This window comes from Meles meles, chromosome 7 (genome assembly GCF_922984935.1).
Source record: "Meles meles chromosome 7, mMelMel3.1 paternal haplotype, whole genome shotgun sequence".
Classification (NCBI taxonomy): Eukaryota; Metazoa; Chordata; class Mammalia; order Carnivora; family Mustelidae; genus Meles; species Meles meles.
This window is the reverse complement of record NC_060072.1, coordinates 31470461-31758818: the sequence shown is the minus strand read 5'-3', so window position 1 is coordinate 31758818 and position 288358 is coordinate 31470461. Positions and strand designations below refer to the sequence as shown.

Genomic DNA, 288358 nt, shown 5'->3' with positions numbered 1-288358 from the left:
TTAAAGTAGTGAGACTATCTGAGGCTGTCCAGGGAGATTAATTAATTATTCACTTTGGCTAGGCCACATTGCCCTGATATTTAGTCATACAGTATTCTAAATGTTTCTGTAAGGATATTTTTAGTTGGGATTTACACTTAAATTGGATTTTAAGTAAAACAGATTGCTCTCCATAATATGGTTGGACCTCATCCTAAATCGCATAAAAGGCTGACCTTCTCAAGTGAAAAGGAATTCTCCATCAGACTGCCTTCAGACTCCACTGAATCTCCAGCTTGCTAGCCTCCTCCATCAGATTTGAGACTTGCCAAGCCTCAACAATTGTGTAAGTCAATTCTTTAAAATAAATCTATATATAAAAATATATGCATTTATACAAAATATATTAAAATTATATATATACACACACACTCTATTTATTCTGTTTCTTTGGAGAATCCCAATATGGATTTTGGTACTAAGAGAGGCTCTATAGGAACAGAATCTTAAAGATGGGTTTTCCAAATTGGCTCTGGGATTTCTGGAATTTTCTCTCTAATCTGATTAGACTTAGAGACTCTGATGACTCTGTTTTTAGTAGTAAAGAGAGCACTGATCATTCATGGTGTGATACAGCACTAGAAATGCACAAAATATCACCATTGTATACTCACAAACACTTGAGAGGCAAGGATCTTGAATTCCTAGCTCACACATCACATAAATGATCTGAAAGCTGCCCTAAATAAAGACCCTTATCTCTCCTAGGCACAGGGCTAAGATTTCTGAAAAACACATAGTATCATCCTGTGAGCCACTGAATTGCAACACAAATTGAAACCTCAAGCTCCCAGGTTATTTACTGTTAAAGTGAGGACATTGACTAGGGAGAAGCATCGTCCTGAAAGTTGGAATGGAGAGATGTGAGAAGACCCTCATGAAGCTGGGAACATTTGAGCCTCTACGTTCTCATGAGTCTTTGCCAGTAGACTAAGCCTCGCTACTCCCAGTACCACCCTCATCAGATTAACTGAGGCAGTTGCCATGCAAGACAATGCTGATTTCCCTCAGGATTGACCCCTACCACTGCTTTTGGTACTAACCCAGCAGGCAACTAAAGGGGTAGTATGAAGTGTACTTCCACGAGGAAGTACATTGCTCTCCAAAAGAGGTACTTGAGTTTGCTAATTTATACAAACAAAAACCCTGGGACTGTGTGTGGGAGTGAGTATAAAGATGTGAAATAATAGTGAAAGAAGCATAAAGTTAGATCACAGTGAATTTGTTAAGGATCCACTAAGCAGAGGTTCTACTTTTAATGTCACAGTTTAGGGAATTATAAAGGGCTCCAACAGTTTGGTTGGTTGGTTGGAGGGATGGCTTAAATATGGACTAAAACATGGCCCAGAGTGAGCGAGCTAGAAATACCAAACTTGCCTTGGTTTCCTGTCAAGGAAGTAATTCAAAAGCTTAGGGAGATGGAAATGTTAGAGTGGATTTGTTATTTAAGACCTACCTATCCTGGGAAGGTCCAGGAGACATCTTTACAGCCTCCACCCACCCTGCCAATTTATACACTGAAGTGCTTACCCCCATTACCTCAGAAGTTGACCTTATATGGAAAGTGGATCCTTATAGCAGTAATCAAGTTAACATGAAGTCATTAGGGTGGTTACTAATCTGACTGATGTCTTTGTAACAGAAGAAGTTTGAACACACACACACACACACACACACACACACACACACACACACGGAAGGTGATGTGAAGAAACACAAGAAGTCAAATCTACAAAGCCAAAGAGATAGGTCAAGAACAGAGTCTCCCTCACAGTCCTCAGAAGGAACCAGTGCTGCCAACATCTTGATTTCAGACTTATAGCCCCAGAACTATGAGACAATAAATTTCTGTTGTTTGAGCCACCCAGTTTGTGGTATTTTATGACAGCCCTACCAAACTAGTATATTAAGCATTGAATACATGCTGCTTTTGTTAACATTTTTATTACTGCTGCATTTTGAAAAGAGTAGGATCATAGTACACCCGTCAAATTCATTGAAAGCTTTTGGAAGTGACAGAAAAGGCAGTTGCTTTTTCCATAGCTCCAAAAGCTGGCCTCATAAACTTAGGCTTAAATGCCTTACTTTTATGTTCAGGAGTCAGCAGGCATAAATTCTGGATGGCTCACCACATTTTTGGTTGTCCACTTATCTTTGTCATCCTCTATCCTTTCTTATTTGGGGGCTTATTATCTTCTTCTTTCTGGGTTACTAGTTTACCAAATTTAAGCCATGCCTTTTCCCTACTTCACAAATATGAAAACCGAGTTGGTTAATGCTACCAGCCACTTGGTCCGCTTAGACAAAGTTTATCATAATAAAAATGTTCATTTGATCAGGGATGATACATATACACATTCAGAAGAATGACATTCAAATCTTTCAGATTTTTCTCATTCCTCATTGAGTCTTCAGCAGCTTGCATGTAATAAAGATACACACTGAGAATCTGTACTTTGAGAAAGATATCTTGAATTGCCTTCTTAGAACCATACCTTCTTCACCACTAGATGAACTTTTGGAAGGACAGAGGTCTGTTAGGTGGAATTACGGATGTTTCCTATCAGCCTCCCTCTAGAGAGCTTTTCAACTCAGCTCTTTTCTTCCATCCTGCTCAGATCTATCTCACGAAGACATTTTGCTGGCACAGTTTCCATTTCTTACCACTGTTTGTGAAAACAAAAGGACTGTATCCCCATGTTCTTCAAAGTGGGTAGACAGAGCACCATTAGAAGCTAGAAACCAGGACTTACTATTCCACAAGCTGGAATCAAATATATAAAATGTTTTAAAAATAAAATATTTCTAAACTTACACTCTGATGAACCCCTCCAATAATACCAAACAAGAGGTGACTAATAACCACAAGATGCATGTAAACATAGACAAGGTGTCCCAAAGTCTTAGTGAAATTCTGAACTTTAATAAACTCAGAAGTATAAATGCTACAGACTTACAAAAACAGCATTTGAAGGGTTAATCACATATATTGCCGTCATACTGGTCTTTGAGTTTGAAGAATAAATTCTCAATTTTAAGTTCTTGTTTCAGTCACTCTGCAGATGAATTTTTTAGAACTCATTAAAAATGTATTATTCTAAACAAGTGCAAAAAGACATGGAAATAAGTTTTCAAATGATGTCTCTCAGTTATAAGCATTAATACTTCTAGAGTTACTTAAAGCCTTAAAATCTAGTACTTTTGAGACATCACATTATTAACTCACTTTTTTCCTTTTACAAATCCTTTTCTTTAATATGAACATATAATTTTTCTGTTCTTGGTAAGAAAATGTTTATTTTTCCGTTTTGAATCTCACACATCTCAGCAGATAGGTTTTGTAGTTGCCAATTAAAAGACATTGTTCAGCACTCCTTTGGATAATAAACCAATCTTTTTTTTTTTTCCTTTTTACAACACATTGAAGTGCATTTCTGTTGGAATTCCTCTAACATTCTCATCACCAAACTATAACCCTGAGATTTCATTGAATTTGTTTACTTTATGTTATTATCACCAAGGACCCAGCTTAAAAATCTAGGTTAAGAAAGAAAATGTGAGGTTTCTTCTGTAAAGAATATTGCAAAACAGAGATCAAAGACACAATTTCACTTCTCAATCTGTGCAATCTAACTCAGTTTACAATTAGAGAATGATTTTAATTGTCAAACTTTTAAATTTTATTAAATGTTTATGGCAATGCATCGAATGAATTCCAGACCTATATAAATACACAGGCAGCTGTTTGTAATTTGCATTTTTATCAGTTTTGAAAGAGCACAATGTACTTCCTGCATCTTATTTTCAGAATTTGCATTTTATCATCTTTGGCTACCCAGTATATAGTATGGAGTACTTGAATATCTCATTCTTTGAATTTTCATTTTTGATTGTAAATCAGATGATATCTGGCACTTTTCTCTTTTCTCATTTTTCTCTTCTCTCAACCTCCAGATTTACTTGCTCCCATTTCTTCTTGGCTCTAATAATAAAACACACAAAATACTTCAATTATTTTCTTTTTTTGGCATTCTTTAAGATACCGATGTTCTGAATTTCTTTGGCTAATTGCTTACCGTACATCTAAAGGCAAAACAAAGCCCAAACACATTGTTTTAATTCATATATTTTCAAAATGCTATCCAAACTAATTCCATTTCTTTCCAAAGTTTATTGTGTTTTGAGTTTGGAATGGAGGGATGAAAAGGGATGGAAATGATACTCCATATAAGGCTGTACCTTAGTGTATTCAGAATGAACAGAATGAATGTTGCATCCTACAGACAGGCACCTCCAGTCACACCAGCTATATCCTTATCGGAAAGGACACATGGCCCCAAGGGAAGGCTGAGATCTCTAATCACCTTCAACTCCTTTCATTGGTCCCCACACATTTTCCTCTCCTGCTGCATTATCCTCATAGCATCGGACATTTTCCCAAAAGGCTCCTCTCGCCCATTTACACTTCTATGGCCTTCGCTCTGAGATATTCCTAAGTGGAATAGACTAGTGGCAGCTTGTGCTTTCTGCCTCCTCTCTCCAGCAGTCCATCTGTCCACTGGGAAATGATGAAATCGCTCCTCCCCGCCCTAGCAGGAAGTGTAGGGGGAGGAAACACAAGCTAAACTTTCTCTAGCCTGATGATGACAAGAACAATTGGAAAGGATAGGAGTTTAGGGGTTACAAATTTCCCAGTCAAAAGCTCAAAGTAAATAAGAAAATGACTTTTATAATTCTTTTCAATTTCTTGAACCTAAGTCCCTATTCTGCCTGATGTAGAAAACTTATCTGGTCCTTTGCACATAAACTTAGTCCAATTCAGTGATTTCTTAGTTATTTCACATTTATATTTCAACCACATTCAGATTTGAAATTCTTTCTTGGGATTTCTTTCCCTCTCTCTCCCATCTCCCTCTGCTTATGTAGATTCCTGGGTTGGAACAGAGGAGAATGGTTGTTGCTTTGTGATGGCTAGGAAGAGAATATTATCTCAACAGTCATGGGTTGGGTCTTTACATGGCTTGGGTCTGGTGCTGGTGAATGGTGGCCCAGATAATATAGCCTAAGGTTTCTCAAACTTTAATGTGCATCTTGATCATCTGGAGAAATTGTTAATATGCAGATTTTAATTCAGTAGGTGTGCTATGGAGATTTCACATTTCTAACAAACTCCCAGGTGATGTCCTTGCTGGTTCCCATCAGACAATACTTCAAGTCACAAGTGACAAGTGGATGAAGCTCCCCAGCAGAGCAGTCTTTTGAGATTCTGATTGAGTTCTCCCCCCTCACAGGACCCAACCACAAAGCCCATCTTTCTGGTGCTTTGCTTTCAGCCCCCGCCAAGAGACTTTGGGTAGACTGGCCGGCCCTCTCCCAGGAACTGATTCTCACTTGAAACTCACAAGGATATGTGATGCCTTCCCAAGCAAACCTGAGGCTTGGGAATCCCAAGAGGCTGTCTCCAGCCCTCTCTCATGTTAGACATGACTTGCTCCCCCCACTCCCACAAACACATGGCATTGATAAATTCTCTCCAAAGCTTCTTTCCCCTGTCTGCCTCTGGGACATGCAATGCAGATCCTCTTATGCTCAGAGTATCAGAAACTTCAAAGGGAAATCCATCCCTGGCTTTCTACCCCTGGGCCCTGGCACAACTGGGGGTGATAGAAGAGCAGAAGGGGACTTTTCTGGAATAAGTGACCCCACACTGTAGCTGGTCACTTGCTGCAGCTGGTCACTTGCTGCCTCTCCATGCCCTCTTCTCGCTCTATACATTGGACCAAAAAAGTGCTTTTAAAAGCTCACATCCCCTGTCACATTCCCTTTCCTGGGCCATACATGGATGGTACATGTTTCATGCCCTGAAGTGACCCCTTCTTCCCCCAAATCCTTCTGTAATTCATGTTCGACTCCCTGGGATGAGAAAGGAGAAGCCTGCTGGGATACAAAAGCAGTCACTGGGAGAGGAACAGGGATGAGGAGTGAAACCTTAAATACTCCAAATAATGTCACACTCACAAGGAAAGCATGGGAGAAAAAGATGCAGCTCAGGAATTTGTGGTTTTATCCAGGATTTCTACCAATTTTCATTTCCCCCCAAATTAAGTGCAATCACATATGAAAACCCACAGAAAGCTAAGAGAAAATATAGTCAATGAAATAGCATGGCAGCAGCATTCTCTTAGAGTACCATATGATTTGGAAAGAAATGGGAAAAAGAAAAGAAAAGCAACTGACTTCACAGTCAAAGTAAAGAGTTTTGAGAAATACTAAAGATCTCAGCTGTTTTTGTTTTTGGAAAGTGGGCAGTTTCTAATCTGGATGTTTTTGGGTTCATTCTGGGAAGCTCTTGTATAAAAGTTTATGGATTTCAGATGATTCTGAAAGTTCTAGGCTAAAGATATAAGTAGGAACTCTTTACTTAGAACTCTTTTTGAAAGGTTCCTTTTTGTGGAATAACTGAAACCATTTTATCCTGTGTCGTTTTCCAAACCTACTGTGCCAACCCTAGGATAAACTTGGAGAAGACATTATGATTTTTAGCAAAAGAACCACCTGATGTCAGATCTGCTTCAGACCTCTACCCTGGGGAGGTTCCCAGGATTCCCATATTCTCCCAGAGAACAGAGCCCAACAAGGGGGGACACCATAGTCGCTCAGAACCTCCTGGCCTGGAAACTTCATCTTAGGTGGCCTGTTGGTCTGCACCAGCCAGTATTTGTCCATGGTGAATATAGTAGGGCTTTAATATTTTGTGTCCAAATATGGTTTTATGCTTTGTAGTTCAATAAAGAATGAATTTTAACATATAAATGCTGCAACTGCTAAGCTTTTATCTAAGGAGAGAAGTATATCAAAAAGATTTCTGATAACATAAAAATAGGCAAAGGAGATCACAATAAAACAAAGTAAAATTAAATTGCTAGCAGACAAGATATCTACTAAACTCCAAGTAATTGTGTTCGTAAATATCATGAAAATTTCCTAAATTTTTCTAAAATATGTTTCCTGACCTTACAACTTAAAAGCTTGTCATTCATTTTTAGAATGCTACATTAAAATTACTAGTAAATAATTACCTGTATATATCTTTTCAGTTTTTGAATATGTTTTTGAAAAAGGAATTCTTTTTCGCCAGGCTGAACCATTATATGATGTTGACATATATTTATCTGAGAAAAAGGAAGACAGGAATTAAATATTTTATAACCTCAAAATCATATTCCAAGAGTATCTCAAAGTTATAAATATCTCAGAGGTGAAGCTGTTCTCTAAATAACTTAATTTAGCATTTCAAAACTAAAGCATCAGGGATCCAAGTAAGTTTATTAAGACCATTTTAAGATGGGGCACCTGGGTGGCTCAGTTGGTTAAGCCTCTGCCTTGAGCTCAGGTTATGATCTCAGGGTCCTGGATGAGCTCCATGTCAAGCTTCCTGCAGTGGTGAGTCTGCTTGCCTCCCTCTATATACCCCCAACCCCCGCTTGTGCGCTCTCTCTCTCTCAAATAAATAAAATCTTAAAAAAAAAAAGACCATTTATGTTATTAATGAACATGGATGGTTATATACCTCTTAATTGACTGTCCAATTCTTCAAATAAGGCTCTCTCCCATGAGGCTAAGCTATACGGGACAGTATGATATCTAGATGTGACCAAAATATTTCATTGTCTTGCTTTACCATATAATTCTGCTAATGCTTATAGAAGAAAGAAGAGAAAGAAAAAAAGATCTGGAAGGTTCCACCAATTCCTTTTCCCTTCCATGAAGTGACTCCCATGATGGCAGGGAATATTCTACCATAGTGAATGTGCTGTCCGGGGAAACCAAAGCCTTGATATACTGACTTGGTTCTTTAATACCTACTTTCCTCTGACAACTGTATATTTGAACTATTATCTAACAATGTTGAACTTGTGTTTTTAAGTATTGCTATGCAGCTAGATTCTCAAAGCATGGTTCATAATAATACTAAGAATTTATTTGTTTTTTTTCCTGTGTTAACATTTGCACTAATGGTGCAAAAGCAATAGTGAGCATAATTCAAATCCAGACATCTTAACACAAATCCAGACAGCCATTCACTGCCAGTAAAATAATAATAGTAATAAATAAGAATATTTCACCCAAGAATATCCTTATTTTTGTATATAAACCCATATACCATTTTATTCTAAAACTAATAGAAGAAATACAATTTAAATAAAGCTAACTTCTATTTAAAATATAAAAGAAAGGACCTAAGAGAGACGTTGAATTTTTACTTATGTTTCAGAAAGTACAGAGCATTCAGAACTCTGCAAACTGGACTGTGAACACAGGAAAATAGAAGCATGAAATTAGAGGGAATTAAGTTGCTCATGTTAAGTTGAGAGAATTGAAACCCAACTCCAAAAGAGCAAAATTCATCTGAAACAGGAAGAAAAGATGTAGTTCCCTCCTCCCTGGTGCCCTTGTACTTAATGACATATACTATGACTTTGCCTATTACATGATGAAATGATTTAGAAGCAATCTGTGCATGGTGGGAGAGATGAGAGGTTGTCAAAAATATTGCAGCTAACCCCCAAACTAACCCTTCCAAAAAGTAATCATGAAGGCTTAAGGATAAGCCAGGGCACTAGCCTGAAAATGATGGTTGAACAACACAGTTAGTGGAACAAGAAAATGTCAACCATTTGAAAACAATCCTTAAGAGTGAAATAAAACTATCCAGGGGGAACAAAGTGCAGTGCTGTGAGACAAAACTCTAGGGAGGTTCAATGTCTAGTTTTCTGCACCCAATACGTTTTCTAACATATCCTTTAAACCATGTGCACTCCTGCTTATGGAAGAAATCCTCTCACCAGTTTTCTAAGATGTCCTGGTGTGGTAATGGCCTGGAAACAGAAGAGGGGGGTGGGTAGCGATGAAGATTAATTGGACCATCACGTAATTCCATGGGGATGCAACCCACGGACATGAGTAAACGACATAAAGAGCTTTACCTGGACAGAGGTTGAATTTGGGTTCCTTGTTAACATCGACTTTATTGTAGGACCCGCTTGTGGGCCTGCCGCGGGGGGGTGCACTCAGTGAGACAGTCCTGATAGCATCTCTCTGAACGTGGATATAGGATGTGTTCTCAGCATTTCTGTTTTTATTATTGCGATGGTAACTCATTTTGTTTTTGGGATTTGGGGCCTGTACTGCTGTAAAGGAGAGGGGGAAGGGAGTGAGGGCTAAAACAAACTGGTATCATACCCATAAATAACATACTGAAGGTTAAATGTTTGACAGCTCTATGGAAGGCAATGTGTGCTAAACGAACTAAATTGATAGGAGTTGGGTTGACATCTAAAACAGCATGTTGCACAACAGTAGTTTGTTTTTCAGGTAGGAAATACTAATTTATATATAATTTCTTAATTTCGTTTAAAATTATACTTTAGAAATATCAGATATATAGATACTTTACCTCTGCGCATTCCTGGGCCAGGAAAATTCTTTGGTTCATCATAAATCCATTTTCTTTTTTTCACACCTTTGAAGTGAGGCTTCCTCACTGGCTGAACATCATTCACTTGAAAAAAATACAAATTTTTACAGTTTTTTTAAGAGATGCTTTCATCTGAAAATTACTGTAGGTGATAATTACATATCTGTGCATTCACATGTCAAGCCAGAGAAAGAAATAAATAAATGCACTCCTCTAATACTTTACTTTCTAGAACAAAGGGTGACTTATTTCTTAAAGCAGTGCCCCCCCCCAAAAAAAATGTACTGGAAATTGACTGATGAGAAAGCTTTCAATATGTAGCATTCCTCAGGGAAAAAATGCTCTTTCCCAAAGGAATGTGTAGATTGTTTAAAAGACTATAAAATTACATTCCAAATATAATTATTTATCTCATTGTGTTATTTTTTAAGTAGTTTTAGAATTGTTATTTTGAACATAGATCTACTTCTTAAGAAATTGGATTAATGTAAAATACTTTTAGTGAATATTACTTTATTCTTTTAAGTTTTAAGAATTTGAGTGTGTTGTTAGTTTTGGAGAAATAAGACGAAGTAGTCAGAATTTGTAAGTGCTAAGATCACTACATTATTCACTTTTTTACTGGCATGTTTTTACATTGAAAAGTTTATATACAAACTCAGTTTTCTAGGAGTTTATAAAGGACATTTCTGCAGAGAATCTTAAAACAATCTAGTAGACAGGGGCACTCATGACTTCTCTGTGTGGAGATCCTGAACATGAATAAGTAACTAATGCACAGAGAAAACGAACAAGTTCACTATGTAGATTACATTAGCTGTCTCTAGTGGACTAATCAATCTGTCTTTGCCCTAGCTCTCAAGATCAGCTTCAGCGTTAAATTTGAATTCTGATTCACCACCTCCTCTCCAAATATTGTGCTCCACCTTTACTCTCGAGCTCCCACTTCTAGGATTTGGAAACCATATTTTTAACAAATGTCACCAAACCGAGGTTCTTAGGAGTAAACCATCATGGTTTCCTTCAGGACCTGGTTGGGATCCAAGAACATTACCGGGACTCAGGAAATGAAATAAAGGAAAGAAGGAAGGAAGGAAACAGAAAGGAAGATTCATGAGTCTTAATTGTATCAAGAGAAGTAGCTTAGAATACTGAATGGCATGGAGAAGCCAAATCATGAAAAATAATCCAAAACATAATAAAAATCTGTCAGTGTATCCCACGTTGCATTAAATTAAAAATGCTATGCTAAATACTAATGAATCTTCCGAGAAGGTAGTATATCATTAATTTTAATACCTAAATTAAACTAGTGGGAGTGTGTATAATTTACTAGGACCTACATCACAATTCGTTGTCAGAGTTAGTAGAAGAATAATTCTTTTTAATTCTTAATCCTGAATAATTTTCAAACCATCATTTTTTCTTTCTTTTTAAAAATTCTATTTCAAATAAGCAAAACAAATCCATGATAATACAAAGATATCTAAGGCCAAAAAGTGATAGAGCTAATGTCTCACTTGAAGAGGGGTCCTCTCTGCACTTCATACTGATATTCTCAGTAGCATTTAATACATGCGTTGTAGGTACTAGTCGGGTAGTTAGGGAACGCTTTGGATGAGGACTGTCCATGTTATCTTTTAAAGCAAATTAAGAAAATAAAATGTCAATATTAGTAAAAGAGGCTTTCAGTTGGCATTTCACTTTTCAAACATTATATGATGGGCGTACCTTTTTAAAAAACTATATACATATGTATATTAATTTTTACAATTCATCACTAAAATTCCCTAATCCCTACCATGAGTCCCCAAAATTTGTCACTAACAAAATATTAAAAATCCAACCTACAGACATTATCTTCAACATATAAATTATGTATTTGTGGCAATATTTTAATACCTTCATATAAAAGAATCAGAAGTTTATTAATTTTAAATCAAATGTGCTTATTTAAATTAAGGTTCCAGAAATAATTCAAATGTAACAACTTTCATGTGTTCTATGCTTTGGAGCAGGACTGCCCAGCAGAGCTTTATACAATGATGGAAATTATCTCAGTTTGTACTGTACAAAATGATAGCCGCTAGTCTCATGTGGATATTGAACACTTGAAACATGGCTAATGCAACTGCAGAGCTGATTTTTTTTAGTTTTACTTCATCTTAGTTTAAATTTAAACAGCCAAATGTGAATTGTAGCAACTGTTATTAGTGTAGTAAAAATTTTGGTTTTTTTTTTGGTTTTTGTTTTTTTTGATAGATTGAGCAAAGTGTTTCCATCTCTGAGAGAGAGGAAAAGAGACTTACATGTCATTTCCCATTGATCATAAGTGCCTTAACCTATTCTTGAGAACATTTATTTAACGGTGGGGAAAATGGTAGATGAAATTAGTTAATATTTGGATGGAGAATACGTAAAGCCCTCTAATTACAGGACAGCTATACCGTTAGTCTGAGAGACTGCCTAGCAGAGAGGTACCAGCCGGGGGATTCTAAGCATGATGTAAGGAGAATCAAACTATAAAGGATGGATTTTGTTATCATATCTCTTGATTATTCACAGACTAGTAATAATTATAAAATGGGGAGGTCATAGATATCATGAGATTAATACTCTTCACAGTCTTCACAAACAAATCTCCCTAAGAAAATTCAATCACACTGAGTATTTGGTTGGAAAAAGAAACTAAAAAGGACTTGGTTTTACTGTTTAACAGAACCAGTAACAGTAGAGATACCAAGACACCTAGAAATTATGGAGTTCAACAGGCCAGTATTTTAGATAAGGAAACTGAAGCTAAAAGAGATGGTCTCAGGGTCAAACAATAAGGGACAGACCAGGACTGAAACCTTAGAGTTTTTGACTCCTGTTCACTGTATTAAATGCATATTTTTATTTATTACCTCGCCTCTTCTATTGGTTTCTACAAGTGTCAAGTTTTGTATTTAACATATCTATCCAAATTATGAATGGATTAAAATTATAGGAAGATCCATTACCTTTATTATTTGAACATTTTGACATGGTGATTTCCTTCTCTTCTGTTAAAACTTCATTTTCATCTACTCCAAGAAATATGATCCTTTGTGGAACATAACAGTCACCTCCTATGACAATACCTTATGGTCAGTGGCCATGGTGGCAGCAAGTTCTACAGAACTATCTTCCAACACTAGATTATCCTTTTCTTTCTTTTTTTTTAAAGATTTTATTTATTTATTTGACAGATCACAAGTAGGCAGAGAGGCAGGCAGAGAGAGAGGAGGAAGCAGGCTCCCTGCTGAGCAGAGAGCCCGACGTGGGGCTCGATCCCAGGGTGCTGGGATCATGACCTGAGCTGAAGGCAGAGGCTTTAACCCACTGAGCCACCCAGGCGCCCCAAGATTATCCTTTTCTATAGTACACCTTTTTCCCAGTTTTATTTAAATACTTCTCAGTGGTAATCACACACATTTCCACACATACCACATATGCTTAGATTAGAGGATGTATGCTTATACATAGAGATAACTCCAAAGAAATTCACATAGTCAACACAATTTTCCTTTAACATATATAAATCTTCTACCCTTTACCATCCTTTAGAGTTACTCAGAGTTAGTATAGTTTATCTTCAATATAACATCTTCAGATATATGAGAGCAATTTTTATGCTCCTTAAAGGTCTTCTGTTTTCCAAGATAAATATCCATAATTGCTTTAAATACTACTTGTATACTTAATTTCCAGATTCTTCACCATACAAATTACCCTAACATAAAATATTTGTTTCAAGTAACCTTCTTTTAAAATGACACACTCATGTGGCTACCATTACAGAAATCAGAAGAACTAGTATAATAATAGTTGATTTATAGAGCATTTTTCTATATGTCAGACACTACTGAGTACTTTAAATGACTTGCCACATTTAATTATCTTCCTATACTACTCCTAATAATTCAGTGTGAGTTTACCTGAGTTTTTGGTACCTGACACCCAGTACTGAATCATTCTTAAACCTTGTGGCCAACAAAAAACACTTACTTTTCTCTTCACAATCTGTATCCTGTCAAGTCTTTCCCAACTTGAAGAAAACCTACCATTAATGTCTTGAACTTAAATGCCAGATTTTATGTGTAGCACAGTTTGAGTTTTCCTTGTTAAATCTGGCTCTTTCATCCAGCATATTAACGTCCAGTCATCTGTAAATTCTATAAAAATGTCTCCATTCATCCAGTCATTTGATTGTTTAAACATAAAATCATTTATTCTACAAATATTCACAGAGTGCACATCACATGTCAGACATTCTCCTATAGGGATTCATCTACAGCAACTGATTACCTACAATTCCAGGCCTCAAGTTCCTTACCCAAAATCAACAATAAAAATGTCCAAAAGATTTTGAAAAAATGAAATTAGTTATGAGAGGAAATTCAGACTCATTTATTATATGGCGATACATTCAAAATCAACCAGGAATAACTTAACTCACCTCCATTTTCAAAAGCAGCAATGTCAGTCCTTGGTTTCCTATCCAATGAGGCTTTTATCTCACCTTGCCTTTCAAATAGGCTAAATTTTGTTGGAACTGTAAGACCATCCCCTAAAAATTTTTTTAAAAATTAGCAAGGGAAAAAGAAAAAAAAAATCACCCCAGGAGCCATAGGCACTTATATAAGTCTAAAGTAGAATTCATAATGTTAGTATAAAGTCAAAAATTAATATAAGTATTATTTGCATAGTTATATGATGAACTGTAAACTTAACAAGAATTTTAAATAAATTTTGTAATTATCAAGAAAATAACAAGCAAGTTTACTTTCCTATGTGCATTATTTATTAAATGGCAATTTAAAAATTTAAATAATCTAACATTATTATGTATGTATAATTAACTTATTTCATGTGTTCCTCATATAATGAATTTTATATTTCTTTTGATTATATCTACTTATCATGATCAAATTGAGTGAAAAGTATGAGTCTACCAGTGACAAATGATAATTATACTGTCAGAATTAAATAATTCTTAGTGTTTTTCTTATGTATCTCTAGATAATTTTCTTCTAATGCAAACTATTAAAAGCAGAATAAGAAAGAGATGATAATCTAATGTACCATATGATACTATATTGGATTCTAAATCGGGAAAAAAGTTCATTTCACCGTAAAGGACGTTGATGGTACTGCTGGTGAAATTTATTTCAAAAAATTATGTAAATAATATGGTATCAGTGGTAATTTCCTGATTTTGATATTTATACCAATGTAAGAGCTATGTAAGGGCATCATATCTGCAACTTACTCTTGCACAAAGTGTTTGGAAAAAAACACAGTGTGTATATTTAGAGAAAGAAAGAGTGAAAAATTGTATGTGTAAAATACTAACATTTGGGGAAATCTGGCGAAGGCTATCATGAATTAACTGAAATTATTTAAAAACAAAAGACTTTTAAAACCATAATATAAAGTGAAAGTATGTGTAATTATCTTTCTAATCTACCCTTTTTATATTCCTTGCTAATTTGTTTTGTTTTCTTTTTTCCTTCTCTAGTTAATGTGGGCAGTGTGCCCTTCTCTAGCTAGGGTGCCCACCTCTCAGCTGTCTTGCCAGTCATTCTAACATCTAATGGTCTGTTGCTGCCACCTACCGCCGTATGTTTAAATAGTTTGCCGCATGCGTACTTTAATGGCAGGCACTTTACTCTTGATCCTCTATTCTACCTTCATCTTGATGTTGGGAGATTCCCCCAACTTTTTTTTTTTTAAATTTTTAGGGAAAGAAAGGGATTCAAATCTCCTACTGCAGCAGAACTTTTCAGCTCATCCTAGTGGCAAGACAACTGTACAAACTCGTGACATCCATGGATTTTCACTGAGTTTCTGGTTTTATACCCAGAGAATAATGTATTTATCTTGCCTTCAAGGGCAGATTGTTTACCAACATTAAAATAAGATTTACCAAAACATAAGACCCATGAAACGCCCAGCCTTGGAATCATCCACCTGCGTTGCTTCTGAAATTGCCTGGTACACAAAAGGTACTCATTTAATGAACAAATGTATCCTTGTTCTGCCACTAACATCACTCTGTGATCTCCCTTTGTTCTTCTAGGGCTAGGTTGTCCTTTCTATTCACAGAGAAAAATATGCACCTATTTCACCGCGAGATTTATTTGCAAAGAAAAATAAATGGTGAAGCATGTTATTTACAGAATGACTTGCGTGGTCAAAGCAGGGGCAGGGGGGAAGTGCCACCGCGTGCCCATGAAGCTTATTCGTTCTTTAGCTCCATGGGGAAAGCGTAATTACATTAACTGCAGCTTTTCTTATTAAATATAGGTCATCTGATGAAAGCACTTCCTCCTCATTCTCAATTCTGATGTATTATTTATCATTTAACTCTAGTATACATCTTACTAAATAATTCACAGCCTATCACACCAAGTATCTCTTACAAAGCACCTTGAAATGCTGTCTTTTCATTCCTTACCTTCTTGCAATTCACTGCCGTTTTCCAAAGGCTTTTCTATTTCTTTGTCTGCTGTAGAGGCTATGCTTTTTGATGATGAAATATCTGGAGGAGTATGGAATCTGTAGTATTCACCTAATCTCCCATTAGAAAAGTAAGGGGTTAGTGTGTTTGTCACATCAAGCATTTGAAAATCCACAAATGTTTGATTTCTTACCAGATTTGTAACACATCTCCTTTATTGCTCTTTTTTCTTCAATCTCTTCAGGAGTCTTTGTCCATAAACTAGAAGCATCTATAGGATATATATTTTTTTAAATAAATTGTCCAAAGCCAAATAATATGAAAATACATAAATCAGAATGAAAAACCCCAGACATTGTTCTCATGGATTTTTAAAAAATTTTTAAATCAATACTTTACATACTGGTAAATGTCTCGAGTTACTGTATTTCATGTATTAGAAAAATCAGTGTAAGTAACTGTACAAATTTAAATGAAATCTATCTCCCAGCCATCATACAACAAAACCCCTCCAATCCAAATGATCATAAGCATGTACAGACATAGAACAAATTAGAACATATGACCTGAATATACTTAATAATATTCAATTTTCTTACCAAAAATCTGCCTAACATATTATATTATGCACCTCTCACAGTTAAAAAAAATATGTAAAAAGAAAAAAGTAGGGCATTTGAGTGTGCATTGTAAATCTGAGAAAAGCCTTACTAACCATTTTGTTCATCTCCTTCCTCCTCTTCTTCCTCAAAGTTAGTTTTTAAAACTAAAGGATGGTGAATGGGTCGTGATATATTCTCCTGAGGTTTCAGGGGTTCCTGACTCTGGGTCGGGGGTGGAATTCCTTCCTGAGTCTCTTTCTGTGGTGTGATACCTACAGAGGAAATGCAAAATTTCAGTCTTTTTAAGATACATTTTATGTGCATGTTCAATGATCAACAGTGTCCTCCTAATTTACCGTACATTTTATTAAATGGTGTCTCATCTTGTTTCTGGAAAGGTTATTAATCTAATAAATATCAAGATTTTGCCAGTAAGGTGCAGAAAATATAATAATTCATAGATTTTAGATAGGAATTATAACCATGACTTGGCATATCACAATTTTGGTGTAAATGCGAAGTGACTATTACTGTATTCTTACATTGATTGTATCTATGGAATAAGAATAAATTAATCACTTTACAACAAATTAACAAAGACAAATTCGAATAAGGCATAGCTTATAATGGGAAAGTATATATGCCCAAAAGAGGAAAACATCCAATGGTTCTAGTTTTGTCGGGCTGCATGATTACTTGGAAGGAAGAAAGAGTGATACTTTCAGATTTCTCTGTTGGCTGCACACTGGTTAAACTGTCCAAAGCTCTAAGTCATATTTAAATATCCTGGGTGGCTCAGTTGGTTGGGCAACTGCCTTTGGCTCGGGTCGTGATCCCGGAGTCCCGGGATCGAGTCCCACATCGGGCTTCCTGCTCCACGGGAAGTCTGCTTCTCCCTCTAACCTTCTCCCCTCTTGTGCTCTCTCACCTCTCAAATAAATAAATAAAATCTTTAAAAAAAAAATAAAAATAAATAAATAAATATCCTGTAACTTTCAAACTAGCAAGCAATTAATAGAAAAATTTAGTGAACACATGAATCTTCTATTATCACTAATTCGATCCCCTTTGTTTTCTAAATGAGTAGTTACCAGATTTGGCTAATTATCAGAATCAACTAAAGAAATTATTCAAGACAGGGGAACCTGGGTGGGTCAGTAAGTTAAGCATCTGCCACTGGACCAGGTTGTGATCCCAGAGTCCTGAGATCAAGCCCTACATCGGGCTCCCTGGTGAGCGGGGAGCTTGCATCTCCCTCTTTCTCTGCCCTTATCCTCTCCTCATGCTCTCACTGTTTCTCAGATAAATAAATAAAATCTTTAAAAAAAAAAAAGAAATTTAAAGCATCTTTGGGGTTTCTGCTTTCTGAACTTCAGATTTAGCAGGTCTGGATTAAAGCCTGAAAATCTAATTGCATTTTTTAAAAGTCTCAGGTAATTATGAAATCAGCCCCATTTGGAAACCACTACCACAAATGAATGATCATCTAACTAGGGTCCTGGGTTATAGGAAATCTTTAGGTGTGCCATTCCAATAATTTGAAACCAGTGAATCCTATTCCAGATCCTTAATTTCCACATTTATTTTTCCCCTTAAGTTGGTTAGCCTAAGAACAGGCTTGAGTTCACAATAGCCTTCTCTCCACTTTGTACAACAAAGGCCCTTCATTCATGCGAGAATATACTAGAATACACTGCCCAAAAGACTCCTTTATTGATGAGCCAAACGACCTCAAATCTGTAGGGCTTTCTCCGTTACCTTAATTTATACACATTTCTACCAGGAGAAAATCATGATGTGGTAGGCAGAATAATGCCCCCCTAAGGATGTCCATGTCCTAAATCCCCAGAACCTATGTATATATTAGGTTATATGGGAAAGAGGAATTAATGCTGCAGGTGGAATTAGGACATAATCAGCTGACCTTAAAATTAGCAGATTGATTGTTCTCAATTATCCGGGTGGGCCTGAGGTAATCAAAAAAGTCTTTACAAATGGAAGAGAGATGCAGAGGAATATTGCCAGGAAAGTGGTGTGACCATGGAAGCTCTGTCAAGTGATGCAGTGTCAGAAGGACTTGACTTTCATTGCTGATCTTGAAGGTGGAGGAGAACGGTATGAACCATGAAATACAGAAAGCCTCTAGCAACTGGAAAAGGCAAGGGAACAGATTCTCTCCCAGAGTCTTCAGAAGAAATGCTGCCTTGGAGACAACTTAATTTTAACCCAGAGAGGTCTGCTTGAAATTTCTAAACTACAACTATGAGATAACAAATGAGTTGTTGAAGCCACTTGGTCGCTGGTAATTTGTTACAGCAGTAACAGAAAATGAATACACAAGGTATTAGAAAAAGCGCTATTGGGGTCCACGTTGGAACATTCTAAATTCAAATGCATAGAAGAGTATGTAGTGCTGAAGAAATTTGGTTGAAAATTTTTGCTTCTTCTCTCCTGAACTATTGTTAAAGAATATATAAATCTCAAGGTGAAAGTCTCTTGCCATCAATGGAAGGAGAGCGCTACTAAAAACTCAAAAGGAAAAACATGCCTTTAAATAAAGCTTTTTAAGGGCGCCTGGGTGGCTCAGTGGGTTAAGCCTCTGCCTTTGGCTCAGGTCATGATCTCAGGGTCCTGGGATCGAGCCGCACATCCGGCTCTCTGCTGAGCACGGAGCCTGCTTCCTTCTCTCTCTACCTGCCTCTCTGCCTACTTGTGATCTCTGTCTGCCAAATAAATAAATAAAATCATTTTTAAAAATAAATAAATGAATAAATAAATAAAGCTTTTTAGCTATTCTCAATGTATATTCTCAAGACCTGTCATTAGTTGCAAAAATAAGCTGAACATTCAAGAGTAAATTTTAGAGTCACATTTTTAGAAGTTTCCTTGAGGTATAATTCATACGCCATGTATTTACCACATGAATATAATACAATTCAGTAGTTTTTAGTATTTTCACAGAGTTCTGCAACCATTGGCGTAATCAATTTTAGGATATTTGATCACTCCGAAGAAGAACCCCATTCCCATTAGCAGTCTTCCAAATTCCCCTAGTCTTACACAACCATTAATATACTTTGTCTCTATGGATTTACTATAAATGGAATCATACAGTATGTGTGTGGTCTTTTGTACATGTCATCCTCAACTTACCATAGGGTTTTCAAGGTTTATCCATGCTGTCACCTGTTACAGTACTTTATTCCTTTTTTTATCCAAATAATAATCCATTGTCCAGATATACCACAATATTTTATCCACTCATCGAGGATGGATACAAGTATCTACTCTCTATTTCATTAATTTCTGCTTTAATAGATACAAGTTTCTACTCTCTATTTCATTAATTTCTGCTTTAATATTTATTATTTTCTGCCTTCTGTTTGTTTTAGGTTTACTTTGGTCTTTTTCCAGTGTCTTAAAGTATAAAGTTAGGTTAATTTGAGACCATATTTTCAAAAAATAGGTATTATAATTATAAAATTTCTTCTTGATACGGTTTTACTTAAATCCCATGAGTTTTTATGCTGTTCCTTCTTTTTCATTCATCTCAAAGCATTGGCTAATCTTATAATTTCTTGGTTGGTTATACATGTGTTGTTTAATTTCTACATATTTGTGGATTTCCCATTATTTTTTTCTCTTAGTGATTTCTATTTCCATTATGTTTGGAGAACATGCTTGTATGATTTCTAAAATTCCAAATTTATTAAAGCTTATTTTATGGCCTAATATATAGTTTATCCTGGATACTGTTCCATTTGCACTTGAGAAATAAGTGTATTCTGTTATTGTTGCAAGGAATATTCTATAGATGTCTGGTTGTGTTATTTTATAGTTGCTCAAGTCTTCTGTTCCCTTGTAGTTTATAATTTTTTGCATAGGATATCTTTTTAATTCTTTGCTTTCAACTTATTTGTGTATTTAAATCTAAAGTGTATCTTCTATAGATAACATATAGTTGAATCCATATTTTTGATCTGGTAATGTCTGCCTTTTTGTTGTATTTTAATAAAATCACATTCAATGTTATTATTGATATAGTTGGATTTTTAATCTGTCATTTTACTTCCTGTATTCTTTTTTGTTCCTCTATATTTTTAGTATAACATTTTAATTATTTTTATGATTTTTCCATATTTTTCTTCTTTTTTTTTACTTTAATTAATTTATTTTTTCAGCATAACAGTATTCATTGTTTTGCACAACACCCAGTGCTCCATGCAATACGTGCCCTCCCTATTACTCACCATCTGGTTCCCCCAACCTCCCACCCCCGCCCTTCAAAACCCTCCGGTTGTCTTTCATAGTCCATAGTCTCTTATGGTTCGCCTCCCCTTCCAATTTCCCTCAACTTCCTTCTCCTCTCCATCTCTCAATGTCCTCCATGCCATTTGTTATGCTCCACAAATAAGTGAAACCATATGATACTTGACTCTCTCTGCTTGACTTATTTCACTCAGCATAATCACTTCCAGTCCCATCCATGTTGCTACAAAAGTTGGGTATTCATCCTTTTTTTTTTTTTTTTTTATAAACATGTAATGTATTTTTATCCCCAGGGGTACAGGTCTGTGAATCACCAGGTTTACACACTTCACAGCACTCACGATAGCACATACCCTCCCCAATGTCCATAACCCCCTCCTCCTTTCCCAACCTCACCTCCCCCCAGCAACCCCCAGCTTGTTTTGTGAGATTAAGAGTCATTTATGGTTTGTCTCCCTCCCAATCCCATCTTGTTTCATTTATTCTTCTGCATCTCCACATCCTCATATCAGGGAGATCATATGATAGTTGTCTTTCTCCGATTGACTTATTTCACTAAGCATGATACCCTCTAGTTCCATCCACTTCGTCGCAAATGGCAAGATTTCATTTCTTTTGATGGCTGCATAGTATTCCATTGTGTATATATACCACCTCTTCTTTATCCATTCATCTGTTGATGGACATCTAGGTTCTTTCCATAGTTTGGCTATTGTAGACATTGCTGCTATAAACATTCGGGTACACGTGCCCCTTCGGATCACTATGTTTGTATCTTTAGGGTAAATACCCAGTAGTGCAATTGCTGGGTCATGGGGTAGTTCTATTTTCAACATTTTGAGGAACCTCCATGCTGTTTTCCAGAGTGGTTGCACCAGCTTGCATTCCCACCAACAGTTTAGGAGGGTTCCCCTTTCTCTGCATCCTCACCAGCATCTGTCATTTCCTGACTTGTTAATTTTAGCCATTCTGACTGGTGTGACGTGATATCTCATTGTGGTTTTGATTTGCCGAGTGATGTGGAGCACGTTTTCATGTGTCTGTTGGCCATCTGGATGTCTTCTTTGCAGAAATGTCTGTTCATGTCTTCTGCCCATTTCTTGATTGGACTGTTTGTTCTTTGGGTGTTGAGTTTGCTAAGTTCCTTATAGATTTTGGACACTAGCCCTTTATCTGATATGTCGTTTGCATATATCTTCTCCCATTCTGTCAGTTGTCTTTGATTTTTTCAAAAACTGTTTCCTTTGCTGTGCAAAAGCTTTTGATCTTGATGAAATCCCAATAGTTAATTTTTGCCCTTCCTTCCCTTGCTTTTGGCGATGTTCCTAGGAAGACGTTGCTGTGGCTGAGGTCGAAGAGGTTGCTGCCTGTGTTCTCCTCAAGGATTTTGATGGATTCCTTTCTCACATTGAGGTCCTTCATTCATTTTGAGTCTATTTTCATGTGTGGTGTAAGGAAGTGGTCCAATTTCATTTTTCTGCATGTGGCTGTCCAATTTTCCCAGCACCATTTATTGAAGAGGCTGTCTTTCTTCCATTGGACATTCTTTCCTGCTTTGTCGAAGATTAGTTGACCATAGAGTTGAGGGTCTATTTCTGGGCACTCTATTCTGTTCCATTGATCTATGTGTCTGTTTTTGTGCCAGTACCATGCTGTCTTGTTGATGACAGCTTTGTAATAGAGCTTGAAGTCTAGAATTGTGATGCCACCCACTTTGGCTTTCTTTTTCAATATTCCTTTGGCTATTCGAGGTCTTTTCTGGTTCCATATAAATTTTAGGATTATTTGTTCCATTTTGAAAAAAATGGATGGTATTTTGATAGGGATTGCATTAAACATGTCGATTGCTTTAGGTAGCATAGACATTTTCACAATATTTGTTCTTCTGATCCATAAGCGTGGGACATTTTTCCATTTCTTTGAGTCTTCCTCAATTTCTTTCATGAGTACTTTATAGTTTTCTGAGTATAGATTCTTTGCCTCTTTGGTTAGTTTTATTCCTATGTATCTGATGGTTTTGGGTGCAATTGTAAATGGGATTGACTCCTTAATTTCTCTTTCTTCTGTCTTGTTGGTGTACACATATGCAACTGATGTCTGTGCATTGATTTTATATTCTGACACTTTACTGAATTCCTATAAAAGTTCTGGCAGATTTAGGGTAGAATCTTTTGGGCTTTCCACATAAAGTATCATATCATCTGCAAAGAGTGAGAATTTAACTACTTCTTTGCTGATTTGGATGCCTTTAATTTCTTTTAGTTGTCTGATTGCTGAGGCTAGAACTTCTAGTACTATGTTGAATAGCAGTGGTGATAATGCACATCCCTACCGTGTTCCTGACCTTAGCGGAAAAGGTTTCAGTTTTTCTCCATTGAGAATGATATTTGTGGTGGGTTTTTCATAGATGGCTTTGATAATATTGAGGTATGTGCCCTCTATCCCTACAGTTTGAAGAGTTTTGATCAGGAAGGGATGCTGTACTTTGTCAAATGCTTTTTCAGCATCTAATGAGAGTATCATAAGGTTCTTGTTCTTTCTTTTATTAACATGTTGTATCACATTGATTGATTTGCGGATGTTCAACCAACCTTGCAGCCCTGGAATAAATCCCACTTGGTCGTGGTGAATAATCCTTTTAGTGTACTGTTGAATCCTATTGGCTAGTATTTTGGTGAGAATTTTTGCATCTGTGTTCATCAAGGATATTGGTCTGTACTTCTCTTTTTTGATGGGATCCTTGTCTGGTTTTGGGATCAAGGTGATGCTGGCCTCATAAAATGAGTTTGGAAGTTTTCCTTCCATTTCTATTTTTTGGAACAGTTTCAGGAGAATAGGAATTCGTTCTTCTTTAAATGTTTGGTAGAATTCCCCTGGGAAGCCGTCTGGCCCTGGGCTTTTGTTTGTTTGGAGATTTTTGATGACTGTTTCAATCTCCTTACTGGTTATGGGCCTGTTCAGGTTTTCTATTTCTTCCTGGTTCAGTTGTGGTAGTTTATATGTCTCTAGGAATGCACCCATTTCTTCCAGATTGTCAAATTTGTTGGCATAGAGTTGCTCATAGTATGTTCTTATAATTGTCTGTATTTCTTTGGTGTTAGTTGTGATCTCTCCTCTTTCATTCATGATTTTATTTATTTGGGTCCTTTCTCTTCTTTTTGATAAGTCTGGCCAGGGGTTTATCAATCTTATTGATTCTTTCAAAGAACCAGCTCCTAGTTTCATTGAGTTGTTCTATTGTTTTTGTTTGTTTGTTTGTTTCTATTTCATTGATTTCTGCTCTGATCTTTATGATTTCTCTTCTCCTGCTGGGTTTAGGCTTTCTTTCTTGTTCTTTCTCCAGCTCCTTTAGGTGTAGGGTTAGGTTGTGTACTTGAGATCTTTCTTGTTTCTTGAGAAATGCTTGTACCACTATATATTTTCCTCTCAGGACTGCCTTTGCTGTGTCCCACAGATTTGAACCATTGTGTTTTCATTATCATTTGTTTCCATGAATTTTTTCAATTCTTCTTTAATTTCCTGGTTGACCCATTCATTCTTTAGAAGGATGCTGTTTAGTCTCCATGTATTTGGGTTCTTTCCAGCTTTTCTCTTATGATTGAATTCTAGCTTCAGAGCATTGTGGTCTGAAAATATGCAGGGAATGATCCCAATCTTTTGATACCGGTTGAGACCTGATTTGTGACCCAGGATGTGATCTATTCTGGAGAAGGTTCCATGTGCACTAGAGAAGAATGTGTATTCTGTTGCTTTGGGATGAAATGTTCTGAATATATCTGTGGTGTCCATCTGGTTCAGTGTGTCATTTAAGGTCTTTATTTCCTTGTTGATCTTTTGCTTGGATGATCTGTCCATTTCAGTGAGGGGAGTGTTAAAGTCCCCTACTATTATTGTATTATTATTGATGTGTTTCTTTGATTTCATTATTAATTGGTTTATATAGTTGGCTGCTCCCACGTTAGGGGCATAGATATTTAAAATTGTTAGATCTTCTTGTTGGACAGACCCTTTGAGTAGGATATACTGTCCTTCCTCATCTCTTAGTATAGTCTTTGGCTTAAAATCTAATTGATCTGATATAAGGATTGCCACCCCAGCTTTCTTCTGATGCCCATTAGCATGGTAAATTGTTTTCCACCCCCTCACTTTAAATCTGGAGGTGTCTTCGCATCTAAAATGAGTTTCTTGTAGGCAACATATTGATGGGTTTTGTTTTTTTATCCATTCTGATACTCTGTGTCTTTTGATTGGGGCATTTAGCCCATTAACATTCAGGGTAACTATTGAGAGATATGAATTTAGTGCCATTATTAGCCTGTAAGGTGACTGTTACTGTATATTGTCTCTGTACCTTTCTGATCTACTACTTTTAGGCTTTCTCTTTGCTTAGAGGACCCCTTTCAATCTTTCCTGTAGAGCTGGTTTGGTGTTTGCAAATTCTTTCAGTTTTTGTTTGTCCTCGAAGCTTTTTATCTCTCCTTCTATTTTCAATGATAGCCTAGCTGGATAGAGTATTCTTGGCTGCATGTTTTTCTCATTTTGTGCTCTGAATATATCATGCCAGCTCTTTCTGGCCTGCCAGGTCTCTGTGGATAAGTCTGCTGCCAATCTAATATTTTTACCATTGTATGTTACAGACTTCTTTTCCTGGGCTGCTTTCAGGATTTTCTCTTTGTCACTAAGACTTGTAAATTTTACTATTAGGTGACGGGGTGTGGACCTATTCTTGTTGACTTTGAGGGGGGTTCTCTATACCTCCTGGCTTGTGATGCTTGTTCACTTTGCCATATTAGGAAAATTCTCTCCAGTAATTCTCTCCAATAGACCTTCTGCTCCCCTCTCTCTCTCTTCTTCTTCTGGAATCCCAATTATTCTAATGTTGTTTCGTCTTATGGTGTCACTTATCTCTCGAATTCTCCCCTTGTGGTCCAGTAGCTGTTTGTCCCTCTTTTGCTCGGCTTCTTTATTCTCTGTCATTTGGTCTTCTATATCACTAATTCTTTCTTCTGCCTCATTTATCCTAGCAGTGAGAGCCTCCATTTTTGATTGCACCTCATTAATAGCTTTTTTGATTTCAACTTGGTTAGATTTTAGTTCTTTAATTTCTGCAGAAAGGGCTTTAATATCTCCAGAGAGGGTTTCTCTAATATCTTCCATGCCGGGGCGCCTGGGTGGCTCAGTGGATTAAGCCTCTACCTTCGGCTCAGGTCATGATCCCAGGGTCCTGGGATCGAGCCCCGCATCAGGCTCTCTGCTCCGCAGGGAGCCTGCTTCCTCCTCTCTCCCTGCCTGCCTCTCTGCCTACTTGTGATTTCTCTCTGTCAAATAAGTAAAATATTAAAAATATATATATATATCTTCCATGCCTTTTTCAAGCCCAGCTAGAACGTTCAGAATCGTCATTCTGAACTCTTGATCTGACATATTACCAAAGTCTGTGTTGATTAGGTCCCTAGCCTTTGGTACTACCTCTTGTTCTTTTGTTTGTGGTGATTTTTTCCGCCTTGTCATTTTGTCCAGATAAGAGGATATGAAGGATGAAATAAAATACTAAAAGGGTGGCAAAAACCCCAGAAAAATGTGCTTTCAGAAAGTGGTTGATTTTCTGTTTCTAGAATTGCTGTTCTTCTTCTCTTCGATCTCCCTTTGGATTTGTAGGTGTTTGCAATGTTTACATAAGCTATCGAGCTGATCTCCTGCTACCTGATGTAGTCTCAGCCTGCTACTTCTCCGCCATCTTGACTCCTGATCAATTTTTCCATATTTTTAAAGGTATCTTCTTGGGCGTTGCTCTAGGGCTTACCATATAGTTCCTAACTTTTCAAAATATACTTCAGATTTATACTATTTAATCCTGCCAGAGATAATAAGGTTATTCCTATATAGCTCTATTCCTTCTTCCACCCCTCCCAATTTGTGCTGCTGTTGTTCTATCTATATGTGTTACAAACCCAAAAGTACATTGCTATATTACTTTAATTTTGTATTTTTTAAAGGAGCCGAGAGGAGGAAGAGAAAATGTGTATCTATAGGGTTTGTTATATTAACCTTCTTATATATCATTCCTGCTTCTATTCATTTATTCCTATGGATTTGAGTCACCACCTGGTATCATGTCCTTACCATAATATAGTTTTGCTCTCAGATGTCTCCTTTATACTCTTATTGCCAAATGTATTACATTTCTAAATGTAGCAGACTCAAAAATATAATTATATACAAATGCAAGTGTATGTGTTTTTTTTTTTTCCTTTCAGTACTTTGAATATGTCCTCCTCCTGTCTTCTGGATTACAATGTATCTGAGAATTCAGCTATTAATCTTACTGAGGTTCCTTTATATGTGACTAATCATGTTTATTTTGTTCTTTTCCAAAATTTGCTTTTGTTTTTGGCATTTAACCCTTTAACTATGATGTGTCTGGATACAGATATCCTTGGACTTATCCTTCTTAGGATTTGTTGAGTTTCTTGAATATGTAGGTTAATATTTCTCATCAAATTTAGGGAATTTTCAACCATTATTTCTGTTCTCTTTCTTTTTCAGACTGTATAATCTCTATTCTATCTTTAAGTCTGCTGATTCTTTTGTCATCTCAAACCTGTTGAGCCTTCTAATATTTTTTCAGTTATTATACTGTTCCGTTCTTTTCATGGTTTGTATCTATTTATTAATATTCTCTATTTATTAAGACATTGTCATTATACCTACCTTAACACCAAGCATGGTTTTCTGTATGTCTTTGAACATATTATAACTGCTTAAATTATGTTTGCTAACTCTAACATCCAAGCCATCTCAAGGCATTTTGTTGCCTACATTTATTTCTTGTGTATGGGTTACATTTTCTTGCTTCTTTGTATGTCTCATAAATTCCTATTCATTTTTTTTAATTGGACAGTTTGGACAATGTATTGTGGCAACTCTGGATCTTGATTTCTTACCCCTAGCCCAAGGATTTTTGTTGTTTGAGTTTTTAAATATTTTATTGACTTGGTTGAACTATTTTAACAAAATCTGTTTTCTCCCACAGTGTACAGCACCTGATGTCACTCCTCAGAGGATGCAGGCTTGATAAATCCATGGATGACAATGCTTCCACCAGTACTCTCTTTGTCTCTTTCCCTGGTTTCTCTGTTAAGCTATCTACCTCTGTCGGTTTCATTCCCAGCTGTCAGACTCCATTACTTGCAGGTTGATTCCTCTGTTGTTTCCATCAGTGCACTGGGGCATAAACTGCTTCACCATTTAATTCAGTTAAGTTCTGATCCCTTTGCAGAGGTAGTCTCTGAGGCCAATCTTTCAAGTATGTTCCAATCTCAGAACAGCTCTCCTTAACTCTTCCCTTGGTTGTCTTTGGTCAATTCTTATCTGGTTTACCATTTAGCTTGTTGCTCTCATGGAGCTACCAGTCTCTTCATCATTGCTTACCCCCAAACTCTCCATTGTTTTCTAAAATGCTATGATAAACTTCCCCATACTCTGTTCTGTTCCAGATAAATTCAGATCTCTTTTGGAGAGCTTCAGAGTTCTCTGCCCCCACAGCTTATTTCTCTTGCTCAAGCAAAACCTCAGTGCCATTATTGGGAACAGGGACAGTCACTCACTTCTCTTGGAGTGATACCCCTGCTTTATAAGCAGGCACTGGGCAGGGTTGGTAACCTCTGATATTTATGGTTTGCCCCTTTCTGGCAGTTGGGCAATTGGGGGCTTGTTATTCTCTGCCTGCTACCTCTGTAACAGAACTTCTGCTCTATGAACAGTCCTGGATAGAAGGTCCAGAACTCTTAGCCTCTCTTGCCTCAAAATACAGTTCTTTCAACATGAAGCTGTAAGTGGGGAGTATAAGAAATGCGAGCTGCCTGCTCCTCCCAGGAAGATACCATAGTCCCCAGTAGGGAGCTGGAGGTAGAGTGCACCCTGTGTCCTTGGCTCAACCCACATAGAGTAGAACTTCTTCCACACTGTACTGGGGGTGGGAGAGGAGTGGGTGGTGACTCAAATACCACAGACGGGCTGTTCTTTTTTTTTTTTTTTTTAATAAGATTTTTGTGAGAGCACAAGTAGAGGGAGCAACAGGCAGAGGGAGAAGCAGGCTCCCCACTGAGCAGGGAGCTCGATGTAGGACTCAATCCCAGGACTCCAGGATCATGCCTGAAGCTGAAGGCAGGCACTTAACTGATTTAGCCACCCAGGCATCCCCAGATTCCTTGTTCTACCTGATATTTAATAGATTTTCCTTTCTTTCCCTCTTTCCTTCCTTTCTTTCTCTTTTTCTTTCTTAGTGTGTGAGAGAGAAAGAGACCACGCAGAAGTCCAGGGGGTGGGGCAGAAGGAGAGGGAGAGAGAAAATCTTAAGTACACTCCACACTATCTGCACTGTTTATGGAGCCTGATGTGGGACTCAGTTTCATGACCCTGAGATCATGACCTGAGATAAAATCGACAGTTGGATGCTTAACTGAATGAGCCACCCAAGTGCCCTTAATAGATTTTTTTAAATAAATTCTTGCTGTATGCCCTTAGGACAATTTCCAGACACTTTATTTTTTGTTTAATATATAATTGCATCAACTATTGTTATTTAACTGAGGAGTAGATCTGTGAAACTCCTTATGATACATTTTTGAACATTAACCTACAATCACAATTTTTTTAATTCAGGTGTAATTATTTACAGGACTGCCAAATTATTCATGATATCTTAGATAAAACCCGTGCATAAAAAATATTTTGAAATGATTTTCTTCCAATTGAGTGTTATTCCACCGGGTAGTTAAAACCCATTTTATCAAATAATGTTGTGAAATGTTCTTATTAAAATCAGGACTTACTTTATTCCAGCTTATAAAATATTAACTATCTCCTCACTCTCTTAGAAAAATTAGGATAATATGCTAGTTCTGGATATTACTTTTAACTATATGCCTTTCTGTTTCATAAACAGATGGGAATAATTTTGATCATTAGCTCATTAATAGATACCTTTCCAATAAAAGTATACTCTTATGTGCAGTAATTGTTTATCAGAGTGTGCAGCATAATTATGTTGTTTTAATAAATTATGTATTAATTGTAACTGTAATAATAACAATCCTAAAGAAATGTGTTTTAAAATGTGTTAATGACTATGAGATTTCATAGTGTGGAGACTTACTGTCATAGAAAATAAAACAAAAATTTAGATTTCAACTTATATGTACATTTTTATTATACTTAAATTTGACAGGTGGATCAATAAACTCAAGCATAAATGTACTAGTTTAGGATAAACATGTGAAAGAGTAGGGGTGCCTGGGTGGCTCAGTTGACAAAGCATCAGACTTTGGCTCAGCTCATGATCTTGGGTGATGGCATGCACCCCCATGTCAGGCTCCCCAGTCAGAGGGGAGTCTGCTTCTCCTTCTCCCTCTGCCCCTCCCACCACTCATGCACCTGTGTTCTCTCTCTCAAAGGAATGGGTGAAATCTTAAAAAAATTGTGAAGGAAGAAAATAAAAATAATATTTTTAAGAAAAGGAAAGTTTTCTTTTAATTTTTTAAAGAAATGTTTATTTATTACCCTTTGAAAACTGTCAAATATAACACTTGTACAGAAGTGTGCACAAATCATAAAATATGCAATGTAATAAACATCACAAAGCCAACACTTATGTCAAGAAGTAATGGTCCCTGTCTTCAGCACTTTATATCACTTTCCTTCTCCATTGCCCACAGTAAGTATCTTCATCCTGATTTCTAATAATCATTTTGTTGTTTTTCTTATAGTTTCACTACTAGGTGTGCATCTCTAAAAATAAAGCTTAATTTTGCTTATTTTTAAAATATTTATTTATTTATTTGACAGAGAGAGAGAGCGATCACAGGTAGGCAGAAAGGCAGGAAGAGAGGGGGGAAGCAGGCTCCCCGCTGAGCAGAGAGTCCAATGTGGGACTCGATCCCAGGACCCTGAGATCATGACCTGAGCCAAAGGCAGAGGCTTAACCCACTGAGCCACCCAGGTGCCCCTAATTTTGCTATTTTTGAACATTTTATAAATGGAATCAGGAGTATGTGTTTTTTTTTTCTGTCTTCCATCATGCAACATGTTAACTCTGAGATGCATCCTTGCTTGCATATTTCTTTTATTCATTTATATTCATTACTTTATAGTATCCATTGAATGAATGTGCCACAATTTATTTATATATCACACTATTACTGAACATTTAGGTTATTTCAAGCCTTTGGACATTACCAAAAAAAAGGTGCTGTGAACCTTCTTTACATGTATCCAGGTACACATGGGAATGAATTTCTCTAGGATATATGCTTAAAAAATGGAGTTGGTTGGCCTAAACTATGTCTAACTTTTTCTTGATGAGATCATGCTAGACTGTTTTCCAAGTGCCTGTTTCAGTTTAAACTAACTGCAATGCCCAAGAATTCCTAATGCCCTTTGTTTTACCAACAGTGGTAGATTTAAACTTTTTGCCAAGATAATGGGTGTGCTTGGTATCTCAAAGTGATTTCCTTTTGCATTTCCATGGTTATTAATAAATTTATCACATTTTCATTTGTTGGTCGGCATTTGGATTTCCTATTTTTCAAAATCTTGTTTATGCTTTCTGTACATGTTCTAGCACAGTGGTTCTCAACCAGAGATGATTTTACTCCTTCCCCTACGGAACATTTGGCAGTGGCTGGGTGTATTTTTGGTTGTCACATTTAGGAAGATGCTATTGCCGTCTCAAGGGTAAGAGCCAAAAATGCTGCTAAACCTCCTATAATGCATAGGATAGTCTCCACCGATGCTCCTAACACCACCTCACCGCCACCACCGCAAAGAACTATCCAGCCTGAATGCCGATAATGCCTATACAGAGAAACCTGTTTCATTAGTTTCTCCAGATTCTCTGTCTTTTGATTTTTCTTCAAATATTGAATTCAAGTCTTTGTTGCAGTCATGTAACAACATATGTTGCAGTCATGTAACGACATATGCGGCAGATATTTTCTCCCCTTCTATGGCTTATCTTTTCATTCTTCAGTGGTTTTTTGGTGAATACAAATTTTTATTTTAATGTATTCAAATTTATACATCATTTCTTTAATAGCTAATACTTTTTTGTATTCTTATTACCTTCTGAAACCTTTAAAGATTGGCCTTTTATATTTTGGCTTATAATTTACCTAGAATTGATTTTTGTCTATGGTGTCAGAGGAATTCATTCTCTCCTCATTAACTGAAAAGATCATCCTTTACCCATTGACCGGAACTGTTATAAATCAGGTGTCCATCTCTGCAGGGATCTCCAGCTTCTCACTCTATTCCGTTTGTTAATTTGGCTAGCCCTTGGTGAATAGGACACTTCTAATCTCTATCACTCTGTAGGCCCTGATATCTGGTTGAACAAGTGCTATCATTTTCTTGTTCTTCAAGCAGACTTGACTGTTCTTGGCTCTTCGAATTTCTACATAAATTTTAAGACCCATATGAATTTTGATTGAGATTATTTTAAAATTTTAAAAAATATATGATGAGTATCAAATCATATGGCAATGAAATTTTAATTGCTAAGTGTCAGTATTGATAAAATGTTGGAACTTTTGCAACTAGTTAAGTTTATGATGAGTTTAATCAAAAGTGTTTTAAGGAATAGTTCATCAAAAATAAAGACCAAAGTTCATTATACCTTTCCATTGAGGGTATTAAAAGATACCTCAGAAGGAGAAAGTTACAATATAGGAAAAACAGCATATTTAGTGATCAGAAACTACCCAGTTAAAATATGGAACAAATAATTCAGGTGAATTACTTGGTAATCAAGTAATGCAATAAAACCCTTCATTTAGACAGTTAAATTTACCCTCTCTATAATGGTTAAAACAATGGTGTGCTAAGAGTTTTGATACTTATTATTATACCTTTGCTGTTTTACTATAACTTTCCCATGGGATTTGCATTTCAAGGAAGTACTGTAATGTATTTTCTATGAATTTACAGAAATAGATCATTTTGGTCACCTTGATTTTTCTTCCCAAAGCATAGTTCCATGCCATTAAGACCAATTTTGGTGTGATCAGATATATTTCATCTAACACTTTGGAAAAAGTTTTTTTTTTTAATATTATGTAGTAACATCAGTGTCTTTGCTCATAGTCAATTCTTCCCTCATTTTAGGCAAAGAACATTAGTTTTCCTTTGGGAAAATTTCCCACATCTTCAATCCATTTAATTTGAGTGATGATGACATCCTAGACCTCAGGATTAGATATTCCCTTGGCCTGAACCATTACTAGGAATGAACATGCTTCCCACGTCATTAGATGAGGTTCATTGTTAAGGCTTTAACTTGAAAAAGATTTCTTTCTTTAGAGGTTAGTTTAAGATGATGATGATAATGATGATGGTGAGACTACTGAGTGCTTATTCTTTGCCAGGTATTCTGGCAGATATCTAAACTATTAGATATTAATTCATCAAATATCCAAAACAACCTCATGACATAGGTATTATTACTGTCTCTATTATACAGATGAAAAGACTGGGCCACAGAGGTATTACATTGCCCAAGGTTATTGGGAAGTATGTGGCAAATTGAGATTTTAACCCAGTCTGACTCAGGGTTCTCCATCCTTGCTTATTCTGCCTCCAGGATCCAGAAGTGAGCTTCTGGGGCAACCCCCACGTATGAATGGCAAGAAGTGCAGAGCCAAGAGTTGGCAAAGGAAGCCCTGGATCCAGCGGGGGTTGAGGTCAGCACTGGGCTTATCTCTTCAGTTACATGAGCTAATAATTTCCAGTTTTCCCTTAAATCCGATTGAGGTGGGTCTGTCTTCTTTAAATCAGAGGTGTGCTGGAGTGGGCTCAGATCAACAAATGAGAACCAATTGCTATTTTGCAAGCCTGTTGATGTTACATTGGTAACTTAAAATCGTTCATGGTAGGAGTGTTTGTTCTCTGGAAGTTAGCAAATGCTGCTTTTTGTTTTGTTTTTGTTTTTGATTTTGGTGAAGTGGGGACAGGGAGGGGAATGAGTTTCTTAACAATTAATAGGACATCATTACTTTTCAACCAAGAGAGTCTTGTTTATTCCATATGATATACTGCCATGTCATGCCTGGATATTTCTAAAATAAACAACTATTGTCTGTGCTTAGTCAATTTTCCCCAAAAAAAAAATCCAGTTCTTTTCACTTAGGTGACATGCATGTCATCACCATAATGCACTACTCCCTGCTATAAATCCCTTCCTAACTAAAACACAAATGCACAGGCAAAACATGGAGGTTATAAGAATCTTCTGATTGAATAATTTAGTTATTTTTAACCAAATAAGTTGTTTTTATTCATGTTCTTTGGGAATTGGGTACTATCCTTCCCTTTGCTTGAAAGAGTAAAAATGGTGATTATTTTTGTATAATTCACAGAGCAGAGGCTCCTCACCGATTCTTTTTCTTCACTTTTCACTAATTCTTTGGGAACACCCTCATGCAATAGTTTGATTAGGACATTAAGAAAACCTGCATAGATTTTTACAATATATTGTAGTGTTCTTGCCAAAAATGTTTAATCTAAATCTGATTAACAGAAAACAAATGAACATTTAAAGGGTATTCTGCAAAGCAACTAGACCAAACTCTTTAAAATGTCAACAATATGAAAGAAAAAAAAAAGAAATGTAGATATTAAAGAGATATGACAACTAAACAATAAATGATACTTAATTGGATCCTGGATTGGAAAAAACAAAACAAATAGTTATAAGGCTATGCTCTTCAACACATAGTTCTGGGAACACATTGTCGTGACAGCTTGTTAGAAATGCAGAAACTTAAGCTCCAGCCTGGACATACTGAATCAAATTGCAATTTCACTGGATCTCTGCATAATTTCTGTGAATATTAAATTTTGAGAAGCACTACTATAATAAACGTTTTTGGAAAAGTACAAACTGTGGATTGACTATCAGGCATTAGTATCGTATCACTGTTAGATTTCCTCCTATATATGATAGTTGTATATTGAGTATTTATGCAGGAGATGAATTTGGAAGATATATACAGAAGTATTTAGGGACAAAATGTCTAATAGTTGCAACTAACACTTGAATGGTTCCAAAAAGGGGGGATAAGTATGTATTGGTATAGTAATGCATGTATGTAATACAATACTTACATATATGTAACAACAATAGAGGGAAAAGAGAAAGTAATTTGACAAAATGTTTATTTGTGCATCTGGTTAAGAGCACGTGGATGGGTGTTCATTGAACTATTCTTGCAACTTTAAAAAATTTTTGAAATAAAATGTTGCAGTAAAAAAAGTATACTGAAGGCTGGCTTAACACTGATTGGTTTAATTGGTGGTCTGGATGGTGACTGGGAACTTTTTTTGGTTGTTTTTATTGTTAATTTTTGGTTGTTATTGTTTTTTAAGCTCCCACAGTAATTCTAATTGGAAGTCAGAGCTGAGGACCTCCAGATAAGGTGAACACCAGATGGGGTACCTCAGCTTCTGGGCTTCAGATGACTAAAAAGAAGAGGTTCCACTGTGTGGCCACAAATAAGTAGAGAAAAAAAGAGAAAGAGGAAACCTCATTTATGGAAATACACATAACTCAGAAATGCTAGAAGTCCACTGTTTACTTCAAATTAAAGGAGAAAAAAATGAGTTTTCTATTAAATGCAAAGGATCTTAATAGCTTTAAAAAGAAGGCTGCAGGGTAGGGTAATAGAATTAGCCTCTCAAAAGGAAGAAGCCAGATGAGGAGGTCTTATGGTTGAGTCCATTAAAATGGCCAAAAGAAATGACATATTCTTGAAATGCCATAGAGAGTCTTAGAGTCAGACAGAATTGTGTTTGAATTCAAGTACAGTGCCTCAGGTACTTAGCTTCTCTAGGCCTCAGTTTCCCCATCAGTAATGGGGATGCTAATAGTATCTATTTGGCAGGTTTTTGTGGTGAGGCATGCAAAGTGCCCAACACAGTGCTGCCACAAGGAAATATAAGAAATTATTTGAAAGTACTGAATATGAGATTTTTCTTGTTTCTTGTAACCTTACTTAATTTTTTATTAAATCATAAAATTTTAGTTTATACAGTCCTAAAGTCTGTGGAGGTCTCAGACCCAAATGAAACTAACAAATGTTAGGTGTAGAGAACTGACATTTCAGTACTTGCCTCTATTTTGTTGTACTGTTAGAAGCGCTTTGGACCAAAGATGAAAACAGATACAGTGTCTAGTCAGGATAAACATCACAACACAAATTGTTGCATGCATCACCACTGTGTGGCTTATGGCATTTTCTCTACTCACCCCCGTCTCCCCCAAAAAGGAAAGAATTGAACTGAGCAGGTTTTTCCTCCCTCTTAGAACCATTAATAATTATTCCCCCCACCCGACAAAAAAATTAGTCTATTTTACCAACTCAAATATTCAAGACGAAGTGTTTATCAAACTATTTAGGAACCATCTAGTAAGTAGTGGTTTGCCAAGACTTAGAATAAAAAGATCATATACACATATCTAAAGTGAGCTGATCTAAAGTTCACTCCAACTGGCCAGATAGTCAGCTATCCAAGGTATCTTAAGACACTGACTTAGAAAAAAAATAAGAATCAAATTATTCTGTTCAGTTTTTCTTTATAGAATAACATGGCAATTAGGCAAGAAGGTGAGAATTTGCTTCATTGTTTGAGCAACTGTGTTTTGAGTAAATTGTCATTAACAAAACTTCAGACGTTTCACCACAAACGAGTTTGAATACACTAACCTCTCACGTATTCCAGAAAGAATACATACCTACCATGCTTGCAAAGAAAATATGAAATGTATTCAGAGATGTCCACCAAATATCAACTGAATTATGTTTTCTTAGTGTTATCTTTTGGTTTTGTAGTTACTTACTTTTAAACTTGAGCATGGTAACCTGAGGGATTAAGCTTCTTTTTAAAATGACTGGGTTAGCAATATTTAAATGAAGTCTCTTTCAAAAGAGTCCAAAACCTCTTTTAATTTGCAAGCAGATTAAAGTTTAAATTGCAGGAAGACTGACTGGCAGTTTTATATTCTCAGACAAAAAAAATGTAGAACTCTTGATAATTGCACTTAGTGCTTAAAGATGACACACAATGGCAAATCGACTATTGAAAAATTGCTTTTGGCAAGCACCTCATTCTGGGAGAGCACAGCTGGTGACTTAGATAGCATTGCCATGCCTCCAATTCACGATGGGTCTCAATTCCTTGAGCAGAAGCCCTAGAAATTCTTATAGGTTGTATATTTAAATGTCTCAATTTTATTTTATTTTAACCTAAGGGACAAAATTATCCATGAATTCCATAGTGCTATATGTGAATTGATACTTATATTTTGCTATCAAAAAACTGTCACAACCCCACTTGAATTTATCAATTCCATGCACTTACTGAAACATAAAAAGGTTGATTTTAATAAAGGTACAACCTTATAATATAATCTTCATTTAAGGTGAGAAGATTTATAGGTCCTAGTTTGGGTTAATGTGAATCTTAGTAGATAGGTACTCCTGGAAATACTGTAGGAAAGATCAGGTCTACAAAAGATGAAATTATACTTTCTGAGGTGTTGAAATAATTTTCGAAATTAACAGATGATATGGTAGTTCAATACATAATTCGAACAAGCTCGTTAATTCCCTGCTGTCTGGAAGCTGAATCCTTTTTCCTAGAGCACAGAAATGTGTCCAGACAAAAGGAAAAAAGTTAACCTGTTTTTAACACAATTCCATACTACTCAGGACTTCCCAGGGTGGAATTGGCCACTAGTGAAAGATAATATTATGTTACTACTTTAGCTGTTTGGGATTCATCAGTGAACAAAATAAAGGTTGGATATGAGATATGAGATTACCAAGGGAGTAGATAGAGAAGAAAAGAGAACCAAAGACTAACTCCTAGAACATTCCACATGTAAGAAGTTGAGTAAAAAACAAGGAAGAGTGAAAATAGAGCACCAGTCAAAAAAAAAAAAAAAAAAAAGCATGGTGTCCTAGAACTTAGATCCAGGGGGTGAGGGGTTGTGAAAAGATGGTACAATTAATGAATTGGAGATCCCAGTGGATTTGAAGCTTTGTTTATGTCAGGATTCTGGAAAGATTGAAATAGAAAAATAGGTTATAAGGTGAAATGCATGTAATTGAGATCATGGGGTGGAGGGTGGTAAGTAGCACTTTGATATGACTAAAAAGGAGTGACTGAAATGGCGAAGATAAGATCAGTGGAGGAACTGCGGTGATGGGCATATCATATATTTGCATACTGAAATCGCCATGAATTGACACAGGAGTACTGTTACAGCACAATGAGCCAGGAGTTCAGACTTTTGAAAAACCAGGAGGGACCCAGATGGAAGTAACAGAGGCAAAAAAAACAAAAACCGAAAACCAAAAAACAAACAAACAAAAAAATCCAGCAACACTGAGGGGTAATGATGATATAATATTTTGGCATTAGATACAGGCTAGATGGTTTTTGTTTTGTTTTGTTTTTTAAATATTTTATTTATTTGACAGAGAGAAATCACAACTAGGCAGAGACGCAGGCAGAGAGAGAGGAGGAAGCAGGCTCCCTGCAGAGCAGAGACCCAGGACCCCGGGACCATGACCTGAGCCAAAGGCAGAGGCTTTAACCCACTGAGCCACCCAGGCGGCCCTACAGGCTAGATGGTTTTAGGGAGAAGAGAAAGAACATGAAAATGGCAATGAGGACCAAGAGAACCTTCAACTCCCCTCCAGGTCAAATGCTACTTGGGAACTGGAAGAAAAAACACCCACCATTTGGAGAGTGTTGCCGGAGAGGTAGGATCCATAGAAGGAAATTATGCTTACATTAGCTGTGGATATGAAGGGAAAGTTCATTGAGGAATTTGAAAAAGAACTCTGCTGATAATGGAAGGTAGGAGAAGGGTGAGATGAAAGGGACCAAATAAGGATAGGAGTGAGTCATTTGAGAGATGGGGTTTCTGGTATTCACTGATGTGAAATCATAGTAAATACACATATAGGGACTCTGCCTCCACTTCCTGGCCCAGAGCTCTTAAAAGCCTTGTAATTTCCTAAATAACAAGAGTACCAGGGCAACTTTTGTTCTAATATTTGTTTTTAACAAAGGGCAAAATGAAATCAGTCCTGGTGAATTCCGATCAGGTAAGTGGACATGGTGAGGGTGTGTGGGAGGGTGGGATGATGGGTGTATGGGGCTCCCTCTTGTGCCCTATAGATAGAGGACAGGAGATGTGAGAAAGCAGGATATTAGCAACCTGTAAAACCCACTTATCCCTTTTACAATGGAAGTACAATGCCTATGGTTTGGTTCCAGTGCTTGGATCTAGTCTTGACCCTATGAGAGAGAGGAAAGCTTATTCTAAGAGTCAGGCTCAGCCTTGATACCTGTTGAAGAAATTAAGACTTCCAGAAAAGCCCGAAGTAATGTTTGGGTGCCAGATTCTATGTCTAAAAATTAGAATAATAAAATACATCCCTACAGAGCTTAGCCAAGGGTGCTCTAACAATGAGGAGCCAAGCAATTGTCAGTTAGATATTCTACCCTTCTTTTGCACAGAGGTGCAGGCTGTTTTCCTCTAGTCCTGAAAGAAGTAGTTCCAAAGATAGCTAATTTTATCATAGACCATTAAGAAGCAAACTATTGATGGAATAGAAGGAATTTAATACAACATTCCTGGTAAAATAAAATTACACTGTGTAAACCAATGAAGCCAAGTTAGTCGGTTAGTAGGTGCGATCACTTTCCCTGCAGTGGGTCCCCAGTAGCTTCAGTAGTCATCTGTCCATCCCCATCCATCTATGTCTTCATCCAGTTTTACTGAACATTTGTTACTGCGGAGAGGATTGCTAAAGAAACTAGTTATAAGCTCCATCCTCATGATGTTTACAGTCTAGTGAGGAAGAGAATCACTGATTAAGGTATTGTATATATGATGAACACCATGAGTGTCCGAAAGAACATAATAAGGGGACCTAATGTTTACCATTTGCCAAAGGATCACCTGAAACCAATTTTTCAGATCCCAAAGGACTGATATCTTGTAAGCTTGTTTCTGGAAGGATTCCATCTTGAAAAATATGAGGGCCATAGCAGAAAAGTGGTAGAGCTGTAGCACCAGCGAAACCTGACAAATTCTTAAGCAGGCTTCTTGCCACTGACTGATTGAGGGAATGGTGTCTTTTGTAGCCCCTTCCCAAAATCTAGGCTGAGGGTCACCAAAAAATAGAGTCTCAGTACCATCTAGGAAGACTGAATTGTGCCAGAGCTTTTGTGGCAATGGGATTGCATTTTCTCTGCAGCTGAAGCTTAGAAAGAACCACATATATAGCTGTTCTTCTAGAAGGTGAAGTGTGCAGATCAGAGCATACCCTTGCTCTCCCTACCTGTAAGACAGGTTTCTGCACATCCCCAGGGAGCAACAGCGAGGTGTGACCTCTAAGCTTGGCTCCAGCTGTATGACGCTTTGCTGAGATACAGTTTCCCTCTGCCTAGTGAGGTCAGTAGCCATTTCACGTTCAGATGAGTAAAGTCCACTTTAGATACCCACGGAGAAAATGTAACTTTCTTTCTTCACTTCATCTTGTGGCTACTTGATGGCTCATTCTAAGCTTTAACTTATATTTCTTAGTAAAATCATCCCAAACCATCCATTGGGCTATTAAACCACACTCGTTTTGCCTTACGTTATTTAGTGTATCGTTCTATGCTGATATTCCAAAACCACATTATAATATGGCATGTCCATGTTATTTAAAAAATATACTCACTGCTACTTGGTGGCAAAAATAATCCATTGATATTGCGAGGTTTGCTATGATAAAAGATACAACTGATCTTCACACAACCAAGAGGCTGAGTTTCCCAGAAGCATGAAATGCTGCAGTTTTGCTAGACAAGGGAGGTGGGGGAAATGTAATGATCAGATACCACATTCAAAATAAACACAATGTGCTACAACACAATACAATGTGACAAAACTATTCCAATTACTGACTTAAGATCATGTGTGTTTCCTGAGATTCAGTATTTCTAAACTCTGCTATGTAAAAGATACAATAGATACTTCTAAAATATACTCTACCATTTTTTATAAGCATTTAAGTTGAGCAGCATGCAATGCCTAAAATTAAGTAGTGAAAGAAAGAATCATTTTTTTTTCTCCATTGTGTTGTAAGAGTACATAGTTCAGTCTTATTGAAGGGAGATGCTTTTAAGAAATATGATGATGGTGAGTAATTCTACCTGCATTTCCATGTGTCTAAATCTGCAAAGTGGATCTAAACATTTTCCCTCTCTCCATAATGAGCACACCGTGTCACTGCCAAGGGCCTCTTCACAGTGTCGGAATCGGCACTGGGAACCCTGCAAGGAAAAAGTAAACAGTATAGAAAACTCAATGTACTAGTGTTAGTGTTCAACAACAGTAAGTTGCTAATTAGGGAAAATATGACATCAAATTAGAATAAAAAAATACTTTACAAAATAAGGTCATGAGTCTAAATTTTTGCAAATTTGTTTAATTTTAGTCAGAGATTGAGAATATAATATAGCAGAACATGCAACAAGTCACTGATAAAACGCTGTTTTTTGCTATCAGTTAATCCATATGATTCAGAATAAATATATGACACCACTGATATTCTTGATCACAATCCAGTGACAGAACAATTTCATTTCTTTTTCTGGTAAAAGCCAGTTTTTTGTTTTGTTTAAAAAAATCACAAGCCATATTCAAATGGTGGAGATGATCTCTAGTAGTCAATCTTTATTAGATAATGTCTTCTTAGTCTATTGGAGATACTGTTAAGTGTGTTTTTACAGGGAAAGTGAATGGAGTTTAAACTTTATATTATTGTGGAATTTTAAGTAATTAGTACATTATGCTACATTAAATGTATATCCTTTATACCCTTGGTTTATAAGATAAACAATTGTGCCAATATATATATATATACCAACAAAAGCAGATGTTGATTACTTTCATGGGCTGCTATTACATTTTTTTTTTAATTCTATGTCTTTTACACATAGGCTCACACTTGGAAAAGCTGCAGGCTGCTGTCTTTCTGACAGAGAGATTCATGACATACAATAAAAATATTCCAGGAAGTTCTGTCTTTTGATATATGTTCCATGTTTTTTTCTGATTTTTTCTCACCCTCTTACTCCTGTCTTCACAGTTTCCCCCTTTTAAAAGTGGATCTGTGGATCTCATAATGCAAGATACTGGACAAGGGGGATGCCTGGGTGGCTCAATGGGTTAAGCTTCTTCCTTCGGTCATGATCTCAGGTTCCTGGGATTGAGCTCTCTGCTCAGCGGGGAGCCTGCTTCCCACCCCACCCCCCCGCCCTTTGCCTGTCTCTCTGCCTACTTGTGATCTCTCTCTCTCTGTCAAATAAATAAATAAAATCTAAAAAAAAAAAAGATACTGGACAAGGCTAGATAAACCCATATTTGAATTCCAGGTTCCATTATTTGTCCATAGTTAACAAAAGTTAACAAAAGTTAATACATTCCTTACCCTGTCTGTGCTTCAGTGTCCTCATTTGTAAAAACGGAATAAATGCCTCCCTCACAGATTGTAAAAATTATATGAAGAAGGTATTGTGGTTGCTATTATTATTGTTATGTATTCATTTATTTATTGAGAATTTACCACCCATCGATCATGGTGCTGGGTATTGCGGATACAGCAGTGAAACAGACAACACTCTCTGCATACATAGAATATAAATTCCATTATTATTTATCATCTCCAGGTTTAATGGTAATAGGACAGGCAAATAAGTGAGCACTGTGTAAGAAACATAAATTATTGAACACTACATCTGAAACTAATGATGTACTGTAAGGTGGCTGACTGAATTTTAAAAAAAAAAGTGAATCAAATTCAAATGGTCAAATAGATTGACTCCATTCAGGCTTCCTAGCAGAGATAAAATACTTTAAATCAGACACAGTGTGTCTTTCATTTAAGCATGAACATGAAGCTCCAAATTTCTACACATATTTGGTTTCGTTGAGATCCATTAATCCTAATCTCTTTAATATCTTTTTCCCATTTAGACTTATAAACTTGAATTCATATTTGGCTAATTTGTTTATAACATTTCTTTTCCTTTTTCCATATTATCAAACATTGGCTGTTAGACTGTTAACGGGAAAATTCAGTGACTGGGTTAATGAATTTCAAATAGGGAATCAATTCAATTTATTAAAGTAAGTTTGCTAGCTGACTTAACTTTTGAATTAACATGATTGGAATCACATTAACTGTAACGGTATGATATATCATATAATGTTTCAGTATGTTTGAAACTATAACATAATTTTAATTTCCTCAAAGTCAGTATGTCAAAAATACATGATAAGCTTTTACTTCAGATTTTAAATATGTAAAGTATTTTTCAGGAAAAGAGCAAATTTTGACTCAGCAATACAAATTATTGCCATATCCTCCTTCATTCTACTAAAAAGCTTAAGTATGTGAAGTACTGTAAATTGTACAATATTTACCTTTATGCATGTGGAATTAAAAAAGAAATAGCAGTCATTCCCAACTTCTGCCATTTTCAACTCTCTTGCTGCTAATCCAATGTTTTTTAATATAAGAATTGCAGGAATGCAAATATAAGAACTATCAGTGTGTAAGGGAGAAAAAGAATTTCTTTTCCACAGTCTTTCAGGCTATCAGTAGTATTCCTTTAAAACTGACCTCCTGTCGACAGTATATTACACAATAGATAATTCTTAAAGAAATTTAAATTAGAAGATACCTTCTCTAGCTTTGCAGAAATGTTGAAAGTGGTTGCTAGTAAGCACACAAACTCAAACTTCCAGAATTTTCCCGATTGTTACCTAATCTATTGTTTGCTCATCATAAATGACCTCACACGTAACTGTAACTGTAACCTTAGTGAATTCTGTGTAGTATTTCTCTTCCTCAATTCTAGTATATTAACCAAATAGGCTAGTAAAAATAAAATATTTTATCTTTTAATGTTCTGATTGACTTTGGGACATAAGCTAGTTAATAATTTCATAATTAAAAAATATTAAGTATTTCACAAGTAAATAGCTGTTTTCTAACTCTCATTTCTATATATGGTTTGGAACCAAACTAAAATTTTCTAATAGGTAATATACTATCTATACTCTAAGATAATAAATAAAATTATTTAAATATGTACTCACTGCTATCCATTGAATTGGGAAAAAAATCTTTCAGATTGTGTTATTTAATAGGTACCTGAAAATAATTGGACTATTTATTCATCTTGTAGCTATATTCCATTCATTTTTCATCCATCATAAAAGGAGGAATAGCTTCTTCCTATAGCAGAAAGGTCCAGAGTATCTATAAATTTTGAGAATTTGTTGAAGACCAAGTGAAGTACTCTGATTCCCAGAATGAGACATTTCAATCAGCAGTTACTGAGGTCTTTCTTCATCTTAATATCTTTACTGAAAGAACTAAAACCTGGCAGAAATTAATAAAATTACTCATAAGAGGTGATTTAGAAGTTGCCATAGAGATGACAGATTATAGTAGATCAAAATGTATTTTTAAAATGCAATGTACTTTGAATTGGAAATTAACTAGATAAAGGCATATGGATGCTCACTTTAGTTAAGTAAAACAGGCTAATTGGTAAGAACTTTCTGAATACTTTAAGGTAAAAATCTAGGAAATAAAATAAGGAACTAAAATTTAGAAGAGTTGTTTGCCTGTAACTGTAAATAAGAGAAAAAAATAAAAAGAAATAGGCAGTATTAAAAGTAAGTCAAGTAGAGAAAATTTGGCTAAACCCTTGAAAATACTGGCAAAGATATATATCTATATATATACATATAGATATATATAAATAAAAAAACCTTAATATCTTGCCTTCTGTTTTGCCCTAACTTCTAACTCTAGAACAATAAAGTACTCATTTTAAGCACATAGGTTATGTAGAAAAACACCTCTAAGAAATATCTTTAAGTGGTCTTTGCCTCCAGATAAACTCCCTCTCTGCCTATGAGCTTTTGGCTACAGGGATTATTTCCAAATACTGTTACCAAACACCATTATTGCATGATTACATGTAACATCATGATTAAAGCCATTGTGGGAATCCTTGTTTTACATAGGGGAAAGGCTGAAAAAAATGTTTTTACCTTTTGGGTTATGTTGGGAATAATTACATTCCATTAGAGACAGCAAGAAAAGGTCAAACCAAAATGCGGATTTTTTTTTTTTTTTTTTTTTTTTTTTGGTCTTTGCAAAGTGCAGTTTTGTACATTTTGGTAGTGTTTAGAATGCCTGGAGCCTTAATTTCTTCTTTCTCTCTTTTTAAAAACAAAACTCTATTTTCCTTTATTTTTCTCTTTCCTCCCCTCCTTTTCTTATTCACTTCTTTCCTGTTGTGAAATTCATTCTAGTCTTTCAGGAAAAGCTATGAACATTTCATGAGGATTTTTATTCCCTGTAATGAAGAGCAATAGGAAATTTGCCTCCACAGCTGGGAGGAGGCCTGAGAATTCTGTAAGTATTTTTGGGTTAGCCGATGTAGACTCTCAGAGTCATCTTTGATGCATGCTAGAATACTAGCACATCGGTCAGAGAAGAAAGTATTTCTTCCACTTTGTAATCCGATTATACAACTTTAAGTACAGGGGCTGGTAGTAACTCATTGCTGGCTCTTTAGGTTTATGAAAATCAGGCAAAGCTGCTGACTGCTACCCATTAGAATAGGAGCCCTGTTTGCAACTGTGAGTTGGACCTCCTGACTTGGACTCCTTTGTCTCAGCCAACTGATGAAATCAAAGCACTGGAAATAGAGTGCTTCCTGAGGAATGGTTAGCCTCGCTATTACTATTCAAACAGCAAGTAGAATGTTTTAGAAGATGATCTCTTCTCAGAAATGACAGAATGTTGGACCTAGAAGATTCTGTGGCAGTTTGGGAAATGGCAGTTGATAGTTATGAGGGTTATTGTTGTTCCCTTGAGACCCATGAAACAAGCTGCTTGCTGGGATTCCTCTGGAGGAACAGAAAATCACTGGTGCTTGATTATAAGATACTAAGTGTCTGGTCCTCATTGCTCACAACCCGTATCAGCATCAGGTATTCTTAAAAAAAAAAAAAAAAAGTGGTTTGGTTTGGTTTAGTTTTCGCCTTTTTGTGTTTTCCTAGAAGATAGCAGAACAGAAAAATAAATGAAGTGGCAAAATCTTTCTCCTCTCTGAATCCGGCAATCAAAAAACAGTGCATTTTTTTAAGGGATATTTATTCTTTGGAAACCCTCTTATGGGTAAGTCAGGAAAACGCTGGACTTTGTGGTACTTCTAGGTAACACAGTTTTAGAAATGAGACCTGGGCTTTGTCTAAGCATCTGGCAATTGTCAGATCTCCCCTGCTGAAGACTACTAGCTTCAATAAGATAGAAAGTCACTATTACTAAATATTTAATATTTTATTCTATCATTGACCATCTCATTACTTACCCTCTAATATTCTTTTAAGCAATAAGTCAAAACTGTTGATTGACTAGCTCTGTAGTTGACTGACTCCCAACTACTCAAGCCATTTGGACTCTGTTGGAGCTCATATTTACGATAAATGAGATTCCTATGAAAAAAAATTAAGATTGAAATCCGGTTTTGGATTAGTCTAAGGCTAAATTTTGCACTCAGGAAAGGACATTAGAACCAATGTCGACTATGTTATGCGGCACAATGAGGTGCAGTCCCAACGGTATTACTATTGTGTGTGTGGGAGGGGGTGTCCCAGGTGTTTTAATTGTAGCGTTTTCTAGCACTCTTCCTGGGAAATAGTTTCCATCAGGCTTGGAGAGGTCTCGAATATTTCTAAACTTCTACAGGAATTTGCTAACGAGAATAGGCAATTCCTTTTCAACAGAGTGGTGTTAAAGTCGCCACCTGAAATAATTCATTACTTATAACTTGCTATTCTTTAATTTTCATAAATATCATCGGTTACTACGGATGGTTAAACACACACAACCCAGAAACGATCTCTTGTTTCACGGTCATCTCACGCCGGACTAACGCTCGCGGGAGTGTAAACGCGTTACCTCGGCGCCCACACTACAACTCCCAGAAGGCGCCGCGGCAGGAGGGCGCTTCTGCGCATGCGTCCCCGCCCCACGCTTAGTGTGGGGGCAGTGTGCGCGCTGCCGCCTTTCTGAAGCCGGTAGTGTTCGTGGTTTGAGCAGTGTGCGTGACTGTTGGGGACGCTTTCCTAGCCGGGAGCTGTTTGGAAGCGTGCTCTGTGTTCGCACTGCCTGTTGGGCCCACCATGAGGCGCCTAGGTTCGGTGCAGCGGAAAATGCCCTGTGTGTTTGTGACGGAGGTGAAAGAGGAGCCCTCCACCAAAAGGGAGCATCAGGTACCGAGGAGTGCGGGTTCCGGGGTGCAGCCACGCAGGACTTCGGGGGTTGTTAGAGCCGCCCTGCAGGCCGGGAGCTTTTTGCAGGTTTCACTGGGGTAGGTCTGGGGTAGGCGGCTCTTGCTCCCTGAGCTCCAGGTTCTTGTACCTTAGTTGCAAGGGAGGGAATCCTTGAGAGAATTTTTCTGATAAGGCGATTCAAACTCGCCGTCGCATGGAAATTGAAAACCCGCATCTTAAGTAATAACCCTTTTTCCTACCACGTTTTTTGGGGGAAGACCCCTTAAGTATTCACATAGTCACCGCAATCCAAACTTTATGCTTTTCAAGAGAGTGCGACAAAGTGGAGATTTTAGAAAAACTTAAACAGTTCCCAACAGGGAACCGGTGGTGTTGACCACTGCCCTAATTAGGTCGTTAGAGATCACACCTCCTGTGTCGTTGCCAGTAGTTACCTACTTGATTCTGACTTTGGTGTGCCCACCTCTGGTGTTTCTTTCAGCACTGGGTTTTAGTCATAGAGGGACTTTGGTAAGTACTAGTGAATGATTAGTAACCTGTATCAGGGTAATTCTTTCATGCGTAGCAAAGTCCTTGATAGCAGAATCCCGGGTATTCCGTGCTTCCAGCCCATCATACAAAATTCTTCGTGTACATATGGTATTGGCCCCCACCCTCCTTAAGACATTTGCGTTGGAGGCCTCCTTGTTTTCTAGACTAAAAGACCTTTAAAGTGGAGACTCCCCTGTTATATCTAATCCCAGTTTCTAGGACCTGACGTGCAAGTAGGTTCTGGTTAAATATTTGTTGAATTAAAGAATGAACTGTGGAGTACTTTCATGCCAAATTTCCATTTACCTTGAGCCTTTTTACTTTATTTTCTTCTTTAAAAAATCATATTTATTTATTTTAGAGAGCACACGCAGGGGTAGGGACAGAGGGAGAGAATCTTCAAGCAGACTCCTCACTGAGCTGGAGCCGGTCTTTGGGCTCAATCCCAGCACCGGAGAGATCATGACCTGAGCTGAAACCTGGAGTGGGTCAATGGACTGAGCCACCCAGGCGCCCCTCACCTTGACACTTTTTACTTTATAACATAACATTTCTAGTGCCACGGTAGTTATAGTTCTCAGTATTTATGTGCTGCTTACTGCACTGCCTGATTGTTCTTTCCTGCTTCCCAGAATGATCCATCATCATGTTCTTTCCTGGTCTAAACCCTACAGTTACTACTAAGTATCTATAGCAGTAGTTGCCACGTTGGTTTGTTTGTTTTTTGTTTTGTTTTGTTTTAGCTGTAAGAAACCTAATAAGAAATACTGATACCCCAAACAGTGGATCACTTTAGTTGTGACTCTCAACTTTGTATGTTGGTGGGAGTTGATAGTTTGTAAAAGTACCCTCCACCAGGAAAAATAAGCCCCTGCTCAGGTCCCTCTGCAATTAAGATTTGCTTACACTATTATTTATACCACAGTATTCAAATCCTTAACTGTAAGTCAAGGCTTCCCATTAACCAGGCCCAGTCTACTCTTGAAGTGCCTGTTGGACCCACCATGGGGGGCCTGGGCTCAGTGCAGCAGAAAATGCCATGTGTGTTTGTGACAGAGTTGCCTAGTGAACATACTAGGCATGGTCCTATCTGTATTTTTGCTTAGGCTTTCCAACTGTGCTTGAATTACTTCCACAATTTTTAATTTTTTTCACATCCGACTTTCTCTGTGAAACTTTGATCATCTTAGTTATTCCAAAGATCGCCTCTGTCCAGAAATTGGAGGACCACTCAGTTGATATTCACTATTATTTTGTACACACATGCCTTGTTTTTCCAGTCGTAGTCTTTAATGAGGAGAACTTTGTGTACCCCCTGGTATTATAATGTCTTTTAAACATGTTGATAGCAAAGCGTGGTAGAATGGTAGAAAGTTAATTCTTATAGAAGGAGTATTTGGAGCTCATCAAGAGCTCTATCGGGTGGGGGGGGAGGGGGTCTCTTGGGTGGCTCAGTTGCTTAAGTGTCTGCCTTCCATTCAGATCATGATCCCAGAGTCCTGGGATCAAGCTCTCTATCTGACTCCCTGCTATGTGGGGTGTCTGTTTCTCTTAATGCCCTCACCCCACTCTCACGCGTGCGCATGCTCTCTCTCTCAAATAAACACAAAAACAAAAAACCCTCCATGGGCAGAGTAGTCTCCCTAGGATTTCTGGTAAATTTGAATCCACACCAGTACTAATAATTAGGCCAAGCCTTTGTTGCTATACCACCACAGGTTAAACTGATATCCTCTGATACTAATTGCAGAAGTTAGTGATGAATCCCCGTCATTATTTTATCTTGAAAGTACTGAATCGGGTGCCAGGGTGGCTCAGTGGGTTAAAGCTTCTGCCTTCGGCTTGGGTCATGATCCCAGGGTCCTGCGATCGAGCCCCACATTGGGGGTCTCTGCTCAGTGAGGAGCCTGTTTCCCCCTCTCTCTCTGCCTGCCTCTCTGCCGACTTGTGATCTCTGTCAAATAAATAAATAAAATCTTTAAAAAAAAAAAAAAGTACTGAATCAGTAACAGAATGGTGCTAATTTCCTAAGTCTCCCTGACTCAGAAACAGTACTTCCATGTATTAGTTTTAAAACCTGTACACACCAGTATTGTGCAGTGTTTTTCACATTATTTGGGATGAGTGTTACTTCAGATAATTCACACTATAAAACGGTGGCATACGTCTTCCTCAGAAATAAAAATAAATTACAGATAAAAAGTTGGTAGGAATTGTAGAAACTCTTCTCCATTCTTGATGGTCTTGGCTTCTCTTCCTGACAGCAGAAGAACCATAAATCATGAGTTTACTACGTGAAAGCTCAGAGACTCCCCATTTGTTTTTCTCCTTAACATTTATTCTACTTAACATTGTATGTATGTATTATTTTGCTCCTGTTGTCTCGCTCATTAAAGTGAAAGTTCCACCAAAGACAGGTACTTTTTTGTTAATCTCTATATTTCCTAGTGTGAAGGATGAGAATTAACTCATAGAAGGCATTTAGCAAGTGATTATTTTAGCAAGTAAATGATTGAACACACTGTGCTACAGACAGTGCTGCATAGGACATGATTCCTATTGTCAGCTCATGGTGGATAAAGAAACATAATAAAAATAAAATGAGGGAGAACATTGCTGTGATAGCATAAAAGGGAGGGGGGTAACTCGTGAGAACTTGATGGAAGAAATATTTTTTAATTGTGAAGGGTAATTGTGAAGGAAATTGTACTTTAAAAATAGTGAAATTAAGAACATTCCAGGTGAGAGTATGGGTGAAGGCATAGAGGCTGTCTATCTGAAACCAATTTTCTTTCTCTCTTTTTTAAGCCATTTAAAGTTTTGGCAACTGAAACTCTAAGTCACAAGGCATTAGATGCAGATATATACAGTGCAATTCCAACAGAAAAAGTGGATGGAACATGTTGTTATATTACTACTTACAAAGGTAAAACAAAACTGTACTACAAATATTATTTGATCACTTTACAAACTATATATATCTGAAGTAGGACATTTATCCTCAAAAGCCCTTGGCAGTCTAAATATAAGAGCAAAATGATAAAGTCCCAGTTGTTATACTTATTTATTATTACATCAGTGTATCTCTCTCGTGGGGGAGGAAAGGAAGATAATTAACATTTACTTAAAACTCATTAAAGGCAGGTGATCGGATAAATGTTTTATACATGTTATCTCTAATTTGCACAGTAAGCCTCTCTATTGCACAGATAGAGCCTCAGAGAACTTAATTTGTTCAAGACCAGCCAATTTATGAATGACTAACCTGGTAATAGAACCTATGTTTGATCCTAAAACTTGCTCTGATTTCACTGATTCCGGTGCTTACTCCATAGTTTTTATTACTATTGGCAGCATCTCTAATTTATTTCAATTTAATGCACTTTAAGAGTCAGAAACTAAAATAGAAGTTGTCAGTTACGGAAAACAAAATGCATCAAAAAGAGAAATAATCTTTATGATTTCCTTTTACCTCTTAATTCCAGCAAGAGAAACAGAACAGTTAAATGCAAATTAGACATATTCCTGGTACCACAAAATCTCTTCTGAAATTCATTTTTTCCAGTATGAATTGTGATTAACATATACTTAACGTGATTTACCACCTTAACCATTTTTAAGTGTACAGTTCATTGTTGTGCTCCAATCACCACCGTCTGTCTCCTATCCCCACTCTTCATCTTGCAAGATTGGAACTCAGTACCCATTAAATAATTCACCATTCCCCCTCCTGCAGCCCTTGACAACCATATTCTACTTTGTCTCGGTGGTTTCGGCTATTCTAGATACCTCATATATGTGGAGTCAAACAGTGTTTGTCTTTTTATGGCAAGCTTATTTCATTTAGCATAGTGTCCTTAGTGTTCATGTTGTAGTACCTACACGGTTCCCTTCCTTTTTATGAGTAACAGTTCATTGTGTATATAGACCTCATTTTGTTTGTTGTACACACCACATAATTTTATGTCCATATCACATAGTTTTTTGTCCATACCATTCATCCATCAGTGTACACTTGGACTACTATTACCTTTTGGCTGTTGTAAACAATGCTGCTATAAGCATGATGAATAAATATCTTCTTGAGGCCCTGCTTTCAGTTCTTTTGGGTCTATATCCAGAAGATACATATTGTTGGATCATATAGTAATGCTACTTTTAATTTTTTGAGGAACTGCCGTACTGTTTCTCCACAGCAGCTGCACGATTTACATTCCCACCAATAGTGCACAAGGGTTCCAGTTTTTCCACACCCTCACCAACACTTGTAATTCTGTTTGATAGTAGCCATTTTAATGGGTATAAGTGAAATGAATTTTTGTACTTACTAGTAAAAAGAACAAAAGGTCCATTCAACCAGAAATAATGGAATTTAATTTTAATCTGGTTCTTCATAATATTTATTGGGATAGTTAATAAGTAATACAGAATGTCTGAACCAAACTATAATCAGTAATTTAAAAATCTAATATATTTGAAGAAACTAAAACATTTTTCAGGCTTTCATGTTTATATTAAGCAGCTTAAGTGTGCATTATTATATGATCATGTATAATGGTGGCAGATAAACATGACTGGATTGCTGAAGAAAACTTATAGGGTCCAGAATGGCAGTGCTTGCGAATTCACAGTTTATTACAGGTAAAGGATACACAGGGTTATCAAGGGCATTAAATGTAAGGATGTACATTGCAGCAAAGGGTCTGGGAGTCCAGGTGAAAGCGCCTGTTGTTACCCACCTTACCCCTCTCCACTCCTCCCAGCCCCCAAGGTTCTGGCAGGATATACTTTGTCAAATCAAGAACCACTGATGTATGCAGGGAACACCTTGGAAACAGAATAAAAAATGCAGTGTCAACTGGGGATTTTTATATTCTGCGGGTCATGGAGATCTCTTCCTGCTAAGTAACCAGTCCCAACAGCAGAGCCCGCCGGCAAGCTCACTGAGACCAGGTATAAGACTCATTAGTCTCAGTGTCATCAATAAAGAATGTGGGCACACTGCCCTGAAACCTCGCAGATCCACGATTACAGATCATCACTAATAATCACTTGACTGGGGATCAGAGCCATGCAAAATAGCTCAGCCTAATTCCACATTTTTGGGAACTAACCCTTACGGCACACTGTCATGTTTCCGGAAAAGTGTGACTACAATTACCTGGGTACGTTTCCATTTAATATAAAGGTTTCAGTTTCTCACAAATGCTCGTTGCTGATAAAATCTGGCTGTGGAATGTCCTTATGAAAGGGTCACATACTTACTTTTTAATCTCATCCTCAGCATTCTTGAACCAAAGACTTGGGTCTTCCTACAGAACCAGGTACGGCTGGGCAGGATGCATCTGTTGGAATGTGTCTTACAGGGTTGGTGCTTCTGGGGAAGATGACCCTGTTATTTATTGAAGAAACTTTATACTGAAATGTCTTTCAAGATAAGTTTTATTGTTTGCTTCTTAAACTTTTCTTTTCCCTATTATTATTTTTTTAGGTCAGCCATACCTTTGGGCTCGGCTAGATAGAAAACCTAACAAATTAGCTGAGAAAAGATTTAAAAATTTTCTACATTCAAAACAAAACTCAAAAGGTTAGTGGGCCTTTTTCTTTCTTTTTTTTTTTTTTTCTTTTTAGCTTTCTATGATTTAAATAACCTGCAATTTTTGGCTTATTTCTTGCTATGGTGGTATTTTTATACATTATATCCTTCTTAAAATTTAAGTACTTAGGGGAAAGAAGAAAATTATAATGGAGTATCTTTGTATGTAAAAGAATATTCTTAAAAAAATTTTGAATCATTTTCCTAACATTCTTACAACTCATTAGAATATGTTGATTTTATTAAAACATACAAATTACTACATATATACTGTAATGAGCAACACATTTTGGTTTTGTTGCCTAAGAGACAAATAATGTAATTTTATAAATCAGGCACAAAAATATCAAAGGATTATCAGTATGTTTAATTAAACATTAAAATGCCTCTAAATTTTATATAAGCAGATATATACATCAATCACTGTATCCACTCATTCATATATGTATTTATATGTTTATGTTTATAGTGCATTAAAAATTCATCATAAATCTACACATATTAGAACACTGGCTACTTTAGACTTTAATCCACTGTTTACAGAGTGGTGGATTCAGAATTGAAAAATTGTTTTTAAAGATTTTATTTATTTATTGGACAGAGAAAGTGTAAGCACAAGCAGGGGGGCAGCAGCAGGCAGAGGGAGAGAGAGAAGCAGGCTCCCCACCAAGCAGAGCACCCGATGCGGGGTTCAATCCTAGTACCCTGTGATCATGACCTGAGCCAAAGGCAGACGCTTAACTGAAGGAACCACCTAGGCTCCCCCAAAATTGAAAATTTAAAGTACTAGTGCCCTAACCCTGAGAAATGCAGTTACATCATGGTGATAATGGAGAATGATTATATAAGACCTGATACTATGGGGTTTATTAGCTCTTCCCACTTGAATTTGTTCATCTTTTCTATTTTTTAAAGTATCACCACATTTAAAATTACTTAACTCTTTTAGAATTTTTTTGGAATGTTGAGGAGGACTTCAAACCTGTTCCAGAGTGCTGGATACCAGCGAAAGAGATAGAACAATTAAACGGGAATCCGATGCCTGATGAAAATGGACACATTCCTGGTATCATGAAAACTTTTCTAAAATGCATAAATAGTTTTTCTGGGAATGGGGAGATTTTTGCAAAAGTGTGCTGAGTAGAAAGATACCCCAGAATAAGGTTCAGTTCAGCAGGTGTATCTAGAGTACCTATAATATGCAGAGTAGTCTTACAAAGTCTTAGTAATAATACAAAATGAAGATTAGAATCTTATCCCCTAATGATCTTTTAGACACTAGGGGAAATCCATCAATATTGGTATGATTTAAGAAATAACTAAAAGGAAAGTATACAAAGGGTATAGTCAGAGAAAAGAGGAAGAATTCTTGTCAGCCTATGGTAATTAGAGGAAGCTTCTAAGCAGAGAGGACATCTGTACCGAAGCATAAGAACCAGGAAGTTAGCTGGCAAGGAAGAGGGAAGGTCAGCTTAGGCAAACTCGCCTGAAGAGGAGCAAAATGGAGTTGTGGGAATTTTATGTGACATTTCTCCGTGGCTGGAATGTTTAGGGTGTATGACATTGGAGGACATTATAAAACTTGATGCTGGAGAGGGGCTCAGATCTTAAAGGAGTTTATATTCCATTTAGAGGAAATTAAATTCCATTTAAATTCATCCTGAAGATGATTATTAGGCAGGGGTACAGCAGAATTAAATTTAAAATTTTGAAACAAGATTATGATAAAAGTGTGGTGGGTTTCCCTGGAGACTAATGGACCAGAAAAGAGGTTATTACAGTTACCTGAGTGAGTACTGAAGGTCAAAGATGTGACCAAAGATGGTCACAATGGCATATGTGTCCTAGTTTTTGTTTGTTGGTAAAGAATTGTTCACATGAGGGAGCCTATCTGGTAACATAAGTTAGGAGAGGAATAGCAATAACCTTCAGTACATGTGGAATTAATACATTGTTCAGCAAATATTGCAACAGTACAATAAATTGTAGAACACTTACTGCATAGGCCTATTGTCCCTGAAACTGGAGAGATGGTAGAGAGAAACCTTTAAAGAAAAAAGAAAAAGAAAAGAAAAAAAAGTTTTAGTGCTGTGTTTTAGAATGGCATTCGGTTCTTACTGAAAATTTTCTAGAAAGGAATGCTGAATATTCTATAGTGAACTGTCAAGCAGGTTGATTCCTCAATAGAGTAAAAAGTAAAAATAACCTTATGATTAAAAGAATGATTAGGATTAAAAAAGTAAAACTACTAATGCTTCCACTGATTAAAAAAAAAGTTATCTGTGTGTGGTTAACATCCAGAAAACATGGAAAATTTATAACAAAATTAAAAATTGCTTCAAGTCTCAATCCAAAGAAAAGCAGTGTCCTGACAGTTTTTCCTTTACGTGTAGGTTGGGTACCAGTGGAGAAAAACAACAAGCAATATTGCTGGCATTCCTCTGTAGTTAATTATGAATTCGAAGTTGCCCTGGTACTGAAGCATCATCCTGATGATCCTGGGCTTCTGGAAATTAGTGCAGTGCCACTCTCAGATCTCCTGGAACAAACACTAGAGCTTATAGGAACAAATATTAATGGAAACCCGTATGGTGAGTGAAGGCTTTTTCCTGCTGTTATAGTAACTGTCATTTATAAAGAGAACTTCCTAGGCTCAACTTAAAACACATACACTAAAGAAATGACTAATTTGAGTTAAATAGCTTCCTAGAATTATAGCCATTGCTATTTATGTCCATGGAGAAATTTATGCATGACTCAAACCATTTTATTAATCCAAAAAGTTGATTTTAGCCTCTCATTTTTTCGCATAATAACATAAAACTATGTATGAAAGGGTATTACTCAAGTGTAGCTTTTTGTTGCTTATTAAAATTTAGGTGAAATGAGTTGAATGAAAATCCTGTGTTGTTTTTTTTTTTTTCCATTTTATTTATTTTTTCAGCGTAACAGTATTCATTCTTTTTGCACAACACCCAGTGCTCCATGCAAAACGTGCCCTCCCCATTACCCACCACCTGTTCCCCCAACCTCCCACCCCTGACCCTTCAAAACCCTCAGGTTGCCCCAACCTCCCACCCCTGACCCTTCAAAACCCTCAGGTTGTTTTTCAGAGTCCATAGTCTCTTATGGTTCGCCTCCCCTCCCCAATGTCCATAGCCCGCTCCCCCTCTCCCAATCCCACCTCCCCCCAGCAACCCCCAGTTTGTTTTGTGAGATTAAGAGTCATTTATGGTTTATCTGAAAATCCTGTGTTTTTAATGGCTAGGTATTTAGCCTAGCATTAACAGCTAAGAGTAAATTAAGTAAAGAATTGACCATGAATCGAGTATCAAAATCTGTACTACAGTGAACTGAGTGCAAGTCCAGAGGGCACCGTGGAAAACACTGTTGATAGGAAGATGGAGCAGACCCAAGGACATTAAAGCTGCAATAGCAAAGTCCTATATAGGGATCAGAAGCAGACTGATTGGTAGTTGGAAAGAAGATAGTAATTATACAAGTTATCAGAGGTACAGAGTGGCTGTTTGGCAAACACTGAATGATAGTTGAACTTGGCTAGTGGTATAGATCAGGGGTTGGCAGACTTTTGCTGTACAAGTCCAGTAGTAAATATTTAAGTTTTGTAGGCTGTAAACAGTACTTAAAAGAATGGGTATAGCTGTGTTTCAGTGAAACTACAAAAACAGGCATCTGATTTGATTTAGCCCACGGGTTATAGTTTGCTGGCCCTTGGTACGCATTATATGAAGGTGAAATTTATATTTAATGGGATAAGGTGGCAGTTTTGAATGACATCACCACTTAGGAAACCAGCTAAGCTTTTTGGTAAGTTATTTGCTAAATGTTTTCAAAGGCTTTTTTTTTGGGTGGGGGGGGAGTAAATTTTCTCAGTTTTGGAACCTTTGTCTGGCTAATGTAAATTTTTAACATTTAGGGTTAGGAAGCAAGAAGCATCCATTACATCTTCTTATACCACATGGGGCATTTCAAATCAGAAATCTACCTTCCTTGAAGCACAATGACCTATTATCCTGGTTTGAAGGTTGCAGAGAGGGTAAAATTGAAGGAATAGTGTGGCATTGCAACGATGGCTGTTTAATCAAGGTAATGACAGAAAATAGCTTGTGGTATGATAGTGTCTTCCTAAAAGGAGGTAGAGGTGGCACCAGAATATTCTCTAGAGATTGCAGAAATTCTGATGTGTCGTGAAGAAATTTAATTTCCTCATCTTACAGGCCACCATTCTTTATATAATAGTGTTTCCCAATGTATATTCATTCTCTGGGGCATTGATTTTCCAAATGTGCTGCTGAGATAATCTGTACCAGCTTATTTTAACCCATCATTCCCCAAACTTACTTGACTATAGAATCTGAGTTAAAAGTGCCAAGGTAACAGTTAATATTTACCAAATGAATTTTTAGACTTTGTGCCCTTTCTGTCTCTTAGACTATTTGATTTCTCACAGGTTTCTGAAATTAGTGATGTTCAGAACTGGACCTTAAGTCATATCAACCCCCTGACTCCCAACAGTTCAAAAATGGAGATGCCATTTTTAATCCCTCTCTCCATTACTTCATAGATAAAATTATTTAAAGATTCTGATCTGTTGAATCTATACTTCTTCCCAACCAGCTGGCAGTTAATTTTCATTTTAATTGTAGCCAAGATTCATGCTTGACCTGTTTACCACCCTCCTACATGTTCTCTTTCAGTCTTATCCTTATTCTGTCCATTCCTCATAGTAAGTTAAAATGTTACTTTGTTGCATAAAAGTGCTTAGTGACATTAAGAATATTCATGATCTGACCCTTGCTTCACTTTCCAGAATGGCTATATACCCTTATCTGCCAAATACACCCACACTGTATATGTTCTAACCATATTTATATGATTGTAATCAGAGCAAAAAGCACCATTCTGTCAACGTGATATTTAGAATGCCTCCCAGTCATATTTTTTAATTGGCTAGCTTCTGTACTCAGCAACAGACTCTATTCATTAAATTTTTATGGAGCCCCTGAATATGTTCCTGGCATGTTTCCAGGTGCTGGAAATACAGAGTCAACAAAACAATGTCTCTGCCTTCATGAAGCTCACATTCTAATGGGGAAGATAGACAATAACAAGTAAATATGTAATATGTCAGGAGGAGAACAGCTATGAAAAACAAGAAAAAGGGTAAGATAAAGTGGAGCCTTAAATAATGCTTGGCAGATGGTAGGCATTCAAAATACATATTTATAAATGAATGAAGGTCAAAAAGTCTAAAGCTAATACCGTTTTTCTCTCTTCAGGTTCACCGCCATCATCTTGGTTTATCCTGGCCAATTCCAGAGACTTACATGAATTCAAAACCAGTTATTATCAACATGAACCTGAACAAGTATGACCATGGCTTTGATACCAAGTGTTTGTTTAGTCTTTTTTCAAAAATAGATAATCAGAAATTTGGTAGACTGAGAGATATAATACTTGATATAAACTAGAAATGCAGTTAAGAACCAGCTTTATTGTTATCTTTGAATCTTGAAAATTCTGCCGTATATGGAAGGTAAAAAAAATGTCAGCGTTCCATGTCTTACAGAGCAGTATATCTTCTAGCATTTGAAGAAATGAATTTCTCAGTTGCAAAGGTCTATTCAAAATTTTATTTAAAACCAGCAAATGAATATAAGCCACTACTGCATTAAAAATGTAGTAATAAGCTCCTTACCTTAAATGCAGCAATTAAACCAACAATCCTGGATCATCAGTTTTAAATAGTTCAAGATGAATTTATTCTGACACTTAACAAAATTTATGGCTGTAACCTCATACCTGTACAAATATATAAAACTAGAGTCTTAACACACATATAAATAAGTATATTTATAAACCCCAACTTTAAATGTTAAAGTTATTAAAGTTCACCCCTATACTCTTTAAAAAACTTAAACATTATGTATACAGAAATTCATCGTAGCTTATTTGATCTAGTTATACCTTATGCTAAAAGTCACCAAAAATATACTTTAAAATTTCATATAACTTTATTTACTAAAACTTCAATTTAATAAAGGTACAGGGTATGAAGAAGAAAATCATGTAGGTCAGAGACCTGCGTGATTTCCAGATGGAGTTTTGACTTATAAAGTAAATAGTTAAATAAAATTACAGGTATGGGTAGTTTAATAAATGGGAAGATCAGCAGGACTTTCCTCTTCATCTTCAAACTGTTCAGAATCAGCAATAGGACTAGTTAACTCAACTCCACATTGTTCAGAAAGTTTTTTTAACTTCTCTTCTAAGAGAATATTCTTCTTCACTTCTTCTTTATAATTATACTTCAGATCTTCAATTTCTTCAAAAAATGAAGGATCAAAGTTTTCCAGTTCTTTTTTCAGCTTTTTTATTTCCTCCTAATAGAAACATAATATCTTTGAAAGTATGTAGGAATATAATATATTCTTCAGATTTGAAATAAAGAGACGTAATTATAAACATAAAATCCAAAGTAATCTGAATAATCTAATATACTTATATACTATAGGCAGAAGTATGTTTTTAGAATTTTGCAAATAAGGTTTCTTGTACAGCATAAATAACTAACTTGTTCGCTAACAAATTAAATTATCCCGTAAGTTATGTCCTACTTTTTGGCTAAAATTTATCAGTTCTTAAATGAGGATGGCATTTAATCTTTCTCCAAAAGTATATCAGATACTCTCATTGAGGCAATCAAAAAGACTTGGCCAATCACAACATAGGTTATTTTGGTTAAGATTCTTTGGTTTAGGGTTCATTTATGTTTTCTTTTCAAACACTTATTTTTTTAAAAAATGAGTAATAGTCAATTTCTTATATTTAGAATTAGGGAAACTCTAGGACTTCTACCTGGCTAAGAGGCATCTGGTGAAGAGACAATTTGGACTTTAGAATAGCAAGTGATCACTAGTTAATTCTTGGGCTTATGCTCTTTTATTCTGTTTATAGATTCCTTAAGAGATAAAGCATGGCAGATATCTTTCTTTAATAAAGGGAGCTATTCCTGAAAAGAATTTCAAAAGGAAATAAAAAAGATACTTTTCCCAGTATGACCCAAAACTTATATTAAAATGAACCATATTTGTGAGAATCAAAAAATAAACTTCTCTTTAATCCTATTTGTTTTGTTTCAGTATTTTTGTAGCTCTCGTTTAATATTTTTAATACAGATGAATATAATGAATTCTACAGTATCGAGGTCAAATGTATACCCAGGAATTTTTAGGATACATACTTAAAACTCAAGGGTGGTGTTCATAAAAGTTGTCTTTAGCAGTCTTTAACACAAAACATATTATAATTAGATAAAATTACCTTCAAATGCTGCTTTTCTAAATCTGAAGTTTTGAGCTGTGTCTCTAAATCCTTTACCTTTTCCTTTAGTTGATCAGGATCTGCCAAAAAAGTTACAAAAATCAGATTCTGCTTTCCCCCACTCTGACAAAGGGCTTATTTTAGAGAGTAAGTAGAAAACTAAGAAACTAGAGCCTAGAAAATATGCATTTTATGGCTGAAACACTTTCCAGACTGAATACTGTAATCCTACCTCTATCCAGTATTGTAATTCCACAGCAGACCAAGAGGAAAGGCATGTGCTGGTTATCAGAAGTGTAGAATCGGGTTAATTTTTTACATGGAAGAAATTATTTTCAGAGAAAAATAAAGGGACAACAAAAGAATAAGTAGACTGTTAGGTAAGTGGCTACAACTATAACTGGCTAAATGTTCCTAGTCCCCAACAGTACTGGCTGTTCATGTAGGTCAGTACACCTTTACTGTGTAATTACTACGTGAAATACATGCCAGACAGGGTGGATAAAACAAAGACGAATAAATCCCAATACTATGGTCAGGCAACCCTGAGTTACTCAGAGCACAAGGGCTTTAATTTACTGGACCCTTAACTAACGCCCTTTGGAGTTAACATCTCTCCAATTTTATGAGAATGGATAAATGGGACTTTTTATTTAATTGCCATCTTTGCTAGAAACATTTTCTTTAAATTAAGCAACATATAATGTGTCCTGTCATATTTTGTAGTCACTGAAAGGTAAAACTTACAAGTAATGCTAAAGTTTGAGAAAATAATGGGCAGCAAGACACATTTTGATGAGTTAGACAGGATGGTTTCTATTCTATTAAGGTTCCCTTGATATGGTTCCCTAATTAGAAGTTGGCGACAAGAAATATTTTCCTCATCCTTTTCCTTTAGGAATAGTCACCAGAACCTATCTTCCTTTGGAAAGCAGAGCAAAATCATATTTTTCAAAACTTCGCTCACCTTTGTAGAAAGTGCTAATGATTTTTTTATAAATTTGGTTCTTAACCACTATAATGCTATATTGAGTTGACTGTCTTAGTCGAAGGGATGCTACATGTTACACAAATCAGTAAAAGTGATTATTATGTATTGCACTTTCTGAAAGTTAGCTTAATGGTATTTGATTGCATGATCAAAATGGCAAATTCTGTTTCAAAAGATTACACCAATTTATACCTGAACTACCATTGACATGTACATATACATATACTCGTATCTCCACACACAGTGTAATTTCATACAGCTTTTTCAATATTCTGCCATAGTCTTGTTGCTACTTTATTTAAATAGTGCTTTAGAATTGCCAAGACAGTCTGGTTTGATTTTGAACCTTAACAGTCTTTGATAGGTATCCTTAGTCTCCTTTAAATAGATGAGGAATACAGGGTTCTGAAATTTCCTCTCAGAAAACAGATTTAGAAAGAAAGTACTTGCTGAACATCAACAGCATCAACAGGTCTTTGGGAATGTACTAGTCTGGTACCCTGAGCTGGCTGCTGTAAGAGATACTGTTGAGAGATTTACATGACTGTTTTAGTCACCAAGAGGTAGGTAAGGCAGTTTCCGTGGTCAAAAGCAGGGACTAGGGGCGCCTGGGTGGCTCAGTGGGTTGGGCCGCTGCCTTCGGCTCAGGTCATGATCTCAGGTCCTGGGATCGAGTCCCGCATCGGGTTCTCTGCTCAGCGGGGAGCCTGCTTCCCTCTCTCTCTCTCTCTCTCTCTCTCTCTCTGACTGCTTCTCTGTCTGCTTGTGATCTCTCTCTGTCAAATAAATAAAATAAAAAATCTTTAAAAAAAAAAAAAAAGCAGGGACTAAGGAGGGGCTTTGGAGTTCCACAGATTGAGGTTTCATCCTACCTCTCTCACTTTGTAGCTGTTGTGACCTTGTTACTTAACCTCTTTAAGGTGAAGATCATAGGTAAAATGGAGACAATAGTACCCACCAGTGTTTTAATGGTTAATTACAAAATGCTGGGGGGGGGTGGTGGGGGGATACTATAAAATGCTTGTAAAGCACTTAGCATAGTGTCTGATACAACTCATACATGATAGCTTTAATACAAAGTGGCAACGAGAATACATCCTAGGATACTGAGAAAGGTATATGAAATAAAGATTGTTCAAGTATAAGTTGATATAGTCCTCTGGAATAGAATTTGTTATTTCCATCACACTATCAGATATAAATAACAAATGATTCTTGCTAACAGTGATGTTCTCAAAAGTCAACACGAGGGGCGCCTGGGTGGCTCAGTGGTTTAAGCCACTGCCTTCGGCTCAGGTCATGATCTCAGGGTCCTGGGATCGAGTCCCGCGTCTGGCTCTCTGCTCCGAGGGGAGCCTGGCTTCCCTCTCACTCTCTCTGCCTGCCTCTCTGCCTACTTGTGATCTCTCTCTGTCAAATAAATAAAATCTTAAAAAAAAAAAAAGTCAACACGAACAATGGATTTGTGAATACTGAACTATTCATTGGGAAAACATGTACATATACATGTACTCATATCTCCACACACAGTGTAATTTTAAATCCTGGAAACAATTCATCCTGGTAGATTCTATCCTTTGATGAAAGAGAAAACAAAGTTCAGTAGTGTCAAGTGACTCTCCCGAGGCCCCGCTCATAAGTGTCAGAGTTGGGATTTAAACCCAGTCCAACTGGCCCCAGAACCAGAGCTTCTCGCCCTGTGCTGCACTGCCCTGTCTTGTTTCCGTCCTCTGGTCATCTGTATGAGAGAGCTGAAATAATCCAAAGCCTCACTTTGTTGGATCTCATCTGGAAAAAGGTGAATCAGAACTTAAATTTTTCACTGCTGTTGTATCTGCAAAGGCACCAGGAGTACTTACTGGTTTTGGGGTTATAAGTAAATTTTAGTGAGTGGTTGAATTCACAAATACAGGCTGAAAATAATGAGGATCAGCTGTTAATTGTGTGTATATACATAATTCATATATATGTATACATATGCATACATATGCACATAGCAATGCAGTGATTAATTCTGAATGAAAGCATAGAGAGGATTAGACTGTTTTACTTTGTAAAAGGGAAAAAGAAAGTAGGTGAGTTTACTATATGTAGTTTTTAAGTTAATAATAAGAGGATGGGGTACCCGGATGGCTCAGTCGGTTAAGCATCTGACTTTAGCTCAGGTCATGATCCCAGATTCCTGGGAACACACCTGCAACAGGCTCCCCACTCAGCAGGGAGACGCTCTCTCTCTCTCTCTGCCCCTCCTCCTGCTCGTGCTCTCTGTCTCTCAAATAAATAAATAAAATCTGAAAAGATAATGTTCGGAGGGCTTAAAAGGGCCTATACTTAGAAACTAGAAGCCACAGACCTAGTTTTCTTTGCTTAGCCCTGTATCCTGATTAAATGTAACACCCATATGGAACATAAAAAGAAAAACACTTGAGTACCTGCTATTATAAACAACTCTGTTTTATGAAGGAAAGAGCTCTGGAAACATGCTATCAAGGATCTGAGTTTATAGAACACAATCATCAGACATCTGAATAAATAAAAAAGGCAAACCCTAATTCAAAAATGGGTTAGTTAACGCTAGAAGAATAAAATACTTCACCAGACACAGTGCTTTCAGCTCCACTTTGGTCTTTGTCAACTTCTAACTGATGAATTAATTCTGCTTTTTCTTTTTCCAGCTGACTATTAGCTAATCTAGAACACAATGATTATGTGTTAAAACAACAAAAAAACAGACATTGCTTCAATATATGGTTATTTCTTACGAACTTTGTAAATTGCTTAGAACTTACTGATAATTTATAAAGGTAAACGTTTATTCATTTACTCTCACTGTTGCAATGCTACCATTCTCAAACAGATCAGAAAATGAAAATTCTTCATGCTTCTTAAAAGTCTGACCAGAAAGTTTAAATTAGAAGCTTGAGACTTTTATTAGGATCTGGTTTACCCTTTTTTCAATATCTGTTATGTAAAAGAGTAATTGGGATTAAAAGGATGAAGTAAGACTGATAAGCTTGTTAGGCCACAAGATTAAAAAATCCTAATCTCTAGATGTAGCAAACTTGGCTATATTAATTTTTTTTTTTTAAATATAGCCTTATAAATAGACAATGTACCTTAGAATTTGAAGCTCCCGCTGAAGGCTTTGCTCTGTCTCAGCACCTTCAGGAACATGTTTGAGAATCTCAATCTTTGGGCACAATGAAAAGTTAGAAGATAAAGTCTGACATGGAAATATGTTTTATAAAGATGCATATTTTTAGTAAAGCATATTAAAAGCTGGGTTTTCAAAAGCATGTAAAATATGAGTACATGTCTGTCATGTTCTATTCACTATTCATTCCATAATTACTGAGTGCTGCATGCAGGCATTGTCCTAGGCACAGGGAATATAGTGATGGCAAAATCCCTCCCAGCATGTTCCTATGGTCCTTATATATTTAGAGGGAGGGGTGCAGGTGGGGGAAGACAAAGACAAATAGTAAGCTTGTGATGTAGTAACAGTGCCAGATGGAAGAAAGGGCTATCAAGAAAAATAACTCAGGGTAAGAGGATGGAGAATCATGGAAGGTGGTGGTATGGGGTTAAGGAAGGTCTGAGGAGTCTTTGTTTAAGCAGAGACATAGTGAGGCAATGAGCTATGAGAATATTTGGGTGGAGAGTATTCTAGACAAGGGAAATAAGTCCAAGATCTTAAAGCTTGAATGAGTTTGGCCTATTCAAAGGACTGAAAGAACATTCATGTGATTAGAATACTGTGAATGAGGGGAAAGTAAGGATGAGGCTAGAAAGGAAACCAAATGCCAGAATGTAGGTCCTTAAAGGCTATGAAAAGTACCTTAGAATTTTATTCTGGGGTAATGAGGAACCATTGGAACACTGACGCTGCTGTGATTTTTTTTTTTTTTTTTTTTTTTAATGCTTAGAAGGGTGACTCAGCAGCTATGTGGAGAATACATTCAGGGATAGGGAGAAGGTAAAACAAGGCAAGAGTGGAAGCAGGGAGACCAGTTAGGAAATCACTGCAACAGTTGAGGTGTGAGAGAATAGCTTAGACTAGACTGACAGTGTGGGAGGTGCTGAAACATCATCATATTTGGGATATATTTTGGAAATAGAATAGATCTGATGTGATTTAATAAAGACAATAGGGTAAGAAAGATAAAAGAACTGATAATCTAAAGGTTTGGGCTTAAACAAATGGTTGAATGGTGGTACCATTCACTTTGATGGGCCTTTTAGGGGAGGAATTATCAAGTGTTCACTTTTTATCTACATAAGACAATGCCAAAGAGTGGCGTGAAATTACTTGCCTGTTGCTCAAGGTCTTCCGTGTATTTCTTAGCTTTCTGTTCCCTCTCTGTCGCTTGTCTCACAAGCTGTTTAAGATCAGTAAGGCTTTGGGTTTTTTTGGCAATATCAGTCTCCAGTTCTTTCAACTTGGTTTCGTACATTCTAAAAGTGAAGGGAAAAAAATAGTGTCGACATGGAAAGTAATTTCTCTCATTGATTTAAAAGCCAATTCAAATTATTGCACTAAAAATAAGACTATCTTACACTGTTTCTTCTAGTCAAATCTAGTCAATGTCTACATATTTATGTAGCATTAGGTGGCAAGGGGTAAGTATCCCTAATTAACAGGCCAATTAAAATAGAAGATTTAGGTGTTACCAAGGTTATAAAGAAGGATGGAGCCTGAATTTGCCACTGTCAAAAAGTTTAAATTTAGTATCTTTTTCAGTAACAAAACAAAACAAAATAAAACAGTGTGATTCATCCATGAGAATATCAAAATTCTGTATTATTGGGTACTCTTATGTATTTAAAGATCACAAATTAAAGTATTTCATATATACATCATGTATACACACACAGAAGCATAACAAAAACACTACTGGGAGAAGAAAAAAATGTGGGGGCGCCTGGGTGGCTCAGTGGGTTAAAGCCTCTGCCTTCGGCTCAGGTCATGATCCCAGGGTCCTGGGATCGAGCCCCAGATTGGGCTCTCTGCTCAGTGGGGAGCCTGCTAACCCCCTCTCTCTGCCTGCCCTCTGCCTACTTGTGATTTCGCTTTCTCTCTGTCAAATAAATAAATAAATAAATAAAATCTTTTAAAAAAACTGTGTGAAAGCATGGGTGAAAAAAATCACGTATGACATAAAAATCTGAAGAGATTTGTAACCTTTAAAGAAATGACCAATAGTTCAAAAAAAACCCCAAAAACCCAGACTCCAAAAGAAACTTTTAAAACACGAAGTCAAAATTTTATAAGCAAATCATTCCACCTTAAAGGGAGACAATGCTTATAATATTCAAACTTCCCAGAGAAAAGAAAAAGAATGCTTTGGCAACAAAACTAGGTAAGGACAGTACCAGGAAGGGAAATTAGTATTTCAGTACATTCAGTTTTTGATAAATCTTGGAAGCTATGATTAGAAAGCATTGTTCTTAATCTGACACACTGTCCACCAAAGAGGTGACATATCAGAAGCTTACTCCTTCAATTCTCTGCTCAAAATGCCCCACCCAATCAGAGGGGCCTTCTCCAATCACCCCATATAAAATAGCTCCAGCATCCCCAGCCTGTCTTAACAGTCTGTATCCGGCCTGATAAAAACAGATGTCATTAGTTTGTTCCGTAAATAACAGAGCAACTGTAAAGATTTCAGCATGAGGAAGACCTAATGTGTCATGGGTCCCAAAGAGATTTCTAAACCACTTTAATGAGATGGGTATAGCCAGTGGCAGATCTTAGCAAGTTTTTTGTTTTGTTTTGTTTTTGGATTTAGGGAGCCTTGAGGCCAAGGAAGAAGAATAGGGATGATCATCTCCACAGATGAACAAACAAAACAAAACAAAAAACACTTGAGCTCACAGACAAGATGTAATTTACTTAAGGTCACAGTGAGACTTAAGTGTTTCTAAAGTCATGGAAACCAGCTGGCTCCATGGGAATGAGGCTAAGTAGGCCATTTAGAGATACACCTAACATGAAACAGAGAATCTGGCATGTAGCACAAACTGAGTAAATTATCTGCAGAGTAAATCTGAAGTAAATCAAAATCCTCTCTGAACCTACATGTGATTATAGAAGGAAATAAAAGACCAATCAAGCAGTCCACTGAGAGTTGCTGGTTGAGAGCCTCTGCTGGGGTCCAAGCAGACAAGAGAGACCCCTTTTCCCTGGTATTATCACATATCATTTCATTTAAGCCTCACAGTAGCTGTCCTGCAGAGTTAAGAGAGAGCTAGAGAAGGGAGCAGTGGACTCAGTACTCTCAGGATGGTGTTAGGAAAGGGACCAAGGACCTTTTTCTAGGACAGCCTGGCCACCTAGGCCACCTTCTAATCTGCCTGCATAGCCTTCCTCCTCAAACACGTACAGGGCAGGAGACCCACGTGGGACTTGCTACAGCCTGATGGTGCTAAGGCTTGCGTCCTAGTGGTGGTAGTGATGGTCACTACTGACCCACCCCTCAACGAGCCCATTCTAAAAAACAGGTAGACATCGAAGGGGAGACTGGAGATGCACAGACATAAAGAACTCTGTGAATATGCTAAGATAAAGAGGAGTTTGCCTTTAGAAATGGGGCCAGCAGATGTAAAGAACCCAGCTTCATACAGGATGACTTTAATGGGAAGACACAGATAGGATCTTAATAGTTTCTGGCTTCTATATTCCTTGAAGCAGCTGTTTAAGACTGGAAATGAGAATGGCACCAAAGCCTTTAAATGACTCACTGGAGTCATTATGAGCCCCGCGTGACAATAGTGGCGATAAACAGAGGAATGTTTACTAGTGAGTTTCTAACACTACTTTGACAGCTACAAAGTTTACCTGACAGGTAGGAATTGCACCTGTAGGAAAGGTTCACAGGACAGGAGAAAGTCTAGCGCCAGAAAGCAGAGGCCAGTGACACACTGAAGCTACCACTACATTCATCCGTCAGGGCTGTCTGAAGAATAAGCTGTGTACAAGAGAAGTCTAAAATCGGTGCCTGGGTGGCTCAGTCAGTTGGGCAACTGACTCTTGATTTTTGGCTTGGGTCATGATCTCGGGGTCAAGATCAAGGCCGGCATCAAGGCAAGGCTGACGCCACTCAGCGGAGAGTCTGCTTGGCATTCTCTCTTCCTCTGCCCCTCTTCCTGCTCATGTGTACTCTCTCTCTCTAAAACAAATACTCTTAAAAAAATATATAAACACCTGAAATTGCTGTAGAGCCCAGATCTAGTATGCCACAGGTTGTGACAAGACAGGCAAACTGTTCCTGGCTTATACTTGAGGTAGAAAATGAATGTAGGGGCGCCTGGGTGGCTCAGTGGGTTAAAGCCTCTGCTTTTGGCTCAGGTCATGATCCCAGTGTCCTGGGATCGAGCCCCGCATCAGGCTCTCTGCTCAGCAGGGAGCCTGCTTCCTCCTCTCTCTCTTTGCCTGCTGATCTGCCTACTGTGATCTCTGTCAAATAAATAAATAAAATCTTAAAAAAAGAAAAAGAAAAAGAAAATGAATGTAATACAGAAGCTGAATCACAGCTGGATAAAGCAGCACCCAGGAGAAGCTGGGCCCCATTGCGCCCGGCTCGTCGATGCCAGCTGCTTCCTGATGTCCGCCAGCTGTGACACCCTGAGCCAGCCCCAGCTCTGCTTTGTCCTCTGCACTGCCACCCAAACTAAATACATGAAGGAAAAAAACACTTTTCCTGTCCTAGCATCAGCAAAAAGTAGCATATTAAAGTAAACAACCAAACAGTTCATCAAGGAAAGAACTAAGTTAATCAGAGTAGTGTCATATTCTTTTAAGACAATGACAACATTAGAACCGATTAAACTTTGTGCAAGTTTTAAACTATTTGTTCTTACCTTGTGACAACAATTGATTTCCAGCTCTTGCTGTCAGCACCTTCAAGCTGTGGGCCTCTACTCTCCGCCAACTGTAATCTCTTACCAGTCTCTTCTAGTTGAACTGTCATCTTCTCATTTAATATCTCTAAATTATTCTTCGCTATCCGCAATTTTTCTGCAGCTTCAGTCTCCTACCATTAAAGACTAATTTAATTAGTACAGGATAACAATACTGTTCTCATAGATGCAATATATTCAAAATTACCACTACAAATTAGAAACAAAAGTAACCTGGCACTGTACAGGCTGATTAAAATTCCAACAAAAATCTAATGTTTTCTTTAAAATAGCAATATGATCCTAATGATTAGAACAACAGATCATGTAAGCAAGGTTAGAAGAATACATTGCAAGTATTTGACTCTAGTGGTTACTTTACATTTGTCATCTTTGTCATATTTACAAATAATGGGATAGTTTATGTCTTAATACACTTTGAAGATGTTTTGCTTTGACCAATACTTGAGAGATCTAGCTATGAGCATCAACTATGTGTAAGTATATGAACTATTTCCTCTATTAAACATCCATTCAAAGCACACTATACTCTGGACTCACGGTAGATTCTGATACTATTGTAACTAGTTTAAAAATCTCAATTTCAGTTTATTCACTGGATCATCCATATAAGCAACAACACCTACTTGTGGGGCAAGGAATGTATTTTGCAACTTAAATAGAAAGGAATTTTACTGTTTAACAAAACAATTTCACATATTCCTTACTTTACATCAATCATTGTTCTGAGCCATGTGCACAAATACTCGCAGCAGCTCTGTGAAACAGATATATTTTTACTCCCAAATTGATGAGGAAATTGAGGGATAGAGAGGGTTCAGTAGCTTGCTCTTATTTCCACAGCCATTAAGTAACAGAGCTAGGATCTGAATCCCAGATATGTGACTTCTACACTATACTGCCTCTTATTTTTTATTTTTAATGTACCTCATGGCGAAAGGATGGCGGCCATAAAAATAGAATTCCTACATCTCTTAACATCTACTCTAAATAGACACTCTCCAACTTCTTCATTCAGTTTTTCAAAGACATATTAGTTAATTAACATAAAAAGTAATTATTAATCAGTAATGAAAGCCATACTTTCTTAAGTTCTTTACGGAGCCTTTCATTTTCAGCAACAATCTTCTCTGTGCCTTTGGTCTTGGATTCATAGTGCATGCTTAACTGACGTCCAAGATGAACTTTAAGCTTTTCTAATTCAGCCTTGTAAAAAAAAAAAAGCCTTATCGAAACCAGGAAAACTCATAAAACTTAATTCAAAGCAGTTTTAGAGGCCATTGTTCATAGAATGAAAGCCTTCCCTTTCATACTAGTCATCTAGAGCAGAGGTTCCCAACATTGCCTACACAGTAGAATGAGCTGATGACTTAAAAATCACAATATCTGGGGTGCCTTGGTGGCTCAGTGGGTTAAGCCTCTGCCTTCAGCTCAGGTCATGATCTCAAGGTCCTGGGATCAAGCCCTGCATTGGGCTTTCTGCTCAGCGGGGAGCCTGCTTCCCTTCCTCTCTCTCTGCCTGCCTCTCTGCCTACTTGTGATCTCTCTCTCTCTGTCTCTCTCTGTCAAATAAATAAATAAATCTTAAAAAAAAATCACAATATCTATGGTAGGACCCACCCAAAAGATCAATGTCAGGACTGGGGGCTTATGTCTGTATATTTGAAAACAGACACTGGTAAGTATTAATGCTGCCAGAGTGAGAACTGTTGGTCTTGAAATAATAAAAAGTGGAGCTACTCTAATTATTCTCAACCTTGTCTCCAACAAGTTCTTCCACATGTATACAACTGCATCCATTAAAGCCATTTTATAGTAGGAGTATATTTAAAATCTTCCTTAAAAAATAAAAACAGTAAAAACATTCCATGCAAATGATCACATTTAAAAATTACCTTCAACTTTTCATTTTCCAGTTCAATATTAGCCATTTTTTCACTGGTCAGTATTCCTGATGCTTTCTTCAACTGTTCATTTTCCCTTTGGACTTTTTCAACTACTTTTTTCATTAAACCAATGGTTTTTTCTAGTTCTGGGATTGTCTTTCCACTTCTACCAGACTACAAAAGAATATATTAACTTTTTACCTAATCAAATATCTTAGAGTATATAATATAAAACACCAACAACATAACAGGCACAGTATCACACTCAGTGTTGATTCCTAACATTTGAAGCCAAAACCTGTATTCAATTCATCACTACAGTAACCTATGCAATAGGAATTACAATTCTTACTTAAAATACAAGCAAATCAAGACACAGAATTTGACACTCCTATTCATGCAGCTAGTAAGTAACAGCTCAAATACTCCAGCCATGATGTCTGTTCCAAATGAATAAACGTAAGAACCTAAATATTCTATTTAGCTAATGTTCTTTCCTATATAGCAGATTTTCTTTATATGAAAAAACCCACAAAAGTTGTGTCATTGAAGAGTTCATGAGCTACCAAATTTGAATTGCAGCATAATAGAAGTGATTTTCTCTAATACCCATTGATTAGAAATTCAGTTTCTGTCCAATATAAATACAAGAGACATCTGAAATGAAAAAACCTACTGTAGTTATCAATAGAGATGAGTCACCAATTAATAATTTTAACTGCCTAATGCTTTAAAATAAGGTTTTCAACAGTTGAGCAAAAGAATCTGCTTACTTTTTTTTTCTGCATTTTAGTCAGTATTCATACTATGCAATGAATAACCCTACAGTACATAATATATACTTTCATAATTAACTTGGAAAAGGTCAAATTAACATTTTTAATTATGAAATTAATGTTGCTGTCAGTGAGAGGTTTGTTATGAATACTTTTCTAATAATAAGTCAGTGTTTTCACCAAATCTGTCATATATTTCATATTATTACTTGAGTAAGTTTTTATTATCAATGGCTTCCATTGTGCCACTTGCTAACGAAATCATAGGGGCTTAAATCTTTGGTCGGGGCCTCAGAAGCAGCATTTATTCACTGTAAAAAGTGAGTACAAAATAACATGGGAAGAAAAATACAAGGATTAAAAAAAAAAAACTTGGGAAACATATGTATATGTATAAGTAAGAGTGTTATACTAAGAAGCTCCAAAGAAAAAATAAAAAATAGTTACAAAATGTTAGAATTGGACTAAGAGCAGCTAGTAGTTACCTTCATGAACAGAAGGATTCCTAGAACTTAAATGTTTTCAAGGGGTGAAGGGATATACAATGAAGAAAGATGATGTGGTATCCCAATTGAAATAAAATGCATGTAAGGTATAACAGATGATAAAATACACTGACTTGAAACACAAAGAAAAGCTTTGATGTTTTACATTGTAGATACAGCAGAATAAAAACCAAGACTACAGGGCCTAGTAGTAAAAGCATATCACTACTCTTAGGACATATACAAACTTGTTTTTTTATTACCAACTTTGCACTTCTGAAACCCAAACAAATATACGGTATGTTCTCACACACTCACCCCTCTAACACGACCAAGTTTCCGCTCAACTTCTGCTTTTTCTTTCTTAAGAAATTCACACATTTCCTTCAAATCCTTTACTTGACTCTGAAAAATTAAAGCAAACGTTTAACAGTTTAACACAGCTATAGTCTCTGAAAAGAGACTATAAAGGCAAATATTTCACATGAGCTATCAATCTCTTCAACTATATAGCTAAACTGAACAAGATGGTCTCCATAGCAATAAGGATTTTGAATTAAGACATATGTTAAATTAAAATTTAATACAAGGATATTTTACATACGAATTTCAGGAAATATTTTCCATATTACTGCCTTAATGTAGAGTTTAGAATTCTGCTTTTAACCATCCCATAAATTACATTTGTAGATCCTTAGACAGATGATAGAGAGAAACAGTATTGGTTCTAACAATGTAAAACTCAGAATGTTCTAGAAGCAGGACATAATTATATTATTACCAGTGAAATTAACAGATTGTCACTATTCTAGGTTAGAAAATAGAACTGAAAGAATTAGCCAGCCAGAAGAACAAATATTCCCATAAATAGGATTAGATTTGGAAAACCAAAGATAAACTTCTTATAAACACCAAAATAAAATTCCTAAAAGAGATAATTATCCTAATTGTTTTAAATGTAAAGACTTAATTTTTAAAAAATATCCTAATATTTTAAAGATTGATGATTGTTACTGAAATACAGCATCCACCCTCTTGCCTCAGGGCTTTGAACTTGCTATTTCTGTTGTCTAAAAACTCTTTTTCCGGTACCTATATGACCCACTTCCCTCATCTGTCCCCTAACTCTCTGCTAAAATATCATTTTATTAAGAAAGCCTTCCCCTATATCCTGTTTAAATAGCTATTCCATACTCCCAGATACACATACACACACACACACACATCTTTCATACCAATTGTGCTTTTTCTCCTTACTACTTAACATCAGCTGACACTCTATATGTTGACTTTTTACTTATTATCTACTTCCCCACTAGAATGTAAGTTCTACAACTGCAAGAAATTTTTTGATTACTGTTTCCTAGCACTTAGAAAAGTGCCTCACAATGAAGTAGGCTTTCAACAAATAATTGTTGCGTGAACAAATGTAGAAAGTGTAACACTACCATAATATTTTATGAATGTGAGTTTCTGACATCTTCATAAACTAATATGAAGACGGAACAAAAAGGCTTTCAGGCATTAGGTTTCCTCACTAGAGTAAAGAACATTAAATTTACCTTTAATCTTGGCAAATCTTTATTTGCTTGTTCAAGCTGAAATTTTAGTTCAATATTTTCAGATGACAACTTCAAATTTTCCTTCTGAAGCTCTTGTTCTTTTTGACAATGATCATTTGACTCTACCTCGGAAGTCTTCAGGAAAGTAAAGTTAGAAATATTTTTAAGTTTTAATAATAAAGTGGCATGAGACATAACAGGATAAGAAAATACTAGCTAAAAGGGAACATTTTTTTGAGGAAAAATATTGAAAGTTGGAGAGCTCTAGAAAAAAACTGCCCCAAATTAATAAGTTAGAACATAAAAATGGCAGGAGAAAACGTAATGCATTTTAATTAATACAGAAAGCAAAGTCAAGTATGTCTTAACATCCGCACACATAATGTCTCCATGCATACTCTCATAATGACTAAACTAATTTGTGCTAGTTTTCCCAGTCCAAAAGTATGGTTATTATTTGTTATGGATTATATTATGTCCTAAACCCTCCCCCACCCTCAAATTCGTATGTTGAAGTCCCAGCCCCAGTGCCTCAGAATGTGACCTTATTTGGATACAGGACCTTTTCAGAAGTACTCAAGTTATAGTCATTGGGGTGGGCCCTGACCTAGTAGGGGTGGTATCCTTATAAAGAAGGGAAATGTGGATACATAGGTATGCATAGAGACAATGTGAAGAGACAGGGAGAAAATGGCCATTTACAAGCCAAGGAGAAGGGCCTGGCATAGATTCTTCCTTCACAGGTTAAAGAAGTCATCAACCCTGCCAAGACCTTTTTTTTGGACTTCTGGCTTCCAGAACTGTGAGAATAAAATTTCTGTCAGGCCACGTAATTTGTGGTGCTTTGTTAAAATAGCCCTAGCAAACATACACAAACCTATAAAAAGAAATGCCATAATTTCTTCCTCCTTCTTAGGAAAGCTCTTTTTCATTCCTTGAGCAAAAGCAATTACTCCCTCCTCTGAAACCCCATTACACTATGTTTGCATTTCTCTTGGCACGAATTCACCTTGGGTTATTATTTATGTTCATTTTTACTTCTCGTTCTAAGCAACAAGTCATTCGAAAGGGAAATAAGTGCTTGATTACTTTTTTCTATACAGTGGGTAGAATACCACCTACCTCATAATGATTATTACGAGCATCATATGAAATAATTTTGTGCGAGCACTCAGCTTTAGTGTGTCCTCCCCCCATCCCTTTCTCTCTCTGCTGGTTTGATGGACTATCAAGTCAGTAACTCCACAGACATTATAGTTTAAAAAATACAGTATTATAAAAATACATCGATTATACATGGCTCTATACCATCTTTTTAATTAGCAGTAGGTTAAATACTTCACGTTCCGATACACTTACCCTTAAGTAATAAAAAGAAAAGTAAAAGAAATTGAAGACACTAAAAAACAGGATATAGAAGAGTAAAGAAATTCTAGGCTGTTGGGTTCTGACCTGAGTGCACAGAACACCGCACATATCCCCGTGTCTATTTGTTCAAAGTAACGTGCATGTATATGCACATATATGAGCACATATATGCAACAAGAAAAAGAAGACAGATGTGTTTGCTGGTGCCTGTACCATAGGAACATGTCTGTGCTTATTCTCTGTCAAATCACCCCAGTATACATTCTGATTCTGCTGCTGTTAGGTTAACACCAGGCAAACCATGCCACCTGCAAGGTCCTCGGTTCTTCCATCTTACAAATGAAGGCATAAGATTTTTTATTTTTAAGGCGTCTTCAGACACAGAAATCTGTAATGCCCTGTCCCTGAGCTCTTCTGTCCCCCTCACTTTGTCTCTTCTGTCTGTGGTAGTTGTTTAACAACTGATAAACACCTATCGGCACCACTGATAGACAGACATAAACTATACTAAGTATCACTCACAGAAGAGAGTACTTCTACCTTATCATCTCACATCAGGGTTTTTGGTTTTTCTGTTTGTTTTATTTTGTTTTGTTTTTAACATGGTTCTCTCTTCACTGAAACATGGTGGCAATTATTTAAGTACATATGGATCATTCTTCCCATTTCTCAAAAAACAAAATTGAAAGTATTAGTTGCAATTGTCCAAATGTCTGGAAAATAAATCCTAATGAAACTCTATTCTGTAAAAATAATATAAATAAAACTCTTACATATTGAATGTTATGAGATTTCCAGTTCTTGTACAGAAGAGGAATCCTGCTAAAAGGGATACACTGCTGGGGGCACCTGGGTGGCACTGTCGGCAAAGTGTCAGACCCTTGGTTTCAGCTCAGGTCATGATCTCAGGGTTGTTGAGACTGAGATCTGCTTTGCTCTGTGCTCAGCGCGGAGTCTAAGATTCACTTTCCCTCTGCCTCTGCCCCTCCCCACCGCATGCTTTCTCTCTCTAAAATAAATAAATCTTAAAACAAAAACAAAAGCAAAAACGGTTGGGGGATACACTGTTAGAAACCAAATTCTTAGTGGATGGGAGTTAAAGAAACACACAATGTATGTCTCAAACTTTTAATTATTTATTATCAAGTAAAAGAAAGTTATATGAACCTGGATAAAGAAATGAAACAAGAATTAAGTCACTTTCATCCATTTTCTCCTCACATTTAAATGTCTGTTTTTATTGGTGTTTTTAGGACTTGGGTGACTGGAATATATAGGTGGAAAGGACAAAGAAAAAAAAAAGAAAAATGCTATTTGATTTCAACCGGGGGCAAACATGTCTTAGCTTGTACTGCACTGTGAATGGAACAAAAAGTAGTGTGTCATAAGAGATCGTAAACTACAGAGTCAGACCTGTGTTTAGATCCTGGTTCTGGATCACTAGAGATGTTACTCATGCTCCAAGCTTCCCATGTAAAACAGAAATAATACTCTGCAAAGCGCTACAAAAATTAAACCTAGGCACAACACTGCAACACAGGCAAACTCCCTTCTTTCATTATAAAAAAGTATATGTCATAAACTATGTGGCAAAAAGATGACCAAAGAATGTCATACAGTATCGTAACATACTTTTACTGATCGTATTCACGGTAGTAAAAGTCTGTGATGAGACTTCAGAACAACCTGAATTAGAAATTTCTAAGGCAACATGAACACCTCTATAGGGCCAGATTTTTGTCACCCCATAATGTAATCTAATTCTTTTTAAATGAGTACTAGTGGTAAAACAGTGAGTACTAAAATGAATTGGGAAATACATAACCATTAATTTTTGAAGGAACGAGTCAAATATTAGAGCTTAAGACACATTTCTTAATATATATATTACATATAATATATATATCATTAACAATATAGTTAATATTCTTTACGAATCCTATACAATGTATTTCCATTTGTCCCACATGTGTATACCACTTGCTACAGGAAGCCTCTGCTAACACACACACACAGGACCAGCATGGACTCAAACCTGGGACACTTCGTTTCTTGGCCGGACTGGTCTGTCGGAGTCAGAGTTTGCCTGTGCACCCTCCTCAGCACACTGATTCAGTGCGGCCGCAACTGTGGCATGATCAGGGTCCTCTCTGGCGGATTCCTCTGGATCCCAGTGGTTGTTGTGACCCACAGCTTCAGCTACTTGTCCCTCTCCTTCGTCATTCTTGCCTAGCTCATTCTCTTCCTCGTTTTTATGTTTCTGTTTATTATTTTCACAACTGTCTTGATTAATTTTCTCCATTTCGGGATCTGGTTCATTTTCAAAATTGGACTTAACATCTGCCAACTTACCATTAGTTGACTTAAATGGACTTGACTTATGTTTTGGTCTTGTCTCAGATTTATTTAACTCCGTAGGCTCTACAATACCTTCTGCTGTGTGTTTTTCTTCATTACTGTGATCCTGTAGAATATCTTTAGGTACCTGATCATGTAAGTCGTCACTGGCATCTATTCCCTTCCCATTTTTAATTCTGAAAACTGTTACGGGTTTTTTTTTGTTCCTGTGTAAAGTGTTCTTTTTGTAAAAAGTATATTGCCTGTATTTATTAAAACTGGTAGCAAGGGTAGAAAGCGTAGTTGTGTCACAAAACAGATTCTGCTTGAAGCAGAAGAGAAGAAACGTGAAAAGAAGAAAGAACAAAAACATACATACCAATTGTTTTAAAGTAAGACACAAGAAACAATTCTGTATTAGTGACTTTTTATAAAGAAAACTAGAAATATACAACATGTCTGAATGGAAACAATGCTAAATAGACATATTTTTCAATTTACCCAATTGTATGTTCTTGCCGCAGCAAAACTCAAAATGATAACTTCATTTAAAACCACATTTGTAATAAAGTTTCATACAAAGCCTAAGAATCTTAAGTTTACTTCTGTAAGAAGGATTAAAGAAGTTCACATACATCACTACCTGGTAAAAATAAAAGTTGGATTTACTGCATTAATATTATAAAAGGAATCTAATATTCTGGCTCAGGTAAAGGTAGAAGTTGATATCACTTTTAAACTTTAAAAATAGAAAAACAAAAAGGTGTATACTTACTGAAGTTCTAGAATATGCCTCCTTTGAAAACTGTTTTTCTAAAACATGAAGTTTTTCTTGAAGGTATCTATTTTGTAAACGTAAATCTTCAATGACAGAATCTCTAGGTAGAGCTTGGCGTGTCCTATGAGAAACAACAACAGACTCTTTACTATTCAAACTTCAACTCTCCACAGCCTTACTCTACCAACATATAGAAAAGAAAGAAAATATATATTTATTAATACAGTATTTACTTGGAATTCCACAAAACTTGTAAGCTTTGCAAAAATCAGGACATGACTCTACAGTATAAAGTGATCCTCTACAAAGGATTCACTGCAGGGCTCTTTTGAATTATGAGTTAACAAGTATATTTTGATTTATGGAAACACATTTTATCTTTAAAGACCATGCATCTGCTTATATGGAACTGTGTAAGCCAAATCAAAATAGCCACTATTTTTAAAACATTATATAATAATTTCACAACATCTGTGTGCTTCTTGAAAAGCTCAAGGATTCACAAAAGGTTCTTAGTGGTGCCAGATAATCTGTTACTCCAGGTCTCATGAGCGTGGCCTCTAAGGCCCTCCATAATCTGGCCCACCACACCTATTCAACCTAATTGTCCAGGAGTCTACCTTTACTAAGGCAAAAAAGTCTAGCTTTACCCACACATGAAAGCTTTACTCCTTCCACTGTGTCTCTACTAGGGTTCTGCTCTCTTGGAATGTCCCTCCTCCCTTTAATATCTAGATCTGATTCATTCAACTTAGAAATTCAAGTTGAGCTGAGAAAGTAAGTTCCATCTCTTCTATCAGATCTTCTCCAATTACTTCAGCCACACAGATTCACATTATTAGGAAAACAAAACAAAACCTCTAAAAGTATTAGATTCCAAAACTAAAATATTTTGATCCTTGTGAAAACTGCAAAGGAGAAAAAAGGGTTTAATGTTGTTTTGAACATATGCTTAGAAGGGAAGGCTGAGATCAAACAGTATCTGTACAAGAGGTGTCAAAGGAAAGAATTCTTCAATCGCTTTTTTCTTCTCCATCATGAAAAATTCTGAGGGATTTAAAAAACAATGACTTAGGAAAAAAAGAAAGGAAATGTAGATGCTCAGGAGTGTTCCCTTAAAGGAGTTCGCATTACATTAACACTGACTCAATCGCAGGCATTAATAAAGGAGCACTGCTGGTAATTTTTGAAAATTAACAGAAAGGAAAAAAAGTATGATAAATTTAGGAACAGCAACTATCCTCATAAACAAATATGACAAGCAGGTACCAGACCTTAAAAATGATCATTAAGATGATTCTGGACATCTTGTAAGTACTCAGTAGAGGAAGTAACAGATTATGTAAAACTAATTGAAGTTCATCTAAGAATGAATGAAACAGATTATTAGTTTCAGTTGTTGTTAGAAAATGATTTTACTTGGTTTTGCATGACTATGATTATATCAGCATGGGAAGAGAGGACAAAACAAAAAATGTCAAAGACTCTGCTAAAGAAATGACATGGCGGGGAGAGGGAGAGCTGGTTCTAGGTACAGGGGAGTAAACATATCCAATCTTGCCTCTCTCAAATGCAGGGAACAGCTATTTGAGAACTCTGAAAAGTTAGTATTTTACAGATTGGGACAGCATACCAGAATCTGAAGTATCAGCAAATAGGCAGTGATTTAACCTTTCCTTTTCCTCTGGTGTTTCTTGGCCTGAATACAACACTGTTTGAAACCTGAAGATGAGTGTTAGTACTGAGGGAGAAAGCCCTAGATTTCCCTCAAAGTACGGAAAAGAGAAGCCCTAGGGAAATGGAAAGTATCAGGGAGATCAAAGAAAGGGAGGAACTAAAAAAAGGGATCTTATAAAGTCATTTATGAACTTCTGGGCTCACCACAGAGCGGTGTGTGCATGGATCTGATCTTAGGGTAGCAAAGACTCACCCCACAGAAAGCAGTTTGGAACGTGGGGCCTGAACCTATCCAGACTGGCTGCCTGCTAAAACAAAAATATCCATATTTTCCATAGAATTTAACCAAGAACCATAGTTTCACCACATAATATTCAGAAGATTCAAGAATACAATCCAAAATGAGGTGGCATACCAAGAACCAGAAATATCTTAACTCACATGGGAAAAGACAACAGAACCCAAGCCTAAAGTAATATACATTCATTACATCAGTTACTGTGGGTCAGTTTTCGTCCTTATAATAGGTACCACATTTTCATGAAACAGCCTACCTCATATATGAAATGTCATTTTCTAAGTCAAGATTTCTTTTTTTCAATTCTTCCAACTCCTTTTCTGACTCCAAAGCTCGTACTCCCATAACTTGATCAACAGTAATGCCGGTTGTTCTTAGTTTCCTCTGCAATGTAAGTTTCTCTTTGTCAGCTCTGTGGGATTTAATGTAGCATCATGAAAATATTTCACTGTTTTGCATTCAATTTATTAAACCACAGCTTACTCAATTACAAGACCAATATAAAAAAATTAGATCTTTCTGTATTTGCTATGAGCGAACTTATTTAAAACTTATAGTAAGCCCATTTATAAATTTTTAAAATACTTTTTTTTAAAGATTTTATTTATTAAAGAGAGAGAGAGAAAGAGAGAGTGCATACAAGCATGAGGGAGAGGCAGAGGGAGAGAGAGGCAGACTTCAAGCCAAGCAGAGAGCTGGCCGTGGCGCTCGATCTCAGAACCCTGGGAGCGTGACCTGAGCTGAATGCAGATGCTTAACAAAGTGAGCCACCTAGGTCACCCAAGTTGTTAAAATACTTATAAACACATTTTAAAGAAAATAAAAAGTGAACCATAAATAATAAATGATAATTAAAAGTAGGAAAAATTTCAAGTATGATATCAAATATGTACTATCAAATATGATAAAACAATATAACTTCCAAATCAAGATTTTGCACATAATTAATTAGACTTATCTTTAAACTCACTTGGCAAAAAGATCTTTCAAAGTAGTCAACTGCTTTGTTAGAATATAGACTTCTCCCTCTTTTTCCTTCAACTTGTTTCTAATTCCCTCTATTTTGGTTTGCCATTTTTTACCTTCTTCCCACCTAATTAATTCTTCTTTAGCACTCTGTGAATAACAATGGAGAAAATTACCAATATTGTTTTTAATTTCAAGATGTATCAATTATAATTTACTAGAACAATGGTAAACCAATATTTCTTAGAAATTATGTAAATACATTCATTTTGCTATGTAACTTCTAGACTCTTTAGACATGCTAAGCTATTAACAAAAATCCCCTTCAGTATAAGGGTTCTGTATTCTATTACTTGACAGATGATATTCTAGGGAACAGTCTGGACTAAGGCCAACAGACTTAGGAGTCTTTAAGATTATTTATTTATTTATTTGCTTATTTATTTTTCAGTGTTCCAAAATTATTGTTTATGCACCATACCCAGTGCTCTATGCAATACATGCCCTCCATAATACCCACCACCAGGCTCACCCGACCCCCAACCCTACTCCCCTTCAAAGCCCTCAGTTTGTTTCTCAGAGTCCACAGTCTCTCATGGTTTGTCTCCCCCTCCAATTTCCCCCAACTCACTTCTCCTCTCTATCTCCCAATATCCTCTATGTTATTACTTATGCCCCACAGGTAAATGAAACCATATAATTGACTCTCTGCTTGACTTATTTCCTCAGCAAAATCTCTTTCAGTCCCGTCCATGTTGATACAAAAGTTAGGTATTCATCTTTTCTGATGGAGTCAAAATACTCCATTGTACATATGGACCACATCTTCTTTATCCATTTGTCTGTTGAAGGGCATCTTGGTTCTTTCCACAGTTTGGCGACTATGGCCATTGCTGCTATGAACATTGAGGTACAGATGCCCCTTCTTTTCAATACATCTGTATCTTTGGATTAAATACCCAGTAGTGCAATTACAGAGTCAGAGGGTAGCTCTATTTTTAATTTCTTAAGGAATCTCCACACAGTTTTCCAAAGTGGCTGCACCAATGTGCATTCCCACCAACAGTGTAAGTGAGTCCCCCTTTATCCACATCCTCTCCAAGGATCCCCAAGCTAAGCAAAGACCCCACCAAAAAGGAGAATTTCAGACCAATATCCCTGATGAATATGGGTGCCAAGATCCTCCAACACTTGTTAACTGTCCTGTTAATTTTGGCTATTCTAACTGGTGGAAGGTGGTATCTCAATTGGTTTTGATTTGAATCTCCCTGATGGCTAATGATGATCAACATTTTTTCACGTGTCTGTTAGCCATTTGTATGTCTTCTTTAGACAAGTGTCTATTCATGCCTTCTGCCCATTTTTTGATGTGATTATCTGTTTTTTGAGTGTTGAGTTTGAGGAGTTCGTGATAGATCTTGGCTTTGTCTGTAGTGTCATTTGCAAATATCTTCTCCCATTATGAGGATTGCCTCTTTGTTTTGTTGACTGTTTCCATTGCTGTGCAGAAGATTTTCATCTTGATGAAGTCCCAAAAGTTCATTTTCGCTTTTGTTTCCTTTGCCTTTGGAGGCACACGCCTTGAAAGAAGTTGCTGTGGCCGATGTCAAAGAGGTTACTACCTATGTTTTCCTCTAGGATTTTAATAGATTCCTGCCTCATGTTGAGGTCTTTTATCCATTTTGAGTTTATCTTTGTGTATGGTGTAAGAGAATGGTTGAGTTTCATTCTTCTATACATCAGCACCATTTATTGAAGAGACTGTCTTTTTCTTTCACTGGATATTTTTTCCTGCTTTGTCGAAGATTATTTGACCACAGTTGAGGTTCCATATCTGGACTCTCTACTCTGTTCCACTGGTCTATGTGTCTGTTTTTGTGCCAGTACCATGCTGTCTTGGTGATCACAGCTTTGTAGTAAAACTTGAAATCAGGCCATGTGATGCCCCCAGTTGTGTTTTTCTTTTTCAACATTTCCTTAGCAATTCAGGGTCTCTTTTGGTTCCATATAAATTTTAGGATTGTTTGTTCCAGCTCTCTGAAAAATGCCGGTCAAATTTTGATCAGGATGGCCTGCTTAAGAATGGTTGGACCAAGCAGGAAATCAAAGAAGAACTTAAACAATTCATGGAAACCAATGAGAACGAAGATACTTCAGTCCAAAACCTATGGGATACGGCAAAGGCAGTCCTAAGGGGGAAATACATAGCCATCCAAGTCTCCCTTAAAAAACTGAAAAATCCAGAATACACCATCTCTCTATACACCTTAAAGAATTGGAGAATCAACAACAAATTAAGTCAACCCCACACACGAGAAGGGAAATAATCAAGATTAGAGCAGAGATCAATGAGATAGAAACTAGAGATACAGTAGAACACATCAACGAAACTAGAAGCTTGTTCTTTGAAAGAATCAATAAGATTGATTAAACCATTGGCCAAACTAATCCAAAAGAAAATAGAGAGGACCCAAATTAATAAAATTATGAATGAAAAGGGAGAGATCATGACTAACACCAAGGAAATAGAAACAATCACCAGAAATTATTATCAACAGTTATATGCCAATAAGTTAAGCAAACTAGATGAAATGGATGCATTCCTGGACACCTATAAACTTCCAAAACTGAATCAGGAAGAAATTGGCAACCTGAATAGACCAATACCTAGTAACAAGATTGAAGCAGTGATCAAAAACCTCCCAAAAAAACCAAGAGCCCAGGACCTGAGGGATTCCTTGGAGAATTCTACTAAACATTCAAAGAAGAAATAATCCCTATTCTCTTGAAGCTGTTTCAAAAAACAGAAACAGAAGGAAAACTTCCAGATTCTTTCTATGCATCCAGCATTACCCTGATCCCCAAGCTAAGCAAAGACCCCACCAAAAGGAGAATTTCAGACCAATATCCCTGATGAATATGGGTGCCAAGATCCTCAACAAGATCCTAGCTAATAGGATCCAACTGTACATTAAAAAGATTATCCACCATGACCAGGTGGGATTTATCCATGGGATGCAAGGGTGGTTCAACATTCACAAATCAATTGATGTGATAGAATAAATCAGTAAGAGAAGAGAGAAGAACCACATGGTCCTCTCAATAGATACAGAAAAAGCATTTGACAAAATACAGCATCCCTTCCTGATCAAAAATCTTCAAAGTATAGGGATAAAGGGAACATTCCTCAACTTCATAAAATCTATCTATCAAAAACCCACTTGCGAATATCATTCTCAATGGGGAAAGCTGACAGCCTTCACTTTGAGATCCGGAAAGTGACAAGGATGTCCACTCTTGCCACTGTTGTTCAACATAGCACTAGAAGTCCTAGCAATAGCAGTCAGACAACAAAAAGAAATAAAAGGTATTCAAATTGGCAAAGAAGAAATCTTTAAGATTCTAATAAAGATGATCATGACCAAAGTAAGCTTCTAACAAAGAATGTATATATACAGAGGATCAACCAAATTTTAACCAAAACGGCAATCTTCTAGCATCACAGCACCTTCAAATCTTCAATCCACATCACTTCTCTTATCGAATATATGTTTATATAGTGCTACTCATCTGCCAAATATTACTCTAGGTACTAGAAGTAGAAGCAATGAATAAACCAGAGAAAAAGCATTATAGTCTAATTTATGATGGTTGGGTGGATCAGAGAAAGGGAACAAAATACAGACAAAAAGAAAAAATATTTTGTATTACATTAGCTGGTGATAAGTGCTTAAAAAAAAAAAGAGCAGTGAAGAGAACTAGCTAGTGGCATTAACAATGCCATTGGGACATATAAACTTCCAATAGGATACATTTGTATTAGTCTGCATTTGTAGCTCTGAATTCCTATTAATGCTACACTAATTCATTATATTTTCTAATGTAGCATGTCAGAGCATTTTCATATTGAAATATGAGAAACATAGAAATATCTATTATTATATTATATAATATATATATTATATTATATATTAATTAATATAAATTATTTTTTGTTTCTCCTTTATATTTCATTTATAATGATTATTTTGAAATTATACATATAAGTAGATTCTATTAACTATAAATTTCATGTGGAATAGTACAGAGGAAGCCATGAAACACTGTATTTATTACAAAAGGCAATGCCAGGGCTGAAAGAATTAAAAGACATAGTTTAAAGTCAAATGCCCAACTAAGATAAGTTGCCCTATCAAAACTGTCTTCTTTGACACTGGCCAATTTTTTGCCTTATTTATTTAGTCCAGTTAACAAGTATTCTTTTAAACAATGCAAAAACTTCAGTGTTTTATCATTATTAATTTCCTTTTTTCCTGAAATATATACAAAGAATTTTGTGCCTTCCAGAAATGTAAGTATTTGTTTGGGCATAATGGTATATAAGTAAATAATTCTGCAGCACTGGCATGCATTGTAGGGATTGGGCAATTCTATCCTATCTGACATTACTCTCTGAATTAAGACTGAGCAAAACAAGGCTAAAATAACTTAAAAATGAACCACAACAACAATAAAATAACAAAGACAAATGTCACCAAGGATCTGTTCTAGATGGGGGGGAGAAGAGAGGATACAGAGAGAACTTCTCTTTTCATATTTTCTGTACCAATAGCCACTCAGGCATGGATTTCAGAATAATGTAATTGCATTTAAAATTTTTCTTTCGTTTAACAAATACCGAGCATCTAATACATGCCAAGTAGTGCTGTAGGTGGTGGGGATATAACAATAAACAGAACAGGCAAAATTCCTGCCATTAAAGCTTATAGTCCAAAAGATGATAAGTACATCTCTAGTATGTCAGATAATAATAAATGCTATGGAGAAAAGTATAGCAACAAAAGAAACAGGAATGCAAGGCATGGGAGTGAGTTTGGTATCTCATATAGATAGGCTATAAGAAACTGACAGAGAAAAGGGTGTAGAAATTCCAATATAAAAGCATTTTTTTCATATAAAAGCATTCATGAATTCGAAATACCCCATACTGCAGAATTTGAAATAATGCTCTTACTAGATTCCTGGATACAACTTTGATTAGGGTTGCTCTTTGTGTTCTCTTTTCATAATAAGTAATAATACTGTACAGTGCTATGGACTGGATGGCTTACAAAGGACTTGCACATATTGCTCCATTTGTTTTTTTGTTTTTTGTTTTTTAAGATTTTATTTGACAGACAGAGATCACAAGTAGGCAGAGAGGCAGGCAGAAAGAGAGGAGGAAGCAGGCTCCCTGCCAAATAGAGAGCCCCTTGCCGGACTTGATTCCAGGACTCCGAGACCATGACCTAAGCCGAAGGCAGAGGCTTAAACCACTGAGCCACCCAGGTGCCTACATATTGTTCCATTTGACTGTCAAAATAATCTTGGGAAACTGGCAATGCAAGATGTATCGTTTCAAATTTTCAGGAGAAATAAACTGAAACACAGATGAGGAATCCAGGCAAAGCCACAGGCTACCGAGATATTCTTTAGGAAATGGCATCCAAGGATTAGACCTATGCCCAAGTGGGGAGGCAGCAAAGAAAGCAATCTGGTAGAGTAAGGACATTTTTACCTTGTGATTTTTACCAGCAAAGCTTCTGACAGCAAGTACTGTGTATACAATGTATACAAACACAAACATTTTAATAAAAATTATAACATTGGTGAATTTTCATAGGTAAAATGAATTTTGGAATATATCATATTAAGATATTTTAATTCCATTACTAATTTCTATTCAGTGGCATTAAAGACAATTTTCTTTTTTATGTTCATGTTATTGAAAATATTTTATAGATATTGACATTTTCTGGGTAAATTTTACAATAAAAATTTCCCTAATCTTAGCTCCTTTGTTGTGATTTTCTACAGGGGCAAACATTACTACTAACACCAATATTTCCCAGGTCTCTCACGATATTTCCAATGTTACCAATATAAATCTTCAGCTTATTTGTAATAAGTTAGATGCATTTTAGCAACTGATAATTTTTGTTAGTAATTTTTATTACAAAATAGTTTACTAGTTAACCTGTTAGCTAATTTTAAGCAACTTTTCTCACATTTCAGAGACAATTTATGAGTAGTTTGGTTACTGATTACTACAAATATTGAAATTGAAAAAAATTTTATTCCACATTATTTTGTTTACCCTGAACTAACAGTCCAGTCTATCGAAGGATAAAAAGGGCACATTTGGGTCTAGGTAGCAGACTAAAAATGCCCAACTTTCTTTCCCAAAATCAAAATCACCAATTTATATAAAAAATTAGGTTGTGGAAAAGTTGGATAGGTAAAGTTTGAGGGGATTTTAGAGGTACTATAACGTCAGGAAGAGGACATGGAGACATTCTAGTAACATTCTAGTAACTTCTGAGTAAGAGTTACATTTTAGGAGTCTCCTATGAATTCCTTTTTAAAAAAAAAATATTTTATTTATTTATTTGATAACAGAGAGAGAGAGATCACAAGTAAGCAGAGAGGCAGGCAGAGGGGGTGGGGGAAGCAGGCTTCCTGCTGAGCAGAGAGCCCCATGTGGGGCTCAATCCCAGGACCCTGAGATTATGACCTGAGCTGAAGGCAGAGACTTAACCCACTGAGCCACCCAGGAACCCCTGGAGTCTCCTATAAATTCTTAAATGCAGAAACTTGTTTTAGACTTCTCTACATTATTTGATACATTTATATTATATATTAGGTCCACAAATTAAAATAGTTGATCCTCTGTTCATTAGCTATATAATCGAACTTAGTCTATCATTACTTTAAACATATTAATCAGTATGTTTCTTCACATACCTTTTCTTTCACAGGCTTTATTTCTGCCTCATCCACCTTTCTTTCCAGTTGGCTTTCTAGCTTTTTAATTTTCTTTTGGAGTTCTTCAATTAAACTTTGTTTATTATCTATTAGATGTTTCCCCTGAAATATAAGATGTATTTTTACATTTTCCAAGTAAAAAGCTATCAACAGAATACACAATAAATATTCCAATTACAGAAATTTTCTGAGGCTATAGCAATCTCTTCTAAATGCATTACTGATACAGATCACAGTAGCTACCTCTGCATTTTAAAGATAGGCTACTCTAAAATGACAGATATGACCATCACTGAAGGAATCAGCTATATAATCAAAGTGATCTGGAAAGCTAGTTTTAGCAAATATTATAAATGAAATTAAAAGGGTAGAAATAAACCACTACCTATATATTTTAAATCAGAGACATCATCACAATTAAATATAAAATCACCTGTAATCCACTGGTTAGTCTTTTAATTTGCCTTTTCAGCTCATCATTCTCTTGATCAATTGCATCTTTTTCTCTAAGTATTTTATTATAGGCTTTTTGTTTCTGTTGCAGTTCATTGGTTAAGTCATTCAAATTATCAGTTAGTGAGTTTTCTTTGTTTTTACTTGTTTTAAGAGCTTCTCTCAATTTTAAAAGATTTTCACTTAAATCCTCAATTTGTGTCTGCAAGAAAGGTTTAATTCATAAATCTTCATCAAGTATCAATAATAAAACAATATATCCATTACTTAATAAAAGGTTTCAATCTAAGTATTTATTAAATTATTAATAATACTTATGAAAAAGTTTTAATGCTTATTAAATTAAAATTGGTTAAAAATAAAGTTTCAACCTAAATTTTGAAAGTTCACAGGGGATAGAAAAACCTACGAACTACATCTATTTGTCTAACTTCATTTCAAATGAACCAAGTGTACTTTGAGAAAAACAAAATGTGACAAAACAATCTACAGCAATTCATCTTCAACAAACAACCCAGAAACAAAATTTTATCAAATAAGGAAATGTTTTATTATGGCTGAACTAACTTATTAAAGGAACAAGTACATACGAATGTACATGGTGATGTTTTAAATGCTATGAAGCCTAAAAGTAGTTTATAAAATCTCTAACTTGTAGTAGTTTTTAACCCATTTTGCAGATACAAGACATAAAAGGGTAACTCGCTGTATTTGACAGTATATTTAAAGCCACTATATAGGAGTTTCCAGCTGTTCCATATAGTAACTGTGATGGAAATACTGGTACTTGGTTGTTTTGCTGCATAAATGACTATAGGTCAAAAGTATTACTAATAACACTAACAAGAAATTAGTACTACTATAATGCAATTAGAAGAAACACATAAGGTGTCCAGGAGTAGTCAGAAAAGGATTTGAGAAAAAGGACTTTAAGACTGTTAAGAATTTAGAAATCATGTTTCAGACAAAAAGAAAGGTAATGAAGATACCAATAAAGGGTAATTCCTGTTTATATATTTATTTACTTAATGGATTTTTGGTACCAACTATGCTCATAAACTTGACAGGTACAGTGGAAGATTTAAAAAGGCTAAGCAGAGACACCTGGCTGGCTCAGTTGGAAGAGCATGTGACTCTTGATCGCAGAGTCGAGAGTTGGAGCACATGATGGGTGTAGAGATTATTAACTGAACAATAAATAGAAAAAAAAAAAAAAACTCTAAGTAAAATCCAGTCCCTACACAGTTCAATAGTGGTGAAGAAGAGAAACAAATAAATTTAGTAAATCAAAATTACAAACAAAACATATAAAAAGTGGAATTTTCATTTATGCAGAATGTACTATGTAAAACTGTGTAAAGAAATATAAAACTCACTATGAAAGATATATGTTTTGTAAAACAATTTTAAATTACCAAATCTAATGATTGCTCGGTAATGAAAACAGTAAAGTACATTGCCAAAAAATAAATAACTTCAAAAAAGGCTTCAGAGTCAGGCAGCTCTATGGATTACATGTCAAGGACTATATAATCTCCCTAAACTACTGCAGGGAGAAAAAAAGGAAAGCTAATTAACTCATACTATTAACGAGCAAAAATTAGAAAATTCTGAAAATGTTCACCTTTAGCTCTTTAGTATGTCGATCAATAATTTGTTGAACATTGAGATTTGCCTCTTTCCGAGAAGTTGCAGAAATAATACGTTCTTCTGCTGCTGCTGTCATTTCTGCCCGGAGTTCCAAAAGTGCTCGACTAAGTGCCTGAAAATTATAACATATATGGTTTTTAAAAAATTAATATTTTATACGCACAACACATAATACAAAAATTTAATATGCTTCATCAATTTTAAAAATTTTCCTAAAATACCATGTGTTTAAGCAAACATAACTCACAATCTGTCTAATTTTTCCAAATGAATGTCCTTTAGTAACTGCATTCAGTTCTTCCCAAATTGACAGTGAGAAACTTCAAAATCTTGACAATAATAATTTTGAGAACACAGCATTAAATCAAGACATTTATATTACAAAAACCAATGTTTTGTTTCACTATCCAAGTTTAGGTATTTATCTGAATTACTCACTTAGTACATACTTCTGTGTGAAATTAACCGAATTTACACAGACAAGGAAAATTATAGGATTAGAAAAGACTTAAAATTTGTCAATAAATTTCATAAGCTTGCATAGAAAAATAGCATCTTCTAAATCAACTGAGTATATCAAATCTGAGATCAATTTTAAAAACTAATACATCAGATAATCCACTGACCAAATGCTTCTCAATAAACTATCTCTGTGACCTCCTTCTTTAAACTTTCCTCTTCACTGTCATATCTCCCCTCCACTCCCCAGAATTGTTTGAAATTATTCAATTATTCAAACTGTTCAAAATAGCTTTAGTAGCATAAAATCCAGTTAGAAAAGGAGAGAAAATAATGGGATTAAGATTTCCCCTTATTTCCTATCGAAAACTCACAAATCAAACTGATAACATAAAAAAGTGACTATTTCTGTACTTAAAAACACCACCAAATGGCGATTAAAAAGAAATATCTTGAAAAATTCTGCTTAACAGCCTAAGACAAAGCTCATACTTCTTATTACAACAGAGAGATATATGCGATTATCTTTTACTAGTCTTGTCTAAAAGCAATCTATTAGTACATGTATTTCCTAAATATTGGTAATACTCTCTTGTTACTTACCTTTTGTTGCTTCTCTTTCAAAGCTAACTGGCTCTTGAGCCGTTCTACTAGATTTCTCATTGTAGTTGTTGGAGCTCTTGAATTTGCTTCTTTTTGAGCCTGAAGTTCAGATTTTAAACTCTGCGACTCCTTTTGCGAATGGGCCAGAAGACACCTTAAATCCTCTACTTCTGCCTTCACTTTTTTCACTTCATCCGCATGGTCTTCTTGGAGCCTAACATAAGCAAACATATGTATTTAAGGGAGTGGTTGCTGCGATTAACACTTAGATACAAATTTTATAAAGAACAAATGTTTGGTCCTAAGTATACTTACAACTAAGTCTTGACTCAAATCAAACCAAGAACAATTCTTTGTTTCATTTAACTAACACTTAAACTTAACATAAAAATAGACTTTTCCTTTTAGTTTGTCTACTCTTGTTGGCAACGACTGCATGAAGTAATTTTGTGGTCTAGACAATGAACAAAATTGCACTTTATATACTGTGTCCTACAAGATGTACCAAAACCTGAAGTTAACTCAAATAATCAAATTGTGAAAATAGGAGGTTTTACTGAAGAAAATACACAGATCTACAATTTCCTAAGACACATTAAAATACACGTGTCAATATACACACTGAGAATAAAAGAATAATTTTAGTTAATATGACATGGTAAGGTAGAAAACAATGACTCAAGTATTTCACATGGCAAAAATTTATATATACAAGGTCATTTCAAAGGAAGATTACTTTCTGCATCCAGGAATTATATTCAAAAGTACAAGCAATTTCATATACCAAAACATGACAGAAACTTACTACACCAAAAATAACATTTCATGTATAAAATTTAATATAATGGGGAAAATTATAGTGAAAAGATCCAAAATAGGTGCCTGGGTGGCTCAGTCAGCCACTGACTCTCGATTTCTGCTCAGGTCATGATCTCAGGGTCATGAGATCAAGCCCCATATCAGGCTCTGTGCTGGCGTGGAGCCTGCTTAAGTTCCTCTCTCCCCCTCTACCATACCCCCAAACCCTGCCCTGGCTCCGGTGCAGGCGCATGCTCTCTCTCTCTCACTCTATCTCAGAAAAAAATAATAATAAAATAAAAGAACCAAATACTATTGCTGATTCTCTTTTCTTTTCTTTCTTTTTTTTTTTTAAATTTATTCATTTGACAGACAGAGATCACAAGTAGGCAGAGAGGCAGGCAGAGAAAGAGGAAGGGAAGCAGGCTTCCCGCTGAGCAGAGAGCCCGTAGTGGGGCTCGATCCCAGGACCCTGAGATCATGACCTGAGCCAAAGGCAGAGGCTTTAACCCACAGAGCCATCCAGGCACCCCACTGATTCTCTTCTTTTACGGAATAATTTCTTAAAAGAGGCAACTTCTTAATAAAGCAAAAGTAGTGTCAATTTTATCAGAGACATACTGGATAAGTAGGTTAAGAATAAAAAGTTCTACTTCGAACTTCAGAGCTGGAATGGAATTACAAAGTTAAGTAGATCAACTTTCCCATTTTTTTCAGTAAGAAACTGAGGTCTAGAGAGACAGCTCTGTTTCTTTTTTTTTAATTTTTAAAAATTTTTAAATTATTTGTTTTATTGTGTTACGTTAGTCACCATACAGCACATTATTAGTTTTTGATGCAGAGTTCCATTATTCATTGTTTGCATATAAAACCCAGTGCTCCATGCAATCCGTGCCCTCTTTAAAACCCATCACTAGGCTGTTAGGTAGAAGCCAGACAAGAGCTGTGGAAGGAATGCCCTCAGGCAGAGTCCCCAGTCCCCGAAGGGGAATGACTGAGATGTGAGCTGGGACAAGGATGGTAATAAAAACAAACAAAACAAAAAAGACTCTACATTGTAAGCCTGGGAGCTCAAATCCTGATTTTGTGGCTTCCAAGGCCTTAGGCCTGACGGATCACGAGCCACAGGTGCAGAACCTGTGCTCTCTTCTCCTACCTCTGTCCCAGGGTAATCCCTAGACTCACTATAATGTATTTGTATTGTGGGCCCAGCTTCCCCTCCTACACCCCCTTGAGAAGGGCTGCCAAGATGGTTCTGGTAAAAACCTCGTAGGGTCAAAAACTCCCCCTCCCAACTTGTGGGGGATTTTCCCAAATGACTGGAAGCAGCCTCCATTAGAGACCGCCCCACTTACGTCACAGCAACTCCAAGCCCAGAGAAACCCAATAACATCCAATTTCAAAACAACCTAGGGGAACTTGCCCGCTCTCCCACTTTCACTTTAATAACTGCGTTGTGCTTGCTACTTTCCTTCTGATGGTCTTTATTCAACCACTGATCCCCATGCAAATCTTCTCCTGGGGAATCCCAGGATGGAGACCTCCACTCAAACAATGCAGATACTCTCTCATTCCTAATAGTTCTACAGTGATTACAAAATACATAAATTATAAACCTATTTTAGGTTTAAAATCTATATTCTGATAAATCAGTTGAGGAATATTTAGAATATCTAATACAGAGAATGAATCTATTGTCACCATAATTAATTAACAAAATAATTTTTTCATTCAAGAAATATTTACTGAACCTCTAATATATGCCAGAAACTGTTATAGGTGTGTAAACAAAAGTTTTTATATTTATATATTACTTTACAGTTTTCAAATTACTCTCACACACAGTATCATTTGGCCTCCATAAAGGAGCCAGGGTAAGTACTGTCATTTCCATTTTATAGATGATGAAATGGATGCTTTAGTTAAAGAGGTTAAAAATCAGATTCTAGAATAAAAATCTTGAGTTGGCTTTTGGGCCAGACTGACTAGATTCGAAACATGGCTTTTCCATCTCCAACTAAGGTATGTTACTGAGCATTCCTGTGGTCTACTTCCTATATGAAAAATGGGAAGAATAACCTATGTCATAGTCCTGAGGATAAAAATGAAATCATATACATAAAGTTTTTAGAATAGCTCACGACACAGCAAATGCCTGCATTTCTCCTGACTGTATCATTATTACCATTTGCCTATTTTTATAATATGTTCCTAAAACTTACCGTAACTTGATATTTTCAAATTCTTTGATTTTTAATTCAGTGATTTCTTTTTGTCTCTCTAAATCTTGAGATACTTTTTTTAGTTTGATCAAAAGTGAGGAGAGAGAATCATCTTGTTCTGCTACTGTCTGTTCCATCTCAGCCAGACGAATAAAATGTTTGTTGGTTGGAACCGGAGTAGGGGATTGTTTTATTAAATCCTAAGAAAAATGAATAAAGTAGCCATGAGCATGTACAACTCAATACCATACTTATTCCATAATTTTAATTTGCTTCCTCAGATGATCAACATATAATAATATCTAACCTAAAATTTAATGATATTTAAGAGCCAATGAAGACTTAAAGAAGACAGGAAATAGAGATCGTATTCTTTGTATTCCCAGCATGGAGCAAAGCACCTCCATAAAGTGAAGGATCAATAAATGTTGATTGGGTTCATGAGTTAAGACTCAGGAATGCCAAGATTTGCATGTTAGGAGATGAAAGATGGGCCTTTTCACACATACAGAAGACAAAGACCAAAGGAAGCAAGTATGAACTGAATTCAGAACATGAAAAGCAGTTAGATATTGGTAAACTTACAATGAACACAACTTGAAAAGAAAGACTGACGTCACCTTACGCAAGGTTTTGAGTACACGGCTAAGGAATATAAACATGATTTTGTAGGCAGCAATGAGCTACTAAAGATGTGGATATAGAGAGAAAAATGATCAGACCTGTGTTTTTAGAATTATTCCAACAAGAAAGGCAGAATGGCTTCTCTTCCAAAAACAAAAGCAAAAACATGAGAGCGAAATTTTCAATTATATGGTCTCAAAAATCAATAAAGAGTGGAACAAAGAATCTTACCCAAGCTGTTTGTTTGAATTTACTGAGTGAACTATCAGACTGTAGTTCTAATTTATGATGAAGAATATGAAGGTCTTCCTCATGTTTCTTAACAATTTCTCTTTGCTCCTGTTTATATCAAATCAAAACTGCATTTTAAATTATGACTTAAATAAATACACATTCTAAAGATCTTACATATTTTATTACCTTTTCTCTTCCCAAATCCTTATGAGATAAGGAACAGTATCGGCATACATACATACACACACACACCAGTATGCATTCCCCTAGTACATGTTCAAGTTGATAAATCTAGCCTTAAGTCACAATTTATTCTTAATATAAGAATAATATGTATCCATCACCTTTTAACTTGTTTCTAGGAAGTTTTTTAAATATTAGATTTTCCCATCAATGTTCTAACGAACTGGATTGCCACTGATTACTGGTGTGATGGATTTCATTCTAACTTACTGACTCAATTTTTACCTATAAACTCAACTGATTTTTTCAAAATCAGAATGGTTGCACCAAGACAGCCATTCCTGGTTTAGTTAGTCCATGAGAATAAGACAGACATATACAAACTGCCAGTTTTACTGACAGATCTGTAATCCAATCATGTGAAAGGAAAAATTCTGAAATAGAATCATCTGAAAGCAAGAAATGAACTACCACTTCAGAGCAGAATAGTATTTGTCATTTGACTAAAAAACATGGTAATAAGTAAAATAGCACAGCATAATATAATAACATACCTCTCTGGCTTTTTCCAGGAGATGTTGATACTTCTTTAACACTTCTTCCTTTTGATTCAACCTTGCTTGCATATTTGCAATGGTCTGCTGAGCAATTTTCAGTGTGTGATGTGACTTTGGCTCTATCTCTCTTCTACCTAGTTCAGCTATCAGCTTTTCACGTTCTGCAGTGGCAGGCAATCGAAGTCTCAGCTCATTGATTACTTGATCTCTTGACAAAATATTTTGCTCTGCTAACCGTAGAGCAGATTCTTTTTCTTTTAGTTTCTGCAATGATCAAATCATAATAAAACTATTAAGGTATATTTTTTCTTTTAAAAAATGCTTCCGTCTGAATTTTGGTCAGAGTAATTATAACCAAAAAAAGAGTTTCACTGGGGCACCTGGGTGGCTCAGTGGGTTAAGCCTCTGCCTTCGGTTCAGGTCATGATCCCAGTATTCTGGGATGGAGCCCCGTGTCAGGCTCTCTGCTCAGCAGGGAGCCTGCTTCCCTTCCTCTCTCTCTGCCTGCCTCACTGCCTGCCTCTCTGCCTAATTGTGATCTCTATCTGTCAAATAAATAAATAAAATCTTTAAAAAAAAAAGTTTCACTTTATTTTTCACATCATACTTACACTGATGATACTATATTGATATTAATAAGGTTATATTTCCTATTTCCATGTGACAGCAGTTATTTGTGCCTGCATTTATTTAGAAGATTATCACATGTGTTATAAACTTCACTGCTATGATGAAAATAAAATTTAATTAAAGTATTTTATTTGGCTCTTAGAGCTTTAGAACTAGAAATGTGTGGTGGTACTAGATTTAGAAAGGAAATGTAATAAATCATTCCTTTTATTTTGGCCCTGAATATAAAAATTGGAAAAAAAAATAATAATAAAAATTGGAACTTCAGTGGGCTAAGTCAATAAATCACCATTATAAAATATGTAGCTTATTAAAATAAAACAGGAAAAATTATTCCTCTTCAATAGGATTAAGGCAGATATTTTAAATCAAGTAACTCAGTGGCAGTTCACATAAATGTCAAATTTTACAATTATTGAAAAAAATCTTAGGTTTCTTCAATGGATTAAAAATGGACAATTTCACTTACAAAATTTTTAAAAATGCATTTATAATTACTTTGTTGATATGTAAACCATCTTCAGATGAAAATCATAGATGAAAGTCTTAGATGAAAATCATTTTCAGTTTATATCATTTTCTGTAAGTATAATGTAAGTATAATGCTTACTACTACTGATCAGTGTGCCCAAAAGTGACAAGCAGTGATTAAATAGGCAGTAAATTTAAAGTAGCCATATTTGCTATTCTTTACTGGCTATTTAAAACATTATACTAGAGTATAGAAGGAGATGGGAATTAGCAGCAGATTCATAATTCTATGCTTTGCTTCTGTTAGCAAGCATTGAGAAAATTCCACAAGCATATCCAATAATATACAAATAAAAATTCAAATTCTTCTAATTACCTCTTCTAGTGATTTACAAGTTGCCCGTGTTTCTAGGATTATTCGAACATTCTCCTTAATTTTTCTTAGAGCAATCTCAAGTTGATTTGGAAGGGGCAAACTAGGGTCTGGCATTGATCCTGTAGCTTCTTCAAACTATTAAGAAATAGCATTTAAAAAAAAAAAAGCAGTTACATCATTAAGAACAATACTGTTACAACTGTATGACAAGGACATGGTTAAACCCCACTTATATTTGAAATATAAGATGATAATATCAATTAAAATTCTATCTAACCTTAGAAAACATTTCATTGGTTAACACTGTAGGTCAGGCTACAGAGTAGCAAACAGAATTAATCATTCATACCTTTTGTGCTGCTTTTAGTATTTCATTTTGTTGATGGTCAAAAATGTCCAGCTGACGTTCCAGCTCAACTTCTCTTTGGTCCCAAGCCATCTGCCTTTCTTCATGAAACTGTACCAGACACACACAGAGACACTCACCAAGCATATAACAGAAGCGTTTATATACATTTTATTTAATCCTCACAACAACCCTTTGGGGTCACTATTTCTCATTTTATAGAAAAAGAAAGTATAGTCAGAGAGATTTAAGTACATAAGTTGCCTAAGGTCACAGAGATAGAAGATGAGAAGTCAGGATTTCAATCTCTCCAAGCACCCATCCATCCATAACATTTAATGACATGTACTATGTGCTAAGCACTATTTGAGGTTATGTGAACATAATAGTGAACAAAATCAAGTCCCTTTCTCCATTTCAGCATGAAACTTAGATACTAGTGAGGGAGAGAGTCAATAAATAAATGTGTTAGAGGATGGTAAGTGCTGGAGAAAAATAAATAAATGTGTTAGAGGATGGTAATAGGATTTACAGTTGTATACTGGGTGGCTAGTGAAGGCCTCACTGATAAGGTAAGACATTTGAGCAAAGATTTGGAAGCAATGAAAGCATAAACAATACAAGTATCTGAGCTAAGAACACTCTAGGCGGAAGGAACAACATAATTTCTCAGGCAAGCAAGCATGAGCTTGGTGAATTTGTCTGTCTGTAAAGTATATGTGCTTTATTCTACACCAAGCTGCCTTCTACACTCCATCAGTGAGAGCCAGTTGAAACTCCTGTGAAAAATCAAATAACTAATATTAAAACAATAATTAACTTACCAACTAAATTTATGTATTGTTCCTTTTAAGTTTAAAACTACCATTATGGGGCGCCTGGGTGGCTCAGTCAGTTAAGTGTCTGCCTTTAGCTCAGGTCATGATCCCAAGGTCCTGGGATAGAGCCCCGAGTCAGGCTCCCTGTTTGGCGGGGAGCCTCCTTCTCCCTCCCCACCCCAAACCCCATGCTCACGCTCTCTCTCGCTTTCTTTCAAATAAATAAATAAAATCTTGAAAAAATAAAAATTAAAAAAAATAAAACTACCATTACAATGTAAGTAAATATATATCAGTTTTTTGAATGCCTTAGAAAATAAACAGTATTTTATAAGAATAAAAATGGGAGCTACATTCAATTAAAAAATAATGCAATTGCTCAAGCAATATTCTTATATTTAATATCTTAGCAATGGAAGAGCAAAATATATATAAAATGAAACCTTGTTTTGCTGCACAATTTCCTCCTCCAGACTGCTGATGGTATTTTCATATTCAGAAATTATATTATTCAAATATTTTATTTCTTCTTTATCCTTGACTAATTCTCGATTTAGTTTAAGCTCTTGAAGACGAAGTTCTTCTATTTTCATGTGCCAATTGATTACCTAAACATTTACAAATAATAGGTAACACTACCTATTTAAATATTTCTCCATTGATCCTAATAATTTTAACTGAAATTAATATATATTCTATAATAAGATAAAAATTATCCTTTGTTGAGGCACAGGTAAAATTCATTTAGAATTTTCATACTCTTCTAAAAAATATGTGTGATCTTAATATAACATTCTTCAAATGTTTCTACATGTTTACAAATAACTAAAATTACTATTTAGTTAATACATATAAACTTTTCTTGAGTGTTTAAAGTTCTTCGATGGTATACAATCTAAGCCTTTCAACCAAAACCATTATTTGGAAGAGTTTATTTTATTCTTACAAATAGACATTTAAAAAGCCAAAACTTTTAACTTACAAAATCAACATTAATAACTTATAATTGGAATTTTTGCCATTTAGTAAGCATTTTTCAGATAGCTACACATTAAGAACTTAAAATTACTACGTATCTCTTCTGGAAACACTGAACTGAAAGTCCATGTTTTACCTTTTGGGCTCCCCTGGCATCCTTTAGAGTGCTTATTAACTCTTCCAGGCCCTTTAACTTTAACTCCATTTCCATTGTTTTGTTCTCCATATTTCTCTGCTCTTGTTGAGAATTTTTCATCTCTTGCATTATCTTCAGTTTGTCATTTTGTAACTGAATCATTGTTTTAGAGAATTTTTCCTGTTGTGCCAAGGGTAAAGCTCCACTAAACTGTCGTCGTAGAGACTGAATTGTTTGGCGCAGATGTTTTGCCCGGTTTCTCCCTTCCAAACGGGCGTAATAGAGAGCCTGTTCTTTTTCATCAAGTTTCTGCTCTAGGCGCAAATTACAGGCCTCTGTCTTCTGCAGTTTGGATGTCACTGACTCCAACTTACCAAGAGCAGTAGCCTCACTAATTTGAAGGGCGACGATGTGTTGATGCAACTTGGCAATCAGTGCCTTTTCATCAGATTGTGCCTAACATAAAAAAGTATATATTTATAGAGTCAGTTTCAAGTTTTTCTAATGACACTTATCATGGGTTTAAAAACACAGTCTACTAAATAAAATTTTAAGAAGTGTGTTACATGAGATCCTATAAAAATCTAGCCTAGCTTTAATTAAATTTTAACTATCAAAGCTTGTTAAAAAAAAACCACAGAATCAAGCATTATTTTAAATCCAAATCTGGCTTCTAACTTTAAATAACAGTTGGCACTTTACTGATTTTTTCAATTCCCATATGTAAATAACAATATTGGTATAACACTAATGTGGAAAATTTTTTTTATCCTAAAAACTTTATAATGGGAGAATATGTGTGTGCAAAGCTACATATTAATGCAAGAGAAAATATTGTTATCAAAGACTTACCTATTTGTCCTCGGGTCTAAACTTTGATTAGCAACCAGCACAATATATTTGTAGGCATTTAAATGCTTTTCTGTATCATGAATGATATTTTAAATTAAAGAGTTTTTCTAATCAGGTTACAATTAACAAGCATAGGAGCTTCTATCTGATATATTCTGATTAAAACTGTAAAATCAGCCAATATCTAATGCAAATTCAGAAAAAGAAAAAGTCTGTTTAGAAGAGCCAATACTGTACCTACCTGATAGTCTAACAGTTGCATTCTGACAGACTCTACTTCCTTTTCCCTGGACTGTTGCTGTGCATTCAGAATTTCAACTTGTCTTTTGGCAATATCAGAAATCTCTCTCAGTCTAGGAAGTGAAAAGATACTTTAGGAACAATTAGATACATTTCCTAAGTAAATACCAGTATTTTACATTTCGAGACTCTTGGAAAAGCCACTAATTTCCAGCATCTTAATATCAAAACTAAAGCAAAATTTCCTCAATTATATCATAAAATACAATTCCAGGAAAGGTTAACACATGCTCTGTTAAAATATAACTCCATTCTCAACATCCCTCCCCCCTGAAAATTCATAATACATAGTATTGTATGAAATGTCCTGAGAAGTTCTAAAGTAAATTATCTCAAACTATACATATACATACATATACAGCACTTATTATCCTAGTTTGGCAGAGTTAGAGTAAGGTATTGAGTAGGTTTATTTGACATAATGGTACAGTTAAGAATACAGAATAAAAAAAAAAAAAGAATGGGGGCGCCTGAGTGGCTCAGTGGGTTAAGCCTCTGCCTTCACTTCAGGTCATGATTTCAGGGTCCTGGGATCGAGCCCCACATCGGGCTCTCTGCTCAGCAGGGAGCCTGCTTCCCTTCCTCTGTCTCTGCCTGCCTCTCTGCCTACTTGTGATCTCTGTCTGTCAAATAAATAAATAAATAATCTTAAAAAAAAAAAGAATACAGAATTCAAAATTCCTGGGTTCCCTAGATAGATTAATATATGTTTTAATTAACAAACTATCAGAAATGTGAAAAAGAGGGGCGTGCTTGGGTGGCTCATTTGGTTACATGCCTGCCTTCGGCTCAGGTCTTGTCGTCTTGCCCCCCCCATCCCCACCCCCGGCTAGCACGGACTGTCTGCTTCTCTCTCTGTCCCTCCCTACTGTTTGTGCTATTTCTTTTTCAAATAAAATCTTAAAAAAAAAAAAAAAGAAATGTGAAAAAGAGAGATTATATGGTTACTACAATTTAAAAAATGGGGGAAATGCGATAGTAAATTATAAATTTCCTGTAAGACTACTATTATAAGAGCACAGAGGTAAAGTAAAATGCATTTTACTCTGGGCAAGAATAATTTTAGTTCACTGTGAAAGATAAGTCAGGTTTCCTCACATTGATTAGAAAATCTTACTGCCGGTTACATAAGTTTTAAAAATTAAAATATAATAAAATGAATAATTATAAGTTAGTTTATTTCAAAAGGAGAGGTTGATGAAGTAAGAGGAAGAATACAAAATGGAATTTTTCATAGTGAAAGGGGCTGAGAATAACAGCTATTCCCAAAGGGCTATCAAGGCTCCAAAAAATAACTTTATCATGGGCAAGCCATAAAACCCTTTTTATAAATTATTATTTGTACCTGTCAGATCAACTTATGACTCCTATTACCTTTCTACTGAATTGACAAAAATTACCCAGGAGAACAAGTACACAGCATCTACTTGGCACACAGTATTTATTCCTTACATATATTCTGTGTTCCAAGTGAATAAATGATTTCCACATGTAAAATAAAAATCACAATATTACTTCAGGATTATTAAGCATAATTACATGAGTTAATGTATGTTTAATACCTAGCACAATCCATACTACTCAATAAATACAAACTAAAGCAAAATCTGAATTTTTTCATATCTTTATAGCAATCTTATAGAAAAGTAGACTAAAATCTATTCTATTTCTTTTTTTTTTTTAAAGATTTTATTTATTTATTTGACAGACAGAGATCACAAGTAGGCAGAGAGGCAGGCAGAGAGAGAGAGAGGAGGAAGCAAGTTCCCTGCTGAGCAGAGAGCCCGATGTGGGGCTCGGTCCCAGGACCCTGGGATCATGACCTGAACTCAAGGCAGAGGCTTTAACCCACTGAGCCATCCAGGCGCCCCTAAATCTATTCTATTTCTTATAACTAAAAAATATTTTTTTGCAGGGGTGCCTGGGAAGCTCATTGGTTAAATCTTTGACTCTTAATTTCAGCTCAGATCATGATCTTAGGGTCATAAGATTGAGTCCCACATTGGGCTCCATGCTTAGTGTGGGGTCCCCTTGAGATTTCTGTCCCTCTCTATCTGCCCCCCCCTCCGCTCATACTCTCTCTAAAGAAATACTGTATTTATATTTTATTAAATAAAATAAATATTAAATAAAAGTTAAATAAAATATTAGATAATTTAAAATTAAAAATTAAATAAAATTAAATATTTTATTAAATAAAATTTAAAAATATATTTTACTGCTAAAAAATGCCAACCATCATCTGAGCTCTCAACGAGCCATAATATTTTTGTTGGTGGAGGGTTTTCCCTTAATGTTGATGGCTGCTGATTGATCTAGGTAGTGGTTGTTTAAAGTTGCTGTGGCTGTGGCAATTTCTTAATATATTAATTTTGCTTTTGTTTATATTTATGTTATTGTATTTTATTCCACTATAGTTAACATACAGTGTTATCCTAGTTTCAGGTGTACAAACAGTGATTCAACACTTCATACATCACCCAGTGCTCATCATAAGCTCTCTTTAATCCTCATCACTTATTTAACCCACCCCACTCCCCCCAACTCCCCTCTGGTAACCATCAGTTGCTCTTTATAGTTAAGAGTCTGTTTCTGGGTTTGTCTTTCTCTTTTTTTTCCTTCTTTTGCTCATTTGTTTTGTTTCTTAAGTTCCACACATGACTGCAATCATATGGTATTTGTCTTCCCGTGACTGACATCTCACTAAGCATTATACTCTCTAAGCTCTGTCCTTGTTGCAAATGGCAAGATGTCAATCTTTTATGGCTGAATATTTCAATGATTGGAATATTGAAATATTATTTCACATACCACTTCTTTCTCCATTCATTTATCAATGAATAATAAATGGGCTGCTTCCATAATTTGGCTGTTGTAAATAACACTGTTATAAACATGGAGGTGCATGTATCCCTCTGAATTAGTGTTTTTGTATTTCTGGAGTAAATACCTAGTAGTGCTATTACTAAATCATAGGGTAGTTCTACTTTTAACTTTTTTAAGAACCTCCATACTGCTTTCTACCAGTTTGCATTCCCACCAACAATGCAAGAGGGTGCCTTTTTTTCCACATCCTCACCAATACTTGTTTTTTGTGGTTTTGACTTTAGCATTCTAAGAGGTGTTAAGTGATATCTCACTGTAGTTTTGACTTGCATTTCCTGGATGATGAGTGATGCTGAGCATCTTTTCATGTGTCTACTGGCCATCTGGATGCCTTCTTTAGAGAAATGCCTATTAATTTCTTCTGCCCATTTTTAATTAGATTGTTTTTTGTTTTTTTTAAAGATTTTATTTATTTATTTGACAGACAGATGACAAGAAGGCAGAGAGGCAGGCAGAGTGAGAGGGGGGAAGCAGGCTCGCTGTCGAGCAGAGCGCCCGATGCGGGGCTCGATCCTGGGACTCCGGGATCATGACCTGAGCCGAAGACAGAGGCTTTAACCCACTGAGCCACCCAGGCACCCTAGATTATTTGTTTTTTGGGTGTTAAGTTGTATAATTTCTTTATATATTTTGGATAACCCTTTATCAGATATAAGAAACTTAAGTTTAAATAAATTAAATGGCCATCACATTTTCCTCCTAAAAAATATAACTATCTGGAAGAACAAGGTAGCATAGGGTCTGATTTCCAAATTCAGTTCTTCCTGCAATACTATTCCTGGACTGTGAAAAATATGAATCTTGGGACATTATTTCCTCTTCAATACTATTATTTATGACTGTTAAAAATTAATCTTGTTAATATTATGTAATCTTGTTCTTACAAAAAAAGAAAATAACAACAATCAGTACCAATTCCAAGAAGAATATTATCCCAAACCACTGTAATTAGGTTTCTTAAAGACAAATTAGAGTAGACACATCTAATAACTGAAAAGTTTACATGAACTTACTTTGACACTTCAACTTTTAGTTCCATTTCACTCTTCTCTAATTCTAGAATCCGTTGCCTATCAGCATCACTTACTGTCTTGCTCACACTATCAGCTAATTCATCTCTTAACATCTGTTCCACCTTCTGTGCTTCCAAATTGATTTTGGTAAGCTAAGAAAAAGTAACAAAAAAATGTTCAGAATTATTAGTTTTGGGTGAGGTTTTCCCTTTCAATTTAGCTTTTACCATCCATACTGCTGTTCTCTTTACTTGGCATTAGTCAAGTCAGACTGAATTCAGTGTGATGAAATACTAAGAATAGATTAAAGAGGGTAAAGAGAAAGAGTGAGGAACAGATTATAGCAACTCCGGTTATATACCAACCCACCAAAAGTCATTTATATTAGACAACACAAAGTCTAATATCTGAATTCCTGATTTTCTTAAATTTGTTTGAAATGTGGTATACACATTATACTTTACTTCAATTATATTATCTATTAATAAATATGAGTTAAAAAAATCTTAATATTATTTAGTGACTCAGTTAAAATAAAAAAAATGACAGGTTTACAATACATGCTATTTCTCAAAGTAAACATTATAAGAGTCCTTTTTCAGCATTAATTGTTGAATATTTGCAAACTGTATTTATTGCCAGCCAATTTAATATTTCTGACCATATCAAAAAGTCTAAAACTTACTATTAAAATGTAAAGTCCTGAGAATAGAGATTACTATTTATTCTGTTTCCTGCCCTAACACTAGCCCCCATACAGTATCTAGCATGTGATAGGCACTCAATAAATACTTGTTAAATGAACTGATGGTAGTGGAAGGCAACAACATTATTAAGCAAATAATACCTTTTTGCATTAACTCTAATGTAATGGCTGCTGAGAAATAAGAACTCATTTACAGAAATACCTGCTTTCTTTTTAAACATTTCAGATTTAAAAATACATCTTTTATTTATACATTACATGAAACACAAGCACTATGTTGTTACTTTAGAAGTACAAACTAATCTCTCACAAAATACAATGTCTAACAGACATAGACATATGTCTAACATTGACTAATTCTTACTCTTATTACATGATAAAAATTGCATCAAACCTCAGCAAATTTGGTTTCCAATTCAAAATTACGTTCTTCCATTTGCTTTAATGAAGTCCTGACATGTTCATACATTTTTTGAGAGTGTTCAGCCCGCTGCCTTTCATTTAATTCCTTCATCTCCAGCATAGTGATTTTTTTAGAAATAGAAAGAATTTCACTGTTGGTTATTGATTTCTTTGCCTTATCCATGTTCAATTCATTTCCTATATGCAACAATACTAAGTCAATCTCAAGCTATTATCAAAATCATATCCCAAATATTTTAGCCATTATAGACAAGGATGCAGTAATAACATGGTTCTGTGGAAAACACAAGAGCCTTATGAATTATGACAGACCTGAATTCCAGCCTTAGCTCTATTCATGTTTGGATACTCTCTATCCCATTTCATCTCTCTGGAACTTACATTCTTCATCAGTCAAGGGATCATAAAAATTATTCCTCATAGAAATTTAGGAATTTCTATAAGAAATCCAACACTTATTAAAGAGGGATAAGGTAATTTGAAATAATCTGAAGTAATTTGAAAATTATAAAGCACAATGTTAGTAAGATAAAAAATTACTTACATGCCATGAACTAGGATAACCATTTGAAAAACTAATATGGAAAATCCTAGCAGAATCCACAAAGATTTTAAGATCTTGTGAGACAGTAATATCTATGTTAGATATACGTGAATATGTTCACTGCAGTACCATAAGCAATGGCAAAAATAAGAAAACCTAGTGATTTAATCACTGAAACAGTAAGATACTGCATGAATATATGTATGTATAAGATGATGAGTAAAACAAATATTTTGACATCTACTAAGTGAATATACTATACAATGTTAAATATAGTTAAAATATATATTTTTTCCATTAGTCAAACTTACACTTTATTTAAGTTTTTATTTAAATTCCAGTTAGTTAACACACAGTGTAGTATCAGTTTCAGGGGTATAATATAGTGATTCAACACTTCCACACAATACCCAGTGCTCACGTAAACATGTATAAAGTGATCTAAAAAATAATAGTCAAACTGGGGCTATAAAAATTCTTTGCAAATTTCTTTTGACGTTTTATGGTGACCTTTTAATTTAAATCTATCAAATAATGCATTCCCAACAGTACTTTACACACAGTGGAAAATTCCACACACTACCACTAAGATATAGGTACTTAAAAATTATCACCAATCTTGATTTGTTAAATGGTTCAAAATAGCTAATGCTTAGACATAATTTTTTAACATGTATGATTTCACTAGGAACAAATCTAATTAAATAACTAAAAACCAAATTTTGGTAAAGATTAGCATAAGATATTACTTATCAACTGCCTGCTCAATTAAACTGTTAAAGCATAGTTCATTTTTATCAAAATACTTTCTTTTCACCTCATATAGAAAAGGAACTATAAATGAAAAATATTCACAGGCTCCTGGGTGGCTCAGTGGGTTAAGCCTCTGCCTTCAGCTCAGGTCATGATCCCAGAGTCCCGGGACTGAGTCCCGAATCGGGTTCTTGGCTCAACAGGTAGCCTGCTTCCCCCTCTCTCTCTGCCTGCCTCTCTGCCTACTTGTGATTTCTCTCTGTGGGTCAAATAAACAAATAAAATCTTAAAAAAAAAAAAAAGAAAAATATTCACTATTAGGTCTTCATCACTTTATATTATCAGAGTCCTAATACTTACCTAGTTTAGTTTCTTGCTCCAAGGCTTGTTCGATAGTGTAAAGCTTTTCCTTGGTAATCTCCAGTTCTTTATTTATAGACTCCATTTGTTCTTTTAGGGACGCATTTTCACACTGAATAAAACAGAAACATCACTGAGAAACTACATTGTAATTCAGACTAATACCACAACAGTGACATTGCTTTACGTAATATCTCCTTAAACTCACAATCTAGTTTTCTTTTAAACAAAATTAGGAGCTCCCCTACATGTAATATATACATTCGAACACACACACACACACACACACACACACACACACACACACACACACACATATAGAAAATATTATTTTAAAATAATCATCAAAATCTCTCGTGTATCCGATCTGTGGCTTCTGAGCATTAGATTCTGCTGTATGCATTTTGCCCAGCTGGAATACTTAGAATTTCACAACCTTCACAATGAAGGCAGCTCACATCCCTGTCTCACACAAATAGTTACTGAGCATCCCTAACATGCTAGTCCATGTTAGTTCTGCAAGTCCATGGTAAAAAGAAACAAAATTTTGGCCTTCACGGGCCTCACCATTTGTTGTCTGTGGGTATGTGTGTGTGGCAGGAGCTGGGGAGGGTGTGGAAGGCAGCAGTGAACAGGTAAGCAAACAAAACAATTATTAAAAATGTAAAGATCTGAGAAACAAACTGAGGGTTTCAGAGGAGAAGGGTGAGGGGGGTGGTTGAGTCTGGTGGTGGGTATTACGGAGGGCACGCGTTGCATGGAGCACTGGGTATGCTGCATAAACAATGAATTTTGGAATACTAAAAAAAAATTAAATTAAATTTTAAAAAAATGCAAAGATCTAGGGGCGCCTGGGTGGCTCGGTCAGTTGGGCGGCTGCCTTGGGCTCAGGTCATGATCCCAGGGTCCTGGGATAGAGCCCCTCATTGGGCTCCCTGCTTGGTGAAAAGCCTGCCTCTCACACTCCCCCTGCTTGTGTTCCCTCTCTCACTGTGTCTCTCTCTGTCAAATGAGTAAATAAAATCTTTGAAAAAAGAAAAAAGTAAAGATCTAGAAAGATACAGAGTATGAACCCAGAGAAAAACAAAAGAAGTTAAATCAAGATAAAGCAGTTGAAGAAGGTATTAACTCCTGAAGAGGTGGTATTTAAGCAGAAAGCTAAGGTATTAGAGGAGCCAGTCTCGAAAAGAAACCAGCCAGGGAAAGAGCTGATGCACAAACAAATCCAGATGCTCTGATGCAGGACTGAGTCTGGGGTGTCAGCAAAAGTCAGCAAAAGTGAAGAGTGCTATGAGGTAAAAGGGGAGAGAGAACAGGACCAGGCATGGTATGTCAAGTTAAGGAACTGGAATTTAACTTAATATATAATAGGAACCCATTTAAAGATTTTAAGGAGGAAGTTTTAAACAATCATTCTGAAGGCAATGTAAAGAGTAAATAAAGCTAGTACCCAGGGAAATCAGAAATTAGGAAGATACCGCAAAGTTCTAATGAATAGGGTCCCAGCAGTGAAGATGGAGAAAAAAGGAAAGATATGAAAGAATTTTATTCGGGATATAAAAATGACAGGGGAGAGAAATGACTAGAAAGCAACTCTAAGGTATCTTCCCTGAGTAGGTAATAATAGTACCTATTGAAACAGAAAAGGCTGGGAAAAAGACAGACATCAGGAGATTATTTGGGATATGTTAAATTTAAGATCCCCTTGAAACAGGGGTTGTAAAGTAGGTAATTCCATTACAGCACTGAGAAGTCAGGCTGGACACATAAATGTAGGAGTTGGCATACAAATTTAATATGCTCATTTATTGTTATAACAAACAAAATGCTTACTGTATGTCAGATATTCTAAGCCCTGCACTTTAAAGATAAACAAATGCTATCCTAGAACTTGTGTTTTTTTTTGGGGGGGGTGCGTAGTTGGTAAGGAAGCCAATATATATTATAATGTCAGGTAATATGTGCTATGAAGAATGACAAAACAGAATAATGAGGTTTTCTTTAAAGGAGATATTATAATAAGAAGAAAGGCAAGATAAGGGAATAAAACATGACTTTCTGGTAACAGGCATAATTACAACCTGGTCTAGGTCCTATAAATATATAGGAAAACAAAAGAGGGATTAGTGTTTTATAACATCTTTCTACCCTTTTTCTTACTTCCTGACTTTTTTTATTTTTTCAGTGTTCTTAGATTCATTGTTTATGCATCACACCCAGTGCTCCAGGCAATACATGCCCTCCTTAATACCCACCACCAGGCTCAACTACCCACCTACATCCTTCCCCTCTAAAACCCTCAGTTTGTAAGAGTCAATAGTCTCTCATGCTTCGTCTCCCCCTCCGATTTCCCCAAATTCACTTTTCCTTTCCTTCTCCTAATGTCCTCCATGTTATTATTCCTTATGCTCCACAAGTAAGTGAAACCACATGATAAATGACTCTCTCTGCTTGACTTATTTCACTCACCATAATCTCGTCCAGTCCCGTCCATGTTGATACAAAAGTTGGGTATTCATCTTTTCTGATGGAGGCATAATATCCATTGTACATATGGACCATGTCTTCATTGTCCGTTCGTCTGTTGAAGAGCATCCTGGCTCTTCCCACAGTTTGGTGATTGTGGCCATTGCTCCTTTGAACATTGGGGTATGGATGGCCCTTCTTTTCACTACATCTGTATCTTTGGAATAAATACCCAGTAGTGCAATTACAGGGTCGAGGGTAGCTATTTTTAATTTCTTAAGGAATCTCCATACTATTTTCCAAAGTGGCTCCACCAAATTGCATCCTCACCAATAATGTAAGAGGGTTCCCTTTTCTCCACATCCTCTCCAAAACTTGCTGTTTACTGTTTTTTGATTTTGGCCATTCTCATTGGTGGAAGGTGGTATCTCAATTGATTTTGATTTGACTCTCCCTGATGGCTAATGATGATGAACATTTTTTCATGTGCCTGTTAGCCATTTGTATGTCTTCTTTAGAGAACTGTCTGTTCATGTTTTCTGCCTATTTTTTGACATGATAATCTGTTTTTTGAGTGTTGAGTTTCAGGAGTTCTTGATAGACCTTGGTATCAGCCCTTTGTCTGTACTGTCATTTGTGAATATCTTCTCCCATTCTGTGGGTTGCCTCTTTGTTTTGTTGACTGTTTCATTTGCTGTACAGAAGCTTTTGATCTTGATAAAGTCCCAAAAGTTCATTTTTCTTCTGTTTCCTTTGTCTTTGGAGGCACATGTCTTGAAAGAAGTTGCTGTGACTGATGTCAAAGAGGTTACTGCCTCTGTTCTCCTCTAGGATTTAGATTCCTGCCTTATGTTGAGGTCTTTTATCCATTGCCAGTTTATCTTTGTGTATGGTGTAAAAGAACGGTCAAGTTTCATTCTCTACATATAGCTGTCCAATTTTCCCAGCACCATGTATTGAAGAGACTTTCTTTTTGCCACTGGATATTTTTTCCTGCTTTGTCGAAGATAATTTTTTTTTAAATTTTATTTATTTATTTGACAGACAGAAATCACAAGCAGGCAGAGAGGCAGGCAGAGAGAGAGGAGGATGCAGGCTCCCTGCTGAGCAGATAGCCTAATGCGGGGCTCGATCCCAGGACCCTGAGATCATGAACCGAGCCAAAGGCAGAGGCTTTAACCGCCTGAGGCACTCAGGGGCCCCTGTCGAAGATAATTTGACCACAGAGTTGCAGTCCATATCTGGACTCTCTACTCTGTTCCACTACTCTAAGTGTCTGTTTTCGTGCCAGTACCATGCTGTCTTGGTGATCACAGCTTGTAGTAAAGCTTGAAATCAGACAACGTGATGTTCCCAGTTTTGTTTTTCTTTTTCAACATTTCCTTAGCAATTTGGAGTCTTTTCTGGTTCCATACAAATTTTAGGACTGTTTGTTCTAGCATTTTGAAAAATGCCTGTGGAATTTTGATCGGATGGCACTGAAAGCATAGATTGCTCTAGGCAGTATAGACATTTTAACAATGTTTATTCTTCTGATCCATGAGCATGGAATGCTTCTCAATCTTTCTGTGTATTCTTCAGTTTTTTCATGAGTGTCATATAGTTCCTCGAGTACAGATCCTTTACCTCTTCGGATAGGTTTATTCCCAGGTATCTTACAGTTCTTTGTGCTATAGTAAATAGAATCGATTCTCTAATTTCCCTTTCTACAGTTTCATTGTTAGTGTATGAGAAAGCAAGTGATTTCTGTGCATTGATTTTGTATCCTGCCACATTACTGAATTGCTGTATGAATTCTAGTAGTTTGGGGTGGAGTTTTTTGGGTTTTCCATATTAAGTATCATGTCATCTGCAAAGAGAGAGACTTTGACATCTTCTTTGCCAATGTGAATACTTTTTATTTCTTTTTGTTGTCTGACTGCTGTTGCTAGGACTTCTAGTATTACTGTGAACAACAGTGGCAAGAGTAGACATCCTTGTCATGTTCCTGATCTGAAAGAGAAGGCTCTCAGCTTTTCCCCATTGAGAATGATATTTGCAGTGGGTTTTTCATAGATGGATTTTATGAAGGTGAGGCATGTTCCCTCTATCCCTGTACTTTGAAGAGTTTTAATCAGGAAAGGATGCTTTATTTTGTCAAATGCTTTTTCTGCATCAATTGAGAGGACCATGTGGTCCTTCTCTCTTCTCTTACTGATTTATTCTATTACATCGATTGATTTGCGAATGTTAAACCACCCTTGCATTCCATGGATAAATCCCACCTGGTCATGGTGGATAATCTTTTTAATGTACTGTTGGATCCTATTAGCTAGGATCTTGTTGAGGATCTTGGCACCCATATTCATCAGGGATACTGGTCTGAAAGTCTCCTTTCTGATGGGGTCTTTGCCTGGTTTGGGGATAAGGGTGTAATGTTGGCTTCACAGAAGGAGTCTGGAAGTTTCCCTTCTGTTTCTTTCTTTCTTTTTTTTTTTTCTTTCTTTTTTTTAAACAGCTTCAGGAGAATAAGGATTATTTCTTTTTCAAATGTTTGGTAAAATTCCCCAGGGAGTCCATCAGGTCCTGGGTTCTTGTTTTTTGGGGGAAGTTTTTGATCACTGCTTCAATCTCGTTACTAGGTATTGGTCTATTCAGGTTGTCAATTTCTTCCTGTTTCAGTTTTGGAAGTTTATGGGTTTCCAGGAATGCATCCATTTCATCTAATTTGCTTAACTTATTAGCATGTAACTGTTGATAATAATTTCTGGTGATTGTTTCTATTTCCTTGGTGTTAGTTATGATCTCTCTGCTTTCATTCATAAGTTTATTAATTTGGGTCCTCTCTGTTTTCTTTTGGATTAGTTTGGCCAATGGTTTATCAATCTTATTGATTCTTTCAAAGAACCAGCTTCTAGTTTCATTGATGTGTTCTACTGTATCTCTAGTTTCTATCTCATTGATCTCTGCTCTAATCTTGATTATTTCCCTTCTTGTGCTGCGGTTGGCTTAATTTGTTGTTGATTTTCCAGTTCTTCAAGGTGTAAAGAGAGCTGGTATATTTGGGATTTTTCAATTTTTTTTGAACGAGGCTTGTATTGAAATGTATTTCCCCCTTAGGACCGCCTTTGACATATCCCATAGGTTTTGGACCGATGTGTCTTCATTCTCATTGGTTTCCATGAATTGTTTAAGTTCTTTTTGATTTCCTGGTTGATCAAAACATTTTTCAGCAGGATGGTCTTTAGCTTCCAAGTGTTTGAATTCCTTCTAAACTTTTTCTTGTGGTTGAGTTCCAGTTTCAAAGCACTGTGGTTTGAGAATAAGCAGGGAATAATCTCAATCTTTTGGTATCAGTTGAGACCTGATTTGTGACCCGGTATGTAGTCTATTCTGGAGAAAGTCCCATGTGCGCTCGAGAAGAATGAGTATTCTGTTGTTTTTGGGTGGAATGTTCTGTATATATCTATGAGGTCCATCTGGTCCAATGTGTTATTCAAAGCTCTTATTTCTTTACTGATTTTTCTGCTCGGATGATCTGTCTATTACTGAGAATACATTAATCACAATTAATGTATTCATATCAATATAACTCTTTTTAAAAAAATTTTTATTTATTTATTTGACAGAGATCACAAGTAGGCAGAGAGGCAGGCAGAGAGAGAGAGAAAGGAGGAAGCAGGCTCCCCGCTGAGCAGAGAGCCCAATGCAGAGCTTGATCCCAAGACCCTGGGATCATGAACTGAGCTGAAGGCAGAGGCTTAACCTCTGAGTTAACTGAGCCACTCAGGCGCCCCATCAATATAACTCTTTATTTTGATTAACAGTTGGCTTATGTAGTTGGCTACTCCCATATTGGGGGCATAAATATTTACAATTGTCAGATCTTCTTGGTGGATAGACCTTTTAAGAATGATGTAGTGTCCTTCTGTATCTCTGACTAGTCATTGGCTTAAAATCTAATTTATCTGATATGAGAATCACTACCCCAGCTTTCTTTTGAGGCCCGTTGGCATGAAAGATGGATCTCCATCCTTCACTTTCAGTCTGGATGTATCTTTAGGTTCAAAATGTGTTTCTTGTAGACAGCACATGTCACTTTTCATTTGTCAGTGGATAAAACACTTGTCGTTTTATCCAGTCTGCAACCCTGTGCTGTTTTATGAGAGCATTTAGGGCATTCATATTGAGAGTGATTATTCAAAGATAAGATTTTATTGACATCATGTTGCCTGTGAAGTCCTTGTTTCTATAGATTGTCTCTGTGAATTTCTATTCTATGTCACTATTCAGTTCTTTCTTCTTTTATAGAACCCCCCTTAGTATTTCTTGTAGTGCCGGCTTGGTGGTCACATACTCTTTTAAACCTTGCCAGTTCTGGAAGCTCTTTATCTCTCCATCCATTTTGAATGTCAGCCTTGCTGGATAAAGTATTCTTGGCTGCATGTTCTTTTCATTTAGTGCCCTGATTATGTCTTGCCAGCCCTTTCTAGCTTGCCAGGTTTCCCTGTGGACAGGTCTGGCATTCTGATGGACTTTCCTCTGTACATAAGGAATCTCTTCCCCCTAGGTGCCCTTAGGACCTCTTGTCTAAAATTATGATTTATGAATTTCCACAATTAAGTGTCTGGAGGTCTTTCTAGATTCACTGATCTTGCGGGGTGTCCTTTCTGCCTCTAGGACATGAACACTTGTTTCATTCCCTAGATTGGGGAAATTTTCATCCAGAATTTGTTCAACTATATCTTCTAGTCTTCTCTCTTTCTCTGCCCCCTCGGAGATCCCAGTAATTCTGATATTGGAAGGTTTCATGGCATCATTTATTTCCTTAATTCTGTTTTCATGGCTTCTAAGCTGTTTGTTCCAGGCCTCCTCCTGATCCTTCTTTTCTATCAGTTTGTCTTCTAGATAAATAATTCTATCTTCTGCCTTGGTTACCCTAGCTGTTAGAGTATTTAGATTAGGTTGGATATCATTGATAGCATTTTTAACTTCTGCCAGATTGGCTCTCACTTCCACCCTTAGAGATTCTATGTTGCCACTAATGGTTTTCTCCAACCTAGCCATTGCCTGGGTAATTTTTACCCTGAATTCCCTTTCATAAGTCTCTATGGACATACTGTTTATGTCCATATCCAATAATTCTGTGGCAGAGGGCACGGTCTCTGAATTTTTCCTCTGTTGGGTGTTCCTCCTAGTCATTTTGGTGAGATGTGGTTGAGGGGATATATAGCTGAATATATCAACCACAATCCAGGCAAGCTGTATCTAGAATTCCTGTTCTCCTCTCCCTGTGCCCATGGCCAGAACATTTCTCCCATTTCCTGACTTTCTTGGAGAACTTCGGTCTTATTCCAGATCCTATTCTCATTCCCCTTCCTTGGCAGCAAAGGGAAGCTTTTACCACCCTCCTCTCCAATCTTCAATCATTCTCTCCCTATTTGCTCTAAATTTTCTTTCCCTCTCCCCTCAAACTTCACTGGTCTCCTTTATTTAAAAGAAAAAAAAGTTGATAAAATAAATCTTCCTCTCGATTCTACCTCAGCCCGTATCTACTTCTCTTTTCTTCTGTCATCAAATTTCTAGTTTTTCTATTGCCTTATCAGCCATTCATTTTTTGCATTTCCTTATCACCCACTCTATATTCTGAAATTTGATTTTCATCACCTTTACTCTCAAGAACTTCACTCTTGATAGGCATCAGTGATTTCCTAATCACCACATCTGATGGCCTTTGCACCATGGCTCTACACCATTAATCACTCTCTCAAGGTCAACATTTATTAGGTTTAACTGTGTGCCAAACAGGAGGCACTAAACACACAAAAATGAAATAAGTAGAGTTCCTGACATCAAGAAGCTTATATTCCAGTTGGGGATGCAGACGATCAACACTCACAATATGATGTGATATAAAGAGCAAAACTATGTATAAGACAGAGAACTAATAGAAACAGAGGGACTTTGTTCAATAAAGAAAGATGCTTCTGAAAAAAAAGATAATGTGTGAACAAAGTTTTAAGCATGAACAGAAATTCACTGAGCACATAAGCTGAGAGAGTGGGGAGAGCTCCTAGACAAGGTAACAGCAGGTATGAAAGAACATATATAGGGAAAAACACTGTGTTCCAGAAAACTAGTAGTTCAGTGTCAAAAACATAACTTGTAAAAGTACTTAGAGCATCACAGGAGATGACATGAGGTATGTGGGGCCTAATCATGAAAGAAATATGACTTTTACTCTTTAAGTGATTAGCAGCTATTGATAGGTTTGAAGCAGGGCATCACATGGTCAGGTTCATGTTTAGAATAATCACTACAGTGGTAGTAAGGAGGCGGTAATATGGGAGATAGGGATAGGAGTAATGGCTACACACAATACACATAATGAAGAATAAAATGAAGACATTGCCAATAGGGATAAATATATATTCATAATTATAATCAAGATGTTGGAAGGAGAGGAAAGGATGTAATTCAAATGCAATTTTTTTTTTTAATTTTAAAGGAAGACAAAAACTATTCTTTGCAAAAATAAATAAAAGTTAAAAATTACTTATTGCTATGTTAACCTACCTAACACATTGCTATACTGGATTTTCAAATGCTTCAGAGGAAGAGGGCAAAGGACATGAAAGATGGGGAAAAAGTAAAATAAATTATTACCACACCTAAATATTCAAATTTTCTATAAAAATTAATATAATCATCTCTCATTAGCAAAAATAATAAAAAGTAAACTGATCATGATTACTTATAGTTAGTATTAATAAATAACTCAGATACTTTTGTAGGAGTCATTCAAAACTGTTAATGACATTTGGGTGTTCTATTGATTGTGTCTCTCTACACAAGTACAATCTAAAAAGCCTCAAAATTACACCTCACTCCTGTCCTAGGAGAGGATCACAAAAGAGAGTAAGTCAAAAGACATAAGCTCTTATTATTATTTTTTTTAGTATATGTGCTGCCGAAGCGAGTACATAAGCTCTTATTCTTGAAGGAGAAGATGAAAAAATCAGGAGCTGGTTTTGCCTACTGTTAAAGGTATGGAAGTCAAGTGGCTAGAAGAGAACTAAAAAGGATTCTGGGTCAGATTCACATATTATTTGAAAGAAACTTATGATACCTTATCCTATTTTTCTTATCTGTACAATAAGAAAGGATGGGAACTTCCAGAGCTCATCCATGGTCCAGGAAGAGCCATTCTTGGCTACATCATCCCAAGGAACATAATAAGCCAAGGACTATGAGAAAATAATTTGCACTGGGATCAGGGGAAGAAGAAGGGGTGGGTACTTAATGATTCTTCCTCTTTTGGTTATAATTTTCCTATTTGGTTCATGCTTATCTTTTTCTTTTTTAAGTGCCTGGGGAAAAGACGCTTGAGTCAAGAAAATTATGCAAGTGGACTAAGGAAGGATGACAGGATGAAGTCATCTGGAAGTCATTCTGCATGTACTGGTACCACCACCCAAGAAAAACAGCTAATAGTACAAGGTTCAAGGACCACATAAACTTACCTCTAAATGTTCCAATTTATTTGTTCTTTGGACCAGCATATTATCTTTTTGCAAGATATCCCTGTACTTTGCGGTCAACTCATTGTATTGTTTATTGGCCAATTCTAGTTCAGACAAAGGAACACTATTATCTATAACTTTTTGGAGAGCTGCAATCTTGAAAATGGCCATCTCCTGTGTAAATACGGATACAATGAGTTAAGTGGGTGTATTTTTTTCTGGTGAAGCATAAGACAATACAGCTAAAAGCAACACACATTTTAGAATCATTTTTTAAAAAAAAAATTTCTCATGTATTAAAAATTTAAAATTATAATTATTTCCTATAAGAAATAATATTATTTTGAGATTTTAAATAATAAAAATAAAGGGAATTCTTTCATAACTATCACAATAAAACAAAATCCAATTAATTTCAGAAAAGCACCATACAAAGGAGCAAGAAAATATATCACTCAGAATACAGCCCCGGATGGCTTTTCTAAATTTTGTAAGATTAAAAAAAATTTGCTTTTAGTTAGCTGAATGGCAAAATTAGCAGCACCACATTATGAAAGCTATTTCTCCTTATTACAGTTACACAAAGTAGCTTTGTAATAAGAGAAAACCCTTCGTTCACATGAAGCAAACAATACTTGATGAGAAAAAAATTTTTCTTTATCATAGCTATCTCTAATAAATAATATGAAAGACTTTCAGTTACTTGTTTCATGTTTTACTCAGCTATACAACTATAAAACGTCACAACACCAAGACACTGTATTAATACTAAAAAGAAGTAATCAGAACTTCTATTTCTCTCTAAAGTAAGTTGATGAAGTGGTGTAAGGAATAACCAAATTTATAAAGTGAGGAAGATAAAGAATTTACTGTTAAAATTTCTTCTGAAGTACAGTAATGAGCAAAAAATATTCGTTAATTGTGCTTCATATCTCATTTTGACAGCTTTTCTTTTCCATCTACGTAAGTACACATTATTCTACCATACCCTTGGAGTTTGGTTTCACAATTTCTTTGGATGGGGAGGAGTTTCCCATTTCCAATTCCCTAAAAATACCCAATTTTTGGCTTTCCAGTTGTCATGCACCAGGCCCCAAACACAGGTTGAACAATCAGGTTAAAGAGAAGAGCATTCTAGTTCTTTTTTCCCATCTCCCCCATGCACTAGCTATATGTGCAATACTCCAAGAAAAACACAAATATAAAAAGAAGAACATTTCTTAAGATTCAAAGTTTTCTTATTACATATCCAAATAAAAACAGCTTTCATTATTCAGTAAGTTCCTTTCTGCATCAGGGGTCAGCTTTAAGATCACATTGACAATGTTTGTTAGCATGACAATTTCACCTATTACTATTTTTAAAAGTGAATAGTAAGGAACTCAACTTCATTTTAATTCTACTTTCAATTCTTTTGTGTTTACATGATCCTATGTAAATTTGGACATGTAAACTCAAAATGTACATGCTTAAAACAGGCTATCTAAGACAAGTTGTAACGCAGGTTTGAAAGAGTATACAGACAATGCAATCATTAAAAGGATAATCAGTGACATAGAGCAGGGAGGGCAGAATGGAGTCAAAGGTATAGAGACAGAAGTAAGATTTCTCTGACTATATGTCTGAAACATGCAAATGTTTTATATATTCAAATCAAATTTAAAAAAGGAAACAAAAGTAACCTCCGAGTTTGAAGACAAATGTAAAACAAATGAGCTTCACTTATATAGCAAATTTATAGCATAACCACACGAAGAAAATTATTTCAAGTTACTGTAGAATAGATTACCTTGACTATACATCCTATTGAAAGATATTCTAAAGAAAATAAGAACTATAAAGAAATTTTAAACTAAATTTGGTAGCACTGCTGCTGCTGCTGTTAATACCAATGCAAGATTATCTTCAAATTAATGTGTGAATATTATAGGATAGAGCAATTATTTTAATGTTAATAACAGACTTCCATGTAAGAAAAAGGAAATACAAGTACTAAATCAAAGTTAGTAACAACTCCATACCATTTCCTAACCCTATTATATTCAATCTAAATTGGAGATAACAATATGAACTCATGGTTTAAATATACACATGTTTTCCCAATTTGTCCACTGAAGGGGACCAGTAGCAATGAAACTTCAAGAACAGTAACATCTAGTGACTAGGTTTGGTATCTAAATGCCTTTCCCACTAAAAAGAACCAGGGTTCTTTAGCGTAATGGTTTATTTCAAATCTGGATAAAGGCATATAAGGTAAATCCTGAACATCTTGTGCTGGAAAACAAAACATTTGAAGCTTGGCTCAAAGACTACTGGATTCTTGTCAAAAGGAAATGAGAGCTGGCTTTACAAAGAATTCCCACTGGCCACAATTAAGACTAACAAACAACAACTAAGTGTGCGAGTCTGTAATGATACTGAAGGAACAGAAAGCTGGGGAGGTCTGGCAAAGGTAGAAGCAGAGTACACCAACTCTGATTTCTGAAGACCAGTCATTCAAAAGAAAGAAAGAAGCTTTTATCTTTCTAGGAGGACTATACTTTAAAATAACTGAATAGGCTGGACTAATGAGGAAAAGCTCTTTATTTTACAAAAGACTATTGGATAATACATGTAGAAAACAATATAACTAGAAAATAATTTTTGCAACTCCTAATGAAATAGCTGAGTCAGATAACAACAATCATCAGTGGATCCTAAAGCCTGGCAAACAACTGGTTATTTGCTTGGTACCAAAATATCACCAGTTAACTAAGTCACTTATTAATAAGAGATATATGGCTGTTTGCCCCTTAAGATAATAATCATGTATGAAACATGGGACTACCAAACATTCCATCTCTTGAAGTGATGCGACATAGGGTATTAAAGTGCAATGGATTATGGATGGAGTATTTTTTTTTTTTTTAATTTTTAAAATTTTTTTGTAAATATTTATTTTTTTCAGCGTAACAGTATTCATTGTTTTTGCACCACACCCAGTGCTCCATGCAATACATGCCCTCCCTATTACCCACCACCTAGTTCTCCCAACCTCCTACCCCCGCCCCTTCAAATCCCTCAGGCTGTCTTTCAGAGTCCATAGTCTCTTTTGGTTCGCCTCCCCTTCCAATTTCCCTCAACTTCCTTCTCCTCTCCATCTCCCAATGTCCTCCATGTCATTTGTTATGCTCCATTAATAAGTGAAACCATATGATACTTGACTCTCTCTGCTTGACTTATTTCACTCAGCATAATCACTTCCAGTCCCATAAATTTTTTTATTAACATATAATGTATTATTAGCCCCAGGGGTACAAGTCTGTGAATCCCCAGGTTTATACTTCATAGCACTCCCCACAGCACATACCTTCCCCAATGTCCATAACACAACTATCTTCTCCCTACCACCCTCCCCCTGTCGCAACCCTCAGTTTGTTTTGTGAGATTAAGAGTCTCTTATGGTTTGTCTCCCTCCCGATCTCATCTGTTTCATTCATTCCTTTCCTATCCCCTAAACCCCCCACGTTGCCTCTCAACTTTGGATGGAGTATTCTTATCAAAAATGTTTAGTCTGACATATCCAAGGCTTCAAAGCTTTTAGTAAATACAATGAATAGAAGAATAAGCAAAATTTAAAAAAAAAAAAAGGGTAAATCTTCAACATTTTCACAGAGGAAAAAAAAAACCCAGGAGATTCTATGACTATTAAAGACTTATGACATATAGCATATAAATATAATGCAGGGTCCTTGACTGGATCCTGGAACCACTGAGGAAATGTGAAGGGCCTGGACATTAGATAATGTAAGGCAATTATTGTCCCTTTTGTTAGAAGTGATAAAGTTAGTGTTATGTAAACAAAAAAAGGCTTTGTTTTTTAGAAATGCACACTAAAATACTAAGGGAAGAAATGTCTGCAATTTATTCCTACAAGGAACAGATGAAGCAATAACGCAGAATGTTAACAAATGTTAAGTATTAATCCAGGTGATGGCTGTTCATTATATTATCCTCTCTTCCTCATACTTCAAAGTTTTTATAGAGCCAAAAAAAAAAAAAAAATCAGATGTACCTTAAATCGTTGCAAACGTCCAATTTTTTCACCAACTTCAGCTTCCATTGTTATCAATTCATTCTTCTGTTTCCCATTTTCTCTCCTAAGTTGTCGCTCTATTTCTACTAAAGTAGTATACTGTCTTATGAGTGACTTTTCATTCACTTGCAGGACTGTGATTTTTCTACTATTTTCTGAAAGTGTTTTTTTCATTTCATCTGAATCCATCTGAAGAGCACTGAGCAAATTCTGCACAAAGACACATTTGTATGACTTGTTGAATGTAGCTATTTAGTTGGTATAATATTGTAAAATGATTTTAAAAGAGTTTTACTTACATTATATTCTTTTACTTTTATAGCATCTTGTTGGATTTGATCCTCTAGTTTTTTCTTTTCCTCTTTCACTGTTTCAGATTCTATTTTCCAGGCCTCCTTTTCACTTCCAAAAAAATAAAAATGGCAATATAATAAAACCTAATAAAATATTTAACTATAGGAAAACAAGAGGCATCATAGCTCCTGGTATCTGGTAACAGAGTATCTCAAAATTCCATTTCACAAGGATTTCACCTGGAAGTTCTATTTTTATTAAATAAATGCAGTGTAAAGAAATTATTTTATCTATCAAGTTACTTTGATTATTCCATGAGTCACAACTCTACAACTGTTACAATATAACAAATGAAGTTGAATCTTACAACATTTTATTAAAAACAGAAAACAAATGGGAAAATAATCAACACTCCAAACTAATTCTGGAAATCAGTTCTCAATATTCTGACCCTACTCTTAAAACCTGAGAGTTAACTGGTTGCAAAATACTTAGAATATAAACAACAGTAGTAATCATTTGAATTAAATGAAGGTGTGTAAGACACTGTTGCTTACCTGAGAGACATTCTACAGTCACCTGCAATCTGGCTGGCATAAACAAATTACAGTGGCACCACTCTCTTTACCATCGAATGGTTGAGACTTGAACGTATGACTTGGACAGCTCATTAGCCCAGTTCTGGCTAATGTGATCTGAGTCAAAGTCTGCTATGTTAGAAGGTTCTGGAAAAAAATTTTTTAACTAAAAATAGAAAGTTGTGTGGAAAAAAAATATGCCTCTTCCACAGTGGGCATGGTTTCCTCTTCCTTGAACTCCTGCATCTATTTTATAAACTGTAATAGAAGATAATGATAACCCTTAAACGTGGCCTACCCTATAATTAGCTTTGGGTTTCTTGTTAGATCACATAATAATTACCCTTCATATTTAAATCACCGTTGACCTGGTATTCTAATGGCTTCTAAGAAAATTATTTGGTTGATACAGATGAAATAGCAGAGATAAGGAGAAACACATTAGTTACGAATGAAAATATACCAATAATGATGACAGTAATGATGAAGAATGATGCTAGCAACTGACATTTACAAAATGTTCATGTGCCAGGACATTTGCAAAATATTCATATCTGAGCATTTTCATGTAACAATTCAATTATATTTTGTAATAACCCTATGAAAAAGGCATTACTATCTCAGAAATTTATAGATAAGGAAACTAAGACATAAAATAGAAGGGAAGAGGCATGAGGGAAGGATAAAACAAAGTATTTTCTTACATTTCTTTCATTATTAGTAAGAATATGCTGCAATTACATTACAAAAGTTTTGCTGACACATATACCTTAGATATTCTTTATATAATAAGCTTTGCTGATGACGAATTACTGCAAATTTTCTGTTATAGTCTTCAAGAGAATCTTCTAAGGTCTTTAATTTATTTTCTTTACATTCTAGTTCCTAAAAATTGGTTTAGAAATAAGAATGCAAAAAGAATCAGAATATATTTTAAATTGGAAAGTATAAATTCATACTCTGACAAGATTATAGAAAAATATATAAAAGAGAATATAGTTATCAACTTCATTAGCAGCACAGGTAATTTCTATGATATATGGAACATCTTAGTTTAAGGCATAGGAAAGGAAGCAATATGTATAAAGAGAAGTACTATAAAACTGGTAAAATTATTTGTATCATATTTGATAGTTTCAGTAACCACATAAATGATCAGATCCAGTGGTTATAAACTTCCTCTAGTCACTCAGCCTCACATACACTTTTGAGAACATACCCGTTCATGCCTCCATTCAAACAACCCTTTCCAATTACTTCATTTTATAGACAAAGAAACGGACTTAGAAAGATTAACTCAACATTAAAAAGCTCATAAAACTACACTTGGTAACCACTGCTGAGCACATTTGGCAATCCTGGTGCTGGTGCCTTACACACATGCAAATCTAACACTTAAAAAGTTAGTCTTGCATGGCTCCAAAGGCCTTGGCTACATCTATCACTCTTAGGGGATTGGGAGTCCAAGTACATGTTTTGCTATGAACAGGTTTTCAGATTCCCAATTGGTGCTCTCTAATCTAACAAAATGCCTGTCTTTTTTTTATATATATAAAGATGAAAAAAAGTAATGTTTTTCAAATATAATATACAAATACAAAAACATTTTTCAAATACAAAAACAAGTATTATTTAGTAATCATCACTCAGGTATATTCACAAAGGGATCATCTAAGAGATGGAAACAGTTGCTTATAACCAAAAACATATTTTCATTCATTCCAAACACATTTTTCTAATTATATTTCAAATGAACGTGATGTTACGGTCATCCACACTTCAAATGAAATAATGAAAAGTATCTCTCATTAGGCCATTCGTAATGACCACAATATAGGCAGAAAAACTGACAAACCCAGAGCAAGCACTACCCTTTCTAATTTACTAATGAATTAACCAACACAAGTTGAAAGGGAAGAAATACATTAAAGACAACTGGATTTAAAAACATTCTCTTGTAGTTAAAATAAAAAAGGAACAATTTAATCATTTCACTAAAAATTGTATCAGACTTTATTCACTTGAATTGCTTTTCCAACCAGCAGTAAATAAAAGGGTTCCTCTATTTATACATTACCACCTTAGCTGCATGTCTTCTACCTGTTAATCATGTATTTCATGCCACGTATGTGCACAAAATATGTCAGCATGCTTCTTATACAGATGAATGGAACAAACTGCTTTCATTCATAATATTCCATTTAATATCAAAATCCAATAAAAATATATCTCAATGATAATATTCTAAGGAACACTCAAAGGAATATATGAAGAAACATACTATCAATAGCTTTTGTTATTGAGATGCAAAATTTTTACTACCTGTAAGATATGTATTAAATATTCATTTTGAGAATTAATAATATTGGCACTAGATGGTGCTATCCCATCAGGTAAGTCCACTCCTTTAAAAACAACATTTGATCCTTCTGATTGCCGTAAAAGAATGATCTCTTTTTCAAGATGATCTACCTGGAAACAAACAGTTCATAAATGAGAGTCACATCTCTCACAACCAAAGCCAAATTTAAGAGCCGGTAACTTTTTCTTCCTACTGAGTATTTTCAAAAAGTAAATGTATGAATGCCCTACCAGGCATCAATTAAACCATACTTTATATTTTATTTAGAAATATCTACACATAGACTTAGAATTTTTGTATTCTTTTATATTATAAAAGGTACTTATTTCCCACTTATTTAAGAAAAATCCAAAAAGGAGTTTTCTTAATGTTGAATTAATTCAAGAAGTATTTTCTCAGTCTTTTAAAAAAAATTAAAAGTTTCATATTAAGACTATGTTCATAATGCTTAGCATTTTCTATTATTTATTCATATTCTCACCTTTAAATTTGCTTTTGCCAACTGCTGAGAATAACTGATCGCCTCCTTCCGAGATTCCCTCAGCTCCTGCCTTAATTCTTCATTCCTTCCAGTAAGTTGGTCAACTTGGGCTTTCAAATGCAGATTGGCATCAAAGATTCCTTCTGCATTCTTTGATTCTATAGCCTAATATATTTAGATTATATTGAAAAAGTGTGAAGCAAAGTACTAAAATCATAATACGGAAAAAAACTACCTTCTAAATAAAATTCACATTTAGGCATTTTACTCTTCACTGACAGGCATAATTAAAAATATGCCAAAACCATTTCTTATTTGTGAACCTAAATTTATAAAACTCTAGATTAACTTACATCAGTATTCCAAGCATAGTAATTACCTCGCTATAACATTTAACAAACATTTAGCTAATTTTAGTGGACTAGAAAAACAACTGGAAGGCAGTAAGAGAATTAGGGTTCAAATCCTAACCAATCTCTTACTAGCTCATCAAGCGACTTAAATTCTTTAAACCTTAGTTTCCTTATCTCTAAAGAAGAGGAAATAATGTCACATTAGAAAGTTTTTGCCTCTGCCTTCGGCTCAGGTCATGATCCCAGGGTCCTGGGATGGAGCCCCACATCGGGCTCTCTGCTCCTCGGGGAGCCTGCTTCCTCCTCTCTCTCTGCCTGCCTCTCTGCCTAGTTGTGATTTCTCTCTGTCAAATAAATAAAATATTAAAAAAAAAAGAAAGAAAGTTTTTATACAGTCAAAATGAGATAATTTATATGCAGATACTTTGAAACTATGCAGCATCCATATTTAAAGCATGATCAAAGGACTGAAATAGTTACTACATTTAATTAAGTGAATTCTTCATTGTTTCCTCTCCACATAGTTGAAGCATATATGACAAAAAGGCAAAGTATGGTAACAAAGTATTATTCAAAAGGGCTGGATAAGCAAAAATAGTATGTCAAATATTAAAATAATATAAAAAATGCTTCATTCATCCTAATTCACCAACAATGGCATACATAAATATACATATACCCCAGTACACATTGACATAGTACATACATATAAATATATTTGCATTTTAAAGAAATTATATATAACAAAACTGCTAACTGCAAAGTAAAGAAAGCTTCAGAAAAGAAGGCAAAGACAAAGAAGGTTAGTGATCCAGTCAACTTGAGGCAGAAGTTTTATGAAAGTAAGCTTTTACCCTCAAGAGACCGAGGCAGGGATCATATGGAATAATAAATTATACTAATTCAAAGGGGATACCAGGAAGACAGAAGAAGGAGGTACTGTGACAGACATCAAGGTAGCCTTGTCAGCTGTCTTGCTGAGAAAAAGCACCATGTTGTCTATGTGGCCTTTTCTTAAAATGAGATTAAAGGGTGATTAGAGGTAATGAAAAATAACCTGTGGCAACAGAAAGTGAAAGGAAGTATTAATCAAGAAATATCTCATCTAAAGTGTCACTGATTCTGAAGATTTCTTACAGCAGGAATTGTTATGTCATTTGTGAGTTACAGAGAGGGCATATCAATCAGAAAAGAATGACAACCCAGGATAGAAGCAGATGAAATCTCTGCAAACAGTGGTCCTGGCAAGACTAGAAACTGTCAACTGAAACAGAAGAAGTTAGAATTTCCTGCTCTACCTGTTCTGTTTGTATTTGGTCACTAAGTGGAGTTTCCCTTGGAAAAGAGTTTGAGTTAGACACACTATTAATAGTGGGTAGCATCATAGATGAAAGATGTCACAGAAAAAGCATAAAGAATCATTTTAGACATTCAAAATATCAGAGGCAAACAAAGTCACCAACAGGAGAAGGAACATAAACACGAGTAACATATAAAGAGAATTAAATGGTTCTCATAAATTTTGTCAAAATGATCTTCTTGCCTCAGAAGTTTTGAACATACCAGTATCACCCTTCCTCTCTGCTACAATACAGTGCTGCTAAGAACAAGTGTTCGACTACTGACTAATTCACCATAAGAAAAGCAATTCAACAAATAACATTTTCTTGGGAAGCACAAATTTGGGAAGCAATAATATATGCTAAGTATGTTCAGATTATATAAACAATATGTTTAAATATTAATAACTTAAAATGTATATTTTATTCAAGTTTATGTAACACTCAATACTATAGAATGCTCAAATCTCTATATAGTAGATAAAGACTGTTATTGATGGCTAATATTTTTCCTGTAGCAATGCTTAAGCATTCCTTAAGCAATGCTTAAGAAATTTACAATATTCCGGGGCGCCTGAGTGGCTCAGTGGGTTAAAGCCTCTGCCTTCGGCTCAGGTCATGATCCCAGGGTCCTGGGATTGAGCCCCGCATCGGGCTCTCTGCTCCGCGGGGAGCCTGCTTCCTCCTCCCTCTCTGCCTGCCTCTCTGCCTAGTTGTGATTTCTTTCTGTCAAATAAATAAAATATATATATAAAAAAAAAGAAATTTACAATATTCCTACTACATCCTATTACACGTCTAGGTTTGTGGCATAAGGTCCTACCAGATTACCTTCACACTTAACAAGGTTCTAGAAAATCAACAAAAGCAGGTAGATTTTGGAGAGGACTTAAAACTTAGAAGACAGAACCACTGACGAGTGCATTTTGCATGTGGGGGGAGGGTGGTGCTACGGGGAAGGGAAAGGCTACAGTTGCAGTGACCTGTCATCTTTCTGGCCAAGAAAACCAGAGACAGAGCCCAAAGTCTGGAAAGTAAGATAGGAATTCCAAAAGAAAATAACCAGCAAAAAGGAACTCCAAATTCTGTTTTAAAATTCTGCCAGGCTGACCTTTTAAATGGGAGAATTGAGACGTTAGAGGAAAGTATCAGTGATCTTAAAAAAGATAAACAGCAATTACACAATCAGGAGGAGAAAATATAAAAAAAATTAGGGGGAAAATGAAAAAAGCCTCAAAAGCCTGTGGACAATATCAAAAGATCTAACATGTGTCACTGGAGTCCCAGAGACAATGGGACAAAAAAAAAAACTAAAGAACTAAAAAGAGGAAACTTTCCTGTTGTAGTGAATAGCACAAGTAAACAGATTCAAGAAACTCAGCAAACCCCAAACAACATACACACATACAAATATATGCATGCACACACATACCTACACACACACCAACGCACACTATAGTGAAACCAGTGAAAACCAAGTAACAGAAGAAGTTCTGAAAGCCTGAGAAATCAACATGTAACAAACAGGGGAACAGTGACTCAAATGACTATAAATGTCTCACCAGAAACAATGAAGGCCAGAGAACAGTTGAACAACATCTTTAAAGCAGGAAACAACAAAATAAAACCTATGTGAAAAAACTTACATTAACGAGTCTTTCAAGACTAGGGATGATTAGAGATGTTTCTCCTCCTTTAACATCAGGATCTTTTTGCATTTCCTTAATAGCTTGCAATATTTCTTTCATACCTTCTTCCAGCTGCTTATTTTCTTCAGCTAATTCTTTTACTAAAATGACACATTTTTCTCATTCAATGAGTACCTTCTTCACAACTTACACTACTCTATACAAATAACAAATATATCATATATAGAAAAAAATACCCATTTGGGAAATGCCAAAGTAAATAAATGTATAAAAAAATTCACCTATAAATCCAATGTGTGAATAGCTGAATTAAATGATATACCTATTTAAATCATGTGCATATATATGTTTCACTATTGAAAGAAATCATAAACATACTTTGTCTTCACTTCATTAAACATCTTTTAAATTCATTTTTTTATTTCAAGTTTATTAAACAAAAAAGAAAAACTGACTCCTTTATCACCATAAAAAATTCCCAATATAGCTTTGACAATGAATATAGCAAGGCAAACCAAATATATGAATGAGAGACACTGAAGCTTATGTATTATGGAGGTAATTGAAGTTAAAATGGACTAGAAAACAAGAATGTGTTAAAGTCCTTTTAGATCCATAATTCTCAGTATAGGATAAATAAGTACAGAAAAATAAGAAATAATAACTACTTACATTTATTCTGAAATTTGGTTATAATTGTTCTACCTCTTTCTAAATCTCTTTCCTTTTCAATTAGTTCTCTTGAAAGAAATTCATTCTGTACAGAACATAAAGAATAAAATTGATTTTTTTAAACAAAATATCACTATAGTTTTCAAGTTAAAAAATTTTGACTAGTTGAGGTATAACACACCAGAGACAAGCTATTACAGTCGTAATAACAATAAAACCCAAAAGGTAAAACAGCTGTGGTCTTGCTCCCACTCGCACAGCAAAAGGCAAAGAAATGTAATGAAAATTTTTGTCTTTAGTACCACAATCATCTCTTTTAATATCTGCCTTTATACTACCTGTTCTGCCTGGATTCTATGATGTTCAAGCTCTATTTCTGCACTTCTATTTTGTGCTTCCTTGACCAATAAATCCTGTGCTATGACTTCATTCTAAAGGAATAATTAATAAATTAGGCAAGTCAATGATTTCATGTCAAACTCACTGCATTTTTAAATTTTTAAAAAATGTGTATAAATTTGTGTTATGTGCAAGCATAAAAAAATTCTTATTACAATTATTACTTAGAGAACTTTGTTAGGAAGTCATTTAAAAAAAAGAGTTAATAAAAAATGTGATCTCAGTAATGGAATCTGGAGGAAAGCTCACCTGAGATCTAAGAAATACTAGTTCTCTCCGTAGCTGTTCTATAAGATTTTCAACTGGATCTACCTGAGATGATTTTGATTCTGTAGTAATAGGCACATGGTCCGGAAGATTAACATCAAGTTTACTTTTCAAAATCTCTGTCTGCAAAGGGACTTCATTCTTTCTTAGATCTTCTTTCAAACTGGTATCAGCATATTTTATCTGGTTATGAACCTGTTCATCTTCTGATGTTGTTACTTGTGATTCATCCATGTCAGCTCTATTATCATGAATTTGTTCACAAAATATTGCAGATTTCTGCCTAAGTGATAACTTCTGGATTAAGTCTGAAGCTGTTGATAAGGCCTGTAAAGATGAACTGCTTTTCTGTGTGAAACTAGTCTTCTCAGGTGCCTGACAGCTTCTTGACACTTTCTTCATAGAGTAATCAGAAAGAGAGTATAAGTAGTCATCTATTTCTTCATGGCTCTCCTTATTAAAGCTATTGACTAATGATTCTAGATTTCTTAAAGACTGTAGACATGGTGCTTTAAAAATCTCCTTTATTGTAATAGTTTCTAGAGGTGAATTATCTTTTACTTGCATAGATGAAGAATGTTTAGTTAGAGAGACAAAAGGATCCACTTCACTTTCTACACTATGTTGAAATTCAGATAACATTCTTGATAATGATCCTATGGTGACATTCTCCTCTGGTTCATTCTGATATAACTGTGGAAAACCAAATGATGGTCTCCTATGCGGCAGCTCTATTTTATCTGAAATCCTAATCTGTATTTAGAGTAAATAAAGTCTCATTAATCAACCTTTGGATCAACAGGTTACTTAAACATTAAAAAAACATTATTTAACAACTATAAAAAGAAGCAATGTCCAAAATGAGGTAACTAGGGAAGAAATGAAAGCACTAATAGTACTATTTTTCTTCTATTCTCTCTTCCATAACAATACCATTTACCTTTGATTGAGCTTCACTCATATTTTTGAGGCTTGCAAAATCGAATTTCCTTTCTCCAATTCTATTTTCTTGAGAAAAGTTTTCAGTTAGGTTCAGGTCCTCAACAGTTAATCCTACATATAAAAGAATTAACAAATTAGAAATATAAAATAACTCTCTTATTATTCTAATTCTTAGAAAGTAAAAATCAAGGTTTTTTTTTTTTAACGATTTTATTCATATATTTGTCAGAGAGAAAGCAAGTGAGCACACAAGCAGGGGGAGCAGCAAGCAGAGGGGAGAAGCAGGCTCCCTGCTGAGCAAGGAGCCCAATGCAGGACTCAATCCCACGACCCTGGGATCATGATCCGAGCTGAAGGCAGACACCCAACTGACTGAGCCACCCAAGCATCCCAGTAAAATCAAGTTTTAACTCAAACAAAAGGTAGAGTATTTCCAAAATCCTTGATCCACATGTAGCCTATACAACTTCACATGTAGCCTATACAACCTCCTGATTTTGCTCACTTTTAATATTATGAGAAACTAATACAACTTTTATCTTCTCTTTAATTCTTTACACATTCTATATTAAAGTATTAGTAAGTACTGACGTAGTTTAGAGACATATAAAATAGACAAGAATCATGAATGAGTAAACTGGTTAATACATTAATAAATTAGAAAGTTTTGCCATCCTAGGAATTTTTTGATATATTATAGAGATTGTGATGATAAAAAAAAAATCAAAATAAATCAAAAACAGAACAAAGCAACAAACAAAAAGCCCTTCACTACTCAAATACTTGTGGACTTGGTTTGTGAAGTTAAAAAAATTCCTTCTCTATGGTCTTCTTAGAAAAAGGCACTACAATTGCTATTACAAAACTTAACCAACTCTTCCCTTGATATCAAATAAGGTAAACAAAAATGTTAATTTTTATTCAATAAAACATTACTTTCACTTAATAAAGAATAATGTACAAAGTTTCAATGGACTGCTTTTAAGGAAGATATTAACAGCAACATATACCAATATAGAAATTACTAAATATCATCATTATTGACCATGGCATATTGGGATTGTGTGGGAATTAAAAGACTAGACTGAAAAGTTTTCAAAAGTCGATGATTCTGAAGTTTTGCTCAATTATTTCACTGTGTTTTTTCTGTTTTTGCCTGTTTCAGATTTAGGACAGAAATCAATGATAATTAAATACTCTTCATCAGGCCATTATTTCATTTATTAAACTTGCAGCAGAACCATTATAATATATATAAGATACAAAAAATTTCAGCTCCAGACAATTCATTTTCCAATGATTCTTTTAAAGATTTGGAAAAACTGCATATACCTGAAGCTGCAGCTCTTTTTCCTCTTTCTTGAGCCATCTGGCGAATTTTTTTTTTCAGATCCAGTCGTTCTTCCTCTAGACTTTCAATCTATAAAGTACAAATTATTAGTATTTCTTTTGGTTCAACCAAAAAATAACTAATTGACTATCACACTTGCCTCTTTCAAAAGAATCTGGTTTTCAGCTCTGTACTGCTGCTGTTTTAAGCTTTTGCTATTTCTAAATTCAGTTAAATCAATCATTGTCTTTGGTTCAAGGCCTAAAATAAAAAGCAATATAATTAAAAACTTATCAACATTCAAATGAGCTATAAAAATTCATAAAGCAATTGGTTATCATCAACCAAATGGTTACAATTTACTCAGCCAGCATCACTCAAGAATGAGGTACTTTTTGTGCAAGAATTTCCAGATATTTGAACTATAACCTTATAAGTCAACATAATTTTATCACAATTATTAATAGAAATCCTGACAAAATATATCAGGATCTGTTGTCTTCTCCATGTTAGACTGTCACGAAAGTACTAGAATGTATTAATTCAAAACAGAAGTTATGGAATAAAAGACTTGTGCTCAATTCCCACTTTCAATTATTAACAACGTTGTAGGAATAATACTGCATTTCTTTTTCTTTCTTTCTTTGGCTTGTTGTCAAGGTGTTAAAAAATAAACCCATATAAGGCACTTAGTCCAATGCCTGGGACATAGTCGTCATTATTAATATCAGTATCAACTATATGACCACATGAGTCTGAAGCCCCCACTGTTCCTGTCTCTTAACTTACTATTACTAAGTAGACATGAAGATTGTCTTAAGCGAGTATAAGACAAGATCTGGAAGCTTTAAAATACAAAAGGGACACCTGGGTGGCTGAGTCAGTTAAGCACCTGCCTACAGTTCAAGTCATGATCTCAAGGTCCTGGGATAGAGCCCACGTTGGACTCATGGCTCCGCAAGGAGACTGCTTCTCCCTCTGTCCTTCTCACTGCTGGTGTGCGTGCTCTCTTTCTCTTTCTCTCAAATAAAATCTTTTAAAATAAAATATAGGAAATCTGGTGTTTGTGGGAGCTATCTAATTGGCTTAGTCAGCTTCAGCAACTTCCAGTTTGAAGTCAGCTGTGATCTGGTAGGTAAAGTTGATAAGAAGGCTAACTTGGGATACTGGCATGATTCTGCATCCTACTTAGATATGTTTTCATAAATAAATCATCTTCATAAAAATTTTATTTTTCCTTCCTATAGAACACAGTTTTCACAAATGATCACTTAACTCTAAGAAAGCATTAATTGGTATTTACCAAGTATAATGAAATCAATATTCAGATTTTTATTTTCACTTCAAAGTAGCAATTTAGATTGGACTGTGTAACTGTCCCTCAGAACTACATACTGCTTAAAATATAACCTATGAGAAATTATACTAGTTACCAAGCATGCTTAGATAAAGCCTTAAGAAAAACGTGTACTGGCAATAGGCCTCTGGGTGACAGGACCATACGTCCTTGAAGCCCAGCAGCTGGGGATGCCTGGCTTGCTCAGGGCCAAGGCCGCCTGCTTCATTTTTCCGTTATCTCCCCTTTCCTGAAGCATCAGCAGTTAGTCAGACAATTCTTTCGTTTGGGCTTAGCTCACTATAGGTCATGTACTATGTAACCAGACATATTTTGCCTTTCTTCTTACATATTTACAAGACTCATGGTCAATGTGTAATCTACTCCAGCTTTGTTGGTTGTTACCCACTTTCTAATAAATATGAGACTGAGGAGTTGTTCGGGGAGACAGTCGTTTTCTACTGTCGTCCCCTGATACCATTCTCTTGCAGCTGACTTGTTTGTGCCTCATTCTTCTTCCATGTGCTGTCAGGAGGCAGCAGGACTGTCATAATTTAATATACAAATGAACTACTTATTGAAATCAATAAACTCTCAAGCTATATTTACTAATTACTTCTTAGAATCAATAGTAACCTTAAAATACTCAACCAAAGTTAAATTTAAGCAGCATAAATCATAAAAGGACTTAACCAGTACTTCCAAATGTCCTTATGAATTCATCTAAATGAGAGTATTTTGCAAACCAAATGGGTCATACAGACCCTAACTTTGTTGAGAAAAAGGAAGGGGGGGAAGTTAACTTCTAATATGTAGTATTAGTTTAGTAGACTTTCAGTTTTTAAACAAGGAATTGTTTTTAAGCAGTTTTTAAACAAGCAATTACTTGAAAAGATGCCAGATTGAATAAAGCAGTGCTCCAGGCCAGCCCAGTCACCATCCCAAACCCATTAAATCCCTAGTCCCACTTCAATCAGAGGAGCTCCACTTTTGTTTTAAATATGTTTACAGAAGGGTTTATTTGGGGGGAAAAAAGTGCACTCAACTATTTAAAAATAACAATACATAAACAAAAAGAAAAATAAAAAATGACTTGACAATTAGGATTGATCAAACTATGGATCTTAAAAGATGACTTACCCACACGCTCCCTAAGAGCCTCATTTTCATCAAGGAAATCATTGATCTTCAACTCAAGTTTATTGATTTCCTTTGTCAATACTTCAATCTCTCGATCTCTTATTTTAATTTGGTTTTTACAATTCTTTATTTCAATCACAGCATCTTCTAAACCATATATTCCCTGAAAAATATCCAATCTAAGTATAATGCAGTTTATTTGAATAAATTATCAAATTTATTTTCTTATTAAGTATGAGGAGAAGTACAAATATATGTAAGATTTATGTCATGAAACTGTGCTTTTTATTGTGCTTTTAAAAAACAAATCCAGTAATATGATGGAAAATGGAACAGCTGGAACTTCCCAGTATAGCATCCAAATGACAAAGTGACTCAGAGAATGATATATAAAACATTTAACAAGGGGTGCCTGGGTGGCTCAGTGAGTTAAGAATCTGACTCTTGGTTTCGGCTCAGGTCTGATCTGAAGGTTGTGAGATCAAGACCAAAGCGAGTTCCACACTGGGCATGGAGTCTCCTTCAGATTCTCTCTCTCCCTTTTCCCCACCACCACCCTGCTCTCTCTCTCTCATTCTTAAAATAAATAAACAGATAAACAGATAAATAAATATAAAATTAGTGAATGTTGACTGTGTATAAGACCATGCTAGGTAATTCTGGGGTTATGAAGATAAAGCAAATGTTCATGCCATCTCCAGGGAGCTTCTGACCCGCCCTCCAAATAAACAAACTAAAAACACTTAACAAAATATAGGAAAGGAATAATAAGAGTGAATCCGTAATAGCATTAGAATATATGAGTCATTAGTTGCCTTAGTGGTAATGAGATTTAAAAATACAAAAAGTACAAAGTAAGTACTGTGTGTTGGCACAATAGGCAGCAAAACTGTCCCTGAAATAACTTCTGGCAAATAGACCAGTGGTGTCACATCTATAATGCTGGCACAATGACACCACTTACAAAGAAACCAAACTTGTTGTCTCAACAAAGCTGATGATCTGAGCAAAATGTTTTGATCAAATGGCCAGAAAACAATTCTCCAGCTGAAAAGTAAATGCTGCTCTGAAGTTTGAATAGGGTAGTACAAACCAACCAAGATAACCTTTATCATAAAACACTTGTGGACCGTTTTTGAAGGTAAACGGTAATGGCACAGAACAGTCTAACTGTGAGTGGCAAGAATAATCTAAGCTCCTTGACTGACAAGATAAAAATACACACCGATTCATAATCTTTTAATCGCTTTAGCGTCTCAACTAGTTCTTTATCCTTTTCTCTAGCATCAGCCTCAGCCAGTTCAGCTGTTCTCTCAGCCTCTTTAGTTTTCTCTTCCAACATCTGAACCTTAGACTGAATTTTCATATAATGAGTCTGCTGGGAAAGAGTTGAAGCACCTACAGAATAAAACAAAAACAAAAACAAAAACCACATGAATTGATTACTTATTCCTTTAAATCTCTGATTCCAATATGAGAAGCAGGAAAAGTGGTATGTCTCTTTATTATTATTTTTTTATATTTGAAAAATAAAATTTGTTTTCATCTTATTGACAGGACAAGCTTAAAAAGTTCAATAAAATCTTACCTGAATGGCTACAGATTATATAAGATTGCAAAACACAATGCTTTATAAAGAATGATCATTGTGGCAAAAACAACTAGCTATCTGTTCCCACCGTTCAAACTTTGTTCACTGTAACAGAAGAATGCAATTTTGGTTGGACACATGGCCACATGAAATAAAGACTAAATTTCCAGTCACCGCAGCAGCTAGGTGTGGTCATGTGACCAATGGGATACAAGCAGACAAGCCATGTCATTTCAGGAAATGTTTTTCAAGGAGAGGAGTGAATCTCTTCTCTTTCCTCCTTCCTGCTAGATGGAGTACAGATAGTAAGTCTGGAACTCAAACACGGAGAACATGAGCTGGATACCACATGTTGAGATAGGCAGGGCAACAAGATACAGGATGCCTGATATCCCATATTTGGGCAGGTTATCACACCAACCCCAAACTAGTCACCTCAACTTTATTTATATCATGGAAAAATACATTTCTATCCTGTCTAAACCGCTGCTATATTTGATTTTTTCTGTTGCTTGCAGCTAAACTTAGTCTTAATAGCTAAAAAATTTCTACTTATATTTTCTTACCAAACTGTTGCTAGACCAAAATATAGCATTCCCATTATCAACACAAATCATTCTTATCCACCAAAAGTGTTCAGTGATTTATAGAGCACGTACTTATGTATAGGCATTGGGCTAGTGTGGGAAAGCATGCACATTTATAAGAAATGGGCTCTGTTTTCTGGAGTGAAAAGCCTAGATGGAGAATGTGAGAGGCTGAGGTGTTCCCAGGGTCCCCTACTCTCATTTCCTTCCACGTGGCCCACCACAGTATATTTACCTGCCTATCCTTCAGTGTGAGCATTTGTCTCTTTCTGCCTCCTCCATCTTGCTGTTTGGGTTGTAGATGTGAGGGTAAAGCTCCACTTTGGATGAGACAGATGAGGGCAACACCCTGGATTGCCTAATTCTACACCATCACACAAGTGAGAAAAATAAACTTTTTTTTTTTTAATTTTAAGAAATTGAGAAAAATAAGCTTCTCTCTTGATTTTGCCACCATTTTTCAGATCTCTAGTTCTGATAGCTAAATCTAATCCTAACCAATGGAAAGAAAACACCATTAGCTGTCACATTTACAAGTTAATTTCAAGTATAGAGTATTTTCTAGTAGCCATACCTTCTGTGGACTTTAGGGATCTATGACTAGGGACTGACTGAAATGTCATTAGACCAGACCTCTTTCTTATCTGATAGAAGAGATCAACGGCCACTTTTTCTCCTGATGGCTGGAATATGCAAAACCCACGATATCAGTCACCCTTTTAAACAGTTTAAACCATGTCAAAGTATAATTCTAATAAATACGTAATACACACTTAACAGAAATAAGTATAACAAGTGGGCCTCGTTAGCTCAGCAATCATATTACATTTTTCTAGTCTGTTCACTCTTTTCAGATGACGATTTTATAACTTTCTCTTTTCTTCTTCTCTCTCCTCACTCTTCTAACACATCTTCCCCTATCCTTTCAGTTAAGAACTTTACTTTCTTGTTTCCTGAGCAAAGAGAAGCAATCAGTGCAGAAGCTCCACCTGCTCTCGCCATCAGGTCATCTCCAGTCACCTGCATCTGTATCTACGCACTCCACCTCCCTTCCTGTCACTATGGATGAATTCTTTGTGTTCCTAAGGCCCACTACCCCACTGGAACACTAGATGCCATCCCAAGGCCTTCTCAAAGATATTGCTCCAGCAGAGAAATACTTTTTCTCATGCCCCTTTCCCTTCAAGTCACTACCCCATTTTTCTCCTTCCCTTCATACAGACCTCCTCAAAGGAGTCTCTAGATTGTTCTATGTGATCACTATCCATTTTCTCTTAAACCAAAAGTGACCAATGCTAAATCCACCAGTTAATTTTCAATGCTCATCTTGATTCATCAGCAGCACTGAATACAGCTCTGAACATGATTGCTTATTCTCTTCCTTGATGACATTCCTTATGTGGTTTTTCAGGACTCCACACATTCCTGATTTTCCTCCCATCTAGCCTCCTTTGGTTGCTCCTTTTCATCCCCTCAGCCTCTAAAGTAAAAGCATCCCTGGGCTCAATCTTTGCATTTTTCTTCTTAACATTTGTTCCTCTGATGATCTCAGCCAGTGTCAGGACTTCAGCTACCATTTTTAGGCATATAGTTCCCATATGCCAAATTTATATCTTGAGATATAAATCTTGAGATATATAAATAAATATATATACAAATATATAAATCTTGAGACTGGACTGTTACCCTAAACCTCAGACTTCTATATATACAAGTGCCTGTTTAATACTTCCATTCAGATGTGTAATGAGCATCTCAAACTTAACATGTCCTGTTTAACTAAGTACCTGATCATTTCTAAACTTGCTGGAAACAGTCTTCCCCAGTGTTCAGAACTAAAGTTCTGATAACTCTCTCACACCCTACATCTGATCTGCTAGCAAACTGCGTTTCCATCACCTTCAAAATATATCCTGAATGGACTGCAACAACCCTACTGCTACCCACACACTCTAAGCTACCAGCACCTCTTCAGATTACTCCAACAGTCTCATAATAGGTTTGCCTGCTTCCGTCCTTGCTACTCCCGTGATCTATTGCAGACACAGTCTACGTCTAATTATTTCACTCCAGTCTTCAGAAACTTTCTTGGGTGCTTCTTCTCACTTAAAATAAAAGCCAAAGTCCTTACAGTGAACTGTTAAGTCGCTATATGACATGGCCCCTGGTAACCTCTCTGATCTATCTCATCACCTACTACTGCCCCATCTGCCCACTGTTCCAGCCACAAAGGCTTCTTTTTGTTCAACATACTTGGTATATTCCTACTTCAGTGCCTTTATACTTATTCCCACTGTTAGGGGCATCTGCTTGGCTTACTACCTCACTTCCTAAGAGTGTTCAAGTATCTCCTCAATGAGGCTTTTGCTTCACTAAATTACAACCACATCTCCAACCACCACAACCATTATTTCACTTACACACACACACACACACACATTAGCTATTTTCTTTTGTGAGAGTTATGTTAAATATGTCATGAACTTGTCATGAATAGTTAACCTTAATGTGTCCTGCTACAACTACAGTATGTAGTGCTGTGGAAATATAAGACTTCTGATGTTTTAGGGGCTTATGTTCAGATGTATTAGGCAAGGTAGTATGTCCCAGGGTAGGAAGAAAAAGATGAGACATTAAATTGGGTACGGTTCATTCAAATGCTGACAAGTCAAACGACTTCTGAAAACTATCTACAATGCTGCCACATTGATCAAAATTTTATTCTATTCTTTGTTAATTATTAAAAAAGAGGATAAATAACTATACTCAATTATATCATTTTTCATTTCTTTCATATAATATGGTAATAAAGGTTAATGTAATTTTCATTGCAGAAAAATTACAGAAAGTATTTCCATCACTAATAAATTTAAACACTAATAATTTATGCAGTTATAATATACAGTTAATATACATAAAGTCATTTTTTAAATTATAAAATTCAAAAAGAAAAATCAAAATATATCTATTGACATAATTTAATAAAAATAAAATACTTAAAAATTGAATGCTACATAAAATAACCTTGTATGCTTATTTTCTTATTAACATAAAATGTATTATTTGTTTCAGGGGTACAGGTCTATGATTCATCAGTCTTACACAATTCAAAGCACTCACCATAGCACATACCCTCCCCAAACCCCATCACCCAGCCACCCCATCCCTCCCATCCTCCTCCCCTCCAGCAACCCTCAGTTTGTTTCCTGAGACCAAGAGTCTCTTAAGGTTTGTCTCCCTCTCTGGTTTCATCTTGTTTCATTTTTCCCCTCCCTTCCCCTATGGTCCTCTGTCTTGTTTAACTTTGTATGCTCATTAAACATTGAATTACCTTTGTTTCGTTGAAGCTCATTTTTCAAATCTTCAATAATGAAAGTATTTTTTTCCATTTCTTTTGTATATTGTTCTACTTGCTCAGTGAGCATCTTAATTTGACTATCTCGTTCTTGTATGCCCTATAAAATATTTTTGAACATTACATATTATTTCTTCATGGATATTAACATACATTTTAAAAGTAAGGAAAGGGGCGCCTGGATGGCTCAGTGGGTTAAAGCCTCTGCCTTCGGCTCAGGTCATGATCCCAGAGTCCTAGGATCGAGCCCCGCATAGGGCTCTCTGCTCAGCAGGGAGCCTGCTTCCTCCTCTCTCTCTGCCTGCCTCTCTGCCTATTTGTGATCTCTGTCTGTCAAATAAATAAAAATAAAATCTTAAAAAAAAAAAGTAAGGAAAAAATAGATCTTATGTTTATATATATATAATATACATATGTTATATATATAATAAATATTTTTTGGGTCAAAACTATGTCCTTTACTACTTTGTATACTTCAACTGAACAACATTAGACACACTGATGTCACTCTAATACTTACAGATAGATATAAGAGCTAACTAACACCCTGGCAAAGGGAATTCCAGAACTCTAATATTTATGGCTTCTTCTGGCTCCTTTCATGTTACCCTTCCTCACAACCCACCCATTTCTATCTTCTGCCCTGTGGTACTTCTTTCATAATACTGTCTCTTGCAATTGTTCTTATCCTCTGAATACTTCCCAAATTTCCGCGTTTCTTCCAGACTATGACTACAGAGCACAGATAATGGAAGTATAACTTCTACATGAGAATATTTGTACTAAAAATAAAATTTAATGTAATACAGTCAAATTATAACGACACTTTTAGCTTTTTTCACATTACACGGGACATTTCAGCACCAGCATATAATATAATAAATATTAACAACAGGGTATGAAGATATACTTAAGTTTCTAAAAGTTTTTAAGTTTCTTATTAAATAATTCCCAATCAAAACAATGTGTCTATTATCTAAATCAGCATAGAAAAATACACAAAATAATTCTACTCCTGACTCTAAACTTAATTCTAATTGTTTCTTGTGACTGGACTTCAAAAGACTATTTATATACCCCATAGTGTAAGCCACTAGGTTAGACACATTGTCTACTTTAATAAACCAAATTTTGAAAGGTTTTACCTGTTGCAGAGCCATAACATTACTTTTATCAGCATCAAGTTGGGCATTTTTCAATTTCTCCCTCAGGTTATGTAACATTTGTTGATATTCAATAATTTCATCATCTTTAGAAGACAAAATTAACTAGATATAAACAATATAGGATCTGTTACATAAGAGGAAAATTAATAAATCATTTTTCACTTATATCAAATACTCTAATATATACCATTAGCAAGAAAATACAGGAAATAAAATTCACATTGAAGTGAGTAAGTAGCAGCAACTATTTGCATAATCATTGTTCTTTTTGGGTGTACCATCTTAAGTTCAAAGAAGAAATGATTTAAAAATATACAGTATAATTTTTGCTGTTTTAGAAATTCAATCTTTAAATAATCTCAAGCTTTCAAAACCCATTCCTAAATAAGAATTATAAATACCTTCGTGAAACTACCAGGAAGTTTTGTACAATTAATTTTCATGGAGAAAACCTTAAAATGTCACTGAATGAAGGTGTCTTGTGTTCTTTGCTAGAAGAACTTATAATTATAAATTTACCAGAGCCAATAAAGTAAGATTTATAAGAACTATTTCTAAAATTCATATTAAAAAACATGTTCATAAGTGTCTAAAAACTGAAAAATGAATGGTTGTATTGGTCTGAAGGAAGGAGAGTTAGAAAAACTAAAATTGAACCAGGAACTATATATACGCAATACATGGTAGCTATGAGTTATGTGAATATATTTTACTTAGAATTATTTATTTTAGATGACAAATAAGTTTTAGACTTATATTACAAATAGGCTAAAGGACTACACAGGAGAGAGTTCTTTCCTAACTAGGACATCTAATGCACTTTAAAACTGCCTAATAAAAACGTCAATAACTACCATAAGGCCTTTAAAGAAAATAAGACATTGAAATCAAAAATACAAATGAAAAACCCATTAGATCAACTGAAAAAAGCACCTTCCATTCTTCTACTTTTGCATTGACAGCAGCCATGACTGGATCATCTTCTTCATTTTTTGCTTTCAGAAGATCTGTAAGCTCCTGCACCTAAAAGGCAACAATTATTTCAAGAATCATTGCAAAATAGTGCAATACATGCATATATACACATACATTACACATATGCGGCATACATACTCATACACATATGTATGTATATAGTACCAATGCATATTCATTATTGGAGCAATTCTGTATTTAGAGGTGATATTTAGTGGTTTCTGTATCATTACAGATGTAAACTGTCATTACTAGAGAATTATATTTTTGAGTATTATTCTATTTTTTACACTAGTTTAATACCATGAAAAACGAGCAATGTATTGGTTTTCTGATATTTATAGTGTATTTATTTTATAGTAAAAAATCTTAACTTCAGGTCTACAGGACTTCTAGGCATTTTTAGTAGGAAAATCCCCATATTTATTAGTTTTCCAGGACTAGTATCTACATTAATTCAGGTATCAACTACAAGTTATGCGTAAGGGAAACTCATGTGGACAAACATATCAGCATGGCAACATGTTACAGTAAAAGGTATATTACAGCATAAGACAAAAATTCATATCCTAGAAAGTTAAAGTACTTTTTAGTTTCACATAAATAGTAATGATACGATACGAAGTCTGCGTGAATGAGTTAATCTAACAGCAATTCTTACTTGAAGCCGGTAATGATCATTTTCTTTTTTTAATTGGTCCATTATGTTATCTGTTTGATGGACGATAGCTTTCATCCTATTATACTCATCAGTCATCTTTTCCATCTCCTGTACAGACTCTTCTAGATTTTTTCTCATTTCTTGATTCTGAACTTCAATTTTTTCATTAGCTTCTGTTAAAGTCTAACGAAGTTAAAGATACTATGGTTAACCTAAGAAACTGTAATTTAAACTAAATTAAAATTAAATAGTCATAAGTGCCTGCTGGAGAATAGGGAATTCTTTAGAGATCTATAGTAGCGATTGCTCTTGGCCAATGAAATCAAATTAACTATCAACCAAATTGTTATCTAAAAAGCTTAGTTCTTCTTAATGCCCAAGACAGACATATGAAATGAATGAATTTGCAAGATATATTAACTTTAAAGATGCAATTTATTTCATGTTTCCAAATGCATAGTTGCAGATTTCTACTACAGAAGTTAACTGTAGGGCCAGATACTAGGTTTACATTACAATAAAATTGAAGTTTTGTAAGAATCATTGCCTTGAACCAACTTCTATTTTACCTGAATTTCATCCAGATACTGGACAAGTTCATAGTTTTTTTTAGACAATTGTGATCGGTAGTCACTGTCTTCTCCTCTTCTTGATAAAAGTGTTTCTTTTTGTGAATCTATTTGTTTCTGATAGTCAATAATATCCTGACGAAGTTGCTCATTCTGAGGGCAGACCAAATACAATATTCAATTATCAAGAAACTACCCAGAGAAACAAAATTTCATCATCTAACTAGTTGATCTCAAAACATATCTTTAAATTCCCAAGGTCTCTCCACCCCTAAAGTCTCACCTTTTTCTTTAGACGTTTGTTCTCCAGAAAAGAACAGGGAAAAGATAATTAGAAATGAGAAAGGTAATCCATAATTAAAATTAAGAATTAGAAATTGAAATAAAAAAGAGAAATTTTAGATGGAGATATTATTTTGGATAATCAATGAAAGCAAGAATATTAATTATCAATCAAAACAAAGACTATTTTGGTTATGTTAAAAAGATAAGAACTCCTATAAGGATAAACAATGTACAAACATTATTTGGCTCAGAAGAACCAAATAATAAAGAACTTAAAAGATTTCATGAGAAACAAAACGTTTAAAAGAATACTGGGTAAAATAAGAGAAGACAGAAATCCAGTTATTCAGCCAATTAGCAAAATAACAAAGAATGGCTTATGAATCAAAGCAAAATTTACCCACATAAAGTAAAAGATGAATGTAGTACTTAATGGCTTCAACTTTCAGTTTATTTTCTATTTCCCTGAGACAAATTCATATCACAAAATTAGGCAGCTTAAAAGCACCAGTTACTTAGAAGATTCCGGTTCTAGTTAGAATATAAATTTATGAAAATTTTTAACAGGTAACTTTGTTGAAATACCACAACTACTAAAATTTTTTACCAACCTCTCTTCTTAATTTGCTGTTTTCATTTTCTGCTTCCTCATTTCGAAGAGCCAACTAAAACAGAAAAAAAAAAAATAAGGTTCAGCAGTAATTCAATATAAAACTAGGTTTTCAGCTGATCAATTTAAATTCTAAATTCTCTCCAATGAAGTAGAGAATGATTAGCTACTAAGGATTTAGTTGATCATGTTGATCAAACATGAATAACAAACCAAAATTTGTGAAATCTAAGGATTACAAAAAACAAAACAGGTTGAGTCTAAAAATTAAAAGAAAAAAAAAACCAAAAACAAAAACCAAAACTCTAACCAAAGGATACGTAAACAAAACAACAAACAAAACCTAATGAGTAATTTTCTGTCAAAGATCTTTAACATTTTGCAGTTCTTCTTTATCAGAGCTAGAATACTCTTTGCTCTAGTGAGCATTTAAATTACTTAGAAATATAAGGCAGCACAACATAATGGTTAAAAAGAAGCAATCTGAAATCAAACTGGCCCACGTTTATATTCTTTGTCCACCAGTTTCTGGTTTCTGGTGGAGTATGAAAAAGTGATTTACCATCTCTTAAATCCAATTTTCCCATCTCATACGTTGATGTAAAAATTAAGTATGATGTATATGAAGTCCTTAGCACAACGTTCAGTGCATGAAGTAACAAAAAATTATGAAGCGTTTTCTTCTCCTCATATAAATGATTTGATTTCTTTGTGACTCTTTTGTTTCTCAAAACAGGCAAATACTATACCTATCATCACATTTTTTTCATCCGTTGTCCAAACCCCATCCTTCTTACGGCCTTTCACTTTTCTCCCTTATTCAAGGAGAAAGTAAAATTCTCAGTGGCTTGCAATTAAAATACAGTTAAATGTCTATAATAAATAAGCAAATGCAGTATGTGATCCTTGATGGAACCTTGGATATTGGGCGGAGGGACTATGAAAGGCAGTATTAGACCAATAGGAAAAAAAAAAAATACAATTACAGACTAGATATGAGATAAGGGTATTGAATAAATATTAAATTTCCTGCATATGGTAGTTATATAGAAATTATGTTAGGGAACACTCCTCTTTTTCAGAAAGACATGCTTAAATATTTTAGTGTACAGTATCATGATATCTGCAGTTAACTCTCAAGTGGCTCAGCAAAGAGAAGAGAAATATGTGTGTACAAAGATACTGCTGGAGAGAGAAAGTAAATGTGGCAAAGTTTTGACAACTGGTGCATCTATATGAAGAGCATATGAATATTTATTCCTTTTTTAATAAATATTTTTATAATATTTATAATTAATATTATAATTATTTGTGATATTGTGATATTGTGATAAAAAAATTTGTGAAGGTTTGATAGTTTTCAAAATAAGAAGTTTAGAGAAAGTTTATTAATAAAATGCAAAATGCTATACAAATCTCAAGAGTTTATCTATTACTACTATCATCATCAACATGGTCACCTGAGAATTAAGAAATAGTCCCACTGTCTTCTGAATTGGAAAATTTTAACAAGACAAGAGATGTCAAGAACTTAACACTGAAGCATTTAGCACTATTGATGTTCTCTCCCCTTAGTTTTTCAAACATCACATTCTTGATTTTTGTATTTTCTTGTGCTATCCCTTGAAGTACTTCTTCCTATTTCTTTAGACTTTTCTCAGAGTTCTCACTTACAGTCATTTCTACGCCTTCATAGCTATGTTCTTTTTTTTTTTTAAAGATTTTATTTATTTATTTGACAGAGAGAGATCACAAGTAGACAGAGAGGCAGGCAGAGAGAGAGAGAGAGAGAAGCAGGCTCCCCGCCGAGCAGAGAGCCCGACGCGGGACTCGATCCCAGGACCCTGAGATCACGACCCGAGCAGAAGGCAGCGGCCCAACACACTGAGCCACCCAGGCGCCCCATAGCTATGTTCTTAATTCACAAATCTTCATCATCCACCCAGCGTCTTACATGAATTCCAAATCCAGTTATCCTTTTTCCATACGCCTACTGTGACCTCAAACTCAACATGTACAAAAGCGAAAACTGAAGTAATAATTACACACCTTCTAACTCCTCTTGTGTCTCTACTTAGTGAATGCACTATCTCCTTATCCAGTGGCCCAATGCAGAAAACTCTCCATTCCTCCCTCTCCTCTGACAACCAGTCATTCACTACATCCAATTACACCTACATCTCTAAAGTGTTTATATCTCTTAATCCCTTGAGTCATGCCTTTAATTAGCCCATCATCAGCTCCTGCCTGCATTAGCACAAACGTCTCCTTACTCTTCTTAGTCCCCTTCAATCCATTCTCTGTAAAGCTGAATAAACTTCATAAGTATAGATCTGATCATGATATTCTTTTTTTTTTTTTTAAGATTTTATTTATTTGACAGAGAGAAATCACAAGAGAGGCAGGCAGAGAGAGAGGAAGGGAAGCAGGCTCTCCGCTGAGCAGAGAGCCCGATGCGGGACTCGATCCCGGGATCCTGAGATCATGACCTGAGCCGAAGGCAGCGGCTTAACCCACTGAGCCACCCAGGCGCCCTGATCATGATATTCTTTATTCAAAATTTTCATTGGCTCCTTTTAGGAAAAACACCTAATGCCTCAGGAACCAACCTGTGCTTACTTCTCCAGAGGATCACAAATGTTTAAACAAGAAGGGCAGGATAGTACAGTGGTTTAGAGCATAAACTCACTGAAAAAATTTGATTCAAATCCTGGTTTTTTATCACTTATTGTTTCTGTAACCATGGACAATTACTCTCCCTTCTGTGTCTCAGTTTCCTCATCTGCAGCATAGGGTAATGTTACCTATCTCATATAGTAAGTATGAAATGAGGAATAATGAATTAGTCCATATAAAATATCTGGCACATAGTAAGTATTCTACACTATCTATTTTTACCTATATTTCAGCCAAATGAGTAACCGTAGTTCCCTGAACTCACCATGCCATCTCTTTCCTCCAGATCTTAGCAAACGCTTTGTCTTCAGCCCAGAATGCCTTATCTTTAACCCATGAATGTATACTCCATCCCTTTGCCAGACTAACTCCTATTATAGGTCTTTGTTTATAAATTACTTCCTGAACCTCAAGACTGATTTAGGTATCCCTCCCCAGAATATCCTCTGTATTACATTTATCATTGACAATGAATATAAAAAAGCAGGGTATCATTGACCTCTGTATTCCTAGAACCTAACAGTTTCTGGCAAGCTATAAATTCTCAGTAAAGTGAATGACTGGTTAAGGGCAAAGAAGAAATTGCCAACAACTCATATTCCATCTCAAAGAATCTAGCAACTGGAAGAGTACATAGGCCATATATTCAAGTTTTCTGCATTTGTACCTACGAAGAAAGATAGCAGTCTAAGAAGAATGGACAAGGTAGTTCTGATTAGCTAAGGTTATATGGTATGAATGAGAAAAAGTTGATTAATGTATGGGCTACACAGAAGAACAGTTCAGAAAACCAACAGTTCAGAAAACCCCTAACAAACAATTCTATTACTGTATATCACAGTGATTATTAAGAAATCCATAAGTCTGCTATGTTTTATTGGGTCAACTAAACAAACAATCTCTAAGAACTTATTTCTAACCTTTAGGTGGCATCAATCCATACTTTTTCACCACAAAAATTATATGGATAAATCACTTTTACAAGATTATATTAAATTATATTTTAAAAAAGATATATCAAGAAAAGGCATGTTTTTCCTTAAAAATCAATTTATAACAACAACAATTTATAGCAACAACACCTTATAATCATTGACGTCTACTTAAAATTTACCACCTCCTACTTCTAAGAGAACAGTGGACAAAATAAAATTATTAGGATGTAACAAGACATTGACCTAGAGGGCACAAAGGTAGAAAAAGCTTCTGGGAATCAGGGATGGGACAGTTACAACACTTAGGCAGCAGATTTGTATAAGTTTACTGACAGGTGAGGCAAAATAAGAAACATATTGTTTCTGACAGGAATTAACAAAACCATCTGCGAAAAATTTTTTCCTCAAACTAAATTAAAGTGACTACTGCATGAATTATTTTATACATAACAAGGAATAACATAAAAAGTACTAACTATATTTGTATAAAAGACGAAATGTCATACTTTAAAATATACATTGACTTATAAAATGCTGGCATTAACACAACTTCTTAAGAAACTATATATTTTTTAATATTTTATTTATTTGACAGAGAGAAATCACAACTAGGCAGAGAGACAGGCAGAGAGAGAGGAGGAAGCAGGCTCCCCACGGAGCAGAGAGCCCGATGCGGGGCTCGAACCCAGGACTCTGGGATCATGACCTGAGCCAAAGGCAGAGGCTTTAACCCACTGAGCCACCCAGGCGCCCCAAGAAACTATATTTTTTTACATGTAAGTATTTATTGCACAAAGCAAGGTACATCTGAAAACAAGAAATTTGATTTAAAGATGTGATGACAACATGAATAGTGATATAAAGTCTTAGCGGTAAGTATACATCAATTCTCACATAAAACATATAAATTGATGGTTATCACTATAAAAAGTATAATCAGGTGTTTTTAGGTAACTCAATCAGTTAAAATTCATTGAGGAAAGTGTGCCTTACTTGTTCATTAACCTTCTTCTCTTTCTCTAATTCCTTTTCCATGTCCTCCAATTCTCTATCTTTTTGTTCCAACTGTTTCTCAAGTTGGCGAATTTCATCACGTAAAAACCGAGTGTCACGTCCACCTGCAGACTGCTGGGCCATCTGAAAGTAATAAACCAAAAGTACAAATCAATCCCATTATAATTAGAGAATCAACAAAAAATTGACTTTATATTTGTATTACAATCAGCACCAGATATTTAAAATCATGTTAGCCTAAGAACCTGTTTTTAAAATTGTTTACTTAAGCTTTAGTCTGCAGACTGACATGCCCTTAAGCTTTTTCTGAGCCACCCACATCTAGGAATTGAATGTCAATCGCTCAGCCTCAATTATAACCACTAAGCCACAGACACCAGACTAAACTGCACAAGCAGAGAACATAGGCAATGAACTACCAAGCCTTGTCTTCAGTGTCAGAACTCTGAAACCAGGCTACAAACCAGCAGGGTTCTGGTTCTGGTGCTTTTTTTTGTTTGTTTGTTTTTTTATTTAACATTTTACTTATTTGAGAGAGAGCGTGAGTGAGAGAGAGAAGGAGAGAGAACCTGAAACAGACGCTGCACTGAGCACAGAGCCCAACACAGGGCTTGATCCCACAGCCACGAGATTATGACCTGAGCCAAACCAAGAGTCGGACATTCAACTGACTGAGCCACCCAGGGAACCTGACTTCTGGTGCTCTTTACCTGCCCTTTTCCTCATACTATATTTAAATCAGTGCTGCCCAACAGGGCTTTTTAGGATAATGGAAATGTTCCTGCACGCCTGAATACTGTAGCCACTATCTACAAGTGGTTTTGAGCACTTGAAATGTGGCTACTGCAACTAGAGAACTGAATTTTTAATTTTTTTGTAATGAATTTAAGTGTAAATAACCACAAGTGATTAGTGCTACTGTACTGGATGGCTCAGGCTGAGATTACCTTGAAAATCTTATGCCAGATTGGGGTATCTGGCGGGTTCAATAGGTACAAGCATTCAACTCTTGATCTCAGGGTCATGAGTTTGAGTCTCATGTTGAGGGTAAACATTAATGAAAAAAAAATCTTGTGGCAGATTAAATCCATTTCACTTCATATTCCTGTTATTTGGGGTCATGGTCCAAAATAAGTCCCTTATTATCTACCTGTCTCATATTCATGTCTTTACCATACAGTTGTTACTTCTACATATTAAGTAGATTTTTCTTACTCTTTTCCTCCTTCAGAAAACTTTCCTTTGTGCTCTTAAAAATCTTTCAAGATAAATTAATATTTTACACTCTTAGCTCTTTTACTGAATCATGGTCTCCATCTCCTCTCCTTAGCTGCACTTTGGTTTCCTTAGTATACTAAATCCTTTGGAACTCTTTTAATTGGGAGATACTCATTCTTTCACATCCCAAGAACTCATGGGCAAAAGAAGGTGTTGATTTACCTCAACCTGTAACTTCCAGGCTATCATTCCTCTACCATCTTGTGAAAACTCCAGCTGCTATGAATTCCACATGACATCCAGCTATCCAATCCCCACCTACTCATGGTAGCAGCAAACTACTAACTTCCCAATTGCTCCCTCTCAACTGAGAATTCTTGGCACATGGCTCATAGTGTTCCACCAAAAGCCCCTAAGCAGTTTCTGCATTCATAGAACTTTCATTCTAGTCTCTCTCTTTTTACATGCTTCTTGAATTCACTATAACCTCCCACTCTCAATGCCCACGTCAGAACCTTGTCCCAGCAGAAACATTTTCTCATGATTCCTTAGTATACCTGCCCTCTGACCTCATAGTACCCTCTGATCCCTTGACTTCTCTCTAACCTCTCCTATCATTCGAATCTTGATTTACCCATTCAGCTGAGATTTCATAATAATCACTTATCACTTCAACCACTTTACCAATATCTCCCACTGCCCTGTCCTTCTATTCTACAGTAGCTGCCTGGATAAACACTAACAGAATCAATCCAACTTCATAATTCATTTAGTAAGTATATATTGAGAATGGTTGATATTTTTCTAGAAGCTAGATATACAGTACAGAATAAAAATAACTCATCCTAGTTCATAGAGTTAGTAAGTCAAAGAATCAGGATTTATTCAAATTATCTGAGTCTAGATCCCTTAATCTCCAGCTCATTCCCCACTATATTTCAAGCTTAAGCTTTGTTAAACTTCCTTCAACTTTGACTACACATCTTCCACTCTTATTTTTGGCAAATGAGCCTTCCCTCTAACCTTTCAACTTCCAGGTTCCACATAAAAGCTTCTGTACACATCCATATTTCTTACCACGAAGGAAGAAGTTCTTTTCTCCTCTTAAAGGCTAATTCATTTCTATCACATTCCTTCCCACATTCTCAGGAGTGTCAATGTATTCAGTTCCTTAACAATATATTCATATTTTGGCTCTTAGCTTTCTCAAGAGCTACTTCTTCTACCATATCCTTCCATCACTATTCCTCAAATTCCCATGTGCCTCCACTGCAGCTCAGTTACTAGTTAGTAATCTTCAGGATACCTCTCTAGACTCTAAGCTTCAGGTTACTGAATATTCTTTTGTTTTTTTAGATTTACTTCTTTTTAATATTTAGATTTATTATTTTTTATATTTATTTACTTGACAGAGAGACAAAGAACACCAGCAGGGGAAGCAGCATGCAAAGGGGGAGGAAGAAGTAGGCTCCCGGCTGAGCAGTGAGCCTGATGTGGGGCTCGGTCCCTGAGCCAAAGGCAGCTGTTTAACCTACTGAGCCACCTAGGTACCCCTCCTGAATGTTTTTATTTTGTTCACAATTGGATACTCAATCCTAAGAATTTATATAACATGTAAAATATATGTTGAACAAACAACTAATTAGGAACACAGTATCATTCTTGTGATTTTTCCAAGCAATAATAAAAAATTTTGAAAACAGTAATTCAACATAATAAAATTAACAAGTGCACCCTAGTAATACAAAAGGACATACCTCCAGTTCATTTTCCAGTTTCATTACTTTAGTTTTTAATTGATTTTCTATTAAAAAAAAAGTTTCAGTTAGATTTATCTCAAAACAAATTTTTAAATAAACTTCAAAGTAATAATATTGTTATTTTTAAAGATTCAATCATGATTACAATAAGTTAATGTAAGAAAAAATAACTTTCATACCTCATACATGAAACAAGAGTTCTAGAAATGTCTTTCAAAATAAAGTGAGTATATAAATATTATAGAGTATACTAAACAGAATCCCCTATTTAACATCAAGATGAACTTTTCTAGGGCATTTACCAAATTTTGCTTGTTCTTCTCCAGCTTTTTCAACTTCCTCCAAAGCTAGCTCTACTTCTTGAGCTTTCATCTAAATATAAAAAGAAAGGTTATTTCAATATGCCTTTACATAAGTACTGAAAATGAGTTGGTTTTTTTTTGTTTTTGTTTTTGTTTTTTTTTTTTTTCATTTGCTTTCCCAGTATTTAGTGCATTCAGTCCCTGGGATATGGAGACTTTCAGTAAATATTTGTTGAATAAATAGATGATGTTCTTACTAGAACTAATTCTAGTTCTAGTAAGAAGTAGTTCTTACTAATCAAAGATATTTGATTCCTCTTTTTTTATTTTTTAAAGCTTTTTTTTTTTTTTAAAGATTTTATTTATTTATTTGACACAGAGAGATCACAATAGGCAGAGAGGCAGGCAGAGAGGCAGGCAGAGAGAGTGAGAGGGAAGCAGGCTCCCCGCCAAGCGGAGAGCCCCATGCGGGACTCGATCCCAGGACCCCGAGATCATGACCTGAGCCGAAGGCAGCGGCTTAAACCACTGAGCCACCCAGGCGCCCCTGATTCCTCTTTTTCCTTCTAGTCTTATATCCAGTAGTGTAACTTTTCCCTTTTGTAATGTTTTCTATTTTTTTCTATTAAATTGTCATTATTTTAGTCCATAATCTTATATCTAAACTTCTTCACAATGTTGTCTAAATAGCTTCAATTTCTTTCAGTTTGTTTTATTAACATATCTACTTTAGCCTTGTTAAGCCACAGTTTAGCCTAGTTTAGCCATACTTTTGTATTTATCAATTGTGGCTCAAAAACCTCTACCATTAGAGGTATTGCTGATAGCATAAAATACACCTGTAATACCCTTGACAGCCCACTGCAAGCTACATCCAACATTTGTTTCCTCTATAACCTACTAACAATTTTCTGCACCTGTCTCCTCAACTGTAATGAATAAGCATATTTTCTACTCCAAGTTTTATTTAAGGTGATTTCCAGCTTTAGAAGCTTTTTAAAATTTACCACTGATTTTCATTTACCTAAAATTACTCATCAGTCTTTGCCTCTTATGAAGTCTTCTCTCACTTAAACCTTTCCCCCTCCCAATAAATCCCTATACGACTTTTTACATTTTTCATTCTGACTTCAGGATTATGTTAACATAATTACAAAAGACCTCGCTATGTTATTTTTAAAAATACCCATTCTGTTTCTCTTAAACATTCTTTTAGGAACTTCAGGGCAGAAACCAGCAATGTCTTGCACACTAAAATTTTCAATCCACACTTGAAGAGATCTCATTTTTGAGTGATTTTGATGTTACAAAGTATTTTCGTAAGGATTAACCTATTTAAGAACAGTTCCTTAAACGTCCTTTAATAGTCAAAACCATTATTAAAACCTACTGTATACAAACCTTCATTAGTGATTGAGTAATTCTGAAAAGGTGTATCACATTTTCTTGACTTTCAGTTTTTAGCTCACTTATTTCCACCTAAGTAAAAAGAAAAGCAACTATGTTTTATAATCCTGGGGCAAAATATGAAAACTCTTTCATATGTAACATGCATTGACTTCAGGAACAACTTAGATTAATCACAGTTGTGTGTATATATGTATGTGCGTATGGTTTATCAATGAAGCACCTTGGATAAGGAAATCAATAAATTATCTGCCAATTCTTCTTGACGAGGCAGGTCATCTGGGTCAACTTTTATTATTTCTTTCCAGTTTATATTAGGTGGCATCTTGAAATCTTTCACTGTGCTTTACCTTCTGTAACAAAACAGGTGGGTATTAGCATTTTCAAGGTAAACAGCATTACTATTTTTATAGATTACATCATTTTAACTCTCTATGGTGTTAGCAAAGAGTTATGGCTTTGTATAACAGATAAGTGGGCAAAATAGCCTTGATCAAAATTATAGCAGCTGGCACAAAACAACAAATACTGAACCGGCTGAATAAACTATGACGGATTCTCCCATACAACTCATCTAGGTCAGAACTAAGATTCTGAGCCCCCTTCTCCACGCCCCCTTACCACCGAGGCGCGCGAACATCTGAAGGTGCCAAACGCGGGGGTACTTGGAAGGCTGAAAATGAACTCTGATTCGGTGAAGCAGGAACTGGGAGTAAAAAAGAAAAGGTGGGGGGGCGGCGGGGGACGATTGAAATGAGAGCAGGTAGGCCGGGGAAAACGGGGCGGAAGACAGGAGAAGGCAGACGGATTGTGGACCAAAGACAAGGTTAGGGAAAATAGGCTGTTACATTTGGGCCCTGAGGCTTAGAGAACCTGCTTGGGAAGAAACTGGCTGCTTCTGCTCACCAAGATCCACCCACCTAACCGAGCCTGGCAACCAGCAGAGGCCCCTGATCTGCCGCACGGACCAAAGTCAGCCCCGCTGCCACACCTGACCGCTCCCCACCGCTGTTCTGCCGGGACTCTGGATCCCGCCAACAGCTCCTGTGCAGGCAAGAGCCGCGCGGCTGCTAGGCGACACCATTCCCCACCCAGCCAAGGACTGCACAAGGCCCCGGATGCGAGGGAAGCCTACATTTCACGACCTTGGGTGATGCTTTGCGTTTAGATCTCCTGCAGGGTCCCTCGGACTCTCTGTTAAAGACGGAGAGAAAGCGAGGGATAAGGACTCCAAATCCCAGAGTGCAGTTCTGTCTGGAGTCTTTTGCATGCTGGGAATTGAAGTCTCTGAAAAGTGGAGGTAGGCCGTTCCCGGCGTGCAATGCGGGAGGCTGCGAAGCTACCGAGGTGGTGGGGGGACGACCCAGAGGCGGGAGGCGCAGTGACTGAGGCGCGTGTGCGCTGGTGACCTGAATGAGGTAGACCATGACTGTGCCTTTGGTGGCGTCACCACCTGGGCCGCTTTTCCTGGGATTTCTCTAAGCCATCTGTTGGTGGAACCGCTCCCAGGTGAGGTCGGGCTGTGGGTCAGCGACGGGGGAGGAGTTGAAGGGAGCGGTCCCGGCTTAATGAAGCTCGTGCTATTGGCGCGGGAGGACTCGGGCCAGTTCTGAAGAGGTGAGAAGACCCCCCTTTTCTTGGGCGTTTGCACACGTTCCACGGGTGCTGTCCTTAAGAAGAAAAAGAAAGTTTTAGTTCTGTGCTCTCAGAATCTACTCCGTACAGTGGAGTGGGGCCGCACGGCCAAGATCATGGTTTCGGGTTGAGTGAAGAATTGAGAAGAGGACATATTCTCTTCTGCCCGCCTTACCTGTAGCACCATAGCCTTCGCGGATTGGAGGACTTGAAGATTGAAGAACTGGTATACAGTGGAGGTTCTAGAAAGGCGTGTTTAGAATTTGCCCAACCTAATGCTGGGCTGGAGAAACAAGGGGCCTCAGTACTCACCAGCCTAGATGCTGTCACTTCCTTGGTTACTGAGGATGCCCTCATATGAAAGCGTTTCTCAGGTGTTTACAGTTCTTTCGGTCAAGTTTTGTTCATCCCGCTGTGCTTAAACATTCACGAATTTGATACACTACTAGATAACTTTGTTAAGACGCTGTCGACTCGAAATCTAAATGACATTTTCAACTGCTAAACCAGTGCCTCCTATTTTTTTTTTTTTTGAGGACTTTTTCTTACCTATAATTGATAGAAGTTTTCCTTCTGAAAATATGGTTTCTTTTCAAACCAAGTATTTGGGTAAAGCAAAAAATAAAAGGTATCTATTTAGTGAGCTACATTTTAAAGACATTCATCAGATTTGTAGATTCAATGATAATTTTGTTGTATCCTTTACTGAGATTATATGCCACATACTGTTCATTATTTTTTTAACCATGCTGACATTACATGCCCAGGTATTTTCTTCCTCCTATAGGTTGTCTTTTCATTTTGATGATGGTTTCCTTTGTTGTGCAGAGGCTTTTTAGTTTATTTTTGTTTATTTTTGCTTTTTGCCTTTGCTTTTGGTTCCAAATCCAGAAAGTCATTGTCAGCGAGCATGTGGCTCTTCAGTTTTTCTAGCACTATTTATTAGACTCTCCTTTCTTTATTGTAAATTCTTGGTATTTGGTTTGTTTTGTTCCATTAACCTGTGTGTTTTATGCAAATGCCATTCTCTTTTGATTACTATAACTTTGTCACTCTATCACTTAACAGTCCAGTGAAGTGGATGCCTATATCATCCTTATTTTCCAACCAAGTTGTAAAACTGAGGCTTGGAGAGGTCAAGTACTGTGCTAAAACTTAAATGGTGTGATTGAAAATGGATTTTTCAGGCTGGAGGACATTCTGTTTAATGCCATACTGTCTCTTCAGGCATGCTAAGAACCACTATCTGTGAAGTGCTTGTTCTTTAGCCTTGCTGTCTACAGTAAATGTCATATTCTAATGATGAAGCTTTGTTTACTTAGGAATTTGAATTATGTATTTTTCATGTTCAGTTTTTAATTCATAATTTAGCAAGGGAAGGAAGAAATGAGATCTAATTTCTCTTATCACATGAGTCATATGCTAAAAACTTCATGTTTATTTTCGTCTTAAGAATCTGTTTTTACTGCAGCACCTTGTTTTTCTTGGTTTTCATTTGTTATAACTATCCTATATATTCATTTACTAGTTTTGTTTTGTCTTTATTGGTCTTTACTGCCCTTACTTCCCCTCACCCCGTTGTTCATATTTATATTCCCAGCAACTCAAGGTACCTGGTATAATGATGAATTTTATTTTCATTTTTCAGAAGTGGAAATAGATTCAGAGAAGCTAAGTTATTTCCTAATAATAAATCTCAGTTACAGTCCTGACTTAAATTTCAGTCTTTTACTTATTCTAACAGTATTTTTGAGCTTGTACACTGTGCTAGTGTTGGTTCATAACCTCCTTTGGGAGCTTTCCAGATAAAATCTGAAACTGGCTACCGAATGTGGTGAGCAGAGAGACCAAAGAAATGGGAAGGCCACTGCAGCTTGGTAGGTGGCAGTTTCACTAAGCAAAGTGGTCTTGCCTATGAGGCTTGTCTTTGGCAGCCAGAGGGATAATGGATCCCTGCACCCACCACACAGATCTTAAAAGTTTATGTAGAAAGAGGCCTTAACTGGGTTTAGTCAAGGGTATCATGCAAGTGTTCTCAACACCATATCATTATCTCAAGTCTTTGTGGTTGCAGCAGCCTTGGGGAGCAGGAAAAGCAAACAGAACCACATTCCAAAGGGAGGGGATAAGGAGACTCAGATCACCTGGGTCCAGTTTATAGATCAACTGGCAGTCTTTTCAGTGACCTGCCCCAACAGCTATATGTGGGGGATATAACAGGACACAAGGTTGCAGTGGTCTAGGTCCTAGTGCATTGTATTAAGTTTGTACCTAACTGTGAATCAAGAAATTTAATCCAAGTTCTAGTTCAAACACTCACTATGTAATTTTGAGGAAAGTTGCTAAAACTCACTGTTACTTTTCATCAGATTTTTTGCATCCTTCCATTTTCACCAAGAGAAGAGATTTATGTGATAATTTTATAAGTGGGCTTATTAAAGGAACACTTGCCTGGACCTGCCTTCTTTCTTCTTCCTGGTTTTATGAGCAGCTTTATCTGACCAAAATCATCTCACAAGAAAGGCTTCCCTTTTATAATTACTACCTTTATTCCCTATATCAGGCTACTTATTTTATTTAAATGATATTTCCATTCCCTTTTTAGCTGCCTTATAGAGAAAATGAATGGTAACTTATTTTTCCAGCATCTGTAATAAAATATGGCCATGAGAAATTTAGTATCCACTGTGTGTAATAAATGTTTTGTTTGTTCTCCTGGAGAGGATTCAGTGTGCAACAAGCAGATACTTGTCTTTTGACACGAAACTGGAAAGATTAGGAGGAACAAGTGTGAATGCAGACTTCACAAACTTTATGTGCTTTAAAAAAGTCATGAAATACAGATTATTCTTACTGAAGAAGATAACATCATGAAATTATTTTATGGAGAGAACTTTACTTTCCAGGGTAAATAGTCCCAGATTCATACAAAACTTTCCTATAGGTTTATTTTTTCCACAATTATACTGTTGGATTTTTAGGAAAAGGGGTTCATGGTACAGTTTTGCCGAAGAAAGTATATTAAGTTCGGTATCTCTGTGTTGTAGCTCTTAAGTGGTCTTCCATTGCATTTATGTTGTTTGCGCATATGTAGTGACATGCCATTGTTGTAAGTAAACACAAATCAGTCGCATTCACTCAGACTATGAGCCTGTGTTGAATATGTTTATGTGGCTAGAAGAAGTACTGGAATTTGCCTTAGTCTGTTCATATTGCTTTAACAGAATACAATGTACTAGGTGGTTTATAAAAACAGGAATTTATTTCTCACAGTTCTGGAGACTAGGAAGTACCAAGATCAAGGCATGAGCACTTTCAGTGTCTGATGAGGGCCCACTTCCTGGTTCATGGGTAGTGTCTTTACTGTTTCCTCACATGGCAGCGTTCATATTGCTCTAACAGAATACCCTATATTAGGTGGTTTATAAAAGCAGGAATTCATTTTTCACAGTTTTGGAGACTAGAAAGTACTAAGATCAAGGCATGAGCATTTCAGTATCTCATGGGGGCCCACTTCCTGGTTCATGGATAGCGTTTTTACTATTTCCTCACATGGCAGAAGGGACAAAAGATCTCTCTCAGGCCTCTTTGGTAAGGGCACTAATCTCATTTGTGAAGACCCATCCTCATGTCCTAATCACCTTTCAAAAGCCCACCTTCAAATACCACATTGAACATTAGGATTTAACATGAATTTTAGGGGTACACAAACATCTGCTCTGTACCATTCCCACAGCTAATACTGATGTGGTACATTGTTATAGTAGTGGCCCCCAGTGAATCATGCCTCCCTCCATATATTCCTTTATGTAAACCTTTCTATTTCCCTTAACTTCTACTCTTGTAAGTAGTTGTTTTGGGCAGAACCTAAAATGACTCCACAGCTAAGCTCATGATATCCATGAGAATTACTAGCTCTCATTCCCTTTCTGTCATAATATGCTCCCTTGGAGAACCTCTCCTTCAGTGACTATGGTTTAACCTTGCTTGATGGGGGGGGGGGGGGGGAATACACACACACACACACACACACACACACACACACACACACATATGTATATATTTATGTGCTTTAAGTAAAGATGTGAGAAGAGTTTGTGCACTGGGACTTGCCCCCTTCTCTCCTGAGATCACCATTTAAGGAAATTTAGGTTAACCTACTAGAGGATATGACCATACATAGCAGAAACTAGCATTCTAACCTAAGACCTCTACACTTTAGCAATTTTTATTTAAATTCTAATTATTTAACATACAGTGCAGTGTTGGTTTCAGGAGTAGAATTCAGTGATTCATCATTTACATACAATACCCAGTGTTCATCATATCAAGAGCCTTCTTTAATACCCACGACCCATCTAGTCTATGCCCCACCACCTCTCTCTATCACCCCTCAGTTCTAAGAATCTCTTACAGTTTGTCCCTCTCTCTTTTTTTCCCCCTTCTCATATGTTCATTTGTTCTGTTTCTTAAGTTCTGTATATTAGTGAGATCATGCAGTATTTGTCTTTGACTGACTTATTTTACTTCATATAATACACTTTACCTCCGTACACATGGTTGCGAATGGCAAGATTTCATTCTTTTTGATGACTGAGTAATGTTCCATTGTGTATATATACACATACCACGTCTTCTTTATCCATTCATCAATTGATGGACACTTGGGTTCTTTCCATAGTTCAGCTCTTGTTGACAATGGTGCTGTGAACATCAGGATGCATGCACACCATCAAATCTGTATTTTTGTACCCTTTGGGTAAATATATAATAGTGCAATTGCTGGATCATAGGGTAGTTCTATTTTTAACTTTTTGAGGAACCCCCATACAGTTTACCAGAGTGGCTGCACCGGTTTGCATTACCACAGTGTAAGAAAGATCCCCTTTCTCCATATCCTTGCCAACATCTCTTGTTTTTTGTATTGTTAATTTTAGCCATTCTGAGAAGTGTGAGGTTGTGTGTCATCCTGGTTTTGATTTGTGCTGCCCTGATGAGTGATGTTGAGCATCTTTTCATGTGTCTGTTGGCCATCTGGATGTCATCTTTGAAAAATGTCTATTCATGTCTTCTGCCCATTTCTTAATTGCATTACTTGTTTTTTGGGTGTTGATTTTGATAAGTTCTTTATGGATTTTGGATACTAACCCTTTATTGGTTATGTCATTTGCGAATATCTTGTGCCATTCCATAGGCTTTTAGTTTTGTTGATTGTTTCTTTGGCTGTGCAGAAGCTTTTACCTTGATGAAGTCCAGTGGTTTATTTTTGCTTTTGTTCCCCTTGCCTCCAAAGATGTGTGTAGTATGTTGCTACAGCCGAGGTCAAAGAGGTTGCTGCTTGTGTTCTCCTCTAGGATTTTGATGGCTTCCTGTCTCACATTTAGGTCTTTCATCCATTTTTGAATTTATTTTTGTATTTGGTTAAGAAAGTGGTCCAGTTTCATTCTTCTATATGTTGCTGTCCCATCTTCCCAACACCATTTGTTGAAGAGACAATCTTTTTTCCATTGGATATTCTTTCCTGCTTCATTGAAGATTAGTTGACCATAGAGTGATAAGCCCATTTTAGGTTTCTCTTATCTGTTCCATTGATCTATGTGTCTTTTTTTTGTGCCAATACCATACTGTCTTGATGATTATAGCTTTGTAATATAGACTGAAGTTTGGAATGGTGGTGCCTCCAGCTTTGCTTTTCTTTTTCAAGGTTGTTTTGGCTATTTGGGGTCTTTTGTGGTTCCATACAAATTTTCAGATTGTTCTAACTCAGTGAAAAAGCTGGTGGTTTTTTTGATAGGGTTTTCATTAAATGTACAGATTGCTTTTGGTAGTATAGATATTTTAACAGTGTTTTTCCAATCCGTGATCATGGAATGCTTTTCCATTTCTTTGTGTCCTCTTCAATTTCTTTCATCAGTGTCCTATAGTTTTTTAGAGTACAGATCTTTTACCTCTCTGATTACGTTTATTCCTAGCTATCTTATGGTTTTGGTGCAATTGTAAATGTGATAGATTCCTTCATTTCTTTTTCTGCTGCTTTAGTATTGGTGTATAGAAATACAACAGATTTCTGTATGTTGACTTTATATCTTGCAACTGTGTGTATTTGTTCTTGAAATCTTTTGGTGTAGTCTTTGAGTTTTCTACATGAAGTATCATGTTGTCTGTGATAGTGAGAGTTTGACTTCTTCCTTGCCAATTTGGATGCCTTTTATTTCTTTTTGTTGTCTGATTGCTGAGGCTAGAACTTCCAGTACTATGTTAAATAACAGTGGTAAGAGTGGACATCCCTGTCTTGTTTCTAACCTAAGAGTAAAAGCTCTCAGTTTTTCCCCACTGGGGATGATGTTAGCTGTGGGTCTTTCGTATACGGCCTTTATGATGTTGAGGTATGTTTCCTTTAACTGTACTTTGTTGTTGAAAATTTTATCAAGAATGGTTGTGTTTTTGTCAGATGCTTTTTCTGCATCTAATGACAGGATCATATAGTTTTTATCCCCCCCTTTTTTTAATCCTTTCTTTTATTAATGTGGTGTATCACCTCAGTTGATTTGTGAATATTGAACCATTCCTGCAGCTCAGGAATAAATCCCATACAATTGTGAGTAATTCTTTTAACATACGATTGAGTTCAGTTTGCTGGTATCTTTTTGAGAATTTTTGCACCCATGTTTATCAGAGATATTGGCCTGTAATTCTCCTTCTTAATGGAGACCCCCTAGATTTCCTAGATTTAGATTTCCTGCTTTAATCAAGCAGGATAACTATAAGCAATAGGGACCCAGGCACAACCAGCAACAGTAATATATATGTATAGTTATATATATGTATGTGCATATATGTATACATACATATACTTGTGTATATGTATCAAATAAAGATACTTATATCAAGGATTGGACTTAAAAAATTATGGGGCTGGTAAATTCAGAATTTGTAGATGTAGAGTTTGTAGATGTAGAGTAGGCTGGAGTGGAAACTCTCCAGCAGGATCTGATGCTGCAGTCTTGAGGTAGAAATTCTTTTTAGGGAAACTTCAGTTTTGCTCTGAAGGTAATTCAACTGATTAGATGAGGTCCATCCACATTATGGAATATAATCTTTACTTAAAATCATTGGATTGTAAACGTTAGCCACATCTACAAAATACTTTCATACCAACACCTTGATTAGTATTTGATACTACTCTCGCCAAGTTGACACATAAAGCTAACCATAACAGTACTCATCCTGAATAGTAAGCATTTTATAATGCCATTTACTTGATGAATAGCATTTCACTGGCAAACCCATGTGATGCTTCTTAAACCCCTCACCCATACCAAGTTTGTAGAATTTTAAAGATAACCCAAGGGAGTTTAATGATGAAATAAAGGGAGTGAGCTAGTTCCAGTGCATGCTTGTGAGCTCAGTTGTGGAGTCATCTGAGGTTCTGCCCCCAAAGCCTCCTGTGGGAGTAGAGGATGGAAGTAGGGGTCATGATTGTAAATAGATCTCAGTGAATAAAAGCTGGATATCACGTTTCCAAGGAGCGACTAAGGGATAAAAGGAACTTGAGGTGAGGATTCCCAGTAGTAAGGGGTTTTGTCCCATACATGTCAAGTAAGCATTTTTGTTTTCCTTTCTTTCATCATTTTGCTCTAATGCTGTAGTGTTCAAAAACTATGTTTAACCAGAGTGTAAGGTACGCTCATATCTAAAGAAGGAAGAGTAGAACCCCATTCCATGACAAGAGGCTTCTTATTTTCAGTGATCCAGAGCTTGGAGTAGAGGACAATCCCCAGAGTTAAATCAAGTTGAGAGTTTTGATTATTATGTTGGAATTGAGTGTTTCAGTTACTGAATGAACTGCATTGCAACTTAATGTGACTGTATAACTCTTCATTAACTATTTAGAAATCCTGGGAACTGTCCAAGTTTCTTAAAGTTACATTTTATAATCTTATGTTTTTTTAAACCTTTAAATTCAACCTTAAAAAAAAACTTTTTTTTTTTTTAAAGATTTTATTTATTTATTTGACAGAGAGAGATCACAAGTAGGCAGAGCGGCAGGCAGAGAGAGAGAAGGAAGCAGGCTCCCCGCCGAGCAGAGAGCCCGATGCGGGGCTCGATCCCAGGACCCTGGGATCATGACCTGAGCCGAAGGCAGTAGCTTTAATCCACTGAGCCACCCAGGCGCCCCCCCCCCCCCAAAAAAAACCTTATTTTATAAACTTACCCTTTTTCTCTATAACAACTCAAATTGAAAGGACTAAGTGCCTTAGCTACATTTCAAAGTTGGTCAGGGCACCTGGGTGGCACAGTCAGTTAGACATCCAAGTCTTGGTTTCCACTCAGGTTGTGATCTCAAGGTTATGAGATCAAGCCTGATGTGGAGTCTGCTTGGGATTCTGTCTCTCTCCCCCCTCTACCCCTCTGCCTCCCCACCCACCACATGTGCGCACATGCTCTTTCTCTAAAATAAATATGTCTTTTAAAAAAAAACAAAACTTGTTTAAATTCCCTTAATTTAAAATTGTATTTATGGGGGCGCCTGAGTGGCTCAGTCGGTTAAGCATCTTAAGCATCTGCCTTCAGTCACGGTTATGATTCTGGAGTCCCAGGGATTGAGTCCCATTTGGGCTCTGCTCAGAGGGGAGTCTGCTTCTCGCTCTCCCCCGGTCCCCTTCCCTGCCCCCTGCTCATGCTCTCTCTCTCTCTCTTTAATAAGTGGATAAAATCTTTAAAAATTATATTTACAATTTGAATGTATTCATTTGTATTAAGGACTTCAGATACCTGACTTAAAAAGCAAAACTTTCTCAATACTTAAAACAATTTGTATAAACTAGTAAATTAAGCTTAAAACTATAGCAACTCCCAAGTCCTTACAAAATTCCAATAATATTTGTAAACTTGGCTAAATTATTATACTTTTCACCTAAAAAGTCTAAATCCATAAATTGCATGGTTTGTAATTTAATATAATACGTATTATATATTATTGTATCATATAAAATTGTACTTTATTGGATTTGAAGCTAATATGCCAAGAGTCTACGGTGTATGTCAGAGTCTCTTAAACATGATTAGTACTGTGATAATCATATGCATATTGTTCCCCAATATAACTTTGAAGTAGTAGAGGTTTAATTTACTCTTTTTCTTCTACTAATTTTAATTTTTCCTGTGATGAAAACACTTAAGCAAACAGTTTCACAAACAGCAGTTTGGGGTAAGAATCCCAAATGTCCCAGATCAGGGTCCTGAGATTATATATGGAAGAGAGATTTGTGACCCATACACAGGACTTGATTTTCACCCACCTAGTGGTGGATGTCCTGAATTGTTTTGTTTTTCTAAATTACAATCACGCACACAATGGGAGAGTGAAATGGTTCTTACACTTTAGGTGCTCTGTTTATATCTTCCTGGGAGTATTGCTCAAGAACCTTCTGACCTGTTCTAGTGTGGACTGGCTAGTGGACCTGCTTGCATGGTTCTCATTCTGGGTATTTCTTTTGTTGCTGTCTTGCATTGGATCCTCTGTTTCCTGATTTCCCTCCCTTTCTTTTTCTTGGTATACTCCCTCATTTATTGGAATATGTCTTCTGTTAGTTTCCTGAGAAGAGGAGACACCAGAGATAAGGTTTTTGAGACCTTGAATATCTTAAGATATTTTTTGTTCTAGAAAGTTGTGTTTATTAATATCAAATTTTAGGTTAGAAATTATTATCCCTCAGAAATTTGAAGCATTACTCCTTTTTTTCTGGATATCTCCCCCACCCCCACCCCATCCACCAGCTTCCAGTGTTAGTGGGGGGAAAAAAAGAGAGATTTGTTTGAATTCCTAATCTTTGCTATGAAACCTGCTTTCTTCCTTTTTGGAAACTTTTAGAGGCCTCTTTTTTGTTTGTTTCCAGGGTTGTAAAATTTTACAAGATTCTGAGCCTAGATGGTAGAAGATAACTGGAGGGTCTCAAAATACAGACTTTTAGTTAACCTTCATTTTCAGTTTGCTACCTTTGTTTTCACTTGTATCCCCCATATCAGACACCCTGGGTTTCGTCTATTTCAGAGAGGAAGTCTCTAGTCTTCTGCCCTGCTACAGGAGAAGAGGTTGCTTGCCTCTACCCAATGACAGAGGAGTCTAAATTTTAACAAATACATCTGTTCCTTTTTCTTGAGATTCTTGTCACCAGTTTTGAGATTGATGCTGGCAGGGATGCAAAAAAACTTTTTAGCTTTACCCCTTAAGCTTAAGATGCACTTTCCTGAGCTCTTTTGAATCACCACTAAACTTTTGTTTTTGGAGCTTCCAAAATCCAATGGTCTTTATCCTTGTGAATTTATTTATTTTTACTTTTATTTTTATTTATTTATTTATTTATTTATTTTTGCTTTTTGTTTTTTGCTTTTTAGTACCTTGATTGTCATTTTAGTCTGTGATTGAGAAGAAGTGAGGCAAATGCCTGTTCAGTATCTCCAATCTTGAAACAACTGCCACTAATTTTTTCTGGGATAAGGTGCAAGTTCATACTCTTTAGAGATGATAAATCAGTTCTGGATTCAGATAAACTCTTAGATCATTTTTCTTTTACTTGAAAACTATTTCTTCAAAAGGTACAGCTTATTTCCCTTTGTAATTTCTAGGATTGGACTTTACATTTCTTTAAGTATTATATTCTAAGGTTTCCCTATCTGTCTAAACGTACTTAATACTTTTGTGTGTCTGTATCCTTATATAAATCTTTCACCTGATTTTAAGTCTCTCTGCCCTCCCTACTGTATTCTTCTCTCATCTAGCAAGAACTCCTATAGATATATATAGATATATCTATATATAGATATATCTATATATATATCAGGTCTTTGATCTTCTGGCTCTTTAATTAGTTTCTTCTTGCTGCTGTAATAGATTACCACAAATAAAGTGACAACACAAATTTATTATTTTATAATTATGTAGGTACAAAATAGGTTTCCCTAGACTAAAATTTAGAGTCAGTAGGCTGTGGTCACTTTAGAGGCTCTAATGAAGAATGTGTTTCTTTGGTTTTTCCAGCTTTTGGAGGCCACCATCATTCCCTGCCTTGTGGTCCCAGCCTGCCATCACATCATTCCCATCTCTGCTTTCCTGACTCTCCTTCCTCCCTCTTTAACTTCTAAGGTCTCTCTTTTTTTTTTTTTTTTAAAGATTTTATTTATTTATTTGACAGAGAGAAATCACAACTACGCAGAGAGGCAGGCAGAGAGAGAGAGAGGGAAGCAGGCTCCCCGCTGAGCAGAGAGCCCGGTGCGGGACTCGATCCCAGGACCCCGAGATCATGACCCGAGCCGAAGGCAGGGACTTAACCCACTGAGCCACCCAGGCGCCCAACTTCTAAGGTCTCTTGTCATTGAATTGGCCCGCCCAGATAATGAAGATATAAACCCATCATCTCAAAACCCTCAATTTAATCACACATTGTAATGTCTCTTTTGCCATGTAAAGTAACATTATCACAGATTCAGGGGATTTGGTTATGAATGGTTTTGGTGGGCCATAATTCATCCACAGATAATACAGAAAATGATACTAATGACACTACTCAAGCTGGAAGAGTATATCATTGGCTTGTTTTTTTCAAGAGTACCCTCCAACCTTATTTTTATTATAAGATTCATTCTTCAGTATTATCCAGTTAACACAGCTTCTTTTACTCTAAACCATTCTCTTATTAAATTCTTTCTAAAGCAGTGACTTAATTATGAACTGTCATGTATGAAACCTGTTCTCTAGATTAAAATCATTTGTTGTAATGAGAAATACACTGATTTAGATCTGGGTTTTAAGCTCATTGCTAAGCAGATAACATAAATCAATCAAATAAATCAGTGTGAAAAAATAGGGAGACTATAGTTAAATGGCTAGTATACAGTTAGCTTAGGCTTAGAATGCCTTTAAACACATTTAAGATATTTTTAAAAGGCTCTAACCAAATTAAACAAGGCTGCAGGCTAACAGTTTGGATGCCTAATTTAGTTAATAGTTGATCTTCAGGTATATAAGGTACTAAAATATAAGCTTCATCTACATTTCAGAAAATCCATGTTCAGTATCTTTTTTTTTTTCCCCTAACAAAAATTTATTTACTGCTTCTGGAGTATACCATACTTGGTTTTTTGTTTTGTTTTGTTTTGTTTTGCTTTTTAAAGATTTTATTTATTTATTTGACAGACAGAGATCACAAGTAGACAGAGAAGCAGGCAGAGAGAGAGGAGGGAGCAGGCTCCCCGCTGAGCAGAGAGATCCCAATGTGGGGCTCGATCCCAGGACCCTGGGATCATGACCTGAGCCGAAGGCAGAGGCTTTAACCCAAAGAGCCACCCAGGCACCCCCCATACTAGGTTTTTAAAGTGTGTGTGTGTGTGTGTGTGTGTGTGTGTGTGTGTTTCCCCGAATAACCTAACCTGTGACAATTGATAAGGAGTCACTGTCTTGTTAGCTAGAGAGGTAAGTCCAAAGATTAAATGGTGTGATAAAGATTCTAATAGAAATATGAAATACATGAAGGAGCAATTCTGTTTTAAGTTAGGAATTTGGAGGGGTGGTTAGCTAATGCTTTTCAAAGATCTATGAAATTTGAGCTGAGCTTTGAAGAATTCTCTGGGAGAATTAACATTCACTATTTTACTTACCTTTTGATGAAAATTTTATTTAGGTAAAGAAACAATGATGCTTATTTCATTTTATCTTCATGATTTTTCTCCCCAGATTTTGTCCACAAGTGCTTGTAGAAAAGATGGCTGATATTAACCTCAAAGAAATAACCTTAATAGTAGGTGTGGTTACTGCCTGCTATTGGAACAGCCTCTTTTGTGGTTTTGTTTTTGATGATGTTTCAGCAATACTGGATAATAAAGACCTGCATCCATCTACACCTTTAAAAACTTTATTTCAGAATGACTTCTGGGGAACTCCTATGTCTGAGGTAAGTAGTTATTTATTGCTTATATGCATCTTAGATTTTAAAATATTCTAATAGTTTATTACTCCTGATTTCTTTTATCAACATTGTCATCATAGCACTTACGAATTTGTTTCTCTAAAATGTATATGTTAGATAGGAAGTAGAAGATGTGATTATCTTCTTCTTTTTTTTTTTTTTTTTGGAGATTTTATTTTTTTATTTATTTGACAGAGAGATCACAAGTAGGCACAGTGGCAGGCAGAGAGAGAAGGGGAAGCTGGCTCCCGGTTGAGCAGAGAGCCTGATGTGGGGCTCAATCCCAGGACCCTGGGATCATGACCTGAGCCAAAGTCCGAGGCTTTAACCCACTGAGCCACCCAGGCGCCCCCATGTGATTGTCTTCTTTAAAGCAGTACATAATTCTTTCCTTGATTGTGTACCTTGGTTTAATCTTTTTAAAAACAACATATGTGTGTGAAAACCAAATGTGTTAGGATAGCAATAAGTGTAAACAAATCTATTTCTTGCTAATTTTTTTTTCATGAATCAGGCAAAAGAGATGACCACTTATTATATACTTTTTAACCATCTAAAAATATGTGACTTCAGTATAAATAGATTAGACTTTAAAGGTAAAGGTATTGAGAGTTTTTTTTCTGCAGAAAATTTTAAATTTGTGTCATATTTGTTACCTAATAGTTATTTTAATTTTATATTGAGAATCCAAAAGTTTAGTTCCTTTTTTATGAAGATGTATTTATTTTGTCAGTGTATTTATCTTGAAGGTCACTATTAAACTTTTGGGAATTAAGCTCTTGTCATTTTGGGATCCCATAGATTGGATCCTACTGTTATAATCCTTAATAGTTGTATGAAATTGGTGAGACTATAGCTTTTAGATGGCAAGATGTATGAAAAATATGATCTATAAAAGAATAATACCTCAAGGATAAATAAATGAATTAATCTATATTGCCTGGTGCATAGTTGAACTGTAACATACAACGGTCTTTCATAGTTTGTCAGTTGTCATTCATGGTCCCTTTCCACATTCTTTAAATATGGAAGCTTCTCAAGAATGGGAATGAAGTCTGTCATTCCTCTAGTCACAAGCACCTAAGTATTTTTTCTTGTTAAATAAGCAGACTTTATTTTCTTATAACCTTCCTCTTACCCAATTCTAGCCTTTAAAAGAAATGAATATTTGATAATGAGAAAAAAATGTGATTCTGTAAGATACATTATGTTCTAGGCAGTTTCTTTCCTTCTACCCCTGCATTTTTTCCCTAGTGAGCCTTAGAAAAATGTGTCCATTTCCCAACTTAAGCTAGTATCTGTAGTGATTTTAATCATGACATTGAGATTTTAACTGAAAGATTAGCTGCCTAGATTAAGGGTCTGATGAAAGTTATCATACCATGGTGTCAGTGGCTATGTTTTGTGACATCCTCAGCTTTACAGATTGAAAATTTGATTTTGTTCAGAGGACCTATAAGTGGACAGATTAAGAAAAATACTCATAATAAACATAGACAAAATGAACGAACAAATTTGAACAACAGTATATGGTGGAGATTGTTGCTTACTCCTTTTTTCTGATGGGCATATTCTCTTTCTCTAGGGAAATGTGCCATTACTCTCTCTTTTTTTTTTTTTTTAAGATTTTATTTATTTATTTGACAGAGAGAGGGAACACAAGCAGGGAGAGTGGGAGAAGGAGATTCAGACCTCCAGCTGAGCAAGGAGCCCAGTGCAAGGCTCCCAGGGATCGTGACCGGACCCAAAGGCAGATACTTAACAACTGAGCCATCCAGGCGTGCCCCAAGGAGGAATTATTCTGAGTAGTATTTAGGTATTATAGGTTTTCTTGACCAGCCTGGAAGGCAGCTATGCTCACCACTATACCACCAACGCCCGCTCTTGACCAGCCTGGAATTAGCACATTCAGAGATCTAATGGTTGATATCATCAAGTAATGAAAGCCTGGAAGCCTATCTGTGAGTGCCCAAACCTTCATGAGGATTTTTGTACCAGTGTAGATCTTAAAGACACATTTTGGGCTTTGGACATACTGGTGAGCTTTATGAATACTGGCATAGTAGGGGTCTTTGGAGTCCTCTGGGCCCCTTAGTGTTTAGATTATCTCTTTAGTAAACCCATTCTTTGGATAAGTAATACTCTGTTTTTGAATGGTTCATTGGATTATAAGTCTAGCTACATATTAGAATCTGCTTGGGGCACTTAAAAAGTATTACTAAGGCTCTGCTCAAATCTGTTACAGTTATCTCAGAATGGGATGTGGACATCAGTATTTTTGTCTTGTTATTTTTGTGTGTGTTTGCTTTTTTATTTTTCTTGTGGGATTTGAGGGGTAGGGAGGAGTAGAGGATTAGGTTTTTTCTGTTTATCCAAATAATTCTCTGGCGCAGCCAGAGTTGAGAACCACTGAGCTGTAATGAGCCATCTCTTCCGGCATTTGGCTTATGAAATATCTTTGTTAAGGTAAGTTTTGCAAATATCCCATTTCACTTTGTTTTACCATCACTAGATGGAGATTCACATTAATAGGAGACTATTAGGCTATTCATTATATTCACGCTTATGTTTCTATTGCCAACTAATACTATGAGTAATTAAGTTTTTTCTTTAATATACCTGAATTTAATAATGATCTATATTGTTTTGTTTGTAATAGAACTAGCTATTTTACTATATTTTCACAGAGTAGTCTACTTTTTTGTACTACACTGATGACTATTTATCACAAAGGAGGCTTAGATTACTAATGCATTGTGTGAATAATTAATTATGTTAATAATTTAATTTTTAATTGGCCATTAGCTGTGACTGTACATCTAATAGATCTAAAAAAACATTTGTATATATTGCAATTAAAAATAACCTGTTCCCTGCACTTTAGGACTTCATCCTTTTAACTGGCAGGTGTGTCCCACTGTAACTACAGTAACCTTTCAGGCACTCAAAAGGTTTCTAGGCCTTTTTTTTACTTTTATGTACACATCATGGCAGCTCAGTATAATGCCTTAAAAATAATTTTGTATAGCTTAGCTAAGTCAAATGATGTACAAAAATTAAACAGCAAAGAGCATTCTAGGTAACATCACTCATGGTATTTGTAGTCCATACAGAGATATTAAAATGTTCCTGTCTTCAAATTGAGAAATGTTTATTCCTCGTGGTTCCTAATGTTCCCTAGTAGGGATAAACAGGCTTAAGTCAACACCTGTAATACCAGAGTTATAGCAAAATGGTAAGAGGTATGACAGCAAAGAAGGTGAGTGTGAATGCCCTTACCTAAAATTAAAAAAAAAAAATAACTAGGATATTTTATGTGTTTTTGTCCTGTGTATTTTATTCTTAAATCTGGTTTGATTTTTGTCTTACGGTAAAAATATTTCTGGTTAAATGAAACTTCTAACCAGTAAATTCAGCAGCTTCACCTAAAATTTGATTTATTGCCAGGAATACTACCATAACAAAGGTATCTATTCGGTTATTCTAAGAAAGTTTTTGTTCTTGTGTTATTCTGGGTGTAGTATTTGGGGGTTTTTTGGTTTAATATATTCAGGTTTACATATTATGAAGGTATTTTTCATAAAACAATTAGATAGTGCTTTTCTGAGTCTTCACTATTAAAACTGACATGGTAAACATTTTGTTCTTTTATTTTCTTTTGAGAATCTGGGCAGCAGTTACATAAATGCTTGTATTAGTAATAGATTGGAAAGTAGGCTTTGGAGAGAATCCTGTGTTCTAATTTGATCAATGCCACTATTGTCTTGCTTTATTTTTGTTTAAATGTTTTGTATTGAAGAGGAATTAATAGTCATATGTTCTTCCTCTATTGTTAATGGGATGGGATATTTGCAAAAGGAGGAAATTTCCTTTGTTTCGGGACTAAGGAAATAGGTAAACACATTATAAAACTATCTTTTAGGTTTGTGTTATCCTTGGGACATTTCTTTATTTTATTGCTATATCTCAGCCAAATGTAGATTCTTTTAATAATAAATGCAAGGATTAGTTTATGTGCCCTGAAGGACCATGGTACTTTTATGATGATTGTTTTTTTTTCCTTTTAGGAAAGAAGCCACAAGTCTTACCGCCCCTTAACAGTATTGACATTTCGCTTAAATTATCTGTTTAGTGAACTGAAACCAATGTCATATCATCTCTTGAATATGATTTTTCATGCTGTGGTTAGTGTGATATTTCTTAAAGTCTGCAAACTTTTTCTGAACAACAGGAGTAGTATGATTGCTTCTTTACTTTTTGCAGTGCACCCAATACACACAGAAGCAGTAAGTAAAACTGTAAATCAGTGTTCTTCTTCTTTTTCTTTTTTTAACAATGGTACTTGTTATGTTTTTAAGTGACGATAATGGTGTGTTTTTAAGGAAAAAAATTAACTATGGCCTTAATTAAAATATTTGAATATTTTTAAATTAGTATGTCTTCCTAGTGTAGAGTCTAACTTTCTACTGTATAAAATTTTTAAATTAATTTATTTTTAAGATTTTATTTATTTATTAGAAAAAGAGCACACAAGCAGGGGAACCCACAGGCAAAGGGAGAGGGAGAAGCAGGTTCCCACTGAGCAGGGAGCCCAATGTGGGGCTCAATCCCAGGACTCTGGGATCATGACTTGAGCTGAAGGCAGACACTTAACTGACTGAGCCACCCAGATGCCCCTGAAATTTTTAAATTTAAAACAAATTTTGAAACATAAACATTTGTTATTTAAGGACATAAGATATAATTGCTCACAGTGAATAATGTGAAGTATAAATGAACACAGTCCTTTGCTAATTGGTTTTTTTTATGAATATAGATTTAAAATATTTGTCAACTTTGCAGTGTGTTTCAAAGGACAGAAAATAATAAGACAAATTTAAGTAAAAGAATGAAAATATATGTAAACATATAGCAGAATATATGTAAACATAACTGATGAAAATAATCAGTACTTTCATGTTGTCTGATGCCACATGTTTTAAAATTGTGAACTGTCTTTGCGTTGCCAATATGTCTGTCAGCCCCTACCTACCAAGATGTATTACAACTTTTTCTTGATAACCTTGAAACTCCAAAATTGCCTCTCATCAGAGGAAAAAGGACTGTTCAATTGCTTTGTTATAGGCTTTCAGTTGTAAGCAAAAGTATGTTTAACCTCTGTTGTACTTGAATGGGTCTGTGTGTATTGGAAGGGGTTTGTGTATCTCTCTCACTGTCTTGAAGCTTTTTGTGTCTAGTTGAACCAACATTTTTCCATCTACTTACAAAAATGATAGGTGGTTTTAAATTCTACAGTGAGTTCAGAATAAAGGAAAGGGTTTGAGGGTTTTATATTTAATATTTTAGAATTTAAAAAAGGACTTTTATTTATTTGAGAAACAGACAGAACACAAGCAGCCGGAGGGCAGAGGGAGAGGGACAAGCAGACTCCCTGCTGAGCAGGGAGCCCTCTGTGGGTCTTGATCCCCAAGACCCTGAGATTATGACCTGAACTGGAGTCGTACTCTTAACTGGCTGAGCCACCCAGGAACCCCAAAAAAGAACTTATTTAAAGTTTATTGTCTTAAGTTTATACATTTATTATGAGATAGAACTTACTGAATTTGAGTATTTTTATATTTTAAGAATACTTGTATTTTAAGAAAATAAGGTCTTAGGTTTTTTTTTTTTTAAATTAAGAACTATTCTAGATACTATACTAATATTTAAGATGTTTCTTTTGAGGGAAGCTGGGTAAACAGTACACAGGACTTCTCTGTATCTATTTTTGCAACTTCCTGTGAGTCTGTAATTATTTCAAAATAGTAATCAAAAAACCATTGTAGAGTCACTGGTAAATTTATTTTTATGGAAGTTATACCAATTCACCACATGAGGGCACTCAGAGAATGTCTAAGAAACTGGAATGTGTGCTTTAAAAATTATGGCAATTTGATTTTTAAAGTGCTGTTATTATATATGGTAGTTAAATTTTCAAGAGAGTCTTCATTAATATGAACTACCCTCCCTTTACCATTTTAGGTAACAGGTGTTGTAGGAAGAGCAGAACTTTTGTCCTCTATCTTTTTTCTAGCTGCATTTTTGTCATATACCAGATCAAAAGGACCAGATAATTCCATAGGTGAGTGTCTAACATTTAATTTTTTTCTCTATATCTATAAAACTTGATCAAGTAATGTTTATTTACTCTGTTTCTTATAAAATATATGCCACACTTGGGTTTATCTTTATATATTGTACTACTTCAGCATGTATGGACATATGAACATGATATGCAACATTATCAATATTAAAAAATCTTTTGCATGTAGTTTATACTTCTTGTGACTAACAGATTCTGTGTGTTTTAACTTAAAATGTTACCGTTGAATATAGGAGTTTTAGAGTCATTCTTAATTCCATGTACTGTCATCTATAAATGATACAACTACTAATACATAAGTTGTCTTTCTATAATAACACCTGTGAAGGCTGTGAATTGTATTGTTTAGGTAAAGTTGAAAGCTTATTGGAATATAACTTTCATTATGTGTTGATCATAGTTCAGCTACTTATTGAGTCCCTATCATGTGGCCCACCCTGAAAAATGCTTTGTACAAATTAGGTTATTAATCCTGCTAATTGCCAGCTATTAGCAGAAAACAAGCCCCAGGCAATAAAAATGATTTTTAGAAGTGTGGGAACAGAGGGCATGGAAGAGTTTACATGATGGTAACCTATATTTGGTTCATCTTAAAATTTAACTCTGAGTTTTTTTCCTACATTTTTGGACAATTTTCTCACTATAGACCCAAGGTACTGATGATAAGGAGCCTAATTTTGTATTAGTGTAAACTAAGGCTCAAGAAATAAGTGATTTAGCCAAACACTTATAGTGCCTTCTTAGATTTGTAATATGGATACGTTTCTGTCTCCATTTCTTAGAATAGTTCCTTATATACAGTAAGTGTTCATTATATGTATATTTAGCAAATGACCGAGTGAACAATTAAACAATTCTGATTAAAAAGATGCTGACCCTGCTTTTGAACCTCTCTCTATCCTCTTAGCTTCCATAATACTTCATATTCCACATTATGTAATTTTACACTTGAGACAATAAACAGTTTTGTTATCATCTTTGTATTCACTGTTTTCTTTTTTTTTCCATTTTATTTATTTTTTCAGCGTAACAGTATTCATTCTTTTTGCACAACACCCAGTGCTCCATGCAAAACGTGCCCTCCCCATTACCCACCACCTGTTCCCGCAACCTCCCACCCCTGACCCTTCAAAACCCTCAGGTTGTTTTTCAGAGTCCATATTCTAATGTATATCATCCTGTGCAGGCTTTTTCAATTTGTAATTATTTGATCACTTTAAATTCTAGGCTATTAATGACCCATCCATAACCCCTCTCTTTTTTTTTTAAAGCATGATCTACTTGAAGGCCTTTGTTCCTTTCTGTTAGTTTGGGTTTCTGCCCAAATGTCATCTGTGCACCACTCATCTTCCCCATTCCTTTCTGTTTCCTTTCACCTTCTATTTTTCTTCATAACACACATCATTTGACAAATACATCTTTACTTTTTTGACTGTTATCCTTCCCCACAAAATGTAGCATTTGCTCAGAATAATGGTCTGAATATGTGATTGCTAGAGGTTTATATCTTTACACATGTAAAATCAGTTCAGAAGCTTATATTTTGAAGTTGGAATGGATTTTAATTATTTAAATTGAATCTATACGTACGTATCTATTTTTAAGTATTGTTAATGTATTTAGCTGGGAGACTTGTTTTGGACAAAATCACACATGGTAACTTTAACCACAGAGAGCTGTTCATAAAATCAAAGTTTATGTTTACACAGTAATAAAGCCACCAAAAGTTGAAGAACTAAAGTGACTGGTTTCAATAAAGCTCTTGCCTTTATTAGAGCTATTAGTTGCTAAGATTGAATCCAACATTGCATAAGGCAGCTGTTCGCTCTCTCTGTCTTGGAATGGAATTACAAGCTAGTAAGAAGCTCTGAATTTAATGTCAAAAGAACCAGGTTAAAGTCATGATTTCTTTATTGTGCATGATTATTTTTTTAGACCTCCAAAATTATTTCCTCATCTTAAAAATGGGTATGATTATATCTGCCCTCATATCCCATTGGTATAATCTACTACTTTCGTAGTTTTGACGGTTTTGATCTAACTAGAATATAAGGGTTTTTTTTGTTTTGTTTTGTTTTTAAAGATTTAAAGATTTATTTATTTGACAGATAGAGAGGCAGGCAGAGAGAGAGAGAGGAGGAAGCAGGCTCCCCGCTAAGCAGAGAGCCCGATGTGGGGCTTAATCCCACATGATTGAGTTGAATCCCACATTCAGTTTCAATTTTCACATCATGACCTGAGCTGAAGGCAGAGGCTTTAACCCGCTGAGCCACCCAGTCGCCCCCTTTTTTTTTTTTTTTGAAGAAAGGAATACTATTATACAGAGTATCTCCAATAGTGTTTCCAAGTTTTTTGAGTTGTTTAGCTTTCAGTAATTTAATCTATAGAGTATTTTAAAGTTAAAAGCAATTTCAGAGATAAATGAATTTCTGTGTTAAGCTGAATGAGAAAAGAAAATATTTTAGATTTATAGATTTTTTTTATTTATACCTGGGATTAATTGAGTTTTTACTTTGATTAATGTTCTTAATAAATAAACCTAAGGTCACACAATCATACTACAATATATCCTTTAAACTGGAAAAGAATTAGAGATTATATTTTCCAGTAGGTAAACTGAAACTCGGAAAAGTTGCCCAAAGTCACAAAGCAAGCTAGTAGTAGATCCAGAATTACTTTCACAATTAATTCTTCTTTAATCAAATTACTATTCTGCTGGTAGATGTTTGCTTAAAGTTGATGAAGTAGGTTTTCTGTTTAAATAGAACTTATAAATATTCTATTGCAAATGTTTTAGAAGAATAGTAAATTCTTACCATGAACCTGTTTCAGTTTTTATACCTTTTTTTTTTTTAATAGATGTTAGTCTACTTTGCCCAGTAGTTTTCAGTTTCGGGTTTTTAATTAAACATACAGATATCTGTGTAATAAAGTATTTGTCTTCATTACAAACTGAGAGTTCATTAATCACTTCATTAGTCACAACACTCCAGCCTATGAGTTTCTCTTCTCCACAAAAAATTTTAGTACAAGTTATACGTCTTGATGTTTTGTTTTCAGTATGTAAAGGAAAAATCACTTAAAACATTTGAATACATTTTAAAATATAAAGTACAGGTTAGTGGGAAATAACAAATTTGAATATAGAATCACAAGTAAAGTTTATTAGTAATATCTAATAGTTGTCTAACTTAAAATATCTGTTTATGATGTTATAAAATTGTTTTGTGTAGTTCTGTATTTTTCTGTTTTTAAATTGCAGTGTGGACTCCAATTGCCTTGACAGTGGTTTTAGTTGCTGTTGCAACATTGTGTAAAGAACAAGGAATAACAGTTGTGGGAATTTGCTGTGTGTATGAAGTATTTATTGCACAAGGGGTAAGGAGAAATGTGTTTTTTTGTTACTATCCTTTATCATACTTGAATTCTCTTGGAATAAACTTGTTTTCTAAATACGTCATTATGTAAATTAATCTGTTTACCAAAAAAATTTGCAAGAAACCAGCATGTTTTATCTTCAAATAATTTTTCCATTGAAAATTACAGAACATTTTATGACTTGTTCAGTTTTTAAGGACAGCTCTTTCAATTTCAATAATGGAATCATGAGGCAATTTGGAAATGTGTACAGTAATGTTGTACAATATAATTCAGTATTAGATAAGATTATTTGGCTCAGTTATATTCATTATCAGTTTCACAAATTGCTCCATATTGATTTTATAATTATAGTCAATTTATAACTAATCTTGCATTTTGAAAATCCTGCATTGAAAACATTATGGTATATTGTTGTTTAAAACTCTTTTTTCCTTTTGCAGTATACTTTGCCATTATTATGGACTACTGCTGGACAGTTTTTCCGTGGAAAGAGTAGTATTCCATTTTCCATGCTGCAGACACTAATAAAACTCATTGTTTTGATGTTCAGTACACTATTACTTGTTGTAATTAGAGTCCAGGTTATTCAGTCCCAACTTCCAGTATTCACCAGGTATGAAATTCGGTTTTTCTTTTTTTTTAATTCTTTCTTTCTTTAACTCTTAATGTTAAGATTAAAAGTGTTTCAGAAAAAAGTGTTTCAGTTTTGATTTATATTGAGGTTTTTTAACAGCTTCATTGAGGTGTAGTGTTTTTTTTTTAAAACCTGTATATATTGGGGCGCCTGGGTGGCTCAGTGGGTTAAGCCGCTGCCTTCGGCTCAGGTCATGATCTCGGGGTCCTGGGATCGAGTCCCGCATCGGGCTCTCTGCTCAGCAGGGAGCCTGCTTCCCTCTCTCTCTCTCTCTCTCTCTCTCTGCCTGCCTCTCTGTCTACTTGTGATCTCTCTCTGTCAAATAAATAAATAAAATCTTTAAAAAAAAAAAAAAAAACCTGTATATATTTATAATGTACAAATTAGTAGCTTTTGACCTATGTGTATACTTGTGAAACCACCAGAATGAAAATAATGATTTTTACTTAATGGTACAGTGATTTTAACTTGATTGGTTAAGTGGCAAGTCTTTTATATGCTTAGTGATTTTTATCCACTTGTTCTAATAATTATTGAGAAGAGGATATTAAAATCTGTCACTATAATTATGTCTATTTCTACCGGTAGTTTTATTAGTTTTGCTTCATGTGAGTTAAAGCTCTGTTACTAAGTACATAACATTTAGGCTTGTGTTTAAATGATTTCTTTATCTCTGATGATACTTTATCCCTGGTCTTTACTCAGAAATTCGCCTTATCTTCTTTTTCTTAGTGTTACGTTGTTTATCTTTTTTCATCTTTTACCTTTTTATCTATCAATATATTTTTATTATATTTATATTATATTTAAAGTTGACTTCTTGTAAGCTGCATAAAGCTGGATATTCCTTTCTTGTAATATTTTTAAGTAATATTTTTTTAAATGAGCTGTTTCAACTCTTTACATTCAATGTGATTTTCATCTTGTACCACATTTCTTTGTGACTAAAGGACTTTCTTTAACATTTTTTAACTTGTCGGTCTGCTGGTACTGAATTGTTTTAGCTTTTACATATAAAAATATCTTTATTTTACATTTTTGTAAAATTAATTTTAAATTATTTTGAAAAATAATTTGAATTCTGAGTATAGGATTCTGCATTGATTGTTGTGCATTCAGCACTCTAGTAATGTTTACTATTTTCTAGCTTGCATTATCTTCACTGGGAATCTTCTGTCATCTTTATTTTTATGCTTCTGTGTGTAGTATGTCTTTTACTCTCTGCCTGCTTGTATTATTTTCTCTTTGTCATTTTTTCTCTGTTTTTCAAAAATTGAGGCACAATTGATATATAACACTATTAGTTTTAGGTATACAGTATAGTGATTTGATACATGCACATTGAGAAATGATTATCATGATAGTATCCATCCATTACCATACATAATTACAAAAAAGAAATTTTCTTGTGATGAGAACTTTTAAGACCTATTTTCTTTGGGATTTTCAAATACACAATACACTATCATTAAGTATAGTCATTTGCTGTATATCACTATCCTAGGACATACTTCTCTTATAACAAAATTTGGGTGAAGGTGGTTACATAATGCAAACTTCCAGTCACTCTTCTTTTATCATCATGTGTCTTGTGCCTAGGTTAATTGAGCTTAGGATCTGTAGGTTTTACTTAATGTAAATTTTGGAAATTTTGTATCTATTACTTCTTGAAATATATTCTTATTATTTTTCTCCTTTTCTAGGACCCCAATTACATGTATATTAAGCCTTTTGAAATTGTCAGACTAATGCTCTTTTTATTCCCCCCCAAAAGCTATTTTCTTCTTTTTTTCGTTTTGGATAGTTTCTTCTGCAGTATATTCAATTTCAGTAATCTTTTTTCTGCAATGTCTAATCTGCCTTTAATTTTTTTCTAGTTCTTTTTCACTTCAGATATTGTTTCCATCTTTGGAAATTCTTTTTAAGCCTTTTTATGTTTCATGATCTCTCCATGTTCTAGTGCTTTAATTTCTTCTTCTACTAATTTTATTGTATGTGTCATTTCTTAGTCACTTTAGATTGAATAATTTTCCTCCTCATGGATTATATGTTTCTATTTCTTCACATGCCATGCAGTTTTTTAATGTCATATATATGCATTTTACTTTAATATATTACTATAAATATTTTAGAGCTTTGTTCTGGGATGCATTTATTTGAGAAATTTTGTGTGTGTGTGTATGTTAGTCACCATACAGTACATCATTTAGGTTTTGATGTAGTGTTCCATGATTCATTGTTTGCATATAACACCCAGTACTCCATGTAATCTGTGCCCTCCTTAAGACCCATCACCAGGCTTACCCATCTCCCACCCCTCACCCCTCTAAAACCCTCAGTTTGTTTCTTAGAATCCACAGTGTCTCATGGCTCATCTCCCCCTCCGATTTCCCCCTCCCCTTCATTTTTCCTTCCCTTCTCCTAATGTCCTCCATGTTATTCCTTATGTTCCACAAGTAAGTGAAACTGTATAATAATTGGCCTTCTCTGCTTGACTTATTTCACTTAGCATAATCTCCTTCAGTCCCATCCATGTTGATGCAAAAGTTGGGTATTCAGCCTTTCTGATGGCTGAGTAATATTCCATTGCGTAAGAAGACCACATCTTCTTTATCCATTCATCCGCTGAAGGGCATCTCAGCTCTTTGCAGTTTGGCTATTGTGGACATTGCTGCTATGAACATTGGGGTACATATGGCCCTTCTTTTCATTACATCTGTACCTTTGGGGTAAATACCCAGTAGTGCAATGGCTGGATCATAGGGTAGCTCTATTTTTAATTTTGTGAGGAACCTCCACACTGTTTTCCAAAGTAGCTGCACCCACTTGCATTCCCACCAACAGTCTAAGAGGGTTCTTCTTTCTCCACAACTTTTCCAACATTTGTTGTTTCTTGCCTTGTTGATTTTGCCATTCTAACTGGTGTAAGTTGATATCTCAGTGTGGTTTTGATTTGAATTTCCCTGATATCTTCTAGCCACACTTTTTTTTTTTTTTTAAAGAGACTTTTTTTTTTTTTTTTTAATTTTTATGTCTTTGACAGAGAGAAATCACAACTAGGCAGAGAGGCAGGCAGAGAGAGAGGAGGAAGCAGGCTCCCTGCCAAGCAGAGAGCCCCATGTGGGGCTCGATCCCAGGACCCTGGGACCACGACCCGAGCCGAAGGCAGAGGCTTTAACCCACTGAGCCACCCAGGCGCCCCCTAGCCACACTTTTAATCTTTGATATATAAGACCACAGCAGCATTTGCAATAGCTAATTTTCTTCCGCTACTGACACAAGACCTTTCTGACTACTCTATATGATAGACTGTGATTTTTTTTTTTTTTTTTAAAGGATTTTATTTATTTATTTGACAGACAGAGATCACACGTAGGCAGAGAGGCAGGCAGAGAGAGAGGAGGAAGCAGGCTCCCAACCAAGCAGAGAGCCCGATGCGGGACTCGATCCCAGGACCTGAGATCATGACCTGAGCCGAAGGCAGCGGCTTAACCCACTGAGCCACCCAGGCGCCCCTAGACTGTGATTTATGAGGATTTTCATTCTGGCTGCTGAGAAACTATTCCTGCCTCTGTATGGTATTTGAGAATTTTTATCTAATCCTTTTAAGAGGTACTTTCCTAACTGCATTATTTTTCCCAGGTCTGCTATAACAAATTACCAGAAACTGGGTCGCTTAAAGCAGCAGAAATTTATTCTCTGTCAGTGCTGGAGGCCAGAAGTCCAAAATCAAGGTGTCAGGCACAGTTGGTTCCTTCTGAAGACTCTCAGGAAGAATGTGTTCCATGCTTCTTTCCTAGTTTCTAGTGGTTGCTAGCAGTCATTGGCATTCCTTCTTTCTTGTGCATTTCTCTGTATTCTCTCTTTGTATAAGAATACCTGTCATTAGATTTAGGGCTCGCCCTAATCCAGTATGACCTCATCCTGACTTAATTAATTACATTGGCAAAGGAATAGGTTTCCAAATAATGTTATAGTCTGAGGTGCTGGGTAGATATGAATGAGAGACATGGTTCAACCCACTACACTGACATTGACTATTTCCTCATATACATATGCTGAACAGTTCTCATCAGTACTAAAAACTAGAGAGAGATGCTCTACAGGTATAAGTTCTCTTTCTCAGTAGCTTTGTTCTCTCTGGTATTCTGCCAACTGACCCTAGTCCCCTGGGCCCCTAAGGCTCCCAGTTTAGTTTTGCAATCTAAGGATACTACTAGGCTCCACTAGGTTCCCCCTCGCTGTTCCATAGACTAAAAACTATGTCTAGGTATTGAACTTTCCAGGTAGGGTTTCCCTTATTTGTTTTTCTTCTCTTAGGTATCATTGTCCTTTTTTGCCTGATGCTTAATGTGTTAAGTTTTATATATCTTGTCTGGTTCTTTGTTTGTTTAAAGCTAGAAGCAAAAGTTATGCTGAATTTAACAATCTACATCTCTTTTTTTTTCCTGCTTTAAAATTTAGCATTTTTCCATTTCACCTTACTCAGCTAAAATTTAAAATGAGATCCATATTAGTTCCTTATTCAGTTACATTAAAGTATCATTAAGTGCAAGAACATTTTTTTTTTTAATAACAAAAGGCCAAAATGTTGTTCATGTGTCATCCAGATAGTGCATTGCTGGCCTTGGTTAGAATAAAATTTAATTCAGATAATTCTCTTACCTTAAGCTTTTTTTTGTGTTTATGTATAATTATTTTCTGTAATTTCAGTGTATTTTTTCTTTAAAGAATACTTCCTAATTTCATGAATTTTTACTTCTGAGTCTAGCCATGCTAAACTGAACAACTCATTTAAGTAGTAAAATATGGGAAATAGATTGAATGGTAAATATATACTATAATTTGCATTTCTTTCTTTACCCTCAGTTTCAGTGTTACTGTTTTTGTTATTCCTTTTAGAGAATTTCCATAGACTGTTTTTCATCTCTAGTTCTATAGTGTGAAAATGTAGTTTATAGGTGTGAATGTATTTGTTTTGTGTATGTGTGGATGGCTATATGGGATATGTTACATCTAAATATATATTTTCCCATAGGGGCATTAAAAAATGTATGTATATACATTTTCTTCTGTTACATTACCCTGTGAATTGACTATAATATTGCTTGACTTGTTTTGACATGTATTCTTTCTCTAAAGTACAGTTATTAAATTAGCTGTTCTAAATAAACCATGAGTTATAAAAATGAACTCTGAGTAGTGGATTATAGGAAAAAAACTTTGTATTCACTTCTGTTGGTTATTTGAGAATTCAAGTCCTGACTCAAGATTTATTATTTTTCATACATGTAGATGTTCAAATATGAAGGTTTTTTAGATATTATTTGTTCAAATAGTATTTACTTTTTCTCAACCATTTGAATTTTTAAGAAAACCAAGTCAAACAAATGTTAGGGGTTGATTTTTCATTAACTTTTTCATTTTAAAATGAATATTGTGTTTTTATATATTAACATAGCCAATAAAATTTTGAACATAGCCTAAAAAAATAAAAATCTGAAGCTATTCATTTGAAATATACTTTAAAAAGTGATTTGACTATGATTTGACTTAGTTTACAGGAAACAGACTAATTTAATGAAATGTACATGTACATGTAATATGTCATGGCCTGGACAAATATAAATTCTGATATGTTTATATTAGTATGTATCAGGAGAAAAAATAGGACACAGATAAAATGTTACATAGGCCTGTACAGTTACCTTTATGTGCTGGAAATTGGGTTTTTGCCTTCCTAGAAGTCAGAGCAAAAGGAAAAAGCTCATAGGTGATGCACTTTTCTCTATCCACAGCAAAAGGAAAACATAGTAATTCTTTCTAGGAAACATAATTTTTATTAGCATTTAGTGAGATTTAATTAGCATTTAGTGAGCATTTAATGAGAAGCCATCTCATGCAGAAAAAAACATTGATTAGTGTTCTCAGAAACACTCATACCTCACATACAACAATCAATCCTTTAAAAGTTTTCTTTTTACTTTTAATGAGAAGGTTATACTTCTGCAGAATATCATAATATTGTAGTGATTTTGTCTGAATTATTTTAATAATAAACTATAAATAGATAACCTAGGTCCCCTTTAAACAGCTCTTCATAATTTGTCTCAACTAGAAGTTTCTTAAAGGTTAGACAGTTTGAACTCTAGTGAGGACTGACGTATCAGTAAAAAATATTTTTCTTTTTAATGAAATTACACGTAAAATACTGCTTTTATTCAGTGTTTTATTTAAATGTTATGTATTTTGTGTTTACAAAGAATGTATTTTGTGTTTTATTCTAAATAACTTTTTTTTTTCTTTCGTTATACAGGTTTGATAACCCAGCTGCTGTAAGCCCAACTCCTACAAGGCAGCTAACTTTTAACTATCTCCTTCCTTTGAATGCTTGGCTTCTATTAAATCCTTCAGAACTCTGCTGTGATTGGACCATGGGAACAATACCACTTATAGAGTCATTTCTAGATATTCGAAATCTTGCCACATTTACTTTCTTTTGCTTTTTGGGGGCTTTGGGAATATTCAGTCTTAGATACCCTGGTGATTCCTCCAAGACTGTTTTAATGGTAAGAAATTCCCTTAATTTTTCAGATGTAAAACATTCAGTTGATTTGAAGACTGCCTTTGATTTGTCAAAGCATCTCCTTAGAAACAGCATCTTTCTTTGTTCAACATCAGATTGATTTATTAGCTTTTTTTGGGCTATCCTAAAATTATATATCAGAATTCCATATGCAGGCATAATTTGACATTCAGCATGTAAAGTTAAAAACTGGTTATGAATTTTCTTGATTTGATAGGAATTCTGAAACCGTGAAGCATGCCATTGGCGTCATTTTCTTCTATTTCTTTACCTAAGTACCCAAGTAGATCATTGTTTTCTTGACACAGAGAAGAGTGTCATGCGAGATAGACAGCTAGAAATATTTAGTTCTTTAGTTCTCATTAGCAAGGTTTTTATTACACCCCAAGTTATTTTTTACTATGTTCAGAGAACTCTGATTATTTACACAGTCTTGTTTTTCTGAGGTGTATGTCTTTGTAATTTTCTTACTCTGCTGTCACCTTTTACTTGTAGTGGTTTTGTTGTCTTCCTTTAAATTACTGAAGACAGTAATAATCTTTAACATTTTCTTGAGCATTTGCTATATGCCAGGAAGTGTTTTTAATACTATACAATTACATCATATCTGACTACAGCCACTAGGTTCATTTATTCATTCAGTAAAAAGGTTTTCTTGTAGCCTTATGTACCAGGCACCTTTAGGCACTAAGGATATGTATGATAAAAAGAAATACAAGGCCCCAATTACCAGGGAACTGGCATTTTGGAAAAATTTGAAGCTGATCTCTGAGATAAAGAGAAGACTGAAAAAATACAGAGTTTGGGGGAAAGGTCATACTTACTATTAGTTTTTAATCTCTTGAGTTTGATCCTAGTAGTGATTTTGAATAGCACTTGATGCCTAGAGTTTCGGAGGAGAGTCCTAAGCTCCACATAAAAATTTGATAGATGCGTAGTAATTGAAACCAGGATGTGAATAAGAAGGTCTAAGGAGAGGTTATATAGAGAGCAGCATTTCTCAGCTGGGGTTTTGTGACTTTTTCAAAGATGGTAGCCAGCTATTACCATTCCAAATACATAGAATAGAAGATAATTCATACATAAAATGAATGTCTTAGAGTATTTGGTCTTAATTCTCCCTCAGAAAATAGTTGAAGGGGCCAGCTATATAGAGTGATAAGAGAAGAAACCTACAACTAGGTCTTGAAAAAACTTCTATAGAAGGTATAGGAGTTTACGTACAGTAAAAGATAACTGTGTAGAGGAGAATGAACCTAAATAGGAGATAGACCCAAATGGACAGAAAGGTAGGTGGGTATTTCAAGAAAGATGGAATGGTTATCACTAACAGATGCTCTGAGGCAGAAAAGTGAGATCAGTCATATTTGACCTATTGTAGGTATATTAGTTACTTAATGAAATTTATTTCTGTGGAGAGACTCAATTAGGAGATGAGGATATGAAGAATGGTAGTATAGATAACGTGAAGGGATAACAACTTTGAATATGTCAAAGGAGGAGACAAGCTTGAATTTATTATCAGCTAAGTAAGAGAAGACTATGCCATCTTAAAACATAACAGACTGCTGATCTCATGTAAAGCTTGGAGGAAGCATGAAGATCTAGAATTAGTGAACCTTCAGAGGTAGGAGAATCACTTTCATTGGAGAACTCAGTTCGCTGACTTTTAGAAGGAAGGGAAATCACTAATAGGTTGACTTGCAATGTTAATTTGAAATGTTGATTGGTAAAGTGGGGTTAAAACCTTAAGCTACTTATCACCTTGGCTATAAAAGTGTTTGCCTAAGAATGTGGGACCTTTTTTTATACCCAAGGGACATAGTGAATGGGTAAGGTAATTTAAAGATGTGTTGTCAAAGGAGATGTTTAAGGTTGAAGAGACAAGAGCATATTTGAATATGGGTAGGAACAATACAGTTGATTAGAAAGTGGTCAAGTAAATGAAAGAATGGTTAATTGTGAGATTTGTGAGGAGCAGAGGCAATGTAGAGCTCGGGTTTGGCCTGAAAAAGATGGAACCACACACTTCTTATGTCGCAGAAAGGATGGAAATGACATCAGTGTGGATAGTGGTAAGTTTAGTAGCGCAGAATTGGAGGAATTCTTGTTTTTTGGCTTTAGTTTTCTCTGTAAGTTTGGAAGTATGGTCAGCCGCTGTAAGTGACATGAATCAGAAGCCTAAGAAAAGTAATTAAAATTCAAAATAAAGGAGAGAGGGAGTGAGCCTGTCAAAGATACCTAGAAATTCTGAGGAGTTTTAAGGATCAGTTTGAAGTTGATTATCATTAATTTATGATGATACTAATATATTTTGCTTTGGGACTGTCTATAGTAGAACTTTGCTGTTCAGGTAAATACAGACAAAGCAGCTGCATGGTAGAATACATCCAAAGCTGAGGTTCTGCTAAAAGAAAGGAAAAGTAAGGAAGGGTGGATGAATGTAAAGTTTTGGCATATAAAATAATGATTTCTATAATGTAAGCTGAATAAAAACAGGGAGGGTAGTACCAATGAAATAAACAGAGATTTATATAAATTTTATTTTATGTATGTAAAAAAGGAACAATTGTGATCCTGGGTATAACTTTTTAAAGATAGTCCTAAACATGCTATATAGTGACGTTTTGTGAAGATCTTTTAAAGGGATAAGTAGATCAAAGGAGTACCTATGAAGTATCAGATGCTGTGTTAAGCACTTATTAAAATGTCCTGTGTATCCTGACAATATAATGTCAGTAGTTATTAACCCCAATTTGTAGAGAAACACAAATTGGGAAGATGATTGATTAGTTTACTTTATATTACCTAGGAAGTAAGAAACAAAACAGATTTGTTCTAGACTCTTTGCACTACCACCTTTCCCTTTAAAGAGTTTTATATCACTGAAGAAGGAAATTATGGTAACCACAGTTAGCTAGGTTGGCATATATTAATAGAGAGTGTATTAGAACTTTTAAATAAGTTAATCATTAGAGACATTCCTTTATCCAAGAACCAGTAGATTTTTTTGTGAGGTTCCTTTTTGTGTATGTAGCTTATGCATCAGTCCATGATAGATCTTTGAATGAATTTAACACTTTTAATTATTTCAAATAAAATAGCTTTAGAGCAGCCATGAATTAATAAAAAATATGTTTGCCTGTTTGTTTTTAGAAAAGGACTACAGGGTGCCTGGCTGATTCATTCAGTTAAGCATCTGACTCTTGGTTTTGGCTCAGGTCATAATCTCATGGGTCATGAGATCAAGCCCCAAGTGGGGCTCTCTGTCCGTGGGAAGTCTGCTTGAAGATTCTTTCCCTCTGCCCCTCCCCTCTCTCCCTCTGAAATAAATAAATCTTTTTTTTTTTTTAATCTTAAAAAAAAAAAAATGGAAAGGACTGTATATGTGGGAGTATGTCTGTTTCACAGTTAGCTGGTTGTTTTTATTAAGCACTCTTGGGAAATTGAAAGTTAATTATGTATTCTAATGTTTTACCTTTTTGATCAAAAAGAAAACATTAAAAGTTCAGTTATATGTATTAGTATGATACTTAGTAGTTCAGTAGTGCTTTTCTTTAGATTCATTATTTCCTCATTACAAGTTTTTATTTTATTTATTTTTTTTTATTTATTTGAGAGAGAGGCAGTGAGAGAGAGCATGAGCGAGGAAAAGGTCAGAGGGAGAAGCAGACTCCCCGTGGAGCTGGGAGCCTGATGAGGGACTCGATCCTGGGACTCTGGGATCATGACCTGAGCCGAAGGCAGTTGTCCAACCAACTGAGCCACCCAGGTGTCCCACATTACAAGTTTTTAATTTATCATACATGGTGAAAGTATTTTTTTCAATGTGTATACATCTTTTCATCTGTATTTTACTAATAAAGTATAATATAGAGGAAACAATCTTTCAAACTGTTAAAAGACTCTCAAACTTCTGAAGCTGAAGGAACAACTTGCATAGTTATTCAATTAGGTACTATAAAACAAATCAGGGTAACAAAATACGGAAGCAGATGTCCATAGAAACAGATGTCCTAGTAACAACCAAATTGGTTCCTTTCACAGGTTATTTGTGTGCTAGTTGTTTGAATACTACCTTTTTAATGGATTTATTGTCTGGGAACCATATGCTATCTCATTTTCAAAATGACAAAATCTAAGGATTTTTATGATGTATTTCAATGTGTAGTGTTAGAATTTTAGAAATTTTTATAGAATAAAAGTACTGTTTAAAGGGGGCAGTTTTATTTTTATACTTATACTAAGCCTCTTATATATGACTCATCAGAGTATTATGCAAAGGAATGCTGGGGTACAGACGTAGTAGTCTACTGTCTTGCCTAAAGGATACCTTATATCATTTTTCAGTTTCCAATATAATATGAATATTTACAATAATAAAAATATAAAAACTTGCATGATTGGCTGTTTTGTCACCCATTACAGTTTTGTAAAACCTGTTAACATCTCTGTCAGTGTATTTTTACCATACATATATAAGTTGAGTGTATAAAAATTATTAATGTCTTATTTTAGATATATTTTCAAAAATACTTATTTCATTGGGTGAGCCCTAATTATAATCTCACCTTGATCTCACCTTGGTGACATACATCCTGATGTTTGTTATTACTGTCCCTAAGTTGCCTTCTTTATGTTTAAATTACTATTGTTTATAGTATTATTAAAACTGATACCAATACATTATTCAAATTAAATAAAATATTTGCTTTTAACTTTTGAGTGGCCATATTTTTTTTGAACTTATTAAAATACCTTATTTTTCTTTGTAGGCCCTTTGTTTGATGGCGTTACCATTTATTCCTGCATCAAACCTTTTTTTCCCGGTTGGATTTGTTGTTGCTGAGCGAGTATTGTATGTTCCTAGCATGGGGTTCTGTATTTTGGTAGCCCATGGATGGCAGAAAATATCAAATAAAAGGTGAATTAAGATGTTAGTTCATTTAGGGGCGCCTGGGTGGCTCAGTGGGTTAAAGCCTCTGCCTTCAGCTCCGGTCATGATCTCAGGGTTCTGGGATCGAGCCCCACATTGGGCTCTCTGCTCAGCAGGGACCCTGCTTCCCTGTCTCTCTCTGCCTGCACCTCTGCCTACTTGTGATATCTCTCTGTCAAATAAATAAAATCTTAAAAAAAAAAAAAGTTCATTTAATGCTTACTAACTGTAGAATTAAGTGTGATACATTTAAGTATTTAAAATGTTTAGTTCATTTATATAAATCCTAATTTTTTTATTTTTCATCTTGCTAGTCTCCTCATTTTTCTGTAATTCAGTTTAGGAAAATTCCATAGCACTCACCTCATCCTATGTTCTTATTAACATAATTTTATTGTACAGCCTGTGACATAATGAAATTTGAGTCAGACCCAAGTGAAAACAAGAATATTGTTGAGACTAGAGTTATAAATAACCATTGCCACTTCGATGTGCAATGACCTAAGATATGTTCTTCTTACTTAAGTGAGTTATATTGAGTTTATTTATATATAAATGCATGTAGTAAGCAGTCTATAATTTCTTGATATCATCACTATCTGCATCATAACCATCATGTCCTAGTTGCCTTAAACTAACAATTAAGGAACAGAATAGTCACACTATGTGCAAGAAATGACCCCTGACTGCTTTCTCACTTTCCAGTCATTCTTCAACCCTCAGCATTCTGACTTGTCTCTACCTCATTGCCTCCTACTAGCTAAATCTAGTCAGTGCTTGTATTTAAAATTCATTTCCCTGGTGTCTGTAGAAAGTCTCTCTCCTAATTCTCTTCCATGTCTTCTCATTGCTGCTCAGTCCGTCTCAGTCTTCTTGCTGTACTTGCTCTTTAAGTATTTTTTATTTGCCAGAATTTTACTCACAGCCATTTTTCTCACACTGCATATTCTCCCTGGGTGATTTCATCCGTGTCTACAATTTTCACTCATATCTAGCAGGCCTTTTCTCTTAACTTCTACCCATATATCCAATTTTAATCAATACCAGTTTTTGAATGCTTACCATGTGCCAAGAGCCATGATAGACCCTTTAGATTTGTTTTCTCATTTAATCTAACATTCCTTAACTCTCTTGTGCACATTTGAAAATTAAAGCTCATACAGATTGCTTGAATCAGGTTACCTCAAGATCACACAGCTGGTAAACAGTAGGATTTTGCTTCAGATTTATAGCTGACTACATCCAACGTCCATGTTTGTTCGTTCTCTCTCTCTCTCTCTCTTTTTCTCTCTGTCTCTCCATGGTCCATGTTCTTTCTGATCCATGCAGTCTTATCCTGACTAAGTGGATCGCTCAAAATGAAAGAAGTTGAACTGTGTTATTAAGACAGAAACATAGACTCAAAGAACATTAGTACCAAATGAGACTATAGGGATAATTGAAGTATAACCTTTTTATAGATGAGGAATTAAGTCCCATATAATTAGCCTAAAGCTGTATAAGTAATTTGTATCCATTTCATAAAGAGTTAGTTTTACTATGACTTGTAATAAATAATTCTAGCTTTAAAATATGAAATTTTTCCAAGAATGTCATGATAATCTGTGGTATAGATGCAATCTGTGTAAGCCAATTTTTAAAAAAAATATAGCCAGTGACAAGATTGACTCTTGATAAACACAAGAATATTCAAATTGTAAGTAAAGGCCCCAGAAAGGAAAAATTGCAGTTAAAAACTGGTGTGTCTGCTTTTTGCCATTATATGTAAACAGAGTTTTTGAAATATTAATATAATTAAAGACTGAAGTAGAAGGTAGTATGCATATTTAATTTTTTTGGTGTTACCTTTGAAGTTAGATGATTACTAGAATGATCCTCATTCCTTAGAATAAACTCAAAGATGATATTTGGGGATATTTAACATTACTTCTTACCTCTATTCTAAAAGATAAAATGTTTCTGGTGATGTAGACAATGGTTTCTTTGTTTTGCTTTTTTCTCTTAAACAGTGTGTTAAAAAAGTTATCCTGGATTTGTCTGTCTATGGTGATATTCACTCATGCCTTAAAAACACTCCACAGAAATTGGGATTGGGAGTCTGAATATACATTGTTTATGTCAGCCTTGAAGGTAAAGTATTATCCAGAATGACAAGAAAGTATGTTGTTAATGATTTCTTATAGTCATGTCTGAGATGTTTTTATATTTAATTAGACATGTTACTGTCGATTTTAATTACTACTCCAAAAGATCAGTAAAAATAATTTGTTCTTTATATTATTTATACCATAACCAGTGCTTTGAATCATACTTAGTTGGTATGTCTGGGTCATATATAAATAATTACCTAAATGCTATATGGTTGTTAGAAGCTCAAATCATAATGTTTAAATAAGAATACTATATATAGTTCATAGTTCTGAAGGTAAACTTTTTTTTAACCTTTTAATGTCTTCAAAATTAGAATAAATCTTACAGTGAGAGGCATCTTAAAATTAATTAGTGGCTTTTTTGTTTTGTTAATGGTGAGTCTTAGAATTAATGGCATCCTAGATTCATTGCAGTAAAATACGTAACTAAAAATGGCACCTTACTATGTGGAAAATAATTAAGGTTACAATACTGTAGGAAAGATAGGAATTGGCAGAAAGTAGTGATAAAGCATTTCTATAGAATGCACAACATACCAGGAATAAGGTCTTTTTAAAAAATCATAAAATATTGGTTTCTGTAAGTTACAAGCAGTGGGTTTTTTTCAGGTGCTTCTCTTCGAAACTATAAATTCTTAACTTCCTTTGGCTATTTCGGTACTCCCCATTGCTTGGCTTTCCTGGAATATTGCCTCATTCTAATACTCTGTGTGACTTCTTGATTTGGCATCAACTTAAGGTCATGTGACTATCCTTTTGTCTCACTCCATAACTGCACTCCCTCCTCTAGCTCAGAAGTCTGTAATGAAAGAGATCTCATTACTATTCTTCTTAAGCTACACTTCTGGAATACCAGTGGAAACCTATAATTTTCAAGAGTTTTGCTTATCGTTATTCCTAGAACAATCTAAGAACCATAGCTCCACTCACTGAGGCTAGTTCCTTGGCCGGATACCATCCTCTCCCTACAGGAACATCAGGCCCATCTGTGATGTTAAGGCGCAGATTAATTTAGAACTTTAATCCCAGGTTTCCCATTACCATAATGGACTACATAAATAACTTTATAACAAGCCTAAAAATAAGTAATCAGTGCAATGTTAAATATATTCTCAGTTCAAATACCTTCTCTCCCAAAAGAATACAGATAGTAGAGCTGAAGTTTTTAAACAACATTATGCGTTTTTTTTTTTCTTTTTTTAGTTAAGTTCTGTGCCCAGTGTGGAGCTTGAGCTCATGACATCAAGATCAGGTTGCATACTCTACTGACTAAGCCAGCCCAGCACCCTGTGATACTTTGATCAAATAAAATTTTTAGCAAAATTCTAATATATCAAATAGATGAAATCAGACTGCTGTGGTTTTAGTTTATGTTAAAAGGAAGGAAAGTAAATTTGGGGAAATACTTCATTTGGTTCCTATCTCATCTCCAGGGACACCTCCTTGGAACACTCCATTCCTAACAATATCCTAAACAAATATCTTTGTTAATTGGAGGTATACATACAAATTTTTCTTTTCTAAGAGAAAAATCTGAATTGTTTTTTCAAGTTTTATTGAGGTTAATTGACATATAACATTGTATTAGTTTAAGGTGCACAACATAATATCTGTATATATTATAAAATAATTATAATAAGTTAACTTCTGTCACCTTACATAGGTACAGTTTTTTTCTTTGATGAGAATTTCCAAGATCTACTATCTTAGCAACTTTCAAATATATATTACAGTATTGTTAACTATAGTAACCATGCTGTACATTGTATTCACAGAACTTATTTGTCTTATAACTGAAAGTTGGTGTCTTTGAGCACCTCACCCATTCATGGATACCTCTGTGAAATACTCCATTCCTAATGGTATACCAAATAAATATCTGTGTTAATTGGAGTTGTATTTTTTAATTATAATTAATTTCTGTCTATGCTTATGTATTGAAGGTAAATAAAAATAATGCCAAATTATGGAATAATGTGGGTCATGCTCTGGAAAATGAAAAGAACTTTGAACGAGCTTTGAAATACTTCTTACAGGCTACTCATGTTCAGCCAGGTAAGCATTATTAAATAATAAAACTATTTGAATAGCTTCTTTTTAAAAACTTGATTATATTTGGGGATAATAAAGTAGAGTTTCATTTTCAGTCTTCATTCCAGGTGATATGAATACTATAGTGTTTGATGCTGGCTTATTTTGAATTAGATTGTATATTAGATCTACTTAGACATTTAGGATTTTTTTTTTTTTTTTACTATAAAAGAGTTGGTACTGATGAGCAATTTTGGTGGAATGTTAGATGCAAAAGCCTGATAGGAGTGTGTTTAGGAGAGAGGGGGAAGAATAACTGGAGACAGCTGGTATTGAACACTCTTAGAGTATCAGTAGAAAATGGTGGTATTGCTGGGATTAGAGTCAAGAGAAGGTAAGTAGGATGATAGGGGTTTTTGTTTTCAGTTTTAGGGTGGGAGAAACAAAGCATATGTACAGCTAATCCACTGAGGCTGGGAAAAGTAATAATTCAAAAAGGGGGAACAAATTATGGATCAATTGTCCTTAAATAAATGAGAAGAGATAAATAGAATTTGGTGCACAGGATAAGGACTTCATTCAGTCATAGAATTGTTAATGTATGATAAGGAAGGCAAAGTATGTAGATGTGGATATAGGCAGTTGAATAGATCATCTGGAGGAAGTTTCTGGAAATTGTCTTTTGTTTACTTCTATTTTATCATTGAAATAGAAAGCAGAGTCATCAGAGTGAGGAAGAGTTGAAGCTCTAAAGATCTAAGAATAAGAGAGGGTGTGAAGTAGCTGTCTAGGACAGTGCTTCACAAACTGGAATGTGTCCTTGAATCACACAGAGATGTTATAGTGGATGTTCTGATTGATAGAGGTTTAGAAAAGAGCCTGAAGTTCTGCGCTTCTAATAAGTTCCCAGGTAATGTTTAGCCCATGGATCACACTTTTAGAAACAAGATATAGGAAAGTGTGTAGACTAGGAAAATGTGTAATTGCCAAGCAGTTCTAACACTCTGCTTGAGGTTAGAATACTTTATTTAAAATTATACTAGTTGATGTAGTTTATGCTTTTCACTTGCTACTTTACAGCTGAAATGGCACAGGCATGGAGAATTCTGTTAAATAGAATTAGGGCATTTTAAAATGTGTTATTACTAAACAAGAAACAGATAAGAGAATGATTATAATAGAATAAGAATCTAAGTTAAGAATGGAGGTGAGGCAGGGTGATAGGATCAATGATTTATAGGTGTGAAGAATTGTTGGTGTCTGAGTAGGATCTAGCTACAGCATCAGTATTTTTCAAGAGGAATACTATTGGTATTTTGAGTGTACAGAACTGTATTTCAGGGTATGTACCAACATGGCCCTCATCTGCCAAATGCCGTCATTACTTTCCATTTACAATGATGACCAAAAGGTACTTCCCTCAACACATATACACCCCCAACACCCCAGTCACATTTGTAAATATCCTCAGAAGCGGGGAGTGGCAAGCAATACCCATTCTTTGTTAGATATGACTGTGGTCATTGCACTAACTAGTTAAAGGAAGATGGAGGTGAAAATCTTGGAAGAAAGGATATCAAAGCCCAAGTATGAGAAGATTTGTCTTTGTAGATTTTGAAATCACTAAGAATTATGAGAACCATAAGCAACCAGGAGATTTGACTCAGAGAATAGTGACTGCAACAAAGAAGGATGGTCAATTATAATAGAGTTTAATGACCTGAAATTCAGAAACAAGTGATTTTAAGAAGGAGCAAGAGTTGTCTGGAAGTGTTAAAGATCACCAAAGACACCTACTCTTCCTCCAGACCCAGTGTTGCAAAGAATAAGAAAAAGAACACAGTCACTACTTGGACAAGCTACATGTAAAAGACCATGTCCCCGAGGCAAAGCCAAATTTCATTTAGAGAAAGATGGAGAGAAAGTTGTAGAAATAAAATGGAAGGTCTGGCTTTTCAATTTTATCTTCCCTAATCCTTGTAGTTTTTCTTGAGTACATATCCTTGGTTTCCTCACCTCTTTGCCTTTGTTTATGTTCTTCTTTGAGCCTAGAATTCCTCCCTTCTCCTTTGCCATTCACCTTCTATCATATCCTATCCGTCTTTTACAACCCATCTCACATGGCTTCTCTTCTCTTTTTTTTTCTTTATATTGTGTTATACTGGTCACCATAAAATACGTCATTAGTTTTTGATGCAGTGTTCCAAGATTCATTGTTTATGTACAACACCCAGTGCTCCATGCAATATGTGCATTAATACCCACCACCAAGCTCACCCATCCCCCAACCCCTCTGCCCTCTAAAACCCTCAGTTTGTTTCTTGGAGTCCACTGTCTCTCATGGTTCATCTCCCCCTCCAATTTCAATTCACTTTTCCTTTCCTTCTGATGTCCTCCATGTTATTCCTTATGTTCCACAAGTAAATGAAACCATATAATAATTGACCTTCTCTGCCTGACTTACTTCAGTCAGCATAATCTTCTCCAGTCCCATTCATGTTGATACAAAAGTTGGGTATTCATCCTTTCTGATGGCTGAGTAATATTACATTGTGTATATGGACCACATCTTCTTTATCCATTTGTCTGTTGAAGGGCATCTCAGCTCTTTGCACAGTTTGGTTATTGTGAACATGGTTGTTATGAACCATGGGGTACAGATGGCCCTTCTTTTCATTACATCTGCATTTCTGGGGTAAATACCCAGTAGTGCAATTGCAGGGTCATGGAAGCTCTATTTTTAATTTCTTAAGGAACCTCCACACTGTTTTCCAAAGTGGCTCCACCAACTTGCATTCCCTCTAACAGTGTAAGAGGGTTCCCCTTTCTTCACATCCTCTCCAACACTTGTTGTTTCCTGCCTTGTTAATCTTTGCCATTCTAAATGGTGGAAGGTATCTCAGTTGGTTTTGATTTGAATCTCCCTGATGGCTAATGATGATGAACATTTTTTCATGTGTCTGTTAGCCATTTGTATGTCTTCATTGGAGAAGTGTCTGTTCATGTCTTGTGCCCATTCTTTGACATGATTATCTGTTTCTTGGGTGTTGAGTTTGAGGAGTTCTTTATAGATCTTGAATATCCACCCTTTGTCTGTGGTGTCATTTGCAAATATCTTCTCCCATTCAATTCCTCTTTGTTTGGTTGACTGTTTCCTTTGCTGTGCAGAAGTTCTTGATCTTGATGAGGTCCCAAAAGTTCATTTTCACTTTTGTTTCCTTTGCCTTTGGAGACATGTCTTGAAAGAAGTTGCTGTGGCCAAAATCAAAGAGGTTACTGCCTCTGTTCTCCCCTAGGATTTTTATGGATTCCTTTGTCACATTGAGGTCGTTCATCCATTTTGAGTTTATCTTTGTGTATGGTCTAAGAGAATGGTCAAGTTTCATTCTTCTCTACATAGTTTGTCCAATTTTCCCAGCACCGTTTATTGAAGTGACTGTCTTTTTTCCACTGTATATTTTTTCCTGCTTTGTCAAAGATTATTTGACTACAGAGTTAAGGGTCCATATCTGGGCCCTCTACTGTGTTCACTGGTCTGTGTGTCTGTTTTGGTGCCAGTACCATGGTGTCTTAGTGATCACAGCTTTGCAGTAAAGCTTAAAACCAGGCAATGTGATGCCCCCAGCTTTGTTTTTCTTTTTTAACATTTCCTTAGCAATTTGGGGTCTTTTCTGGTTCCATACAAATTTTCAGATTGTTTCAGCACTTCAAAAAATGTCACTGGGAAAAAAAAATGTCACTGGTATTTTAATCGGGATGGCATTGAAAGTATAGATTGCTCTGGGCAGCATAGACATTTTAACAATGTTTATTCCATGAGCATGGAATGTTTGTCCATCTTTTTTGTGCCTTCTTCAATTTCTTTCATGAGTGTTCTATAGTTCCTTGAGTACAGATCCTTTACTTCTTTGGTTACGTTTATTCCAATGTATCTTATAGTTTTTGGTGCTATTGTAAATGGAATCGATTCTCTAATTACCCTTTCTACAGTTTCATTTTTAGTGTATGAGAAAACAAGTGATTTCTGTGCATTAATTTTGTATCCTGCCACATTACTGAATTTCTATATGAGTAGTAGTTTGGGGGTAGAGTCTTTTGGGGTTTCCATATAAAGTATGTATACATATACATATAAAAAAAGTATCTGCAAAGAGAGAGTTTGACTTCTTCTTTGCCATTTTGAATACCTTTTATTTCTTTTTGTTGTCTGATTGTTGTTGCTAGGACTTCTAGTACTATGTTGAACAACATTCGGGAGAGTGGGCATCCTTGTCATGTTCCTGATATCAGTAGGAAGGCTCTCAGCTTTTCTCCATTAAGAATGATATTCGCTGTGGGTTTTTCATAGATGGATTTTATGAAGTTGAGGCATGTTCCCTCTATCCCTATACTTTGAAGAGTTTTAATCAGGAAAGGATGCTGTATTTTGTCAAATGCTTTTTCTGTATCAATTGAGAGGACCATGTGGATCTTCTCTCTTCTCTTACTGATTTGTTTGATCACATTGAGTGATTTCCACATGTTAAACCACCCTTGCATCCCATGGGTAAATCCCACCTGATCATGGTGGATAATCTTTTTAATGTACTGTTGGATCCTATTAGCTAGGATCTTGTTGAGAATCTTGGCACCCATAATCATCAGGGATATTGATCTGAAAGTTTCCTTTCTGATGGGGTCTTTGCCTGGTTTGGGGATCATGGTGTAATGTTGGCTTCATAGAAAGAGTCTGGAATTTTTCCTTCTGTTTCTTTCTTTCTTTCTTTCATTCTTTCTTTCTTTCTTTTTAAAGATTTTATTTATCTATTTGACAGACAGAGATCACAAGTAGGCAGAGAAGCAGGCAGAGAGAGAGGAAGGGAAGCAAGCTCCCTGCTGAGCAGAGAGCCCGATGCGGGGCTCGATCCCAGGACCCTGAGATCATGACCTGAGCTGAAGGCAGAGGCTTTAACCCACTGAGCCACCCAGGCGCCCCCCACCTTTTTTTTTTAAGCAACTTCAGGAGAATAAGGATTATTTCTTTTTTGATTGTTTGGTAGAATTCCCCAGGGAATCTGTCAGGTCCTGGGCTCTTGTTTTTTTGGGAAGTTTTGATCACTGCTTCAATCTCGTTACTAAGTATTGGTCTATTCAGGTTGTCAGTTTCTTCCTGATTCAGTTTTGGAAGTTTATAGGTTTCCAGGAATGCATCCATTTCTTCTAGGTTGTTTAACTTATTGGCATGTAGCTGTTGATAATAATTTCTGATAATTGTTTTATTTCCTCGGTGATAGTTATGACCTCTCCACCGTCATTGATAAGTTTATTAATTTGGATCCTCTCTGTTTTCTTTTGGGTTAGTTTGGCCAATGGTTTATCGATCTTATTGATTCTTTCAAAGAAGCAGCTTCTACTTTCATTGATGTGTTCTGCTGTATCTCTGTTTTTTTTATCTCATTGATCTCTCCTCTAATCTTGATTATTTCCCTTCTTGTGCGTGGGGTTTGCTTAATTTGTTGTTGATTTTCCAGTTCTTTAAGGTGTAAAGAGAGCTGGTATATTTGGGATTTTTCAGGTTTTTTTGAGTGAAGCTTAGATTGATATGTATTTCCCCCTTAGGACCACCTTTGCCGTATCCTGTAGGTTTTGGACCGATGTGTCTTCATTCTCATTGGTTTCCATGAATTGTTTAAGTGCTTTTTAATTTCCTGGTTGATCAAAACATTTTTCGGCAGGATAGTCCTTAGCTTCCAAGTGTTTGAATTCCTTCTAAACTTTTTCTTGTGGTTGAGTTCCAGTTTCAAAGCACTGTGGTCTGAGAATATGAAGGGAATAATCTCAGTCTTTTGGAATCGGTTGAGCCCTGATTTTGGCCCAGTATGTGGTCTATTCTGGAGAAAGTCCCATGTGCACTTGAGAAGAATGAGTATTCTGTTGTTTTAGGGTGGAATGTTCTATATGTATCTATGAGTTCCATCTGGTCCAATGTGTCATTCAAAGCTCTTGTTTCTTTGTTGATTTTCTTCTTAGATGATCTGTCTATTGCTGAGAGTGGCATGCTAAGATCCCCTACATATTAATGTATTCTTATCAATATGACTCTTTTGATTATCAGTTGGCTTATGTAGTTGGCTGCTCCCATGTTGGTGGCATAAATATTTATAATTGTTAGGTTTTCTTGGTGAATAGACCCTTCAAGAATGATGTAGTATCCTTCTGTATCTCTGACTACAGTCTTTAGCTTAAAATCTAATTTATCTGATATAAGAATTGCTACCCCAGCTTTCTTTTGATGCCCGTAGGCATGAAAGATGGTTCTCCATCCCTTCACTTTCAGTCTGGATATATCTTTAGGTTCGCAGTGTGTGTCTTGTAGACATCATATGCACGGGTCCTGTCTCTTTTTCCAGTCCACAACCCTGTGCTGTTTTATGGTAACATTTAGGCCATTCAGATTGAGAGTAATTATTGAAAGATAAGTTTTTATTGTCATCATGTTGCCTGTGAAGTCCTTGTTTCTATAGATTATCCCTGTAAATTTCTGTTCTGTATCACTCTTGGGGTCTTTCTTCTTTTATAGAGTCCCCTTGATAATTTCTTGCCATACCGGCTTGATGGTCACATAATCTTTTAGTCTTTGCTGGTCTTAGAAGCTATTTATCTCTCCAATCATTCTGAATGTGAGCCTTGTTGGATAAAGTATTCTTGGTTGCATGTTCTTTTCATTTAGTGCCCGGAATATGTCTTGCCAGCCCTTTCTGACTTCCAGTTTTCTGTGGACAGGTCTGATGTTATTCTGATGTTTTTCCATCTGTACATAAGGAAACTCTTCCCCTAGCTGCCCTTAAGACATCTTCTCTGAATTTATGTCTCATGAATTTCACAATTACATGTCTGGATGTCTTTCTGCCCTATTGATCTTGGGGGGTGTCCTCTCTACTTCTAGGACATGAACACTTATTCCATTCCCCAGATTAGGAAAATTCTCATCCAGGATTTGTTCAACATATATCTTCTAGTCTCATCCAGGATTTGTTCAGTTGTATCTTCTAGTTCTCTCTCTTTCTCCACCCCCTCAGGGATCCCAATAATTCTGACATTGGAACATTTCATGGCATCATTTATTTCCCTACTTCTGTTTTCATGGCTTCAAAGCTGTTTGTTCCAGGCCTCCTCCTGATCCATCTTTTCTATCAGTTTGTCTTCCAGATCACTAATTCGATCTCTGCCTCATCTGCCCTAGCTGTTAGAGTATTTAGATTAGATTGCATCTCATTGATAGCATTTTTAAGTTCTGCCAGATAAGCTCTCACTTCTTAGAGATTCTGTGTTGCCACTAATGGTCTTCAACCTAGCCATTGTCTGGAGAACTATTTCCCTGAATTCTACTTCCAACATATTATTATGTCCATATCCAGTAGTTTTGTGGCAGAAGTCACAATCTGAATTTTTCCTCTTTTGGGTGTTCCTTCTCCATCATTCTGGTGAGAGGTATTTGAGGGGATGTATAGCTGAATATATCAACCATTATCCAGGCAAGATGTACCCTGGAAAGTTTTGGAGTGTTTGGAAGTCACCACCAAAAAGAAAGAGAAAAGAAAAAAGAGAGAGAAAAAGGGGGAATAAAAAAGAAAAAAACCCAGCCAAAATGAACCCCAAGAATAAGATTTATAATGTACAAAAACAAAGCAAACACACAGAAACACTGACAAAAGAATAATACGGGAAGGTGGTTATAAACCCTCGATGTGGACAAGGAAGGTTATTTGAGTTCTTCCTGGGTGTATCTTGTTATCTTTGTTGAAGGACTCAACTTTGAAGAGATAAAGGGAAATGAAAATTGGTATATATAAATAGGGGTAGTATTGAATAGAGAAAAAGGACTACCTTGAAGCTTATATCTATATCTGTATCTCTCTCCCTATATATAGATACATATATGTTATATATATATTTAATATATATATACAAAGTATATTTATGAAAAAAGTTCAAGTTAAAAGTTACTATGGAATGTGTTGTATTAAACATCTAATTGAAATTGTAAGTAGATAAAACAATCATGAGAATGAATTAAAAAAAATGTAAGAGAGAAAAGTTGTACCTACAAAATACAGGTTTTGAGGCAGTATTGGGAGCTTAATATATTGTTTTCTCCTGATATTGGGGTTTTATAGTTTTATGGGGACCCTGTGGTTGTTGTCCTCTTGTTCTTTTGGCTTATCTTCTGGGGGAGGGGCCTGCTGGGTTGTTTTTTAGTCAGTCTTCTTTGGGCTGAGTTGCCTTGCCCCCTATCAAGAGGCTGGGCTCTGTGGAAACCTGTTTTTCAGGCCTTTGTTTTCTGGAGGTTTTTGTTCTTTGGCGGCTTTTTGCGCCTTTTCAGAGGTCAGAGCAAAGTAAACTGTCTGCACCCAGATCTCTGCCTCAGAGAGAAGCCGCAGTCGGCTCTCCTCTGAGTGGTGCAGAACACACAGACTCCCTCCTCTGCAAACTCCATTGAACACCGCAAACTCCCACAGTTGGTGCGCACTCCCTGCCACTGTCTCAGTGGTCGCCAGAGGTCCCCACTTGTCTTTGTGCCCACGTGCCACCAAAACCATGCTACCAAAACCGTGAGAAATAAGTGGTGCAGGCGAGCCTTGTCTCCGCAGCTGCGGTTCCCAGGACTGCTGTCTGGAACCCATGCCCACTCTGAGAGTGCTCAATCCGGGTGGTGTAGAGGCAGCGGAGGCAGCTGCGGTGGCCACAGACCCAGGGACCATTGACTAGAGCGCAGTCAGGCAGTCAAGCGCAGGCAGGCACCGTCTATGGCTGTCCTGGGACTGTGGGCTTAGGTCCGTGCCTGTGGCCACCTAATCCCCACAGTTGTCCCTTAAGTCCCTTTGTTCTTTTTGAGTGCTGTTAATCAGTCTCCAAGCTAATGCTGGTCCCCAAGCACAGGGCACTTTCACACTGGGGTATTACTTTCTAATGGGTCGCTTTTGGTGGCTCCCTTCCCCCTTCTGTTTATCCTCTGATATCAGTCCATGCACTCCCAACTCCTCTGTACCTCTCTACTGGTGATCCTCTGCCCCCATATAGAGATCCAGAAGTGTATAATTTTATATCTCAGGCTGATTTCTTGGGTGTTCAGAGTGCTCTGGTAGATATTTAGGTCAATTCAGGGGACCAGTTGAAATAGGGTCTCCTCCTATCTTGCCCCTTCTATCATATAGCTTCTCTTTAATAAACCTTGCTATCACTCCAATTAGAAGCAAATATTATTAATATTTTAAACCTCTTGCAATGTCTTTCTATGGTATTTATAACTAATTATAACTAATTTATATTTATATATATTTATAATTATAATTTATAATTAATACTGTACTTATTTGAATATGTATTTAAGCTAAAGAACTCCCTAGAGACATCATGAACATCTGATTTATCTTTATACCCTCTGAATCATCTAGCATGGTTTTATACACAGTCAACATTCACTTATTTTATTTTATTCTATTTTATTTTATTTAATTTTATTTTAGGGAGAGATAGGGCATGAGTGGGATGGGGTGGGAAAGAATGAGAGGAAATGAGAGAATCTTAAGCAGGTTCCTCATTACCCTGAGAGCATGACCTGAGCCAAAATCTAGAGTCAGATGCTTAACCGAGCAAGCCACACAGGCACCCCAACATTCACTAATATTAATTTATTACTTTCTAAAGCCTTTTAAGTTCATTCTAGAAGTCTTTTTTATTATGATGATGTTTAGTTAGCCAGCACATATATACATCAAATGAATCATTGAATACTACATCAAAATCTAGGAGTCTTTAGAGAAGCAGAGTCATCTTTGATATTAGACATACAGGGACTTTGAAACTTAAAAGATGTAGGCCTCTTCCGTATCTTTCTCATTTCTAAATTAGAATAGTAGTTTCTATCTCATTGCATTGTTTTAAAGAGTACATTATGTGGGTGGGTGTATATGTTCATGTTTAGTTTTGTCTAGTAAATAGTGTGCATATCACTAGCTTGTTGCCATGATAAGCACTCAGTTTTCAACTATTTTTTCCCTTCATTGTCAGTTACCACTTTTTGTTGTTTATTTATTTATTTATTTATTTTTTAAGATTTTATTTATTTATTTGACAGAGAGAGATCACAAGTAGGCAGAGAGCCAGGCAGAGAGAGAGAGGGAAGCAGGCTCCCTGCTGAGCAGAGAGCCTGATGCGGGGCTCGATCCCAGGACCCTGAGATCATGACCGGAGCCAAAGGCAGCGGCTTAACCCACTGAGCCACCCAGCTGTTTTTGAGATACATGCTGAACTTTAGTATGACTTTAGTATGACTTTCCTACTATACTTCTCTCAAAATTGCTTTTTCTCATAAGCTAGTGACTAGGAAAACAGGTAAACCCATTTATTACAATTTAGTGTGAAAAAGTACGTAAAGTTAGAAACATTGAACTTGATATTCAGAGGCATCTTGGCTTACTCTGTTTTTTTAGTCATGTTCTTCATAGATTTGATATATGAAATGACATGTATGGAGGGACATCAAGAATCCTTTTTTGTCACTGTTAGGCATACACAGATTTATATGACTGGAGATAAGAGAACTGGTCAGGACCAAAGGTAAAAAATTTGGGGGAACAAAATTTTTGCAAATACAATTACAGTTTCCATAAACATCATTATAAGACAAGAGTAAATTTTTGTTAAGGAACACCAGAATTCTGCAAGGTTTGTTTTGCCATAAAATCAGTGATTTCATTTTTTTTTCTATTATAAATAGTAGCTTTATTTATTTTTTCAGCGTAACAGTATTCATTGTTTTTGCGCAATACCCAGTGAATACTGCCCTCTCTATTACCCACCACCTGGTTCCCCCAACCTCCCACCCCAGCCCCTTCAAAACCCTCAGGTTGTTTTTCAGAGTCCATAGTCTCTTATGGTTCGCCTCCCCTTCCAATTTCCCTCAACTTCCTTCTCCTCTCCATCTCCCAATGTCCTCCATGTCATTTGTTATGCTCCACTAATAAGTGAAACCATATGATACTTGACTCTCTGCTTGACTTATTTCACTCAGCATAAAGTGATTTCATTTTTTAATCTAAGTCCAAATTTTTAAATTTTTCTCATGGACTTCTAGTTGAACTTTGATGCTATCAATATGGAAATGATTTTTAAATAGTTTTTAGGAGTTTTCAGATACTTAAATTTATCTTTTTAAATGAATTGACATAATTTTGTAGAGAGGAAATACTGGAAAGCAACATAGGTAAGTGCGTGGCTCATCACACTGAAAATGCTTCATTGGTGGTGGATAAAGTGTTATTGGGCACAAGGTTGCCTAGTACTTGCCAGTCTTCATTTACATTGAATAAAAGACAGACTGCTGGATTCATGCTGCTGTTGGCTTGGATAACACACTCATAAGAATAATCGTTGAAATTCTATAGCTTTTTAGTCTTCTAAATGTCATTGGTTTTTATATCTTGCCTGCTTTTCTTACCCTTTTTTTCCCCCAGAATTTAAATTACCTTACCCTAGTAATGGTTACTTCCTTCTCTGGAATCTTAAAACTTTGTAACTTAGAAGAAATTGCTTAGAAATTATGTCTTTTACTTATAGTCCTTTTGATGCTTAAGATTATCTAATTGCTATCTTAGTTCTTTGAGAAAGTAGAGCTGCCTTACTCTGGTATCTGAAGTCTTCATTGATGATATCTCCTTGCCATAATTTTAAGAACCTGATTCCAGTGGATATTAATTTGCCTTGTCTTTCATCCAAGTAGATAACTTCTTTCTTTTCTAAGATTTATTGATACTGATAAGAGTGACATTTTAAATACTTTGCCAGTAATTTTATTTATCTAAACTTCTAATTTCTTTGTTTTTTCCTTAGGTTAAATTCTTACTATATAATTAATTTTTTCAGGTTCTTAGTTTTATGTAAGTAGCTTTCTGATCTTTATAATAAATGGTAAGATTTATCTGATGTTGAAAAAAAAATGAGCTATGTAAAAGCAAAGACTACCCACTCTTTTTCTACACATTTATACAGTAAACTTCAGCCTTGGGTCTACAGCAGAACTGCCTTTGAAACTTTTTAAAAAACTTTTACAGGTCCTATTTCTATGAATTCTATTTTCATAGAGCTAGGTGGCGCTAAGGTTATCTGAATTTTTAAAATTCATAAGTATCCAGATTTGCAGCTAAAATTGGGAATGTTTTGCCTAAGCAATCTTCTCTTCCTTTCTTTTTTTTTCCTTGCCCTCTCCTGAAACCCCATGAGACTCAGCGGTATGTCAACCAAAAATCAACAAATAAATCAAACAATCAACAAGCAACAGAAAAATCAACCCTTTTTTCCTAAGCTTTTCTGAGTTCTCTAACCAAACCTGTACTGCATGTGACAGTTTCTGTTCAGTGCACACAATTACCAGCCTGTAACATAATGTAGCAGGATATTAGGACTGATACTGTCCTCCAAGAGCAGTGCCTAAGATATATATGCTTGGCTCTTGTGTGTCCTAGGATTTGCAGACAGAGAATTATTCCACACTTGTAAAATCTCTGGTGTCACAGGCAGGTAGTAATCGTGTCTTATCTGTTAGAGATTCACATTAATACAATTTGACTGATTTAAGATCTTCTCCCATCTTTCTGTTTTTATTACAAACCTTTGAAATGGTTACTAGGAAATGTGTCCTAAAAGTAGTGTGCAGTGAACCCTAATATTAAATCTTTCTTATTTAAATAGCATATTTTTCTGTTTTTTTTTTAAATTGGCTGAGAATTTGATTCTCCCTATCAAAAAATTACACAAAAGTTCCTGGCATACTATTAGTAACACAACCTTTTAAAAAGGTTAAAAAAACATAAATCTTAAAATATGTAGGAATTTATCACTTAAGAGAAATGGGCTGCTGCATCTTAAGTAATACTGGAGAATCCTGGTATTATACTTGGATTCCATCCACATTCACAAAAAATTTTAAACAAAATCACAGGGTTTTTTTGTTTTTTGGGGGTTTTTTTTCTTACAGTCTCTTTGCATGTGTCCTACCATGGTGCATATTTGTTAGTTTCAAAACTGGAAATAGCTCTAAGAATCATGATTGTCTTTTTCACTTCTGGATATTTTCACTTTTAGAATTGAGCCATACTTTTTGAGTGAATTCCAGAGCTATGCAATCAAGGAAATGGAAGCAAGCTTTAGTATAGTATAGTATAGTATAATAAAATCTAGTGAAGAGAAAGGATACACATTTCTTTATTACCTCTGTATCTCTTATTATGTGTTAGCCTTCCAAGGATTCATTCAGATAGTTTTTTTCATGTCATATGTGTATTTTCTGCTCTTACAGTACTCTATTAAATAATTTTCTGTTGTAGCATTGGTCATAGATTATAACAAATTGTGTTAGAAGAACTTTAAGGAGAATGCAGGATCTGTTGACTGCTTTTGCATTTTTTGCCTAGTGTTTTTTGCTAAAAACTTGTAGTTTACATTGCATACTGTTTTGTATTCAACAAATGATTTTTTAAAAAAAAATTTTAGATGATATTGGTGCCCACATGAATGTAGGAAGAACTTATAAAAATTTAAATAGAACCAAAGAAGCTGAAGAATCTTACATGATGGCTAAGTCACTGATGCCCCAAGTAAGTTGTCATAATACATTTCTGCTGTGTTATATCCACTGTATGTCCACACTGAATAGAATTACCTGGGTGGAAAATCTGTATCTTTTCTTTAATTTGTTCACATTAAAGTAAAGTATCCATTTATTGCTACATTTACTTATTTATTTATTTGTTTAATTATTTATAACCATTTATTACTACGGGTTTTTTTAAAGTTTTGATTTATATTCCAGTTAACACTGTAATATTTAGTTACAGGTGTACAATATAGTGACTTAGCGCTTAAGTACAAGTGCAGTACAAGTACTGCATGCCTGTTTCACCCATCTTTCCCCCCAGCCTCCACTCTGGTAGCCATCAGTTTGTTCTCTAAATTTGAGTCTGTTTCTTGGTTTGTCTTGCTTTCTCTTTTTTTCCCTTTACTAGTTTGTTTTGTTTCTTAAAATCCACATGAGTGAGATCATATGGTATTCATCTTTCTCTGACTTACTTCACTTAGCATAATACTACAAGTTTTATAAAGGGTTACATTTACTTTTATAGCTCAATTGAAAATTTTTTCCATATAGTATGTTTAAAAGGTTTGATAAGGTTATGAATTTTAGATATCCTTGATTAGAAGTTATCATTGAATTAAATGACTTTAAAGAGAATTTTATATATGTACATTAAGCACTAAATTCAACATTATTCCTCTCAAAAAAAAAAGAATAAAACAAAGTAATAAAATGAATGGATAACATCTCTGTTGCTATATGGTGTTCAGTTGTTGCAGTGACACATGCAAAAGATTCATTGGTTATTACAGTATAGCCTGGAAGCTGGAAAGCCAGATTCTGGCCTTGACCAGCTATGTTTCATCAGAAAGATAGCTTTCCCTGTACTACAGTTTTCTCCATGGTAGTATATATTAATATTATGTTTATAATGTAATGTTAAAATGATTGGTTGTAGTTTGATAAATGTTTCAGAAACAATGTTGGACCACGTGATGTCTTAAGCATTATTTCAGTCCTAAGATACTAAAGTTAAATTGTGTTCAGTATAGATTTTTATCAGACACAATTTATTATTTTCACTGAAAATTTGGGTCTATGTATATTTTATAACCTTTGCCTAACCTGAATAATCAGTTAATAAGAATTTTATTTCCTAACTCTACCAGACAAGTGAGGCTTTAGTATAACTCTGAATAAAATTAACCACCTTATTGTCACAACCAGAAATGTTTTGCTGACACGTGAAAGTTGACATGGTGTAACAAATACACTAGACTGAAGAGAAGGAGACCTGAGTTCTTTCTGTTATGGGTCTGATGCAAATATATTAACAGACCTTAACCTCAAGAGTTTAAATTTATAGGACTTTATAAAATGATGCATATAAATTAAAAGCTGACAATTTTGGTGTTGAGCTAGTATGAATGAAAAATATATCTTTTAAAGCCACAAAATATTATTTTATCTACATTTTGTAAATACTATAGGTGCTTTCACATTTTTATGACTTATTTTAATTTGGCAATAAAACTAGTACCATGACCTTTATATGTCATGTATATTTAAAATAAGCCACTAGGAATACTTATTTTTATTTTTATTTGGTACTGAAACAATCAGATTATATTCTTTTGGACAGATTATTCCTGGTAAAAAATATGCAGCCAGAATTGCGCCTAACCACCTAAATGTTTATATTAATCTGGCCAATCTTATCCGAGCAAATGAGTCCCGGCTGGAAGAAGCAGATCAGCTGTACCGACAAGCAATAAGCATGAGACCTGACTTCAAGCAGGCTTATATTAGCAGGTATTGTAGTTCTCTTTAAGCTATCTCTTTAAGCTATTATAGAAAATTGAAACTGCATCTGCATATGCATTTCGCCATCGGAACTAAATTGGATTTTTTTTTTTTTTTAGTAAACTTACTTAGCAACCAAGAATATAGAAACATAGCCTAGTTTAGACTTATGAAATTTAATTGATTGATTTGAAATTGACAAGTCTATTAACATATAGTGACAAACTTAAGTTTTATACGAAAGAAAGGGTAGAAGCTCCTTTTTAGTTTCATTTGCTTCTTATGGTCACATTTATTTTTACTTAAAACACCTGAAACTTGGGACGCCTGGGTGGCTCAGTGGGTTAAGCCGCTGCCTTCAGCTCAGGTGATGATCTCAGGGTCCTGGGGTTGAGCCATGCATCAGGCTCATTGCTCAGTGGGGAGCCTGCTTCCCCCTCTCTCTCTGCCTGCCTCTCTACCTACTTGTGATCTCTCTCTCTGTGTCAAATAAGTAAGTAAAATCTTCAAAAAAAAAAAAACCACACACACCTGAAACTTACATTTTATAAGTATTTCTAATATCCAACTCTCAAGAGCTTTCTGACAATTGATGTGATTGATGCTTTTACCAAAAAAAACTTTTTAGTTGTCCGTAAAAGGAAATTTGGCATCACTTGTTAGAACTTAATGTATTTTCCCATGTAAGAATCATCATTTGTATTATACATGAGGAAAATTGTATGTTAAACTTGATTTTATGGCCTTGCCCAGAAATCTAATCATGATTTATGACATTGCTCCTATTGGGAAAATGTATTCAGAATTTAATAAGTTTTTGACATAAAATCTGTTCATAATTTGGAGGCTGTCTTTGCTCAGCCTCATCCAGTAGTTGTTGAAATTAGCTAAATTTAGTGGGATTGAGTTTGTAAATAAAACCTGTCATGTGTTAATCTATAAAGAATTATTCAGTATTCTGCATTTTAAAAAAGCAATTTGTACAAATACTCATTCCAGAAGTTGCTTTAGTTGAGGATATTAGTGGTTCATTTGATATCATTCCTATGCTAATATTAAGGAAATATTAGGATCATAATAAAAGTAGCTCTCCTATCACTACTCAAATCGATTTGCACATATTACTTTTTTAAGCTTTCTAACAGAAAATAGAACCATATTAGAAATATTTGTAAAATGATTTTCAAACTGTGATCCTTAGTTCCAGATGTGTACCTCATAGGTGTCTGCTGGTCACACATGTACCCTCCAGCCCTTACCCAGTCAGCTTTTTAAATTCTTTTTTTGTTATTTTGGGGAGTTTTTTGTGTTGTTTTAATGAATGGCCATTTTATAAGAATACATTATAGAAGACTGAATTTATATAAGAAAAGGCAAAACGTTTAAATGTTCTGCACTTTATAAATGAGACTTATAGCATAGACTTGAATACTAGAATTTCCCCATCACCACCGTATTGGTATTCACTCTTCAAATGCTATTACTTGGTCTCCTGAAAAATTGATCTCCCATTCTTTTTACTGTCATTTTTTTGATGTAGGCTAGTCTAGTCTGCCTTCTTTCAAGATGTACATAAAGAATATTTTTTTTCTCTGCCTCCCCTTTATTGGATACCTTCTCATATCTTACTCTTTAAAGTTCCTTCTCTAATAATATTTGAAAACAACCAAATTTGCTAAACTAATGAGTTCAGGTTTGAAGACATACTCAGATAGTTACTTTTGATAGAAAACTTTAAAAGCTTTGGTTAAAAGGAAAAAAGAAAGCTGTGAGTATGTGGAAAAGCTTAAAACTTGTGAAAAATAATGTCTACAAAGTGACACGATAATGTGAGTAAAGCTTACGTTTGGTTTTTCCACAGAGGAGAATTGCTTTTAAAAATGAATAAACCTCTCAAAGCAAAAGAAGCATATCTTAAAGCACTAGAGCTGGACAGAAATAATGCAGATCTTTGGTACAACTTGGCAATTGTTCATATTGAACTTAAAGAACCAAACGAGGCCCTAAAAAATTTTAATCGTGCTTTAGAACTAAATCCGAAGCATAAACTAGCATTATTCAATTCTGCTATATTAATGCAAGAATCAGGTATGTTTTCTCAAAATGTTTCTATATTTAAAACATATTGTTTGAAATATAATAAAATCTGAACTTATATTACATGAGGCAAGTGTTTTATAAATGGATAATTTGTATCGGAACTGTACATAAATGATTTTAAGAATATTTGAAATACTTGAAGTACTGTTTTCAAGTAATATGCTCTAACAAAACTGTTAGTTCTTTGGGTATATGTTAAGACTTATTTTTCAGGTAGTCTATTAAGCAGTGCCTTTTAAATCTATTTTGTCATTTTATATACAGAAATAATCTCTTACATATACATATTATACCATATCCAAATAATCAGAACTTGCAAGATTTTTTATATAATTATTTCTAGGGAGACAAGAGCATTATATATTTTAGGAAAAAAATGTACTTTCTCTTGATTCATGTGACCAAGTGCTTTTGGTATCATGTCTAGTTTTATTTTCTGAGATACATAAAAAATCTATTTTGTAAGACTGAAGCATTTTGTTTATCCAATAATAGTTACTATTTCCCGAGCTTTTTTACATAGGTCTCATGTAATTCTTAGAAAATTCATCTGAGGCACCTGGGTCCTGAGATCAAGCCCTGCATTGGGCTCCCTGCTTAGCAGGCTGCTCTCCTTGCTTGTGTGTGTGCACATATGCGCTCTCTTTTTCTGTCTCTCTCAGCAAATAAAGAAAATCTTTAAAAAAAAAAAAAAAGAAAGAAAAGAAAAGAAAAAGAAAATTCAGCAGGCTAACCCAGAGAACTTAAATGATCGTGCCTAAAGTCATAGTGTTAACAGAATCAAGATTGAAGGCATGTCATTGTTGGCAAATCCAGTGCCTCTTCCTCTTAATTGAATAATCTTCCTCTGCTACTCTCAGTTTGATTCTAAACTATAAAGAGATATTTTGCCCCTTCAGGTTTTTGAGGCATTCTTCCTTCCTGTCTTAAAGAAAGGAAATGAGCTATCATTTCAGTATTTGAAGCACACGATCTTTCCTGTGAAAATTGAGTTATTGAGTTTTTTGCTTTCTACATTTTGGTTTAGGTACAGAAATTAGTTGTTTGTTTTTTTTGTTTTTTTTTTGTTTTTTTTTGTTTTTTAGAAATTAGTTGTTTTGACTCTGTCTTTTTCTAATCTTTAATTAGATGAATACTGAAAGTGGCTTTTTGTTCTTCAGACTTAATTCATTTGTTAATGATATGTGTTTTCTTTTAAAAAAAAATTATTCTTAGGTGAGGTTAAACTCAGACCAGAAGCTAGAAAGCGACTTCTAAGTTATATAAATGAAGAGCCACAAGATGCTAATGGTTATTTCAATCTGGGAATGCTTGCCATGGATGACAAAAAGGACAGTGAAGCAGAGATGTGGATGAAGAAAGCCATAAAATTACAAGCCGATTTCAGAAGTGCTTTGTTTAATCTGGCTCTCCTGTATTCTCAGACAGCAAAGGAATTAATGGCTTTGCCAATTCTGGAAGAGTTACTCAGACACTATCCTGATCATATCAAGGGTCTTATTTTAAAGGGAGACATTCTGATGAATCAAAAGAAAGATATACTTGGAGCAAAAAAATGTTTTGAAAAGATTTTGGAAATGGATCCAAGCAATGTGCAAGGAAAACACAATCTTTGTGTTGTTTATTTTGAAGAGAAGGACTTACTAAAAGCTGAAAGATGCCTGGTTGAAACATTGGCATTAGCACCACATGAAGAATATATTCAGCGCCATTTGAATATAGTTAGGGATAAAATTTCCTCATCTAGTTTTGCAGAACAGCCAATATCCCCAGCTGGTAAGACTTCAGGTGTAGAAGGAGACAAAATTCCAAATGAAAATGTACAAGAAGTAAAAAGTGAACCTAGACCTACGCAGATCATAAAACCGAGTGATAATAAAAGTCAATCTAAATCCAACAAACTATTAGGAAAAAATACAGACAAAGAGACCCCCCACAAAACAACAAAGGAAATCAAAGAAATTGAGAAGAAAAGAGTTGCTGCTTTAAAAAGACTAGAAGAGATTGAACGTATTTTAAATGGTGAATAGTATTATTTATCATGTCACAATGTCCTCAAAGAAGTTCAGTCTATCTTATGTGATTGCTTATTCTGGGAGCATTGAAAAATAGCAAGTATACACGTAACAGTCTGTCATGAGCTGCCTCTACATACGATCAAAATGCGATTTTCATTAAAGACCTATCTTACCCCAGGGTATGTATTGTATAAGATGTGACAGTTTTCTGAGTTTTGGTGACTATAGCAGAAATACTAAATTACAGTTTGCAAATTTGTATCTTTTATATGGAAGGAAGATTTCTTCTGTAGAGTAATCTTGACTACTCACAATTAAAAATAATCTGAAAAAAAAAAAAGAAAAAAAAAAAGAAAAAAAAAATGAAAAAAAAGAAAAAAAAAAAAAGAGAAAAAAAAAATAATAATCTGAAGCCTGAATGATAGTCCCTTGCAGGCAAATTTAACATATGCTGGTTTATTCTATGAATTTGCATTTATTAGTTGACTTCATTACCTTCTGTTGGAATCTGATTATGGATTGAAAACTCTATTGAACACTTTCTTTTTTCTTTGGTAATTTCTGTTTAACTGAGGGACTTCACACCATAAAAATACTGGCTTCCTTTATGTTGTATTCTTATGTTGATTTTTAGAAGGAATGCCAGATGAAATTTATTTAAGATAAGTCCTGTGACTTGTTAGTTTAAGAATGTATTTTCATAGTTGTGTGCTTTGTCCTTAATTTTACTCTGAAATGCAATTTTTTAGTCAGGTAAAGTTTTAAGTATAATTATACATATACGCACATTTCTAATGGTGCTCATATATACTCTGTATTTTTTTACATACTAAGAGTTTCACAGCATGAACCACATAATCATGACTATCCTTGAGTTTTTACTCCCCAAATTATTCACGTTTATTAGGATCTTAGTCATACTGAAAAGGTCCCAATAACTGTAACTTTAAACCTTTGAGTTGAAACATATTTTCTCTTTCATCTTGGTGTTATCCCTCTAGTGTTATTTGAATTTTAATTGTTCCCAAAACACACCTTAATCATTCTTAGATACCTTAAGCAACTAAATTGTGTTCTATTTAACTGAAGGAAAAACAATATGACAAAGTTTATTTTTAAACACTAAGTTCTTGTTATCTTCCTATGGTGTATATTTTTATTAAATATTTATTTTGACTACTGAGCTTTCATAAAAATTTTAAAGCTGTTTAAATTCCATCAACTATGGAAAACAAATTGCTATTGCATTTTCCTTTATATGCATCTATTACAATTGAACCAAAATTTTATCATTTGGCCTGCTATCTAGCTATGAAAGGTAATTAGCCTTGTATGGGATTAATAGTCAGTTGGTTTTAGCAAATTTAAATCTGAAAACTGTGAAGTTGAAGACACAAATCAAATTTATTAATTTATATCTGATTTTTTCTTGAGTTAAAGTACATTTCAGATGAATTTAATAATATCTGGTAAGTTGGTTTTAAACTGTTAAAGCTCAAGCTACCATCCCGGGATAGTAACTAATTTCTAATTATGTAGAATTTCAAAAACTGAGAAAACTAATTTCTAAATATGTATATTTCAAAAATCCTATTACTGTAAGTTTTTATAAAGAAATATTTTATAAATAGGTCACAAGCAAACATGGTCTACATTAAAGACCCACTCTTACGAGGTTCCCTGAGGTTGTATCATAAATTATTTTTTAGGCAATTTATATCAAGCACTGACACCAATCATAGTTCATTGTTGATTTAGAGATTGTGTTCAGCATTAAAGCAATATCCAGTTTCAGTTTTTAAGTTATGGCTTTGCAACTCCAGATATAAGATGGAGAATACCTCATATACTATAACTTGAAAAACAAAATCTATGTTAATCTTGTGTTCTGTCCACGTATCTTGAAAAAAAATTTCTGAGTTTGATCTCTTCTGTTACAGTATCAAGTGAAGATAAGTCAGAAAAGTAGAAGGGAATTCTTCGTGGCAGAAGATGGTAATAAGAGCTTTGAGTGATATTTTAATAAAATTATGTAACTATTCAAAAGTTAAAAAATATATTGTTACCCAATGATTTTTATAGAAAAAAGAATTCCTCCTTATTTGCACTTAGAACAATGCCTATCATGTAGAAAGTGCTCATATTTGAATTTTAAATAATTTATTTAAATCAAATCCACCCTGATTAGTAATTTTTCCAAATTAATGTTCCTCAACCCTCACTTCATATTAGAATCATCTGGAGGACTCTTTAATATGGACCCCAACCCATAACAGTTTAATCTGAATTTCTTAGGAAGGGAGCCATGCCTCCATTTTCTTAAAGTTCTCAGAGTGATCCTAATTTGTACAGGGTTAATGATCACTGCTCTAAATTAGTTCCAGGAAATCCTCTTATCTCTCCTGCACTATTTAAATTAGTGTCATAACCTAGTTAAGTTTTGATATTCTAATGAATATGCTCTTCTGATAACTAGTATTTATTTCATCTTAAGTACCATCAACCTTGTTTATGTGAGATTGGTTATTTTCTTTAAACTCATAGTAGAATTTTATTCAAGCTGTTCAAGTGAAAAAAGGTAATAGATTTCCCCCCATCTTTGGAACTGCCTTTTTGGGGAAATGGATGGTAGGGATATTTTAACCGAGTTCACTAACCTACAGTTCAGAGTTGTGAATGTTTCCAAACATGTGAATGTTTGGAAAGAAAGCATATCACAGGTTTGTGTGCTGGTAAAGGGATGTAGTTTTAGGTCTCACTGTTTACAAAAGAATCTATTCCTTAGGAGTTCTGGGAAAGCTTTGACAATCCCCAAGGGGCAATTATGTTACTTCTTCACTACTTCGCAGAAGGAAGAATTAAGTTTTTCTCCTGTTGCTCGTATATGTATTTCCTTATTAACATTCAGATTTGGGAATTTTATCTTGTAATTATCCCAGTAAGTAATTTCATGAATAATGACTCAGAGGATAAAACAATTATGTTTGCAACTTTGTGTTTACTTTTATGTAAATATTTAGTATGTGAATTACACAATTCTAATAAAACCTCATGCCTTTTCATTACATCTATCTTGAGCTCTCAACTTCATGTTACAGAATACTAATTTGAAGACGCTTTAATGAAAACTTTTACGAAAATATATAGATTTGTATGTCAGTTTCTACTTCAGAAATCCATATATTTGTCATATTTATTTTTTTAAAAGCCTAATTGTTTGCATGACTAAATGGTATTTAAAATTAACCCTCCAAAATATCTGGTACCTTTGTTCGAAATTTTGTCTGTTGGGAGCTGTCAGCCATCCATGTTAAGGGTTTATAAGAAAATAGTTTAAAATTTAATGCATTTTTAGTACTGTCATTTCTGTGTGTACCATATTTTCTAAATAGTTGGTATAAAATTGATACTTTTTAAAACCTTCACCTGAATTGCCTTTTAGTGTTCAAATGAAAAGTAAAATAGTGTGTCAAGAGATTTCTGCCTCCTTAAAAACAGAAGAGCTGCTGTGTAGTTTTATTAGCAATGATCTGAGAAAGGCATGTGTTAAATTAGTTCCAACAGTGATACGTTTTCAATCCTTAGTGATAGAAACTAAAAAAAAATGAGACAATTAAGTTCAAACGTGGAATTTTATATACATAAGTAGAAGTCAGTATTATGGAATAATTAGGAGTCTAAGCTATGGATCTGCCTGTATTCAAATCCTGGTTCCACCCTTACTAGTGTAACTTAGGGGAATTGTTCAACCTATAATTCCTTGTGTGTATACACACACACACAAAATTATATATATTATATATATAATGTGTATTGTATATATACACGCACACACACACTATATATATGTATACGTACATATATATATATCCTATTGTATAAACTGGCAGGTATCTTTGTAATTATAAATAGTGCATGCTCAACCACGTATATTGTAAATAGCCTTTACCAAACATGTTTGACAAGGAACTTAGTTAACATCACTTAGTAAATTGCGATAAACAAAAAGCCATGATTTATTTGATGTAATTGACCTTATTGTTTTCCATGTGGCACCAAGAACGAAACGATTTGCAGCTATAACCAAGCCATAGTACTGATCTATCCATTCAGTGTTGTCTTTATTTTATTTGATTGTGGTTTGGTAATATTTCATTGTCAGATTGGAAAACATAAAAAAAAATGGTTTTCATCTTTCTGAAGACTGACCTTATTAATGGACAGCTTTCCTAACAAGTGATTATTAACTGTTACCAGGTGTTAACATCTGTTTCAGAACCATGGTAGTATGTTTACATGTCAGAAGTTTTGTTTAACTCTATTACATTTCTAAATTGATGTGTTTAAATAAATTCAAATGGAAAATACATATATTTATATTAAATATATTAATACACTTAAATTGCTTAAAATAGTTCTTGCTATATAGTAAATGATAGTTGTTAACTATTAATGTAATCATAGGGCTTTGGTATATAGTAAATAATAAATAGTAAATAATAGATGTTAATCGTTAATGTAATCATAAGGCTTGGGTTTGGATTTGATTGGTTTTATATATGTGTTAGCAGAGATGTCAGTGATGATCATATAGCAGACAAATTATTATATTTAATATTAATGTTTGTTCCTTAGCCATCTAAGCCAATTGGTATACAGATAAAATAATATAAATAAATCTATTTATTAAATACTAAATTTATAAATTAAATAAAATAAAATTTTTAAATGCAGAAATGAGAACTCAGACATCTTAAAATTATAGTACTTTGTTCTTTTGCTATTCATTGCCATCAGGGAGGTAGCATAAGATAAAATATTAATGCCTAAAAGTAAGTCTCTGAAGACTTGATCTCAGGTAAATTCATGTCCTTTGGAATCTACTTTCTTCTTGACTAACATTTCTGTGACTATACGAATGGATAGCATATTTCCCATCAAGTAGTATTTTTATTCTATAAGAACCTGATAACTTCAATTTTTACCTTAAGCAAAATACTCCTTACCAAACCATTCTAGTTTGCCCTTTCTTACTGATTTTCATGGTTAAAACTCAGCCTTCTTTACTCCTTCCTTTCCCCATTGCTTTAGTTTCTGATATTGGGAAAGTCATCTGATTAATACTAAACTACAAATGATAGGTGGTGGATCTTATTAGTCATCCCAACAGTTAATTCAAGTGCATGCACCTCTTTCTTTGTAAGTTGCAGGCAGTATAGTGGGAGTTCTTTGAGGGATGTAGAGTTTCTCCACCATTCTGCCTATCTAAGCAAAGAATTGAGAGGCTTTGTAACTGCAAGGCCACTTCTGACCAGAGTCCTGTTTTTGATGGGCACTGACAGGCCAGGTAACTACCTCTGAGGAGTGGAATCAGAGTAATCAAACTGTCAGCAGAATTAGACTTATGCCCAATAGTGATATCTGTAAAATTAATTCCTGGGTAGTGAATGTCCAGATGTTGGTTGATTTACAATGGGGTTTCATACCAATAAACCCATTGTAAGTAGAAAATACTGTAAGTTGAAAATGTATTTAATACATCTAACGTACTGATCCTGGGATCAAGTCCCACGTCGGGCTCCCTCAGTGGGAAGTCTGCTTCTCTTCTGTCCCTCCTCCCACTTGTTCTCTCAATCTCTCTCTCTGTTAAGTAAATAAAATCTTTAAAAAATTAATGGACTAATATATAGCAGTAGTTAAAATGAAGGTAAAATAAGTAAAACCTAACAAAAAAGCTCTTAGAGTTCTATTTTTTTATGTTTTATGTTAAGTTTTATAAAATATTTACTTACATTGAATTATAAATTCAAGGTCCAAAAACATTGTCTGTGAAACACTTGTATAATAGAAAAGCCAAAGAAGGTCAAAAAGTCTTAAGCAATCTGGATAGCAATTTTAATACATGAAAAAACAGAATTCATGTCAAAAGAAAAGGGAAAATGAATGATGAATATTAGTAAAGGGAATAATAGAATAAGATGCCCATCATTTTTTTAAAGATTTTATTTGACAGTATAAGCAGGGGGAGCAGCAGAGAGAAACAGATTCCACTATGAGCAGGAACCCAATGTGGGGATCCATCCCAAGACCCTGGGATCATGACCTGAGCTGAAGGCAGATGCTTTACCAACTGAGCCACCCAGGTGCCCCAGAAAAGATGTCCATCATAAACACATGGCAAAGGTAAAACCTAAAAATAAGCAAATACTCTTCAGCAATTAAATTGTACCTTTGAGCAAAAAGAATCCATACACAAAAAAGTACACTATATGTGATTTCATTTATATGAACTCCCAGAACAGACTAATCTATCAAAGGTATCTTTGCAGGAACAAAGGAAACCAAGGGAACTTTTTAGGATGATAGAAGTATTCATGGCCCAGTAATTCCACTGAGGTGTGTTGACAGAAAAATTACATCTACAGGTGCACTAAAAGATAGAAGAATGTTCTTAGGATTAATTGTGTAAGTCCCAACCTTGAAGTAATCAAAATAATCATGAAGTTGGGACTCCTGGGTGTTAAGCCTCTGCTTTTGGCTTAGGTCATGATCCCAGGGTCCTGGGATTGAGCCCCTCATCGGGGTCCCTGCTCAGTGGAGAGTCTGCCTCTCCTCCCTCTGCCTGTCCCCCCTGGCTTATGCTCTTTTTTTTTCAAATAAATAAAATCTTTTTAAAAAACTTCAAAATACTCATGAAAAACAGATATTTGCTATAGTCATACAATGAAATGTTTTGAATATATAATGAATATGCATGAGCCACTACTACATGAAGAAACATGGATGGATCTCACGAATATAATGGCTAAAGCCAAACACAGAAGATGTAACTGTTGAAATTCTATTAATATGAAGCTCAAAAACTGACAGGATGAATTTGGGCTATTATAAGTCAGGACAGTGGTTACCCTAGGAAAGGAAAGGATATTTATTGGAAAGGAATGTGAGAGTGGGCATCTTTGTTCTGGTATTATTCCCTTTCTTTATCTGGGTTATATTTGCACAGATAGTTTCAATTTTTGGCAATTCAGGATATATGCCTTTTTCCAGATGTATATAATAAACTTCAAAAAAGTATAATATTAAAAATGTACTTAAGGAAATGGAAAAAATAGAATAAAAATTTATGCAGTCCAGGGCATAGGTGAAAGAATTCTACAATCACAGTTTGGTGATAACTTATCAAATACAAAGAATGACTGAAGAATGTTCAATAGCATATTTTTAAAACAGCTTTATTGAGATATAATTGACATAAGGAACTGCTCATATTTAAAGTGTACAGTTTGTTAAATTTTGACACATATATACACCTGTGAAACCATCACCATAATCATGATAATGAACATATACACTTATCAAAGTTTCCTCATGCCCTTTGTAATCCCTCCAGTCCCACCACTCCTTTCCAGCCCTGTCCCTAAAACCATTGATGTGCTTTCTGTTTCTATAGATCATTTACCTTTTCTCCAGTTTTATGTAATGGCATCATACATTATTTGTCTGGCTTTTCACTCTGCAATAGACTAAATGTTTGTGCCCACCCCCCATGCATATGCTGAAATCCTAACCCTTAATAGCATATTCAGAGGTGGATCCCTTGGAGGTGGTTGTAACAGTGGGGCTCCCAGGATTAGTGTTTTTGTAAGAAGAGGAAGAGAGATGAGATTTCTCTCTCTCCCCACCATACAAAATGGCCATCTGCATGCCAGAGTTCTCACTGAGAGAGTACCTCTGGCATTTCATTCTTGGACTTCTCAGCCTCCAGAACTATCAGAAATGTCTATTGTTTAAGCCACCCGTCTATGGCGTTTAGTTATAGCACCCCAAACTGAGACACATTCAGAATAATTAGTTTCATTCATCAAGAGCTTATTACCAAGTAGTATTACATTATATGGATATACTATGGTCTTTATCCATTGTCTGGTTGATGGACATACAAATGCAATTTTTTATCTGGTCCAGTGATATTTTTTTCTCCTGTAGGCATTATGTATTTTTCAAATACAAATCAATAAAAATGTTTTAATTCTATTTGTAATGCACATTTTCTGACTGACTATATATTCAGTTTACTCCACTTTTACTCATGGTCATTTGGGGATTTAATCTTTCCTCATAATTAGCTCATTTGTTTTTGGAGATGTGGAGGACAGAGCATAGGGCTCAGATCAGTCATTAATCACTTGATATTAATCCAATATCAATACTATGATTCATTTAGGAATGAGAAAAACCAAATCAAAGCCAATGAAATGACCTGTGATATTGCTAACACTGTATTGACTTAAAATGAGAAAGAATGTAAGCTTAACATTGTGGCAAACATTTTCTCACCAGAAGGAGAGAGCCTGTATAAAAAAGAGTCAGGATAGAGTAGCAGGTCCGAGAGGCCAAAAATTAGGGCACAGTAGGTATTATTCTAAGTAAAGGCCTTGTCAAGCTACATCTGGAAAAGACAAGAAAGTAAAGGGGAATCAGCTTGAGCCAAATTTGAATGGTTGTGCCGATTTCTGAAAGGAACTATACTTTGTATGTAATCTGACCAAGCTCATGAAGGACAGTGTCGGTCTTTCAATCCCTGACTTGAAAACAGTTTTGATTAAGTGTAAGCAAAATAACTGGTTAAATTGTGTGTGTTGCACTGAAGAAGGCAACGGGATAAGGGAATTTGTTTTGAAAATTTCAGCTTGGTAGAGCCTTCAGGAAGGTAAAATAAGAATGAAAAGGTTTTAAGTTAAAACCTTTTAACTTAACCTTTAACTTAACCTTTAAAAGCTAACCTTTTAACGTGGATCTGTTCCATCTGAAAACAAATCAGAGAATATTGTTTTGTATAAGGGTTCTTCACCTGCAGTCTGAAATCCGAGATAGCTACAAATATAATAACAGGGTTGGAAAAGCCAAGTTTTTTTGCCCCAAAAAACTTGGGTTTTGACTCAAGCAAAATCAGAAGTGGGAGATTTAGCAAGAACTTTAGTCGAAAAAAGATTCTAGTATCTCAGGCCTCTCCCACATACTTCCATTTAAGCAGTCCTTGTCCAAGAAAAGGATGAATTACTACTATTGAGAATATGCAGTCCAGGGGCACAGGTACAAAAAACAAACAAACAAAAACTAAAAAACAAAGACAAAACCATTCAGCTCAGGACTAAAGTGATTGACAGTGCACTGTGTCTGTATTAATGTCCTAGGACTGTAATAAGAAAGTACCACAAACCTGGATGGCTTAAAACAAATTAATTGTCTCATAATTCTGGAGACTCGAAGTCTAAAATCAGGCTGTTAACAGTATTGGTTCCTTCTGGGAGCACTGAAAGAGAATGTATTCTGGCAGTTGTCAACAATTCTTTTTATGTTCTTTGGCTTGTAAATATATCATTTTAATCTGCCTTTATTCATACAGCATTCCGTGTCTTTTCTCACCTCTTATAAGGAGACCAGTAATACTGTATGTAAGGCCCACTCTACTCTCTTATGACCTCATCTTAACCAATTATATCTGCAATGGCCCTAATTGCAAATAAGGTCACATTCTGAGATACTGGGAGTTAGGAATTCAACATATTTTTTATGACAACATAATTAAAGCCAAATAGTGGCCATAGTCAATTTCTAGAAGACAGGAAATTCAAGGGTGATTTTCAGATTTAAACAGAAATTCTGCATATCTCTCTTTGTTTACTACCTGATAATACAGAGCAAATGAAAATAGATTAAAAGTATACCAAAAGTTTAAATAAATTTTACTATTTGTGAAATCTCATTCTATACAAACAAGAGGCTCAAACCTGAGAATAATCATCAGGCTCCAGAACTTGAGGTTAAACAAAGTATACTGATAAAGAATTACATTATTCATCTCAGTTATGGTCATGGAAAACAATTGTGTTTACTTAGTCGATTGAATTATCAAAACAGACCTACTAAAATCATGCACCTTACCTTACATCAGACTTTACTAATAATTCAAAGTATACGAACAAATACCAGATACAGGCAAAATCTATAAATCTCAGATTTTCCTATAATAATAAGAATAGATGGATCAGAAATACTCTGTTTTGTAGATAGGGAATCCTATGTGCAAGAAGAAAGAAGTCATTCTTTCCCCATTATCCCCACCAGGAAAAAAGTGGTTTATTAACTTGTCATTAATCATTCCCTTCTCCACAAAAGATCTTTGTGGAGAGCGGAGTTAGAACAACCAGACTTGTTGACCAAGGAGCAACATTTCATTTCTAGATTGAGGTCTTTGCCTTCTCTGTCACACAAGATATGATGAGTTACATACTAGCAACTACTATATGTTGTATCCCTTCCACAATGGCAGGTTAGCAAGGAAATGTGTATTGGATGTTTTGGTATTTATTAAACTTACTACTTACTTAGCATTAGTTCTCTGGGCCAAGAGGAGTTAGCTAGCGATGGGTCTGACTGAGAAGACTGTGCACTGAGCAGATATTTTGGACTTACACCGTCATTTGTAGCCAAGTTCAGGAATTTGTATGTGACATAATCAGAATTAGTAAAGTGCTGGAACTTCCCAGAATCTCTCTCTCTCTCTTTTTTTTTTTTTTTTTTCCATTGGATTTGGGGAATAATTCATGTCTGGAGATAGAACAGCCACCTCAAAGAGAAGGCATGAAATCTGACAGTAGAGGAGCATGATAAACAAACAGAATCAAACAGAATCTAGGTCCAACTGACATTGTAGTAAAAGCCAAAAAATGGATTATTTTTAAAAGTTTTTATTGAAGTATAGTTGACACACAATGCAGCATTCATATCAAGCATACAACATAGTGATTCAACAAGTCTATACGTTATACTGTGCTCATCACCAGCATAGGCACCATGTATCACTATACAATACTATTACAGTACAATTGACTACAATTCCTATGCTGTACCTTTTAACCCTGTGACTTACTCATTCCATTAACTGGGAACCAGTATCTCCCACTCCCCTTTACCCATCAAATAATTTTTTTAGATACACGAAGCACTTACTTTCCTTTTATTCTTAACCCATTTTGGATTTAGTTTTCTGTCACATGAAATTAAATAAAACCCACTGACACATAATCTTTTTATCATTATGTTCAATTAGCCAGCATATAGTGCATCATTTACTTTTTTTTAAAATTTATCTATTTTTTCCCATTTTATTTTTTTCAGCATAACAGTATTCATTGTTTTTGCACAACACCCAGTGCTCCATGCAAAACGTGTCCTCCCTATTACCCACCACCTGTTCCCCCAACCTCCCACCCCTGACCCTTCAAAACCCTCAGGTTGTTTTTCAGAGTCCATAGTCTCTTATGGTTCGCCTCCCCTCCCCAATGTCCATAGCCCCCTCCCCCTCTCCCAATCCCACCTCCCCCCAGCAACCCCCAGTAGCAATGTCTACAATAGCCAAACTATGGAAAGAACCTAGATGTCCATCAACAGATGAATGGATAAAGAAGATGTGGTATATATACACAATGGAATACTATGCAGCCATCAAAAGAAATGAAATCTTGCCATTTGCGACGACGTGGATGGAACTAGAGCATATCATGCTTAGTGAAATAAGTCAATTGGAGAAAGACAACTATCATATGATCTCCCTGATATGAGGACATGGAGAAGCAACATGGGGGGTTAGGGGGATAGGAGAAGAATAAATGAAACAAGATGGGATTGGGAGGGAGACAAACCATAAATGACTCTTAATCTCACATCATTTACTTTTGATGTAGTGTTCAATGATTCATTACTTGCGTATAACATGACGCATAATTTTTAAGCATTTAAACTTTCAATGCTTTGTAATCCAAGAAAAACTTTTTTAAAGCAACATACTGTTTTCCTGAAGTCAGTCTGACATTAATGAAAGACAGATTGGGACTGATAAAATTGCACAACAGGAGGGAATATCGTGATTTTTTTTTCACATTTTCTGGGTTTTGTATCCTCTTTCAAAAAAATCTGCAAGAAATAAAATAAGCCTAATCAATGTCCTTCTTTTAAAAGAATGTGTTCTTTTAAAAACCCTACATGATACTTCTGGCTTAGCTCCTACCTCTCTGGGCCTCATCCATTTCACTACATTTGAATCAGCCTCCTTGCTGAGCTCCCACGTAAGGGCCTTCATGCATCCCATTCTCTTCCTAGAACACTCTTCTTTCAGGTAGCCCTATGGGTTCATAAACTCATTTAGATTACTTCTCAAAATTGAACCCCAAATAAGGGTAAAGAGCTGGGAAGGAGGTAATGATTGGTTATAGGTCAGAACATTTATAATAAGTGGCAAATCAATAATTAAGAGAGAATTATTAAAAATTTCAAAAGAAACTAAACTACCATGGAGACCATGTCTTCAAGTCCATTGTTTAGGGCACTGCCATCCTAGAATGGATATATCTAGTGTCAGCAACATACAAGGGTAGTTGCAGGTTGTGGAGATCTCAGGGAGTGGCCTAAGGGTATGAGCCCATAAAATATGTTCTTTTCATTGTTATCTCCTGTGTGTGGTGCTCTCTTCCTTTTGATATGTTTTCTTTTGATAATTATTTCTTTTCCCTTAGTTAACTCCCTTCATAGATGGTTTGTATATGGAATCACATTTAGGAGCACTCCTCTGAAGGCCTTTGAAAATCTCGACTAGTAGATTGTAGCCAAGATGTAGCTCAGAGGACAGAGTCTGTGAGGTAGACAACATTTTACTTGTTACCTTCATGCATAGTTGGAATAATGAGGCATTGAAATGTAACCTGAATTTCCATGCAAGGGCAAGTGGGAAAGGAGCAGGCAGTCTCTGTTCAGATCTTCAAGCAGAAGAAGGCAATTCATACATAGTACAGGGCTAGGATGTGGGATGGGCAACAGAGGTAATCCCTCACATGCAGACACATTATAAGGATAGATTTTTTTTTTTTTCCTTTTGTAATCACCACTGCTCCTGGTATGAATTGGATCAAAGATGTACAGGAGTACAAGAGAACTTTAAATTAACTCAACAAGAAGGAACTCAGGTAAATTTGAGGGGACTTAACAAGTTTGCCAAATTCAAGGTTTGGTGAGAATAGAGAAGTTGAGTCAATCAAGCCAGCTTGTTGAGTGGAGGAATATTTAGTCATTCATCTGCAGAGCCTGATATATTTTCCGGTCACAGAAGCCCTACAATACAGGGTGACTGCGCTGTTGCTAACATTAAGAACTGTGCTACTTAGTGGGCACCTGGATGGTTCAGCTGGTTAAGCATCATCCTTCAGCTCAAGTCCTGGTCCCAGGGTCCTGAGCTCGAGTCCTGTGTTAGGCTTCCCTGCTTAGTGGGGAGTCTGCTTCTCCCTTCTGCTCTGCCCTTCCAACCCCCACTTGTGCTGTCTCTTTCTGTCTCAAATAAATAAAATCTTAAAAAAAAAAACTATGCTACTAGTATTTCCTAGTATCTTTGTAAACACCATCATTGAAGGCACATGAGCATTTGTGCATGTGAGCATACATGAGACCCTAAACAGCCTGACGACTACTAGTATTGAAAATGTATTCTGGGGCACCTGGGTGGTTCAGTCAGTTAAGCATCTGCCTTTGGCTCAGGTCATGATCCCAGGTCCCTGAGTTGGGCTCTCTGTTCTGGAGAGCCTGCTTCTCCCTTTCCTCCCTGCTTTTGCTCTCACTCGCTGTCTCTCAAATAAATAAACAAAATCTTTAAAAAAAAAAAATGTAGGGGCACCTGGGTGGCTCAGTGGGTTAAAGCCTCTGCCTTCGGCTCAGGTCATGATCCCAGGGTCCTGGGATCGAGCCCCACATCGGGCTCTCTGCTCCGCAGGGAGCCTGCTTCCTCCTCTCTCTCTGCCTGCCTCTCTGCCTAGTTGTGATTTCTCTCTGTCAAATAAATAAAATATTAAAAAAAAAAATGTATTCAGTAACAAGCAATTTGTAATGGGCTAGGGATCCTTTAAGTTTATATACCTCAGAGACCTGGGTGATCAGATAGAATTTAAATAATTCATTTGTTTCTACCTATAATCCCATATTTTTTATTCAGGAAGTTATTTTCTAAATATATTTAAATTAAGAAAATATTTATTTACATACTAATAATTATCATTTATTGCCAGAAATTATTCTTGGAGCCTAAGTACATCTTCTCATTTGATCCTCACATCTAAAGGGATAAAATTGTAATTTCCATTTTAAAAATGATAAAATTGAGTTTTAGAGAGGTTAGATAAAATATCCAAGGAAATACTTAATGGAAAATTTGGGATTTGAACTCAGATGTATCTGACTTTGAAATCTGTTCTTTGAATCTGACTTTGAACACTAGGCTGTTCTTCATTACATGTTGCCAGTTTATTCATGAGCATTCATTTTTTTAAACAAGCATTTATTTGCCTAATAATAATAACTATCACATACTGAGAACCAACTACATGCTTGGTATTGTGGGAAGATCATGTTCTTGTCAGCTTTACTTAATAGTGTAAAAACAGATATGTCAATGATAATTGTAATAATGTCTGAAAGAGTACATATATTTACACAGTTAATCCCAGCAGGCTCATGCTTTGAGTGGCATGAAGAAATTGAGGTTTACCAGGGAAGAGCAGATTCAAGTAACTCATTACATTTTTACTCTTTCATATGTTCATTGGATGGAATGACAGGTAGCAAGGCATATATTTTTACACTATTTCTCTTTCTTTCCTTAAGGATGCAATTTAATTCAAGTAGTTTCAGTGTGACTAGAATGGAATTCCAGTGTACTACAAACATGCAACAGTAAGGGATAAATGTATCCCTCTGCAATGAAGACTCACTTTTTAGCACAGTGCCCACAGCACTCTTGTATGATGGAGTGGGAACTGCTCTTTATACACTATGTCATTTAATCCTCATGACATCCTTATTATGGAAGTAGGCATTTGTTCCATTTTATAGGTGAGGGACACAGGGTGCAGAGAACTAGCACTTGCCCAAATGTGCATCCATACAGTGAACCATTTTTATAAAAGTAGCAGGTTAGAAATAAGTTTATGAATCAGCTGAGTGACTTCTCTAGTTATGAGTCCCGTGGTACAGTGATGATGGTAGGCTGAGGGATGGCCTTCAAAAGATGTTCATATCCTAATCTTGGGAATCTTTAAATATGTTAGCTTATATGGCAAAGGGCTCTTACAAATGGATTAAATTAAGGATCTTCAGCTGGAAGTTTATCCTAGATTATCTGGGTGGATTCAATGTAATCAGAAGGGCCCTTACAAGAGGGAGACAGGAATATCAGAAAAAGAAAGGAGATTACCAATGGAAGCAGAGTTTGTGATGTGCTGTGGATTGGGGAAAGGAACTGTGAGCCATCTCTGGGCAGATCAACCTCTGAAACACTTTGATAATGGGAATTTAAGAGTTGCAGGACTATATAAAGTTTCTGTTTTTTGGCTTTTCATTTCTTGATTCCTGTGTCTTGTTGCAGGGTCTCTTTTCTTGGATAACATTCTAAAATGATGTTTTTCTTCATAGGCAAGTTCTATGTAAACTCATGTTGATAAATTAAAACACCTTTTAGTAGTTAGCTACTTCAACATAAATAATAAGATTGGATTATGGTTGATTTTAATGAGCCAATAGATAAAATCACTTAAGCTCCAAGTTTGTTCTAGTGGCTGAATAAGCAATGTTTCTTGACTATTGCTGTAGTTAGACTACTAGCTGATACTGATGAGAATTTTAAGAATAAGAAATTTGGGAAGTTATTCGGCTGGGGTTTTTAAAAACAAGATGTCGTGTTAGGGCTTGTTAAAAGTTCCTCCTTGACAAATTAAAAAATACACAATATTATCAACTGTGTCTTGGCAGCTCATTTTCTTCTTTTATAAACAGTCAAAAAAGCAGCTCTGGTTTATTTAATTCCAAGAAAAGAAGAATTGGAACCATTTCGCCTGCTTAGTATCAAAACCTATCTGACCCAGAGAAGAATCAGGAGGAATTTCACAGAACACAAACTCTGACTGCAAATAAAATAGATATTTTTTAAAAGCCCTAATGCAAGTTTTTTATAAGGTTCATTTTTTTTCCTATCATTTCTCTCCTTAGTGCTCTTTCTCTGATTTCCTTTTTTTCCCTACCACCCTTTAGAGATTTCCAGGAATTAATCCCTTGTACTTTGCTCATTTCCCTTAACATTTATCTCTTTCAGAAGGTACTCCATTGGGTGCCCGGGTGGCTCAGTGGGTTAAGCCGCTGCCTTCAGCTCAGGTCATGATCTCAGGGTCCTGGGATCGAGTCCCACATCGGGCTCTCTGCTCAGCGGAGAGCCTGCTTCCCTTCCTCTCTCTCTGCCTGCCTCTCTTGTGATTTCTCTCTGTCAAATAAATAAATAAAATCTTAAAAAAAAAAAAGAAGGTACTCCATTATCATGTTATGAATTTCCAATTTTGCATGGATTGATTGCTAAATATTTAAGTCCCAAACTCTTGGTGATTGTATGTAGATCAATTGTGCTCATAGCAAATGCTAAACTGTTGTCTTTCTTGCCAGAAAATGATACCTCTCAAAAACATATACATGCACTCATGCTCCATCATATCATTACCTACATATCTCTCATGTGGGTGTTTTACCAGGACCTCCAGACTTCATAAAAGTGATCAAGCTCAGGTCACTTCTTAAACTGCTCACCAGGCCTGCCTTACCTTTTCTTCATTTCACTTCAGCTATTCTTTTAGGGCCCTGAAGAATTGGGCCACTTGGCAGGTAAATTTTGAGTAGTAATCAGTAACATGAGAAGATAACGGGAATTATGATTTTAGAAGATAACTCTGGCTATAGTGTAGACATTGGGTTGGAACATGACCTAAAAGGTGAGTGTAATTCTTCAGTGAAGTTAGGAAAGAAGGAGGAGAGAAAAATGTGGATCATAATTACATGTTAGGATCTGATAATGACTTTCTATGTTATCTTTTCCAGAGAACAATCATATTTAAAATGGCCCAAAACTGAAGAAAAGGAAAGAGGAAGAAAGGAAAATACTTAACACTGGAATGCATGCAACTTGGTTGTTGTGGTATTCAGTACATATTTTCTGGTTAGATTAATGGCTGACAGGTCTGATTAATGGTGAAAATTTAAGTCATCTTGAAGGCCTGGTAGGGGACATATTTTTTCCACTGAAAGTGGTTTTCTCAGCACATCTCCATTTACATTGTCTACCTGGCAACCCGATTTATTTCTGGATATGGCTGCCCATCCCTTATATTCCCTGACTAATCACATTTTAATCCTATCAGTCTTCTATGTCATTTTAATATTGTGTGCTCCTTGATAATTGTCATGTAGTAATTCTACATAGTTTCATTTATGTTTACCTAGAGTCCTAGGGAGTATTTAGACTCCTTAATGTCAGAGACCAGATTTTCTGAAATACCTCACAGTAGCTATTGGAGCACTCTGCACAGTAGAGATCTAAACGTGCTTGGTGCCTTATTCTGGAGTACTAATTAAATATGTTAACAAATATCATGTTACTTTAGAAAATATCAGAGTATTCTATGTTAAAGGAATTTCATTTTGAGTATGGTAAGTTGTGTTTTTTATCTATTGTGTTTTCATATCTAAATCATAACATTTCTCATGTTAGAGGAAAATTACCTTTATTTTCCAGGAAACCAACATTTCCAGAAAATGAATCATTTATTCCTATGTTTCCATTATCCCATTTCTCTCACGATGCAAATTTCCAGTTGTCGAAGTATTTTTTTCTATTTCTGCTTGTGAATCTTTATATTTGGTTGCATTCATACACAAAAGTCCTATAATTGAAATATATTTAGTACACATCCCCAAACAGCTTTATAAGTCACTTCTTAAAACCTTGATAAGAATGTTTGATCATCTGGGATTTAGCTATAACTAGTATAGACTCTGAAACCTAGAAAAAATTATTTGGCAGCTCCTTTGTGGAGTAGATATTGTGTATTATTTTTAAAATTTATATAAGATTAATTCTTTGGTATTATAAAGCATTTTTAATATTTTCCAGTTTTACTGAGATTTAATTGAGATGTAACATTATTAGTTTGGGGTATACAACATGATAATTTGATATAAGTATATATTGTGAAAGAGTACCACTAGTAAGTTTAGTTAACATCCATCATTTGATATTGTTACAAAGTTTTTTTTCCTGTGATGAGAATTTTTAAGATCTACTCTCTTAGCAATTTCAGATAAACAGTACAGTATTTTTAACTACAGTCAACATGCTGTAGATTTCATTCCCAGAATTTGCTTGTCTTATAACTGGAAGTTTCTTTTTTAATTTTAGAATTTATTTGTCATGAAGATAGCTGCTTGCCTTCTTGTAAGTAAAAACTTGGTGTGCAGTTATTGAATCTTAGAATTGTCATATGAAATATTGAAAAAATTTAATTACTTATCCTCTCTATGATAGAAAACATTTTCATCAAGGTAATTTTTATTTTAACACAGTTGAAATGCTCAAGAAGTACTTAGATTACAAAATTTATTGAAGTTTATATTAGTTTTCTATGGCTGCCATAACAAATCACCACCAACTTAGTATCAAAAAAACAACAGAACTTTATTATCTTATAGTTCTCTGAATCAGAAGTCGGACACATAATCTCACTGGGCTAAAATCAAGCTATTAGCCTAGACTCTGTTCCTTTCTGAAAGTAATAGAGAAGAATTTGTTTCTTTGCCTTTTCCATATTTTAGAGGTCACCTACATTCTTTGTCTCGTGCTCCTAGCCCTCCTCTCCAAAGCCAGCAATAGGCAAAGTCCTTATGCTACACCTCACTGATCATTTCTCTGTTACATTTCTTTCTCTGATGACAGCCAGGAAAGGTTTTCCACTGTGAAGCACTACTGTGATTAGATTGGACCCCAAACTCTAAGACACCAGCATGATTTCCACATATGAAAATTTAAAATTATAACTTAGTGTCTAAAATGCCTCTGCCTTCAGTCTGTATCAGACATCAAGAAGATAGTAAATTCAGTCTCAAACCAGATCCCTTTTCTTGAAATGTTGAAAGGCTCTCTTATCTGTAACTACCTTTTAATCATTTTCTCCTTGTAAATAACAGAAGACAAAGTACATTATTAAAGATAATGAGGTAGAAAATCTAGATAAACAAAAGATTGTTTCTCTATACCCAGAGGAAATTTTCAGGGTGTAAATGTGGCTATTAATTGAAGGTATTAAAAGAATAAAAATGTATGAATTCTTATTTATTTTAACCACATGGAAAATGGTTAAAATAAAATGTGTTTGTATGTGCATGCTGTATTATTTATTTAGGAAGAGTTTTATGCATATGCAGAGCTCCTCTCTTTTCCTCCCACTGAAATTTTTAGTGTAAGTTATTTGAAAAATTATCCCATTGATTCTGTTACCATGCTCAACTTAGAATGGGGAAGAAAAACTTTAAGCAAGAGAATTACTTTAGTAATTCCATGATGGTATCAATGGAGAGACAAACAGAGAGACAGAGATGGAGAGAGAGAAGGAAATAAATATATTATTATATACTAATAATTAATAATCAATAATATGTTAATTATATAGTATATAATTATTATATATAATATGATAAATATATATAATTAATTAATAATTAATCAATAGCATTGAATATATATTTATATATATTAGAGGCTGATTTAAGGGCTAATTGACTGGCTTGAAAAATTATTGAAACAGATTTTAACATTTATAATTTTCCTTTTGCTGTTCAAGTTTCAAATTTAGAACTTAAACGTAATTGATTTGAATGAAAGACCAGCACATGCATTGTTCCCAGGTTTTCTCTGCTGGATTTGAGATCCTTGAGCATCTCAAGCAAATGCCAAATCATGATACCATACATTTGATCCCTGGTCATTGTCTCTAGTAGAAGTTTGCCTGTGGTTCTGAAGATAGACTTATGCTAAGCCCAAAGAAGACCAAAGGGAAAGAGAGAAGAGAGTCTGGAAGAAACCAGGTGAAATGTCAGTTCATAACATCAACACTTTGTGACACTCAAAAGTTAACTGAACTGTAAATTTTACTCTTGTTTCTCCTGGCATAGATCTAACCCTTTCAACATCCACAGGGGAGCTCAGTGGATAACTCTGAGCAACCACCACTAGCAGAAAATATCTCTACAATGTGGAAGGCAGGTAGAGTAGAACAGGAGTAAGTGACTTCAAAGATGAAACTAGATTCTGGTCCTTCTTTCTGTTTCTGGCTTCATCCCTCTTCTGCCAGAGCCTCTTCAAATTGCTCACTCATATTATATACCATAAAATACACTCATATGCTGTAGGATATATTTACTATGTGTACTATACACATCCTATATAAAAATGATAAAAATAATGGTGTTGTAAAACGTAGAACTCTTGGGGAATACAAAATATTGTGATGGGTAGCCAACATTAGAAACTACCATAGAGCACCATGTTTGTGTGAGGTACTAGATTAAGCACTTAATATTACCCACTTCAGTCTTCACGAAAACCTTGTCTTAGGCACTAGCTGTCCTTGCTTTCCAAAGGAGGAAGCCAAGACAACTTTTTCTAGGTCACACAACTAATAGGTGGCAGAGCCCAAATTGAATCCGTGTTTACTTAAATCTTTTCTTTTACACATTAATCAGTGTGGTACCATTTAATAATTAAACTCTCCATACCTGTATTATTCCAAGTTTCATTTCCAGGTCAGCTGGAACACTTCCTATTTCTACTTTCCTTTGTCCCTGTAGTCTTTCCAGTTTACTCTTTAGTCTACACTGAAATTTTAGTTCAAAAATCACTTGATATGGGCAAGACTTCTAGGTTTTGGGGGTTTTTTTCTGAGAAAGAGAGGAAAACTTAGTTAAATATAATAAATATAAATATAATAAAATAAAATAGATGAATTCACGCTTCCCCTTTTTTTAGAAAAACTATGTAAATGAATAGCAGTGTATAAAATATAAGGGGAAAAATGGATGGGAGATGATAGTATATAAAAGATGTCAACACATTTTTGAAGAAGGAAAACTGATGGATGAATAGGTAACTGATTTAAGCAAAGAAGAAAAAGTAGATATCTAAGTTTTGTAGAGAGAAATGTTAATGACACAAGAAGTTAAGTGTCATAGAACTATAAAGTCTCGAGACTCTAAGGCAATAGGTACCCAGGAAGGCAAAAAGATTGTTCAAAAATCTGTTTAAGAAGCAGTTAGGCAGGGCCACCTGGGTGGCACAGTCAGTTAGGCATCTGACTCTTGATTTCACCTCAGGCCATGATCTTAGGGTCTTGAGATCAAGCGCCACATTGGGCTTCATGCGGAACGTGGAGCCCACTTAAGATTCTTTCTCTACCTCTTCCCCACCCCATCACTATCCATCCTCAAAAAAAAAAAAAAAAAGTCCATTAGGCATCTTAATTCTATCCTTGCCTTTTGCTTGTATCTACCTTCCTACATCCTGGTAGTATAAAAGAAATTTGTTCTCTGGAGAAATTGAGTTCAAACTGGCACTAGACTTAGAGACAAATACTGAAGACTTAATTAATTGAAAGTATACAAGTGAACTAGGAGACTGCGACCCTCTTCCCATATTCAGCTGTGAGAGTACTGAGAGCTAAGCCTTTGCTGTCCATCAAGTACATTCCTTAGTAAAACATTGGAGCAGTGCTTCCTGTAGAAACAAACCAGTCTAAAAGGAAAATTCTACAAATTCTGTAATTTGGAGGTCCTAAAATAAGCATCTGTGTCCCCATCCACTCACCAGATAGTTTTCACCTCCCAATCCACACATCTCACCTCTGAACATGCAGTGTCCAGTCAGCGGTTCTGTGCTCCATTCTTCAATATGAGTGAAGAGCCAAGAAGGAAGATGCATGGTTTTCCATGACCCTTGAGTGTATACAAATCATGTTCCTGTATTTCAAAATGAGGTCATACATAGCATTTATTTTACCAAAGTCTCAAAACAAAATACCATCAAGCATACCTGCTTCAGACTGAATGCCTGCCTGAAAGTTGATTATCGGTCTCATTCTCCACTATCCTTCAAAGAATTGCTTCCTGTACCTTCCTCCACTAACCACCACCCACTGTTAAGTTGACTCTTCTTGGTGAGTCAACTTGGTGAGTATCATGAATGTTTATTACCTTAAATTTCACCTAAAAACCATATATATTTATTTTCAGATTGTTATAGTTTAGTTATATAAACACTAATTTGCTCAACTGATGTGTTTTTCTGTGAAAATCGTTTGGGCATTTTGCATTCATAAAGAAAAGTGTCAAAATTTTTTCCCTTTAAAATTAATGGAACTATTTTTTTAACAACTTTTTAATTAGGATCAGATTTCTCAGAAATAAACTAAAACTGTTACTTGAGGGATAAGTGTATAATAAAGACATTTACAGGTACCCAAGATCTTCCCTCTGAAAAACAACAACAAAACCCTTCTCAGAGACTGCTATGCTCCAGAAAATAATGCGTATGAAAACAAATATGGGATTCAAAAAAAAGTGTTGCAACCCAGGAATAGTGAAAGGAATTCCCAGATGATGTTGGGAAGAGAGTTCTAGATCACTGTGGGGGAGGCCAGGCTACCATCTGGTCCCAATTAAAAGTAATCTCCAATGCTGGTCTAATAGTGTAAGTAATGTTATTTAGAAAATGATGCCTATTGTCCTAGCCAGATTTTTGACAGCAGTCCCTAGATGACTTGATTTCTGGCTGGGTATAGACCCAAGAGGCTCTTCCATGTCCTCTGATTCTCAAACCCTAGCCTCTGCCAGGAATCACTGTGCTTCTTCCCATAAGCCCTCTCTATTCTCAACACTCATTCACATCACTGAAGTCTTGAAAGCAGCTTGGCAAAGTTAAGCACTAAAGCCCCTCTTTCTTGTCTCATAGAACATCAAGGAAGTATGGCCAAGCCCCAGTTTAGCACAAGAGCATCATAGAAGGTGAACTCTTCCTACATCTTAAATAAGATATTAGAGAACAGTCACACTATCTACCCATGTTACCTTCACTTTTCCAAATTACCTTTTCCTCTCTCTGAAAATAAAGTGAGAAGGGGGAGAGAAGGTGATCACTCACCTCATGCTCTTTTTTTTCTTTCTGTCGCTTCCTAGGCTCCCCTGGGACCAGAAAATGGGCTTTTTGTTTGTTTCTCTTTCCGTGCATCATATCTCCCTTCTGCCATTGAGCAGACGCAAGCTTGAGTACTTTTCTGTCATAGGTTAAAAAGTATCTCAGTTTTGCGAGATCAGTCCTTCAAACCCTTGATATTTGAATGGAGGAAATGAAGTAATCTGAGCAGTTTTCTCTCTGTAGCCTTGCTTCTTGGTTACTGAGGAGCTCTATTTTGCATGTTAGTAGCTGAATGTGACCTCTTCACTTCTTGTATTTCTCTAGTGACAAGTTCTTATTTCTTTCCTGTTAAATAGATATTTCAAGACGACTTGGAAAAAGAAAGGAAAAGAGAAAAACACATTAATAACTTAAAAATTATTACCTGATGTCATTGATTTGTATAAATTCTTTTCTTGAAGATTCCATTATAGCACAGCCACAAAATGCATAATTTGAATTTTTCAAATGTTTAAGTTCTTTTTGCCAGCAACATGAACATTTTAAGGAAGAAAATAAGGATAGGATAAGGTTATGTGAAAAAAAGAATAAAAATATGGAGGGATTTTAAAACTAATATTTATTTTTTAGTTTATCTATGTAACATATAAGGAAAAATATATACCAGCTCAAGTAACACAAATTCAATGTATATGTGAGGGGGTACTTCTCTGGCTTAGACAGGAATTTGGAACTTTGGAACATCAGTTGCGTAGTTAGCTTGGCTGCCCAAGTTATCCTGTATTATAGTATCAAGTTGATAAATGTTAAGACCACCAGACTTAATTATATGTAATAATAATAACAGTTACCATTAGTTGAGAATCTATTCTGTGCTAGACATTTTATATGCATATATAATTAACTTCTTACTCTAACATTTCTTTTTTTTTTTTTTAAGATTTTATTTATTTGACAGAGCGAGAGAGATCACAAGTAGGCAGAGAGGCAGGCAGAGGAGCAAGCAGAAGGAGAGGGGGAAGCAGGCTCCCTGCCCAGCAGAGAGCCTGATGCGGGCTCCATCCCAGGACCCTGAGATCATGACCCAAGCCAAAGGCAGAGGCTTAAACCACTGAGCCACCCAGGCACCCTTTACTTTAACATTTCTAGGTAAGTAGGTATTACCTCCATTTTTTGAATGAGGAAAATTACAACTCAAAAAGGTTATATCATAGCTCAAATTCCACTGTTAGCGCAGGTCCTGGCATGGAATTTAAGTCTTTTCTTGGATAAACTCCAGAGACTGTGCTGTTCCTTTTTTTTTTCTTTTTTAAGGTATTATTTATTTATTTGAGAGAGAGAGGGAGAGCATAACCAAGTGGAGGGGTATAGGAAGAGGAAGAAGCTGACTCCCTCATGGGCAGGGAGCCTGTCATAGGCCTCGATCCCAGGACCCTAGGATCATGACCTAAGACGAAGGCAGATGCTTAACAGACTAAGTTACCCAGGTACCACAGTGCTGTTCCTTTTATATACTAGAAAGCCCCCTGTGAACTGGGAACACTGCCTTTTCTTCCTCTGCTAACACTCACAGATAGACCATTATTAGTATGCTCATTTATCTGAAAATACTTCAAAATTCTGACGGTAACCTAATCAAGTATACTAACTATAGTTTACTGATATTGACAGAAACTAAGTAACCCAAAAAGGTGAAGTCCAGATTAGGCAGCATAGTGTTGGGTCAGGGTTCCCAGGGAAAGGTTCATGTAGGCTGAAAGAGGAGTTTTAGAGTTAGACTGATAAGCCTGAATGTCATATGATGTTCAAGATTCCAGAGTGAGGAAGCAGATAAAGTAATTGGTGTCTTTATTGTTGCCATAGCAATGACATGAATATGGGCTCTTCCCCCTTTATTTCCTCTTCCCAGTTGCTATATATTCAGGGCTGTGGCAGATGGAAGAACTTTCACTGGAGATTTGGGAGTCAAGGGAGAAGTGCCGTCAACGAACACTTATGTAATATTAAGCAAAAGAAGGCCCTGTTTTTAAAAAAAGTTAGCAGCTCTGCCGCCCCATAAAACTTCTCAATTTGTATTCCTTACATGTGATAACATGGACTTTCAATATTTCCTGGGCTCCTCTTCCTCTTCTATTCCTCCTCACCTTTTTTCCTCATCTCTCCCAGTAGGAATGTGTCATTCACTCCATCATATTCCAGTTTCTTCTCCTTCTGTCCTGTAGAGCAATGAAGTTTTCTTCAGACTTTCCTGAATCCAGCATTCCACAGCTGTATCCAGAACCCACAGGGATGCAGTTGGAAAAGGGCACCAATGCTAGTGAGACTCTACACTCCTTTGGTCATATGTCACTGAGAGCAAAGTGATTTTTCATACAGCCCCAATATATAGCAATTCATTTATAAATTATATACACACACACACTACTGTCAATTCATATTTTAAATATAAATGTATTTTATTTCTTTCTGTATGAAAGCCACATGATAAGTCGAGGTAAATGAATATTTTCTTCCCATTCTCCAATGGATTGCTTTGCATAACTACTGGAATGTGACCATCTCATTTTGCAGACTACTGACTTACCATAATTTTGTCAACAGAAAGGACCAGGAAGGACCTAGGGTTATTTATCTTTTCTTTAACAAAAACACAAAAAGCCCTTTCACAAAAGGAATACCTTCCTTTATCTAGAAATATAATACTTGAGGCAAATGGTAAATAATTGGTAGAAAAGAATATAAGAAAAGATGTTTTTCTTTGATACAGGAATGATACTCTTAGCAAGAAGATTTATTCTCTTAAAAATATCCAGGGAATCAACACACTACATTATGGAGGGGAGGTATCTTTTTTTCATTAATGAGAAACATTAGTTTTTGCTTGGTTTGGTTAGCTTGATACACAAATAGATGTTTTAAAAGATAGTTCTGGTTCTCTTTATTTGCCCTTATGACATAAAAATAGTTGGTTATGAAAGATAATTATTTCATTTGTCCCCAAAAATATTTTTTTATGGATGCACAATTTCATTTTATTCTCCACAAAGATATCTAAACATGACTCTGGGTCAGAGTCTCTTAGAATCCAAATAAAGGCTTAATTCTCTAAAAATTCTGATCTTTAAGATACTGATTGCAAAGAAAAACTAACAGTAACAGAAGCCCCTGCAATTTGGAATATGATATACATCTCCTTTCTACACATTACCAATAATTTAGTTTTTGAATTTATAGATGACACTTAGAAAGGTAAATGAATTCAAGTGACCTGTCAATTCATTCAATTAGTTTCCTTCAGAAATTATCTTGCCCTCACCAGTTGCTTGTTCTAAGTTCATTAAGTCATCTTGTTAATTTTGTAGAGACATGATTGAATCTTTTCTTCAACTGATAATATGAGGCAAATGCTTATTCTGAAGCCACAGGACAAAAATCATCAAGAGTATTTTTTTTAGCAAGAGCACACCTTCAATATATTGGAGACAATAATTTCTCATCTTTGTTAAAATACTGGCATTAAATATCAAATGATAATTTTTAAAACAAGTCACTATTTCCCACTGTCTTCAAAAACTACATAAAAAACCTCTTGTAGACTCTCAATAGAGAAATAGCCAGCTTTTTAAAAAGTAAAATCATTACTTACCAAAAAGATAAAATCAGAATATTTTCCCAAGCCCAAACACATTAAAGAAAAAAAGCCTCTTACACTCAGTGTACCTGTTTCTATCACATGTATGTTTTAGTCAAATTATATCTATAAGGTATATTTTAAAATAATGACTTTAAAACGAGTTTTGGGGCATCTGGGTGGCTTAGAATGTTAAGCATTTGCCCTTGGTTCAGGTCATGATCTCAGGGTCCTGTGATTGAGTCCCACATTGGGCTCCCTGCTCCCTCTGTCTCTCCCTTCTGCTCCTGTTCTCTCTCTGAATTTTTAAAATATGCCACAATGATATTTGTGGTAAGTACAAGAAAAGTTTTGGGTAATATCCTAGCCAACTTCATGTAAGTCAGTGTTTTCTCAACCTTGATTGTCAACTAGAATTACTTGGAGAACTTTTTGAAAAATACTATGTCCAGAACCCATCTTAGAGCAATTAAATCATAATCTCTGAGGGCGGTTCCCATACTTTGTTGTTTTGTTAATGATTTCCATAGACATTCAGAGTTGGGAATATCTCATCTAAATAAGTAATTGTAGCTGTGATAATAATAACCATCCCCACCTATGGAGTGCCCCTTCTGTGTCAAATACTGGGCTATATGTTTAACCTACATCATGCAATTTAATTTCTACAGTAAAAATGGTTTTACTCTCTATGTAAGAAGACTTACCCAAACCCACCATAGTGAGTAGCAGTGCCAAGACTCAGACCCCTCACTGTTCCTCTCTGAAACACCATCACTTTCACTCTGCTCTAAGACCCCAAAGCAAAAATTAAACAGACAACACTTGGATCGGTCAGAAGTCAGCCAATGGAAAGTTATTTCCTTTGATTTTCCAAAAGTTCTGAGCAACAACCACAAGAAAAAAAATAGTTTGGAATACTTAATGAAATGTTTTCAAGGCAGCCCTCAGTTTTGGATGTGGTAGGCAGAATAATGGTACCCAATCTGTCCACATCCCAATCCCCAGAAACTGAATATGCTACCTTACAGGGTAAAAGGGACTTTGCAGATGTGGTTAAGGCTAGGATTTTGAGATAAAGATATTATCCTGTGTTATCTGAGGGGGTCTAATGTAGTCACAAAATTCCTTAAAAGGAGGAGACAAGAGTGTCAGAGTCAGAGAAGGTGAAGAGACCATGGACGGAATCAGAATGATACAGGGACATGAGACAAGGAATGCTGGTAGTCTTTAGAAGATGGAAAAGGCAAAGTAATCAGTTCTCCCCTAGAGTCTCCAGAAGGAAGGCAGCCCTATCAATACATTTTGAACTTCTTACCACCAGAGTTGGAAAACAATAAATGTGTATTTTTTCAAGCCTCTAATTTGTGGCTGTTATTATAGCAGCAGTGGTAAACCAATACAGAAGATACTGTATTTGCTATGTAAAGTCATGAGATTGTGTAAAGGTGCACCTACTGAGACAGTTCAGGATAGTTCAGAGTATCTCAGTGTTGTGGAAAAAAGAGAAGCCTCAACTCATAGATTGCATTAATTGGCTTGATGTTTGCAAAGCAGAGGAAGGGAGAGAAATCACACAAATATCCAGGGGTCAGCCACCTCAGCAATGTTTCTGGAGCCCAGTGGTTTGGAACCTATGAACATATCCCATCAAAAGTGGAAGGCATGTTTTACCTTGTACCACCTAGCACTAAATGGGGCTTTGGTGCTTGGTGGCCTTTATGGATTTTGGAGACAACATATACCTTACTTGAATGTATTAATTGAAACCATTTACCGAATAATCCATAAGGTCCTGATGTTGAGTGGGGACCCAGAACAAAGAGAAGGCTGTGCAGCAAGTTAAGTCTTCAATATAAGCTGCTCTGCTAATTGGGCCTTATGACCTAGCAGATCCAGTATTTGTCTATGGCAAATACTGATGTACTGTCAAGTCACTTGCAAGCACCAATAGGAGAATATCAAAGCTCCAGAATTGGGAGGTAAACAAGTATTTCTCTTTTGAGAACTACATCCTAGCTTCCTACTGGGTCCTGGTAGAGACTGAATGCCTAGTCATGGGACATCCAGCAGCCATGTGGCCTGAGCTTTCCATCATGAGTTGGGTGTTTCTGACCCACCAGGCCATGAATTTGGGCATATACAGCAGTATTTTGTTATTAAGTGCAAGTGGTATAGGCTCAAGTTCCTTTGACAAGGACTCCTATTGTACGGTCTCATCTCTTTCAGCACATACCTGTGATTATAGAGAGCTCCTTATGACCAGTCAGCTGAGGAGGGCAAAAAAAGGCCAGGTTTATGGATGGTTACCAACAATTTGCTAGCATCAACAGTATGTGCATTGCTGTAACATTACAGTCTCAGGGGTGACCTGGAGGGAAAGGGTGACTGGAAATCATCCTAGTAGGCAGAACAGTGAGTGGGACATTCTATTGTCTACACAGAGGGATGACCAGAAGAATGGATCTACGTTGACTCATGGGAAATTGCTTTTCATTTGGTTTAATGATCAGGAACTTAGGAAGAATAGGGCTGAAAGTGTAGTGTCAAGGAGGTCTGGAAAAAATGCATGTGGATGGACCTCTGAAGCTTGACATATAGTGTGAAAATAATTGTGTCTTGCAATTGTTCACCGTATGGCATCTACTGTAGAGAAGTTTTTCTACAGTTAGGTATACTAAAGGACATGTTCTCTAAATGTCAGACGCCTCTTTCTCCATCTAGTACTTGTTCCATGAGCTCATAGGCAGAGTAGCCATGGTGACAGGAATAGAGGTTATATACATGGGCTCAACAATCTGAATGTCCTCTTATCAGAGCTGATCGGGCTACTATTTCTTAGTAGTTCCTGCCTATCAACAGCAAACAGAATCACCATACTCTTGATACAGCCATATCTTTATCTATAATAAAGGATGTCCGTCCTGTAGTACATATAAGTTTTATAAATATTTTTTCATGCTCTGTGACTTGCCTGTTGTCTTAATGATGTCTTTTAACAAATAAATTTTTTTATATTAATGAATTCTGTTATTTTTTGTTTTATAGCTCTTGCCTTCTGTTATCTGAGAAATATGGCTACCTCTGGGTCACAAAGATTTTCCTATATTTCATTCTAAAAATTGTATAATGTTAACTTTGGATTAGGTCTATGATCCATCTCAAATTAATTTTTGTGTATGGTATGCATTAGGGGTCAGAGTTTGTTTTCATGGGAATATATATTTATTTCAGCACCATTTGCTGAAAAGGCTTTCATTTCTCATTGGATTATTTTGAAGTCTTTATCAAAAACCAAATAACTAAATAAGTGTAAGTCAATTTTTGAGCCATCTAGTCTGTTCTGTTGATCTGTTTATTTATCTGTATGCCAGACCCACACTGATTAATTATTATAGTTTTATATCCAGTCTTGACTTTCCAGCTCTAGTCTCCTTTCTCATAAGTTTGGGATACTCTGGGTTCTTGCATGTCCATGTACATTTAAAAAAATAGCTCATCAATTTCTATAAAAAAGCCTGCTGGGACTGAGATTGGGACTGATGCTATCTTTGTTGTCCTGCTGGTAGATGAGAAGCGTTTCACTTTTCCTAATAGGATTATTATTTAAATAGTGAACATTACAGGATTTTGTTAAATTAGACTTCTATGTTGATTTAGTCATCCTTTCAGGTGCTGAGGACATGATGCTGGCACTAATAGTGTTGTCTTCTGTGCGTGGCCTGGACTGAAAAGATCAATGTAATCTTAAAGTAATTCTTTATCCTCTGTACCTAGCCAAAATTTCATTGTTTCCATCGAAACAAACACCAGTAAAAACACTACAAGAAGGAAATGATAATAAATGTGCTAGAAACAAATGGCCATAAACACAAAAAATGAAAACCATGTTTCTGTTTAATAATTACCATCTGCTCATGACAATTGGTCCTGTCCCATAGTGAGATGGGTTTTTGAAAACAACTTCGTTTGGGATATTTCAGAGTCAAACCACATTAACAGAACTCAGGACTCGTTGTCAGACAGATACTATGTAATCACAATATATTATTTTATTCTTTCAAGGGTTATAAATGAACTCCTTTAACAATTCAATCAGAAACATTTTGAAACCCTTTATCGGGCATCCAGAAAAACTCAACATTCTTCAGTTGCTGCTCACAATCTCTTTATTTCTTAATAGTTGACTTGTTTCCAGATGGATCATATAGGCTTTAAAGAAAATATAGTTTAAAAAACTTGATCTAGGCATGTGATCTATCAGATAATACATTTCATAATTTATTTTCATAGCTGTACAAAGGCACCAAATTCTGCGATTTGCTTAAAGAGCTCTTAACAGAAGGGAAGCCTTTAAGTCAGTAGATACTTTGTCTTTTGGCTAAACATAATCCACAGAGAGTTTTTAAAATGAAAATGTACATTGATCATGATCTAAGAAACCAAAGAGAAATAAACTGAATGTAGAAATTTTTTGGCTAAAAATGTTTGTGGCAGCTGCTAGTATAACTCATGGTTACTCTTTTTTTCTCTTTCTTTCTTTCTTTCTTTCTTTCTTTCTTTCTTTCTTTCTTTCTTTCAAGATTTTATTTATTTATTTGAGAGAGAGAGAAAGAATGAGAGAACATGATGGGATGAGGGGCAAAGGGAGAAGCAGACTCCTTGCTGAGCAGAGAGTCCGATGTGGAGCTCAATTCTGGGACTCCAAGAACATGCCCAGAGCTGAAGGTTAACTGACTTAACTGACTGAGCCACCCAGGCACCTCTCATGGTTACTTTTCACTGGCTGCATATGCACCATTCCACCAAACCCATATTTAATAAGTGACCACTCAGTTTTAGGCACTGTATTAAGCACTGGAGATAAACATATTAATAAGATGCCATCCATGCCTCAGATAATTTCACAGCTAGTAGGAAAGGAATATGTAGCAACTCACTCTAATAATAAATTATGACAGAGTTATGTACAAAGTGTTCTAAGAGCCCATATGGAGGACAGTGAGTACTGCTGGAGAAAGTGTCTGTATTTGCAGATAGAGGTCAAAGACAGCTTCACCAAGGAGACGGTATTTGAAATAGGACTTAAATAATTGAGTAGGCATGCCTAGTAAATCTGCAATTGGATGAAAACAAAGTGTGTCTTAAGTCTAGAATAAATTTTAGAATGTGTTAAATTTTCAGTTCCAACACTGTTAATATTTTATTAAAGTGCTTTTTAAAATATATATTCTGAATCTGTATCTTTTAGGATTATACTAAGTATTGGCCTTTTTATTGTTATTTATTAGGGAACCAGGAATGCTGTCATTGACAATGGAGGAAAACAAACATTTTAGCTCATTAGCAATCCAAAGTGTTGTAAGCGTTTTCTCCTATCAACTGGTAGCAGGGTCTATAAAATGGTTGTTGGAGGAACTCTTTGCATACCTTGGTGGGAATCAGTTATACTGAAGCACTATTCTCTGAGAGCTGTGCTTCTCTAGCCATTCAGGACATCTGAATATTAGCAATTCTTTTGTATTTATTGGATTGTAGAATTGCCTTTAATAAAAGCGTAAAGGGTTACTTTACTTGGGACCTTATAAAAATAATGTAAGGCTATCTTGAAAATAACTAAATATATACTAAAATTTAAGAAAATAATGTATTATTATGCAATCACCTTAACAATAACTATAAATACAGCCTAGTCTTGATAATGCAGTCCTTATATGAGTTATGGTGAGTATTGTGAAGTGTGTAAACCTGGCAATTCACAGACCTGTACCCCTGGGGCTAATAATACCTCATATGTTAATAAAAAAATAAAAGAATTATTTTTTTAAAGATTTTTATTTATTTATTTGACAGATAGAGATCACAAGCAGGCAGAGAGGCAGGCAGAGAGAGAGAGGAGGAAGCAGGCTCCCTGCTGAGCAGAGAGCCTGATGCGGATCTTGATCCCAGGACCCTGAGATCATGACCTGAGCCGAAGGCAGAGGCTTTAACCCACTGAGCCACCCAGGCGCCCCAAGAATTATTTTTTTAAAAAAGTGCATTCCTTAGGGTGTTCCTGGGTGGCTCAGTGGGTTAAGCCACTGCCTTTGGCTCAGGTCATGATCCCAGAGTCCTGGAATCAAGCTCCATGTCAGGCTCCCTACTTAGCGGAGAGCCTGCTCCTCTTTCTCCCTCTGCCTGCTGCTCTGTTTATTTGTACTATCTCTGTGTCAAATAAATAAAAATCTTAAAAAAAAAAAAAGAATGCAGTCCTTAGGAACCTGGATTCTCTGGTAAAACCCTTGGCATATGTGGCTAAGGAACATCTCTAAAGATACTAGCTCAGTTCTTTTTGATTTCTTTTTTTAAAATTTTATTTTATTTTTTCAGTGTTCCAAGATTCATTGTTTATGTACAACACCCAGTGCTCCAGGCAATACGTGCCCTCCTTAATACCCACCACCAGGATCACCCAACCCCCTCCCCCCTCCTTCCAAAACCCTCAGTTTGTTTCACAAGAGTCCACAGCCTCTCATTTGTTGTCCCCCCCACCCCCGCTCTGATTTCCCCTAATTCACTTTTCCTTTCCTTCTCCTGATGTCCTCCATGTTATTCCTTATGCTCCACAAGTAAGTGAAACCCTATGATAATTGATATTCTCTACTTGACTTATTTCACTCACTCTCCTCCATTTGCATCCATGTTGATATGAAAGTTGGGTATTCATCTTTTCTGATGGAGGCGTTATATTCTATTTTATATATGGACCACATCTTCTTTATTCATTCATCTGTTGAAGGGCTTCTTGGCTCCTTCTACGGTTTGGCAATTGTGGTCATTGCTGCTATGAACTTTGGGGTACAGATGCCCCTTCTTTTCACTACATCTGTATCCCTGGAGTAAATACCTAGTAGTGCGATTGCAGGGTCATAGGGTAGCTCTATTTTTAATTTCTTAAGGAATCTCCACACTGTTTTCTGAAGTGGCTGCACCAACTTGCATTCCCATCAACAGTGTAAGAGGGTTCCCTTTTCTTCACATCCTCTCCAACACTTGTTGCTTCCTGTCCTGTTAATTTTGACCATTCTAACTGGTGTAAGGTGGTATCTCAATGAGGTTTTTTGTTTGTTTGTTTGTTTGTTTACAGCATAACAGTGTTCATTGTTTTGGCATCACACCCAGTGCTCCATGCAGTACGTGCCCTCCCTATTACCCATCACCTGGTTCCTCAACCTCCCACCCCCGCGCCCCTTCAAAACCCTCTGGTTGTTTTTCAGAGTCCATAGTCTCTCATGGTTCATCTCCCCTTCCAGTTTCCCTCAACTCCCTCTCCTCTCCATCTCCCCATGTCCTCCATGTTATTTGTTATGCTCCACAAATAAGTGAGACCATATGATACTTGACTCTCTCTGCTTGACTTATTTCGCTCAGCATAATTTCTTCCAGTCCCGTCCATGTTGCTACAAAAGTTGGGTATTCATCCTTTCTGATGGAGGCATAATACTCCATTGTGTATATGGACCACATCTTCCTTATCCATTCATCCATTGAAGGGCATCTTGGTTCTTTCCACAGTTTGGCGACCGTAGCCATTGCTGCAATAAACATTGGGGTACAGATGGCCCTTCTTTTCACTACATCTGTATCTTTGGGGTAAATACCCAGCAGTGCAATTGCAGGGTCATAGGGAAGCTCTATTCTTAATTTCTTCAGGAATCTCTACACTGTTCTCCAAAGTGGCTGCACTAACTTTCATTCCCACCAACAGTGTAAGAGGGTTCCCCTTTCTCCACATCCTCTCCAACACACGTTGTTTCCTGTCTTGCTAATTTTGGCCATTCTAACTGGTGTCAGGTGGTATCTCAATGTTGTTTTAACTTGAATCTCCCTGATGGCTAGTGATGATGAACATTTTTTCATGTGTCTGAGAGCCATTTGTATGTCTTCGTTGGAGAAGTGTCTGTTCATATCTTCTGCCCATTTTTTGATATGATTATCTGTTTTGTGTGTGTTGAGTTTGAGGAGTTCTTTATAGATCCTGGATATCAACCTTTTGTCTGTACTGTCATTTGCAAACAAAACTGGTGGCATCACGTTACCCAATTTCAAGCTTTACTACAAAGCTGTGATCACCAAGACAGCATGGTACTGGCATAAAAACAGACACATAGACCAGTGGAACAGAGTGGAGAGCCCAGATACGGACCCTCAACTCTATGGTGAAATAATCTTCGACAAAACAGGAAAAAATATTCAATGGAAAAATGACAGTCTCTTCAATAAATGGTGCTGGGAAAACTGGACAGTGATATGTAGAAGAATGAAACTCAACCATTCTCTTACGCTGTACACAAAGATAAACTCGAAATGGATAAAAGACCTCAACGTGAGACAGGAATCTATCAGAATCCTAGAGGAGAACATAGGCAGTAACCTAACAAACAGACAAAAGGTTGATATCCAGGATCTATAAAGAACTCCTCAATGAGGTTTTGATTTGAATTTCCCTGATGGCTAATGATGATGTACATTTTTTATGTGTCTTTTAGCCATTTATATGTCTTCTTTAGAGAAGTGTCTGTTCATGTCTTCTGCCCATTTTTTTGACGTGATTATCTGTTTTGCGTTTTTGAGGAGTTCTTGGTAGATCTTGGGTATCAGCCATTTGTCTGTAGTGTCATTTGTGAATATCTTCTCCCATTCCATGGGTTGCCTCTTTGTTTTGTTTTCTGTTTCCTTTGCTGTGCAGAAGCTTTTGATCTTGATGAAGTCCCAAAAGTTCATTTTCAGTTCGGTTTCCTTTGCCTTTGGAGACATGTCTTGAAAGAAGTTGCTATAGCTGATGTTGAAGAGGTTACTTCCTATGTTCTCCTCTAGGATTTTGATAGATTTCTGCCTCTTGATTTCTCTTTTTATTTAATTATTAAATTCATTTCTCCTTGAGTCTGTGTCTATTCTTGTTTGAACTGAAATAGCCACTTCCTTGTAGCAGGGAGGTGTGTCAAGTCTTTAAAATCAATTGCCAAGGCTTTAAATTCACTTGAATGTTGGGCGCCTGGGTGTCTCAGTGGGTTAAAGCCTCTGCCTTCAGCTCAGGTCATGATCTCAGGGTCCTGGGATTGAGCCCCATATCGGGCTCTCTGCTCCGCGGGGAGCCTGCTTCCTCCTCTCTCTGCCTGCCTCTCTGCCTAGTTGTGATTTCTCTCTGTCAAATAAATAAAATAAAAAAAAAATCACTTGAATGTCTCTATCCAGCATTGTTCAGCATTTAGACTTGAAAATAGGAAGTCAGTATCATTTGTTGCTCAGTAATATTTATCTCAGAGATATAAGTGAAAATAGGATTTAAGATTGTCTTCCTTCTGTAAAATCTTGAGAGCAACTTTTAAATTTTTTTTATTTTTTATTAACATATATTATTAGACCCGGGGTATAGGTCTGTGAATTGCCAGGTTTACACACTTCACAGCACTTACCATCACACATACCCTCCCCAATGCCCATAACCCAACCATGTCTCCCTCCTCCTCCCCCTAGCAACCCTCAATTTATTTTGTGAGATTAAGAGTCTCTTATGGGGGGCACCTGGGTGGCTCAATGGGTTAAGGCCTCTGCCTTCGGCACAGGTCACGATCCCAGGGTCCTGGGATTGAACACCGCATCAGGCTCTCTGCTCAGCAGGGAGCCTGCTTCCCTCTCTCTCTCTGCCTGCCTCTCCACCTACTTGTGATCTCTGTCTGTCAAATAAATAAATAAAATGTTTAAAAGAAAAAAAAGAGTCTCTTATGGTTTGTTTCCCTCCCGATTCCATCTTGTTTCATTTTTTCCTTCCCTACCTCCTAAGCCCCCCCCCCACCCCGCCCATTGCCTCTCTGATTCTTCATATCAGGGAGATCATATGATAATTGTCTTTCTCTGATTGACTTACTTCATTCAGCATAATACCCTCTAGTTCCATCCACATCATTGCAAAAGGCAAGCTTTCATTTCTTTTGATGGCTGTACAGTATTCCATTGTGTATATATACCACATCTTCTTTATCCATTCATCTGTTGATGGACATCTAAGTTCCTTCCATAGTTTGGCTATTGTGGACATTGCTGCTATAAACATTCGGGTGCATGTGCCCCTTCGGATCACTACATCTGTATCTTTAGGGTAAAAACCCAGTAGTGCGATTGTTGGGTCATAGGGTAGCTCTATTTTCAACCTTTTGAGGAACCTCCATACTGTTTTCCAGCTTGAAGTCCCAGCAACAGTGTAGGAGGGTTCCCCTTTCCTGCATCCTCACCAACATATGTCATTCTCTGACTTACTAATTTTAGCTATTCTGACTGGTGTGAGGTGGTGTCTCATCGTGGTTTTGACTTGTATTTCCCTGATGCCGAGTGATATGGAGCACTTTTTCATGTGTCTGTTGGTCATCTGGATGTCTTCTTTGCAGAAATATCTGTTCATGTCCCCTGCCCATTTCTTGATTGGATTATTTGTTCTTTGGGTGTTCAGTTTGATATGTTCTTTATAGACTTTGGATACTAGCCCTTTATCTGATATGTCGTTTGCAAATATCTTCTCCCATTCTGTCTGTTGTCTTTTGGTTTTGTTGACTGTTTCCTTTGCTGTGCAAAATCTTTTGATCTTCATGAAGTCCCAGTAGTTCATTTTTGCTCTTGCTTCTCTTGCCTTTGGCAATGTTTCTAGGAAGAAGTTGCTGTGGCTGAGGTCAAAGAGGTTGCTGCCTATGTTGTCCTCAAGGATTTTGATGGATTCCTTTCTCAAATTGACGTCCTTCTTCCATTTGGAGTCTTTTAATTTTTTTAGAGATTTTATTTATTTATTTATTTGACAGACAGAGATCACAAGTAGGCAGAGAGGCACACACACAGAGAGGGGAAGGGAAGCAGGGTCTCTTCTCAGCAGAGAGCCCGATGCAGGGCTCGATCCCAGGACCCTGGGGTCATGACCTGAGCCGAAGGCAGAGGCTTTAACCCACTAAGCCACCCAGGCACCCCTGGAGTCTATTTTTGTGTGTGGTGTAAGGAAATGATCCGGTTTCATTTTTCTGCATGTGGTTGTCCAATTTTCCCAACACCATTTGTTGAAGAGACTGTCTCTTTTCCATTGGCCATTCTTTCCTGCTTTGTTGAAGATTAATTGACCATAGAGTTGAGGGTCTATTGCTGGGCTCTCTATTCGTTCCACTGATCTATGTGTCTGTTTTTGTGCCAGTACCATGCTGTCTTGTTGATGACAGCTTTGTAATAGAGCTTGAAGTCTAGAATTGTGATGCCATCAACTTTGGCTTTCTTTTTCAACATTCCTCTGGCTATTTGAGGTCTTTTCTGGTTACATATAAAATTTGGGATTATTTGTTCCATTTCTTTGGAAAAAAATGGATGGTATTTTGATAGGGATTGCATTAAACATGTCGATTGCTTTAGGTAGCATAGACATTTTCACAATATTTGTTCTTCTGATCCATGAGCGTGGAACATTTTTCCATTTCTTTGTGTCTTCCTCAATTTCTTTCATGAGTACTTTATAGTTTTCTGAGTATAGATTCTTTGCCTCTTTGGTTAGGTTTATTCCTATGTATCTGATGGTTTTGGGTGCAATTATAAATGGGATTGACTCCTTAATTTCTCTTTCTTCTGTCTTGTTGGTGTATAGATATGCAACTGATTTCTGTGCATTGATTTTATATTCTGACACTTTACTGAATTCCTATAAAAGTTCTAGCAGATTTGGGGTAGAATCTTTTGGGCTTTCCACATAAAGTATCATATCATCTGCAAAGAGTGAGAATTTAACTACTTCTTTGCTGATTTGGATGCCTTTAATTTCTTTTTGTTGTCTGATTTCTGAGGCTAGAACTTCTAGTACTATGTTGAATAGCAGTGGTGATAATGCACATCCCTGCCGTGTTCCTGACCTTAGCAGAAAAGGTTTCAGTTTTTCTCCATTGAGAATGATATTTGCGGTGGGTTTTTCATAGATGGCTTTGATAATATTGAGGTATGTGCCCTCTATCCCTACACTTTGAAGAGTTTTGATCAGGAAGGGATGCTGTACTTTGTCAAATGCTTTTTCAACATCTAATGAGAGTATCATGTGGTTCTTGTTCTTTCTTTTATTAACATGTTGTATCACATGAATTGATTTGCGGATGTTCAACCAACCTTGCAGCCCTGGAATAAATCCCACTTGGTCGTGGTGAATAATCCTTTTAGTGTACTGTTGAATCCTATTGGCTAGTATTTTGGTGAGAATTTTTGCATCTGTGTTCATCAAGAATATTGGTCTGTACTTCTCTTTTTTGATGGGATCCTTGTCTGGTTTTGGGATCAAGGTGATGCTGGCCTCATAAAATGAGTTTGGAAGTTTTCCTTCCATTTCTATTTTTTGGAACAGTTTCAGGAGAATAGGAATTAATTCTTCTTTAAATGTTTGGTAGAATTCCCCTGGGACCCGACTGGCCCTGGGCTCTTGTTTGATGGGAGATTTTTAATGACTGCTTCAATCTCCTTACTGGTTATGGGTCTGTTCAGGTTTTCTGTTTCTTCTTGATTCAGTGTTGGTAGTTTATACGTCTCTAGGAATGTATCCATTTCTTCCAGATTGTCAAATTTCCTGGCATATAGTTGTTCATAAGATGTTCTTATAATTGTTTGTATTTCTTTGGAGTTGGTTGTGATCTCTCCTCTTTCATTCATGATTTTATTTATTCGGGTCCTTTCTCTTTTCATTTTGATAAGTCTGGCCAGGGGTTTATCAATCTTATTATTTTTTTTTTAAGATTTTATTTATTTATTTGACAGGGTTCAAAAGTAGGCCGAGAAGCAGTCAGAGAGAGGAGGAAGCAGGCTCCCTGCTCAGCAGAGAGCCTGATGCGGGGCTCGATTCCAGGACCCTGGGATCATGACCTGAGCTAAACGCAGAGGCTTTAACCCACTGAGACACCCAGGTGCCCCAATATTATTAATTCTTTCAGAAAAACAGCTCCTAGTTTTATTGATTTGTTCTATTGGGTTTTTTTTTGTTTGTTTTTTTGTTTCTATTTCATTGATTTCTGCTCTGATCTTTATGATTTCTCTTCACCTGCTGGCTTTAGGCTTTCATTGCTGTTCTTTCTCCAGCTCCTTTAGGTGTAGGGTTAGGTTGTGTACTTGAGATCTTTCTTCTTTCTTGAGAAAGCTTGTATCTCTATATATTTTCCTCTCAGGACTGCCTTTGCTGTGTCCCACAGATTCTGAAAAATTGTGTTTTCATTAGCATTTGCTTCCATGAATTTTTTCAATTCTTCTTTAATTTCCTGGTTGATCCATTCATTCTTTAGTAGGATGCTCTTTAGCCTCCATGTATTTGGATTCTTTCCAAATTTCCTCTTGTGATTGAGTTCTAGCTTCAGAGCATTGTGGTCTGAAAATATGCAGGGAATGATCCCAATCTTTTGGTAGCAGTTGAGACCTGATTTGTAACCCAGGATATGATCTATTCTGGAGAATGTTCCATGTGCACTAGAGAAGAATGTGTACTATTGCTTTGGGATGGAATGTTCTGAATATATCTGATGTCCATCTGGTCCAGTGTGTCATTTAAGGCCTTTATTTCCTTGTTGATCTTTTGCTTGGATGATTTGTCCATTTCAGTGAGTGGGGTGTTAACATCCCCTACTTTTATTGTATTATTGTTGATGTGTTTCTTTGATTTTGTTATTAATGGTTTTATATAGTTGTCTGCTCCCATGTTAGGGGCATAGGTATTTAAAATTGTTAGATCTTCTTGTTGGACAGACCCTTTGAGTAGGATATAGTGTCCTTCATCATCTCTTATTATAGTCTTTGGCTTAAAATCTAATTGATCTAATATAAGGATTGCCACCCCAGCTTTCTTTTGATGTCAATTAACATGGTACATTGTTTTCCACCCCCTCACTTTAAATCTGGAGGTGTCTTCGGGTCTAAAATGAGTTTCTTGTAGACAACATATTGATGGATTTAGCTTTTTTATCCATTCTGAAACCCTGTGTCTTTTGATTGGGGCATTAAGCCCATTAACATTCAGGGTAACTATTGAGAGATATGAATTTAGTGCCATTGTATTGCCTGCAAGGTGACTGTTACTGTATATTGTCTCTGTTCCTTTCTGGTCTACTACTTTTAGGCTCTCTCTTTGCTTAGAGGACCCCTTTCAATCTTTCCTGTAGAGCTGGTTTGGTGTTTGCAAATTCTTTCAGTTTTTGTTTGTCCTGGAAGCTTTTTATCTCTCCTTCTATTTTCAATGATAGCCTAGCTGGATATAGTATTCTTAGCTGCATTTTTTTCTCATTTAGTGCTCTGAATATATCATGCCAGTTCTTTCTGGCCTGCCAGGTCTCTGTGTATAATCTCTGCTGCCAATCTAATCTTTTTACCATTGTATGTTACAGACTTCTTTTCCCAGGCTGCTTTCAGGATTTTCTCTTTGTCACTAAGACTTATAAACTTTACTAGTACATGATGTGGTGTGGACCTATTCTTATTGATTTTGAGGGGGGTTCTCTGCACCTCCTGGATTTGGATGTTTGTTCCCTTTGCCATAGTAGGGAAATTCTCTACAATAATTTGCTCCAATATACCTTTTGCAGCCCCCCCCCTTCTACTTCTGGAATCCCAATCATTCTAATATTGTTTCATCTCATGGTATCACTTATCTCTTAAATTCTCCCCTCATGGTCCAATAGTTGTTTGTCTCTCTTTTGCTCAGCTTCTTTATTCTCATCATTCAGTCTTCTATATCACTAATTATCTCTTCTGCCTCATTTATCTTAGCAGTTAGAGCCTCCATTTTTTATTGAACCTCATTAATAGCTTTTTTGATTTCAGGTTGGTTAGATTTTAGTCCTTTTATTTCTCCAGAAAGAACTTTTATTTCTCCAGAGTTTCTCTAATAACTTCCATGACTTTTTTGAGCGTGACTAACACCTTGAGAATCATAATTCTGAACTCTAGATCTGACATATTACCAATGTCCATATTGATTAGGTCCCTAGCCTTTGGTACTGCCTCTTGTTCTTTTTTTTTTTTTTTTTTGTGGTGAGTTTTTCTGCCTTGTCATTTTACCCAGATAAGAATATATGAATGAGAGAATAAAATACTAAGAGGGTGGCAAAGACCCCAGGAAAATGTGTGTTAACCAAATCAGAAGAGACCCCAAATGGTGGGGAGAAAAAAGGGGGTTATAAAGAAAGTTCAATAAAATTTTTTATATTATATATTTATATTTATATTTTTATCAGACTGGTAATAGAACAGAGCCACCCAATTGATTTTGGCTGTATTTTGGTCTCAGGAGAAACTACCTCCCAAAATTTTAAAGAAAGAAATATATATATACACACACACACACACACACACACACACAAATAAGGATAAACATGATGAAGGGATGGAATATGACTGTAAAGATGAAAATTTTAAAAAATTTCTGAAAAAGGAGTTGATATATTGGTTGGGAAAAGAAAGAAAAAGAAAGTGGAAAGAATTTTCTCAGGCTGGAGATTAGAACAAAGCCCTGTGCTAGATTTAGGTTATATTATGATGTATTAGAAGAAGTTGTATCCCAAAAATTTTTAGACAAAAAACCCTATATATATACAAAAAATAAAGTTAGATACAATGAAGGGTAAAATATGACTATAATAATGAAGGTTCAAAAAGATTTTTTTTAAGAAAGGTATTGTTAAGATAAACTAGTTAAAAAGATAAACTAGTTAAGATAAACTAGTTAAAAATGTTAAAGGAGGAAGAGTAAAAGTTAAGAAAATTAGAATAAGAAATTAGAATAAGTTAAACAATTAGAATAAGAAATTAGAATTAGAAAAAAATAAAATTAAAAAACTTAATTAAGTTTGCAAGACTAAAGAATCATGGGGAGAAAGCCATGAATTCATGCTTTGCTTTCCCCTCCTCTGGAATTCCACTGTTCTCCTTGATCAGTGAGCTTGGTCTTGGCTGGATGTTCTTGCTAATCTTCTGGGAGAGGGGCTTGTTTTAGTGTTTCTCAACTGTCTTTGCCTGAGGAGGAATTGCACCACTCTTGCCAGGGGCTGTGCTAAGTAATCTCCTCGGGCTTGCTCAGGAGCTTTTGTTCCCAGAATGCCTTCCAGAATGAAAATGGTGGCCTCCCAATCTCCAGCCCAGAGGAGCTGAGAGCTCAGAGCCCCACTCCTCAGTGCATACTCAATCACTCCCATCTCCCTGGTTTCTTGTCATGCTCCGAGCTCACCCGGCCTGTTACCAAGCATTTCTGTCGCTGGCAAACAGCCCTGTTTGGAGTCTCCAAACCAAGCAGATTCCTATCGCTCTGCTCTTCTGGTGGCTCTCCCTGGATCTGCCACTTGTGGGGTCCCTGCTCAAAAAGCAGTGGTCTGATTGTGCCACAGATCACAGTTTAAGGTAACCCCCAAGCTGAGAGTTCACTCCTTGGTTCTGTCTCTGTAGACAGCTTCCCCGCTCTAATACCTGTGAGCTCTGCTACACTCAGATACCCCCAATCCTTCTGTGACCCTGTGGGACCTTAGACCATGCTGTCCCGGCGAGGGCTCCACCCCTGCTTAGCCTCTGGAGTGATGTCCCTCAGTGGAGCAGACTTTTAAAAGTTCTGATTTTGTGCTCCATTGCTCTGCCACTTGCCAGGAGCCGGCCCCTCCCCCCGGGGTCTATCTTCCCATTGCTTTGGATTCACTTCTCCACCGGTCCTGCCTTTCAGAAAGTGATCAATTTTCTGTTTTTAGAATTGCTGCTCTTCTTCTCTTCGATCCCCTCTTGGGTTTGTAGGTGTTTGGAATGGTCTGATAACTATCTAACTGAACTCCTGCAACCTGATGTTGTCTCAGCCTGCTACTCCTCCACCATCTTGACTCCTCCCAAATTTCCTGTAGTGAGAGCAACTTTTTATTGCCCCTCAATATTTTTCAATTAGGTTCTGTCTTTCCTCTCTTTTTCCTCTGTATGGTTCAACATTGCCATGACTAAGATTTTCTCAAACACTGCATTTCTTGTAATCTTATTCTTTTTAGTAAAAATTATTTCCCACACTCTCATTACTCTTGCTTTGGACAGTGGCTATGATATGAAGATATGAATATGATAGATATGAAGTGAATGTTTCATGGATACACAGTGAGATCACCATACTGGGATGAAGCTTTTTATGGGAAGAAAAAGGAACCAGAATTCCCTTTCTCCTGGATTTATCTTCCCTAGTAGAATGTTATGATTGGATTGGCAATTTTTTCTTGGAACAAGCCTCTGTGATTGAGGACTAATACTTCTTATAGGAGTATGAAATAGCCTGAGAGGACCTCAGCACTGGATGGTCTTTTGGAGCCCACAAAGACCAAGGGAAAAGGGACCAACAGGCGATAGACTAGCTGTGTACTAACTTTAAGAAATAGTTTTAAAAGTGAGAAACATTTTTTATGTTTATGAATTTTCCAGCCAAATTCATTATAGTAAGAGATTTGGGAAAGGAACCCTAGCAAGGAATAATGTACATACATGAAGTGTAACTAGTGTCATATTGCTCAACCATCTTAGTGGCAAGCCATCCAATAGAGTACAGATGCATTGCTGGAATAGAGCTTTAATATCTTAGAAACTTCACTAACTGAGGCAATTAGTTCAATAGAGAAACTGAAATGTAATACAGGATCTCAAAGAAATAATCTTTTGTCAGCATGTCTACATAAATTCTCTCTTCTTCCACCTCCACCCTCCCCAAGTCATTTTTATAGACAATGAATACATTGTCTGTATTCATTGACAATACTCTAAATATAGGAAATACCTTCTTAGGACAAGCTAAATGGCTCTCATCTCTATATTTTACTAGTACTTGTTTAAAAAGGCTTTGTAAATCAATTAGCACATTTCAGAGCTGTCTTCATTAAGGAATAGACAAGCTAAGTTACTAATTGATCTTTTCTGAAGACATAGTCCAATATAAATAAAGAAATTTTAAGATTCATGAACATAATGAGGATGTCTTACTTTCATATTTTAGTAGTTAATATAATGTTAGTACTTAATAAAATGTCTGCTGACTGTAGGAATGGATGAATGAAGAGAGCTTAGAGATTTGGAAGTCATCAACATGGACAAAAATGCACAACAGTGCTTTAAAAAAATAGCATTTAAGCTTATAATTCCTAATCATTTACTAAGACAGTTCTCTTGACTCCAGAAGTTCCTGCCAGTTTGATTCTGATTTAGAAATGGAAAAGTCTCTCTTTTTGATGCCTCTAGCTGTCTTTCCTGCATATTTGGAAGTATTCTGACCAAAACAGAAGAATGGAGTCCAGTTTTCCACTGGAGATTTATTAAACTTAATACTGGTATTAAAATAATATTTTAGTAAATTGAAAACCTTCTCTTCAATCAAATGCTTACTGAACTAGTTTATCACTTAGGGGGAAGAAAACTTTAACTTACTAACAACCAACAAAGGATGCCCAGTTACGTTGTCTGGGGCATATTGTGAGGGGTATGTGCAGAGGGAAGGGCAAACACTCAAACCTCCCAGGAAGGCACAGCCATTACCACTTTTCATCTCTGGAGATGAAATCATTTCATAGTTGGAAAACATAAGGATGCAATTCCTCATTTTCCATATGAGAAAGCCAAACGGTAAAGTAGTTTAAGAAGTCCTATTTTGTCTAGCACAGAGGAAAAGAACACACAGCCTTGCAGATTTTCAATGACTGGATCATAGAGATAGAGATCGAAGTATTCATAGTTAAGGCTTTAGTTCACAACCAAAGTGAAATAAACAAGGAAAGTATTCTTTCAATTAATTCTGGTGGTGTTATTTTATCTTCCTCTTCAGTTCTGATGAAAGGGGCACAAAAACCCTGACTTTTATTCCTATTGCTTAGTGACTATGTTCAGAGAAATATGGCATTTTTGCCATCATTTTGGCAAACTTTGTTATTTTTGTATGGCCATCTGTCCCTCAGCTAGATTATTAAGGATATTCTTAACTGTTCTTTCAATGTAAAAACAGAGAAGAAGAAGAAAAAAAAACCCGACAACACTGAAATGTTTTTCTGTGCAATACCTAGGTGGGCAGAAGGGGATAGAGGAAGAGAAAGAACACACAGGGATATGCTTTAAGTACCACTAAATTATAGATAGGAATTAAGCATTTAACTTTTACAAAGTCTAGTGCTACTTAAAGAACATGACACTACTAATTTTTTTTCTGTCAAATCTTCTGGACTATGTATAGAATTCCTATGATTTGCTTCTATAAATATTATACTTTTTATTCTTACTGATACATGCAGTGGTGATCTGATTTAGAAAAATACTTCTTTACTATGAATAATTACCTAGTAATATCCTGCCACAAAAGCTATATATGTTCACAAGAGAATCTAGACATTACAAATAAGAAAAAAGATAAAATAAAAATCACATGCAATTTCACCATCTAGAGATATTTCTCTTATAGGTTAGTATAGATCTTTGCTGTTAGAAGGGATGTTTGAGAGGTTTGTGTAACAACTTCTTGATGAGTTTGGCAACATTTGAAAATGCTCACGACATATGAAGTGAAAATAATCATATTTTTAAAACCCAGTTCTGGATCAAGTAGGCATACTTGCCTGCATTTCTCTTGCTAAATACAATTAAGTACAACAATCTCCTACTCTCTCTAGTCAAAGGACCAGGAAAGGGGAAACCTAGCAAAACAGAAAACTTTTAGACACTAACCACCCTACTTCACTCAAACACCACAGAAAATGAAACAAAACACTGCTCCAGGGGTGCTTGGGTGGCTCAGTCATTAAGCATCTGCCTTTGACTGAGGTCATGATCTCAGGGCCCTGGGATAGAGCCCCTCACTGGGCTCCCTGCTCCATGGGATGCCTGCTTCTCCCTCTCCCACTCCCCCTGCTTTTGTTCTCTCTCTCTCTCTCTCTCTCTCTCTCTCTCTGTCAAATAAATAAATAAATAAAATATTTAAAATAAAACACAGCACTGCTCTGTTTTCACCCCAGTCAGCAAAAGTCAGAAGTGGAGTATAGATCTCTACCCTTACCTGAGTGTAATGAGGACTCTCAACTTCTTCACCAGGGTGGTAACAGAGAAGGTTGAGTAGGGATCTGGGACTTTCACTTCTGTCTGGTAGCAGGCATTGCGTCCCATGGTTTCAGTGGAAGCCACATGAGGATCCTGGATTTCTATTGCCATCTAACCATAGTATGTACTTTCCTTTTTCCCACCAGTGTCAGAGGAGACAAAGCAGGAAGCCAGAACATTCACCATGGTCTAATATAAGGAGCCCTCTAACTGCAGTATCAGTGGAAGTCATGTAGGAAGCTTGCGATCTTTTTTTTAATATCCTGCATATATTGTGTATTATGTTAGGAAACTCTAAACCATACTGTAATCTCTGTTTTAGCAGACCTCTTCTGACATGTGGCGATGAGAATCTTGGTTGCTTGGCTGCTTGCTCAACCTATTTGACATCCTAGGAAGAAAACCTTGTTACAGCTAAGCAGAAGTGGTATTTCACATTCTCCACTGAGAGCACTGCTCTACCTGGAAGTGGGAAAAGCATCTCCCAAAGCAAAAACCAGGAAATCTCAATTTGTATTGGGAAAGATAATAGATGATAACCCCAAGAAGATACCTATGTGGAGATTAACTGATAAAGATAAAGCAGCATCATAAAAATAATTCAGTGAGCATTATGAACAGGGTTGAAACATGAAAAATTAGAAAATCTCAAGAAAAAATAGAAGATACCAAGTAGAAATTTTAAAACTGAAAATATAATAACTGAAATGAAAAACTTGATGGATTGGCCCAATAGCAGAAAGAAGTAGACAGAGGAAAGAATACATAAACTTGGAGACCACAATAAACCACAATAAATCACAATAAAAATTATCCAATCCAAATGAAAGTGAAAAAATAGATTGAAAAAGAACAAGACCCAGGAACCTGAAGGACTATAATAAAAAGTCTAAAATTGGAGTCCAGAAGGAGAGTAGAAATAGTATGGGGCTGGAAAGTATCTGAAGTAGTGGCTGAAAATGTCTCAAATTTGGAAAAAACAAAACAAAACAACAAAAATCATAACCTTCAAATTCAACTAGCCAAGTGAATTCCAAACAGGCTAGACCCAAAGAAAAGTTGTACAGATGTGGCTTAGCCTTGATTATATTAAAGGTTCTCCTTTTGTTGGTTGCTTTTAGCAGATTATTTTTAACTTTGACTAAATTATGGTGTCTCTACAAATAGAAATTATGCAGCTGTTCTCGTGAATCAAATATGGACCCAAATTTCTCATTCTCTCCATTGAGGGGTGGAGTTTATTTTACGTCCCCTAATTAAAGTCCTGTGACAGTTTATCACATGGAATGCAATGGAGGCAATCTTGTCCTAATTCTGGTCTAGCTGTTAAAAGGAATAGCAGTTTCTGTTTCCTCTTTCTTGGAATGCTCATTGTAGGGATATTCTCTGTCAGAACAAAGCCACCATGCTGTGAGAAACCCAAGCCCCACGGAGAAGCTACAGTGCCTGACATATGCATCAACTGTCAGTCATGTGAGTGAGCTCATTTGGACAAATTCCAACTCAAATGATCCCCCAGATCACTGCATCCCCAGACAACATGATGTAGTAAATCAGAACTGCCTAGCTGAGCCTGGTCAACCACAGAATTATGAGATATAATAAAATAGTTATATTAAGCCATAAGCTTTGAGTTTCTTGTTATGCAGTAGCAGATGCCTGAAAAAACTAATAAAAACTGTCAGAAATAAAAATAGAAATAAAACTTAGAAAATAAAAACTATTAGAAAATAGACGTTGATGATGTGAGAAAATACTGATTTTAATGTTAAATGCAAAAAGAGACAAAATGTGATTGATATTGCTTAAAAGCTTATGATACAGATGATATAGTTAGTACTTCAGTTATATGTGTATGATATAATCATCTTTTTTTATAATTGTATAACTAGAAGAAAATACATGTATACATATACATTTACTATACATAGCATAAAAATATATTAATATAATATAGTATATAAATAAATATACTAATATGTGTTATATATTTATATGTATATATAAACATACATATTTATTTATATTCATCTTGGCCTTTTATAATTTTATGACTAGAAGGAAATGCAATGTTACCAGTAGTTGAATAGTTAATTTCCTAAATCTCTATACTTTTTACAATTAACAGGCAATTAACAACGGACAAAATAAATATGATAGTATGGGGAATAAAGTATGCATAATAATAATTAGATCTCAGTTTGGAAGAGATATTAAGAGTAGCATATATAATTTTATATACTACTCTGTATATGTGTGTGTGTGTGTAAAATATATATATATATAATGTTATAGTTTAGACAAAAATTATTAGGAGAGTTAACCCAGTTATAAGAAACACCTAATTTAGCTTTGCTCTGATGACCAAATAATTATTTAGAGTGTCAGAAGGTCAATAAACATTGCCTCTTACTAGCAAGGTATATTTACAGTTCTAATTTATGATTGAATTACTTCTGTTTCAAAGTTAAAATTATTTTTAGAAACAGTTTTTTGTAAAAGTATTTAGAAGTGTATTATCCCTCTGGTATGCTAATTAGAATTTCTAAGCAATATATACATCATAGAGAGTAAGACATGAAAGGGAACTTTATTAACCTCTATCTAGTTAACCTTTCAATTTTGAAAGAGATAAATGTAAGCTAAGGAACAAATCAGATTTATAATGCAAGACAGAAACTGTAAAGAGAGTAGTAGGGAGAGTAAATTTGGTAATCACATTGGGTCATGAGACATTATACAACCTTCCTGAGGTGGGGGTGTTGGGGTGAGTAGGGATGAGATATAGATAATCCCACCAAGGAGGAGTTTCAGTTAGAGGCAAATTAAGTGCTAAGAAGTAGAAATATGTATAGTTTTGCTTATAGTAAGTCATCATTTGGAAAACCAGTGTATGTAACCTTGGAGGAAAATTTGGGGTGTTACATTATGTTATGCAGCATGCCAAAATTAAGTGAGTGATATGTTTTAGAAAGTGAGAACTCTAAATTTTTCCACAAATGGCACATTATCTACTTGAACACTCCAAGGATTTTTATAGAATTAAAATAAAATTCATTAGTTCTCTACTATCAGCCAACCATATTCAAACACAGTATTCTGCTAGAGGGAGATATTCTGTCCCTCAACAACAATCTCTAATAGGGAAGACAAACAATAATTCATTCATTTAGTCACATATTTTTTTTATTGCGCACATTTGTATTCCAGCCACTTTAATATAGTCTGGGATACACAGTAAATAAAATAAAGTACCTACTCTCATGGAACTTATATTTAAGAGAGGAAAAAAGATAAGCACACAAAGAAATATATAAGAAAGTATTAGTAATAAGTGTTATAGAAAAAAATAAGGTAAGATAATGGGGCTATTTTAAATAGAATGATTTGGGAAAACATTTCTGAGAAGATTATATTTGAGCAAAAACTCAAATGAGGTGAGAAACATAACAAGCAAATACATAAATATTTATTTAAAAGTGTTGGACTATAAGCAAAGTGAAGGATATACAAATCACATCACCATTTATTTGACATATAAATATTTCCAAAGATTTATATAATCTAGCCAACATCAGTAACTTACTCTAGTGCCAGTCCTTTCTCAATTAGAGAAAATCTTCCTGTGTAACTTAAACAAATGTTTTCGTGTAAGGTGAATTTTTTTTTTTTTACATTTGCTAATGCTTGTATACCTTGCTTAATGAGATATTTGTTTTTCACTAGTTACTTACAAATAAACTTTAATTATAAATTAATATGTTCTCCCTGACATAAAAATTAGACCATTAGAAATGCTACCATGGAGAAACATTCACCCAACTCTGTAAAAAAGGTATAGTATAATTTTATAAATCATACAAAAGGAAACTTTTTCATGGTAAAAATTATGACTTTTTACTTTTCGTGTTTCTTTTTATTTTTGACTTTCAAAATAAGAAGAGTAGTACTAGAATTAAAAATTTTCCAAATAAAAGTAACTTTCCCAGACTGCTTTCCTCTGGAGAGTACTTCAAATTAGAAGAGGAAACACAAAAATTTGCATGTTTCTTTGAATATTTTCTAAGAAATTAAATAATTTTGTCAATACACCTTATGCTATATCCCAGTTAAGGGTATGTTTAAAATCCTCAAGACAAAAACTGTGGTGTATCATCTGTTTATTGTTTATTATCTTTGAATCTGTGTTTGGTTTATATTAAAAAATTTTTCGTTCTTGGTTTGTTTGAGACAACTCTCCACATTTTGTTGGTTTTCCTGGGTCATTTTTCCAGTTGATTTTTTTCCTTAATACGTAATTAAAGTAAATATTTTCAGGTGTTTTTGAAAGCAAATATACCATTGAAGTAATGTTTTGAAACTCAGTTGTTTATAATGTTTTCATTAGGATTTTTTTTAAAAAGTCAATATTTCAAAAGTCCATTCTCCAGAACAATTGTTTTCTATCAGAGTTTTTGGAAAAATTACTCTAAAAACCCCAGAGAGTAGGTCAAAAAGAGTCAAAACAAATTTTAACTTTGCACATATGGGTAAATTACTCAAATCTGTGAATCCAAATAAATGTGCCAAATAAAGTTAAAATCCTTGAAAAGTGATAATTTCTGATTTTCTTTCTTTCTTTTTTTTAATAGTTTACAGATGTTTTCCAATCATACTTGTTCTCTTACTTATGGAAGAAAATGAGATTCTTGCCATAGCATTTTTTTTTCTTTCTAGAGATAACTGACCATTAATTTTATATTTTATAAAACAGGTGTGGTATGCTTGAATAATGGCATTTGAGATCTAAAGATATACTAAAAATGTAAGAAAATTCAATGCAAGTGATTTCACTGATGCAACTCTTCCAGTTAGAAAATGATATAAACTTGGAAAGGAACTATAGAATTCCTAGGTTTGCTTTTTCCCCACTGTCTTATATTAGGAAACTGGACTGAGGAAGTGTAATCATCATCAACAACATTTTGTTGAGGATTTACTTTGTTCCAGAACTTGATGTCATGGTATCATTTTATTCCATCATTTAATCCCACAAGAATTCCATATGGTATGTTGCAGTCATTATTACAATCTCATGAAGGCTCCAGTAGATTAAATTTCCAGTTCCTTAGGGTAGAGCTAAATGCCTCTATTGTCTATATGTATTTGGTGTCAGAGCTCTAATTAGAATAATTTATAACCAATTTTTTCTCCCTCCTATCCCATTGTTTAGTTTGTTGTCATTAAATTATAAATATTTTTTTCTCCTTAAATCCAATATGGTTGAATTTATCATGTCAATCATACTTAGTTTTAGCATTGGTTTGTCTTGTTTTATTTCCTTTCTGACTCCAAAAGTTTCAGAGCTCAGCACTTTATTTTTGTTTTTAGTTGATTTTTATTTTGAGATGACAACTGGCTCATCCAAGAAACTCTTAACCAACACACTTACAAATTTTTATCTTTAATACTCAGGATGCTGAGGAGGACTAGTGAAACAGTTCTAACTTTTGACATTTAAAAAAAATTATTTATTTTTTAAATTTATTTTCAGTGTTCCAGAATACATTGTTTATGCACCACACCCAGTGCTCTATGCAATACATGCCCTCCACAATACCTACACACCAGGTTCACCCAACCTGCCACCCCCCTCCAAAACCCTCAGTTAGTTCCTCAGAGTCCACAGTCTCTCATGGTTCGTCTTAACTTTTAACATTTCTTAAACGCTTTTTCTTTTAGCTTATCTGACTCCAGAAATTCTAGAGATCTGCTACTAATTGTAATGGAATTCTATTTATCTCTTATTTATCTCTTATATAACGTTGAGCTAAAATTTAACTAAAACACATTTAGGAACATTTACCAAACAGAGAAATTTTGAGAAATAAATGATAGCAACTATTTTTAAAACACTCAAAAAAACCAAGTTGTTCTAAATGTTTTAAAGTGGAACTTTAATGCAGCCTACCAACCCTATAAATACCCCAAATCACATTTTTTCTCTCCTTTCTTTTTCTCTTCTCTCTCAAACTTTTAGAAAGAATAGACTATACCCTCTCTTTCTAATATGCCTTTATTTTCTTTTGCTACTAACCAACTGCTATCTACTTCAGCTTTGACACATTGAAACTTTTGTCATCACCAGCAATTAAGAGCCAAAGCTAGAGGGCACATTTTTCTTTTTTTGTTGGTGTCTTTTACTTCTTCTTTTTTGATCTTTGACACTGTGGAGCACCCAAATCCTTGAAAGACCCCATTTTCTCAAAGTCTGTGATGTTATTCTTTCCTGGATTTTCTTCTACATAGACCTCTTGTCTCCTTGAGGTCTTTTCCTATTTTACTTAATAAATATGAGTGTTTCACATAACATCCTGTGCTTTTATTATTTTCTCTTTTTTTATACTCTCCTTCTGATAACTCATCCATATCTATACATTTTATTAATGTTTATGAGCCAGTAACTTCCAAATCAGTAAATTCCAGATTTAATTGCTGAGCTTCAAAGGATTAGTCTAGACCTTTCACTTAGACAATTTTCAAACAGAATTTAGCTTTTCTTCCAGATCTTCTCTTCTCCTGAATCTGTTTTGTTGAGATTTCTACATATACCTACTCTTTAACCTAAATACCTGGGATTTTTCTTAGTGTACTTATTCAAAACAAACAATAGTCCATGTTTTTTCTATTCATCTTCTTTAATATCCTCCCAATTGTTCCAAACTGTCTGTTATTACTAATATTGCCTTAATTCAGAATCATCAGGGTTTATAAAACACTCTCTCAAACCAGTAGAAAAATTTTGAAAACAAAATGGCATATGGGAGTCTATATATAGCAGACAAAAGCATTTTTATTCTGATCAAGCCAGAGTGGAAGACTCAAAGTGCTATTCATTTTATATCCGTCTTTACCTCCTGTTGGGACTTCTGTGATACCTCTATATCCTCTGAGCCTTAGCAAAAGTGCATTTAAAATACTGCCTTCATTTTGCTAAGTGAGAGAAACTAGACCCCAAAAAGGCTACACCTGCATGATTCCATTATATGGCATTCTGGAAAAAGACAACTATAGGAATAGACAATAGATCATTAGTTTCTGGGGATTAGGAAAAAAGGAGGAAGTGGCTATATAGAAGCCACAGTGGGATTTTTAAGGTTATATAACATCGTACTGCTGAAGTGGATATGTTTTCTCACCGTCAAAAAGGTATTTACAAATAAACCAGTAGGGGGAAGACTAGAATGAACCTTGTCCTATTGGGTTAGAATAGGAGATCACAGCAAAAACTCATGTCTACTTCATGATACATAAAGATAGGTACAGACATAAACATTGATATATGTGCATAGGTCAGTAATTTAAAACACATATTTCCTAGTTCTGTCTGCTGAGAAGACCTATACGCAGTGACATCTACTTGCAGTGAACGTATTTAGTGCCTAGATCTTGGTTTCTCAATACAGTTCTCCAATAAAAGGAATGTTGGCTCCTTGGACAAATGGTTGATACTAGGGCTGGTCAGGAAAAATTTAAAATTAGTGTAAAACATTCTGTCATACTAAAAGGTAAGAGAAGTTCAGAAAGAGAGAAATGTAGAGATGGAGTCATAGCAAAAGAACAAAGGAGCCTAGCTGAAAGAGTCCCCAGTGACCTGTGCTAGAACAATTTGAACAAAGTATATAACAATATTATTGGATTATACACACCTACCCGATATATGAATCTAGACTTATATAAGTGAATGATTAAATAAATAAGGAAGAGATGCATCTTCCTTACAGAAGAATATCAATTCATAGATGAAGAGAAAAGAAATAGAAAATCACTATTAGAACATCACAGGAATACTTATTGTAAACAAGACCCACTGATGAATGTTATACTTGGTGGGCAAAATTTAAGGAGAAACAGGATATTTGCATAGACTCAAATGATTAGGGTATGTTACAGTGGTCTATGAATGGGTTTCTTAAGAATATTTTCCAAGGTGCGAGTATAGAATTAGTGTTATTTGTACTGACATTTAGTTTTATATGTACAGTTTCTTGATTATGACTTGTAACTACTGGATTTTAGGGTTTCTTACATAATAGAGAAAAATCAAAAAAATATAGAGCTTCATCATGTTTGGTTTAAAAATAAGTATATAAACCATTTTAAAAAACACTTTTTGGTCAAAACTATTTAATGATACTTGGAAATGATTAGGATAAAATAAGTGTGTAAAAGCAAGATACAAACTATATATGTACTATGAAAGCAATGTTATTTTTAAAGTATGCATACAAATATATAAATAGAAAAAACACTAGGATGAAATCTATCAACAGGTTAATAGTGTTTATCTTGAGTAGTAGAATTGCAGTTGATTTTTCCCTTCTTTTTATAAGTTCTTCAAACAAACATTTGTATTTTCAGCAAAAAATAAATAACAATAAAACAAAAGTAACTTCCATGATTGACATCCAAAGCCTTGCTCATGTGGATCCATATTAGGCTGCCCTGGGTGCCAACCAATCCAGGCACTGGGAGTGGGTCCCAAAAGGCCAAAACAAAGAAGAATCATCATGTGAGAGACAGTTTAGATTAGAAAGTGTCATAGAGTTGGGTATATGTCAAAAAATTATTAAGGAGAATTAATAACCAAAGGTAGGGAGACTGAATATAGACACCCAAATCCAAAAAGTAAAATATGTAATTTCAATTTAGAGCCAGGGCTGAGTCAGAGCCAGATAGAAAAAAGGTGAGAATATGAACAAGTTAAGGAATTGGGGAATTCACAAAAAGGACCTGGGGTTTATTTTCATTTGGGTTTCAAGCTCTCAGGAGGTCAGGCTGACTTAACTGCAGAGTGTTAAAGTAGCAAGGAGAGAAAAAAAATATTTAAAACATCCTATTACAAAGTTTTAGAATATTTAGTGTGCTTTGAGAAACATCTACGTTTCTAAACCTTTTCTTTCTGCCACACCCTCATCTGTCAAAATTCATGATGGTCTAGCTCAAGTTCAACTTTCTTTTTGACATCTTCAGTCCTCCAATTGGATGTGATTTCTCTTTCCTTTAAAATCATGCAGGTTTTATTTATACTGTTTGTAGAGAATACAAGTTTGTCAGCACACTACAAACTCGTCTTTAAGGTTTGAAAATTTACAGAAGCCTGGGGTCGCATATATTATGCCCCTTTATGTGGCACATTGTGTGTAACTTTTAGTGAATTAGCTAAATGACAAAGTGCTATAAATGAACACATATCCATTAAGAGAAAAATGGTAAGGAACGTTGTCACCCAGGAAAAGTACACTCCTCTTGGAAGCTATGTTTTATCTCAGTAGCTAATACTTTCACTTATCTGCTAGGTAATTTCCTGCTTGCTTTTGAGTCATAAATTTTTCTTTAAAAGCTGGTATAGTTCCTGCTGTGAGAGTTTACACATTAAATTTTAATCTAGAACATTTCCTTTACATAGCCTGGTAAGATTTAAGTTAGGCCTCCAAGCCACCAACATTTTCTAGTTAATCATGTTTCATTAATGCTGTTGAGATTAAGACAGAAGACGAAAAAAAGGAAATGTGACAGATTGTCATTCTTTCATTTTATTTTATTTTTTATTTCTTATTTTTTTATAAACATATAATGTATTTTTATCCCCAGGGGTACAGGTCTGTGAATCGCCAGGTTTACACACTTCACAGCACTCACCAGAGCACATACCCTCCCCAATGTCCATAATCCCACTCCCCCTCTCCCAACCCCCTCCCCCCAGCAACCCTCAGTTTGTTTTGTGAGATTAAGAGTCACTTATGGTTTGTCTCCCTCCCAATCCCATCTTCTTTCATTTATTCTTCTCCTACCCCCCTAACCCCCCATGGTGCATCTCCACATCCTCATATCAGGGAGATCATATGATAGTTGTCTTTCTCCGATTGACTTATTTCACTAAGTATGATACCCTCTAATTCCATCCACGTCTTCGCAAATGGCAAGATTTCATTTCTTTTGATGGCTGCATAGTATTCCATTGTGTATATATACCACTTCTTCTTTATCCATTCATCTGTTGATGGACATCTAGGTTCTTCCATAGTTTGGCTATTGTAGACATTGCTGCTATAAACATTCAGGTGCACGTGCCCTTTCAGATCACTACGTTTGTATCATTCTGATCTTTATGATTTCTCTTCTGCTGGGTTTAGGCTTTCTTTCTTGTTCTTTCTCCAGCTACTTTGGGTGTAGGGTTAGGTTGTGTATTTGAGATCTTTCTTTTTTCTTAAGAAAGGCTTGTATCAGGGCGCCTGGGTGGCTCAGTGAGTTAAAGCCTATGCCTTCGGCTCAGGTCATGATCTCAGGGTCCTGGGATCAAGCCCCACATCGGGTTCTCTGCTCCGCAGGGAGCCTGCTTCCTTTCCTCTCTCTCTGCCTGCCTCTCTGCCTAGTTGTGATTTCTCTCTGTCAAATAAATAAAAAAAAATATTAAAAAAAAAGAAAGGCTTGTATCTCTATATATTTTCCTCTCAGGACTGCCTTTGCTGTATCCCACAGATTCTGAAAAATTGTGTTTTCATTAGCATTTGTTTCCATGAATTTTTTCAGTAGTGCAATTGCTGGGTCATAGGGTAGTTCTATTTTCAACATTTTGAGGAACCTCCATGCTGTTTTCCAGAGTGGTTGCACCAGCTTGCATTCCCACCAACAGTGTAGAAGGGTTCCCCTTTCTCCGCATCCTCACCAGCTCTGTCATTTCCTGACTTGTTAATTTTAGCCATTCTGACTGGTGTGAGGTGATATCTCATTGTGGTTTTGATTTGTATTTCCCTGATGCCGAGTGATGTGGAGCACGTTTTCATGTGTCTATTGGCCATCTAGATGTCTTCTTTGCAGAAATGTCTGTTCATGTCCTCTGCCCATTTCTTGATTGCATTATTTGTTCTTTGGGTATTGAATTTGCTAAGTTCCTTATAGATTTTGGACACTAGCCCTTTATCTGATATGTCGTTTGCATATATCTTCTCCCATTCTGTCAGTTGTCTTTTGGTTTTGTTAACTGTTTCCTTTGCTGTGCAAAAGCTTTTGATCTTGATGAAATCCCAATAGTTCATTTATTTATTTATTTATTTATTTATTTGACAGAGAGAGAGACAGATCACAGGTAGGCAGGGAAGCAGACAGAGAGAGGAGGAAGCAGGCTCTCCGAGGAGCAGAGAGCCCGATGCGGGGCTCAATCCCAGGACCCTGGGATCATGACCTGAGCCGAAGGCAGAGGCTTTAACCCACTGAGCCACCCAGGTGCCCCCCAATAGTTCATTTTTGCCCTTGCTTCCCTTGCTTTTGGTGATGTTCCTAGGAAGATGTTGCTGTGGCTGAGGTTGAAGAGGTTGCTGCCTGTGTTCTCCTCCAGGATTTTGATGGATTTCTTTCTCACATTGAGGTCCTTCATCCATTTTGAGTCTATTTTCGTGTGTGGTGTAAGGAAGTGGTCCAATTTCACTTTTCTGCATGTGGCCGTCCAATTTTCCCAGCACAATTTATTGAAGAGGCTGTCTTCTTTCCATTGGACATTCTTTCCTGCTTTGTCAAAGATTAGTTGACCATAGAGTTGAGGGTCTATTTCTGGGCTCTCTATTCTGTTCCATTGATTTATGTGTCTGTTTTTGTGCCAGTACCATGCTGTCTTGATAATGACAGCTTTGTAATAGAGCTTAAAGTCCGGAATTGTGATGCCACCAACTTTGGCTTTCTTTTTCAATATTCCTTTGGCTATTCGAGGTCTTTTCTGGTTCCATATAAATTTTAGGATTATTTGTTCCATTTCCTTGAAAAAATGGATGGTATTTTGATAGGGATTGCATGAAATATGTAGATTGCTTTCGGTAGCATAAACATTTTCACAATCTTTATTCTTCCAATCCAGGAGCATGGAACATTTTTCCATTTCTTTGTGTCTTCCTCAGTTTCTTTCATGAGTACTTTATAGTTTCTGCATATAGATTCTTAGCCTCTTTGGTTAGGTTTATTCCTAGGTATCTTATAGTTTTGGGTGCAATTGTAAATGGGATTGACTCCTTAATTTCTCTTTCTTCTGTCTTGTTGTTGGTGTAGAGAAAAGCAACTGATTTCTGTGCATTGATTTTATATCCCGACACTTTACTAAATTCCTGTACAAGTTCTAGCAGTTTTGGAGTGGAGTCTTTTGGGTTTTCCACGTATAGTATCATATCATCTGCGAAGAGTGATAGTTTGACTTCTTCTTTGCCGATTTGGATGCCTTTAATTTCCTTTTGTTGTCTGATTGCTGAGGCTAGGACATCTAGTACTATGTTGAATAGCAGTGGTGATAATGGACATCTCTGCCATGTTCCTGACCTTAACAGAAAAGCTTTCAGTTTTTCTCCATTGAGAATGATATTTGCAGTGGGTTTTTCATAGGTGGCTTTGATGATATTGAGGTATGTGCCCTCTATCGCTACACTTTGAAGAGTTTTGATCACGACGGGATGCTGCACTTTGTCAAATGCTTTTTCAGCATCTAATGAGAGTATCATGTGGTTCTTGTTCTTTCTTTTATTAACGTGTTGTATCACATGGATTGATTTGCGGATGTTGAACCAAACTTGCAGCCCTGGAATAAATCCCACTTGGTTGTGGTGAATAATCCTTTTAGTGTACTGTTGAATCCTATTGGCTAGTATTTTGGTGAGAATTTTTGCATCTGTGTTCATCAAGGATATTGGTCTGTAGTTCTCTTTTTTGGTGGGATCCTTGTCTGGTTTTGGGATCAAGGTGATGCTGGCCTCATCAAATGAGTTTGGAAGTTTTCCTTCCATTTCTATTTTTTGAAACAGTTTCAGGAGAATAGGAATTCATTCTTCTTTAAATGTTTGGTAGAATTCCCCTTGAAAGCCGTCTGGCCCTGGGCTTTTGTTTGTTTGGAGATTTTTGATGACTGTTTCAATCTCCTTACGGGTTATGGGCCTGTTCAGGTTTTCTATTTCTTCCTGGTTCAGTTGTGGTAGTTTATATGTCTCTAGGAATGCATCCATTTCTTCCAGATTGTCAAATTTTCTGGCGTAGAGTTGCTCATAGTATGTTCTTATAATTGTCTGTATTTCTTTGATGTTAGTTGTGATTTCTCCTCTTTCATTCATGATTGTATTTATTTGGATCCTTTCTCTTTTCTTTTTGGTAAGTCTGGCCAGGGGTTTATCAATCTTATTAATTCTTTCAAAGAACCAGCTCCTAGTTTCATTGATTTGTTCTATTGTGGTTTTTTTGTTGTTGTTTCTATTTCATTGATTTCTGCTCTGATCTTTATGATTTCTCTTCTCCTGCTGGGTTTAGGCTTTCTTTCTTGTTCTTTCTCCAGCTCCTTTAGGTGTAGGGTTAGGTTGTGTACTTGAGGCCTTTCTTAAAGGCTTGTACCGCTATATATTTTCCTCTCAGGACTGCCTTTGCTGTGTCCCACAGATTCTGAAAAATTGTGTTTTCATTATCACTTGTTTCCATGAATTTTTTCAATTCTTCTTTAATTTCCTGGTTGACCCATTCATTCTTTAGAAGAATGCTGTTTAGTCTCCATGTATTTGGGTTCTTTCCAAATTTCCTCTTGTGATTGAGTTCTAGCTTCAGAGCATTGTGGTCTGAAAATATGTAGGGAATGATCCCAATCTTTTGGTAGCGGTTGAGACCTGATTTGTAATCCAGGATATGATCTATTCTGGAGAATGTTCCATGTGCACTAGAGAAGAATGTGTACTATTGCTTTGGGATGGAATGTTCTGAATATATCTGATGTCCATCTGGTCCAGTGTGTCATTTAAGGCCTTTATTTCCTTGTTGATCTTTTGTTTGGATGATCTGTCCATTTCAGTAAGTGGGGTGTTAACGTCCCCTACTTTTATTGTATTATTGTCAATGTGTTTCTTTGATTTGGTTATTAATTGTTTTATATAGTTGTCTGCTCCCATGTTAGGGGCATAGGTATTTAAAATTGTTAGATCTTCTTGTTGGACAGACCCTTTGAGTAGGATATAGTGTCCTTCATCATCTCTTATTATAGTCTTTGGCTTAAAATCTAATTGCTCTGATATAAGGATTGCCACCCCAGCTTTCTTTTGATGTCCATTAGCATGGTACATTGTTTTCCACCCCCTCACTTTAAATCTGGAGGTGTCTTCGGGTCTAAAATGAGTTTCTTGTAGACAACATATTGATGGATTTAGCTTTTTTATCCATTCTGATACCCTGTGTCTTTTGATTGGGGCATTAAGCCCATTAACATTCAGGGTAACTATTGAGAGATATGAATTTAGTGCCATTGTATTGCTTGTAAGGCGACTGTCACTGTATATTGTCTCTGTACCTTTCTGATCTACTACTTTTAGGTTCTCTCTTTGCTTAGAGGACCCCTTTCAATCTTTCCTGTAGAGCTGGTTTGGTGTTTGCAAATTCTTTCAGTTTTTGTTTGTCCTGGAAGCTTTTGATCTCTCCTTCTATTTTCAATGATAGCTTAGCTGGATAGAGTATTCTTGGCTGCGTGTTTTTCTCGTTTAGTGCTCTGAATATATCATGCCAGTTCTTTCTGGCCTGCCAGGTCTCTGTGGATAAGTGTGCTGCCAATCTAATATTTTTACCATTGTATGTTACAGACTTCTTTTCCCAGGCTGCTTTCAGGATTTTCTCTTTGTCACTAAGACTTGTAAATTTTACTATTAGGTGATGGAGTGTGGACCTATTCTTGTTGATTTTGAGGGGGGTTCGCTGCACCTCCTGGATTTTGATGCTTGTTTCCTTTGCCATATTAGGGAAATTCTCTCCAATAAACCTTCTGCTCGCCTCTCTCTTTCTTCTTCTGGAATCCCAATTATTCTAATGTTGTTTCATCTGATGGTGTCACTTATCTCTCGAATTCTCCCCTAGTGGTCCAGTAGCTGTTTGTCCCTCTTTTGCTCAGCTTCTTTATTCTCTGTCATTTGGTCTTCTATATCACTAATTATTTCTCCTGCCTCATTTATCCTAGCAGTGAGAGCCTCCAATTTTGATTGCACCTCATTAATACCTTTTTTTATTTCAACTTGGTTAGATTTTAGTTCTTTTATTTCTCCAGAGAGGGTTTTTATCTCTCCAGAGAGTGTTTCTCTAATATCTTCCATGCCTTTTTCAAGCCTAGCTAGAACCTTCAGAATTGTCATTCTGAACTCTAGATCTGACATATTACCAATGTCTGTATTGATTAGGTCCCTAGCCTTTAGTACCGCCTCTTGTTCTTTTTTTTTGTGGTGAATTTTTCAGCCTTGTCATTTTGTCCAGATAAGAGTATATGAAGGTGCAAGTAAAATACTAAAAGGGTGGCAAAGATCCCAGAAAAATGTGCTTTAACCAAATCAGAAGAGAACCCAAATCGTGGGGAGGAGAAAGGGGATAAAAAGAGGTTCAGAAAAAAAATTAATAAAAGAAAACAAATAAAAAAATATAAAAAAGAAAGAAAAAATATATATATATTAGATAAACTAGTTAAAAACATTAAAAAAGAAAAGGGCAAAAGTTTAAAAAAATTTAGCAGCAGAAGAAAAAAATTGAAAAAAAAAATTAACTGCAAGACTAAAGAATCATGGGGAGAAAGCCATGAGTTCCGTGCTTTGCTTTCTCCTCCTCTGGAATTCCACTGCTGTCCTTGGTATCGAACCTGCTTTCCTTGGTAGATGAACTTGGTCTTGGCTGGATTTTTTGTTGATCTTCTGGGGGAGGGACCTGTTGTAGTGACTCTCAAGTGTCTTTGCCAGAGGCAGAATTGCACTGCCCTTACCGGGGTTGGGCTAAGTAATCTGCTCGGGTTCACTTTTGGGAGCTTTTTTCCCCTGAACGCTTTCTGTAGAGTTCCGGAGGACGGGAATGAAAATGGCAGCCTCCCAGTCTCTGGTCTGGAGGAGCCGAGAGCCTGGGGCCCCACTCCTCAGTGCGCCTCCAGAGAACAGTGCCCAATCACTCCCGTATCCCCAGCCTCCGGCCACGCTCCAAGCTCACCCAGCCTGCGACCAGTTCAAGGTAACCCCGAGCTGAGAGCTCAGTCCTTGGCTCTGTCTCTGTAGCCAGCTTCCCTGTTCTAATACCTGTGAGCTCTGCGACCCTCCGACACCCCCGATCCTTCTTTGACCCTGCGGGACCTGGGGCCACGCTGACCCCGCGTGGGCTTTACCCTGGTTTAGACTCTGGAGCAATGTCCCTCAGTGGAACAGACTTTTAAAAGTCCTGATTTTGTGCTCTATTGCTCTGCCACTTGCCGGGAACCAGCCCCTCCCCCCGCGGTCTATCTTCCCATCGTTTTGGATTCACTTCTCCGCCAGTCCTACGTTTCAGAAAGTGGTTGATTTTCTGTTTCTAGAATTGCTGTTCTTCTTCTCTTTGATCTCCCGTTGGATTTGTCGGTGTTTACAATGTTTAGATAAGCTATCTACCTGATCTCCTGCTACCTGTAGTCTCAGCCTGCTACTTCTCTGCCATCTTGACTTCCTCCCCCTTCATTCTTTCATTTTAAAGAAATAAAGATACCAGTGCATTATTGTCATTGCTGCTATTTCTCATATTTTACAGATTTTCAAATTAATGAAATTACTTCAATATTCCTGATTCCTAAAATTTTTCTTCTGGGATGTGATATTGTTTTCATGTAATGAACTATTGTCATTTATGATTATGTTGTATTGCCTCAGATCTACAAATTGACTTTCTTTTCTTATTGATTTATGATCAATTTATTATATACTCTGAAATGAACTTTTGGTATCTCACATAATGAGACTGTAACTCTTCTTATAACTTCTTACTTGACTTCTCCTTAGGGACCCTCAAGGTGCCTTAAGCTCAAAACCCAAAATCCTAGTGTTCACCCATTCTATCCCTTCATTTGTAGGGATCTTCTTCTAGCATCTGGGGTTATTCTGGTTTTCTGTCCCTTATATCCCACATCCAACCAAATACCAGTTCTTCTTAGAACACACAAAAAATATTTACAAATAAGATACAAATTATTAGGATTTTAGATGATACATCCATAGTCCCCCTTATTCTTTGCCTAGTGCAGAGCCAATTGAAAAACGGTGTCAGGAGTGATTATAATATTGTGTTAATTGCTGCTAACTGCTTGAGTCAGCCTTAGGAGAGTTAATGCCTAGACTGTCTTGTCATGGTAGCCCTGGATTCTCTCATACCTCCCATTTGTGTCTTTAGAAAGTTCTGTGGGTAAATTTAGTGTTGAAAATGAATGCAAGCTTTCTGTTCCCACTGTTCTGGTAGAGAGAGGAGAAAAGAATGAAATCCTCAGAGACAGCAGATAAGGACATGAAATGTAGACCAATGACTTGCATTGTTTGTCTTTTAGAATTTACCATATGCCAATAACTGTTTATACCTCTTTTTTAAAATGTAATTGTTTATAACTTTTTCCCTCCATGAGAGTAGGAACTATGAAAGCACAGATGTATGCTGCAAGATAAATGACCAGTACATTTTTGCTTCAGGATGTTTATTAATACACAACTATCAAAAATACACAAAACAAATATTTAGGTTGGAAGTAACCTAATATTCATTATAGGAGCAGATTTGATGAATTGTGTATAACCACAATGGAATATTACACATATTCTAAAAGTCATGTTTTTAAAGTATATTGAGTAATAATAAATTTAAAAACCCTGGCATCATAGGTAGTTAAAGTTGCAAAATAGTTTATAAAAATTATATATCAGTATTAAAAATTTACCTACATATATTTATATGTAAAAACACACAATTTTTAGTAGGAAACATACCAAAATATTAACCATGTTTATTATGGGTGATTTTATATTTTCTTTATGCTTTTTGACTTTTTCCAAATAATAAATATTAGAAAAAATATTGTAAAACATAATTCTGTGAACTGTGGTTCACTGGCTTTCTACCTCTGGTGCACAGTGTTTGTCACAGTATTGACATGAAATAAATCTTGGTGAATTGCTAGGAATATTGGGGAAACCTGGTTTGTTGACATCTTTTTTAAAGCTTTCAATCATTATGTTCCCAAAAATGCTCTAGTGAGTTAATCTGAAAATGTGTATTTAAAATTATTTCCCCATCTTTTCAAATAAGGCACCAACGTATTAGCTTCACCTATCCATTCTTTCTCTTGGGGGAAAAAAACACAAACAAACACATGCAAGAGAGCTTCCCATTACCTGAGAAATGAATCTTCAGGGTGATTAGTAGGGTAGACCATCTGCCAATTCCTAAGTAAAACATGCTATGTTGATTTTAACATATCCAAATTGAATATTTAAGTTGTTCTTCCAATGTCTGTTAATTTTCCTTTTCTATGTTTATGTCTCAGCTACTCTATCCACCCCATATGGCATTCTTTCTGGGTATCTGTATCTATACTCATAGTTCATTAAGAAGATTAAACTATCTAAATATAGTAATTTTATGTTTTTATTAAGGAATTTGGTTATTCTCCTTGTTTTTCATATGAAGAGGTATAATTTCCTGTAGAACTAAAAGAGACACACAGCTGTTGAGAACTTTTGTCTCAAAATATTTTGTTTTTGTATTATGTAAGTTAAGTTATTGAATTTTTTCTTTCTATGTACCTTTCTTGTAAGCATACTTTGTTAAAATTATGTCATTTTTAAAACATTTTTCTAGTATTGACAGGAGTTTCTTTTATATGTCTCTCTACATTGCCAGTATCTTTACTTAGCTCTTTGTACTGACAACCACAAATAACAATGAGCAGCTACTTATTGCAGAGGGTAACTCGGCACAACCTTTGAATTTGTACAGAAATCTGTGGCCTACTGAATGTTGATACAAATGTTTGGTAAAAATGCTTAATGTTTGCCAATAAAAATCTGCCTTAGCAATTGAACCACTTTTCCTCTTGGTTTATAGAACCATAATCATAAATGCTTTTCATTTTTACCCAAAGTCTCTTTTCAGTTTTAGTGTTTCTTTATTGTTCTTTATGACTGTCTTCTATTTCCTAAATGTCAAAATATACCTGTATTTCCAATACTAAAGGTATCACAGATCTGGGTTTCCTTGATGTCAAATGCAGACTCTAAGAGAGCTCCCAATGATTTTGCTTTCTAGGTATTGTATCTTGAGTAATTCTTTCCACTTAAATGTGGATTAGGCTTAGTAACTCCTTTCTAATGAGTAGAAGGTAGCAGAGAAGATGAGATGTCATAAGACTAGATTTCAGAAAGACTATGGCTTCTGTCTTGGCAGTTTCTCTCTAGACATCATCCAGCAAAGAACTGAGGCCATCAGTTCAACAGCCCATGGAGGACTAAATTCTAACAACAACAATGTTGAGGGAAGTTGAAAGTGGATCATCTCCCAGTTGGATCTTCAAGTGAGATTACGGTTTTAGCCAGCACCCAAAATACAACCCCATGAAAAAACCTTGAGTCAGAGACATCAACGTAAGCCACACTTAAATTCCTGACCCACAGAGATAGTGAGATTAATGTTCATTTTTTAGAATGCTAAATTTTGGAAGAATATGTTATAAAGAAATAGATAACTAAAACACCCAGCCATATACCTTTTCTGATATTCTTATATAAGGGGAGTTTTATAAGTATAATTTTATAATCATTTTACCTTAAGAAGGGTGGGAATTCAAGACTTGCAAGATGTTGGACTAAGTTTACGTTCAGAATATACAATCTTGGTTAAAAGAAATAGATATGATCTTATGTTTTCTAGCATATTACTGCAATATTGTCTATTCCTTAGTGCAAGCAATGATCAGAGAAGATGCAGTCCTCATGTCAAATGAGCTAAACACAGAATTGCTTAAGTCTATGAGATATCAGTTGTCATTTCTTAGGAAGCAAGCTTGAGAAAGATAAAGCAAAGAAAATGGGGTTACCACTCTTATCAACAGAAGCTGGAGGAAAGGGAAAGAGAGAGGAACTCTGATATTGAATTCCCATCATAGACCAGGGCTGTAGCATTTGGCATGCTACATTCTGCTTATTTAAATCAATTTACGATTTGTAACTTTAATTCTGGTTTAGTCCCAGAACAAACACAGCTGTGGTCAAGCCACATTTCTGAGAGGGGCATCAGCATCCACTTCTACCTCAAGAAAACTTTGCTCTGACCAAAGGATAACCCATTACAGTGATACAAATTGGAGCAACATCTTTGTTTTCAGTTTTTACCCTGTGACTGTGCTGATGTCAACACCCTCTGCCCCCAAAATACTTGCCTGGCTAATGTGTCAAGGACAGAGATACCTAATCTAAATTGTACAAATCCAATTCTTTTTCTTGGAAACATGAGTCTTGAACAGAGCCCCATTAAGAGTAAAGGTTACTAGCACAGAGATAACTAATATCAACACTCAAGAGAAGGTTCAATAATTTCTGATGTTGAAGATCCAGAGCAGTCTTTGTCCTAAGACTGTGTCAAGGCAAGATGGTGGTTCAATATGTTTTTCACTTCTGTGTGCTATCTTAGTAATCTAATAAATTTAACTTTTTTGCTTGAGTTAACCAGAGTAATTTTCAGTTATTTAACAGTTATGCCTTAACTTACCTTATTTATATACTACATACCTATTAAATAAACTAATGCTTTAAGACGTTGGTCCATTACATGTCTGTAATTTAGTCTTTCCACACAGGTGAGTTAAGAAAAAAAAAACAAATGAACTATTTTTATAACTCAGTTGGTTACAATTTTTTTATTAAATAATTTTAAATTTATTATAGTCATAGATTGATGAAAACAAGAATATGTTGGATATGCAGATAAATCATTAAGGCATTTCTACTTGGTGTCTTTTTGTTCGTTTTTCTATAGTCCCAATTACTTTCTTCCTACTTATTTTTCTTATTTATTTTGATTTGACTTCTAATACATTTTTGCATACACATAATCATAGATATGGAGTGATATATATCCATCTAATGACTTTACTTCTATGAAGTATCTTAAATAGTCAGACTCATAGGACCAGAAAATAGAATGGTGGTTGCAAGAGGCTCAAGCAAGGGAAAGTTGCTGTTTAATGGGTATAAAGTTTCAGTCATGCAAAATGAAAAATTCCTAGAGATCTGCTGTGCACCACAGTGTCTAAAACTGATAATACTGTATTATACACTTAAACATTAAGACAGTAGATCTTGTGTTATATATTTTTTACCACAGATTTTTAAAAGCTACTTTCAAAGTGATATGAACAAATGTCTAGCCAAAATAAGATGCAGTTATGACTTTTGATCAGCTTGCATCTTAAAAACAAATACTGAATTTAAGATGTGGAAAATATCCTTAGAAGGCAAGACCATAAAATCTCAAGTCCATTCTAAAATCCAGTGGAACCCTGTGGCCATCTTGGTAAGACTGCATAATTGACTTTCATGTAGCTTTTATGTAGTCTCTCAGGAAGTATTCTGAATCACTAAGTCTTTGATTAAAACGGCATCAGAGAAGTTCTCTTATTACTCTAATTTGTTTAGAGCCATCTGGATGAGCAAGATAGTATTTTAGTCTAATGTTATCTTACAAGTCTATCATTACAATTTAGTCATTGGAAAGATTACTCTCATCCTCCTTAGAAAAAGACCCAGTACAATGATTAAAAGTGTGAGATTTCAAGTTATTTAAAATCTTAAGTCTCCTGGATTTTAGCTGTTCCTCCATTTTAAAGAGTCTTGGTCAGATCATCCTGGCAGATTTCCATATCAGTGTAGTACTCTAAGGATTTTTACTTGATGGATGAATATTTATGCCTGTTTGTTTAACCCTCTTCTGTGGCTGAGCAGCTGTGTCCTCCTGGTTATGAAACTTGGTTGGGTTAAATTAAAATGACATTGCCATTTTGTTTCTCCTTCCATTGCTGCTGGTATGTGGGAAGGGAAACAACTTCAGGCATTTATTCAACAAATATTTATTCAGGCCTTATTAGATGCCAGAAACTGATGATAAGATTTTTAACAATAACAAAAATAAATTACAGTGTCTAACTTCACAGAGCTCATCGTCTAGGGTATCCAAAATGGTATCCAAAATCCATACTTCTGTAACACATCCAAACTGCAAGGGTCCAATCTCCAAGTAAAGGATTTTTGGGGATATTGCTTACTTTCTTCCCCAAACAGCATCCCACGCTTAATTATGGGACATATGTGTCAAATATGAGCATCTTCCTCTTATTTAAATAAAATATTATTAAAAATGACAAATATATTTTAGATTCTGCAATAAGAGATTTTGGTAATTTACTAATATCTTTATAAACAGAGATTCCTTTATTGTTTCCTGTTGTGCTTATTATTTTGGCCAGTGTGGTATGCAGACATGGAGTCATACATCATCATCTTCTCTGGAAGTCTAATTTGATTCAAGGTTGCACATTGAAAAAGTGACTGACAAACATTCCTCTAATCTTTGTCATCTAGGTCACTATTTCAACTGCTTTTCAAAAATGATTCATGAATGCAGACTCAGATTTAAAATTTTATGAATAAGCTTAACTTTTTTGCAATCAAACTTTTTTATTTTGTTTAAAACATTTTATTTATTTATTTTAGAGAGAGAGAAAGCACATGACTGGGGGAGGGTCAGGGGAGGAGAGGGAGAGAATCTCAAGCAGACTACCTATTGAGCATGGAAACTAACTCATGACCCGTGAGATCATGACCTGAGCCTAAATCATGAATCAGATATTTAACTGACTGAGCCACGCAGGCACCCCTTAACATTTTTACTTACATCTTTACAAAATGTCTCATAGTCATACACACACCGAAGGCACACCCATGATTTGGCCTACTCCTTTTAATTTAAATAGGTAAAATTATTTAATGCTATATAATTAGAAAATTATCACAGAAAATATATCATGGACATATTTAGATTTCAGAAAGTATAGATCTATAGCATCTTTTAATGGTTGCATTATAGTCCATTTCATGCCATAATTTATTTACTCAACCTTCATATTTAGTTTTTTCTTTTTTGTTTGTTTTTAGGAAATTTCATTCAGATAATGTCTAGTTCTTGTTATAAATTTTTTATTTGTTTGTATCCATTTAATACTTCATAAAGACTCATTTCACCCACTATAATTCCTAAAATTAGAAATAATTACACACAGCATTGTATTATGAAGTAACATTGATTCCATACTTTTTCTTTTCTCTATGCAACAAATATTGGTAATTTGGGTTTAGCATTTTTCTCTGGCCACTTTCCATTAGTTTCAAACTGTTCTCCTTCCAAATTTAGTAATGTTTATTCCAGAATGAATGTATTAAATCTGAACTGTTTCATGAAAGCAGCCAACCTCCAAAGTAAGAATAAAGAGAAAGACAAACATACCATCCATCCAGGAGCCGGGGCATTACCAAGATAATTGTATCATCTGTCTCTTCCACAGTGTGAGATTTTGCATTCTTGTCTACTGGTTTCCTTGGCTGCAGCCAGGAGAAGGAAAGAAGAGAGGTATCTTCCTTACCCCCAAACACATTCAAGCAAGCACAAACAAAGGCAGAAGTATTGTGAATTTGTCACTGAGTCACATCTGGCTCTTCCCTCCCACTCCTTGGTATTTGATTATGGTATTCCTGGTTTAGAGGGACAGGAGAAGAAAACAAGGGAGGCCTCATGAACTCCCTTGAGATAAAGCAGGTAATAATAATAGCCAGCGTTTATTTAGTATTTATTGAGTACCAGGAATTGATCTAAGTCTTTTATATGTGTTAATTATTATACCGGTCCCATGAAGAAGTTATCATTATTATTTGCAGCTTATAGATGAAGAAATGGTACAGAGAAATTTAGCAACGAAAATCAAACAGCTAGTGAATGACAGAATGGGATTTCAACTCAGGTTAGTCTTATTTTACAACCTGCCTTCCCAACCAATTTCCTGTGTCTCTATCTATAGCTTCATTAAGCTAACTAAATGAAATAAATGCTTGGCAGCCCAGGCATCTAAATTTATGACAGGATTTATCTACCTAACTTAGATTAAGATTAATCATTATAATAAGACAACATAAAAGAGATTATTGTTAGTCCCCACAGACACTTTTTCTAGCTTTATGATGAGCTCGAATTGTGTTGTCAGTGATGATTGTGGGGATATCCTTCTAGACCCTGATGATCCTTATCTTCAAAACTCTTAGCTGGTGGTCTTGTAACGGCCAATTCCATTACAGACTGTCATGGACTCTCTTTAGCTGCCATTTTATCCCATTGATGTAAATGTCATCATTATCACCGCCACACCTCGTCCAGATTCTAGGTGCCAGGCCACTGGGTGGGGCCAGGGAGACCAGAGTGTCACTTGCACACTTCTTGAAGCAAGCTTTCTCTGCCTTTGGAGCTGGGGTTTCATGTTGGGGCCACTTTTTCAATTTCCCCTTGAACACTCATGACACTCCTTCCTTGGAGAGGATTTCACTTTTAGCCACTGAGAAGCTCCATCTTCACTTCTCAGTCTTAGTTCTTAAGAGTTAATCTCATCCCAGTCTCAAGTCCCAACTAAACTTTCATCTACTTTGTTATCTGGTTTCCCTATTGTTTTATTGAAGAAGAGGAGAATTTTGTTTACTGGTTTTATATCCATATTACCTAACATGTATTGATAGGTCTTTTTCCTAACTTGTGTGCTAGGCTTCCAAACATTCATTTAACATGTTTAACTTATAAACTTCAATTCATAGTGTTTCTGACACTATCTCCAGTTAAGACTTTTATCACACTGCTTTACATTAAGTACAATAAATACAGTTTAGTAAGCCAATCCCTTTGGGGAGAGGTATGGTTAAGTAATTATAAAGTCTATATTCAATAATTACTCATATTGTCTAATTTGTGAGAAACATGTACTATAAAAAATATTTCCTACAATAAATATATTTTAAGTGATTCTCAGTACCATTCAATAGTAGCAAGCAAATCATGATTTCCATTTTCAAGGTTGAGAAGCAAAATAAGAGAGGAATTTTTGGAATACAGCATTAGGAATAACTAGAAACTTATGTGAACAATGTGCTTATTGGAGTAGTAAAAAATTGCATTAAAATTTTAAATGTTTGAAAATCAAATAACTATTCATTTTTTTAAAAGATTTTTTAAAAAAATTTATTGCCGGCAGAAATCACAAGTAGGCAGAGAGGCTGGCACAGAGAGAGGAAGGGAAGCAGGCTCCCTGCTGAACAGAGAACCCTATGCGGGGCTTGATCCCAGGACCCTGGGATCATGACCTGAGCCAAGGCAGAGGCTTTAACCCACTGAGCCACCCAGGCACCCCTCAAATAACTATTTAAAGAAATATTTATATAATGTAGTATTTTAAAATGAGATAATTAATTAACATTATTTAGGGACACCTGGGTGGCTCAGTTGGTTAAGCACTCAGTTGGTTAAGCCCCATCAGTGCAGGTCATGGTCCCAGGATCCTGGGATCAAGCTCCACGTCAGGCTCCTGGCTCAGTGGGGAACCTGTTTCTCCCTCTCCCCCCTGCTCATGCTCTCTCTCCCTCAAATAAATAAATAAAATCTTTAAAAAGTTAATTAGCATTATATAAATAAAAATTAGGAAAAATAAATAATAGATAGCTGTGGTCCTGGGAAAATTTTAGTTTGTAGAAACTACCACTAAGCAGAAGCCAATTTATGCTATTTCCACTTTTCTCCAATTATTCTCTAATAAAATACAAAGGTACTAAATAAGAGTTTTACTGATCAGCAATTGTTGCAATAATGTTACATAACAAATAATCCCCAAATCTCAGTTATATATATGTGTTTATATGGGTCTAGGGTCTCTCTCTCTATATATGGGTCTCTGGGATGGCTGGGCTTGGCTGCAGGCTGCAGTTTGATTTCAGATATACTCCCTATGTCTTATTCTTGGGCCATGAGTTTCTTGAAGGCATTCCCTTTTCACAGAAATGGCAGAAATGTAAGTATACAAGGCAAACTGTGCGGTTACATTTAAAACTTTGGCTCATGTTATTTCTATTAGCATCCACTGGCTGAAGCAGATTACTGAATATCAATAATTCAAGGAAATATACTCTGTTTGCTCTACTGGGAACACTCCAACATTAAACCAAAGGTTACAGACATATATTTCTATTACAGGTGAAGAAGCGAACAATTAGAGGAAATAGTCTAATTTACCACTAAAGGAAATGGAAAGTTCTAGAGTTCTAGAGTTGTCAGGGAAGTTCTAGAGTTGTCAGGGAAGTATAAAAGTTTGTATTTCATCTAAGTCCAACATACAAATTGTAGTCTCTAGAATAACCAAGAAAGAATAGTAGAAACATGCAGATGGCCTTAAAAGTCAAAACAATTACTTCCCTACAAAGTGATGAATCCTGGGTTGGGGAAGGGGGTGGAACGGGCTTAAGTATATAAAGTCTGAGGCAATTCTGAGTTTACAAGCCAGAGAAGCTCTGGAATCTGGATTTCCTCAAACATATCAAGTCACAAGTCGATTTCAATATGACATCTGTATTAGGCCCCTCCACTTCTAGATTTGAGCCAAACTACCTGGAATCTTCTTGTTAATAGAACATCCTTTTACCTTTTAAAGGAACTCATCCTCTTTCAAAAGAAAACTAAATATAATTGTGATATAGGGAGATTCATGTGCTTAGACAAACTGGAACATGAATATTTTGCCTTAGTATCTCATGCAATTTCTTGCGTGCCATTCAGGAAAAAAGGTCATGCATAGCCAACAACATGATAAGCCCATGCCTATCAAGCAGTAAAGATTTGGGCTCTGCTACATTTCTCTCAGCACTTCTCTTGACTTAAATAGTCAAGCAACAAAGGAATAAAGTACTTGCCTATGTGTTTTGCTATTCATTACAGATTCTCCATCTGGATTTAATGTTCATTGGAGCAAGGTCAGCAAAATCTCCCTAACCAGTTAACATGCATCGCATTATCTAATACTCAGGAAAATGGTCAAGGACCAAGAGGACTAAAACATAAGTTTGGTTCTGTTCAATCGAAGTAATAATGTTAATGTGTTATTAATTAGGGAATGGGTGAAAACAGAACACTCTTTAAGGATATCACTGCACTGGGGTGCCTGGGTGGCTCTGGGTTAAAACCTCTGCCTTCGGCTCAGGTCATGATCTCAGGGTCCTGGGATCGAGCCCTGCATCAGGCTCTTTGCTCATCAGGGAGCCTGCTTCCCCCTCTCTTTCTGCCTGCCTCTCTGC

At 35.7% G+C, this 288358-nt stretch overlaps 4 protein-coding genes across 10 annotated transcripts; 2 read left to right on the top strand and 2 right to left on the bottom strand.

Annotated features, from left to right (window-relative positions):
• Nucleotides 1–3995: 3995 nt before the first annotated feature.
• C7H12orf50 (chromosome 7 C12orf50 homolog) lies at nt 3996–41170 on the bottom strand. Of its 2 annotated transcripts, XM_046010543.1 has the most exons (12): nt 41144–41170; nt 40669–40789; nt 16717–16875; nt 16195–16272; nt 15999–16112; nt 13998–14108; nt 12520–12627; nt 11038–11154; nt 9497–9601; nt 9027–9230; nt 7119–7211; nt 3996–4021 (listed from the first exon to the last, which is right to left on the bottom strand). In XM_046010543.1, exons 1-12 carry the CDS (start codon nt 41153–41155, stop codon nt 3996–3998), a joined length of 1248 nt encoding a protein of 415 aa, XP_045866499.1. In that variant the 5' UTR covers nt 41156–41170. The 2 variants fall into 2 exon arrangements, with proteins under 2 accessions (XP_045866499.1, XP_045866500.1); XM_046010544.1 differs by lacking the exon at nt 11038–11154 and having other exon boundaries at nt 41144–41155.
• A 5895-nt stretch (nt 41171–47065) lies between these two features.
• C7H12orf29 (chromosome 7 C12orf29 homolog) lies at nt 47066–59600 on the top strand. Of its 2 annotated transcripts, XR_006819694.1 has the most exons (8): nt 47066–47294; nt 50655–50772; nt 53338–53433; nt 54392–54508; nt 55836–56033; nt 57380–57549; nt 58493–58626; nt 58743–58884. XR_006819694.1 is itself a non-coding variant. In XM_046013017.1 (7 exons), the coding sequence occupies exons 1-7, from the start codon at nt 47205–47207 to the stop codon at nt 58932–58934; spliced, it is 981 nt and encodes a 326-aa protein (XP_045868973.1). In that variant the 5' UTR covers nt 47066–47204; the 3' UTR covers nt 58935–59600. The 2 variants fall into 2 exon arrangements, 1 of the variants encoding a protein (XP_045868973.1); XM_046013017.1 differs by lacking the exon at nt 58493–58626 and having other exon boundaries at nt 58743–59600.
• CEP290 (centrosomal protein 290) lies at nt 59083–155462 on the bottom strand. Of its 3 annotated transcripts, none has more exons than XM_046013013.1 (53): nt 155442–155462; nt 154530–154659; nt 154301–154378; nt 152900–152969; nt 152595–152641; nt 149599–149742; nt 144996–145049; nt 144100–144252; nt 143531–143713; nt 142828–142917; nt 141874–141996; nt 140705–140828; nt 136421–136593; nt 135196–135358; nt 132880–132980; nt 132722–132809; nt 131388–131500; nt 129782–129866; nt 129107–129249; nt 125768–125932; nt 125247–125396; nt 123694–123809; nt 122352–122454; nt 122032–122262; nt 117978–118151; nt 108010–108121; nt 106324–106529; nt 105224–105375; nt 101266–101377; nt 100173–100628; nt 99502–99666; nt 98244–98351; nt 97895–98029; nt 96415–96681; nt 95675–95782; nt 94820–95019; nt 91800–92013; nt 90712–90849; nt 89068–89289; nt 88614–88736; nt 81835–81980; nt 81121–81276; nt 78887–79010; nt 74407–74541; nt 73163–73249; nt 71593–71757; nt 70781–70903; nt 69638–69810; nt 66091–66232; nt 64894–64967; nt 64374–64468; nt 60787–60866; nt 59083–59846 (listed from the first exon to the last, which is right to left on the bottom strand). In XM_046013013.1, the coding sequence occupies exons 2-53, from the start codon at nt 154629–154631 to the stop codon at nt 59616–59618; spliced, it is 7422 nt and encodes a 2473-aa protein (XP_045868969.1). In that variant the 5' UTR covers nt 154632–154659; nt 155442–155462; the 3' UTR covers nt 59083–59615. The 3 variants fall into 3 exon arrangements, with proteins under 3 accessions (XP_045868969.1, XP_045868968.1, XP_045868967.1); XM_046013012.1 differs by lacking the exon at nt 155442–155462 and adding an exon at nt 154928–155377; XM_046013011.1 differs by lacking the exon at nt 155442–155462 and adding an exon at nt 155227–155377.
• A 170-nt stretch (nt 155463–155632) lies between these two features.
• TMTC3 (transmembrane O-mannosyltransferase targeting cadherins 3) lies at nt 155633–214623 on the top strand. 3 transcript variants are annotated; one of them, XM_046013014.1, is made up of 14 exons: nt 155633–155724; nt 168675–168891; nt 172974–173192; nt 174928–175027; nt 178311–178426; nt 178870–179042; nt 185380–185632; nt 190425–190573; nt 192595–192715; nt 194679–194790; nt 208297–208400; nt 210021–210190; nt 212043–212269; nt 213497–214623. In XM_046013014.1, exons 1-14 carry the CDS (start codon nt 155720–155722, stop codon nt 214309–214311), a joined length of 2781 nt encoding a protein of 926 aa, XP_045868970.1. In that variant the 5' UTR covers nt 155633–155719; the 3' UTR covers nt 214312–214623. The 3 variants fall into 3 exon arrangements, with proteins under 3 accessions (XP_045868970.1, XP_045868971.1, XP_045868972.1); XM_046013015.1 differs by having other exon boundaries at nt 155655–155815; XM_046013016.1 differs by having other exon boundaries at nt 155655–155923.
• Nucleotides 214624–288358: the final 73735 nt, after the last annotated feature.

Excerpts from the sequence above, each read along its gene's own strand:
- C7H12orf50 (XM_046010543.1), bottom strand. Across the intron at positions 16,876-40,668 it reads ATTTTTGCCACCAAGTAGCA|GTATCACACCACAGAAAGAG; the intron begins GTGAGTATATTT and ends TTTCCTCTGTAG. Across the intron at positions 9,602-11,037 it reads CAGAGAGGACCCCTCTTCAA|TGAATGATGTTCAGCCAGTG; the intron begins GTGAGACATTAG and ends ATTTTTTTCAAG.
- C7H12orf29 (XM_046013017.1), top strand. The coding sequence starts at position 47,205 with ATGAGGCGCCTAGGTTCGGTGCAGCGGAAAATGCCCTGTGTGTTTGTG. Across the intron at positions 47,295-50,654 it reads CCACCAAAAGGGAGCATCAG|CCATTTAAAGTTTTGGCAAC; the intron begins GTACCGAGGAGT and ends CTCTTTTTTAAG. Across the intron at positions 54,509-55,835 it reads TGAAAATGGACACATTCCTG|GTTGGGTACCAGTGGAGAAA; the intron begins GTATCATGAAAA and ends CTTTACGTGTAG.
- CEP290 (XM_046013013.1), bottom strand. The coding sequence starts at position 154,631 with ATGCCACCTAATATAAACTGGAAAGAAATAATAAAAGTTGACCCAGAT. Across the intron at positions 129,867-131,387 it reads TGAGTGAAGCTCAATCAAAG|AATGAATTTCTTTCAAGAGA; the intron begins GTAAATGGTATT and ends TGTTCTGTACAG. Across the intron at positions 125,397-125,767 it reads TGGCAAAAGCAAATTTAAAG|GTAGATCATCTTGAAAAAGA; the intron begins GTGAGAATATGA and ends GTTTGTTTCCAG.
- TMTC3 (XM_046013014.1), top strand. Across the intron at positions 192,716-194,678 it reads TGTTTATGTCAGCCTTGAAG|GTAAATAAAAATAATGCCAA; the intron begins GTAAAGTATTAT and ends TATGTATTGAAG. Across the intron at positions 194,791-208,296 it reads GGCTACTCATGTTCAGCCAG|ATGATATTGGTGCCCACATG; the intron begins GTAAGCATTATT and ends AAAAAATTTTAG.